Source organism: Brassica napus, chromosome C7, assembly GCF_020379485.1.
Source record: "Brassica napus cultivar Da-Ae chromosome C7, Da-Ae, whole genome shotgun sequence".
NCBI classification, from domain to species: domain Eukaryota; kingdom Viridiplantae; phylum Streptophyta; class Magnoliopsida; order Brassicales; family Brassicaceae; genus Brassica; species Brassica napus.
The window spans coordinates 42,821,774-43,100,376 of record NC_063450.1 but is presented as its reverse complement, the minus strand read 5'-3'; the positions used below and the strand labels follow the sequence as shown (position 1 = coordinate 43,100,376).

Sequence of the window (278,603 nt, the reverse complement as noted above, 5' to 3'; positions counted from 1 at the left end):
CGTTTCCGTATGAATAAGGAATTATTCTTTCGTCTTGTTCATGTCCTATCATACTGCTTTCCATTCTTTCAGCAAAGAAGAGATGCAACCGGGAGGTTCGGTCTTTCTGCACTACAAAAATGTACGGCAGCAATTCGTCTGCTTGCTTATGGTACTGCGGCTGACACGGTTGACGAATATCTCCGACTTGGTGAGACCACAGCACTTTCGTGTTTACATAATTTCACTGACGGAATTATACAGTTATTTGGAGATGAGTATCTACGACGACCCACACCGGAGGATCTTCAACGACTACTCGATATTGGAGAGAAACGCGGGTTTCCTGGGATGGTCGGGAGCATTGACTGTATGCATTGGGAGTGGAAAAAATGCCCAACCGCTTGGAAAGGACAGTACGCACGTGGATCAGAAAAACCGACAATTGTCTTAGAGGCTGTAGCTTCACGCGATCTTTGGATATGACACGCTTTCTTCGGTCCTCCAGGTACCTTAAACGATATTAATGTCCTCGATCGGTCTCCTGTTTTTGATGACACTTTAGAAGGTCGAGCTCCGAGGGTAAAGTACATGGTCAACAGACACATGTATAAGTTGGCGTACTACCTCACAGACGGTATATATCCAAAATGGTCAACATTTATCCAATCTATCACCTTCCCTCAAACTCCTCAACAAGAGTTATTTGCTAAAGTTCAAGAAGCAACTCGAAAAGATGTGGAGCGGGCTTTTGGAGTATTGCAAGCTCGATTTGCGATAGTGAGAAACCCGGTAAAAACATTGGATAAAGAAAAGATAGGGAAGATTATGAGAGCATGTATCTTACTACACAATATGATAGTCGAAGATGAACGGGATGGATACACTCGTATCGATATATCTGAATTTGAAGAAGTAGACGTCACCAGAAGTTCACAGGTGGAAACCGAGAGGCCTACAAATTTGAATAATATGTTTCCCAATCGGAATGATCTTCGTGATAGGCATATGCATGACCAATTGAAAAATGATCTAATTCAAATTATTTGGAACAAATTTGGTGATGAAGATTAATAATTGGTATATCCTTATTTTTAATTATTGTATTTTTAAATTTAATTATGCAATAAAATTGATAAATTAAAAATTCACTTTTTTAAAAAAAAAAATTATTCTAAGGACTCCAAATTGGGGATCACCATTGTAGACACTCTTTTAGTTAGAATCCTTAACTATTTAAACAAAAAAAAAAAAAATTAATAAAAAAAGCCTAAGGATTCCTTGGGGGAATCCACCCTTGTGGATGCTCTCACTCTCTATCTGTCACCGCCTTCTCTCTCTGTGCATCTCTCAATATTTCAAGTAGTTTATAAGAGTTATGTATTTAAATTTAAATTTTGACTTTCCAGATTTGATCCATTATTTTTGGTTTAAAAGATATACACAGGGATGGTTTGAGTGATAGCTTTCTAGGAATAGGAATATGTAGATAAGCCTAAGTCCCTAGTATTTAGGAATATCATTATCCGGCTTCTTCAACACGAGATCTCGACATATCGGGATCTTCTCCTGGTCTCCTTGATCTTCTTGGACGGGGTCATCGAACTAAGAAACCATCAGTCTTATTGAAGAATTTTCTCACGAATTCTGCGACTACAAACACCCCTCACGTTCTCAACCATCAAAATCAGAGTTCTCCATCAACGGTCTCAGATAAGACATTGTATCCCATTGCTGATTACTCATCTACCTCTGCTTTTACCGCTAACCACCATGCGTTTCTAGCTAAAATTACTACAGATTTTGTTCCAAAGAATTACAAAGAAGCTGTCAACGATCCAAGGTTTAATGGTGCTATGAAAACAGAGGTAACAGCTTTGGAAGCCAATCATACTTGGGATATCACGGTCCTACCGCCTGGAAAGAAGGCAATCGGGTGTGGCTGGATTTATACAAATGAATACAACGCATATGGTACTCTTGAACGTCCTAAAGCTCGCCTGGTAGCTCGTGGTAATAGACAAAAAGAGGGCCTTGATTACAAAGAAACGTTTGCTCATGTGGCAAAGATGAATACGGTTCGGTTTCTTCTAAAGGTTGCGGCTGCTAAGCGATGGGAGATCCATCAAATGGACGTCCACAACGCGTTTCTACATGGAGATCTCGAGGAAGAAATATATATGGAACTTCCTCCTGGTTTTAAAACTAATGATCCATCCATGGTTTGTCGTCTAAGGAAGTCTTTGTATGGTCTTAAACAATCTCCTCGCTGCTGGTTTGCGAAACTTAGAAAAGCTCTCAAGTCGTTTGGTTTTGTCGAAAGCTATGAGGATTACTCTCTGTTCTCATTCATGGAAGCTAATATATGCCTCCATATTCTGGTTTATGTGGATGATTTTATCATTGCTGGAAACGATGCTACTACTATCGAAAGATTCAAGAATTATTTACATCGCTGTTTCAAGATGAAGGACTTGGGAAAACTGAAATATTTTTTGGGTTTAGAGATTGTTAGAGGACCTGAAGGGATATTCATCTCTCAGAGGAAGTACGCACTCGATATCATCACTGAGTGTGGCTTACTTGGTGCGAAACCAGCGCAAGTCCCAACCGAACTCAACCACAAACTTGCCTTCGCCAAAGGCATGAGACTTCAGGACCCGGGCAAGTATCGTCGTCTTGTTGGACGTTTGATCTATCTCACCTTCACGCGTCCAGAGCTAAGCTACATTGTTCACATTATATCACAATTCATGCATAAACCTCTGGAAGATCATTGGGCAGCTGCATTACGAGTCATCCGTTACCTAAAAGGCTGTCCAGACCAAGGTATCATGCTTTCATCCGACGCAAACCTTACTCTGACCGCATACTCTGACTCTGATTGGTCTGCGTGTCCTATAACGCGTCGTTCTCTCAGTGCCTATGTTGTTCTCCTTGGTGATTCCCTTGTCTCTTGGAAGACAAAGAAACAACGTACAGTGTCTAGGTCATCAGCTGAAGCTGAGTATAGATCAATGGCAGATACTACATGTGAGTTGAAATGGCTCAAACGACTTCTTCTCCAGTTCGGCTTCTCTCATCCTCAGCCCATGAGACTTTTCTGTGACAGCCAATCTGCGATCCATATCGCTAAGAACCCCGTGTTCAATGAACGTACAAAACATGTCGAGAATGATTGTCACTATGTTCGAGATGCCGTGCGAGACAAGCTTATTACTACCGAACACATTACTACGAGGAATCAGCCTGCGGACTTGCTTACCAAAGCCTTATCCACTCCGACATTTCATCATTTGTTGTCCAAGTTAGAAATTCGAGATATGTCATTACCAACTTGACGGAGGGGGGGGAGGGTAAATGGATAATGATGTATTCCTAAATACTAGGGACTTAGGCTTATCTACATATTTCTATTCCTAGATAGCTTTCTATATTCTCGTTGTATAAGTACCAACATTGGTAGATGAATAAACACACACTTTACATTATATTTTATAAGGAAATGATGGTGACAGAAGAGAGTGAGCACACATGGTGACTTTCTTGCATATTTTAAGATCTCATGCTTGAAGCTATGTGTGCTCACTCTCTATCTGTCACCTTTTTTCTCTCTCTGCATCTCTCAATATTTCATATATTCTTTGACTTATGCACATAATTTTTTTACTTTCTAGACTTGATCCATTCTTTTTGTTTTACTTTTTTGTTTTACAAACATGAATTACTGTATTCATTCATATAAATTAGTATGTCATCATCATGTAGATGTTGTCAATATGGATTAGCGTATTCAGACATATCAATTAGTATAACTGCGACTAAAACGAGGACACAGAACATGTCTCATCATACCTAACGCAGCGACATGGGGCATCTGATTTGGTAGATTTTTTCAAATATAGTCGGCTATATATCTTCATGAAGATTGAAATAGTCTGTACAATTAGTAAATCAATATAAAGTTGTTGAGATTGTGTAATCTGCGACATTTGAGAGATGGATGTTAGCTGTCTCGTTCCAAAGCCTCGCTTCGTTCTTTTTCTAATGCTTTGCTTTTTTTTTCCTTTTGAATTTGCATATGAATTTAAAGTTGATTTTCTTTTCTCCCGGTTCTCAAAAAAACCCTAAATTTTACCCCAAATCATTTTCTCTATCGTCTCAGTCTATTCTTTGTGTACTTTTCAACATGTCCCTTATGTTTTCTCATTAAGCAAAGCGACAGCATCCAGGACTCTGCCAAATATTATTGAGTATTGAGTCCCACTGGTGGACCTAGCTATAAATCATTTTACGGGCATAATATTATATTCAAATAAAATTAAAAGATATCGTGTATATACGACAAACAAAACGTTACCCGTATATATGAGCCAAATATGTACAAACAGAAAACAAATAAAATTTATCCATAAACGATTAGTATAGTATATTATAATCAGATTAGTATATAATCTTGTTTCTTTAAATATGTACTAAATCCTGATCCGAGCGCCGGATATGAATTTTCAGTTTTTAATTATTTATTTTATTAAATGATGTATTTGTAAAATTCATTCATATTATATTCATTAAGTAATTTTTTTTTTTTTTGCATCTTAAACTATCTATTTTTTTACGAATGTGTGATATCATATAAAAAAATATTAAAAAATGAGTATACATAGTTAATTAGATAATTGTAAAAACATAAATTTTTTTTTCGTTTGCGATATCATATAAATAATGATCCGCCCAGTTAACAAAAATCATGATTTTTTTTATGTGTAATTTTTTTTTATTTTGACCATTTCCTTAAAATTATATTAAATTTTACATATTTAATTAGAATATTTTTAATATCTTTACCTTTTTATTTGAAATGCAACTCAATATTTTCTTAAAAATTATAACAAAATATTTAAAAAGAATTTGTTTGAAAAATATGAAAATTACATTTTAAATTAAAATTATCCTAAAATATGATAAGTTTTGATGTAAACGAAAACTCAAATTATGTCAAAAATAATTATATTCAATGATAATAACAATTTAAATTGATTATTTTTTAAAAAATACATTTACAAAAATATTGTTTGAAAGAAAATTCATTTCTCTTTCAAATATAAAATGAAAATATTATAATTAAATAATAAAAAATATAAATAAAAACTATAAATTTAGCAAATGACAACTGAGTTATATTATGCTAAAATTTTATTTCTAACAATTTAGCAAATGACAAATGAGTTATGAGCAAATAATACCATATAATTCTTAAAAACATAATCATTCTTAAATATTTTTTGAATAAATAAATATTTTTTAATTTAATCAACTGAAAATAATATCCGTACAATTGTGTGAGTCAAATTCTAGTTTTATTGATGCATGTTATATATTAGTGGTGTATGTTTTAGGTAACATTTTAATGATGCACGTTTTTTAAAATCTCCATTATTAAAATTATGCACGTAAAGATAACTCATGAGTTTTTTTTGTTGATTAAATGACATTATGTCCAAATTTATCTAAGGATATTTCATTAAGGTAACTGAAAAATACAAACAATAAAATATGAAGTTTAAATTCATTTAAGCATATTTCATTAATGTAACTGAAAAGACAAGTAATAAATTAGACAGTTTTATTCGTTTTAAGATATTTCATAAATGCAACTGAAAAACACAAGCAAAAAAATAGGAAGTTTAATTAATGAAGTAATAACATTTTCAAATGGGTAGTTCTCTTTTAATAATATAGATGGTTTTGGGTTCACTATCTCACACTATTTTCTCGGTATATATCTTATACCTGCCTCCGCTTGAAAATAACCTCATCATCAACATGATCTTGGTAACTTGTGAAAACAAAAAGAAAAACGTTACCAGGAATATGAGAGACTCGGTTCGCACTTTAGTAGAGTATTATGTGATTGTGTACAACATTCAAAGATTCAATACTTCATATTTTGTGAATAAATATTTCAAACTATATGTCGCAAAAGATTGAGCATTTCTAAGTGCCTCTACTTATTTCGAAACGTGGTGAGCCAGCATTAGCAATATCCCCAATGAGCACACGTATGATTTTTGGTTAACATTCCCGTTTGTTGGTATTTAGGGTCTATGTAACATAATGTTCCTGCGGCGAACGTCATGTGATATTGCGTGACACTATCAGCCACTAAAGCGAGGACTTAACGCGCTAAACCAACGTCATTGATCTTGCTTGCTCACATAGTTTTGGCCGGTTTGAGGTCGCGGTGAACCAGAGGTTCTGGTTTAGCTTGATGAAAGAATGATAAGGGAGTAGCAGCAAACTCTGCCGCTATTTCGAAACGTTTCCTAAAAAAAAAAGCGGTTGAGAGTTTACTGTGCGGAAGAGTCTGTCCTCTAAGCTACCGTTTTCCATAAACTTATAAACCAAAAACATTTGTATTATGGACATGCACCAAGGAGAAGGTCCATGGATGCCTTATGCTACTTAGAACCTCAACCTGTAAAATGAGAGGTATACAAATCATTTAAGAGTAAAATTAAGCGTTAATCTTTGATAGCAAAAGTAAAAATTAAAAGAAATCCTACTTGTTGAAACTGCATTTTTCCTTGAGCAGCATCAGGTTTTCGCGCACAAAAGTCTGATGCTGATTAAGATCATTACTGGCTCCATTCCCTCCATCTATAGATCACTCAAAAATTCAAAAGAATATTAAAGCTGAAACACATGATTTAGAATAAATACTAATTCAAGATTACATATGTGGTGAAACTGAGTATAAGCATCTACGGTTTGATATTTTGAGACGAAAATGCAGCAGAATAAGTAATGGATTATGAATCGTATTGCATTTGGTCTAAGTTTTACCTCTGAAATTCAACGGCTGGTGTAATACGAGAACCGACTAACCGTATACTATCGTCCTAAAACTTAGCTGAGTAAAGGACGAGGCAACAAGCTTCTATCGATCACTGAATCGTATGCACCTTTTCTTTCAGTAAAAGTAAAACGAAACAAAAAACACTTTTTGCTACGTATTGTTACTGCTCTAACGTTTTGGTCACATGAGATTCGAGTTTTAGTTTTTCAAACAAATCATCATCAAGCATATTTTAAAAAGGAGCATCTAATCTATTATTTTAGAGTATTACTTTTTAACTACCATAAAAAAGATTATATCGATGTTAAAAAAAAAAAAGATTATATTAAACCATTAACTAGAAACTTAACTAAATATCCTAAATTTACTTATATATGATATTTTCCTAACAGAAACAAATGTACATCTAAACAATAACATTCCTAAGAAAAACACATATATTTCCATTTCGTTATTATTTTTTATTGATTATCATATTTAATCCAGACCAAATTATATATAAATATATATATTTCAGTAATTAATTTCAAAATTAAATAGTACATTTCAATTCTTTTTGAAATTATAATATTAAACTTTTAATAAAACAAAATAAATAATAATTTATTGATTGTAACATTTTATGTTTGATTTTTGTAGTAAAAATACAAACAACAAACTGAAATATAATATATTAAATAAAGTAATATTTTAAAATATAATATTAAATAATTTAATTTAGTTACATACAAAAATTTCGAGAGTAATTTTTTTAAAAACAAAAATTAATAAAAATTGTAACAAACTAATATTTAAAATTAAACTATTAATATGATGTTGTATTTTAAGTAAATAAACAAAATAAGTAATTAATATATGATTAGTACAATTTCATCAAAGACAAAATTTAACAACTATAAAATTTTATAAATAGAATTTTATAAATAAAAATTAATATTAAATATATATCAATATAGCTTAAATTTTATTTTAAAAATAAACATATATCGCACATACGTGCTGGTTCAAATCTAGTATTTTGTTTAAAGGAGAGATTGCCAGTTTTGCAAGCAAAATCAAGATTTTTCAAAATATCATCGAATAGATTTATAACAGAAATTTGATAATAATGTATGAAACTGACTTGTATTTTCAAATGTATCTATCTTATTAAAATAGAAGTACTTTAAGTTTTTGTTTGGCAATATTGATAGTAGTAAAAAAATAAATATAATGATGTTTGGAAACATGGATAGCAGTAAGTTAGGAAAACAAGTAATACACGCATGCTATTAAAAAATTGGAAGTCCATTACATTATATTAAAAAGTAATGAACTTATGTTACTTGATATACATATTCAAATCAAAATAATGATTTAAAATTAATTTATATCAAAAATTCATTCAAAAATATATATATATTCGAAAATTGATTTTTACTAACATATTTTCCAATAACTTTTATAAAAATGTTTTCAATATATAAAAAAAAAATACAATACAAAACTCAATTTCAAACACCAACTTAAATTATGGTTTTTGTATTTCACATGGAAATTTAAAAATTTAATATATGTGATTATTTATATGATTATATACAATATTATTAATTATAAGATTACTTATTTGATGGTATGTATAAAATACGATTAATTATATGATAACACATATTTTTGTAACCTATGATAACACATATATGATATATAATAGTGATTAGGAGTGGGAGTTCGGGTTCGTTTTCGGGTCTGTTTTGGATTTTGTGTTCGGTTCAGATCTTTGAAGATTCGGTACAGATTTGGATAACCAATTTAAATTATTTTAAAAAATTTAAAATATATTATATGCTTTAATTTTAAAAAAATCTATAAACAATAGAATATATTACATATAACTTTGAATGACATATGTAAGAGTACCTAACTTAACATATAAATTGGTTTGGTTTAAATATTTGGATAGAGAATTAATAAATATTTAAGTATTTTTGGAGTTTTGAGTATATTTTAACTATTTTAGATATTTACGTTTGATTATTTGTATATATTTTCAAGTATTTAAACGAACTTAAGAGTATCATATATATTCTGGATCTGTTTTTCTATATATTAAATCTAAAAATAATTAATATATATACGTATATAAATCTATTTTGTATACCCAAAATACTTCGGTTCGGATCGGATTAGGTTTCAGTTCTTCAAATACCAAAATTTTGAATAATTCGGATATTTAATCAATTTTGGTTCGGATTTGGTACTACTTATTCGGATTGGGATCGGTTCGGTTCTTCGAATTTGAGTTTTTTGCTCAACCCTAAATAGTGACATAAAAATAAATAGCATCATATTTTTTTAAAATACATCCACGCGAGCGTCCAGATCAAAATCTAGTAATATTTACATTTTACAAGATCTACAAATATATGATTTATACTATAACTTATACGAGTTTTTGTATTTTCAACATGTAATCTCACAAAATATATTTGTTACATCATTATAGGCATATGCTTATTTTGATAAATGTAACTCAGTAACTGATTACAGAATCATAATTTGTTTAATTAACTTACTTGTCTTTGTAATATAGTAGTCTTCCCTTATTAATGATTTCAACTTGATACGTTCTTAGTTAGTTCAAAAATCAACATACTCTTTACCCGGACTTTCCAGTGGATTCACTCATCAAAGAAACATCAAGATCATGTAATTTACAGATCATTCGGATCTTGGTGGATCCTCAAGATGTGAAGATAATTGAAAGTATATCATTAAGTCAAGTCCCGACAGCAGATCGAGAAGGATGGCATTTTACTACTAATGGGAGACATACAGTTAAATCTGAATACCAAGTAGAACGGGTACGGTGTACCTGGATAGATACAAAATACCACCAGAGTATGGTCATTCGGTGACTCTACTGAAAGCACACTGCTGGAAAGTACACTATCCACCTAAGATAAAACATTTTTATAACAATTAGTATCAGGATGCATAACGGTTAAGAAAATTTAAGCGCAAGAGAATTATAAAGGGATACAATATGTGCACGATGTGGAGCACCTGAAGAATCCATCAATCATATTTTCTTGGAATGTCCACCAGCGGTTTAGGTTTGGGCACTCTCTAGAGTTCAATTGAATCTAGTCATATTCCGTACTGAATCATTGTTTGCAAATATAGATCATTTATTTTGGAAGGTTTCCCCGGAATTAGAAGATCATCAATTTGCTTGGATTTTATGGTATATATGGAAAGGAAGAAACATCAAAGTTTTTAGCAATTTGGATGTTGATCCTAGCGATACTTTCAAATTAGCGGAAACGGAGTCCTTACTTTGGGTTGAAGCACAGTCTTCACTAACACAAGTAATTGATCAAAATCGATTACCAGTATCAGCAATAATATCGTGTATCCCAGATAGATGGTGTTTTACGAATGGATCATGAAAAAACAAGAAATTTTTTCGGGACAAGGGTGATATAGCACCCTGGAAGGTTTTGATGGTTTAATGGGAGCAAGAAATACAAGAGCGAGTCAGTCGCCCCTTCATTCGGAGATAGAGGCTCTCATTTGGTCAATGGAATGTACGAGGAACCTAAGAGAGTATTATGTTACTTTTGCAACTGATTGTTCTTAATTGGTGAAGATGATTTCATAATTCAAAGGCAGACAATCTTGCACGTAGTGCAAAAAAACAACTGTCATTTGTTGTCCATGTAGATACGGAGCTATCAGTTTGATTCGCAGAATCTATATGAGTCTGTAGTTGTCAAAAACAAAAGTTAGTTCAAGATACTGAACTGTAGAATATAAAAATTGCACGCCGTTTTCTGAGCAAACGCAGAACAGAGAAACAACACACCAGTTGCCCCCTCGCCTTAGCTTAGCTCCATGCCTTGATTCATCTTCTATCTTCCTCCATCGTTACGTCACTGCTTCACCAACAACAACAACACACACACACACTCTATTTGGACCCACCAAATCAGACGAACAAGCCCTACCGGCGAAATCAAGCATTAAATTCACTCACGCTTTTCCCGTGAACACGATATTCTATTTTTTGAAATCCCGACAAGATCTCTCTGATTGTTTCGTTTCAAAATTCCTCGGAAAAACCGGTAAGAACAACGAGAGCTTTTGTCTGCTTCTCTACATGTTTAGATTCTTTGCTTCTAATAGTAACACTAAGCAAGTAAACAGTTGAAATCTCCTTAGACTATATGCTATTTTCAATCTGGAATGGTTCTGCTGCTTATTCAGATTCCAAGTTTTCATCTTTCAGTGATTTGTAGACTTGTGGTCTCTAGAGAAATGATTTGTTTCATTCAAAGTTACTAACTTTGTTTTTTTTTTTAATTGACGTTTTCAGAGTATATGAGTTGATCAAAGAGTGTGGTTAAGCAATGTCTTCTAATGATAGAGAGGATTCATACAATGGGCAGCTGTTGAGAGACATCAAGGAGGTAAGTAAAGCTCTTTACTTGCACAACGCACCTCAAAGACCACTCCTTTCGTTGCCTCCTCCTGTCCGCTCTAGATCTGTCTCCAAAGGAACCACAGAGAGTGGAGTTTTATTGCCAAGTAAGAAGAAGAAATCATCGGTATCATGGGATTGGAAGAAGCCTTTGAAAGCCATAGCTCATTTGGGGCAGCGTAGGTTTGATGTTTGTTTTCATCTCCATGTTCATTCCATCGAAGGCCTGCCTTCGAATTTGGATGGCACTAAACTAGTTGTCCAGTGGAAGAGGAAAGAGGAAGTGATGTCTACTCAACCTTATAATGTCTTGCAAGGAACAGCTACGTTTGAAGAGACTTTGACGCATAGATGTTCAGTCTACGGTAGCAAACATGGGCCGCACCGTTCTGCGAAATACGATCAGAAGCTTTTCTTGGTCTGTGCATCTCCTGTTGATGCTCCCTGGCTTGTTCTAGGGAAGCATTGGGTTGATCTCGCCAGGATCTTGCCTTTGTCTCTGGAGGAGATGGAAGGTGCGAGAAGCTCGAGGAAGTGGAACACGAGCTTTAAGCTATCCGGTGTGGCGGCTGATTCTGCTGTGTTGAATCTTAGTTTTGATTACTCGGTTGTCACCAGCTCTGTCTGTGATTCAGCTAGTGGTGGGAATGTGATGCTGAAGAGGGTTGGTAGTGTTCCGAGTATGGAGCGTAGATCTTCACCGGTCGATGATGGGAAGGTCTCTCATCAGCTCTCGCCGAATCTGAGTCTGGATCTTTCAAGGTCTGTTGATCTTCTCTATGAAAAACTTGACGAACGAAACCAAGAAAGATCAACAGGAACTAAGGTTGAGCAAGGTGTGGAGACTGATAGGCAAGAAGATGACCCTAAGAACACTGGAAAAGAAGTAGGAGAAAGAACTGATTCAAAGGAGATTGAAATTATTGATGTCTATGAGTTACTTAAAGATGAAGATGAAGATGCAGAGGAAACCTGTTTTGTTGATCAGTTACCAGTGGCGGAGCTAAAAAGTTCTGACTCAGTTGAGATTAAATCTTCATCAGCCATCGATGATTCCACTGAGGACTTGGAAGTTAAATCTAGTTACAAAGCTGCACAAGTATTAACAAAGTCAAGAAGCTTGGATGACATTACTGAATCTGTAGCTAATGATTTTCTAAACATGCTTGAACTTGAGGAATCTTCTTATGTTTACACCTCAGATGGTGAGCCTACATCTCCTCGTGAGTATCTGCTCCGTGAGTTTGAGAAGGAGGCTCTCGCTTCTGGTAACTGTCTATTAGAATATGTGTCTGATATTGATGAGGAACCGAATGATTTCTCGTTCTCCTCAAGTTCTGTGAGTGAGGGAAAGTCTCAGCTGTTAATAAGCAGAAGGAATGCTAAGGAACTTGAAGACTTGGAAACTGAAACTTTAATGCGAGAGTGGGATTTAGATGACAACAGTTTTAACGACTCTCTCTGTGTTTGTTCTGATGGGTTTGGAAGTCCAATAGAGCTTCCAGTTGACGAGCGGCCACTTGGAGATAATGTTGGTCCTTTTGTTTGGACAAAAGGAGGAGGGTGTATCCGGTCCATGAGTCCGTTACTGTTCAGAAAGTGTAAGGATGCTTCACGTCTGATCATGCAAGTTTCAGTTCCTGTGGTGTTGGTACCAGAGTTAGGCTCTGGTGTTCTTGAAATACTCCAAAGCTTGGCAGCTTCTGGAATCGAAGGGCTTTGCTCTGAAATTAACGCATTAATGCCTTTGGAAGATATTGTGGGGAAGAAATTACATGAAGTTATCGAGGACACAACACTTGAGAGGTTCAGATGCTTTCTACCATTGTTGATTCGTTATGCATAATATTTCTATTTTTCAAGTTTATTCTAAAGTGATATAGTTTATGAATTGCAGAAATGTACATGATTGTTCTTCAAAAGAAAATCTTGGGGCCTTTGGATCCAATATGTGTTCAGGTTATGTACCTCTTGACACTCTTGCTTCCTTAGCTATGGATGGCATAGAGATTCTCTCGGTAGAAGGATTAAAGATTCAATGCAGCATGTCAGACCAAGATCCACCATCAGTCACTGCAGCCAAACCCATGGATCACTCTGAGGCTTTAGAGTTGATTAGCTTTTCGTTAACGTTGGATGAGTGGTTAAGGCTTGACCACAGAAATTCAGACACTGAAGATACCTCTAGGAACAAGTTGACACTTGCTCTTAGAGTGCTGCTTAGAGATCTATCTCGATATAACGAACCTGTTGGTGCATCTATGCTTGCTCTGATCCAAGTTGAAAGGTCTCTGGTTTCCTCAAACCCACCTCTGTGTAGTTTGGTTCAAGGAGAATTCTTTGGAAACGATACACATTTGTGGAGAATCACCGACATTGGTCTTGCGGGTTTGAAAACTGAGCCTGGTGTAGACCATCCGTGGTGCACGAAGACCCAACAAGAGTCTGGATCCTGCTGGTTACTTGCCAGTGGTACTGGTAAAACCATTAACTGTCAAGCTTCCAAGTCAAAGGCGATCATTGTATCAAACCCACAAGCAACCAGAAAGAACTTGGATACATTGTGGAGTATAACAATCGATAGTAGGCACAATCAAGAAGGTGATTTGAGCAGCTCTGCTTCCTTTGTTCCACTAACAAGAAATTCAGATGTGATATTTTCTGATGAAATAACAAAATGATTGTGATAGTAGCAATTTCATTAGAGCATATTATCTTATACATTGTTTCCACACTCTGCTTAAGAGCAAGTCGTTTTGATGTGAAAGCAGCTGTCCTTTTTTTCTACTTGAAAGAAGTAGATTCAGATGTCATCAGTTATATGAATGTGTATGAGAAAATATAATTTGTTTGGTAAATATATTTCCATTTGCATCGATGCTTCTTCCCTTATAAAAGTTGATAATATTTTTCCTTTTGAGTCAAATATATGATTTTCTGTCTTGAGTGTAAATACTGCCTGTAGGAATCTCTGTAATGTAGCTTGGTCTCCATCTAAATTCAAGGTATGCTACATAGTTTATGGACGCTCTGTAATTATTTGCAATGGCTCGTTTACAGGTATTTGATTCAAATCATCAAATGTGATGCCTTCTCTGTTCCTTGTGTATGACTTCTTCATTATGCTCTATACAGGTTCAAGGCTGGTAAGAAGCAATCATGTTCATCAGTGGTTTGGGAGTTGGTCTGGTAATTTTCTGCTTATACATGAGTTTATTCCAAGATTTGCTAATTTATGAATAATATGAGATTCTCACTTGGAACAAAATAAGATGCTAGAGAAGTATTCCAGACTCAGGATATCATAAATCGTTCAAAATTTGTCAATCAGTTTACATTGAGTATAGCATAAGTACAATAACCATTTGAAAATCGGTCTCTAGAACAGATTCATAAGAAATATAAACGTGAATAGTATTGGTTTCAGTATCTTTACTCAGACTGTGTATTCATGCCGTCGTAACCATAAGTTGAGAAAACTCTTAGGAACCTTAGTTTATGCTTGAGTGATTGTGGAAGCCTTCATAAGTTGTTATCACAAAGCTCGGATCATCTCCATCTCGTTCAACCCTTTTCTTCACGGGACAGCCATCAGCTGAACACTTGAAGTAGTTTCTGCAAATTACATGAAAATCATTACAATCAGCAAGAGGTACATTCCTATTTTTTATTTTGGTTTCTCATATTTGGTATGCTCATTTAATATTGGAGTATGAAAGTGTTGTTCCCCACCTGGGATTTGGGCTGTTCTTCACCATCTTTTTCCCATACTTTCTCCACTTGAACCCGTCGTCAAGCACTTCTACTTCAGACTGTGTCTTGAATGCAACTCTCTCTTTTACTTTCTTCTTTTCCTTCTTAATCTGTTTTTCTTGCATAAGTCAATAGGAAAAAAGAAAAACAGTATCAGCAGAAGATGACCTGTAAATACCGTTTTGATTCACCTAAAAGTTCTTTGGTTTAAGTCCTAATATGTCTATGCTTTTCAAAAACTATCTTTGAACCAGCCATCTAATGGTCTAGTTCTCTGACGCATCAGGTTTATGAAACCCTCAAGGACGCATGTTTTAAAGGAGTTTATATATGTTGACTGATAAACTTACCGGCAGAAGCGGTGGGTGTAGCAGCGGCAACAGAAGCGTTGGTACATGGAGATTCGGGATGACCGTAACCGCTAGAGGAACCTGAGAAGAAGGCAGCAGCATGAGCACTATCACTGGTCTCATAACCATAAGAATGATTCATCCCTGAAACCGCAGAGACAAGATCATCGTCCATCCATTCATCTGACAAGTACAGATCCGGAAGGTCGAAACCTGAGTAAGTATCATCGCTGAACCTCCTCCCCAAGTTTGTCTCTGCATCATTCATAGCTATTTATGCATACACAAGAATGTGTGAGTAGTGCCTATATGTTTTCAAAATAAATCTTTCTTTTTCCGGGTTTTGAAGACTTAACCTTAGAAAGGAAGCTTCAAGGTAAATGTATAATAAATATATAATATGTAGAAACGTGTACTTGTTGAAGGTACAGATACATAAGAAGATGGATGCTTTCAAACTAGCTTTAAGTCTTACAAAGACCTGTGGTTGACTTGTGTCTTGGTCCACGACTACTCTTTTTTTATTAATTTATTTTGTCCTAGTCTTCTTTCAAGTCTTTTCATAAGTCTTCTCGTGCAAGGACTTAGGCTTAAGTTACGGTATATAAAGTACCATCACTGAGAATCAAAATACCAATTTATTTTGAAGCGATAGAGACATACTTGGCTGAAATGAAATATAAAAGATATAAAAGACTTACTCTTATGAATTAGGCTGTTGAATTTTCAAGTCAAGCAGACTTTGTTGGGTAGAGATTCTCCATCTTTCCTACTTTTTACATCTTACACCCTACTAAGTAGTAGTAACTTATGCAGTCTAAGGCGGGGTCATATGTATTTCTTTTTTAGTTATAAGAATTGAATAAGGAGTAATACATATATATTATAAGATTTGTCCATATGCGTGATATCTAGATTTTTTTAATTTTGGTTAGTCAAGTTTTAATCTTGGATAGGTGTAACAACAGGTGTGAAGGGTCCGTTCTGTGATGTTCACAGTCTGTTCTTTGTTTCCAGATTTCATTTTTGTTTATATGAAAATAAGTGCAGAAGGATGAGATAGTTACTTACTTGTTGATGATGCCCCCTGACACAGATTTGCATGCTCATCATTTGGCTATGATTGGACATTTATTTCTGTATGTAAACGGTGAATGATCTTTGTAAATTATGTTTGATATATAGTTTATCTTGCTGAGTTTTCATTCCTTGGAATGATAGGGAAAGGCAAGTTCAATGGTTAGCAGCAGCACTGCATGCAGCCAGAAGCAGGTTTGGAGGTAGCCCACAGTTCTCACGCACATTTTTCCACATTTTCAGTTTGGTGGTTGTCATGAGGATTGTTAAATACTCTTATTTTCTAAGTTGCCATGCTACATGTTGCCTCTTTTGTGAAAGTTCATGATGCCTGTTCAGCTCCAGGAAACAAAACAATTAATATTGCTGCTCTTATGAAAGGACAAGGACAAATCATGGCACGCGAGCTACATCAAGAACGAGTAAAGCGTTTGGAACTGACTATTAAGCTGGCCTGGTGCTACCAGTATCCTTCCCTTGCCCTTTTTCATGTATATATTTATCAGAATTTGTTCGATGGTTTTGTTCCATGTAACTTGAATTTACATGGAATAGAAGAACAAATCTCATGACATGATTGCTTTTCTTAACCCTAAGAAGTAGGTATTGAAGTCTTTGCAAAGGTTAACATTACTCAGTCTGTGGTATTGGCTATCTATTTTAGGATCTGTATTGTCGGAGTCCAATTTTCTTCATTCTTTTGTTTTGATAGTCTACCGTGATCCGTGAAGAGAATCACTCTCTGAAATGAACAATAACAATCTGGTATTGTTGTCTAGAGCTGTAGCATAAGCAGATGCAGTCATTTAAGCCAATGTTCTATATCTTTGCGTGTGGCTGGTTATCGTCACAGGTTCGAGCTATATTGTTGGATCCATTTAGTTCTGGCTTTGGAACCATTACAAATCATTTGGACCTTTCCATTCATCAGGTTTTAACTGAAGTGTGTGTTATGTTACGTAGTGACTGGAACCTTTAAGACAGTAGTTTTCCATGTAGATAACAAGAACTATAACTCCATGAGCCATGCACTCTCTTGTGAGTTACATACGTGTATCATGTTGGTAAAAGCAAATATTTATCCATGGTCCACAATTTACTATAGCAGTAGACTACTATTACGTCTCATGTGCATATTGTACATTTTCTAGTGCCATATATTATTTTATTGTGAATCTCGATGAACCATTAGTAAGGTTATTGTTGCTATTATAGCATCAAACACAGAGTTGACTTAAGGTTTTCTAACAAGATCACATTGCCTTTGGATTGCAGCTGAACATATTTACTCATGATGGATCCGGTCGAGGACAACGAAAGGATTCTTCATCGCTTTGTTGACCAACACACAGAGATTCTAATGTAACTAATCTCTCTTTTTATAAAACTATACAGCAAATTGTCGATTAGAATACAATTTATTTCTCAAAAAGTTAAATGAGAAACCCACAGAAAGCGGCAACAAAGAAAATAAATGTGACTGAATAAGACTGAATTAAAAAAAATGTGGACACCCATAGAATGATGAAACAAGTGGACGACCCAACAGAAGAAGCCAATGTTAACCTCAATAGCGGCTAGTCTCACCAACGTTAACCAATAACAATTCGCCACTTGTCCAATCATCCTCCTTCCCATGTCTCTCTCTCTCTCTCGCCCACCCTTTTGAGTCTGTTAAAGGCCACTAACCTCGTGTTATCCAATACGACCCATCGTTTTGGCTCCCTTCTATTTTTATATAAAATATATATTCTCTATCGAGTTCACAGTTTTATAAGCTAATAAATCCACAGAGATCTTCCCCATTCTACTGGTTTATATCTACTCCTCTCTCTTCTCCACATGATATATTTCATAACACTAGCGAATCAATAGAGCTTCCATGTTTTAAGGTCGGTCACTCACAAGAATACATCTCTCTTTCTTAGTGAAGTCACTTGATAACTGAAGTAAAAAAAAAAGATTAAGTTGAAAATGAGTTTAGGTGCTTTGATGAGTGAGAAGAGAGCAAGATCAACTTCTTCTCAGGTATACATGTCCAAAGAAGTAGACTGGCAAATGCTTGATAAGTCGAGGTTCTTCTTCCTCGGAGCTGCTCTCTTCTCCGGTGTATCCACCGCTCTTTACCCTATCGTCGTCCTCAAGACACGGCAACAAGTCTCACCGACGCGTGTCTCCTGCGCCAACATCTCCTTGGCCATCGCTAGGCTCGAGGGTCTTAAAGGGTTCTACAAGGGCTTTGGTACGTCTTTGCTTGGAACCATCCCGGCTCGTGCTCTCTACATGACGGCTCTGGAGATCACCAAGAGTAGTGTAGGCCAAGCAACTGTTAGGTTAGGTTTGTCTGATACAACGTCTATGGCTGTTTCCAACGGTGCGGCCGGTTTGGCCTCGGCAGTGGCTGCTCAGGTTGTCTGGACACCGATTGATGTTGTGAGCCAGCGGCTTATGGTTCAAGGAGATTTGTCGTTGAATAAGCATGTCCCTGGAGTGATCAGTTCTTGTAGGTACGCTAATGGGTTTGATGCTTTTAGAAAGATTCTTTACAGTGATGGACCGAGAGGGTTCTACAGAGGGTTTGGTCTCTCTATCTTGACTTACGCGCCTTCCAACGCTGTCTGGTGGGCGTCTTATTCTTTGTCTCAGAAGAAGATTTGGTCTCGGTTCAAAGGTCCACATGGCCACAAGGAAGATGCTCGTGGCTCAGTGGCGGTTCAAGCGCTGAGTGCAGCCACAGCGAGCGGTTGCTCAGCTTTGATAACTATGCCTGTAGACACTATCAAGACGAGGCTGCAGGTTTTAGACGCGGAGGAGAATGGGAGGAGACGAGCAATGACGGTGATGCAGACGGTGAAGAGCTTGATGAGGGAAGGAGGAGGGTTTGGGGCTTGCTACAGAGGGTTAGGACCAAGGTGGGTCTCAATGTCAATGTCTGCAACAACTATGATCACAACCTATGAGTTCTTGAAGCGTCTGTCTACAAAGAAGCAGAGATGATATATGATAATAAACCACATTCATAGTCAAAGTTTCTCTGTCTCTTCAAATCTAACAAGATACTTTGATTGGGTTTTTAAAATATTTTCCTCTCTAATAAACAAACATGAAACAAGAGGCTAACTAGCGCCTAAGATAAAAACCAAATCACATGAAGTCTTAACTCAACCAACAAATCTGATCTAACCAAACAGTTAGGGGGGCTTGTTTCATCATATGCAAAAGCAAATAGACAAAGGGCGGCGGCAATAAACAATGTAAATTTTTAGGAACGAGCTCTCTTGTTGCTGCAAGATGGGCACTTGTACTGCTTGATGTGCTCAGCTCTGGCTGGTGTTATCTTCACACACTTCCCATGGAACCAGTTCTCGCAGAGGTCACAGCAGATCCAGAACTCATCGGCCGCATAGCTCTCACCGCATGCCCCACACTGTGTTTCCCCTTGCTCATCATCATCATCCTCATCTTCCTCTTCCACACCTTCCTCTTCCTCTTCATCTTTGGGCTCTGGCTTTGAGTATTTGGGCTTAGGTTCTGATCCTCTCTGTCATTTTAAAAGGGATTTTTAGTAAGTTGGACAAAAGAACAGTGCACTTAAGAGACAAAGCTTGTTGTTACCTTGGAGTTTGACTTGGATCTGTTGCTGCTGTTGTTGGAAACAGATGATTTCTCCTTTGATGCTTTCTTTGCAGTGCCAGCCACAACCTCAAATATTGATGGGAGGTCATTCATCATATTGAAAAGCCGTTTCCTGCATCAAAACAAAAGGTGGAAGAACATCAATCACAGAGAGCTGCAACTGTGAGGGAGTAGAACACAGACGCAAGAAGATACATTACCTATCAGCTTTGTCAAATCCAAACCTGGCTCCGAAAAAGAAAGCAACTGCAAGAAGCCATGCATCACTGTGGACAGCAACAAGGGACAGCCAATCCTTTTCCATCATCCCGTCTCTGGCAAAGTTGATACCCAAGACAGGCTCTGGGAGCTCCGGAGGAACCTCTTCAGCTGGTAGATTCACTTCCCAGTGCTCATTCGGGTGCCCATATAGGCACAAGTTCTCCTTTTCTACAATCACAAAAGAACCAAGAACTTTAAACAATGACCAACACAAAGAACTCACAGAAACAAATAGAAGTCTACAACCCCCAAATCTGTTATCTGTCTCCCCTGAATCTACACTATTCAAACAACTCACATTCTCATGCCATCTAAAGCACAGTGCTAAAACCAAACGAGAATTCACACAAAAGAACATTTATTTTTGAAAACCAGTATTCAAAAATCAAAACTTTACTCCGCTTACAAGGAGAACTCAGAGAAATCTAACAGATTCAAAAAACAGAGAAGAGAAACCACCAAACCCCTAATGCATCATTCAACACTCAGCTCCAAACAAAGCACAACAAAGACAGAGACTTTCGCCAGCGGAAACCAATCCCACAAACAAAAACCAAAACTTTACTCTTCTATTGCTCATAATTTACAGAAACTATCAAAAACCCTAATGCTTCATTCAACACTCAGCTCAAAACAGAGCACAAAACAGAATAAAAACAGTGACTTTCGTCAATCCCACAAACAAATCTCTGAAGGTAAACACTCACCTGGATCACAAAGTCGGTAAAACTCCTGAACATCTGCTAAAAAGGCAAATTAAAAAAGTTGAAATTTTTAACGACAATGGAAGAAGAAGAAACAAAACGAAGAGCAATTGTTGACAGAAACCAAATATTACCAGTGGTTAAAGCCTTAATCATGCCATTCCTACGACCTTTAAAATCCCTAAAAACCTCCTCCACCGTGCGTGGGTTGTACGCGGCACCACCACCGTCGCCACCTCCGTCCATAATCTTACACAGAAGTAAGTATTTTGACTTGCCCCGAAGAATTGTGTGTTTGAGAGAGAGAGAGATAGAGAGCGGACACTAAAAGAATTAAGCAGATTTAATAAGAGGAGGATGAGTCCGCAGATGAGAGAGAGAGAGAGAGAGAGAGAGAGAGAGAGAGAGAGAGAGGAATCCGATGGGGAAAGGAGCACGAGAAAGCGTTACCTTACTAACCTATAAGATCTTTACACGTGTTTTTGTTTCGCTGTCGCCTGAGGGCCGGCGATGACACGGGAACCTCCTTTGGTTATGTTTTGGGTTGTACTAATGTGTTTTATGGTTTTCAATTTTGTGTTTGAATTTGTTTAATTTGGATTAGAGAAACCATCAGTTCTTTAGCATCATATTCTTTTCAGTAGTAGATGGATATATTAGACCGCCTTTTTAGTTTCTTCATTTTCGATATCTACTTTTTCGTAACTATACGAGATTCTGAATTTATTTGTTTTGTTTGCGTAAAAATTTATTTGTCAATATGATATCACTTATATACTAAAGCACAAGTCACTCAACAAATAAAAATTTGACATGTGGAAAATGTTTTAAAAAATTAAAAAATAATTAACTGAGAAAATTAAAAAATGTCCTCCAGCACGTCAAGTGTGGGCACTATCTAAAATACCATCGAGTCCGGATTTTTTTCCAACTTGTTCGTTTTTTGGTAACATGGATCATCTCTTTTGGCGAGTTACTCCAAAGATGGATGACCACCAATTTGCATGGATATTATGGTATATATGGAAAGGTCAGAACAATAAAGTGTTTAGTAATCTGGATATGGATCTAAGGGAAACACTTAGATTAGCAGAACTGGAATCGACACTTTGGGCTGAAGCACAGGTTAACACTGATCAACGAAGGGAGAGGCAAGTACAGGCCCGACCTACATTAGAAACTACAGGACGCTGGTGTTTTATAGATGGTTCGTGGAAAGAGAATGAACTATTTTCGGGACAAGGATGGTATAGTACCTTACCAGGTTTTGATGGTTTATTAGGAGCAAGGAATGTAAGGGCGTGTCTGTCTCCTCTTCATTCGGAGGTGGAGGCATTGATTTGGGCAATGGAATGTATGAAGAATCTAAGACAGTTTCAGGTTACGTTTGCAACGGATTGTTCTCAATTGGTGAAGATGGTTTCAGAACCAGAAGAATGGCCAGCATTTGAAACCTATCTGGAAGATATCAAGCTTTTACGAAGAAGCTTCTTCAACTCAGACATCATCCATGTTCCCCAAACGGAGAACCAAATGGCGGATAGCTTGGCACGTAGTGCTAGGAAACAACCATCTTTCGTCGTTCATATGGATGCGGAGTTGCCGATTTGGTTTACAGAGTCAATATGAGTCTGTGAATGTCTTGCTGTCAAAAAAAAAAAAAAAAAAATCTTCAATCCCTAATTTTAAGCACATATTGCCTATATTTTCTCATAATATTCCATCCACTTTCAAAATCAGTAGACCACGATTTTCAACATGTTTTCTTTTTATATATAATTTTGATCTACTAATTTATTTTTTATGTTTTTTTTTTCTCTTTCAATCTTCTCTGCAACAAATTGAAAGATTTTAAGTTCGTTCTTTCTTTACTTGCTAAAAATGAGAGAAATGAGAGATTGAGTATTAGGTTCGTTTGCCAAAAGAGAGATTGAGTATTAAGTTCGTTTGAATTGAACAGGTTTCTTCATGTCTTCTTTCTTCTTTTTTTCAGTGGCAATTCAAATTTTATTTATTCATCACCTGAATCAATACTCAGTCGATAAATACACCAGAGTTATGGGAAGAAATTGATACTGGTATGGTATTTTTTTAAGAAATTTCAATTTTAGATCACTGCAGTGTATAACTTAGAAACTTCTTCAATCTATTGATTTACATGCACTGTAGGTTATGGTTTGGAGACATGGGATGGAGCATAATCAAAATTATTCCTGTGAAAGAGACAAGCATCAAGTTTTCTCAAGGTTTTGCATGTTTTCCACTCTTTACTATTTTTCTTTGATTTATTGATTAATATTTCCTTTGTTGAGTCAATTATTTTTCAGCATTCACTACTGCAATTGTTTTCGACCCTAAAACTATTGTTGGATGTTCCGGAACCTGCATTTCTGAAAAGTAAATCTACTTTACTTAATTATTGCTAGACAATTCATTATAATTTCATAAAAAGCAAGCTAAAGATCTAAAATGTATCTTATAATAAATTTAATAAAGCATCAAAATAAGCAATGTGGGTTAGTTTCAGATGTGTGTTTTTTTAAAACATGTTAGTAAATTAACATAAAATATCAATGCAACAATTATTTAACTATAAAAATAAATATCAAATTTATTAGATTCATCGTATTTAAATTTAAATTAAATTAAATTATTTGTTGTTATAAAATCATAGAACAAAATTAATGGATTGAATAAAGTATTTTTAACTATATTTATATTTTGGTATTTTAAAAAGTTTTGCAAACATGTATCCATTTTATAGTGACATTTGTTTTATCCTTTCAGGTTTCAATTGTTTTGTTTCAGGGCCAGAATCTCTAATATGTAACAATGTTTATATAATATTAATAATAATTTATTCTGACTGAAAATTATAAAAATGATAAAAATTTAAAACAATAAATTAACCTGTGCGCAGCACAGGCGATATACTAGTCAAACAATAAGACTAATGATTTTATGGGTTAAAGATTTTTATTAAATTATCAAAATTTCTGTTTTTAAGTTCTGAATTTATATGTTTTGTTCGCGCCAAAATTTATTTGTGAATATGATATTAATATAGTAAACTTAACGGTTTTTATTTTGTTTTAGATATTTTATTAGATTATCGAAAATTTCTGTTTTTAGCGCCAAGTACTTTTTGGTAATATATGATACGATAGTTGTGATGTTATTCTTAATTTTTTTAGTTATTCTCAAATCTCATCTAATAAAGCAGTTAACATGAGATATAAAATTTGTGTGTCTTTCTCGCTAAAAATTATTTGTTAACATGATACTAAAACAATATATTTAACGATTTTGTTTTATGTTTGAGATATCTACTAATATCTATTAAATTTTCAGTTTTTCGCCCCAAATTGTTTTGGTAACATATGATACCATAGTTGTACTGTTTTATTTTATACATTTTCTTTAGTCATTTATTTTAAATGTTTTTTTATCGTCTCAAGTTTTAGTAATTGATAGTTTAGTTTAAAATTTTATAAAATGCTAAAATCGAACTAGCATATTCTTAATACTGGTGATGCGTCTGCCAAACTAAAAACAAAAATTAATATACTAACTTCCATAGTTCTTATAATGTTATATAACTAAGGTAACTATGACATATTTTGGGTGCGATCATACCAGCACTAATGCACGGGATCCCATCAGAACTCCGCAGTTAAGCGTGCTTGGGCGAAAGTAGTACTAGGATGGGTGACCTCCCAGAAAATCCTCGTGTTGCATCCCTTTTAAAATTAAAAAAAAAAAAAAAAAAAAAAACTATGACATATTTTGGCTATATGAATAATATTGTAATTGAATCATTTTTTTTCATATTGCAATTCTTCTAGTAATCTTAATAGTTTAAGTTAACCCATCAGTACAATGAACCAATTTTAGAGTAGCCCATCATCAAAATGGACCTTATAAGAACCCATGAATTAAAGATAGAAACAACCAAAGTGAACTGAAGTTAACAGTTTCATAGTCACTCCAATCACAAATATCAAAGTCGGGCTGTTTGTTTCTCCATCTGGATGAACCATCTGAATGAAGATGAGAGTTTTGTTTGTTTAGACACTAAAAGTGCAATTCATTCAGATGGATCATCCAAATGACTTTTAGAAATTTAGGCTTAATTTTAAAGTCAATTTAGCTGAACCAATTTGGATCATTTGAATGGAGATGGTTCATTCAAAATGGTATAATGTCTATTATGCCCCTAATGTAATTCATAAATTACAAACCTAAACATAATATCATTTTTGTCACAAACGAAAACTGACAAAACTACAAACACTTTTTCCCGTGCTAAAAACTATTTTTTCACGCAAAAACTCCAAAACTCCAAAACGCATTTTCCCGCTAAAATTGTGAAAAAATGTTTTCCCGTCAAAATTGCAAAAACGTGTTTTCCCGCAAAAACCGAAAAACATGTTTTCATGCCAAAATCACAAAAAAATGTTTTCACGCCAACACCCCAAAATACATTTTTCGGCCAAAACACAAAAAACATGTTTTCCCGCCAAAGTCGCAAAACCTGTTTTCCCGACAAAATTGTAAAAACGTGTTTTTCCGCCAAAACTAAAAAAATGTGTTTTTCCGCCAAAACCAAAAAACGTGTTTTCTCGCCAAAACCGAAAATTTATATTTTTCCGCCAAAACCGAAAAATCTTATTTTCCCGCGAAAACCGTAAAAATGGGTTCCCGCCAAAAACGTGTTTTCCCGCCAAAACCGCAAAAACGCGTTTTTCCGCCAAAACCGCAAAAACGTGTTTTTCCGCCAAAACCGTAAAAACGTGTTTTCCCGCCAAAACCGCAAAAACGCGTTTTTTCCGCAAAAACCGCAAAAACGCGTTTTTTCCGCAAAAACCGCAAAAACGCGTTTTCTCGCCAAAACCCGTAAAACGTGTTTTCCCGCCAAAACCGCAAAAACGCGTTTTCCCGCCAAAACCGTAAAAGCATGTTTTCCCGCCAAAATCGCAAAACGTGTTTCCCTCCAAAAACGCAAAAAATGCGTTTGCCCGCCAAAAACACGTTTTCTCGCCAAAACCGCAAAAACGCGTTTTTCCGCCAAAATCGCAAAAACGTGTTTTCCTCCAAAAACGCAAAAAATGTGTTTTCCTGCCAAAAACGTGTTTTCCCGCCAAAACCGCAAAAACGTGTCTTCCCGCCAAAACTGCAAAAATACGTTTACTCGCCAAAGTCGCAAAAACGTGGTTCCCTCCAAACCTGCAAAACCGTGTTTTCCCGCCAAAAACGTGTTTTCCCGCCAAAACCGCAAAAACCTGTTTTCTCGCCAAAATCGGAAATTTGTATTTTCCCGCCAAAACGAAAAATCTCGTTTTCCCGCCAGAACCGAAAAATCGCCAAAACAGAAAAAAATTGTGTTTTCTCGCTAAAATCGAAAAATCTTGTTTTCTCGTCCAACCCGCAAAAAGAAAACTTGTTAATTTTGAAATAATTCTAATGTAAATATATTAAACTAAATAATTAAATGTAATATAGTTAAAATTAATATCAAATATATGATTAAATCAACACAAGGGTATTTTGGTAATTTGTTTACTAAACTCATTTGAATGAAAATGAAAATAAAGAAACAAACATAAGATCCATTTAGATGATTCATCTAGATGAGCTATGTGAATGGACAAACAAACAATCACAAAAATCTGAATGGATCATTTGAATAGATCATACAAATGAATCATTTGGATGGAGATGACAAATGGTGAAACAAACAGCCCCGTCATCGAATCTCATGTCTTGGTGTCATTAATTCTCACTGAATACGGGGGGGGGGGGGGGGGAATCATCTAAATAAAATAAACTTTTGGAAGCTAAAGATGTTATATCAAATATAAAGAGTATTACATCCTTAGATTAATCATCACCAGTTCGGTCACATACTTTTCCTCATGCTCTGCTTTCACAACATTCATCAAACAAATCAATGCCACCAAGATCATTATGAAACTCACCAATGTCGTGCATTGCTTTCTCCAGCTTGAAAAGGTACTCCCGGTTGTTCCCACAAGGTCCAGAAGCTGTGGCGATTTGCATGGCCATCTCCTCCTGTGGAGCTGGGCCCAAGTAGTATTTGTTAGACTCTTTGTCTGGTGTTGACGTAAAGCTACAGAAGAGAGACACAAAACAAAACTGACTTTAACTTTGAATCTTCCAAATTAGAAACATCAAGAGGCAAAAGGGGACAAACATACACTATAACTCCGGTCAAGACTGGTTCGAATGTGGCAGTTTCCAGCATCCAAGAATAGAAACTACATTAAAAAAAAAAAAAAAAACTTTAAAAATTTGGAAAATACAACAATAACAAGTTTCTTAACGTGTAAAACTCGACAAGGGTTTTAGAGTCGTATTCACACTCTCTTCGTTCCAAGTACTCCATGGCTAGCTTTTCCTTCTCAGGTCCTCCACGAACACAATAAGCAGCACCCCACTATCCAAATATCGATGATTAATTTCAGTAATGTTTTAATAATAACAAAACTGTGTGTTTAAAGAATATTATTTAATAATAATTATAAAACATAACATATGTTTTTTTTCTTACGCATATAGCTCCGGCGGATTTCTCCAACGTGCAAGTTCTTGCAGGATGTTCAGGCGTGCCTCTATGATCAATACACGCTGCAGAAACAAATTCAGAATTTTTTAGCAACATTGATCTATGAGAAAATGCCTAGGATATCACTAAAAAAGTTTTTGTCACAAATATAGTCTATAAGAATAAAAATGACTAAAATAGCACTTAATGTTTTATCAAAAAAAATAAATATACACTTATACCCCAATGGTAAATTAATTTAGACATTAGGGTTTAGAGTTAAGGAGTGGGGTTTAGGATTTAGGTTTTAGGGTTTAGGGTTTAGAGTTTAGGTTTTAGAGTTGGGGAGTGGGGTTTTGGGATAAGATTTCAAATTTTAAAAAAAAAAAAAAAATTAAATTTTTCAAAAGATAAAATGCTATTTTGGTCATTTTAGTTTTTTAGGACTATTTTTGTGACGTAAATTTAGAAATATGCTATTTTGGAGATTTGCCTATGATCTATTTCTTTGTTGATAATTCAAGACAAGTGCGTTAAAAACATACCGAGATCGAAGACGCGTTTGTAGTCTTTGATATAGCCAATGAGTTTTTCGTCAAAATCGAAACCTGGGTTATCCGAACACCCACAATACCATCTTGAACGTTAAAGTCTCTTTTAGGAAGAAGAAATAGAAGAAAACAGGGAGTTAGAAAAAAGATATGTGATGTTTTTCCGTATGCGAGAATCAGATATTAATATAGAGAGACAAGAGTTTTGGAGTTTCGAAAGAGAATCCCGGGAACCTTGGGGTTATGATTGAATATAGACGGCTTTTTGGGTTTATTCGTTTTGTTACGTACATCTAAGCCAAACCTAACTCTTTTTAGTTACATTGAATGTAGACACTTTTGTTATTCTTAGCATATACAGACACAAATGTCTTTGGTCTAGCATAGCCTAGCCCAGGCGAGCCCCAAGCCCACGTTCTTTTTGAGACAACAGAAGATTGGAGAAAGGCAACAACGACTACACAACTCTTGGAAGTTGGAATCTTCTCTTCTCACGGTATCGACCTCCGTCACAGAAACCCTCGATGGCTTTCATGAATTCAAGATCAGCGCTTACTCTCTCACGAAAGGTCTTGGCGTCAGCAAATTCAAGATCAGCGCTTACTCGACTTATGTTTCTTTGTTCATTGCTTTAGCGAGCTGATGTGAGAGCTTTGTTTGAGCTCACGCTCGTGGATCAGAGAGGGAGCTTTGTTTGAGCTCACGCTTTTTTTTTTCCTAAAAACTCCTAAATGGAGCACACCATTGGATACACATTTTTGATAAGAGTCTTTTAACTATTCAGACAAAAAAATTTTAAAAAAATTTACTTTAATATTGCTAAGGACTCCAATGGTGTTACCATTGGAGATATTCTAACATTGCAGCGGTCTCTTTTAGTGTATTGAGAGCTATCCAAGTTGTAGAGAAAAAAATGTCTTTAATCTCTTTAGCCAAAGTAAGAAGACAAACAAATGTCAATTTTAAAAGAAATCAACAAAGCTTGATTGGTTAATTTTTGTGGAGCTGAAGGAAAAATTAGGTTGTCGAGCTTCTTGATATTGCCACTCGTTTTCTTTGTTATGGGGCAGATCGTTGTAATCATTAATTATTGCTTACAATAAAATACTAGACTAAGATCCGCGCCTTGCGCAGGATAAACATTATATATATAAATTATTTTATGTGTTATATGAAATAATAAATAAAATATATAATTAAATATAAATATTATATATATAAATATATAAATTATTACATACTATGAAATAATAAATATATATTGAATAATTAAAAGTCAGTAACTATTACATATATAATTAAATTGGTGCGAACGTATAAATCAATTTTATTAATCCAAACAATTTTTTAAAAATTTTGATAGAATATGTAATTAAATTTAAATGATATTAACATACATAGTATATTTTTAATATTAATGTCTATTAAATGATGTTTTCTACTCATATGTTTTATTTATCATGTGTATCTTTAGTAGCAAAAACTTTAAATTACTGATAATAAAATTTTCATTGTGGGATTAATAACTTTAGTAATTTATAATTTTAAAAAATTTATCAATGTTAGTTCAAAACTTTTATCAAAAAAAATTATTCAAAGTAAATTTTGAAATTAATATATTTATTTATTCAATATGGTTTATAGTTTAATTTAGAATGATATATATACATATATATTTTAAATTTTATTGATTAATTAAATTAGACTGTTATTTATATGATTTTTTAATCATTTTTATTTTGTCATAACAAAAATTTTAAACCATGGATCGCAAAATTTGAATGTGAGACTTTTAACAGTTTTAGTAATTTATAGTCTATGAAACATGTTTCCATGGACTAATTTATAGTCTAGGTTGTAGTAATGTTTCCATGTTTTATTTTTTTGCCTAGGAAACATTCCCTTAGAACTTCCTTTTTGTAAGATCTCTTTTCATTTCTAATGATATTAACATTTTAGCAAAAAAAAAAAGTAATTTATAATCGTTTTTTTAAATTCAAAATATAACATATACAGAAAAATCTAAATTTTTATAATATGGTTATTGTGATTTGTTTTAAATTATTTTAATAGTTTAAAATTAAACAAATTTGATAGAAGATACATTGTTTTTTATCAGATCTTTATTATTCAAAATCATTAATTGTCATATATACTTTAGCCACTTTAGGCAATTCCGTAATCTTTATTTAAGGAAATAATAAATGACATTAATAATGAATTTATGGTTAGTTTAATAAAAAGCTTATAATATAATTAGATGGACCAACATATTTCTCTAATAATTCTAAGAATCATCCTAGTGATGACACGTGGCTACAAAAAGAAGTTATAATGTTTCACAAATAATATATAGGGGACTAGAATTGGTTACGTACATCCAGGTTATAACGTATAGTTATAAGTGCAATTATGTGATTTTTTCGTGATTACACACGGATATAAATATTTCTAAAATAAATATACTATAATAGTTAATTGATATTTATTTTAAATTTTAAATTAATTAATAATTTGTATGCATTATTAATATTAATAATATTATATTACTTTAATTATAAATATGATTTTATATATGTTATATCTAATCGGTTTTGTTGTTTTTACAGTCGATTGAGTTATCATTTGGGTAAATTAAATTGTACCTTCGAATTCAACTGTAATATTTTCATTCTAAATATGAAAATTTTGATTAATTTCTTATTTTCATTTAGGTGGTTGTTGTCTTAGATATGTAAATATATTTTATGAAAATTATGTATAACTTAATATATATTATGCTTAGAATGAAATAAAAAATAAGCTAAAGTGTATGTTCTAAATTACATAAATTAATATAACGATAATATTCTGAAGTCTCAAGCATATATATAAATTTTACAAAAGAACTAAATTGTAACAGTTAGTTAACATTTTATTTTCATTTTTAATATGTTTTGAGTTGTCTTATAATTTATATTTATAAAATAAATTATTATTCTTATTGTAGTTAAATCTATGATTTTAGATATAAGTTGGATTAGTCGAGTCACTCATGTTGTGAGTATATTGAGTTACATATATTCTTTCAAATTCAAAATGAAGTATAATTATTATTTTATTATAATTAAGTAAAATCAATCAATTTTATTTATTATTTAAATGTGCATGTATTTTCATAATATTTATCAAATTATACGTTGATGTTTTTTTAAAAAATATCAGAAAATAAAGCGATGATCAATAGGAAGTTACATGCATAATTAGCTGATACGTTTTTCGAAGCTCATGAACACATATCAATATTTACAATAATTAAAATATTTTATAAATTCTAAATAACTTTATGACTTTGATTTATTGAAAGGAAACTGAAATTTATTTTGAATAATCTTAAAAATGAGAATTCAGATTTGCTTTGATATTTTGATTATGGTTCTATTAAGTTCCACAAAAATAAAACATAAAATTTAAAAACAAATTTAATATTAAGAAAACAATCAATTTTAATAATGATAAAATATAATATATCTACCTCATTAAACTATTTTGTAAATATTTTATCAAACTATGTTTATTTTTAAAATTTATTTTTAGTTTTTTTTAATATCTCTTAAAAATAAGTAGTAAACAGAATTGTGATTTTAATTGACAATAATATTATATAAGTAAAATATAATTTATCGATGTTTTTTTGCTGTAATTGAAATATATTATAGTCAACTAAACATATGAAAAATAAATAAAAAATTTCAATAATACTAATTATAAACTATTTTTAGTCAATTAAACATATATCAGCTTATGTTACTTAATTATTTTATGTAATCATCTACAAAAATATAGATATGTAAAAATATTTCTAATACTTTAAATTTTTTTGTATTGTTTAAAATTATGTTTTAGAAGAAATAATATTTATTTTTCTAATATCAAGATTATTTGTGTAAATTGTTTTTAATGAAATAACATTATATACAAATTTATATTTTTCATTTAAGAAAATCTATATATAAATAAAGTATTTTATTACTTACTTCAAAAGTATATTTTGCGTATTTTAAAAATATTTTTTAAATGTAATACTAATATTTTGTGAACTTTCCCTTTTTTATGAAATCATATTATATATACATATATTTTCGTTTTTCAATTCATTTTTTTAACTTTATAAAAAAAATCCTTTTTTATTATATGTATATATTTTTTTGGAAAATTTTAAAAAAAAAACGAAATAAAAATAATTTAAATGTAATATTTTTAATTAATTAAGAGTATCAGTGTAATCAATCATCGTGAGAGTTGATGTGAGAGCGACACATAGGAAACTGACTTCTCAAATAAAATTATAGAGATTCCTATAGTTTTAGGCGAATTTGGTATATAATCACGCAAAAAGAGTATACAGTTCTTTTAAGTGTTAAATAACAATTTTTTTTTGTAACATGTGTTAAATAAAAATTTAAAATAAAATATATTGCTTCAAGAACTTGTTTTTACTGAAAAAGATTAAATCCGAGTATATTAAAGACGCATGCTTAATTCATGGGTGGAGGTCAATCCACAGACGAAGCCTTCTTTTGGACCGAAAACAATAGTTCATATCCGCGTGACCAGTGGAGATCGAACTTCGGGTTCACCATTTCAGATTTCCCTCAAAGTGCCTTTGGCCTACCACCGCGTGGTTTATTGCTTAAAGAGTTTTCATGCAGTTTTGCTATGAACTAAATTAAATCAACGCCTAACTGAATTAGTTTAATCAAAATTTTATATATAGAATTTGGGTTCATTCTTTTTCTAAAAATAGGGTTCATACATAGTAAGTATCTAAATATTTTTACGGAACTACCTAAAACTAAAGAAAAACAAGCTGAATTAAACCGTGAATATTATTTTTATAAGAACAATGTCATTTAGAAGAATAACTTCCATTTTGTATTATTTGCAGATATAATCATTCGCCTAGTTAGCTCACACCAGTCACCGTATAGTCCTCTTAAATTTATGCGACGGTGGAAGTATTTACTATTGTCGTTGATAGGAGTGAGACATAAGATAGCGATGCTACCAAAGATCTTACTAAACACATGTCCCTGTTTGTCATTAACTCTCCATTTCCATGCAACGCAAAGACAAATTTCCAACCTATATCTTTTTATATTTACCGCTTCTTTCGATTAATCATCAATCACAGTAGCTATATACTATAGTATATACTAACTCCACATTACATCAATTTTGTTTGACACAAACAGTCAATATAACTTATATAATAAACCACAGAGTGAATAGATACTTATACTAAACATGTATTCAGTATTCCTATTTTCACAATATGTAGATATATATGTATAAGAAAGATTTAGAAGAAAATGGTGATAATGACGAAGATGTCCCAATAAATAATACTCCCTATGTTTTTAAATAATGCATGTTTTAGATTTTTCACAAATATTTTTTAAAAAATTAACTATCAATGCATTAATTTTTAAAATTATAACAATTTTTTAAAAATTATAACAATTTTAAAAAAATTATAACAATTTTCCATAAATTTAAACAAATAGCAATTCAATAAAAAATACATAGAATATCTAAAACATTGATCTTTTAGAAACAAGTAAAAAGTGTTAGAATATGGATTTTTTAGAAACGGAAAGAGCAATAATTGAAATTCAATGTGATTGTATTTATAAACATCGATATGGTCAAGAAAAAGAAAAATGAAGAGCCCCCATCATTAAATGAGGATACTGTATTGACAAAAAAAATTGAGGATGCTGTTGTTGGCTATGATTAAAGGGAAATTAGGCCAAATGATACCTAAAAAAGCTATAATTCACTAAATAACCAAAAACCCACATTTTCTCATCTTTTCTCTTTTTATCTCTCTCTGCTTTTTTACAAAAAATCTAATTTCCCCTTTTTTCCATGATTAAAAAGATATATAGAAGTAAATATTTTAGTTTGTAGTGTATAACTATAAACCAAGTGAAGAGGAGTTTGACTTTGACCACATCAGAATCTTTATTACGAACCCAACGCTTCTCAATGCAAAGATGCACATGCATGATGCATCCAACTACTTAAAGCCAAACATATGCATATGTGATTAATGTTTTTGAGCTTCTACTCCACGTATACGATTGATTGTACTACCATCATAATATATTTTCAAGATACCCTAGCAAAATCTATAAAAACATTTGCATTTTCATGCAGTTCAAAACTTCAAATTAACCAGTTAATGGTATAACTACAAGATATCACCAATTTTTGTAAAATTATAATTTTATAATTTTAAAATTAGGATTGTAGTGTTTTTAATGAAACTCCAGACTGATCTATGTGACACGCAAACAATTGAATATTGAAGAAATTTAATCATTTAGAGTAGCTAAAACAGGGAACAACAAATATCGTATATGCATGGTGCTATTCGAATTGTGGTCTAGTTCCACATAGGAATCTTTCCCACTTGGCACTCGGATATCAAAGTATAATTTATTAGGGTTTTAAATTTAGTGACCTTTTTTTTTTAATTTAGTAACATTTAAAACCACCATTTTCAACAAACAAAAAAGTTTATTATTGGTTTTTACCTGCTGTATTCACTTGTTTTGCCCGTTTTCTTTTTATTTTTGTAGATATTTTATTATATTACGTTTGCATTGATCAGTCGACCATTACAATATAACATGTTTTGCTCTCACCATTGAAGCGGTGGTTCTATGCTTGGTTCTTTTACTCTTCGTGAAGTTTGCAAAATTCTAACAACAAAACAAAGATCGTAGGTGCTCATTTGTAAATTAGAAGATAAATAAAGATGGAAAATTCGTATCGCTTTATAGATATTTCATATTGTTCAATCAATCATTTCGAGGTGTGTTATTTCATTAAAATATATGAAAAATGTACATCATATGAATCCAATAAGAAACATTACTTTCAGTCACTTTTAACATTTCGTAGGTTGCATCATGTCTAAATCATTCTTAGAACAATGACTAAAATATACTTTGGCATACAGATGTCTTGAAAACACACACACACAAATGTTTAGAGTGCCATTGTCCACTCAATAATAGTTGGAGATAGATATGATGCAAAAAAAAGTTGGATATTTCAAGTTAGATCACTGATTAAGATATTGATATGGAGAAGGCACAATAATTTATCATTTAACGGAGAACACCGACAATAACCACATAGAGAGGAAGGTGATAAGGTGCGAAGAACTGAACCATCGCAGAAGAGTACTGCTGATGAGTACTCAATAATCCAATTCTACAATTATTTTTAAAATATAAACCCCACCGTCGTTTTCTTGTTTCCCTCAATTATTTCACAACGTCTCTATGCTCTCTAATTTTTTTTTCAATCTATTCTTCATATCCAACAAACCACAAGGCATGGAAGCAAAGAAAACAAAATATATACAGAACCCTAATGAACTTATATTAATTGGATAAAACAAGATTGGTTTTGTTATGCGAGTGAAATGTATGAGTTATGGTCCATTACAATCAAAGATGGAACACATATATAATATGAAAAGGAATTTAAATCAAGATGGATCTTGAAATGAACCACCAACTACAATGTCTTATTCTGAGTTAAGTTAATCAAACAGATAAAATAACCAAATAACATCGTTAATTATATCGGATGTTTGGATCACACTGGCAATTCTAAGACAAAACAGTAGATTGATCTTTTTAAAAATGTCTAGAAAGACAAGAACAACAAAACATATATGGATGCATCAAACTAGATCTCGAGACTACTAACCATATTCTTCTGCATCATTGAGTTCTTGCAATGAGCAATAGCTCCTTGAATAGCACTCTGAAGCTCTTCCATCGAAGAAGACATACTGTTGTTGATGCTGCTGCTGCAGCTACCTCCTCCTCCTCCTTGACCCGGAAACCCGCCACGTGTCAGCACGCCGGAGTGACTCGGAGACGACCTCATCGACGACGGACAGCTCGCCGCGCATCGTCCTCGCTTCGTGTATTTCATTAGGTTTCCTGAGAAAGAGATAGATAGCCCTCCGCTGCTGGAGCCAGCGGCCGGAATGGCGGTGGAGGAAGCGACGGCGGAGGAGGTTCCTCGGATGTTGCCGGAATGTTTGAGAGATGATTGCTCTGTTTTCGAAGACGTGACGGTGGTGGTGCTCTGTTTCTGAGATAGCTTGTCGTATAAAGGTTTGACCTTTTTCATGTATTTGCGGATAACCTCTTTCGCCGTGGAGCTCATTCTCTTCACCGGCGACGGAGCCGCGGCGGAGACGGTTTTGTGTTCTTTCTTGAAAACAGAGGAGAATCTAGAGAGCGAGAAACCGCCGCTAGTGTTCTTCTTCGTCGGTTTAAAGAACGAATCTTCCTCATCGGTTACGGAGCTAGGACGGGAAGAGTCGCAGCCATCGAGCGGCGGAGGGCGGAGGAGAGGGAAAGAGGCGGTGGAATCGGTGGAGGAGGAAGATTCGGTGGAGTCACGTGCCGCGGAGGAAGAGGAAGTGTAGTCAGAGGAAGAAGTAGAAGAACAGAGTGTACGGACGAGAGAGAGACGAGGGGAGAGCTGGAGAGGGAGAAGCTGGCCTTTGTAGAAGAGCTCATCGGCGGGGCAAAGCGAAGAAGAAGCTTTTCGTGGAGAGATTGAGACGTTGAACTCAAACTCCGATGAAGATGACGACGGAGACGAGTGAGAACGCGGTGGAGAGGGACGTGGACGTGGTTGACGTCTCATCGCGCTCTTATCTCTCTGTTTTGTATGCTTCCTCCTCTGCTTTGTCTTTAGCTTCTTCTATGTAAATAATAGAGTGCAATGTTTTTAAATAATTTTATTTTTTTGGTTTTGTATTTAAGAGGCTGCTGCAGTGCAGTGCAGTTGATATCATGAGAAAATGCCACGATGATCGCTAGGTTGAAGCTGTAGTCACATGCAATGTAATTAAATAGTGTTAAATGGACCACAGGATTAGAGAGACGTTTAATGACGCCTAATTAATAATCAACTAGATTCAAGGGCGGATATATTTTTGTTTTATTTTATTTTTAATTTTAATTTTATGTTTGTGTTGTTTTAATCATATTTGTGTTAAATGTTACTTTAATATAATTTTTGATAACTATATTACTTATGTCAAATTGCATAACTGTGCATTTGTGAGATATATACATCAGATGTTTTACACATGTATATATAATATAATTAATAAATTTAATAATTAAAAGATATACACATTATAAAATAGTTTTGAATCTATCAATACGTAAGGAAAAATAACTTTTTTTGTTATTTCTGCTTATTTGGTAGTAGAAAATCGTGGAAATATAGTGGGTAAGAAACCAACCACGTTCTTTTTATAAAAATGAAAAAGGCAATTAGAAAAAAAATCTGTTTTTTAAACGGACATCACGTAACTGTGTGATATATTTGAATTGTATAATACGATACAATTATGTAAAAGTTGGTTTTTTAAAAAAGGAAGGTCCAGTGGCAAAAAAAGTAATATTCCAGGTATGGGTAGGGGTAAAAGATAGGAATGATTCTGAATTAATAATATTGATTTGTAGGAGTGAGGAGTGAGGAGTGAGCAATGCTAGTTGTGACTTGTGACCTATGGTCCGATCTCTCTTCATCCCGGAAATTATGGTTAAAGTTTGGATTTTATTGACTTTGTTGGTATGTATCTCTTGTTTATAACTAGTTTATTTTTGTTAAAAAAATTCTTAACTGGCTCTCTATATTTGTTCTAAAAAGAAATAGATTTAGTGATGAATGTAACCGGTTACAAGTTACACAAGTGGTTGGATAGTGTTTTGGGAAAATAATATAAGTGAGTTCGTCCTATGTTGTGATTTTAAAGAACTCTCAGCATTTTAACCACTATTAGGTGATAATCTGCGTCTTGCACTGAGTGAAATATTCATAATAATGATATGTTTGCAATTTAAATCAATTATGTATTTGCAATTTGTCTTTTTTTCCTATACCTGTAAGAACATATAACAAATTTAATAAAACATATACTGGAAACAAAATATTAAATCATTTTTCTTGTTGTTTTTATTTTAATAATTTGATGGTGGTAATTGTTTAACATTGAGTTTGCTTTTTCATTTATCCCATCGTAATTGATTTTTACGTATATAAAAACATAATATAATTTTACATTCAATTTTATTCAAACCATTTTATAGATTCTGAAAGCTATGCTAAACCCAAAATGATTTCAAATGGATTGAACTAAAAACATAATTTTCTCATTCAGATGGAAGAATCAAAATGATCATTCTCTATCGACAAAGCGAAAAAAAAGAGAGAAGAAATGGGGTTATGCAACCAAATTTTTTTCAAACCTCCCGCTTCATATTCCTTTTCAAATTTTCCTTTCTATAGAAATAATCACGTTTTTCCTTTTTAATACATTAAATGATCAAACATCAAAAGAAAGAGTTTAATGATTATTTCTTTCCATATTTGAATTTGATGATATATAATAAAGTATTGAATAGTTCATTTAATATCATATTTTTAATATTCCTATTAAAGTCAATATAATTAAAAAAAAAGAGTACGGGAAACTCTTCAACTTGACAGATAAGCATGTTCTTCAGCTTTGTCATTTAACTAATGTTCTAAGATTAATATATAGAGGATTTAGTTTAGACCATAAGACATCAATAACAATATGTAAAATATGATTAAGTTGAAGAGATATACTAATTATTATTTTTTGAACTGAGATTTACTAATTATTACTATCTATTTTGAGAGAAAAGGGGAGAGAGACACATGCAATACAAATTTTCTCATATATGGCGATACTCAAATGTTTTGGACATAGCCGACCCGACGTTTTATTTGTATTTAACTCATCTTTTACAATGGAACGATTAGTACTAAGAACATCTTCACTTCATTTTTATATGTGTTTCTATAATTAAAATTTAGGGACAAATCTCGTCTACTCTATTTCTAATTTCTTATACTAAATAACTTTTTTCTTCATATTTAGCGAAATAAATAGTATTTTTATATTTAGAAAATGTCATTTCAGAATATATATCTGAGTAGATTCTGCATTTATTAAATAGAGAAAAAATAGCAAAACATATTGGAGATGATATAATGAAATATTACATTATCAAATAGAATAATATTGTTGTACAAGGTGCATTTTGTTGTGAAAGAGAACGAACATTTGGAACATGAGTAACTAATATACCTCTTGAATTGATGTTAACTTCACTGTAATTTGGATCCGTAATGTAACTATATGGTGATGCAACTATATATAGGTGTTGGTGATGATTGGTTCGACCATGGCTTTAAAAATTTAGTTGTAGATAAATCTATTGTAACCGTAAAGTTGTTACTGTAGATTTTTTTCTGCAGAGACTTTTGGTGTAATTAAATTTGTTGTAGTTGTAAGCTGTAGGCTATATATATTTTAAAATAAAATATATGAAATATGTGTTGTATATATAAAATTATTATTATATATCAATTAAAATAATTTATATTAATATTTTTTAATAAATTATCAAAATTTATTGTAATTTAAAATGTGATATGTAAATAATATTTATATTATTTAAATATCTTAATAATTTAAAAACACTCAAATTCAAAATTAAAATATTTATAAAAGTTTTTATTATGATTATATAATTTATTTGATATTATAGATATTTTTTTTAATTTACAGATTCTACAACCTATAAAAAAAAGATGTAGGGTTTTTGCCTAAAATACATAAGAATAAGTTTTGTTTTATTTTTTTTTGATGTAGTTATAAAAATAAAGTTAAAGCATGATTGGTAAAACTAAATAAAAACTTGATGTAGACTTTAATTTTTAAAAGTAAAACTACAACATGATTAATAAAATTTAGTGATTTAAAAATAAATAAAATTAAAGTGGACAGATAAAGCCCAATAAAAAAACCTCGTATTTTATACGAAATATGGAAAATAAACGTCATCGTCGCGTCTTGTCGGGAAAATACAGCGGGGAAGTTTAGAAATAGGGATTCTATCACGTGATGCCAACGCCATGAGTGGCGCTTGCTCGTCCCCTCTCGGATTATTTGATATTAGTTCTTTCTTTGGGTCAAATTTTTGATATAAGTTTATTACTAATAGATTCTCTACCAGTTTCGTATTATTATATTCTAATTAATACATGATTAAGCCGTTTTATATTGTTGGTCGATCAAATCATTCTCGTATTTGCAAAACAACAACTTTACTATATACTAGGGGTTGGAAGTTTACAACAAAATTATTTTATGTTAAAATATATTTATATTTTATAAATCATTTGAAAAAATTACTCTAAATTGAATATAATAAATATTTGTTTTCTAAGATCATCTTATAAATTAATTATTTTTTGAAGATTATATTTATTTTGTTAACATTTTTGATCTTTGTTTATAATTTTTTATCTGAATTTTTATTTGTTATCAAATATTTTTTTTTTGTCATTGTACTATTTTGTTTTCAATTTTCATTTTCATTTATATTTTTAATGGAATTACGTTTTATTTTTGCATTTGCATGAGATTATATATTTAGTACTTTATTATATTTTCTCAATTGTGTGTTAAAGTTTTATGCCTGATTGTGGTATATCTAAATGTATTCTACATGTGATTATAAGTGTGTTTCTAACAATGTTTTTATTCAAAACTTTTCTTAACTAAATATTATTTGTTTTTGACTAATCTAGAATTATTTACTTCATGCGGGGTTTCTAACTTTGTGTTATTGAGTTTGTGAGATTAAGGCTTTGAATGATAACGTCGAAAACTACGCCATACCGAAATTAATAATAATAAAAAATCGATATTATATCTACACACGTTTTGTTACTATTCAGATTCTAATATGCAGAGAACACACAAAGATTTCAGCATATACATAATTCCAACCATCTTCTTCTATGTTATAAATAATAATCAGGAACATGCATGAACGAATGGTTGCAGGTTAGTTTGCGAAAAACGAAGGGTTGCAGGTTCCTTATAAAATTTAGGCGACGTGCGCATGTTATTTTGTGAAGATCATATGTAAGCCGAGTTAAAAGAAGCAAGGTTTGATGCTTCAGAGTATGGGATAAAAGCGCTAAGAGAGTTTTTAATAAGGAACATAACGAACACGAAAGTTAATCACTGAATGCTTTGATCATTGATAAAGATTATAAGTGACAGAAGTAAGGTTTGGATGGTTGGGTTAAGAGAGGGTCGAATTGTTGTTTTTAGTGAACATTACTAATTTAAGATAAACACTGGCACAGCTGCTACCAATCGATGGGTAACTGCAGTAGTAAATAACTAAATATTAACAACAACGAATATTGGGAGTAGTTGGACTTAGAGTACAATCAGAGACGTTGGCCACCCAACTGCTATGGCACTGGTTCTAAAATTCAGTTTACTTTTTTTCTGTTTTTTTTCTTTTTTGTTTGTAATTTAACTCCAGTTTATTTGCATCCCAAGTGTAGACATGAAGTCGGAAACTTTTACCCGTTATTATTTTCAGATATCATGGGGAAACCTACAAAATCAAAGTAAATTAATGGAGGTTCTTGGAGTGATTTTTGAGTAAAAATGATGCGGGTCCTCTAGAAAAATGAGTAGCAGTAAGTGAGAAGAGAGTAATGTCTAAGTCTTTATCGTTTAGTAAGTGAGAAGAGAGTAATCTCTAGTCTTTATCGTCTAGTCTTTGTCTTTCTAAAAGAATCTAGAGTCTTACATTAAATAAAAATAGAGTTAGGCTACGAAGATACTTGATTTCCTTTATATGTACATTACTGAAGTATGAGTGGTATGATTCTCACTTCTTAGTATGTTACAATAGTTTTTTGTGCTAGGTGATGATTCTCAGTATGTTACAGAAGTTTTTGTGTTAGGTTATCGTCTTTTTGACTAAACATGACGAAAATATAATGTAAATGGATTTTTAATTTCGTTTTCATATCGAGTGTGGATTTGGGTAAGAGTGCTTGCATATAGATAAATATATGTAAAATTAACAACTCCAAATGTTTACTAAGTAACCAAACCAAAAGGGAGAGAAATCTTGAATTAGATGGTGGACTAAGTGTCTTAACCCTTATTTGGAAAACATAAAGTGAGTTCAATTAACTAATGCATGGGAGAAACCGATGGATATGTTCCTGTATAGTGCTCAATGCAGGAAGCTAATTAAGTCCAGACTTTTTTGGATGGGTTCCTTAGGTCTTTCTCCTCACCTTGTCCCTGAAGTTCATCAAAGCACACATCAGTAAATCCTAAATAACATGTAACAGTATAGTATATGCTTATATTATGGTAAGATTACAAACCATTGGATGAGGAACCTCTACAGCCCTGACATTTGTCATCTTAGTCATAGCTGCGTCAAATGCTACAATACAGCCGAATCATCACCCCCTGCACATTATAAAGCATCAACGTTTCAATTCAAAGAAAGTAGTGAGTTTCAAATAATCAAAGGACTTATGTGATATTAAGAGGTTTAAGATATATGCTTAAGGAGAGAACCTGAGAACATTAAAAGCACTTGCGTTAGGCGCTGTAGCTTTCTGAAATACTTGGCACATGAGATGTAGCACCATCTGTTTGTAGTTCTTATATAACTTTGGTTGTGTATAGAAACTCAATAACCTGTCTGTGAATGAGGTACATGGGTTTAATATTCCAAGTATGAGAAAACTTGAGAAGGTGGTAATTAAGAAAACATACTTGTGGTGGCGACTCCAGAAAGTAGGTCGTCAACTCCGCTAATGAAACAGTCTCTAGTTCCTTGACACCACCTTACTATGTCACACTGGTGGAGTCACCACCGGCTGTGGCACACAATCTGGAAGTGGGATGAAAGCAGAACGTGAGGAAGAAGGTCCTATACTCCTATGTGTGAACAGGTTCTATCTAATGCATTACATTTAAGGTCCCTCATCAAATAAACTCTAACTTGCAACCACATATTTGTCAATATCACAAACTTGGGGTACTTGAAATAGAATTATGAGTCGTACATGTCAAAGACTTCTTTCCCAGCTGCGATTTCAGAGTCAAAGTAGAGATGTGTGCTAGAAGTACCGTTCAAAAATAGACGGCCTGAGAAAACACATGGAAATTAATAAGGGGTACTTAAGTACTAAACAGATAGAAACTAACATGCTTTTGACGAATATATATGTATGTATGCAACTGAAATTCAGAAACACAAAATACACATACCCCCAACTATCTTAGGATTCACGCTTGTAGCAATAACGACTCTCGGCTCTCTCCCATAACTGTCTAATTTGGTATGGAACGCAAGAGCCAAGGAGTCAAACATACTCACACAAACGTTTTCACCACTGCAGAGAGAGAACAACCAAAACTCAATTCAACAGATGCGATAAAAGCTTTCGTAATAACAAATGTCATATATAAAATGAAATGAACCTGCGAAGACGCAGAGTTAGCATCACACACTGTGCCCCTGGTAGACGGTCTGTGATTGTGCTTTGGATTGCATTCAACTCACCAATCACGTCTGATAAATAATCAGGTGGGTTACTTTAACACATGATATCACAGAACCAACTAAAGGACTAAGTGTAAGAATACATATCAGGAAGTTGTTTCCCAGTGTTTGCGAACTCAAGTATCTGACTATATGCCATGAATCTGAAAAGCTCTGTAGGGATGGGCCTTGCAGACGCCATTACCTTCTCAAGAGAGGTCCCTTCATTGAACCGAATTGAGAAAAAGCATCAGAAAAACGGAAGTTGGTGTTGCTACGTACGACGTCAAATCCAGTTAAGGTGTAGAGGGAGCCTTTGCTGAGACGTTCCCTGAACCTAAGCTGATGGTTCGCACTGACAGTTCCTTGCGTTAGGTTGACTGTAAGCGAAGAGAAAATAAAACGCTAAGACAATGTTTTTGGGAAGGAACGTTAACGGTGTTATTCTTTACATAATCGGGATGAAGTAAACTGTAAAACAGATTCATGAAAAAAAGGCTTACATTCTCATCGACAAAGAGCATGTCAACACTCATCAGTTCACCTCCTTTCCTTAGATTTCGCGCCTCCCAGAACCGCAACAATTGAACCTCCTCCGCAACGTTAGAGTGTAACGGCCATGGCATCAACTTCTTTTTTCAATTCGGAGAGGCGGCAACAGTGAGAAGATGAGACCTATAGGGAAGAAGGATCCGGGCCTGGAGTTGCTATGTAATGACATTGGCTTAGAAACACAGAATCACGTTTAGAAAAAAACCAATTCAAGTGTATTAACAAATCAGAGAGCGACACTTGTCATTATTCCCCCTATGGAGAGAAAAAACTCTGATATCAGAGTCATGGTGGTGTTGGAGCCATGTTTATTTTCCAAGCAAAATGGGGCTTGGGACTTCATTATTATGATTAGGCTCTCTTAGTTTCAAAGCCCATTCATTACTTGTGCTTCTTGTCTTCTTTGGCAATCAATCAATAATCTCAATTAGAGAACCCACCTAACAGTTTTTGTTCATTGTTTTCTGAATGGTCATATCGCATCTAAATACATCTGCTCCCACCATGGATTCACAGTCGAGAAAAATACAAATGCCAGTTTTGGTATCTTACTAGATGATACCACTACCCTAAGCCATTTTTACCCACCAAAACCCAATGATATTGCTGCTGCTATATGTTGTACAACTGGCACTACCTGAGATTGTGTTTGTGTAGGTTTCATTTCATGTCCAGATTTCGATATTTAGTTATGTACTAAAGTAATGTTTATGTATATTGTGTCCCAGTCTCTTTTGAATGGATGGCAAATGCGTTTGTACTAATTCATGCAACTTTGATCGCCATTCGCCAGTGTTGCTGGCTTTTGCTAGTCTTAGTGATATTCTTAAAAGCCATTTAATTTATGCTAGAGGATCAGCTAATGACTTAGACATGTAAACATGTAAAGACTTTGCGTGCAAATCAACATAACTTGTAAAGGTTATGTTGACGGGTACTATAGTATGGTTAGAAAATGTTGACATCAACATCTTAGAAAGTCGCTTTTGAGGTGAAGTTTCTATTCATAGGATTAGTATGGTCTTACTATATATAATTTAAGCTCAAGGCCCATTATGGAAAGGGACATTACTTTGAAGCAGTGACATACATGCACAAAGCAGTTCGATGCGTTTGATTCCACTCCCAATAAAGTTTTAGTGGAATTGCATTTGTGGGATTAGTAAAAGCATGAAGGCGAAGGGGGCACTTTAAGTCTAAAGGTCACAATGTTCATTCCAAATTGTATTCTTTTCTTTCTTCTTCATTCCATATGATGTCAAATTTTTTTGACTAATTGTTTGGCTCATAGTGTTCAAAAACTATGGATGTTGACTTCTCTTCTTTCTTGGTTTGGATAATCAGCTCCGATATTAAGTTTAATTTAATTATGTGGTGAACAAGCATTTTGGCATTAGAACTTGTGCTGTACCAATGATATACAAATAGATTTGTCTTCTGATCTTTTATGCTATCATTAATGAAAGAATAATGTTCAAAAGAATTTTTAAAGTCTGTGGAATTTTTTTGGTTCCATTAAAGGTTTGTTGATACATTATACCAGAAAATCTTAAATTTAAATACCAAAAAGTATTTTCTCAATTATACAGGTTGATAAAGAAAAAAGTTCATAATATATTTTTAAGGCAATTTTTTCAAATAATCTTTTTTAAATTTTTGTCACAAAATAGAATTCGAAGAAGAAAATGACCAAAATAATCATTTTTATTTTGAAATTTTATTATTTATTATTTTTTTTTTATTTTTTTTAAAAAAAATTTGAAACTATATCCCTAAAAACTCACATCTTAACTCTAAACCATAAATTTAGATTAGTTAATTCTAAGACAAAAAAATATTTTTATATTTTAATAAAATTTATTTTGGTCATTTTTTTTATTGTTGATTATTTTTGTAAAGATAAACTAAAAAACTATCATATAGAATTTTTCATATTTTTATTATAAAATATAGTACAAATACAACTATCAGAGTAATTTTTTTAGAACAATTTTAAAATTATGCATTTAGAAAAAATAAAATGATGTATTGTGAAATCGTCGTCATAATAATCTCATAATTAAATATGTCAAAATTATAATTAAATAATAAATCCGCGTTAAAAGATTAGAAAGGTTTACTAAAATAATTTTGTAATCACAAAAAAGTAAAGAAAATAACATTTTATCCCGTAGTAAATAAATTTGATAGGGAAAGCTAAAATGTGTATAACATAAGTTACAGACATCTCCCATAAACAGATTTAAATCACAATCTAGAAGGAAAAAAAAAAAACACGAATCCCTAAATCAAGCAAGCTTCTCGATTCGATTCGATCGGATCATCATCATGCTCTCGAATCATCTACAGAACGGGATCGAATCCGATAATCTCCTCTGGTCTCGCGTCCCTGACTCCGACGACGCTTCCACAGACGGCGTTGGCTTACTCAGCTCCCCACGTGACGGCGGTGGCGGCGTTGATAGTCTTGATTACGAGGTTATCGAGAATTACGCTTACAGAGAAGAACAGGTTAGTTGCTTACTTACTAATATACTACCTCCTTCTCTCCTTTTGATTCATCTCTCTCTCTGATGATGATTGTAGGCGCATCGAGGGAAGCTTTACGTTGGTTACTACGTTGCTGTCAAGTGGTTCTTCTCGTTACTCATCGGGATCGGTACTACTACTGCTACTTTTACACCTTCTTTTTTCAGATCCATTGATTTTTGTTTTTAAATTATTGGTTTGGTTGGTGTTAGGAACTGGATTGGCTGCTGTTTTCATTAATCTCTCGGTTGAGAATTTCGCTGGATGGAAGTTTGCGCTGACTTTCGCCATCATTCAGAAGTCTTACTTTGCGGGGTTTATTGTTTACCTTGTCATCAATCTAGTCTTGGTGTTTTCTTCCGCGTATATTATTACGCAGTTCGCTCCTGCTGCCGCTGGCTCTGGCATTCCTGAGATCAAGGGTTATCTCAATGGTACATCAACTCTTCCTACTTCTCCATTTGTTTCTTTTTTTCTGCTGAGAGTTTGTAAGTTCACAGTAATATTTATGCATTTGATTGTGCAGGAATTGATATTCCTGGTACCTTGCTCTTTAGAACCCTTATCGGAAAGGTGCGTTTTTTTTGTGTGGAATGTTGTGTTAATCTTGAAAGTTCACTTCTTTTTTCTTCTCCCTATTTTGGAGAAACTTTTTAAAAGTTGCTCTTGCATAGATATTTGGAAGCATTGGTTCTGTTGGAGGTGGTTTAGCCTTGGGGAAAGAAGGTCCCCTTGTACATACAGGTGCTTGCATTGCATCTTTGCTTGGTCAGGTGAGCTTCTGAGTTTTTTGTTATTCTGGCATGGAGTGCTTTTCTTACCTCTGTTTTCCAGCATTCCTCTGGAAACTTATATTATGCTTTCCTTTTGCTTATGTTGTTTCAGGGTGGATCTACGAAATACCATTTGAATTCTAGATGGCCTCAGCTTTTTAAGAGTGACAGAGATCGTCGTGATCTTGTAAGTTCCTAGATGCTTCTTGTCAAGAATGCTATCTGACTTTGTTTAGTTTTAGATTAGGTCCGAATCTCTTGAGAGATCTTATTTCTTCACTTTTGCGATGCCTTGAAAGGTCACTTGTGGATGTGCAGCTGGAGTTGCTGCAGCTTTTAGAGCTCCAGTTGGTGGAGTGTTATTTGCATTAGAGGAGGTCACTTCATGGTAGGTTCCTTCCCTCATCCTATGTCCAGCAGCTGAAATTATTCTGTTCTGAGATACAGCCATTTTAGGAACTCCTATTGTCTATTTTATTGTTTCCTTAGCATGTATCCTGGGATACTTTATCTTGTGTGCATCTGGGATGCTATGCCGTCTGTCCATCTAATATAATTTGCATGTCCTATTGAAGGTGGAGAAGTCAACTTATGTGGCGTGTCTTTTTCACTTCTGCTATCGTAGCTGTTGTGGTGCGTACTGCCATGGGATGGTGCAAGAGTGGAATATGTGGACACTTTGGTGGAGGTGGTTTCATTATATGGGATGTATCAGAGTAAGGTTCTAGCTTCAGTGCTCACTTACATTCTCCAAAGCTAAGAGTGCTAAAATTGACTTGCAACTTTTCTTTCCTTCGTTTAGTGGTCAAGATGACTACTACTTCAAGGAGCTACTGCCAATGGCTGTAATTGGAGTTATCGGAGGCCTACTTGGTGAGTTTTTTTTTCCTTTCCTTGCATTCTTGGCTCAATTCATATTTCTCTTAACTGTTTCATTTCTCATGGCATTTTCCTTCAGGGGCATTATTTAACCAACTTACATACTATATGACATCTTGGCGTCGAAATTATTTGCACAAGAAAGGAAATCGAGTGAAGGTAAAGATTCACATGAAATGCTACATTTATTTGGTTATGTTTATCTTTTGAAGATTGACTGTCTCGTTTCTGAACTTAAGTAGCTGCTACGTATTTGAATATGCAGATATATGAAGCATGCATCATCTCTTGCGTAACTTCAGCAATCTCATTTGGGCTGCCACTCCTAAGGAAATGCAGTCCATGCCCTGAAACAGTTACCGACTCTGGTATTGAATGTCCACGGCCTCCTGGAATGTATGGGAATTACGTAAATGTAAGACATTGTTATAGATAGATGTGTATCTTTGAGATCTGCTATGATGATATTACCCATCATTTAACTGTTTCTCCGATGGCAAAAATGTCAGGCCAAAAACCTCACAAGTTTTGCTAATTATACCTAGTGAAATGTGAACACTTTTGTTAGATGCGTATGTGGAATTCATGTGATGGTGTCTACTAGGAAAACTAAATAATCAGGCCCCAGAACTTTGGCAATGACATTCATTTCTTCTGCTGAGCTTTTGACTTTCCTGACATTTCAGCCTTTTAACATTTCCGCATTCTCATTGCTTATTTTTTTTTTCGCTTCCATCATCAGTTCTACTGCAAGACGGATAACGAATACAATGATCTCGCCACAATTTTCTTCAATACTCAGGTCTTTTATTCTAGAATATTTTCAGATATATTCTTTCTGATTTTGACTTTGCTTACTTTTAAGCCCGACTGTTACAATTTAAACCTTTTGCTTTTCTTTTTTGATGATAGGATGATGCTATAAGGAATTTGTTCAGCGCAAAAACAATGCGAGAATTCAGTGCTCAGAGTCTACTGACTTTTTTGGTATATGCCCTTATTTGGTGTATAGAGTTTGAGATTTATTGAATCATGTGCATGTTATCACCATGATAAGGATTATGCTGACTTGATTTTTAATATCGTTCCATCTCTTTATCTATAGGTACATCATTCTATTTGTTTATTCTTCTGATTTATTGTTTTCTTTCTGTTTAATGATTTACAGGCTATGTTTTATACGTTAGCAGTGGTGACATTTGGAACAGCTGTTCCCGCTGGCCAGTTTGTCCCTGGAATAATGATAGGATCAACGTATGGGCGCCTTGTAGGCATGTTTGTGGTCAGATTTTACAAGAAGCTCAACATTGAAGAGGGAACGTGAGTCTCTCTGTGTAGTGCTTTGTTGATCTTACCACTTTGTTTTTTCAATTTGTTGGTTAAACTTTAGGCCTTTAATACAAAAGTCTTTGAACCTTAGTTATGCTTTGCTGGGAGCTGCTTCATTTCTTGGAGGCTCGATGCGGATGACTGTATCTTTATGTGTTATCATGGTTGAAATCACAAACAACCTGAAACTTCTGCCTCTTATAATGTTGGTTCTTCTCGTTTCAAAGGTATGAGTTACCAACAATTATCATTTGCCTTAGTTTCTATGGAAATACGCTTGTTTTAATTTGTTCTGTTCCTAGGCCGTGGGTGATGCTTTCAATGAGGGATTGTATGAAGTACAAGCACGCCTTAAGGGCATTCCGTTACTGGAATCGAGACCCAAATATCACATGCGGCAAATGATAGCGAAGGAAGCATGTCAAAGTCAGAAGGTTGTTATTATTTATCTCCATTATCAACCGTAGAGCTATGTTCTATCATCAGCCAAATACTAGATGGAGCTTGTCACGTGGGTCTTATATGAATCTAATATTTTTCTTCTTTGAAGGTAATTTCTTTACCTCGAGTTATCAGGGTTGCAGATGTCGCTTCAATTTTGCGCAGCAACAAACACAATGGATTTCCGGTAAGCATTGCTTTCTCCCACACAAGTTTGACTCGTTATTGCTAGTCCTCTGTACTGATGGTTTTGCTTTGACACTGTACCAGGTGATCGACCACACGAGAAGTGGTGAAACACTTGTCATTGGGTTAGTTCTTCGGAGGTACGTGATTACATTTGTCCACCAACTGCAAAAGGAGTTACTTTTAAAGATTTGTATAATTCTGAGTTTTGTTTACCATGCAGTCACTTGCTTGTACTCCTTCAATCTAAAGTGGATTTTCAACATAGTCCTCTGCCTTGTGATCCAAGCGCCAGACCGATCAGGTAAACTAAAGTCACACCCTCTTTCGAAGTAATCATATTTTGTCTAATAAATCAATTCCTTATGCAATCTCCAGGCACAGATTTAGCGAGTTTGCTAAACCTGTTTCATCTAAAGGGTTATGCATAGAGGATATACATCTAACTTCAGATGATTTAGAGATGTATATAGATCTTGCTCCATTTCTGAATCCGTCTCCATACGTTGTTCCTGAAGACATGTCGTTGACAAAGGTGAATATAAGCAATTAAGCACTGGTTATATTTTCATACCGATACACAATATACATCATAATTGCTTGAGAATCTTATCCGTTTGAATTAGGTATACAACCTTTTCCGGCAACTTGGATTGAGACATCTATTTGTTGTTCCCCGTCCTTCCCGTGTGATAGGCTTGATCACAAGAAAGGATTTGCTAATTGAGGTATTCATTCTTTTACATCAGTAGAGAGTTAGTTATACACAATATTCCATTAGGTAACATTAATGATGTTACTGGTCTTGTTATGCAGGAAAACGGGGAATCATCAGCTGTTGAACTCCAACAGTCAACTAGTGTAAGGTCTCTTGCTTGCTGCTATTCTTGTGTCTAGTCACGAAAGCCTTGGGAGTCTCTCAAGTCTGATGTTATGATCGTATAATAAGTTTTTAAGTGTGTAATGTAGTTTCTTTGCCCTGTAGGCAAAAAATCCCTTATTGTCCCTCATTGTTTTTTGCCTTGCAGAGGTCGGTACAGTGAGACAGCAACGCGGGCGGACGCTGCACGTCCGCTTCTAGACGATCTTTTAGGCTAGAAAAAACAGTCAAACGTATACAAGCATTTGAAGTTGGTTGGATCTTTACTCGGACTAGTGATTAGTCCATACTACCAAACGACATGATTTTTCCTCGTTTTGAGTTTGAGGAGGTTTGCCCCAAAACCGGTCTGAAGGATGTATGATCATATCTCGTGAGCTGGAAATTGTGTTAACAGTCTCATTGGCTGTTCACAGAGTTGAAAGATATATGTAGTGAGTTTGATTGTTGTAATTTTGCAAACTTTGATTATTTCTTAATCATTGTAAAATCTAGCCGTTGACATATATTTGATTAAGTTAAACAAGAAATAATATGCGTTGAGCTCACTGGTGTTCTGATCTACGCACTTACAAATTCGATTATTCAGTGTGATAGTAGCCAAGGCTAGCTAGACTATATATTCGAAAAGATACTATTATGAACTTTGATCAATTAACAATATTTTATTTTTATTACTACAGTAAAACTGTATAAATTAATATTCGATATGACACAAATTAATAAGATAATAATTTTTTTAGAAAATCTTAGATAAACATATGATCCCATCAAAATTATCAATTAATAGTTTGTTTATATATATATTTTATATATGTACAAACAAATTATTATATTGTTTGTTTTATATTCATAATGAAAACCGGAAAAGAACGTTGTCGTTTAGAAAAGGTGATTCTGGGCGATTGCGATTGCGATAGCGACGAGGGTTTCGGAGATGTATTCGGCGAGGCCGCCATGTGTTTTGGCTTCACCGGAGAGGGGAAAAGAGATTGGAGTAAGTGCGAATCAGGACAGGAAGGTTGAATCAGATCGAGAAGAGAAGTTGAGGCATGGCGAACAGAGTTGAGTTGAGGTCGCGGAGGATATGAAAAGGTTGAAGAAGCACGATGTTGAGGTTTCGATGAAGGATGTGAAGCATTTGGTTCCAGATGAAATCCTAGAGAGTACAACACCTTTGTGGGAAGATTTTGTGGTAGGAAAGTTCCTGGATCTAGCGCCTCATGTTGCCAAGGTTCATATGGTTCTTAATAAAATCTGGAAATATGGAGATGAAGCTGCAAAGGTGGAGGTTTATGAAGTTAATCCCACGACAATGAGGTTTAGAGTTCCAAATCCAAAAACGGGGGAGAAGATTATACACAGAGGTATGTGGAATGTGGTGGGTGTGCCGATGATAGTCTCGAAATCAAAGAGTGAGGAAGAGAAACAAGAAGAAGAATCTATTCCAATGTGGGTTCATTTGGAGAAAGTTCCACTCAACATGTTTTCATGGGAAGCGCTCAATTCATAGCTAGCACAGTAGGGTTTCCGGTGAAGCTTCACCCGGAGACAAGCTCATGTACTAATTTGGAGGTTGCGAAAGTGTTTGTCAAGGTTGATGTCTCTAAGGTACTTCCAAGAGAGATCACCTTCTCAAAGGGAGGTAGTGAATTCACACTGACGTATTATTATCCTTGGCTTCCATCACGATGCAAGTTGTGTGAGAAGTGGGGTCATAATGAGTCAGTCTGTAGGATGAAAGGAAAAGGGGAAGCTATGGTGCATAGTAAAGGGAAAGAAACAAAGGAAACATATATTGTGAAAGAAGATATAAATCAACAGGAGGGTATGGAGAAGAAAGTAGACTCGGAGAATAGAGGAGAAGACAAAGATGTTGATAAAGGAGGAGATGTAAGAACGGAGGGGAGCAGCTGATCTTTAGTTTCACCTGCTAAGATGGGAAGATCACAAACTCCTACTCGGAAAAAAACAGAAGAGATACTGATCTCATCATCTAAATTCTCTGTCTTGGATGAGGAAGATGTTGAGGAGGGAGAATTGTTAGAGGAAGAAAAGAGTTTAATTGAGGAAGAAATGAGGGTAGAAGAAGAGAGAAGTGAGAGTGATCTGTTGGAGGATAACATACTATATCAGCAAAAAAAAAAGACAAAGAAAGAACGGGAATGAAGAAAGGTCAGAAGAGAGGTCGAAAACCCAAGGCTCAGGATGCAAGTCTGAAGAAAACAAGGGTTTCTTGACGAAATTATTAACATGGCTAGTTTCTTTTGGAATGTGAGAGGATTTAACAAGCAGTTGAAGCATTTCATAGTAAAAGAGTGGGTAACAGTAATGAAATGAAGTTTGGGTGTATTATTGCAACAAAGGTGAAGGAACGGAAGTCAAATAGTATTCTAAACGCAGTTTTCAGTGGCTGGTCATCGATAACAAATTTGAGTACAGTCAGTGTAAAAACCCGTTACAAAAAAAAAAGAATGGTTGAGTATCTTTATGGTGGTCGAGTCGCGGGTGATACTTATCGATTGAGAAGTTTTGAAGGACGAGGTGGGCGAAGAACTGATCGTGAGTGAACTATGAATCGAATAAGTTGCTCGACCATAGTTAGAAGATGTCTTAGATTGATGAGACGGACGTTTTGGAAGCATAACATTTTTGGAAGCACGACGGTTTAGAAGCTCGACGTTTTGGAAGAATGACGTTTCTTCAGCACGAAGTTTTCCGCGAAACTTCGTATCAGTGGAATATTATTTCGAATACATTGGAAGTAGGACGGAAATTAAGCATGACGGGAAGCAAGCACGACAGGATCGAAGCACGACGGGAAAATCCGAAATTGGACGAAAACCCTAATTTTGGTATTATGGAAGTTTTCGATGAAGCCGAAGGATCGGGAAATATTTACCGCCAAAATCAGAGTTCAGATTGGAGTTTATTAAAGATATAAATCAACAGGAGGGTATGGAGAAGAAAGTAGACTCGGAGAATAGAGGAGAAGACAAAGATGTTGATAAAGGAGGAGATGTAAGAACGGAGGGGAGCAGCTGATCTTTAGTTTCACCTGCTAAGATGGGAAGATCACAAACTCCTACTCGGGAAAAAACAGAAGAGATACTGATCTCATCATCTAAATTCTCTGTCTTGGATGAGGAAGATGTTGAGGAGGGAGAATTGTTAGAGGAAGAAAAGAGCTTAATTGAGGAAGAAATGAGGGTAGAAGAAGAGAGAAGTGAGAGTGATCTGTTGGAGGATAACATACTATATCAGCAAAAAAAAAAGACAAAGAAAGAACAGGAATGAAGAAAGGTCAGAAGAGAGGTCGAAAACCCAAGGCTCAGGATGCAAGTCTGAAGAAAACAAGGGTTTCTTGACGAAATTATTAACATGGCTAGTTTCTTTTGGAATGTGAGAGGATTTAACAAGCAGTTGAAGCATTTCATAGTAAAAGAGTGGGTAACAGTAATGAAATGAAGTTTAAGGTGAAGGAACGGAAGTCAAATAGTATTCTAAACGCAGTTTTCAGTGGCTGGTCATCGATAACAAATTTGAGTACAGTCAGTGTAAAAACCCGTTACAAAAAAAAAAAGAATGGTTGAGTATCTTTATGGTGGTCGAGTCGCGGGTGATACTTATCGATTGAGAAGTTTTGAAGGACGAGGTGGGCGAAGAACTGATCGTGAGTGAACTATGAATCGAATAAGTTGCTCGACCATAGTTAGAAGATGTCTTAGATTGATGAGACGGACGTTTTGGAAGCATAACATTTTTGGAAGCACGACGGTTTAGAAGCTCGACGTTTTGGAAGAATGACGTTTCTTCAGCACGAAGTTTTCCGCGAAACTTCGTATCAGTGGAATATTATTTCGAATACATTGGAAGTAGGACGGAAATTAAGCATGACGGGAAGCAAGCACGACAGGATCGAAGCACGACGGGAAAATCCGAAATTGGACGAAAACCCTAATTTTGGTATTATGGAAGTTTTCGATGAAGCCGAAGGATCGGGAAATATTTACCGCCAAAATCAGAGTTCAGATTGGAGTTTATTAAAAATATTCAGCTCATCAGAACGGGAGAAAAAAATATTCAGGATTAATCGCGGATCAGAAAATTACCGGAAGGACCGAAATCTGGCCAATGGACCGAGAAGCTCGAGGTGGCTCGTTGCATGGGTTCAGAACGTGGTGTCAACCATCTAACAAGCTGAGTGTCTCCAGAAGCTCGAGGTGTCACCGTGCATGGAATCTGTACATGCAGCCTGACATGTAGAAGCACGAGGTGGATCGACCAAGCACGAGGTGTCTTCGCGCATGCAACCGAAGCATGCGGGCAGCCATGTATGTGATGCTGTGGCGCCCTGCATGAGTTCTAGTCATGCAGCCTGACATCTGGGAGGAGTGGTGGCGTCCTGCATGTGTCCTGGACATGCAGCTAGCCATGTGGAACACGAGGTGCCGCTGCACATGCGTCCGGAGCCATGCAAAGCGACACACGGGCTGCCACCAACCTGAAGCTGATTGGTTGCTGTCTCCTATAAATACCCCACGACCCCTGCTCATTTCTTCACATCCAGACCTGTCCAAACCAAGTTAAAATCGTGAGAGAAAAGTAGAAAAAGAAAGCAAGTGATTCCGAGCTATTTCGAGAGTTTTAGAGAGTTTTCGAGATCAGTTATGTATTGATGTCGAGTCAGCGCCTAGGGAAGGTTCTGTCGAGCTGAAGGTCAATCAAATGAAGATCAGTTCAGATGGGAAGCAAGTCAACGTGGCTAGAGAGGGAGAGAGAAACAAAGTGGTCGACTTAGAGTGTAGTCGATTCTCACCGAGAAGGCCAGTTCCGTCCAATCGTCGATTCTTTACGATTGTGACGCAGAAGCTCTGTCCAATTCAATCCGTCCAGGCCAGTCATATTCTCCTACAATCAAGTGGAGGTGCTGTCCAAGATTATTTCAGTTCCACTCAAAGTTCTACTCGATGCTCCGCCGGGAAGTCCGAAGAACTGTCCAGAAGCTAGAGGAGGTTCTGTCCGAGTCCAGATCAGCCTGTCGAGGCCTGTCAGTTTCTACATGGTGAAGCCGAGGTTATGTCCAAGTCAAGATCAGTCCAGTCCAGTCCAGTCAAGTTCTCCATTGGGTTTTGGCCAAGTCTTCTCCGATCAACCAGTTGCTTATCGGCAAAGAACACTGTGAGTTATAATCAATTGATTGCTGAGTTGTTTTCATGCAGGGTCCCATTACTTGGAAGTTCGATCGTGGCAGGAGGCCAGGTCTAACTGAGTAACGGTTTGACTAGTTAATAATTGAGGTTATGTTGATTAAGTTGATAGCATGCTTGTTATTGCTTGAGAACCGTAGTAGCATGCTAATGTTAGGTTGATTGGTTAGTTAGCGATTGCGGGATGCTTAGATGATATCGCTAAGTTGTGGATAGTTAGGTATTCTGGAATTAGTCTTATGCTAGATTCTGGAATTTGATTGATTGTGTTAATTTGCGATTAATACTAGGAACCTTGTATTATTTTATCGGGTTTAGTATTAATCATATATTGGCCATATAGCATTTGTGTAACCCACAATGCTAGGCATGTTTGAGGTGGATGTGTTGATTTTGTGGTGACTATTACTAGGAACCATGTGTTATATTACCGGGTTTAGTATTAGTCGTATATTGGCCGATAGCATTTGTGTAACCCACAATGCTAGGCATATTGGGGTGAGTTAGTGTTCCTTCAGACCTCGTACCCGGCGGGTTCAAGGAAACCCCTTATTCGCTGGATCGGGAAGACTCAGATAGACGGGGTCATGGCCTATGGCTGAGTGATTACACGACGGTGTAATGTGACAGTGACCCGAAGGACTGTGGACTGTCGCGCGGTGACCCGAAGGACAGTGGGCCGCGGTCGGTTGAAAGTTCCTTCTTCTGGCCTTTGTGGTAGGAAGATAGGATATTGCCGATAGTGAAGGAGGAACATAACGTCACCAGGGCCCGAGTTTGTTATATATATTATATCTTGTTTTGGGTTGTTAAACCCTGGTTTAAATCGAGTTTGAGTTTGGTGATGAGTTGGTAATTAGCATAATGCTAGTTATCTTGCTATCGTTTACCGCTGCGTATTTCTGATATTGCTTATGTGATTGAATTGTGCTATTAGGTGAACCTCTCGCTTTAGATTGTTTGGGGTGGGATAGCGAGAGGTTGTATTTGTTAGTTGGGGATTGTAACTCACTGAGTAATACTAGATTACTCATCCAACTCTGTTTTCCTTTTTGCAGGTCGCTTTAGGTAAGGATGATCGGATAGCTTGGAGCTGGACGTTAGGACCGCCGGTGTAGATTTTCATGCCTTTTGTAAATGGAATTGTGAATTGTGTTATGTTGACTCGATTTGGCATTAGGCCGGACCCAGTCTTGAATTATTCAATGTATGAATATTTTTTGAATCAATAAAGAAATTTTTTTTATATGCGCTTCATGAGTACTCTGATATTTGACTAGTCCGGTCTAACACAATGTTAGGTCGAGGTACGGGTTGAAAAGCCTTAGGCCTTGATCTAATAGAAAACGCTAACTCTAGGTACGGGTTGCAAAGCCTTATGCCTTGACGCAGCGGGACGAGTTAGGGGATGAACTGGTCTAGGTCGTGGAGTAAAGTTTGTGACTCTGACCAGATCGTCCCTAGCCCGTCACGTAGCGCTTCCGGACCATGGTGTTGGGTTGGACGGTCAGTCCAGTTCTTGCTTGATCGTTGGATGGCCGGTTGGCCTTTCATCTCCAACCCTTGGTGTGGTTCGTCCGTCGGTCATGTTCTTGTTTGATTGTTGGCCGGTGGGTCGACCTATGCTTAGGACGGTTCGGGGGTGTTACAGTCAGGGTGGAAGAATATGGTTGGTTTGGAGGGAGTCAGTTCGTATGTCTACGGTGTATAAGACAGATCAGATGATCACCTGTTCTGTGGGATTGAAGGATGAAGATGAGTTTTTTTGCACATTTGTCTATGCTAAGAATGAAGTTGAAGATAAAAGGGAATTATGGGAGGACTTAAGTCATCATAAGAACAATATGTCTTTTCGTAATAAGGCTTGGATGGTAATGAGAGATTTTAATGAGATATTAGAAGTGGAAGAAAGTTCAGAGTTTATTAATGCTGGTAAGATTTCAAGGGGAATGAGGGATTTTCAACGTGTGGTTCTTCACTGCAATCTATCAGATATGGGGTATCAGGGTACTAATTGTACTTGGTGCAACAAGAGAGAAGAATGAGTAATTTGCAAGAAACTAGACCGAGTTTTCATAAATGATGTGGCGTTACATAGATTCTCCAATGCTTTCTCACTGTTTGAGGCAGGAGGATGTTCTGACCATCTGAGATGTAAGATTCAAGTTCTTACCATCTGAGATGTAAGATTCAAGTTCTTCCTCCTACTGAGAAGTTGAAGAAGCCATTTAAATATGTGAATGCAATAGGAAGATTGCCAGCTTTCTTGCCGATGATAAAGGATTTTTGGGACTCTACTCCGGTTCTGTTCCATTCCACATCTGCGATGTTTAGATTTTCAAAGAAGCTAAAGAGTCTGAAACCAATCATAAAGGAGGTGGGTAAAACTCAGCTTGGAAATCTAACAAAACGAGCTTCAGAGGCATATTATCTATTGTGTCAAAAGCAGCAGCAAACTCTTTCAGTTCCAAGTGCAATAGCTATTCAATAAGAAGCAGATGCATATGAAAAATGGATTTTTATTGCGGGTTTAGAAGAAGATTTTCTCAAACAAAGAGCGAGGCTGCATTGGCTTGATGTAGGAGATCAGAATAATAAATCTTTCTATTCTGCCATCAAATCCCGTCAAGTGTAAAATACTATCCGAGAAATCCGGTGTGAAAATGGAGTTATGGTTACAAATCAGATGGAGATTAAGAGAGAAGCAGAAAGATTCTTCTCAGAGTTTTCGAATAAGATACCTGATGATTATCAAGGTGTAGTGGAGGATGAGTTACGTGATCTTCTTGAGTTTCGTTGTACGGCAGAAGAATGTAGTATGTTGGAGGCTCGGGTCACTGAGGAGGAAATCAGAAAGGTGTTGTTTGCAATGCCTTCAAACAAGTCCCATGGTCCTGACGGTTACCCTTGTGAGTTTTTCAAGTCAACATGATCGTTGCTGGCTCACGACTTTACGGTTGCAGTACAGTCTGTGTTTCAATTTGGGGTTCTACCAAAGGGAGTAAATTCTACAATATTAGCCCTAATCCCTAAGAAGACAGACTCTTTGGAGACGAAAGATTACAGGCCGATAGCTTGCTGTAACGTCATTTACAAGGTGGTTTCAAAAATATTGGCAAACCGTTTGAAGCTGATTCTGCCAAGAATAGTGACTGAGAACCAGTCAGCATTTATCAAAGGAAGACTTCTAATGTAGAACGTGTTATTAGCTTCAGAGCTGGTGAAAGACTATCATAAAAATGATATCTCCCCGAGGTGTGTGATGAAAATCGATATCTCGAAAGCATTCGATTCTGTTCAGTGGAGTTTTGTGTTGAAAAGTTTGGCTGCTTTAGGAGTTCCTAACAAGTTCATTCATTGGATAAAGCTCTGCATAACAACACCATCATTCTCAGTGCAAGTGAACGGTGGGTTAGCAGGGTATTTTCAGAGTTCTCGAGGGCTGAGGCAAGGCTGTTTGTTGTCTCCTTACCTGTTTGTTTTGTGTATGAATGTCCTCTCTCACAAGATAGACAAGGCAGTAAGGGAAAAGAAATTTAACTTCCATCCGAGGTGCAAATCTTTGTCTCTTACTCATCTCTGTTTTGCGGACGACTTGATGGTATTTGTAGAGGGAAGGAAAGAATCAGTAGAGGGAGCTCTATCTGTATTTAAGGAGTTCGTGGTATGGTCAGGACTGAGTATTAGTCTGAAGAAATCAACGGTTTACATGGCAGGAGTATCTGAAGCAGAGAAGGGAAGGATTTTGTCAAACTTTCCATTTGCTCAAGGTACTCTTCTAGTAAGATACTTGGAACTCCCTTTGATGACTCGGGTAATGAGAAGACATGACTATATGCCATTAGTTGAAAGAATCAGAGGCAAGATAAGCACCTGGACCTGTAGATTCCTCTCATATGCAGGAATGCTTCAACTTATGAAGTCAGTTTTGATGAGCATTGTGAACTTTTGGGCTGCAATTTTCAGACTCCCAAGTAAGTATATGAAGGAGATAGAGCAACTCTGTGCTGCGTTTCTTTGGTCGGGTCCAGAACTCAAAACTTCTGGAGCTAAAGTAGCATGGTCAGAGATATGTAAAACAAAGAATGAAGAGGGTCTAGGACTTATAGCTCTTAAGGAAGTAAATTTAGTCTGTGGTCTGAAGCTTATCTGGAGGATACTAACAGGAAAGTCGCTGGGGGGGGGGGGGAGATGGATTAAAGCTTATTTGCTCAAAGGGAGAAGCTTCTGGCAGGTGAAGGTTACAACTCAGAGTGGGTCTTGGATGTGGAGGAAATTAATGCAGTTAAGAAAGGTGGAAAAGTAGTTCTATAAAAAAGAAATTGGAAATGGCAGACATACTTCTTATTGGTATGATAATTGGTCAGAACAGGGCGTTTTGATTGAGCTATTGGGCGAGGGAGGTATAATTGAGATGGGTATAAGTAGAGAAGCTAGTGTGGAGGAAGCTGTTCTAAGTATGAGACGTAGAAGAAGATATCGAACTGAGGTTCATAACTCTATTGAAGCTGAACTTCTGGTAATCAAAGAAAAAATGAGAAACAATGAAGAAGATCTGTCTATGTGGAAGAGAAGAGCTGGATATAAAGACACGTTCTCGACACAGGAAATATGGTTGACGTTGAGAGAATCAAAACCGCAGTGTCTCTGAGCGAAAGATGTTTGGTTCTCACAGGCCACACCCAAATTTGCTTTTGTTACTTGGCTTGCAATGTTAGATAGACTATCTACCATGGACAGAGTCTATCGATGGAGCCAGAGTGTGGACACAACTTGTGTGTTGTGCAAGCAAGCAGCTGAAACGCGTGATCATCTCTTTTTTGAATGATCATACTCTGCTCAGGTATGGGAGCATCTCACAAAAGGGATTTTGCGTGATCAATGTACAAAAATTTGGCCAGAGATTGTGAGACTGTTGACGGATGGGAACAGAGAAAATAAAGCTCTTTTCTGTTTGAGATATACTCTCCAAGCTTGTGTTCATGCAGTATGGAGGGAGAGAAACAGGATAAGGCATGGAGATCAGCCTCTTCCTATAACTGATGGAGTTCATAGACAAAGAGATAAAGAACAAGCTAAGTTTGTTGAGATCAACAAAGGTGAGAGGTAAAGAGTCTCCAAGTTTGGTTTGCAACAAGAATGTAGATATAAGTCATTTCTAGAGTTGGAGTTGGAGTAGATTAAACTTTTGGTTTACACATTGATGTAATAAGACTTGTTTTGATGAATAAAATTTAACATTCATTCAAAAAAAAATATATATATATATATATATATATATTCACAATGAAATTATCTTTATATTTTTTTAATGTTAATATATTTTGATAAGATTTAGCAAAATTATATCTAAATCCACACTTAAACAATGTGAAACATATTTTATATACATTAAATAATATAATAAAATAACATTGAATTTCAAAATTTTAATTAATGTATATAAACAAAATCAAATATTTTTCTTATTTTAGAAAATATATATTTAAAATATTAAAATCTAAAAATATTTTTTTTTAAAAAATTCATAACTTTATAAATTAATAAAATATCATAGTCCTAGCATTAATAGTTTATAGATTTTTAACTGTATTATCAAACAAAAGGAGAAGACAAGGAACGAGTTATAACTGATACAAACATACTCTGATACTAACCTAGCAAACGGAATCAACAAATCCACGCTGATTGTGCCTTTGGATAAAACTAAATCCAGACGTAATAAACCAGTTGTTATATATATATATGGGGTACCCTTATATATGGTAACAATATAAAGTCTTACCTAAAACAGACACTTCGAAAGTGGAGAACTGACTATATGACAGCGATGTGCTGACTGTAAGAATCCCTCCCAAAGAGTCAAAAACGGGAATATTTATCCAAATATATTGACCAAATATTCAATTCTTGCACAATGCCATTTTCAGACACCATCCGTATCTTCTTTTTCTGTATAAATATATGAACTGTTCTTTGTCTCATCAATAAGTAAAGATCTCTCTCTCTCTCTCTCCTTGTCTCTCCCTCCTTTTGATAGAGGTTTAAACAATGGCTGGTGGGTTTGTAGCGTTTAGTGGTGATTCCCCCGCCTTTCAGGCGAAGATGACTGTTTACGTCTTCATCTGTGTCGTTATCGCCGCTGTTGGTGGTTTGATCTTCGGTTATGATATTGGAATCTCTGGTACCATTCTCCTCTCTGTCAATATCGTTTTTTTCTTCTTTTTTTCCACGTTACTTATAAGCAAGATCTGTTCATTTTAGATCATATACTTATCATGTTATTTTAGGATGCGTCTAAAGCTCTATATATATACTGTATATATGTTTCAAAAAAAAAAATACATCTTAGATTGAAACCATGCTGTCAGTATTAGTAAATCAGACCATAGTAGCTCACGCGACGACTAATGGTACTCATGGCAGGTCCGATGTAAATGGTGATCATAATCAAATATTAAATTGTGACTTTAAAACCTCAAAACTGATGGCATTAATCATTTTCTTAGTCTGCTTGCCCTCTTTCTTGATCGTTCTTGATATGGTACTAATGTTAAAAACAACAGGTGGAGTAACGGCGATGGACGATTTCTTGATAAAGTTTTTTCCAGCTGTGTACGAGAGGAAGAAGCAAGCACACGAGGATAACTACTGCAAGTACGACAACCAGTTCTTGCAGCTCTTCACCTCCTCTCTTTACCTCGCAGCACTCGTGGCCAGCTTCTTCGCCTCTGCCACATGCTCTAAGCTTGGCAGGAAACCCACAATGCAGTTAGCTTCCATCTTCTTCTTGATCGGCGTTGGCCTTGCCTCCGGAGCTGCTAACATGTACATGTTGATCATGGGCAGAATCTTGCTCGGCTTTGGCGTTGGCTTTGGTAATCAGGTATTGTAAACCAAAATATAAAAGACCAAACAAAACAAGATCGGTATTAATAAATGTTGATATATATATTCATAGCCAGGGCGGGAGATTTTGGAGGACAATTTATAAAAACAATATTTAATAAAATGTTTTTAACGATTTTGTGGACTAAGCGTTTCACTTACCTTTGTTTGGTGTGGGATTATAAACTATACTTGGTTTTACTCCGTTTTGGACATAGGGTTTGTATGAGATTGTGTGTTTAATTAAGACTATTTTTGTCGGAATATATTGTAGGCCGTACCGCTTTTCTTATCAGAGATAGCTCCAGCGAGGCTTCGTGGAGGTCTCAACATTGTGTTCCAACTAATGGTTACAATAGGAATCCTTATCGCCAGCGTAGTCAACTACTTAACCTCTTCTATTCACCCTTACGGATGGCGACTCGCCCTCGGTGGCGCGGGGATTCCTGCCCTCATCCTCCTCTTCGGATCACTTCTCATCTGCGAAACACCAACGAGTCTCATCGAGCGGAACAAGACCGAGGAAGGCAAGGCAACGCTCAAGAAGATCAGAGGCGTCGAAGATGTTGATGAGGAGTATCAATCACTCGTCCACGCTTGTGAGTTCGCGAGGCAAGTCAAGGACCCTTACAGGAGGCTGATGAAGCCCCATAGCCGACCGCCTCTTGTCATCGGATTGTTGCTCCAGCTGTTCCAACAGTTCACTGGAATCAATGCCATCATGTTTTATGCCCCGGTTTTGTTTCAGACCGTAGGGTTTGGAAATAATGCAGCTTTGCTTTCGGCCGTTATTACAGGATCTGTCAATGTTCTCAGCACTTTGGTAGGGATTTTCTTAGTCGACAGAACCGGTCGGAGATTCCTCTTGCTCCAGGCTGCAGTCCAAATGCTCAGTTGCCAGGTATTTAGATTTCTTATTCCCCAAGGAAATAACCATTTAGTTAAGACTTTATAGTTAGAGTTTCTTGTGGCGCAAGCAATCATCCTAAACTTACATTTTTTTCCAAACAGTTGGTCATTGGAATCATTCTAGCTAAGGACCTAGGCGTGAAGGGTACTTTAGGTAAGACAGAAGCCATGATAGTGGTTATCTTGGTGTGTGTTTACGTGATGGGTTTCGCTTGGTCATGGGGACCATTAGGATGGCTGATCCCTAGCGAGACCTTTCCCTTGGAGACACGAACCGAAGGGTACGCATTGGCGGTATCGTGCAACATGTTCTTCACGTTCGTGATTGCTCAGGCCTTCCTATCAATGCTTTGTGCGATGAAGTCAGGGATTTTCTTCTTCTTCAGTGCTTGGATCGTTGTGATGGGACTCTTTGCTTTGTTCTTCGTGCCAGAGACTAAAGGAGTCTCGATTGATGACATTAAGGATAGTGTTTGGAAGCGGCATTGGTACTGGAAGAGGTTTATGCGTCAGGAGCATGACGTGTAGAAAATAACTTCTTGAGCTTTTTGATGAGAAACCAATTTGTTGATTCTTGTCTTATACTTAATTGATATGCTTCTTCGGCTTTGGTATCTTTTGATGAAAACTCCATGCTTCTACAGTTTTATGTGTGTTAACTTGCTAGTCAGTTGATAAGCATGGCCGATCGGAGATTTTGGAGGTTGAAGACGGTATAAAAAGGATTTCAATAATTTGGAAGTCTAAATTTTTTTTTATTTTTTACAAATTTAGAAGTCTATTCATATATAATTCTTTCGTAAAATTTAGAGGTTTGAAAGCAAATGTTTCATCCGGCTTGGTTCAGGATCCGGCCCTGTTGATACGATACGAGAAAAATATAGTGTCCATATACACCACTCTTTACAAGAACACCGTTAAATAATATCTAATCACATCATGATGAACTTGGGATTGAACGTGGGAGTTGTTTTTGTTTTCCTATACAAAAAAACTGATTGATATGAAGTAATATAAAACTAGGATAAGCGCATGGAGAGTTTATTTGTATATATTATCGATAGTTTCTTTTATATATTTTATCATTTTATTTATATATATAAAATATTTTTTGTTGTTATTATATAATTTCTTTCCGATGGATCGGATCAATTTTTATTAAAAATAATGAAACAAAACTATAATTAATACATCATGGGTTGATCGGATTGAACATTAAACAAATTATGACATAAAAACCTTATTTTTTCCATCGAACACATTTTTTAAAAAAGTGAACAGTATTGTTTTCACAATTGAATTATTTTGACTTTTATCTTCCATATGGTTTTGAAAGCTTTCAAATCAACCATCGAATTGATACATGCCATTTTAATGTTTTTAGTCGTATACTTAAGAAAAAGTTACATTTTTGTAATTTAAAGTCGTTTTAAAAAATTCAAAATATAACATATAAGAAAAAATCTAACATATAAGAAAAATATAACATATAAGGTGTCCTTATTTTTGTATTTTAAAGTCATTTTTAAAATAAAAAAACATATAAGGTTTCCCCATTTTCTTAATTTAAAGTCATTTTAAAAAATTCAAAATATAGCATATAAGAAAAAATCTAATTTTTTTATTATACGGTTAATGTGATTGTTTATTTTTTTAATAATATAAAATTAAACAAAATGAAGAAGGATGCAAAAATTGTTATCAAATCTTTATTATTCATAATCATTAATTTCATATATATGTAAATCATATTAGGTAATTTTGTAACTTTTATTTAGGGAAAGAATACACAATTCTTATATTTTAGGTTAATATAATGTTCTCTAGTGGACATTAAACAAATTATGACATAAAAATCTTATTTTTTCCCTCGAACACATTCTAGAAAAAGTGAACAGTATTGTTTTCACTGTTAATTTATTTTGACTTTTATCTTACATATGGTTTTGAAAGCTTTCAAATCAACAATCGAACTGATACATGTCATTTTAATGTTTTTAGTCGTATACTTAAGGAAAACTTACATTTTTGTAATTTAAAGTCGTTTTAAGAAATTCGAAATATAACATATAAGAAAAAATCTAACATATAAGAAAAATATAACATATAAGGTGTTCTCATTTTTTTATTTTAAAGTCGTTTTAAAAAATATATAACATATAAGGTTTCCTCATTTTTGTAATTTAAAGTCATTTTAAAAAATTTAAAATATAACATATAAGAAAAAAATCTAATTTTTTTATTATATGGTTAATGTGATTGTTTTTTTTTAATAATATAAAATTAAACCAAAATGAAGAAGGATGCAAAAATTGTTATCAAATCTTTATTATTCATAATCATTATTTGTCATATATATGTAAATCATATTAGGTAATTTTGTAGCTTTTATTTAAGGAAAAAATACACACTTCTTATATTTTAGGTTAATATAATGTTTTCTAGTGGACATTAAACAAATTATGACATAAAAACCTTATTTTTTCCATCGAACACATTCTTGAAAAAAGTGAACATTATTGTTTCCACAGTTAAATTATTTTGACTTTTATCTTCCATATGGTTTTGAAAGCTTTCAAATCAACCATCGAATTGATACATATCATTTTAATGTTTTTAGTCGTATACTTAAGGAAAACTTACATTTTTGTAATTTAAAGTCGTTTTAAAAAAAATTCAAAATATAACATATAAGATAATTCTAACATATATGAAAAATATAACATATAAGATAATTCTAACATATATGAAAAATATAACATATAAGGTGTTCTCATTTTTTTATTTTAAAGTCGTTTAAAAAAAATATATAACATATAAGGTTTCCTCATTTTTGTAATTTAAGTCATTTTAAAAAATTCAAAATATAACATATAAGAAAAAAATCTAATTTTTTTATTATATGGTTAATGTGATTGTTTAATTTTTTTAATAATATAAATTTAAACAAAAATGAAGAAGGAAGCAAAAATTGTTATCAAATCTTTATTATTCATAATCATTAATTGCCATATATATGTAAATCATATTAGGTAATTCCGTAACTTTTATTTAAGGAAAGAATACACACTTCATATATTTTTGGTTAATATAATGTTCTCTAGTGTTATATAATTATGGAATAATGTGACACCATTAGATTAAACTATACTTTATATTAGATGCTTTAGAATTCTTTGAAATGAAATTTAGAAGGCATTTAGAGTGTCACCTAAAATTTGAGGTTTTTTTTAATTAATATAAAATTAAGGTTCAATTTTTTCAAATGCTTCTCAATTAATATATAATTAATATATAGGGGATAATATATAAATATTTTTGAATGTTTACATGATCGAGATATTACCTTTGACATTGACTCGATCGTGCAAGCATTCAAGTATCTTGCTTAAAACGTTCTGCCAAAAAGTTCAATCATATTTTGAACATTTTGCCACCCACTATCTTCCACCAATTCATACACTTGAAAAATCATAAAAAATATAATAACCAAATCGGATCTGATCGTATATTCAAATAAACAAAAATAATAATAATCAATGTAACAAAAATAAAACTCTCTCCCCACGATTTGGTTTCGACTATTTGATCATTAAATTATCTTATGAAAATATTCAACTAAAATCCTAGATCCTTTAGTTTAATGCTTTCTTCAATTCTCTACCTGTAACCATACCAAAAAATCTAAGAAAATCATCTCTTGTGTAAAGCTTCATCAAATTTCGAAATTCAATTCCAACTTTCAACAACAACCACAAAAAAACGTGTAGAAATATATTATTTTCCACGATGAAACCACCTTCATCCATTTTATACTAGTAACTAACTCAATAAGTATCATGGTGCATCTGTCTATATAAATGTAACGCCTTAGCAAAACAAATAACCATAAAAAATGGATAGTCAAAAAAGGAGTTTGGGTTTCTTATCTCTTGCTTTTCTCTTCATCACCTGCTCTTCTGCTGAGTTCCTCATTCACCAGGTTTACTTTTTGTCTTTACCTTCGTTCTTTTGTCTGTTTGTTTAAAGTATTTTCTCAGCGATTACCAAAAGTAGGTTTTAACAATAAGAAAAAAACAAATCCAGGTCACAGAAGGCAGAGAAACAGAGAACAACAGTTCTTACAGTCTCCAGTCGAATCTTGGTAAGCTTGTTGTCTGAAACCTTTTTTCTTTGTGTTTTCTTATGAACATTTTGAAACCAATTTCCTTATTATTTTTGGGATTATGCAGAGACTAATGAATTATGTGTCTTATTTTTTCAAGGAGTGTGTAAAAATATAAAATCTTACATAGAAAATTTCGATTAAACATAAATTATATATAAAAGAGTGTGTAGAGACTAATGGGCTACATGACTTGGTCTCTAGATAATTTGTAAGAACATAAGTCTTTACGTCGAAAGTTCCGATAAAACATACAAATGTATAAAAATATTTGTATCAATCTATTAATTACCAGGGCAGACTCAAGAATTTTAGGGGCCCCTAGGGCAGAAAATTTTTGGACCCTTAAAATTAATATTGATTCAAAGTTTTTAATAATTATTATAAAATAACAAATATTATAAGTATTTTTTATATAAAATGTGTGATGAAAACTAGCATATATATATTTATATAAAATATTTTAGGCCTTTTATATATATTGTTACATAATATTATATATATATATTTTTAAATGGTCTTTAACTATTAAGAAATGGAGGGACATCGGATTGGGTCCGAGACGGTGGCACCGTTTGTTCCCCACTTAAACCCGCCCTGTTAATTACAAGTTGATTTTGAGTTGGAATTTCAAGAAATTAACCATTTATTTTCTGAAAAAATCGTTGTTTACAGGAGTGACAAGAGTCTGGAGAGATGATCGACCATCGAGTAAGATAGTGACAATAGCAGGCTACTCCGTGATTAAGGGGAGAGGAGAACCCTACGAATCCTCAGTTTTTGAAGCTGCTGGTTACAAATGGTAAATGATTACATTCTGTTCATTTATTCAACTTATTTATTAATAATTAACATTATGTTGATGAAAAAATAAATAAATCAACAGGAGGTTGGTTTTGTACGTGACTGGTAATAAAAACGACGGTGGAAATGGCTATATATCACTTTACGTGAGGATGGAAGAGACCGAATCACTTCGATATGGTTGGGAAGTCAACGTTGATCTCAAACTCTTTGTCCACAACCCGAAGCAACACAAGTACTTAACTGTCACTGGTATATTTTCATCACTCATCCTTCATTCGATTTTCATATTGTACTATAGAGATTAGCCTATATAAGCCGAGTCTGATTGCAATATTGACTATTGTAGATGGGGCAGTGAAGCGATTTAACGCAGCGAAAAAAGAGTGGGGCTTCGGACAGTTGATTTCTCTTGCAACATTCGAAAACACGAACCAAGGATACATTGTGCAGGATACTTGTTCTTTTGGTGCTGAGATCCTCATCGTTAAACCGGCTAACCAACAAGAGAAAGTCACATTCATATCAAACCCACCAAATAATGTCTTCACTTGGAAGATTCTTCGATTCTCCAACTTGGAAGATAAATTCTACTATTCTGCTGATTTTCTCGTTGGAGACCGTTATTGGTTAGTACTTGATATGATATCTCACCATATTATGTAGTTGCATAGTTGAATTCTGCAGTGGCCAAGTGTAACATATAACGATTTTGGTTAGTACTTTATTTTGTCACCATATTATATAGTTCAGTATGTAATAACGTTTTTTTGGTCAATGAATAATCAGGAGATTAGGGTTTAACCCGAAAGGGAGTGGAGGAGGCAGACCACATGCACTTCCAATCTTCTTATATGCTCAAGGCTTTAGGCCCAACGCAGTTGCTACAAACACTTGGGGTGCGGTTAATCTGCGGTTAAAGAACCAACGTAGCTCCAACCACAAGCAACTATATTGTAAGAAAACTAAACCAATCAAATAAATATTTTGTCTCCAAGAGAAACAAATCGTGTGAAATTAATGTCATATTGGTGTATTCTTAATTTTCAGCTGCAGCTTGGTACCCGATCAGAAGTGGTTATGGTGTTGGAGTGAACAATATCATATTGATGGCAGATTTAAAGGATACATCAAAAGGGTATTTGGTGAATGATGCCATTATCTTTGAAGCTGAAGTGGTTAAGGTCTCTGTGACCAACATCGTCCCTGTCTAGTAATCTCTTCTTATTTGTTATCGATCAAACAACCTTATGAATAAAGAGATGTGTGATGTGTTTGTAATAAGATGAAGTTGTTTATCCTTGTGATGTAATCGGTATTCTATCTGTATTCTTGACTTCCATTTTCCTGCTTTGTTATCAATATATCAAACTCACTTGGTTTTAACTTCTTTGAAAAATCTCGCATCGTAAGTTTAAAAGAACCAAAATTCATATATAAATTGTTTGAGTCAATTTATTGGTTACCAATTAGTTTTGAGTTAAAACAATAGGAACATCTAGATACTGGTCTGCACGGACCACACTCGTCCAATGCGTGGACGTGATTTTTAATTTTGGCGTATGGGTTTTCCTGCAGAACCGGTCATAGATTTTCAAAAGCCACAAGATAAGGAATAAGGTTGTTTTGCACATTTGGAAGTTTTCTTTTAAGAATATGTTTGTCATTGAGCTACATGAACAAAAAGTTTCAGAGTATTACAAAAATAATCAAACATAAGGCCATACCAGTAGATGTCATAAGAGAAGATGTATAGAAAGTACCATGCTATCTGAATCAAAGAAAAACAAACACAATACACTCATAACTAAGATAGTAGTCTTATGATATGATGGTGTCACTACAAGAAAACATAGCAATAACAACGAACTTATGAAGAAAACTGTCGTTATTAATTTAACGACGAATTCACAACGTTTCTTGCAAATTTTATGTCGAATTTACAACAATCTTTTTACAACGAATTGATGACACAATATTTTCCTTGCAACATTGTTACAAATTTACGACGATATGTGCAATTGACGACGAATAGTGATTCATTTTTAATTCGTCGTAAACCTTGTATAACGATTTATGAACAACCGAAACCGTCGTTGTTAAGACTATGCTTCTTGTAGTGTGTGCGTTCTAATAGGAGGTTGGAAGAGAGGCTACTGCTTCCACATAAATCAAGGATTAAAATTTTACACCCTCTATGCGATGGAAACTCACCGAGAGAGCATTAGACAATTTCCAAAATTGATGCATCTTGTTTGCCTGCAAGTCTTTTCTCATAAAACCTGAAAGAAATAATTAGTTGAAACAGCTGATCGAAGATCCAAAAATTAGGATACAAATTGCTAAAGTATAAGCTCGAACCATCTAAACTGCTTGACTGTTCTTTTATTCACATTGTCGGCTTGAAAAGAATTCAGTTTTGGAGGTCAGTACCCAAGAGATCAATCACACGAATTCTGACCTACAGTAGCATAATAGCGGTCATTCGCTCATTGAAGGAAAAGGTAGAAATAAACAACAAACCACTAAACCGATTTCTTCATGGTCGCAAGAAAGAAGAATTAACAAAGCAAAACCACTGAAACACCTAATTTCAATAAAAGACAAAGAACTCCCTCCACAAGAAGGCAGAAATAAACGATAAAATCATCGCTCCACATGGAGCTTGCAACTCCCAAATGTTACTACACACAAAACGAAGAAGATTTGAAATGGATCAACCTCTTTGCATAAGACCTGAAGTTCTCAAGCTCAAAATCACCACCGAAGAAAGAACTAACACACAGAATGAAAGAATATGAGGGTCCACTCACAACGTCAGCGACAAACCACTGAACGCTAGATCAAGCCCGTAAGATGGCAAATTCTGCCTCGTTCATGTGGGTTTGATGTTAGAGGTTTGATTTTTCACATTTTGAAGTTTATAAACTCAAAACTTGTTTAGGAATGTCAATTTGAATTCAACAAACACTAAAGATTAATATTATAAACTAAAAGCCGATTTTGTTTTTACAAACCATTAAAGGACTACAAGTCCATGCTTTGTCTGATTGGCTCAAGGCCGGCTATGTTCTCATGCCATCTCTGATATGCTGCTCCACAAACTGATTTATGCCTTCATACTTATTTTCATTGGCTGATCCAATGGAAGGGGCACACTGATTGAAACTTAGCCTATTGGTTAAGGTTTAAATACTTCTACATTCAAGTCTGAGGTTCGAATTTTAGACTATGCAATTTCTTGTAGATTATATGCGGAGGTTCCAGAATATTGTAGGCAAAATCGTTCATTATGATTGTCTGATGTGGTGAGATTTCTCCATCAAAAATATCGTACATGCATAACCGTCCGTCGATCCAAGTGTTTTGGGAGAGCTTCATCGTGAAATCATAATTCGTGGAGTTATTCATCAGTATCACATATGTTACATGTAGTTGGTCATATGCAATACAATTATAGATTATATGATAATGTAATGTGTGTTAATCCGTGTTAAAAATCACTTCTTTCTATTTTAAAATCACTTTTTTAAATGTGTCAAAATGCGGATGTTGTTTAAGCCAATCAAAAATATAGGTTTTTAGTTTATTACAACCGATTTGATTTTTCTCAAGCAAAAGAGCATGCTATATTTATAATAATCATTCTTATTGATGAGTTTCACAAAGTTTCGATGTGAGACATTTACACTTTGTAAATATATCTCAAATATATTTAATACGTTAACAGTTACAGAGATTTCTGTATAAATTAGTTCCTAATCTTGAGGATATATAATATTCTAAATCTTGTTAGATCCAAAAAATCTTGTTAACCATAATTTATATTATATTGTTTATTTTTAAAATATTAATACAGAAACAAATAGCAAGAAATTAGAGAAATATGTTTAGGGATTTATGTTTTTAAATGTCCAAAATACTCTTGATGAACGACACAAATTTTTTCTTTGCAAGTTTCATATAAATGTGTCAAATATTTGTAAATTCAGGTTTTTTGTATATTATTAAGGTTTTATTCAAATGTGGGAAAGCACTTGGAGTTCAACATTGTAGAGAGTAGTTGTTCATGTGTTTTACATGGTGACAATATTCTCCTTGTTGAATTCAAAAACTTAGCCGAATTTCCAGTTTTGCAGTTGGAAAAACGCTAGTCCGGCAACCTAACACGATTTTGGCTACTCGAACCAATTAATCGGTAAAAAATTTAATTGTCGATTTAATATAACTAAACACTATTACTCGGATTAATTACCTAAGAGTAATAATTTTTTTTGTTTAAATCAAATCAAAAGATATGCTTTGGGTTTACTACGGCCCATTTAATTTTACTCAAGCAAAAAACATGCTATATTTATAGTAATCATTTTTGTTGATGAGTTTTATAAAGTTTTGATGTGGATATTTACACTTCATATATATAAAGATCTCAAATATATTTAATGCTTACAGATATTTCTTACATATATAATATTCTAAATCTTGTTAGGTCAATAAAATCTTGTTAACCACGATTTATATTATATTATATTTTTAAAAATATTAATAAATAGCAAGAAAATAGGGAAATATGTTAGGTGTTTTAATGTTTCGAACGTCCAAATTACCTTTAATGAATGACACGCTTTTTTCTTTGTAAGTTTCATATAAATGTGTCAAATATTTGTAAGTTCATGTTTTTTATATATTATTAAACTTTAATTCAAAATGCGGGAAAACATTTGGAATTCAACGTTTTCGAGAGTTGTTCATATTTTCACATGGTGATAATATTCTCCACGTTGAATTAAAAAATTTGGCCGAATTGCCGGTTTTGCAGCTGGAAAAACGCTAATAGGGGCAACCTACCGCAATTTTGGCTATTCAGCACAATAAATCGGTAAATATTTAAACAATGTAACATAACTAAACAATATTACTCATAACGGGGACCAGAGAGAGGAGACGACGACGACGGTTTCATGTGGAGTCAAGCACTTCACTTTAGATTCTTGCATGGATTGGATGTGGCTGTGGGATTTGGATCCGGGTATTTCCGGGGCAATACGGAATGGTCGAGATCTCTGGCTCCACGATATGAGAGGGGGGCTGGGGACCGTCGAAGGGAATTTGGATTTTGGAATACTCAGAAGAACTCAAGGGATTGAGAGGATCAGAGTAATGATGGGGGATCAAAGTTTATGGATTCTTTCAGATCTGGTGGAGATCGGGAATTCGGGGATTCGTCTTTTGGATTTGGTAGGTATGAGCATCACAAATATTAAAACGAGATTCTGTTTCTACCACTTGGTTGACTGGATCAATCATTCTTGGGATTATCTAGATCATTTTTTGGAAATAGGGATTTGGTTTGGGAGTCTAGAGGAAATATGGGATTTTTTAATGGATTTTTTTGATTGAGATTTTGCTAGTGCTGGTTAAACAGGGATTGTGGATCATAATGATTCGAAGAATCATTTGGAAACGATATGGTCTTAATGGATATGATTTACAAAATATAATTTTAAAGGATGGGCTGCACTATAAATGGCGATGGGAATTGTTCTTTTGTTTCATCGTTTCAATTTGTCTTTTTTACGGTACTATTACTTTCATTGTGTGGTCTTTTGCTTTTTTCTCAATGACTCAGGGCCAGTTAGTAGGAAAGGGAGGAGATATGGTGAGTGGCGAGATGGCTCGGAAGCGGTTGAAGATATCAGTTCCTCACTTCGATAACTCGGATTTGATTAAGAGCTATGACATGACGTTGGTGGGGCGATGTATGAATCCGGAGGCGCAGAAGGTTGATGCGCTACTGGTGATGTTACCTAAGTTTTGGAAGGTGGAGGAGAGGGTAACGGGCGCTGATCTGGGCATGGGGAAGTTCCAGTTTCATTTCGAGAGAGAAGAAGATATCAAAGCGGTCTTGGAGATGCAACCGTACCATTTTGATTACTGGATGCTTTCATTGGCACGGTGGCAACCACGAATGCCTAGGAATTTCCCATCGGAGATTCCATTTTGGATTAAAGTGGAGGGAGTTCCGCTTGAGCTGTGGTCGACGGAAACATTTCAAAGCATAGGTGATGCTATTGGAGAGACAACTGACGTGGATTTGGACTTTGGCAAGATGAGAGTGGTGCTTGATAGCACTAAGGAATTGTGTTTCGAAACGGAGGTGGATTTCAAGGGCGGTGAGTTTTATGAAGAGGAGGAGGTACTGGTTCTTCTTAAATACGACAAGCTGTTTGGATTTTGCAAACGGTGTTTCAACTTGTGTCACGACGAGGATCATTGTCCTTTGAACCCGCGAAGCCCGTCCAAGAAAAAAGAAACTAAGGAGATAGAGGAGAGAAAGGAAGAACGGGCGAGGAGCTATAAGGGAGTGGTGATCAACGGAGATGGAGGGAAGCAAGAGACTTACAAGGACCACAGAGAGTACTATGGCAAGGGTAAAGGACAAATGTATGAGGAGCCGGAGTCTAAGTGGGTTAAGGTTCCGGAAAGAGGAAGCAAGAGGCCCTCATCCTATCGTGCCAATGCCAGAGGGGAGGAGGAAAGGTCAAGGCCGCGTAACCCCCGTTGGGAACAATCACGATATCCAATGCAAGAGGATCGTAACAGGTATCAAAGGGGTGTAAGAAGGGAACAAGAGGGACCAAAGGAGGAGGGCGAGATTACTGTTACAGAGAGGAGGCAAAGAAATCTTCATAAGGTGGAGAACATTGGGGAGAAGGCTGTTCCGGTTGAGCCAAGTGTTACTGCTATGGATTTGGAGGGCGAGGTAGGCGATCGAGCGGAGATAGAGAATTTGGTGACGGGCCTTGAGCAGGCTATGGATTTTGTGGGAGTGGGAAAAGGGGTCGCTGATTGTGAGCCCTTGGAGTTTGATGGAACGGTGACACTGGCGGATCATAAAGAGGAGCTTCTGGGTGGGGATGATGAATTTCAAGCTCTTACGGATGGGGAAGTGGAGGAAACAAATAAGCTTGATGAGGTTACGCGAGGTGTGGCAGAGGGCGAAGAGGAAATAAGAGGTAATGGTGGCACATATGATCAAATGGGAGAGGAGGCGAAGAAGAAAGGAGCACGTAAAGTCTTATTCAAGAAGCCACCAGGGATATCTGTAGGAACTTCTAAGATGCGGCTTGTTCAGGCTGTGCTTTCACCGCGCAAGACTGGTGTTTCCAAGTCAACAAAGCGTCAGGGAGGGGGAGAGGGAGCGAAACACACGGAGGAGAAGGGTCCATCACACCCTAAGAATCCAAAGAAGCCGGATGTTTAGTTTATGGGTAGTACAATCAGGGATGTAATGTGGTGGGGTTTGGGAGTCTTTTCTTATTTTCTTAAAATAAGCTCAGTGAGCATCTTTTTGTGTCTGGGGTTGGGGTTTTTATGGGTTTATTGTGATGCTGCAGTTTGTTCTATTATATGAACTAATTTGGAGTCCGTTATATTTATTGCACTGATATTGAAACATGGGTGCTATGGTTTGAAAGGAATTTTCTGTTACAGAGGTATGCATTTGGATGCAAAGCGAAGCAAGGCAGGAGGAGTGTACATTGGATCATGGGGCGATGTCTCAAGTTACATGGGAGGTGTCATCACCAGGGCTGCTCGGTGGTCTCATTAAACCACAGACAGCTTCTATGCTTTTCAGGCAAGAGTGGTTTTGGTGCAGTAGAGAAAGGTGCATATACAGTTACATTGTGGCTTAAGAGATGGTTATATAAGGAAGGTCTTCGATGCTTTAAATTTATGACTACAACATGTCTTTCACGGTTCTTTTTAAATGGTAGTAGGAGGGGTCCTACTTGGTGCATTATAATGTGGGCAGGAGATTAATAGGTATATTTAGTCCATTGTTTAAACATGAAGTGGCCATTCTTTCTATACAGCGAGAGGTGAAAATGCGGACAAGGGTTATTGGATTTAGTTTAGACAGAAGTACAAGGGAACAAATATTTTTACTAGATGGAATAAATGGTATAATTGTCTATGATTGCATGGTTATAAGATTTGACCGCCATGCACTAATTTTGGGTCATACGATCATGATGGTGATGGAGATATTGGAAGGGATTATTTGGGTGATATCAAAGGTATTGTGGCGGGTGCGTTTTCAGGGTATCTTTAAACCCACATCAAGAAGCTCTAGAGAGCCAATTCACAGTTTATATAATGAGAGTACTTAGTTGGAATTGCCGAGGAATGAGAAGTAAATGGACTATAAGTTATCTAAGGGAAATATGGCATAAACATAAACCAGATTTTTTATTCTTATCGGAAACCAAGCAAGAGTTTGAGTTCGTTCAAGGATTTCAAAACCATTTTGGATTTGATAATTTAGTCACGGTTGATCCAGTAGGGCGGAGTGGTGGGCTGGCGCTATACTATAACAACGATTACCAGGTTAAGGTGTTATATTCAAGTAACCGAATGACAGATGTGGAAGCAGTGGCTCTGGGAAAGACGATCTTTTTAACATTTGTGTACGGGGATCCAGTGCCAGATTTGAGGGAGCAGGTATGGGAACGTTTGACTAGATATGGATTAGCGAGATCAGAACCTTGGTTTATTATTGGGGATCTAAATGAGATTACAGGAAACCATGAAAAGGAGGGAGGATCTCTGAGAAGTGCCGCATCATTTGTTCCTTTTAATAATATGATTAGGAACACTGGTTTACTGGAGTTTCCTGCAAAAGGAAATAAATTGTCATGGCGAGGGCGACGAGGTAAAGGAAAAGGGGCAGTGACGGTAAGATGCCGACTAGATCGCGCACTAGCGAATGAGGAGTGGCACACGCTATTTCCATGTTCCCATACTGAATATCTGAACATGGTGGCATCAGATCATCGTCCACTGGTGGCTTATCTGGAAGATAAGATTGTTAGACGAAGAGGTCAATTTCGATTTGACAAACGATGGGTTGGTAAGGAAGGCCTAATGGAATCAATTACGATGGGTTGGGCGGAACATAATGAAGATAGGGGAAATGGATTAGTGGAAAAGATTAGTAATTGTCGCCAAGCCATTTCAAAATGGCGGAAAAATAATCCACCTTTTGGGAAGGAAAAAATTGCGGATTTACAAAAGGCTCTAGAGGAGGTACAAAATGATGATACTAGGTCGCAAGAGGAGATTTTGGAAGTTTCCAGAAAGTTGCAACAGGCATATAAGGATGAAGAGGAGTATTGGCATCAGAAAAGTAGGAACATGTGGTATTCATCAGGGGATCTCAATACGAAATTCTACCATGCTTTAACTAAGCAACGGAGGGTGCGCAATAGGATTGTTGGACTTCATGATGCAGCTGGAAATTGGATTACGGACGATAATGGGGTGGAAAAAGTAGCAGCTGATTATTTCGAAGAGCTATTTAGTACCACCTCTCCATCAGTGTTTGATGATTTTCTATCCGACATAACACCGGGGATTACGCCTCAAATGAATCAATGGCTATTGCGGCTTGCGACTGAGGAGGAGGTAAGAGAGGCTCTCTTTATGATGCATCCGGAGAAGGCACCAGGGCCTGATGGCATGACAGCTCTGTTCTTCCAACATTCATGGCATATTATTAAGGGTGATCTGGTGGAAATGGTGAATAACTTCCTGATAACGGGAGAAATGGATTCAAGGTTAAATATAACGCATATCTGTATGATTCCAAAGACAGAAAGACCTACGAAGATGACGGAATTACGGCCAATCAGTTTATGTAATGTTGGGTATAAAATAATTTCAAAAGTGTTATGTCAGAGGTTGAAGATCTATTTACCTTCCTTAGTCTCGGAGACTCAATCGGCATTTGTGGCAGGGCGTTTGATATCTGACAATATTCTTATTGCTCAGGAGATGTTTCATGGATTACGGACTAACAAAGCATGTAAAGGAAAGTATATGGCGGTTAAAACGGATATGAGTAAAGCTTATGATAGGATTGAATGGGAATTCATAAAGGCATTATTGCAGAAGATGGGTTTCCACCAACATTGGATTAAATTGATGATGGAGTGTATATCATCGGTTCTATATAGGATTCTCCTAAATGGTCATCCAAGAGGGCTTATTGTGCCACAAAGAGGGTTACGACAGGGAGATCCGTTATCTCCTTATTTATTTATTCTATATGCACTGAGGCTCTGAGTGCCAATATTCGCAAGGCGGAAAGAGAGAAGAAGTTAATAGGAGTTAAGGTGGCCAGAGCATGTCCATCGATTTCCCATCTGTTTTTTGCGGATGATAGTTTGTTCTTTTGTAAAGCTCAAAAAGAGGAGTGTCTTACTATTCTCATGATTTTTGAGGAATATGAGGTGGTCTCTGGTCAGCTGATAAATTTTGAAAAATCTTCAATTCAATTTGGACATAAAATTGAAGAAGCGCGGAGACAGGAGTTAAGGGATATTTTGAGTATACAAAATTTGGGAGGAATGGGATCTTACTTAGGATTACCGGAAAATCTAGGAGGCTCTAAGGTTCAAGTGTTTGGTTTTGTTCAGTATCGTTTAAATAATAGGGTAAATGGATGGACTTTTAAAATCTTCACAAAAGGAGGAAATGAGGTGATCATCAAATCAGTGATTACGGCATTGCCGAATCACACGATGTCTTGTTATCGCTTACCTAAGGCCACAGCGAAAAAATTGACGAGTGCAGTAGCACAATTTTGGTGGAGTCCTGGAGGTAGTACAAGAGGACTACATTGGAAATCCTGGGACAAGGTATGTGTCAGTAAGGAAGAAGGGGGATTAGGTTTTAAGGATATAACTGATTTCAATACAGCAATGCTTGGTAAGCAGTTATGGAGGCTAATAGAAAAGCCACACACGTTATTTTCCCGGGTCTTTAAGGGTAGGTATTTTAGGAATGCCTCACCTCTTGAACCGATTCGATCATACTCTCCGTCATACGGCTGGAGAAGTATTGTCTCTGCTAGATCTCTGGTAAGCAAAGGACTAATCAAAAGGGTGGGAACATGATCTTCTATATCAGTATGGAACAATCCTTGGCTCCCAACCACTCGCCCGAGACCAGCCAATAAAAATCAACACAATTTGTTTCCCGACCTTACAGTGGACTCCCTTATTGACTCCACTTCGCGAAGATGGAACTCGCAGGTTCTTCGGACTTTGGTGGATCCACATGATGTGAAAATCATAGAAAGTATTCCATTGAGCAGAAACCAGATGGCAGATAAGGATGGATGGAATTTTACAAATAATGGAAAATTCACGGTAAAATCAGGTTATCAAGTGGAGAGGATTTACCCGGATAGGGATAGATTACCGTTATTCATTGGCCCTACAGTTGATGTTATAAAGGCTTTTTGCTGGAAAATAAGGGGCCCACCAAAGATAAAACATTTTCTTTGGCAACTGATCTCAGGATGTGTAGCAGTTAAGAAGAATTTGCAGGCACGAGGGATGCAAGGGGATATAAGCTGTGCAAGATGTGGAGCAGACGAGGAATCGATTAACCATTTATTTTTTGAGTGTCCTCCAGCTATTCAGGTGTGGGCTCTGTCCAAGATTCCAACAAATCCAGCTATTTTCCCGACAGACTCTTTATTTACAAATATGGATCATCTATTCTGGAGAGTCGCTCCATCGATGGAGGATCATCAATTTGCTTGGATACTTTGGTACATTTGGAAAGGAAGAAATAATAAAGTTTTTAGTAATCTGGATATAGATCCTAGGGATACTCTTAATTTGGCTGAGATGGAATCAATCATATGGGCTGAGGCACAGTTGATGAAGGATCAGAAGATGGGAACAGAGACTCAGGATACGCTTCCTCAGTCAATCACAGGCAGATGATGTTTTACAGATGGATCATGGAAAGAGGAGGATATGTTCTCTGGACAGGGTTGGTTCAGTATCTTACCTGGATTTGAGGGCCTAATGGGAGCTAGGAACGTAAGAGCGTCTCTCTCTCCTTTACATGCAGAGTTCGAGGCGTTACTATGGGCAATGGAATGTATGAGGAACTTAAGACAATTCCAAGTTACGTTTGCAACGGATTGTTCTCAATTGGTGAAGATGGTTTCGGAACCAGAAGAATGACCGGCTTTTGCAAGTTATTTGGAAGATATCAGGATTCTGAAAGAGAGTTTTACACGTTCAGAAATTATACACGTACCAAGGACGTAAAATACAAAGGCGGATAAACAAGCACGCAGTGCCAGAACACAGCCGTCTTTCGTCGTCCACATGGATCAATATCCCCCGGGGTGGTTTACAGAGTCTACATGAGTCTGTAATGTTGTTGACAAAAAAAAAAAAAAAAAAAACTAAACAATATTACTCAGATTAATTGCCAAAGTGTAATAATTTTTTTTAAAACCCAATCAAAAAGATAGGCTTTGGATTTTCTACTGCCCATTTGATTTTACTTAAGCAAAAGAGCATGCTATATTTATAGTAATCATTCTTATTGATGAGTTTCACAAAGTTTCGATGTGGGACATTTGCACTTCATATATATAAAAATCTCAAATATATTTAATGTTTATAGAGATTTCCTACATAAATTATCTCCTAAAATCTCGAGGATATATAATATTCTAAATATTGTTAGGTTAATAATATCTTGTTAATCACGATTTATATTATATTATTTATTTTTAAAAATATTAATAAAGAAACAAATAGCAAAAAATGAGGGAAATATGTTAGGTGGTTTAGTGTTTTAAAACTTTCAAATTACTATTAATGAATGATAATTTGTTTTTTTTGTAAGTTTCATATAGATGTGTCAAATTGTAAATTTATGTTTTATATATTATTAAAAAAATTTAAAGTATGTTGACTTCTCTTCTTTGAACTTAAAAAATTGGCCGATTTACCGGTTTTGAAGCCAGAAAAACGCTAAAGGAGGTCACCCACTACGATTTTGGCTACTCGACACAATAAATTTTTTGCAGTCAGAAAAACGCTAAAGGATATCACCCACCGTGATTTTGGCTACTCGACACAATAAATCAGTAAAGATTTAAACGGTCAACTCAACATAACTAAATGTTATTACTCGATTAATTGTCGAATAATAATGAAAATTTTGTTGTTTAAACCCAATCAAAAAGATAGACTTTGAGTTTACTGCGGCTCGTTTGATATTACTCAAGCAAAAGATCATGCTATATTTATAGTAATCATTTTTGTTGATGAAATTCACCTAGTTTCGATGTGGGACATTTATCTTTCATATATATAAAGATCTGAAATATATTTAATGCTTATAGATATTTTTTATATACATTATTTCCTAAAATCTCGAGAAAAGATTAATAAGGAAACTAAATTAAATACATTAAAACGATGAAGAATCAAATAGAAAAATAATCGTAAACCGGATTAGAATTAGAAAAACGCAGTTTAATGCAAACCATTAAAATGGTTTAAATGAAAACAGCGCAAAAAGTTCTAGTTGTCCTTAATGAAAGAGACGGGAAGGTTAATCGATAGGGATTATTAAAGTAAAAAAAAAAATCCGAACTATATCATATTTGAATATTTATGAAGTATTAGGTGATAGTGATACTAACTTAGGCAGTGAGTCAATCGTGAACTATTTAAGTTGTTGTCGTACGCAGAAGAGAGAGAAAGAAATATCACTAGTATCACTTATATTCTCTATTTATCACACACACGATTTGTTTATATAGGGAGTAAGTCCGGTGTTATAAACCGACTTAAACAATATGACAAAATACAAGTCTTATCATGTGTAAAGAGATAATCTTTGAAAACTGTTAGGCTTCGAATGGGAAAAGCGGATTTAGCGTTGCGGATTAAGCGGATCAAACAGATCGAATGAAACAAAGTAGTTCTAGTGATACAAGAGTGGATCTAACGGATCTAACGGTCTAAAACATATGTATGAATGATGGAAATGAATATAAAAGTGGTTCAAAATACTGTATAAATTTAAATTAGTCTATATAAAATTTTATAACATAATTTATTTTTAATTAAAATGAGTTATTTAAAAAAATCATTATGAATAACAAAATTGTTATTTAGAAGCTGATAGAAAATTATTTTAAACATATATATTATTATTTTGAGTTTTCAAGTTAAATATATATATATATATATATATATATATGACTTTGGATGATCTTAAAATAGTTATATTCGATAAATCAATTTAAGTTTACTCAGTTAGCAATCATTTTGTAAAACAGACGTAAACAAAAATATTATACTATTTAAAGAGAAAATGAAGGAAAAATCAATATCCACCACACATTACACTTTTCATATTTAACTATGTTATTATTGCATAAAAAAAACTAATGTTATTACCAATTTTGAAAATGTGTGCAAGATCCACTTTGTTTGTATGACACCACTCCTTATGTTGGGAAAATTATCGGATAATAATTTCTTTGAGAGGTTGAGATGGAATGTGGACGGTTAGTGTTTAAGATAACCTTCCTATTTTTGGGAAAGAGATTTTCACTAAGGCTTGTGTTTGGAGATTTCTTAAAGACTCTTAGAACTCTTTATGAAATGTTTTCTCTCTATTGCTTTGCTTGATGTGGAATGATTACAAATGGTGCTAAGCACCCCTATTTATACTAGTAAGTGGAGACTACAAGTTAGTTCTACACACTTCATCTTCTACACACTTCATCTTCTACACACTTCCTTTTTCTACACACTTCTTCATCTTTCTCCATTTTTCTTTAGATATTTCTTCTTCTTGGGCTTCTTGGTTATGGATCATAATTTTGGGTTTTGGGCTAATGGAGGAAAAAACCAACAAATCTCCCCCTTTCCGACTTAGCCCGAAACCGTTGTCATGCCGGTGCCTTTGCAGCAATCTTCAAACTTCTTGATCGGTAATACCTTGGTCATAAAGTCTGACCAGTTTTCATCGGTGTGTACCTTGTTGAGATGTATGAGCTTTTCTTCAAGAACTTCTCGGATCCAATGATGTCGAATATCAATGTGCTTTGAGCGAGAGTGAAACGTTGGATTCTTTGCTAAGTGAATAGCACTTTGGTTGTCACATAGCATGTTGTACTTTTCTTGCTTTACTCCCAACTCAAGCAAGAAGTTCTTCATCCATAGCATCTCCTTGCACGCTTCCGTTTCTGCGATGTACTCCACTTCAGTGGTGGATAAGGCAACACACTTTTGTAGCTTTGATTGCCAAGAAACAGCTCCCCCTGCAAAGGTAGTCACGAATCCTGATGTCGATTTCCTTGAATCTTTATCACCAGCCCAATCTGCATCGGTGTAACCGTTTAACTCCAATTTTCCATTTCCAAAACATAGACACTTCTTCGTTGTGCCTCGTAGATAGCGTAGGATCCACTTAACTCCTTTCCAATGTTCTTTTCCTGGATTGGCGAGAAAGCGACTCACAACTCCTACGGCATAGGCAATGTCGGGTCTGGTGCACACCATAGCATACATGAGACTGCCCACTGCTGATGCATATGGGGTAGTCTTCATTTCCTCTTTATCCTTCTCACTTGTTAGACTTTGCTTCGAACTTAGCTTGAAGTGTCCACCAAGTGGAGTGCTCACCGGCTTTGCTTTGTGCATGTTGAATCTCTCCAACACCCTTTCAACATATTGTTCTTGGGACAACCATAAAAGCTTCTTTGGTCTATCCCGAGTGATCTTCATTCCAAGAATCTGTCTCGTTTGCCCCAGATCTTTCATCGTAAAACACCTTCCCAAATCTTTCTTCAATGCAGCTATCTTGTTGCGATCTTGGCCCATAATTAACATATCGTCAACATAGAGCAATAATATGAGAAAGTCATCGCTTTCATACCTCTTTATGAAAACGCAATGATCATTCTTAGTTTTCTTGAAGTTATGATCCACCATGAAAGAGTCAAACTTCTTGTACCATTGTCTTGGGGCTTGCTTGAGGCCGTAAAGACTCTTCTTTAATCGGCAAACCAAGTCTTCTTTTCCTGGAATCTTGAATCCTTCAGGTTGCTCCATATAGATCTCCTCCTCGAGTTCACCATGTAGAAAAGCAGTCTTGACATCGAGTTGTTCAATCTCCAAGTCTAGAACCGCTGCTAGACCAAGAACCACTCTGATAGAGGACATCTTCACCACTGGAGAGAATATTTCTTCAAAATCTATGCCTTTCTTCTGATTGAATCCTTTCACAACCAATCGAGCTTTGTATCTTGGATTTGAGCTTCTCTCCTCATGCTTCAACCTGTACACCCACTTGTTCTTCAAGGCTCTCTTTCCTTTTGGTAGCTTCATCAGCTCATAAGTGTGATTATCATGCAAGGATTGCATTTCATCTTGCATAGCTTCAACCCACTCATCTCTATGAGTGTCTCCTATGGCCTCCTCATAGCTTTGAGGCTCCCCCTCATCTGTAAGATTAACGTACTCATCTCGATAATATCTTACAGATGGTCTTGTCTCTCTTCCAGACCTTCTTGGCTCATGTTCTTCCTCTGGCTCCACTTGAACTTCTTCTTCACCTTCATCACCATTCGGATCCATGATGGGATCCCCTTCGCCATCATCTCCAATCACTTGTTCATGATCTTGAGACTTATGAGAATCTTCATTCCTTACAACCCTTAGTTTTGGTTTCTTTGATTTGTTGATGTCTTCGATTGTTTGATCTTCGAAGAAAACAACATCTCTGCTCCGGATAATTTTCCTGTTAACCGGATCCCAAAGCCGATAGCCGAAATCATCTCTTGGTGACCCAAGATAGATGCACTCTTTAGTCTTGGATTCTAGCTTGGCTCGTTCATCCTTAGGTATATGGACAAACACTCTACAACCGAACACCTTCAAATGGTTGTAAGAGACCTTCTTACCCGACCAAACTTCCTCCGGGACATCGCCTTCCAAAGGAACTGATGGTGTAAGATTTATGACATCCACTGCAGTCTTTATGGCTTCTCCCCAAAATGGCTTGGGTAGTTTAGCGTGAGAGAGCATGCACCGAACTCTTTCTGTGATCGTTCAATTCATTCTTTCTGCTAGCCCGTTCAATTGTGGCGTCTTTGGTGGTGTTTTCTCCATTCTGATTCCATGAGCTTTGCAAAACGCTTCAAAGGGACCTCGGTACTCTCCACCATTGTCAGATCGAACACACTTGAGTTTTTGACCCGTACTTCGCTCTGCTTGGGCTACAAATTCCTTGAAAGCATCAAGAACTTGATCTTTTGACTTCAAAAGGTATACCCATACCTTCCTTGAATGGTCATCAATAAAGGTGACGAAATATGATGCCCCTCCATTGGATTTCTCGGACATGGAGCATACGTCAGTATGCACAAGATCAAGAATATGTTTTCTTCTCATAGACGTAGATGATCTTCGGAAAGCGACCCTATGTTGTTTTCCAGCTAAACAATCATGACATGGTGAGAGAGAAATACCTTTCATATCAGGAAGAAGTTTCTTGCGAGAAAGTATATTTAAACCTTTCTCACTCATATGCCCGAGTCTTCGGTGCCATATATCGATGTCATCACTTGCGACATTTACTTCTTCCTTGCAAAGCTTGGCTTGTGTTACATATAAAGAGCCTTCTTTTCTTCCTCGAGCCATGATCAAACTCCCCTTGGTTAGCTTCCATTTTCCACTGCCAAAGTGGCTATCCAAACCGTTATCATCAAGCTTCCCGGTTGATATGAGATTGAGTCGCATGTCGGGAACATGTCTCACATCCTTGAGAACTATCTTACACCCTGTGTTTGATGTAAGAATAACATCCCCCTTTCCAACAATCTTGCTTCTTCCTTGATTTCACATTTGGACATTACCAAAGTCACCACTTTGGTAGGTTGTGAAAAAGCTTCCATGGGGGGTGACGTGAAAAGAAGCACCAGAATCAACGATCCATGAGCTATCATCTGAGCTAAGATTACATTCTCCAACGAGATATAATTCTTCGCTCTGGTCTTCCACAATGGTGGTAGTCTTGTCTTCATGCTTCTTTGTAGGATTGAGCCGGTCTGGTTTGATATTACCTGCTTGTTTGTCTTTCTTGAAAACCCGACATTCCGAAATCATGTGACCCGGTTTGCCACAGTAATAGCAAGTAACTCTCGGACGTGACTTAGATCTTCCTCGAGTTTGGTCTCGTCCTCTGCTTCTGTTTTGGCCACGAGTCTCTTCTCTACCTCGTCTATCAACAATGTTAGCTTCTGAATAAGAACTCGAACCTCGCTCCTTCCTGCGAACTTCTTCGTTAAGAAGGCTGTCAGTGACGGTGTCCATGGTAAGCTTTCCCTCCGGTGCTGAATTGCTTAGAGTGATAACTAGTGTGTCCCAACTCTCCGGTAGTGAACTAAGGAGTAAAAGGGGTTGCATTTCGTCTTCAACCTTCATATCAACTTTGTTAAGCTGATTTACAATGCCCTTGAAATTGTTCAAGTGCTCCATCATGCTCTGGCCATCCTTGTACTCCAACTTTACCAACCGTCGAACAAGAAGAGCTTTGTTTCGAGGTGTTTTCTTTTGAATCATGGATTCAAGTTTTGTCCATAATTCAAAAGCATTTGTGTAGGTAGAGACATGTTCAAAGAGAGATCGGTCGACATACTTACGTATTACGGCAACCGCCTTTCTATTAAGAATCTCCCATGCTTTATCATCCTCTCCTTCCGGCTTATCCTTCATGATGATGGGCTCATGCAAATTCTTACAATAAAGGTGATCTTCCATCATCGGTTTCCAATAAGAGAAGTTGTCCGTCGTGAGCTTGAACATGTCACCTTCAACGGTAATGGTTGCCTCCATCTTCACTTCTTCAAAGATAACGGTAACCTTGCTCTGATACCAGCTGTTGGGAAAATTATCGGATAATAATTTCTTTGAGAGGTTGAGATGGAATGTGGACGGTTAGTGTTTAAGATAACCTTCCTATTTTTGGGAAAGGGATTTTCACTAAGGCTTGTGTTTGGAGATTTTTTAAAGACTCTTAGAACTCTTTATGAAATGTTTTCTCTCTATTGCTTTGCTTGATGTGGAATGATTACAAATGGTGCTAAGCACCCCTATTTATATTAGTAAGTGGAGACTACAAGTTAGTTCTACACACTTCATCTTCTACACACTTCATTTTTCTACACACTTCCTTTTTTTACACACTTCTTCATCTTTCTCCATTCTTCTTTAGATATTTTTTCTTCTTGGGCTTCTTGGTTATGGATCATAATTTTGGGTTTTGGGCTAATGGAGGAAAAAACCAACTCCTTATACGAGTGAAAAGCGTTTCTTTCTTTTTTCTTGTGTATAAGAAAACCGTTAAACTCTTCCTAATCACATCGTTCTTTTTTACAGTTCCTATATAAAAGTTGATTGATATGAAAGTAATTTAAATTTATATATGAGCATTTATTAATTATTCAGTGATAGTGATACCAACTTCAACAATGAGTCAACCGTGCAATTGTTTAAGTATCTTGCTTAAAACGTGCTGCCAAAAAGTTCAATCATATTTTAAACTACTACCATGCGGATATGAACAGAACCGGACCGGAATTTTTGGTTTTTCGTTCGGTTATGGTTTCAAGTTCGGTGGGATTTTGAAAATAATTCAGTTATCGTTTCGTTTTTTGATTATTTTAAAAAAAATATATGAAAAATAAAAACAACAGAATATAACCGAAATTAAGCAAAATAACCGAACCAAACTAATCAAACTAACCAAAATAACTGAATTTAACCGAAATAACCAAATTTAACCCAAAAATCCGAAGCTTTTAGAAAAATAGAAGTGAAATCTCACTAAAATCCAAAAATTCGGTTAATTTCCAATATAATTTTGAAAACTTAAATTAACCGAACACCAAACTGAATCGAACCAATTTTTCGGTTTACTTCGGTGGAATTGTTGTCGAACAGAATTAACCGAAACCAATAATATCCGATCCGAATAAACCGAAGTATCTGAAACCGGAGGGCTATTTTAAATTGTTGTCACCGAGTACATCTGGATCTTCAACAAATCGATAACAGATAGTATAATAGACTTGGGGTACTTGGAAAATCATTTTTTTCTCACTAAACGAGATCGTTCTTTAAACATTCCAATAAATTAAAATAATAATAATCAATTTAACAAAAAAAAATATCTCTGGACGATTTGGTTTCGATTATTTGATCATTAAATTATTGATATGAAGATATTCAACTGAAATTCAATCTCTGAACTTGAATATCCAACTAACATTCAATCTCAACCTAAATTCATTGCGATATATAAAAAACACCTAAAGAGATCTTATAACAAGGTACTGTAGATAAATCGAAAATGGTCCAAATCTAAATGGATATCTTGAAAATGTCCAAAAAATTATAATATTTGTTATAGAAAATAAAATTAACTCTAAATACGTGGGTGATTGGTAGAGGCTGTGGCTTTTTTTTGCTCTAAGATTTAGGTTGTAGATTTTTAGCTTTAACTTTAATTTATTTTACTGTAGAAATTTTTCAGAGCACTGTATAAAATCTCTAGAGAAAATGTTTTGTAAAGCTAACATATTTCCTTTTATAATGTTTTTGCTTTAGATTCAGTTTTTAAAATAAAAGTATGATTGGTTTAAAAAATAGATGTAGAAATTAAAAAGGTTGTGCACAACTTCTACAGCCTCAACCAATAATGCCCAAAAAAATATTTAAAATTTAAATAAGTAATTTAAATATTTAGTTTCATTTTTGTATTTAATCTTACATTATTTAAGTTTATATAATCTTTATTAAATATAACTTTTGTTTTAAAATAAATATGATATTTAATAAGTATTTTAGAGTAAAATATATCTTGAAAATGTCCAAAAAATTATAATATTTGTTTATAGAAAATAAAATTAACTCTAAATATATATTCAAAATTTGAAATAATACCCAAATAAATATTCAAAATCTAAATAAGTAATTTATATATTTAGTTTCATTTTTGTATTTAATCTTACATTATTCAAGTTTATATAATCTTTATTAAATATAACTTTTGGTTCAAAATAAATATGATATTTAATAAGTATTTAGAGTAAAATATATTCGATCCGATCATGGATCGAAATATAGTAAAGCTTGAATGGATCTTTTGAGTTTAGTACTAAAAATTCGAACTTCCAGAGAAATCATAAAAGACCCGAACATAATCTCGAACACCTATGCCTAATCTCAAATAAATATATTTTTTTCCACGAGGAGCCACGTTTACAATTTTATATGTGCAACTAACTCAACAAACACCAAGATGCATCAGTCTATATAACGTAAAGCTTAACCAAAACCAATAACCATCAAATCTAAAAAATGGATAGTCAAAAAAGGAGTTTGGGTTTCTTATCTCTTGCTTTTCTCTTCATCACCTGCTCTTCTGCTGAGTTCCTCATTCAACAGGTTTACATTTTGTCTTTGCTTTCGTTTGTTCTGTTTGTTTTGAAGTACTTTATCATCGATTACCATATCCATAAGTAGGTCTTAACAATAATAATAAAAAAAATCCAGGTCACAGAAGGCAGAGGAACAGAGAACAACAGTTCTTACAATCTCCAGGCGAATCTTGGTAAGCTTGTCTCATTTCCTTTTGGTTTCCTTGGTGAAACATTGAAACTCAGTTCTTGAACTTTTCCTGGAAAATTTTCGTTGTTTACAGGAGTGACAAGAGTGTTGAGAGAAGAGCGACCATCGAGTAAGATAGTAACTATAGCAGGCTACTCCGTGATTAAGGAGAGAACCGAAGTCTACGAATCCTCTGTTTTCGAAGCTGCTGGTTACAAATGGTAAATGATCCCAACGGTTTTTCTTTTCATTTATTCAGCTTATTTATTAATTAAGATTATTTTTATGACAAAAAAAAAAAAAAACAGGAGGTTGGTTATGTACATGAATGGTAATAAAAACGACGGTGGAAATGGATATATATCACTATACGTGAGGATGGAAGAGACCGAATCGCTTCCATATGGTTGGGAAGTCAACGTTGATCTTAAACTCTTTGTCCACAATCCAAAACAACACAAGTACTTGGCTGTCACAGGTATATTTTTATCATTTATTATATTACTAGCTACGTTTCTTTAACATCAAAAAGTTATTATAATATTCAAATTTGAATGGAAAACTGAAATATAACGACCAATAAAAAAATAAAAAACCAACTCCCAATGAGAGTAGCTACATCTTTATTTGGCCGTTGTAAATGACAAAGATATGACAAAGATTTGTCTATAACCCGAGTATGATTGTAGTTGTGGACTATTGCAGATGGAGCAGTCAAGAGATTCACCGCGGCGAAAAAAGAGTGGGGATTCGGACAGTTGATTTCCCTCGCAACGTTGCAAAACGCGAACCAGGGGTACATTGTGCAGGACACATGTTCTTTTGGTGCTGAGATCCTCATCGTTAAACCGGCAGAGAAACAAGAGAAAGTCACTTTTATATCAAACCCACCAAACAATGTTTTCACTTGGAAGATTCTTCGTTTCTCCACCTTGGAAGATAAATTCTACTATTCTGATGATTTTCTCGTTGGAGACCGTTACTGGTTAGTACTTTATATAGTTGCATATTTGAATTCCTTTTTTTTTTTTGGGCAAAACATATTTGAATTCCTTTAATAACGGTTTTTGGTTGATGTATAATCAGGAGATTAGGATTTAACCCGAAAGGGGATGGAGATGGCAGACCACATGCACTTCCAATCTACTTATATGCTCAAGGCTTTAGGCCAAACGCAGTTGTTACAAACACTTGGGGAGCGGTTAATCTACGATTAAAGAACCAACGTAGCTCCAACCACAGGCAACTATATTGTAAGAAGACTAAACCAATATAAATAATTTTTTATTTCCAAGAATAATCGGTGAATGAAATTAATATTTTTTTTTTCTTTATTTCAGCTGCAGCTTGGTACCCGATTCGAAGCGATTATGGTGTGGGAGTGAACAATATCATATTGATGAAAGATTTAAAGGATACATCCAAAGGGTATTTGGTGAATGATGCTATTGTCTTTGAAGCTGAAATGGTTAAGGTCTCTGTGACCAACATCGTCCCCGTCTAGTGATCTCTAAATCTTTGTCTTGGATCAAACAACATTATGAATAAAGGGATGTGTGTTGTAATAATAAGTTGAAGTTGTTGATCCTTGTGATGTAATCGTCATTTCTGTTCTTTGAGTTTGTTTTCTGCTTTGTTATCAATGAAATAAAATTCTCTTGCTTTTAAACTTTATGTTTGATAATGTCAAAATATTCGAAACCATTTTTATAAGCTTTTAGTTTTAAATAAACTTAACCAAAAACTAGGCTGAACATCTTAGGAAAAAAGGGTTGAAGAATATATTTAAATCATGTGCGTATTTTCTTATACATCTGTTAAACCATTTTTAAACCTCAACCATATATATGGAGATCCGGTTTAATGGTGATGTAGAAGTCATTAGGCTAAGAGCATCATTAACGTATAGTATGTCAAGGTGAGCATCTTTCCAGATTTATAATATTATTTTGTTCTAGTATAATGATAATATTTTAATATTTAGACTATTTTTCTCTACTTTTTTTTCATGTTGAGATATTATCTTTAAATAATATCATTAAGAGCATGCGCAGCTGTGAGTTCTTGCACGAGCTCTCAGTAATTTAAAAATATTAAAAAAATTGAAAAGGAAAGAAAAAAGAGAAAAAATTATGGAGAAAAAAGAGAAGGGAAATTAAGCCAAGTAGCTAAGATAAAAAAACAAAAAATAAAAATCTAACTAAAATCTCCCTCTCTCTCTTACTTTCTCTTCCTATCTCTCTCTCTACTCTCTCTCCCAAAATCTAATTTCTCTTCTTTTTTTTTTGTTATTTAGCAAAAAAGCCCAAAAGAGAAAGCAACTCTCTGAGAAGAGCTTTTTGATCTCGCTGAAAAGCTGCGTTCTCCACTTATCTTTTAAGTCGTGGCTTAATTTTTAAAATAAAAATAAAAAATAAAAATAATTAAGAATATTATTTGAGAGACCTATGTGTTATGTGTGTTCTAGCAATGCTCTGCTCTAAAGATGCTCTAGTATGTTTAGTCTTTACTCTTTATATATATAGTTATCTTTTCTTATATCTATCTAGTGTATTGTTAGTCACCTGTTGTTACTCTTCTTGCCGGTTACAACTTTGATCACCCATGACCATGAACCTAGTCCAGAACCAGTGCTTCTTCCACACTCTCTCCCTCATCTCCTCGATAGGTATGTTCTTAGTTTCAGGAAGGAGGAACATCACAAACAGAGTCATGACCAAGACCCACGAAGAAAAGAAGATGAATATCCCAAACTTGAAATGACACAGCATCAAGAGGAAAGCCTGAGCTATAATGAAAGTGAACAGCAAGTTGACGCACACCGTCACACTCTGTCCCGCGGAACGTGTCTCAAGAGGGAAAACCTCACTAGGGATTAGCCAACCGAGCGGTCCCCAAGACCAGGCGAAAGCAGCTACGTAGGTGCAAATCATCACCACGACAAGAACCGCAAACCCTTTGGAAAGGTTATTAGAGTGGTCTGTGACTTTGATACCGAGGACAATGGCGATCACGAGTTGAGAAAAGAACATTTGGAGACCAGCTCCAAGAAGAAGAACACGACGACCGACTTTATCAACTAAGTAGATAGACACTAGAGTGGAGGGGACGTTGACTGCACCGGTGAGCACTGCAGAGTAGAGAGACGCGTCACTGCCAAAGCCTAAAGTGCTGAAAAGAACAGGAGCATAGAACATAATGGCGTTGATTCCAGTGCATTGCTGGAATATCTACACTTTTTATGTAATCAACACCCAACAAATGATTAGTAATTTAGCATTTCTCTGCAATTTATCTGAAATCCGAAAAAACAAACCAAACCAAGAGAATCAAAACCAAATCAAGAACCAAACCTATACCCGAAAACATAAAATACCATATATATTATATTTAGTTTTTTCTTTTAAAAAAATTATTACTCAAAAATTCAAATTCGTAAATATTTAACGTTACAAAACAAAAGTTATCTGAAAAAAAAAATAAATTCACTGAATATTTATTTTATATTTTAATTTGAACAATCCGAACTACTTGATATTATATCCGAAAAACCGAATTACTCTATATTTTTATTCGGAAATCTAAAATCATCTAAAAATCTTACTAAAACCAAACCGGACCAAACTAGTTCCAGCTTTTTGAATACTAACCGATTCCTAATAATTTTATTAGAACTTAATCGAAAATAAAAAGAAATGATTCAAAAACCAAAAAATTAAAACAAAAACTAAAAGACTAATTGAATGGTTTTTTTCAAAACCAATTTTTTTCTCAGTACAAAAAAAAATTGAACCCCAACTAAAACTCGAATCTGTAAGTGTGATAGCATCCAAGGCCCAACAAGACACAAATGAGAAGGCCCAAGACAAGCCAAACGTCTCTCTTCTCCAACGGTCTTCACCAAAACAGAGTTTGTCGTCTTGTGGAACAGAGGCGAGTACGGGAGCTCAGCTGGAGCTTATCCAGAACCGTTTCGCTCCGTTACTTTGGTCATGAGCTGGCCGTCAACTTTACTTTACCTTTACAGCTATTGTATTCAAAGGATTCGAAATTGTTCTCTTGAGTCTATTTAATCTCCTTTGTATTGCTTATGAATGTAAAACGAAGATATTATTCAGTCAAAACCCTTATTGTGTTTCTCATATTCACATGGTATCAGAGCCATCTAAACCTTAACAGGTATGGCAGATCCAGTTACTACGTATCCGTTTCCGAGTAAAGTTCATGTCTTGAGCTCCGTCACACTCAAGCTCAACGACAGCAACTATCTTCTGTGGAAAACGCAGTTCGAATCGCTCCTGTCCAGTCAAAGATTGCTGGGATTTGTCAACGGCGCGGTCACCACGCCACCAGCAACTCACCGTGTCACCAGGAACGATGTTGAAGTGGAGGAAGCAAACCCTCTATTTGAGACTTGGTTCTGTTCAGATCAACTTGTTCGGTCATGGATATTTGGTACTCTCTCAGAAGAAGTCTTGGGTTCGGTCCACTCGCTCACTACGTCTCGGGAAGTCTGGGTCTCTCTAGCCGACAACTTCAACAAGAGCTCCTTAGCTAGAGAGTTCTCTCTCAGAAGAAGTCTTCAACTTCTGACCAAGAAAGACAAGACCTTGTCCGCTTACAGTCGGGACTTTAAGTCCATCTGCGATGCTCTGAGTGCGATTGGGAAACCAGTAGATGAGTCCATGAAGATCTTCGGGTTTCTCAATGGGCTTGGAAGAGAATATGATCCGATAACAACTGTTATTCAGAGCTCGCTAAGCAAGTTCCCAGCGCCATCCTTCACTGATGTCGTGTCAGAAGTTCAAGGCTTTGATGTCAAGCTCAAGTCGTATGAAGAGATTCCTTCTCCAAATCCCCATGTTGCGTTTTCAACGGAGAGAGCTGATCAACAAGTGGAATACAAACCACAGGCTCCTCAATACAATCAAAACTTTCGAGGCAGAGGTCGTGGTGGTTATCGTGGTAGAGGAGGCTACTCAAGCAGAGGTCGTGGCTTCCCTCAGCATCTGTCCAACGTCAGCAACCAAGGAGGACGTCCTACTTGTCAAATCTGCGGTAGACTTGGACATACTGCTCTCAAGTGCTACAACAGATTTGACAACAACTACCAAGCTCATGAAGCCTTCTCCACTATGCAAGTAACTGATGGAAGGGAGTGGATACCAGACTCTGGAGCCACGGCTCATGTCACAGCGTCTGCATCACACTTACAGCAAGCTCATCCCTACATGGGTAATGACGGAATCATGATTGGGGATGGCGCTTACCTTCCTATCACTCACGTTGGCTCTACCACCATTGCCTCCAAATCAGGTACAATGACACTTCATGATGTCCTCGTTTGTCCTGATATACAAAAATCACTCATGTCTGTATCTAAACTGTGTGATGACTACAATTATGGAGTATTTTTTTATGCCACTCACGTGTATGTAATTGATCTACTAAAGGAGGAAGTGGTATCAAAGGGGCCTCGCAGTAATGGTCTCTATACGTTGAAGAATAAAGAGGAAGCAGTCTACTTCTCTAACCGTCAAACAGCAGCGTCTGAAGATGTTTGGCACCTCAGACTTGGACATGCCAACTCAAGTGTTCTTCAATAACTCAAGTTATGCAAGGAAATTGTAGTCAATAAGAGCAGAACCAACCTCATTTGTGAGCCTTGCCAGATGGGGAAGAGTAGTCGGTTGCAGTTTAGTCAGTCTAAATCTCATGTGTCTAAAGCTTTGGAGAGGATACATTGTGATCTCTGGGGTCCCTCTCCCATTGTATCTAATCAAGATTTTCGGTTTTATGTTGTGTTTGTGGATGATTGTACTCGATTCTCGTGGCTTTATCCACTTCATAATAAAGCTGAATTCTATCAAGTGTTTATTGCGTTCAAGAATCTCGTTGAAAAACAGTTCAATGCCAAGATAAAAGAGTTTCAGTCAGATGGTGGAGGTGAATTTGTGAATCATCAACTGAAGAAGTATCTGTGTGACAATGGCATTCATCACAGAATCTCCTGCCCATATACGCCAGAACAGAATGGACTCGCAGAACGCAAACATAGACATCATGTCGAGCTGGGTCTATCTATGATGTTTCAGTGTCATCTACCTCTACATTTTTGGGTAGAAGCCTTTGCAACTGCTAATCATGTCATCAACCTTCTCCCTTCGGCGGTTCTTCACAACAAAAGTCCCTTTGAACTTCTCTACAACACCAAGCCTGATTACACCAGTCTCAGAGTATTTGGATCGGCTTGCTATCCTTGTCTGAGAGCAGTTCAAACACACAAGCTGGAACCCAAATCACTACAATGTGTTTTCTTGGGTTACAGTGATCAGTACAAAGGCTACAGATGTTTGTATCCTCCTACTGGAAAAGTATATATCTCCAGACACACCATATTTGATGAAGAATGCTTTCCATTTAAAGATCAATACAAACATCTTGTTCCCTTGTATGAGACACCGCTTCTGAAAGCTTGGCAAGCTGCTACATCTCCTCCGGTTCATGTACAAGAAGAACAGATCACACGCTTTCTCAGTACTCCACATCAGACTCAAGAAGCTCCTGATATTGTTCAACAGGAAGTGCACAATGATGATCAGGGGAATCAATCTGATCATAGTGAAGCTGGTGATCTAGATGCAGTCCTTCCTCCCGCTCCACCTGTTGTACTGCCTAACTCTCACCCTATGCAGACTAGAGCCAAAGCTGGAGTCCACAAGCCGAACACTAGGTATGCTTTACTGGCACCTAAATCCTCTGGCTCCTTACCGAAAAACATCACAGAAGCCATGAAACATCCAGAGTGGAACAATGCAGTGATGACTGAAATGGGAAACATCCATCTTCTAGACACTTGGTCTCTGGTTCCGCAAACAGAAGACATGAATGTGGTCACAAGTCGTTGGATCTACACAGAAAAAACTAAATCCAGATGGTACTGTGAGGAAAAGAAGAGTCAGACTGGTGGCAAAAGGATTTCAACAAGAAAAAGGGGTGGACTATCTAGAGACCTTCAGTCCTGTAGTCAAAACATCAACAATTCGTCTGATGCTTACGATTGTTACTGCCAAAGACTGGCCCATAAGACAACTTGATGTCTCTAGTGCCTTTCTTCAAGGAGATCTCCAAGAACCGGTGTTTATGCATCAACCAGAGGGCTTTGTGGATCCTAACAGACCTCATTATGTCTGCAAGCTCACCAAAGCTCTATACGGACTCAAGCAAGCACCGAGAGCTTGGTTTGATACATTCAGCAACTTCCTGATAGACTATGGTTTTTTGTGCAGCAAATCTGATCCGTCTCTCTTCACATATGATTTCAACAATGTCAGTATGGTGTTGCTCCTATATGTTGACGATATACTACTCACGGGCTGCAATGATGAATGCATACAAATTCTGGTGAACACCTTATCTCAGCGCTTCTCTATGAAGGACATGGGAGTCCCCAAGTATTTCTTGGGTATTGAAATGGAAATGCTATCATCTGGAGTATTCCTTCACCAGCAAGCTTACATTGACGATATCCTGCATGAAGCTGCTATGACAGACTGTAATCCGATGCCTACTCCGTTGCCACAGCGAATTGAAGAAGCAGACTCACCTGTTTTCTCTGAACCTACTTACTTCAGATGTCTAGCCGGGAAGCTTCAATACCTAACCATCACCAGACCGGACATTCAATTTGCAGTAAACTTTGTTTGTCAGCGTATGCACTCTCCAACGGTCTCAGACTTTGGTCTCCTCAAGCGCATACTCAGATATCTCAAGGGGACAACAACGCTCGGTCTACACATTCACAAAGACAAATGTGTGTCGCTGCTTGCTTATTGTGACAGTGACTGGGCTGGCTGTCAGCAAACCAGAAGATCCACAGCCGGTTTCTGTACGTTTCTTGGATCTAATCTGGTTTCATGGTCAGCTAAAAGACAAGAAACAGTCTCAAGATCATCAACGGAGGCTGAATATAGAGCTCTCTGCGAAACGGCTCAAGAGATCACGTGGATGTCTCAACTTCTCAGGGATTTGAAAGTTCCACAGCCGCATGCTACGTTGCTCCTGTGTGACAATCTCTCAGCCGTCTATCTGAGTACTAATCCGGCTCTCCACAAACGGTCGAAACACTTCGACACAGACTATCACTACATACGTGAACAAGTTGCGTTGGGGTTAATCGAGACTAGACACATTCCGGCGGAGCTACAGACAGCGGACATCTTCACCAAGTCGCTCCGCGAAGGCCGTTTGAAATGCTTAGAAGCAAACTTGGTGTGGAAGTTAATCCCACTCCAAGTTTGAGGGGGGATGTAAGTGTGATAGCATCCAAGGCCCAACAAGACACAAATGAGAAGGCCCAAGACAAGCCAAACGTCTCTCTTCTCCAACGGTCTTCACCAAAACAGAGTTTGTCGTCTTGTGGAACAGAGGCGAGTACGGGAGCTCAGCTGGAGCTTATCCAGAACCGTTTCGCTCCGTTACTTTGGTCATGAGCTGGCCGTCAACTTTACTTTACATTTACAGCTATTGTATTCAAAGGATTCGAGATTGTTCTCTTGAGTCTATTTAATCTCCTTTGTATTGTTTATGAATGTAAAACGAAGATATTATTCAGTCAAAACCCTTATTGTGTTTCTCATATTCACAGAATCCACATGGTTAAGGCATTAAGATCATATAAACGAAAAGCAAAAACCTAAACTTTAAGTAAAGAAGTGGTTGAATGACCTGCAAGGCAACGGCGATGAGGATATGAGGCCGGTTCCGGCGTTGAAGAAGGTTTCTGAAAGGGTGTTTGACTTCTTTGGCAAGGCTGCTAGCTTCAAGAAGATCAGCGAACTCTGGTTCGACATTAACGGTGCCTCGAATCTGACGGAGAACGGCTTTGCCTTCATTGAGACGGCCTCTTTCAACGAGACCGTTCGGTGTCTCCGTCACCAATAAAGCTCCCACCGTCAGTAGAAGCGCCGGGATTCCGGCCAAACCAAGTGACAGCCTCCATCCAGATTCTCCTTTGATTCTGACCATACATAAAAGGAGCCCATTAAGTCAGCTTAAAAGAAATAAAAGTCAACGCAGAGAAACAAAAAAAAAGAAGTTAGGGCATGAATACAACTACATTCCGTGTACTACAATCTATCTGACAAGTATAGAAAGAAAAAAAAGAGAGAGAGAGATATATACTTAGCGGTGCCATAGTTGACAAGATTTGCGAAGAGGATACCAATAGTGACGTTAAGCTGAAAGAGAATATTAAGACCACCTCTGATCCTAGTAGGTGCAATCTCCGACAAGAACAACGGCACGGCTTGGTTAGCGAACCCAACTCCACAACCAAGCAATATCCGGCCTGTAATAAGCATGGCTAGGTCTTGTGCCGCAGCATTGAGAACCACACCGATGATGTAGAACACGCCAGCTATGAGCATGGTTGGCCTTCGTCCAAGTGTTCTCGTCGTGTATGAAGCGAAGAACGTTGCGGTTAGACCCGCTAAGTATAGAGATGATGTGAAGATTTGTAGTCCTTGGTTGTCGTATTTGCAGTAGTAGTTGTTTTTGTCGGCGCCGACTTCTACTCTCCCGTAGACCACCGGGAAAAACTTTTTCAGAAATTCCGGCATCGCTGTCACTCCACCTACATAACCATATTGATGATGGTAAATCATGTGCTCTAGCTTCATTGGTAGTATTTACCGTTTAGAACTTGTAAGGTTCGGTACTGATCATGAATGATACATACTCATAATATATTTTACTAGTGCTGCCAATGTATTATGAGTGTGCATGAAGTGTAGTCTTGTAATAATAGACGATACAAAAGACAATTAGTTATTCTAAAAAAAAATCTTATGACATTAATTTTCTCACTATACTATTTAAAAGTAAAACAAAAGCTTTGATCGGTGGCCACCAGATGAATGGAAAAAATAAATAAAATGAAAAATAAATTTTCATTTGAGGAATTAAAAAGAAAAAATAGGAAACTTTATTCATTTTGTTCTTCATCAAAATTGTAGAGAAAAACTTTTTTTTTATAAATTCATTCATTCATAAGATATTTAGAGGAAAATAGTGGGATCTACCTATCGATAATCTGACCAAAAATTCAACCTAACTAGTATAAATTTTGAGGAACAAAGAATTCAACAAAAAAAAATTTCATGGTCATCAATTGAAGCCAAAGACGGTCTAGATCCAGTTCCCTAGTTGCCAAACTTTTGTAAGCTATGATTTTAGATTATTTCGTTACTTCCACTAGTTAACTAACAATGGACTAGTTAGTAAATTTTCATTTTGATCAAGTATCTTATACTAGTCCTTTATATTTTGGGTGAAATGTTTCTATCAAATAAGTTGTTTGTAGTTGATGACCATGCCCTATTTAAAACACATTACTTAAGAAATCTTGCAGTAACAAAAAGTTCAGTAACCTTGAAACAAATAAAATTTCCACTTTTATTTATTTTGCTAGAAAGTAGAAACTATCAAAGGATTATATATTTTATTCATACCAGAGACACCAACTTCGTAGCCAAACATGAGGCCGCCGGTAGCAGCCATGATGGAAGATATTATGACTATAGGAGTAATCTTTGCCTCAAAATCCACTCCCTTTGCCGAAGCCGTCGAAAATCCTGCGGCCATCCTTAAGATATCTTCAGAGACTATAACTAAAAAGTTATCCTCTCTAACGAGTTAAAAAAAGGAACAACTACCTAAAGAGACCACTTGGGTTACTTCCTTATATAGAAGAAGAGGCCACAAAGCACTGAAAGAAATGTCTGCAGCCAATGGGATGACTACACGTCTCTTTTATGATCAAATGCTCCTGAGTCAGCAAGTCATTGATCGAAAGTCATAAGTCTTCTCTTTCTTGTTACTATATTTGTTGTTATATTAAACTAGATGATTCTCCTCTCTTATTAGAGAGATTGATGTAATTTCGTACCGCTCTCAGCGTGTTGTGAGAATATTGCTATCGAATCAAAATATCTCACACCTTTTAAATTATGAACGACTTGGACCGTTAACATCGTGTGTAGGTCATAAAAATTTGCTGTCATGTAGCTTGTATCTTCTTAGTAAACATTATCTCATTTGCGTTGTTTTAATATATTATATGGTGTTGAAGGCCTACGGAACCAGATCAATTCAGTCTACGGACCCATCCAGATGACAAAGTTATAAAACATTCTAGTTCAGTTTTAATGCGGTTTAAGTATGTCAAATTGGGATATAGACCGGTTTAAAATTATGGTTGTGCATTTGACTAGTTAACTAGGGATTCTCCAAGATGTAGATTGAGAGAGTTCCAACCAACCAAACTTACTGAAGACTATGGGTGCATATATTTAAAGACAATAACTATAGTTGCTCACTGCTATTCAATAATTATTTACACGTTGGAATGCAGTTAGCGCAACAACAAAAAATACTATCATTATATGATTTTAAAAATGTATTTATATTTGATTTTAATTTTTTATTGCAAGTAGGAGTATGATTTAGAGACATCCACTGATCTCCCAATGTTTTTTTGTTTTTGTTTTTTTTTTGATACTTTCGACTTAATGAAGGTATACCAACAAATTGTACCACGGTTATCACGTGCTCATGCACGAAAGTAAACATTATCCACTTGACAGACACTTCAAATTATTTCACATAAAATTTTTTTTTTGTTATAAACCATTTAGTGATCGACCCATTTATCAGCCCGTGTAGCAAGACGGGCCAAGCCCATCCGCAGGATCATACTGGCGCCTATCTACTCTTGTGTTTATCTACATTATAGTTGGTGTTTATCTTACGTATTGCTAGTCATTATCTAGTTAAGGATAAGTACGATCTCATGTCGATCCAGTACTTAGACCGTCATTACCATATGTATATAAAGACCAGTTGGTCGACCTAATAATACACACAAGTTCCCCTCTTCATTCACAACACGTTATCAGCACGACGTTGTCTCTAAACCTTTCCAAAAAAATCCACCACCCATAAATCAGAAACCAAACGATCTCTTGCTATTTTCCGGCGACTCCTAAAGCTCTTCCAGTCGCCTCCTTTTCTCTCTGTCAGCAACCAGCAGCAGCTCTCTCTCCTCACAGACCGTTCAACTCATCACAAAAGGTTCAGGTATCTTCAGAAAACTCAAAACAAAACCAAAAAGGATTTAAACCCTCAGCCGCATACATACAACTACATCTAGCCGTATGTCTTTGCAGAATAAAATCTAAAACCCTAATCTATTTTCAAAGCTTAAATCTCGTCTTGTTTCACCCTGTTTAAGCTTGTTTGATTTTTTTAATCTTCCTGATGTGAGTTAATTGCTAGAACCTTTTAGGTTGACAATTACACCAATTTTTTTTTACATATCCGACTGCTGCATCAACTTAATCTGATGGTTTGCTTGCATTAGAAACTTGTTCTTGAATGTTTAAAGTCTTTCTCTGATATGTTGAAATCGACTAGAACCTGTCTCAAATTTGAAAGAATTTTTTTTAATATTTTTAAGATAAATCCGATTTTTCTTATAGATAAATCTGAAATTTTTTAAAGATAAATATGATTTTTTTTTATAAATCCGACTGAAAACAATATATTATATATTTTAATTCGATTTTCCTATTTTTAAAAAAAATCTTATATATCTTAAATTAAAAAAAAATAGGATTAAAAAATATCGATTTTTTTTTTCCTAATCCTACTAGGAATAGGAATTGCTAGTATTTATCTGAAAATAAATAAATTTCGGATTATTACTGATATACTAGCATTATCAAATCATTATATTTAATCTGATAAATATCGAAAACAAATAAAAGTAAGAAATGATTGCATTTTTTTTGAAAATGTATACTAATCTGATTTCATGCGTGGATTTAACTTTATCTCGATTTTGTATAGGTTTAACTTTACCTTCCTGCATATCACATGAAATCATCTGATTAGGATAGATCATTCATACTAATTAGTTTACTTTCATGTCGAAAATTGATAAAACTGATCAGATTTCATGCAGTGGATTTAACTTTATCCTAGATGTATAGGTTTAACTTTACCTTCCTGCATATACATGAAATCGTTTGGATCATTGAAAAAAAAAAATATTGTTATTTACTTGCATTGCTTGTACCCGACAGAAAGAGTATGTGAATGATCCGATTATTTTCTTACTAATGGGGATAAACTACAAATATTTTTCAGATGTCAAAGATTGTGAATCTTGATTTCAGTGCTTTGAAAAGCAATGGTGACAACTACCTGGAATGGCCGCTTGATGCAAAGATCATGCTGCGATCAAAAGATCTTGGTGACACAATCACCGAAGACAAAAATTCCAGTGACAAAGACAAGTATAGAGCTATCTACATGATACGCCACCATCTCCAAGAGAACTTGAAAACTCAGTACATGACCATAGAAAATCCATATGACATTTGGATCGCTTTACAGCGAAGATATGACCACCAGAAAACGGTGTTGCTTCCAAAGGCTCAATATGATTGGAAACACATAAGGTTCTTGGACTACAAATCAGTAGACGAGTACAACTCAGTCCTGTTCAGAATTGTGTCCTTGTTAAGGTTATGTGGTGAAAAAGTAACCGAGGAAGAGATGCTTAATAAAACTCTCTCCACGTTTCCTCAAACCAACATGGTATTGCAACAGCAGTACAGAGAGAGGAATTTCGCCACATATACTGAGTTGATAGAATGTCTCTTGTTGGCTGAAGCTAACAACGAACTGTTATTGAAAAACAGTGAGATGAGACCTCCTGGTACAGCTCCATTACCCGACATCTCTAAGCTGGCTATAGAGCCAAAGAAAGAGAGTAACCTTGTCCAACACAATGACCATCCCGGTCCAAACCGTGGAAGAAGTCAAGGACGAGGTCGTGGTTCTTTTAAAGCACACGGGCGAGGACGTGGTCGCGGTACCACACCCGGCTTTAGCCGTGGTCGTGGCCGAGGCCGTAGTGTGTCTTTTAAACCACAGATCAAAGCTGATCGATGCCACAGATGTGGTATGGGTAATCATTGGGCAAAGAATTGCCGAACTCCTAAGCATTTGTGTGAGCTTTACATGGAGAGCTTAAAAAGAAACCCGGAAGCTAACATGGTTCGAGACCCGGGATATGATGATGATGATGATGATGACTTGGAAGACGTCCAGGATCACCAGCACGAGTCAGACAAAGTTGATCACATGGAGTTTGAAACTTCAGACATACTGAAATAAGGAATTAAAATTCCATATCGTTTTTTTTATTGTTTTCCCCTGGATTTGGTGTTCTTTAAGATTGTTTATCAGTGTTTGGCTTTGGATTTAACTTTATCCTTATGAATGAATAAAATTTTTTTCATTTCTCATATGCCTAAGAATTAGATCATTAAAGATACCATCTCTGAAAATTTTATTATTGTTCATTAACTTTATGATTATTGTTTTTGAAGAATGAAAAGTGGAATGGATACAATCGTGGTGGACAGTGGCACCAGCCACACCATTTTGAGAGACAAACGATTTTTCATACATCTCACACATAAGGTAGCTAACATCACCACTATAGCTGGCACGGCTAGCTTAATTGAAGGCTATGGCCACGCCAATATCTTATTGCCAAAAGGTACACATCTTGAGATTGAAGATGCTTTGTACTCACCTAGCTCAAACAGAAGTCTATTGAGCTTTAAAGACATAAGACTGAATGGTTTCCACATCGAAACAATGGGTGAAGGAAGTAAAGAATTCCTACAGATTTATAAAATCACCCAAGGCAATAAGAAAGTCTTTGAGACTATACCTGCGTGTGGGACTGGTCTTTATTATGCCCAGACCAGTCTTGTTGAGGCTAATGCCGTCTTGAATAAAGAATTCAAAGAAGAGTTCACTCTTTGGCACAATCGGCTGGGACACCCCGGTTCGAACATGATGCGAAAACTCATATCAAATTCAAATGGTCACAGTTTGAAAACAAAAAGAGTTATCCCTAAGAATATCACATGTGAAGCATGCTCACAAGGGAAACTAATTACTAAGCCATCACGTACCAAAGTGAATAAGGAAGTGACAAATTTCCTAGAAAGAATACAAGTTGATATTTGTGGACCAATACACCCACCCTGTGGGACATTTAGATATTTTATGGTCCTGATTGATGCATCCACAAGATGGTCACATGTTTGTCTCCTATCAACTCGTAATCTAGCACTTGCAAGATTGCTGGCTCAGATAATAAGACTGAGAGCACATTTTCCAGATTTTCCATTAAAGACTATACGTCTAGACAATGCAAGTGAATTCACTTCCCAAGCTTTTAATGACTATTGTATGTCCATGGGGGTAAGTGTGGAGCATTCTGTAGCACATGTCCATACTCAGAATGGCCTGGCTGAATCCTTTATAAAACGGATCCAGCTGATTGCCCGGCCACTCTTAATGAATACCAAACTCCCAGTATCAGCTTGGGGACATGCAGTACTACATGCAGCTGAGCTAATTCGCATCAGGCCATCTAGTGAGCACAAATACTCGCCATCCCAACTACTAACGGGTCATGAGCCAGATATATCCCATCTAAGAGTTTTTGGATGTGCCGTCCAAGTGCCTATAGCACCACCACAGAGAACAAAGATGGGACCTCAGAGGAGGATGGGAGTATATGTTGGATACGATTCCCCTTCTATTATTAAGTACCTAGAGCCAACAACAGGTGATTTGTTTAAGGCCAGGTTCGCGGATTGTCATTTTGATGAATCCCAGTATCCAGCATTAGGGGGAGATTATGGTAAGCTGGTACAGGATATAAAATGGAATCAAACATCCTTAACATGGCAGGATCCTCGGACTAGAGATTGTGATCTAGAAGTCCGGAAGATTATACATCTTCAAGAGCTAGCTAACAGATTGCCAGATTCCTTTGCTGACCCAAATAGAGTAACCAAGTCATACATACCAGCTGCAAATGCACCAATAAGACTTGATGTCCGTGATGGACATAATCAGGCTGCTACTACGTCTAAACCACAATTGAAACGTGGTAGACCAGTAGGTTCCAAAGACAAAGAAGTTCGGAAAAGAAAGAGTGCAAAGAAATCCGACAAAGTGGAAACTCTAGACATGGAAAAGGAAACTCATGTACCACCAAAAGATACTTGGGACGCTAAGAATCAAGGTAATGAAGTTCCTGACAATAATGAGATCTCAATAAATTATGTCATGTCTGGAAGGAAATGGAACAGAAAACATGTCGACATGAATGATATATTTGCTTATAATGTAGCAGTCGAATTGATGGATAATAAGGATCTAGAACCCACATCTATACTAGAATGTATGCAACGACCAGATTGGTTGAAATGGAAAGAAGCCATTAATGTGGAGTTAGAATCACTGAAAAAGAGAGGAGTGTTTGGACAGATCATCCGGACACCTCACAACATAAAACCAGTGGGATACAAATGGGTTTTTGTGAGAAAAAGAAATGAGAAAGGAGAAGTTGTGAGATATAAAGCACGACTTGTTGCACAAGGATTCTCACAAAGACCAGGAATAGATTATGAGGAAACTTATTCCCCTGTGGTGGATGCTACGACCTTAAGATTTCTAATAAGTCTGGCTGTAAGAGAAGGTCTTGATATGCGGTTAATGGATGTTGTAACTGCCTACTTATATGGTCCACTGGATAATGAGATATACATGAAAATTCCAGATGGTATTGAATTGAAAAACAAAGAGAGTTCTCGAGAACAACATTGTATCAGATTGAACAAGTCTCTTTATGGATTAAAGCAATCAGGTCGAATGTGGTACAATAGACTGTCCGAATATCTCCTGAAAGAAGGATACAAAAACGACCAGATCTGCCCATGCATATTCATAAAGAAGTTCAATAAGGGTTTTGTAATCATTGCAGTATATGTAGATGATTTAAATATCCTAGGAACCTCTGGAGAAATTTTCCAAACTGTTGAATATCTCAAGAAAGAATTCGAGATGAAAGATCTTGGAAAAACAAAGTTTTGTTTGGGATTGCAACTTGAGTATATGAAAGATGGAATTCTTGTGCATCAAAAGGCATATACAGAAAAAGTACTCAAAAGATTTAATATGGACCAGTCTCACCCATTGACTAGCCCCATGGTCGTGAGAAGTCTTGGTCCGGACACTGACCCATTTGGTCCGAAGAAGAAAAATGAGGAAGTCCTTGGTCCCGAAGTGCCTTATCTCAGTGCCATAGGAGCTCTGATGTATTTAGCTGGCCACACACGACCAGACATCAGCTTTGCTGTGAACTTACTTTCTAGGTTCAGCTCCTGTCCGACCCAAAGGCACTGGAACGGGATTAAACATATACTTCGTTACCTACAAGGAACGAAAGACTTGGGTCTTATGTTTACTGACAAATCTAAGGAAGATTTAGTTGGTTTTGCTGATGCAGGTTATCTCTCTGATCCACATTATGCTAGATCTCAGACTGGTTATGTTTTTACACACGGTGGGACAGCTATATACTGGCGGTCCATGAAGCAGACCATGGCAGCCACATCCTCTAACCACACAGAAATATTAGCCATGCATGAAGCCAGCCGTGAGAGTGTATGGATGAGATCCATGACACAGCATATTCGTACCACTTGTGGTATGATCAAAGGAAAGGATCCACCGACCATCCTATACGAGGATAACACAACATGCATCGCACAGCTTAAGGATGGATACATTAAAGGAGATAGGACGAAACATATTCTTCCTAAGTTCTTCTTTACACACGAGCTTCAGAAGGTAGGAGAGGTCCAAGTATTGCAAGTCCGTTCGAGTGAGAATTCAGCTGACCTCTTCACCAAGTCACCAACCTCAACGTTCAAGAAGCTCATATGGAAGATAGGCATGCGTCGACTGAAGGATCTTCGGTGATGCATTCATCAGGGGGAGTTCATGTGTTGTACTCTTTTTCCTGTCTTGTTTTCCCTTTTACTACATTGGGTTTTGGGTTTGTCAAGAGAGGTTTTAATGAGGCAACATCCAAAGCATGAATGAACCTTGACCGGATGTGTCGATCAAGGGGGAGTGTTATAAACCATTTAGTGATCGACTCATTTATCAGCCCGTGTAGCAAGACGGGCCAAGCCCATCCGCAGGATCATACTGACGCCTATCTACTCTTGTGTTTATCTACATTATAATTGGTGTTTATCTTACGTATTGCTAGTCATTATCTAGTTAAGGATAAGTACGATCTCATGTCGATCCAGTACTTAGACCGTCATTACCATATGTATATAAAGACCAGTTGATCGACCTAATAATACACATAAGTTTCCCTCTTCGTTCACAACACTTTTTTCTTTTGAAAAAAGGCTTGTCACATAAAAATCTTGCTAGGACCAAAAGTCTATTTTACTTTTCAAACATCTTTATCCTGTTAAAAGTTGGAGTCAAGGTCTCAAGGATTCTAATTTGATAAAATATCAAATGAAAGAAACAAATAATAAAACGTGACGATCGTTTTAGTAGAAAAAAAAAGATAAGAAAAGAATACGCTAGCTAACAAATTAGAAAGCTCATCTCACTAAGTCATTGCAGTGTTAGAATAATTTTCTTTTGTTTATATAGGTTCAGAAATATCGCCGAGGAATAATGTATACATGATTCTCAGTTTACAAGATCTTTCATATCATTGTGTAATAAAAAACGTAGTTCTTTGATAATCTCAGAATTTGCTAATTAAGATATATAGATTTTTCTTTTATGAATTAGAACTGAATCAAAAGTTAAAACATATAATGTGATCTTTTTTGCTAAATGTGTGTATATGATATAAATCTTGTATTGGCAGAACATCTAAATAATAGTGTACTTATCTTATATATTAAAATAGAAGTCACAACCTTGATTCATGTGTGATTTTTTTAAAAAAAATAGACCTAATGGACATATTCCTAAAAAGTAATGTTACATTTAATCTGTAATCTTATCATTTAAATTTTGGGCATACCATAAATTTTTATTGGACTATCAATAATTGAATTTAAACAATAGATGATCGATTGGATTTATAGATAGTATAAATTAAATAGATATAATTTAATGTTGTAATACTATACCTCCATATGTTAATTATTTAAATATTTGTCGATGTTAACTTTTAAAATTATAAATAAAAAAATTAAATAATAAAAATCATATTATTAATCTTTACTACTTTAAACCAATGAAAACTAATTTTAAACTATATAGTTTATTTTAAAAATTAAACAAAACTAAATGTTTAATTATTTACTCGATTTGTAAAATGTTAAAAATTAAACAAAAACTTTCTAAATTTGTGAAATGTTACAATATTTTTGAATATGACAATAAAACAATATTTTACTAATCTTTATATATATAGTTACGATTTTAATAATGAAATAATAATATGAAAGTATATATATAGAAGAAGATACAAATACATGTAAAAGTTTGAAACAATCTATTCAATGAAAAAAATATACCGTAAACTTATTATGTTTTAAAAATTGATAGACACATATATATTATAATATATACCAATTTAAAATTGAAAACAAAATGTTTATATAAAAATAAATGAAAACAAAAACCCGCGCGGTTGCGCGGATCGAGATCTAGTATAGATTATTTGCTATAAAGTATCTTGCCACATTGTGTAAGTGCATATGAGGCGACAAAAATAATGTGCAGAAAGTAAGAACATACAAAAATTGTTAACGGGTTTGTTTCCTACATCTCCGAGATCTTGTCTAGATTTCATTGACTTAGAACAAGTAGCAACCTATAATTTCTATATGGTACAACACAAACACTTGTGTCTACCACTCTTTTCTAAATATGTACTCTATGAAGAATACGAATCAAGCACGCATGCATAGATCACCATCCGGCGCACCGGAGCTCAATGTCTTCTACAGATGTAATCTTCACAGACCACCACAATCAAATCACTCTTGTGCTAAACTTCCCCTGAGTCTAAGCTTCAATCTTCCACATCTCGGAAGTATTTCACCAAGTACGTTGGCACTCAACGCACACAAGTGACACAAAAGAGTACGTCAACTCCAACGCATAACATGCTCACCACGAGCTCAACACAATGGCTAACTCCACCATACAAAGCGTCAACTCCAACGCCACCAAACTAAATCCACATCGGACTCCATCAAACAATGCTTCAGAATGTCCTTCGACACCAAGCAATAACACACACTAATGAAACCTATCTCTCTCTTTTCTAGCTTTCTTATAAGACACGTCCCTCCTTATATAACAGACCAGAACTTGTTCTCCACGTCTTCAACTTTTTTTCAAGTCTCTAAATACTCTTTAAGCAAATTTTCTTTTCCATTTAAACGACTTTCTTTTCTTTGTAAAGGTAAACCTCCTTTCTAAGCAAACATCCTTTTCTTTTCTTTTCTGCTTAATGGAAAACATCCTTTTGTCTTCAAGCACATATATTCTTTGTTTTGGCTGATAAAAATAGCGAGAGATCATCATTGATTGAACTAAATCTAAACCCTAATTAAGCATCATTGATAAGCAGGCATGTTGATAAGTAAAAGGATCTTGGTTAATCTGGTGAAAAATATGAAAGATCATGTAGAGAAAGCAACGGCTGAAATTTATTACCAAAAATAGAAAAAGTACAAAGACCACTAGATCTCCTCCTCCAAATCCAAAACACAATCCAGCTGATACTGTTTCGGGCTTCTATAATTGCTGAATCTCCTTTCTCAGTGTCTTCTCGTTTAAATAGAAAAGGCAACAAATATATATTTGAGTTTTTGTTACTCAGAAGAAAGATAACGAGAGAGATGGCTGATGAAGTTTCAAATCTGGCAGAGTTAAAGTTAACAGCTTTGATAGTTCTATAAACCAAAGCATGCATCATAAACTATCGGACCGTCTGGGGGGTAAAATCGACGTCGTCTGTAACGGCCAAGAAGCCGTTGACGTTCATTGTTCCGGCAGAAACTATGATCTCATTGACTCATTCACATGGACATGGACATGCCCATCATGAACGGTATTCAGGTATACAATTTTATAATATTTTTACTGGTTAAATTCTTCTTGGTTATTCATTTATTTTCTTCTTAACCGAGTTTGCTACATATCGTTTAGAAAGCTATAATTGTTTAGTCTAAACAAACAAACCAACAATTCTTTTATAGAATAGTTTGGATTGTTTGAGAATTTTCCCATCCATAATAAATAAGCCGTAGGGTACTGTTCTACTTAACGTTAGAATAAGACTCCTTATTAGTCCTTATTGCTGCAACAGTCCAATCCTTTTTATTATTTTACAAAAATAGAACCGATAATTTATATATATGTAATATATATAGTGTGTTTTGTTTTTGATGAATGTTATTAGGCGAGGTGAGGTGGCGACAAAGAGACAAAGAGACCCTGGTCTTAATGACTTTCAAGAGAAACCTCTTACCATCTCTAAGCTTCTCTCTATTCTTCATAAACTCGATTTTTACGTCCAGACCTAGTCAAACAATCTCAATTTGTTAATCTTTACTTATTTGATATGACATACTTGTAGTTTTGAATATTCGTTACATACTTCCAAATATTAATTAATTACCAATACCAATTCAATAAAGTTTGCGAGCAAGTCAGGCTCAGGCTTCTGAAAATAGGTCGGATTTATGAATTATGATGATTTATCACGGCATCTTCATCTCTGCCATTCTCACATGTTAATCAATCGGGTTGGTTTGTAGCTAAACGAATTGGAAATCAGTGACTTGTCACGTGTAAAGAGCTAATGTGTATCGATCGCTAATTAAATCCGAACTATCTTGCTTATGAAAAAGTGTGGAGTCAAAAACAAAAACAAAAACAAAAATGTTATTAAATATAAAGGTAAACACAATTCATTCACAATTACCGTTATTAGCAAGGACCATGTGTTAGGCTCATTTGGCGCTTAGACCTCCCTAAGATCAGGTCCGGTCAAGAGTATAGACACAAAAAGCGATCGTCTAGGTACTTGCCTATGATAAAATAAACTTTTCTACTAATAATTCTTAGAGAAATCTCTTATGATGGCTCTAAATGTAGTTTATTGTATTTCTAATAATTAGGAATATATCTTTTACAATATTTTTAATATTTATTTATTTCAAATAATTTATAATATATCAAATAATCTAATGAAACAGAAATTTCATTCCTTAATCTTTCAAAACGCAACTACACAAATAATGCCATTTTCTAATAAATGTATGTTGTCAGATTTTCATTTTACTGTCAGCAATTATTTTTGTCAATTTAAATAGTACTACAATATATTAAGAGCAGTTTTTAAAATTATTAAATGGACTGCCGACGGAGAAAAAAAAAATCAATGGACAAGGACACTTGGACGAAAACTAGAAGTCGGTAATTAAAAAAATAATTTAAGGGAATGTATTAAAAAAATATATATATGTGTGTTTGTATGCTTATAGCTTTGCTTCTCCTTCCTCGATCTCTCACTTTTCAGCGTTGAATCAAATCTCTCCGTGTTCCCCCTCTTTGCTTCTTCAGGTTAGTTTTATTTTGGACAGTTTCTTAGATTATTGTCTGAAAATTGCCTTGTGAATTTGGAACAAAAAAAGAAACATGTGTAATGAAATGGTTCTTGTCTTTCATTCATATGTCATTTTTCCCACCAATGCTTGATCTTACATTTCGTCCAAAGTTTTCACCTTTGATTCGTTCTTCAGCTGTTTAATTCCAATCGATCTGTCTTGGATTCTTCTGAGAAATTGTTTAAGAAAAAAAAAAGATGAAATATGTTTGTTTTCATCTGATCTACATGCTTAGCCATTTAGATCTCACTTGGTTTCAGTTTCTTATAGATTGAATCAAAGAGGCTTCAAAGATCACATTTTTACGATTTTAATTGATCCAAAGATCTCATCTTTTTTTTTTGCTATGTCGGATCTGGTTTCTGTTTGTGTTGATTCAGCATTTATCTGTTGCTTACATCACTTGGATCTTTCTGTCTTGTTCCTGTTTTTAAAAATAAAATAAAAAACTTGTCGTTCCCTTGATTCTAACTTTACCTCTTCTTCCATGTACTAAAAAGCACTTAGATCTGCACCTTTTGGTCCTTTTATGAAATAAATGATTTGGATTCTTCTTCACAGGTAATATTTCAACGAATTGCTTAGTACCACCATGGGATCCACTGTTGATGCTGCAAACAAGGTAACGTTTTTGATAGGATTATTAAAAACCATTGTAGTTATAAACCATTGTTACCTAACACTGCTTGGGAGATACATTGTTTGAAGTTTTATGTTTGGTCTGTTTTCTCCAGGGTGTTAATGGAACCGCAAGTGCCAAGAAACCCACAGTTATATTTGTCCTTGGTAAGTTTCATCATGTATCTAATTCGTCTTTGCAGCCAGCATTGTCCTCATGATCCATGGGATGTTTCATTAAGTCAAGACTTATTAGAAGAAGTTAAATGTACATCTTCTGAGTTTAGTCCCTGTATATGTTGAAACAGGTGGTCCTGGAAGTGGGAAAGGTACACAGTGTGCCTACATCGTTGAGCATTATGGCTACACGCATCTGAGTGCTGGAGACCTTCTTAGGGCTGAAATTAAATCTGGCTCTGAAAATGGGTATTGCCCTCAAAAACTTTCTGGCATTGTCCTCCTCTAGTTGGTTTATTGTAGGTGTTATGTAATTGTTTTGCCCTTTAAAATGGTTTGGTGCAGAACTATGATCCAGAATATGATTAAAGAAGGGAAGATTGTGCCTTCTGAGGTTACAATCAAGCTGCTGCAGAAAGCAATTCAGGAAAACGGGAATGACAAGTTCCTCATTGATGGTTTCCCTCGCAATGAGGAAAACCGAGCGGCATTTGAGAAAGTTGTAAGTAACATTCAAAGTTTATTTCTTTTGTCATTACAATTTGCTTAATGACATGTGTTTGATGGTTTTTGTAGACTGAGATTGAACCCAAGTTTGTCTTGTTCTTTGATTGTCCTGAGGAAGAGATGGAGAGGCGCCTATTAGGCCGAAACCAGGTTAGTATGATATGAAAAAGCTCTGTCTAATTTCTTGTTCCATGTATATTGATTGTTGCCTCTGTTGAAGGGGAGAGAGGATGACAATATCGAGACTATAAGGAAGCGTTTCAAGGTGTTTCTTGAATCTAGCCTACCTGTGATTCAGTACTACGAAGCTAAGGGGAAAGTTAGAAAGGTAAAAACATTTTTTCTTTCTTGTTTTGATTCTCATTACTTTTTCAGTAATTGTAAGTTGTTAACAAAGTTTTGTTGTTTCTGCTGCTTGGCTTCAGATTCATGCCGCAAAGCCCATAGAAGATGTGTTTCAGGAGGTGAAGGCAGTCTTTACTCCTGAAGCTGAGAAGGTAAAAAACAATACTTGTGTGATTCTTTAATCCTCTAATAGTAAAAAAAAAAAGGAAATAAAAAGATTCCTCCTAGGAATCACATGTGTTTGTGCTTGTAATGTAGAAGGTTTGTAACTAACTAATGTTTGTTTACTGGTCTGAATCATAGATTCATCATGACTGTGTTCTGTAAAGATGATAAATAATGCATTTGCATAAACTTTGATGATCCAACTTTCTTTATTCTTCACAACTCCGTTATGAATAGAGCAATGCTAAATATCTTGGCATAATGATAAACTATAGAGGCCAAAGTAGCTGCAGCTATGAAGTTAACAATTATGTGAACGTTTTATTTAGGTTGAAGCCTAAGGCTGCAGCATCGTGAACTAAAGAAATGTCGGATAAATTGATCAGGTATGTATGTAAGTGTAGAGCCGTCAAGGATGATCGAGCATTTTCTTTTATTCTGATCTATAAAAGTAAAAAAGTGCAACTTGAGAATCTGGAATAAAGGGCTTTGGAAGCTGATGCTTTGTTATAGCATTTAGATCATTTATGTGGTATCTAGTTCTCTAAGAATCTTTGACAGGAGCATGTGATGATTATTAATGTTTGCTTTCTTTAAAAGATTTGCAGGTAGCTGGGTGGTTGCATCTTCTTTACTGGGAAGTCTCTGCTTGGCCTTATTTTTTTCTTCTATATAACTATATGATATGATTACTGTTATTATTATACACATTGTTACCTAGTATATCATTTTTGATTTTGTATTTGGTGGATTTGTGATTGGCTTTTCTGTAATTTCATAAAACAAATTCATTGGATTTTATAATAATATATATATACTAAGATTAATGGAATCTTTGTGGTCTGGTCACTTTTTTCTTGTCGTTCCATTAAGATTGTGGTTGGATCTAAATTTTATTAAAACCCATGATACAAATGGTCTTGTTCATTACTAATAAACACAAAAGATCAATATTAGTGAACTATATACCTCAACGTCATATTCATACATTTTCATATTTTCCAATAACTAAACCGACAAAGAAACAAACAACGAGAATGTATTTCTAAAACAAAGAGTTATCCAGTTAAACAACACAAACAGAACATAAGTTAAACCAGACAGAAATAGCTAACTTTATTCAAGTCTAACCAACCTAAAAATAGCAAACAAAACACACACAAACAAATAACAAAAATTTGCTCTATATAGAGGCAAAAACTCAGTTATTGGCACGTGTTTTAAAAGGAAGGTACTACAATCACTCATCCTCCTTGGAAGATCGACGAACATACTCACCATCTTATGGATGACGTAGTATCATGGCAGCAAAACCTCTACTCATTTCGGGATTACGAAAAACAATTGGCACGGGTCGAGATACGAGAGTTTGGAGTGAGCCTTGGGTTCCAGACTTAGTGGCTCGTCCACCTAGACCTGCTAACCACATTGTATACAGACTCCCCCAACTTCTTGTTCAGTCCTTTATTAGGAATGATACCAAGGAGTGGAATACCCAGCTTTTACAGGAATTCTTCCAGCCAGAAGATATTCCATTGATACAGGGTTAAAACCTTCTCCCTCTTTTGCTCCGGATGGATATGTATGGAACTACACAAAATCAGGAGTGTATTCAGTTAAAATTGGTTATGACCTACTCCGATCGACCAAGCTGAGTCTTACACAGGATAGGGCAATAGAACCAAGTATCACGAGTCTTCAGAGCCAGGTGTGGAAGATAAAGGCTCCGAGTAAGATGAAGCACTTCTTGTGGCAGTCTCTCTCAGGATGCGTGGCGACGGCAGAGAGGCTCACTTATAGACACCTGGGCGCCGATAGGAGTTGTCCTAGATGTGCTGGTCCAGTGGAGTAGATTAATCATCTTCTTTTTGAATGACCCCCTGCTCTACAGGTTTGGGCTTTATCGGACTATCTGTCCCTTCCGGGTTACTTCCCGAGTATATCTATATACCAAAACATGAACTTTTTGTTTTGGAAGAGAAAAGAGGTGGTTCCATCGAGACCACAATTCGATACCTTCCCATGGATCTGTTGGTACATTTGGAAGTCGAGGAACGACAAACTCTTTAATGGGAAAGTTGTATCCCCGATTGACACTCTCCAACACGCATCCCTTGAGGCAGAATGTTGGAGGAAGGCTAATAAAAATGAGGAAGAAAACGAAGATCACAGCGATCTTCCTACTACGGAGGACTCTCCAGTGCCTCCTTGGATACCCCAAATCCCTACATGTCAAATTGATGCGTCATGAATCAGTAATGGCAATGTCAGTGGCCTAGGGTGGAGTCTTAAGGATCAAATGGGCTCTGAGTACTTTGAACTGCGGGCATGCAGTAGGAGCCTCTCAGCTCTGCATGCTGAGATGAAATGTTTACTTTGGACAACCTCATGTATGAGAAACAAGAGGATAACCTCGGTAAGGTTCGAGACAGACTGCTCGGACCTAGTGGACATGACTAATAATCCGATGAAATGACCTACATTCGCGACGGAGATTGAGATGTACCAGAGATTACGTGAAGACTTCGAGGATGTGAGCTTATCGCATATTCCTCGGAGTAGGAATGGTCGGGCAGATACACTAGCAAAAGAAGCAAGGAACAAAAACTATATTTTCTCCCATATAGATCAGACCCGGATAGACGGAGGTGCTCCTCGTAGGATCGGCTCGATAAACACCTATATACACACACATCTCATATCTCTATCAAACAACAAACACATTAGTCTGATAATTTTTGTTTTGAACACAAGAAACTTTGTAAGAGAAAATGGCGGGAAAAGTGTACATGGTGATGGCCTTGGTGATGATGATGGCATGTGTTTTACAAGCATGCGATGCACATTATAGGAAGCCAACGCCAAACCTAAAGTTCGAGTGTTTCGGAAAGTGTTCCATAGGATGTGGCAAACAAAACAAACCTTGTTTCCAAAATTGTTTGACTAAATGTGGTCTCCCACAGCGAGCCAGAGACCTCAGACTAACAGCACCTTCCTCCACCGTCTAATCTTATATTTTCTATGTGTGTTTAATCGTAAAGGAAAGAATCCAGAACTATCATCAAATGTATCTGGTAACTGTGTGACAAAATCTATCTAAATCTAAGGATTTGCAATACATGTGTATCCCTTGACCTATATAAATCTATTATAATGACATGGTTATGTGTGTATCTGGCAACTGTGTGACAAAGTCTATTCAAATCTAATGATTTGCAGCATATGCATCTCTTGACCTATACAAATCTATTATAATGATAGAGGTCCTTCTGTCAAATACATGTGATAACGATTCACATATAATAATAGAAACGCACAAAACAAAGTAGTGTAACAGACTGTCTAACCACTTAAAATCATACAAAATTCAGAAACATGGAATCTGATCATTATAATAACCTAAAAAACATAAAAGATCCATCAGCTTTCCTTGTTTCTGAAGCAACCTCTGAAAATGCCAATTGAGGAAAACCTTCTCCTTTACTTACTTTCTGCTGCATATGCTTATAATTAAACCCTTGTCTGAAGTATAACATCCTCCATGACTGCAGTCTCTACCGTCTTGAAACAAACGGTTGAAGCAAGCACGAAAGGATACACATTAAGAACACCAAAAAAGGACAAGGATCTCCCTCTCTCTGTCTCAACAACAGAGCCATTAACTTTAAAACCCTCTCTTGTCAGGACAATCTGCTGCCCTGTGTCCTGAACTTCCACAATTGAAGCACGCACCTCCAAAACTCCTGTTTTACAGACATCAAATCAATCAGTTGAAAGAGAAAACAGATTCCAACATAGTTTTGGATGAAGCTTTTAAAAAAACTCACCTCTCCCTGGAAGGAGCTCTGCTGCTTGATGATCTTCTGTCACTACCGCCACCAATCAACCAATCATCAGAACTTCCTCTGGAACCACCACCACGGGACCAGCTGCTTCCTCCACCACCACTGCTTCTACCTCTTCTGTCATCATCACCTCCCCAACTATCACGTCCTCGTGATGATCCTCCTCTACCGCCAAATCTTGACCCTCTAGAACCTCCTCCTCCTCTAGGCATCCTGTCTCTGCTAGAGAACCGTCCATAGTTATCACTAGACGGTCCATCATCTTGCAGCGGGGGTAACTACAAAAGATGCCAAGTGTTGTTAGTCAAAAAAGATCTCATTGTATCAAAAAAAAGTGAAAGCCAGCAGAAAACTAAGGGAAGCCAAAGATCAATACCTTTGTTATCAAGGATAGACTGTTTCCTTCTGGCACTTCATTCTCTAGCAGCTCTTTTGCTATGTCCTCTGGTAGATCAAAAACAGCTCCTTGCACCTGATACACATTACCAGAATCAGAGATTTTTAAGAAAATAAGATAGTTTCAAAAGATACTGCTGATATGATAATCATTTCAATGAGTCTGACCCTGTCATCTGCGATCATGAAGATTTTCCCAACTCGATCTGCAGCTGGACGGTAAACATCTGAAAGGAAACCAGTCACAGACCTTGCAGACAGGAAGCCTCTAGCGTTTGTTGGATCTCTTATCAATTGCAAAGTCACCCATCCCTGCAGTCCAAACATTTTAACTTCAGTTCATGATTGTAGAATTAATTATCAAATCTAAGTATTTAGTGGATGTTAATGTTTATTGGTTTCTCAAGAATCAATCTAAAATGTTAATGACCTCTCATTACTTTTCCTGAATCTTAAAAGCATTGTTGAGAATCAAACCTGCTCATGACTGAGGAGAGATCTAGAAGAAGGTGGCTGAGAGAAACCGCTAAGGTGAGCTAGAGCTGCAGCTAAAGCATCTGTTCCTTTCTCCTCAAATAGTTTCTGAGCAGTTGCTGAGAAAAACTTAATAGACTCAGGGTGAACACCGTTCAGAGTGGCCACCACATGGTCTGCTGACGCTTCCAACAAGTCTCCAACGGTCGGTGGGCTAATAAACTCGAATCTGCACCCTACATCACGCTCGAGAGACCTCACGGTTCTCTTTTGGCTGCTGCTGTGCATGAGAATGGCAGAGCCTTCTTTCCCTGCACGCCCAGTACGACCAGAACGGTGCACAAAAGTCTCTGGGTCATTAGGAAGTTCATAATGGATAACCTGTAAAATGAGAAAATGTCAGAACAACACAGACAGACGAATACTACCTACTGAAACTTTGAAAAACTTACAAGATCTACGTTGGGGATGTCAAGCCCACGTGATGCAACATCAGTGGCAACTAGAACTGTGAACTTCCCTTGGCGGAAACCGTTGAGTGTCCTCTCTCTTTGATGCTGAGAGATATCTCCATGAAGTGCCTCGGAAGGTATACTGTTTGATAATGCTAGAGAGACCTCGTCTGCGTCTCTTTTTGTTTGTGTGAAAACAATGGTCTTGCCACCCTTTGCATACACCTTCAAGTTTTTGAAAAATTGAAATAATCATTACAGAGCTAAAGAGACTAATCTATGTTCAGGAAATAGCAAACTATCGACTGAGCCTTACTGTTATAAGGTCACTTAGAATCGTCCGTTTTGATGTCGATGTGGCTGAGATTGCATACAGTTTGATCCCTTCCGCAAGCTTCTCATCTTGGTCTCCAACCTACAAATCCAGTAAACAGCCTTAAGCATCAGAGTCCAACCTAAACAACGAGAAGAAACAATGAAGCAAGCTTACCAGATCGATGTTCAAGGGATTGTCAAGGTACTTCCTCGCCAGCTTCTTCACCCAAGTAGGCATAGTCGCTGAGAAAAGCATGCTCTGTCTCTTCTGCGGGAGATTCTCAAGAATCGACTCCACAGCCTCCTCAAACCCAACAGCAAGCATCTGGTCAGCTTCGTCAAGCACCAAGTACTCAACTTCACCCAGCTTGAGGCTCCTCCCTTCGATCAAATCAATGATTCTCCCAGGAGTACCAACAACAACATCAACACCACGAGTGAGAGCATTCTGCTGAATGGTGTAAGAGACACCACCGTACACACAGACAGTGCTTAAATAAGGCGCAGACTCCTTAATCTCCTTCTCCACTTGCTTAGCCAGTTCTCTGGTCGGCGCGAGGACAAGGAACTTAGCAAGACGACCAGGCCTCCTACTCAACAAGAGAACACAAAACACTTAGAGACATCAATCTAAACAAAAGAGAGATGTACAGTTAACGATAAACAAACCTGAACGCAGAGTAGTCTCCAGCTTGTTCAGTGAGGCGTTTGATGATAGGGATACCGAAAGCTAGAGTCTTTCCAGTTCCCGTCTTAGCACGAGCTATGATGTCTCGTCCTTGAAGTGCGGGAACCAACACAGCCCTCTTCAGACAACAAACACCAAAACAGTAAAGTCAATAACAGATAAAAAGGATGAGACTTTTAAGTGTTTTCAGATTGAAAAGGATGAGACTTTTAAACCTGAATGGGGAAGAGGTGAGTGATACCACGCTTCTCAAGAGACTCGCCGAGACGCTGAGGCAAACCGAGTTTGGAGATAGCGAGCTCTTCACCATCGTCGTCGGAGGGGGAGGGGTCGGTGTTGTCGAATTCGTCGGAAAGGCCGAGGCTTTTGAAGGCTTCCTCGCTGAGGACGGAGTTGGGAGTGGCGACGGCGGAAGGGATGAGGAGAGAGGAGGAGGAGGTGTGGATGAGGCGAGGTCTGCGGAGAGAGAAGGGAGAGAGGAAGGGTTTGTTGAGAGAGAGAGGTAAGCAAGTAGACCTCTTCTTGGAAGTGGTTTTGGAGAATTCCAGGTGAGGAACCTGGTAAAGAGATGGAACTCCCACCGTCGACGCCATTTCTCGATACTCGGTGGAGAGGAAGGAGGAAGAGATAAGGTGAGAGTTGTTTTTTTGAAAGGCTTTGTAACCTTCCACGCCTTTGCTTCTCCTGCTCTTCGCCCTATCTCTTCTTTATTTGTAACACTCTCCAAGTGGTGTGAAATATCAGATATGTTGGGCCTTATGGGCTGGTCTTAGGTGTACTCAGGCCCATTATATTGATTTATATGGATAAGAAACTTAGCATCCTGGCCTTGTATGGGGGGATATAGATATTTTTGGGGTCGGTTAGTTTTCATTCTCATACATATGTTGGATTTTTCCCTTCTTATGACATGTGGATGGGGGTTTGTTGATAAGTGTCCTAATGTTTTTTTTTGTATTTAAATTTTTCTTTTTTTAAATTATTGCAATTTTCTCCATCAATTTCTAATTGTGTATTATTTAATCCTTCTCACACTTATTGGTCTCTAAAATTCAAGAAATAAATAAAATAATATAAATATATTTTAAATATTTAATTTATTCACACCTAAAAATAGCAAGACTTTTCATCATTTTATTATTTTTACTAATTTTTATTATTTCATTTACAAATTATATTTATTTCATTATTAGTATCATAAGATAATCAAATTAAGAATAAGAAACTAGACAACCAACACATAAACTAAGAAAGCGGGCCAAAGGGAGAATAATAATCGAAAGGCCAAAGCCACCAAAAAACAGGAAAATATATGCCTAAAACACCGGAATCACAACCAGTAGCTAAAAAGTAAGAAACACCTCACAGATTAAACAAGAACATACAAGACGGCATGCAACTGAAAAACCACAAAGCTCTGGATAGAATGAACCAAAGCTCCAAGAGACTAACTCCGCACACCTATACCAAGAAAAACATGGAAAGAAAAGAAACAACTTGAGAGAGGGAGAATGGAAGACAACCACCAAAAAATCAGAGACTAAACTTGAGACCATAAATAACCTTCTAAGCCCACATAGCATACACGAACGAAAACATTATCCAAATCTCGAGTGGCAAACATGGTGAAAGGGAGAGCCACCAGAGATGCGATGAAAGCTGCAAAGAGATGCAAGAATAGAGAGGGAAAGGGAGACGGAGCGAAATCAGAAAACTATGGAGCCGTCCTCGAGCTATGAAAGAGAGCATAGAAGTCAGAACACCAAAAACTAGATCTTGAAAACCAAAACGAGCAGAGACTATTGACGGTAAGCCAACGACGAGGAATACAAAATCAAAGACGAATAAACTCTGACCCAACCAAGGAGATGTTGTTCCTAACATCAGCTGAAATCTAAGGAAGAAGAGGAGCACTCAATATTGACTGGAACAGCCTACAATGCCGTGGGAAGCAACCGAACAACTGAAAACTCATAAACCCGATCTGCAACAAATACCATATAATCTCATAGGTGAAGAAGGCAAGAAGAACAAGAGAAAAATGTGAGTCTTTTTCCGGTGATGGTGAGAAGCACCGCACACCAGAAATGTAACGAAATACATAGACGATGAGGGCTCAAGTTTAAAATATGGGGAGAGGGCAAAAAACATCTTAAAAATTATAATTTTCAAAAATATGAAAAAAAATATAATGCAATTTTGACGATGAAACCGTTAATCTTAGAATCAACAAATGCGTAGATGCAAAGTTATTGAAATTCAATATTAGTTTATGTTAGAGGCTCATTTGACTACTAACAAGTATTATACACACAACAACACATTATTCAAAAAAAAAACACAAAAATATATTAACTTATCACCTACTACATAACAAACTAAAAACATCAAATAATGATCTTAACAAATAAAAACGATAACATAATTACATTATCCAAAAAAAAAAAATCATGCTCTTAGCAATAATAAAACAATATTCCGCGCGAAGCGCGGACACCCTCCTAGTTGTGGGATAAACTCTCTTTGGCTTTGGCATATAAAAACAAGAGCGACCTTTAATATGGCCATTGACGTGGAACAAGTCTTGAAAATCAAGTTATCTCGGTTTGCTCCAGAAGATCATTTAATATGGCCTTTTACGAAAGATATGCAGTACACGGTCAAGTCGGGATACTGGACAGCTACTCACTTTTATCATGAGGGAGATGAGATCTTAAAACCACCTCCATCGGTAAAACCGATCAAGGTTTCTAAAAGAAAAACAAAAATTAATATTATAATATATTAATCTTTTTGAAGCAGCCGAAAGGTTTTGAAAGTGACATCTGTTACTTTGTGGTAGAACCCAATTCTTAAAATGTCCAAACAAGAAACCTTTCATGCTTCTCTTTCATAATTTTCTTATTTTTTGTTTTCCTTTTAATTGTCAGAACCCCTTGTTATATACACCGTTGGAGCTGCTCTAAGACCTGAAGGCTCTTTAGAAATTAAAGGAAAAATTTGAAAGTTGAACATTTTGCCAAAGATAAAACAGTTTTTATGGAGAGTGATATCAAAAGCATTAGCTACGTATACAAATCTTTGTACTCGTGGGATTAATATTGATCCTACATGTCAGAGATGTTGTCTTGAAGATGAATCCATCAATCATGTTTTATTCATGTGCCCTCATGTCACGGCTATTTGGAGATGTTCAGGTATTATCTCAGTCCATCTATTTTCAAAAACCTTGGAAGATAATATTCAACTTCTCTTTAGCATAATGGAGTCTTTACCGGATTTGGAGCTAAATAAATTACTGGTCTTCTAGTTGATTTGGAAATCAAGGAATGAATTTATCTTCAATAAGAGAAATGTTCATCCTAGTGAAGACATTAAAAGAGCAATGGATTGGAACATTGAATGGTATAGGAATGTTCTTCAAACTGGACAGCAAAGAAAAGGATACGGGGCTAAATCATCGAAATGGGAACCTCCTCCTTGTAATTGGGTAAAATGCAACTTTGATTATAGCTCTGGTTCTAATAACATTGCTGATGGGATTGAATGGATTTTAAGAGATCATAATGGAGTTTTTTTGGGAGCCGGAAATGCTAAAATTGGAAAAGTTCAATCATCCCTTATAGGTGAGACCATGAATTATTTGTTTGCTCTGCAACAAATATGAGTTCGTGGTTGGAGAAGAGTATGGTTTGAAGCCGATAATCAAGAACTTTGTCTTATTATTAACCAAGTGAAGGAACATATTGATTTGGGGAACTACTTATGTGATATAAGGTATTGGATGACTTTGTTACTAGAGTGTTCATTGGAGTATGTCAATCGCGAGAAGAATCAAACAGCGGATGTTCTGGCAAAACAAGTTAGTGATCATAATAGTTCTTTCATATTTTTTGATATTCCTCCTCATTGGTTGATTCAGTATTTGTATTCACCTTTTACAATTTAATTAATAAATTTCTTGTGATTAAAGAAAAAGAAAAAGAAGAGCGACCTTGAACGTGAGATGTTTCATCTCTCTGTTTGACGCTTTAGAATGCATGACTAAACTAATCGTTTTTTTTTCACACTTACACACACCTTGGACACAAGTTGTATCACATGTTATCTCTTTCTAAAAGTATGATTTACTGGTAAAGATCTTGAAGCAAAGGCATAGAATGTTTTTAGTTTTAAAAGAAGTCTCTAATTTCCAAGCTTTGAGTGAGAAGGCTTTGGCTTTGCCGACAAATGATGTTGTATTTTATAATTGTTAAGTACATTATTATTGAACCGTCTATTGGTATCATTGGATAGCTAGACTTGTGATTGAATATTGATGAAAAATAGAATACTCTAATAAAAAAAATTATAGAAATCGAAATAATTTGACCAAAAACAAAAAAAAGAAAGCGAAATAATTAAGGGGTTGAAGTCCACAGGCTGGATTGGATGGACGTTGAATGGATTGCTTCATTTAAAAATCTTCAGAGACTATAATTAAAAAAAAATTTTATCTTTAATCTTTTTTTTGGACTTTGCTTTGCTGTGAAACCCATCTCCCAAAGTTTGCTCCTTTCGCAGGGAAGGAGGAAGGAGAAGAAGAAAGAAGAAAGAAGAAAGAAGAAAGAAGGAAGGCTTATCAAAACCCTCAATCTCAAAATCCACAATAAATCTGCTCTCTTCCCCAAATTAGGGTTCTTTTTCTATTTCTTTGCTTCGTTACTACGGTTACATTGCTCTCCTCTTCCTTTCTTTCTTCCTTCCCGATTACGAATCGTGGTCTCTCAATTCTGGGTTTACGTCATTTCCCCCCATCTTCGATTCATACTTGCTGTAAAGCTTCCAACTTTATATTGGGTTCTTGTTCTGCTTTCAAAGGTTTCAACTTTTTTTTCCCCCCTTTTTGTTTGATTACAGAGTTTGTTCATTTTGTTGATTCCTTTTTGTTTATTTGTTTTGCAGGAATGGCGGATTTGATACCGTTTTATCTCAACATCGTGGCGTTTCTATGCACTGTTGGAGCCATTGCCTTGGCAATATTCCACATCTACAGGCACCTTCTCAATTACACGGAGCCTACTTATCAGAGATACATCGTTCGGATCATCTTCATGGTCCCGGTTAGTCTTCTCACCCATCTCTATTACCTCTTGACATTGTTTTACTCTCGCTGACATGTTGTTCTTGATTGTTTTCTCTTGCCAGGTTTATGCCTTCATGTCATTCTTGTCTCTTGTGCTACCTACAAGCTCCATCTATTTTGATTCCATACGTGAAGTGTGAGTACTCCTAAGTACTCAACCAACTCTGTAACCCATGTTAAGTTTGACTCTAATGGCTAACTTTTGGTGTTTTTCAGTTATGAGGCATGGGTCATTTACAACTTCTTATCTCTGTGTTTGGCGTGGGTTGGAGGTCCAGGAGCTGTCGTGCTTAGTTTGAGCGGTCGCTCTCTTAAACCATCATGGTGTCTCATGACTTGTTGCTTTCCGCCATTAACATTGGATGGGTAAGTAGTTAAGTTCTTTCTACTCATCAAGATTGAGCAGTGGTTACATAGTCACGTTAATAGCCATTATGAGTGTTGTCCTTAAAGACAACCATTAGCTTACACAAACATTAAACAGTCTGTTTGGATGTCTCTGTCTCATGCTGTTTTCTTATGCGCCATGGTCTTTTTCTTTGCAGGCGTTTTATTCGACGGTGCAAGCAAGGCTGTCTACAATTTGTAATCCTAAAGCCTATCCTAGTGGCTGTCACACTTGTGCTTTACGCAAAAGGGAAGTACAAGGATGGAAACTTCAACCCTGATCAAGCATATCTCTACCTTACCATCATCTACACCATATCCTACACAGTTGCTTTGTACGCACTTGTGCTGTTCTACATGGCCTGCAGAGATCTCCTTCAGCCATTCAATCCAGTCCCAAAGTTTGTGATCATTAAGTCTGTTGTCTTTCTAACCTATTGGCAGGTAAAAATTTGCGTTCTAACTTTGTAGTATTAGACATCAACTCTTGACTTTTGTGTTATATGACTCTCTTCCTTTGAACAGGGTGTTCTTGTCTTTCTTGCTGCAAAGTCTGGATTCATACAGACCGCAGAGGAAGCGGCTCATTTTCAAAATTTCATAATATGTGTGGAGATGCTTATTGCTGCAGCATGCCATTTCTATGCTTTCCCATACAAGGAGTATGCAGGTGCCAATGTTGGTGGAGCCGGCAGCTTCTCAGGGAGCTTATCACACGCTGTGAAGCTAAATGACTTCTACCATGACACTGTCCACCAGGTAAGTAACTGATCTTGACATCTTGTTTTGAACGATTTTACGTTTTCATTTTGTGCCTTCTGATGATGATTGGTTGTTATTGCAGTTTGCTCCTACTTATCACGATTATGTACTCTACAACCATACCGATGGTGGAGACGAGGGGGCAAAGAAGTACCGGTCTAGAACCTTTGTGCCGACTGGGCAAGAGATGGAGGCGATGAGAAAGAACCAAACCGTGTATGCAAACAAGATAGATGGTGTTTCGGTCTCGAGTAGTCTATCTTCTTCAGTGGGGAGCTCACCGAAAAGCTCCAGCGTAACATCTGATCCTGCTGCGAAATCTTCGTTGCTTGTTGATGGATTGGATTCTCTTGATACAATGTATGATATGTCGCTCATTGACATTGATATATCTAGTTTCCCCAGCAACGTCCCCTCAGCAAGTGAAAGTGGGGCCTAGATAGAAGCAGAAAGAAGAAGATGTAGAAAGCTGGATTCAGATGAATCTTCTGAGGTGTGTTCTTAGTTGGAAGATGTTAGTAGGGAACTTGAGGAAAGCTTGTAAACCCGTTTGCCTTGAGCTCTTGTAGCTTTATGTGATGAGTCTTCTACTAAGCATGTTTCTTGTCCTTGCCTGCTGTGTAGATATACTAGGGCTTGAAACTTGTCTTTAATTGCTTCTCAAGCTTGTGAATTGTTTAGCAGCTGAGTAACATGCTTCGAATATACATGTAACTAGATGAGTTTGGAGCATCTTTAAAAGTCTGTCTACATGTTGTGTGTTCTTGGCATTTTAAATTTGAGAGCATGGTAATAAACAACAAAGTTCTTGACACTCCTTGACGGCTAAAGGCTACGGAGCAGATGAGGAACTTGTGTACCTGACTTACACTTGTGACATTATTGCATAAGAGATGTCTTGGTCTTAGGATGGTTGGTATTTGACAAAAACCAAGCATAGTAAATGCAAAGGAGTTAGGCATATCCTTTCTATAATTCCCGATGTCACATCTTCACAAACCTAACTTACACTTACTATGCTCCACCAAACATAAACTATTTCATCTTCTTGTGTGACCACAAAAAGTTAAAAGGAGTTATTATATCAAAATTAGTAGTATTTGTATAGTAGAATTTTTTTTATGAGCACATCTTTTTATATTGTCACTCTTTTTATAAAAAGTAATCTATACCAACAAAAAGGGTACATTCTCTTAAAATTCTCTGAACTATTTGTCTTGGATGATACGTATTATTTTCACGTTTTCCACTACTAGAAAATGTCTTCTGATTCAATGAATGTGTATCTTCTAAGCTATAGTACTAGTAATTAGTTTTATTGTTTTCGATAAAGTGACCTCATAAACGGAGTAATTTCGATTTATAACCCACCAAACAAGTACTACATTCATTCATTCACTGCTTTTATTTTGATGTTAGTTAATAAATACTTAGTGGAATGTTGTTGGTCAACGGGGGAAACGTTAAATTAAAGTCTCACCAGACTTTTGGATGGATTAACGAGGACAAAAGACTTAGCGAGGTAAACACACATACGTTTGCGCCAATAAAGAACACAGTGCGTAACACATGATAAAAGCAAAATACTAACGCGACTGCGTTTGCGTTCAATAAACCCTTTACTTTAAGGGCTCCGTTTCCAAACTTGGAAGGAAACATAACGATCCCTAAAAAGAAAAAAAAATAACCATTCCTCAGCCTCCACTGAATATGAGTGAGAAGCTCGTTTTCAGAAGCGGTGGCGGCGACCGGTACTGCCGTGGAGAGTATCTGGAGAAGAGACAGGTGTTTCTCAGGAGCTACCAGTTCTCCAGGAAACAGAGCTTCAGGGAGAAGGTTACTAGATCTGTAAGAAGAGTGAAGAGGTTTGTGTGGTCACAGCTGAGATCAACGAGGAAGTTGAAACGCGTTTTCTGGTCTCGACTCAGATCGGCGTTTTTCTACCGCCGCAGACGCTTTTTCCGTCTCCTTCATTTGCACCAAGACGAGCCTTCTTACAACTGCTTCTAAAAGGTTTTAGAGAGATTTGGGAAACGCTTGAGTCAGTGTGTTTGTTCCTGTCTTTGATTATGTTTTTTTTTTTGCTTTTGGTCAAATGAATCATTGTATAATCTCCGTTAATCAGATTGATTAGTAAGCTTAATTGAAGTTTTAGATATTATCATTATTTTCTTTAATCAAATTTGGTTTTCTGGAATGGGGAAAAGTCAACATAAGGTTTATTGTGTGAGTGTGTACGGAGAGAATCATGCAAGAAACGTGAACTCGGCGTTGAATCACAGCACATTTTAAGACGAGAAGTCAGAGAGTGGTTCCTCTTTGCGTGTCCCTTGGTCAGCAAGTTCACAGCTGCGTTTTCCTTCTAATGGGCCTCAGTCTTAAGCAAAATAAGCCAGTGTTGGGCCCATAACATATAGCGAAAATGTAACAAGGTCTTTCACATGTGGCCCCAACTGTTAAATATCTTTTTCAAACATCTCATGACAAAATGCTAGCATCTAGTAAACTTTGTTGCAGTAAACTTTTTTTTTTGAAACATTTTTTTTGGTAAAATATTAAATATTATTACCAGATTTTCAATTTGAGACGGAAGTTACTAGGAGAGATGCAAAAAATAATCTAAACAAAGAATTAAACAGTGACAAATACTAACATGAAAAAACGAGAAAGCAAGGCAAAAAACTGGATACCAACGAAGCAGTGAAAAGGGCCTACGCTTCGGAACATTTTCTTGAACCATATACAAAAATGACTATAAGAAATAAACATAGGAGACTTTTGTCTTTCTCATTTGATCCTCTCTTCTATTCATGTGTTCCAAATGATTAGTTAGTGGCTTATCTTCTCCTTTATCTATTGTTTAAGATATAAAACTTATTTAAGATTTAATCATTGCACATGGCTCTCTATTTTCCTATTCACTATGACACCAATTCTTAATATTTTTCTCTGTTTTCTTTTGGTATGTGACAGCCATAGATAGACACATAGGTCAAATACATGGCAGCTGCATGCAGTCTCTCTCTGACTTGTGTGGTTAAACAAGAACTGAACAAAACTCAGAAGATTTGGGGATTTGTAGTGTTTAATAAATACAAAAGAAAGAATATAGCCATGTGCTTTCAGAATCTTTCCCTCACTCTCTTTATCATTAAATGGAGCCCCTTAATTTCTCTCATCGATCATCATCAAACTGATCCTTGTTTGTTTCTCTTTTGATTCACTTGTCACTTGAGTGTTTTCTTAGTTTTAGAGCTACTTTCAGACCACTTCATCAACAAAATCTTTGAAAACATCTTTTCCTTGTTTTGTATCTTCAAGACAAAACAATAACTAGCTCAAGATGCTGCGGATTCTTGGTAAGTACCGGTCAAGATCATCGTGCCAGTACCAAAAGCTAAGTCATCATCACGAGAAGGTCACGACAAAACATAACTTGGGGAAGAAGCTTGAGGGTAGGTCAAAAGGGTTTAGACTAAACCGACCAAGGAGGCTGGTTCTTAAGGCACTGGTTTTACCACGAAGGATCTTGAGCATTTACGCGCGCATCACAGATAAAATGAACAGAGAAGGTTTCTATCCCAGTCTCATTGTCTCTTCTCACTGGGGATTCCCTATTGTATTAGAGAAAAAGCTTATATTTTGACGTTTGTGACTTCATATAGACAAAGAGAGATCAAAAACAGAGGAATGAAACTGTAACCAAATACTACTCGTGATGTTTATATGTTTGTGTCTGTTGCCTGATAATAAAACGACTTTACATTACTCATGTTTGATTCACAAGCTAGCTACACATATCCCCCCCCCCCCATACACACACATTATATTTGATACATTTTACACAAATCTTTATTAGTAAGGTAAGTGTGTATCAAACTTATCTTTTCACTGAGTTTATGTATATCCTCCCTTTTTGAATATATATTTTTGAAAGCTTCACACTCAATAGAGCTTTAATCTCTTTAAGACATGCGAATGCGCCATGTTAACTGCAATGGTCAGTGAAACTCGAACTCGAGTTCCAAGTACATTATAAAGCATTTGTCTGGGATTAGTTGTTGACAATACACGAGATAGACTAGTAAACCCACTAAAACATACTATTATTTAATATAATTGCTTGAGACTAAGCGTGACAGATAAAGCATCAATTAAGGGAGAGCAAAAAGACAAGAAAAGAGATAACATGAAAAAGGAGATGACCACTTTACAGAACATAAAAGACTTTACAAAACAGAATGTGATGATACCTCGTTTTTAAATATGTGCTATAGTGAGAAGCAACACATTTAAAGATGGAAGCATGTCTGTAAAGTAACACTTTGAGAGAACCAAAAAGTATCATTATAAAGCTGTAAAAGGGCTGGTGAAAGACATTCTTGTAGAGAAGCTGATGTGACAAGAAGAAACTATTTTTCAGAAGGAGAAGGTTATATGAGGAGTTTGGTGTGTAAGAAGATGTGGTGGGTTGTACATCGAAGGACCAACAAGAGGAACTTACACCGTGGTTGTGAGGTATATCTAGCAAAAACCTGATATTAAGATACATATATATAATAAGTATTAGACATGAAATTCTCTAAAAAAGGTGTTGTAACTTAACAGAACAAGAGCATATGTGACTTGGGGAAAGACTTGGATGAGATACTAAAGGGGAGGCTAGAGACGATAGAGGAGGAACCAGAAGCAGAAGAGCGAGAGCGGTTAGGAGAATCGCAGAAGCCAATGTTGTTTAAGGCTAAGATGAATGTGGAGAAGGGCAAGACAATAGTAAAAGCTAAAATGAAAAGTGGGAAAGTGTTTTACATGTTGTGTATTATTGGCTTAGCCTCTAGACGAGGTTTGAATGATCTTGTTCTTCACTAAAACCTTCTCAACTCCTAATTTTCTTCTTCAGATTCCTTTTTTTTTTCTTTACTTGACTGTGGATGTATATATAGGTGAGTGTGTATTTTTATCTGCTATATACTGGTTGTGTAATGCAGTTTATGTTTGTTTATGTTTTGTTTCTTTATTTCTCTGGTAGAGTATTCTTTTATGTAGCTCAATACATAGTATTTGGTGCAACTCAAGTTGAGGATTTGATTTGTTAGCTTATTCCTATAAGAGTTTATATATATGTAAAAAATACAACTGTAACTAGTTGTAACCTAGTAACTTGTATTAACCTATAGTACCGCTCTGTATTCTATATATTATATTAACCTAGTACTCATCTGTATTCTATATATTGTATCCATTCTACTCTAATAAAACTATCAGAGCCTGATCTACGAAATCCAACTTGATTGTAACCGATCTGACCTAAAATTGGTCCATAGATCCTTATCAAAGAACTATTATCTTGATGAAACATATTAGAAACAATGTTCCACTTCATAAGTTTGAAAAAAATCTTAACAATAAAAAAATAGTTAATTTAGCTATTACCAATTGATTTTAAGTTCTAAATCCATCTAATTTAATATCGATCATGATCACCATGAGTATTCTTGTCACACATACTAAATGAAATCGAAAGTTGAAGTCACAAATCAACCATGCATCAACTAATCACCACGAGACTTATACCTGTTTAGTATTAACTTCCAAAACTCATGAACTTCTTTCTCACATAGTATATAAGTTTGTTTTTAAAAGTCTTATAATTGATATGAATGATGATTCTAATATCAGCTAGTACGAGATCTCTTTGCCTAATTATAGCTCCCTTTCTTTTCCTTTTTCTTACGGTTCTTGCCTCCACCGAGCCACCTCCGACTCCCATATTGAGACATGACAACCAAAGCAGCGACCTAGTCTCCGCCATTGCCGACATGATTAGGGAATCTTACAACGGTTTTGGCACCCTACTCCTTCTCCATGTCCTCAACGATACAAATTTCTACAACAATCAAGAGATTACTTTCTTGATGCCTAGCGACGACCATCTTTCTCAAGCAGACATGAGCCAAGAGAGTCTTGAGACGTTTATCTTAAGACATACGATCCCTGCGTGGCTTATGATCAACCACTTGCTTCGTTTCCCAAACAAAACGCTTGTCCCTTGTAGCATCCCTGATAAAATGTTCGTTATCACAAAATCTGGTAGGTCGGGGGGACTATATGTGAACAATGCGAGGATCGTTTCTCCTAATATTTGTCGGAATTCTCGCGTAGCTTGCCACGGGGTCAGCAACGTTATTACATTCACCGAGGACTCCTTTTCTAAGGCAATATTATCACCTGTGTTATCATCAGTTCGTGAAAGAATCACTTCGTCTAGGCACTGAAGCTCTCTATCTTTAATTACCACACAAAATTTGTAGGGTTTGAGTATCTTCTAAAATTACTAAAAAAGTTGTAGATTTCTCAAAGTCAGCGTGGCCACTATTAACAACATGATTAATCCTGTTTCTTAATTTAAAATTCTTTAACTCATGATTTAACACAAATTTTTTTTTTTATATTTTTCGGCTAAGAATTGGTTCTTATATCTTTTATTTAACAGACGGTTCTTAGATTTTTTTCGTTAAAAACTAAGAAACGGTTTTTATCCGAATCTAAAAACCTCATCCTAAGAAACCATGCTGTTGCAAAATTATATTTCCAAAGAAAATGGCTGAATCACTTTCCTAAATCATTCAACCAACCAGTATATTAAAATGAATTTCTATAAAATCATTAATTAATTTCCCTAAGTAGTTGAAACAAAGCTGTCTACTTGTTGTTTTCTCAAACATTTTCACACTTTCACATAATACGATTATTTCATACATATGATTAAATAGAATACTATTAATAAATAGTAGAATATTAGTATATCTATATGTTACATATGAATCTGATGGATAGAGATAAAGTAAAACAATCAAATTATTTTGTTTACCTCTCGATAAGTAGTGCAGCCTATAATCGAAAAGAGAAAATAAGAAAAACCGAATCTAATTACTTAGTTAGTAAATTAATAAAGTCGTTAAGCACGAGAGTAGTGGTTAGAAACAGAGAGCCAGCGAAGGTTTTTTGATTGAAAAAAAAAAAGAAACCTAAAGTGTGGAAGCCGTGGAGGAGCATAAAAATAAATAAAAAATCAAACTCCTTTTCCTTCCTCAAACCACCAAATCGATCTCTACGGTCCAAAACGGCGTCTGGTTAATGCCTGGAAGCCGCGGGGAGATAACGGTGGATGATCAGAACGGAGTCGATAACGATCACAAGAGGAGGAGGAAGAAGAAGGAGGGAGAGGATGGAACTGAGACCGAGAATCAATTAGTAATGCCCTCAATTTCGAAACCCAGGAAGCGATTTATAGACAAATTCAGAAAGAGACCTAAATCACAAAATCAATCATCTTCTTCTTCGTCTTCAAGGTCTGGGTCGCGTAAAGGAGGATGCTTTTCTTTGAGGAGACGTCGGAGGAGAACAGAGGAGGAGGAGGAGGAGGAGGGTTCTCCTTCTTCTCCAGTTTCTGATCCTAACGATGAATGCTTCACTCATGAGATGCTGCGTGTTATGTTGGAGACTAATGATTTCTGCTCTAATGAGTGTAATCCGCATCGGTGATTTTGTGTAAGTTTTGTTCATCGTGGGGAAGGGGGAATGATTCTTGTTATAGATTTTTTTTTTTTTTTTTTTTTTTTTGCTCAATCAATCTGTATAGAACTTTCTTCGTCTGGTTAAATCCATCAATGCCTATGATCATCATTTATCAGTATGGTAAAGCAATTGTGTATGGAATCTGATTCGTATAGCAGTGTGTGATTGGTTGATACGGTTTGGTTGAATTGAGTTATCTTTAGCTTTGTAAGAGATCAAAAGGTCAATGGATAAATTTTGATATGTCCATATTTAGTTTTGGATGGTTTTTTTGTCTTCTCTCTAGTCGTGCCAAACGGTAAGAACTCTATTTGAAGAAGTTCAGGTGCTCTGAGCCTTGGCTTATTATAGCCCAATGCAGCAAAAATATAGCTGATGCCTGTTGTTCTGACTTACAGATGTCTCAGCAGATTGTTATAGGGCATGGTAACTATGGTTGCGTATTTGGTTTAGTGAATCGAAGAAAGAAGAGTAGGTTTTTTGACATGTTATCATATCAGCAATTTTGCTCAATGGATGTGTCCAAAGCAGAATGACCATTCGCAAGAAGCAGCAGTTTTTTTGAGCAATTGCATTTTTAGGTGATTTTGCTGTATGAGTACCGTTAGCTAGCAAGTAGTCCCCATTTTTAAAGTTTATTGGAGCAGAGTTTGTTTGTCTTCATCTGTTTACTGTAACCTAATAGTGTAGAAACAGTGATAAATAAAACTAGTCATAACTAATAACCAAGGAAGTAGTGTTGTCATTGTCCAAATTGAGTACAGACTGATGCATATATATTTGCTTAAGCATCTTTGCTGGATACCATTAATATAGTTGGTGATACTGCTAAGAAAAGCACTGTTCTGCTCATGTAAGTACCTACAAATTTACGATGCTAGTAGACAGATAACCTGAGCATACTTTTGGATGGTACATCAGATCCTAATCACAAGACTTTTTTTGTCAATTGAAGACTTTATTCTACTTATCAATGCAAATCCCCAAGTTGGGATAAATTATGTAAAGGTGGATACTTTTATGGACTGTAGTGGGTAAAGTAGCAAATTGAGTCCAAGTGGCGTAAGAGCAGCTCCAAAGGTGTATCTAAAAGGATTAATGACGTGGTTCTACCTAATTAAATGATGAAAATTAAATCAGAAAGAAAAAAATTAGGTAGATATGGTTCTAAAATTGGAGGTTTTGGAACCACTTCTAAGCTAATATGTGTCAATGTCTGATTGGTTAAGTTTTTTTCAAAAAAAAAAAAAACCCAATTGTTCTCTCTCTCTCATTTCGCGGAAAAATTCCCAGCAAACTATCTATCTCTTTTCATGGCGGAATCACCAAAGTACATTGACCCCTATGAGTGCAGAGAAGCTGTAGCGATTTCGCCAAAACTCTCTCTCTCTCTTTTGTTCTGTTGAACCCGGGATTACAGAGAATCCCGCCCGTGTTTAAACCCTCCGACGAGCTCTCCGGCAGCCATGTACGGCGGAGGTGCGTTTCTTCTTCAAACCACGAATTCTCCTTCAAGCGAGTCCAATCGGTATACTCTTATACTCTCTCTCTCTATCTTCTGATTCTCTATCTCCCTAGGGTTTTAATCGAAATCCCAATTTTTCACAGGTCAGCAAATCAGCAGGTCCATTCGATGCACTAATCTGCGTCGGCCAATTCTTCCCCGATTCACTGGAGCTTTTAGACGAGTTTCTGGATTACGTCGAAGGCCGAGCTCAGGTCCTGATTCCTACTTACTTCACCGGAGACTACGGCGTCCCCGCCCCAAAATCCTATCCGCGACCTCGAAGAAAACTGAGAATCAAGGGTTTAAGATGGACGGGCTCGTGGTGGCACACATCTTGTTTTGGTTAAGAGGAAGTGGGAAGTTCACTCTTCTTGGTAACAATGTTTTTCTGATATTGATTAAAGAATCAAATTTTGTTGTTTGTGAATGTTGCTGATATGATTTGGTTATGTGTTTTAGGTTTGTCTGTTTCTTACTTATCTGGTACGGAGTCATCTGATGGTCAGTTTGGGAAGTACAGTCAAGATGATGTTGATGCTCTTCGTGCTCTTGCTGATGATTCTGGAGTTGTTGATTTGTTTTTGACATATCCTTTTTTTTAACTTTTGATGGATGGATTGGTTTCTTTATGTTCATGTTTTTAGTAATTGTTGGTCCTTAATTAGTTTATTTACTAATGAATGGCCTGTGGGAGTCACGAACAGAGCTGCGGAGTCTGATATTCCTACAGAGGTTTCTGATTCGTCTTGTTGTGATTCCAATGTTTCTGAATTGGTGAAGGAAGTTAAACCTCGGTAAGTGTTTTTTTTGTTCTTGTATTGTTGTTACTGGGAGTTGTTGATAAGTTTGGAACTTATTTATTGTTTATGTTTGTGTGTTTTGTTGCAGTTATCCCATTGCAGGTTCGATGGGGGGTGTTCTATGCCCGTGAACCTTACTTGAACGTTGATTCTAGTCATGTAACTCGCTTTCTTGGCCTTGCTCAAGTTGGAAACAAAAACAAACAGGTGTGTTCTTTGATAGTTACTCTTGTCCCAAGAGCTTGGTACTTATTGGTCACATCTAACACTCTTGGTAGTTAGCTTTAATTTACTTAAGTGCTCAATGCTTGGTAGAGTCTAGTATCTTGGTAGTTAGCTTTAATTAGGTTGTGATGCAAGTAATCTATTATTACAAGTTTTCAAATTTTTGAAACTTAGAACCTTTAATTGGTTCTATCATTGGAAGATATAAAACTAAACAAGTATCTAAACTTTTTTAATTTGATTATTTTCAATTAAAAATTTGTTTTAGAACTCTAAGACCATATCTATTGTTGGAGATGGTCTAAGAAAGGAAAAAACCTTGTGGTTTCTAAAAAAGTATTTCACCCAAAAAGTAATCATAAAAAAAACAAAAAATATGAAAGAGAATGTAGAAAAATTTAGAACAGCTTATTGTTTGAGAAACTATGAATAAAAGTTGAGAGATTAGCTTTACATTTGGTCCAGAAAAATAAAATTTAATTATAATTTAGTTACTTCTAAATATTAATAAAATAAAAAATTATTTTGGAAAACTTATGGTTGATGATGCTCTAAGAGTAACTTCATTGGCAAGTTTCTCAAATACATCTCTTTCCTTTTGTTGGTTCAACTCGATATCGCGTGATTACGCTGAGCCTCTCAACAAAGTGGCAACATATACTACAACTGTGAAAGAGGGCTCATCAGGGAAGCCCGTTGTTGTTGCTGCTGCACCACCAAGGTCCAAGGATCAAGAACGAGCTTTGAAACCAGTTAGAAAGGTACGGTTTGTATTGGATAATGATGAGGATTTAAGAGATATATGTTAAAGATACATGATGTACGTAGTGTTAGGATATATCTAGTTGGTTGAGAAGGTTGTATAAATAGTCTTATATTTATTTTACTAGGATAAGACCTGCGCCATGCGATAAATTTATATGAAAATTATTTAAAAAATATCGTATGGAAAAAAATTTATATTATTGATCGAATTAATATATTTGGCTCTTAAACAATTTTTTAAATTTTTTTTGTTAATTACATAATTTATTTACTAATGAACTGATCTCATTTTTAAAAATATTTTAGGTCAAAAAATTATTTATCGCATAAAAATCTAACGTTTAGGCCGTAGAATCTCATGTCTACTATTTGGTTACAATGAAACTATGTCAGCTCGGTTTTATATCATGATTTAGCAATTTAAAAGTTAATTATGGTTATGAGAAGTTTACGTTCACGTGCCAATCCTATCTTTCTTCAATATTTTTCTCTTTTTTGTGTCGTTTTCTTTATTGCTCGATATAAATATTGATTTTTGAGTTTATTCTCATTTCTTTGTTTTATTTTGGTCTGAGATTTAGAAAATATTTAGGATTCAAAATTATTAAAGAGATACATACTTAGGTTAAGATTTGCGCCTTGTGCAGAATAAATACTTCTTTTAAATTGGCTTGCACATGTAAATCAAATAATCGGCTCTTGTTTATTTGCAATCATTTTAGAATAAATAAATCAAAACAATCAATCTTATCTATCGTATATGATATATAATTAAATTTAAACGATATGAAGTATGTATATTAACATAAACACCTATTAAAATAAAATTATTTATTTATATAATTTTATTATCATTGTATTTTATTATAGAAAAAAAATTAAACATTGATCACAAAATTTTATGTGAGACTTTTAATAGTTTTAATAATTTATACTCGTTTAGAAAAATTCAAAATACAACATATGCAAAAAATCTAAAATTTTTATATATGATCAATGTAATTGTGTAATTTATTTTAATAGTAAAGAATTAAACAAAAATTATAGAAAGCATACATATTATTAGCAAATCTTCATTATTTAAAATCATTAATTACTATACATATCATAATCACATTAGGTAATTCTGTAGGTTTTATTTAAAGAAATAATATATAATAAATAACCACCTTGATTTAGTTAATATCATATGAAAATCGAATTGGACCAACATGTTTTTCAATTTCAATGTGTGGATGACACTTAGAACTAATTAACTACCTAATTGATTGACACATAAGCAAGGAGTTTTTTTTAATTATTACAAAATCGAAGTTACATCTTTTTAAATGTTTCTCAATTAATATATAGGGAATTTTTATTTTTGGTCAAAAAATATATATCTATTCTATTAAAACACAAGTGTGGCCTATTGATGTTAGTTGACTCCAACAAATATTTTCCATGATACCTACCTTTTGATATGATAAATGTCTATAAGAAAAATACAAACTTTATACGATAACCACCCCATCAGTTAACCTAATAACCACCACATCAGTTCTCACCTAACTGCATCAATATATTTGGGCCATAAACATTTAATTTACAAAACCCATTAAAATTGAGCCATGGACTTTGATTTACATAATTCATTTATAATTGGTATACAAATTATTAAGTGTAATAATAATGTAATTATAATTATATACGAAATTAAATCATGTTTAATTTTTATTTTTATTTTATTGATTTAATCCATCTATTTAATTACTATTTTTTTACCAAACAAAACTATAACAATATTTTGTTATTTTTTAACAAAATAACAGTTTGAAAATAAAGTACCATATTAATGTGTTAAAGGCTATGGCACAAATGTATAATTTAACAATATAATAAATTCAATACAATTATACAAATACTTTACTAATCATTTTTTTAAATTACGCAAATACGTTTGTTGATAAAAACACAAGTATGATTACAAAAAATACATATATATTACAAGGAAAGAAACAAATATATAAATTTAATTTTAAATAATATATACAACACAAATAATATATCCGCCCTCCGAAGGTGGGTCACTCTCTAGTATAGTCTTATATTTATTCTATTTTTTTTTCTCACGACATTCTATTATTTACAGTTTGATCCAGAGCCAAGCGGTTATACATGGGACACGCTGAGGCTAAAGTGCTGAACAAGTATTTCAATGGAGCGCTGAACAAGTATTTTGCCGAGCGATATGATACGTTCCAGAGGATTTATCTAAGGGTCAGACTGGTTCAAACGCAGCGGTTGCAGTTGCGGTTGTGAGAGTTTACGGATGCGGGTGGTTGCGGTTTCTAGCGGTTTTAAGAGATTTGTACGACTGATTATGCGGTTAGAAATTGGTGTGTTTGCGGGATACTTACGACTGGTTAACTACCACATACATCAGCGGTTAAATAATAAATTAACAATATTTATATTTTATTTAATTATAAAATATCAAAAATCATAATATTATAATAAATATGAAATTTATATTTAGAAAGTTATAGTTTTAAATTTTTTAAAATTTTATAATAGTAATTAAAATATAATAGATATATTTTAGTATTTTTATAATTCCAATTTTAAATTTTTATTGAATATTTTTATTTTTGTATTTATATATTTAAAAAAAAAAAAAATTTATCCGCCCGCAACCACCCGCAACTGCAAACGCTAGCTGAAAGCAGTTTTTGATTTTAAGAGGTTTGGAGCGGTTTGAAGCGATTTGTAGCGGTTTGTATGATTGTTTTGAAACGCTGTCAACCGCTAACCGTAAAAGCTGCGTTCGCGGGTGGTAGCGGGAAAATAGTCAGGCTCTAAGTAGGAAGACCAGAGAATATGAAGAGTAAGGAAAGCTTTGGCGGCAAGAAACAACATGATTCAAAGGGTCGTTAAAGGGAAAGCAGAGACTCTGAGGGAAACAGCGTCTTTGCACAAGACTTGATAACTGTCCTTTAAATAATAAGGATGCTTCTTTCTAGTTTCCTTATGCTGAATATGTTGAATCTATGAGATGGTTACTTGTTTAGCATCATCTTCTATTTATCTTTTTTTTTTAAATCTTTGAGTTTCTGTAAACGTTGAGTTTCAATAAGATCAAACAGAGTTCTTAATTTACTTGTTATCTGGTGTTCTTAATCTCCAAGGGTCTGTGAAGACTACAAAGCTGAAGCTTAAATGGCTTCCCGAGACTAATGAATTGGTCATGTTCGTATAAAAAGATTTTTATTACATTATCACCAAGAATAAAAAAAGAAAAGAAAAATGTATTGTTTTTTCATTTCTTGGGTTGGTATCTGGACTTGATCCTCTTAACTTGTTTGGGTTTGAACTGGAATGACTTAACGAGAATGTCATCAGGGAGAGCTCCAAAAAGAGAGGACACTAGTGACTGTGTTCCAGGCAACTGGCTATCAAAAGCCGCTATTACAGAAGCAGGAGCCGACCTAGCTATGTTCTTCTGAAAATGGAGAAGTCCTTTGGGGAAAACGAAAACATCTCCTTTGTTGATGTACTTGTCGACGAGTTTTCCTGCGGTTGTTACGAAGCCTACGTGGAGCTGACCCTCTAGGACAAAGATGATCTCGGAAGCACGTGGGTGAACGTGCGGTGGGTTTAGGCCGTTTGGTGCGTAGTCAATGCGGGACATGGAGAGACCGAGAGTGTTGAGTCCTGGTAGCTTCTCCACGGTGGCTCCGGTTACAACGGCGCCGGTGCTTGTGTTTGAGGCGGCTGCGGCGGTGGCTAAGCCTTGAAAGAAAAAGTGTTCGGGTGTTACTTGTGTTGAGTCCTTGCATGTGTATCCATTGACCTTGACCGCTTCATTTGTCACAAAATGGAAAATTGAAAATGTTAAAAACTTAAAAAATGGAATTTCTCTTTTTTTTTGAAAAAAAAGGAAGCTCTTACCAAATCAAAAGATTTTTTTTTAATGAATAATTTTGAAATTAAAATTATATTGTTGGAAAAGAATGTTTGAAGATTCAATCCTATGTTTCCACACCTACGTTATGCTTCAATTATTGAATTCGTAATGTCTCAAATGTAACAACTTACGAACTAACTTCTTAAGATACATATACTATATTGATTTCAAAAACGTTGAGAAAAAACTAATTTCTAATAATAAACAAATGTATCATTTAAAGTGAACCCAGATAAAATTTTAGGAAGCTCTTGACTATGTGCTATAACAACTAACCATGCATCAACTTTAAAGATCTCATCCTCTATTCCTATGTAACTTCTTACGAAAATCACAGGTCAGTTAGATGGTCGGAAAATCAATTGGTGGCCCGAAAGATTCAATATATGGGATGGAAATTTCCAAATTATTCAAGATGGGCTACAGCCTTAATGATATAATTTCATGTTTGGTAGGATTTTTTTAAATAATATGTTGTGGAAAATGAAACACTAAAAGAATGGCTCGTTTTATATTCTAAGAAATATACTAAAACGTAATTATCACGAGACTTTTCGAAACATAAAACTGATTAGAACACAATCTATTATTTGAAGTATGTACCATTGGACAAATCAGCAACACAAACATCTTGAAGCATGTTGGACTCTGAAGCTACGGCCACGGCTGAGACCAACATGGTAACAATAACAACGAGACTGGTCGCAATAGACGCCATTATGTCTTTTTCTTCTGAAAAAGACTTAATTTGTTCTTGATGGATTTTATAAATTAAAGAATAAATTAACGAAGAGACTAGCTTTCAAACTGCGTCTTCTTATAAAATATTAAGAGGGTTTTAAGGTTTATTATTAGGCAAATTGTGAAAGGTGGGGTTAGGACTTAATATAGACAAGATTAGGTTTTAGGGTTTAATTGTTAGTTAATACTTAGGGCGGTTGTGATTAACAGGGTTTATTTATTGGATAACAGAGACATCTAATCTGACATCTATTAGGTTATGTAGTTAGGACCGTACGAGGAAACTCACCTAAAATAACTTATCTTCCTGGTAACTATGAAGGTTCCAGAACACCAAACTCAAATGATTACTTGCATCAAAAGATATAAAAAAGGTAACTGAAAGTTGACTATTTATTTCGTTTCTTAACAAAACTGATCGTTCTACCTTAATAATCAAACCGGGGAGATCATATGAATCACGGTCCGGTTTTCAGAAAATTCATATATGTCCGGACCATATCGAACCGGATTCTTGAGAAAGGCCGACAGTAGTGATGGCAATCAAGGACCTGGACCGCGGGCCTAGCCCGTAAAAGCTTGCTGCGGGGCGGGATTGGGCCTCCATTTGGTAAGCCCGCAAATTTGCGGGCCTCGCGGGACGGGTCGAAAGCGGGATGAGCTTAACCTGCGGGATTTTGAAGACCCGCAACCCTAAGCCCCCATTTCTACTTTCGCCTAAAACATTGAGAGAGAGAGAGAGAGAGAGAGAGAGAGAAGGTGATTCGATTTATGTAGCTCCGGTGATGGTGGTTTCAGGGTCGATGATGCTTCTGGTCTCCCAAGCGCCTTCAATCTGCACCGGTGGAGCTTCTTCGTGTCATCATAAAAAGTTTAAAAACTCACTTTCCACCGAAAAAGAAGATCTAGTTCCCGCCATGGGTTCTTCATAGTTTTGCCTATATATATTTGTTCACATTATCATACATTTTGGAGTTTTAGGTTTCAATATATCTTTAACTAACTTCTATTATTCTTATTTGCAGAAGATGAAGTTGATGGTGAAGAAGAGAAATTTTCATCTTTTTGTCGTTTGTTGGTGATAAAGATGAAGAACAAGAAGTGTGATTGGTGTTTTCTTTTTATTTATTTTTGGGATTAGCATCCTTGATTTGGTGTTGGTTTTATTTAATTTTGGATTCAGAAAACTAAAGCATCTATATATATAAAATTGGTTTTTTTCCTTCTTATGACATGTGGAAGGGGGATTTGTTGACATGTGTCCTCGTGTTTTTTTTTGTATTTAAATTCTTCTTCTTTTAAATTATTGCAATTTTCTCCATCAATTTCTAACTGTGTATTATCTAATCCTTCTCACACTTATTGGTCTCTAAAATTCAAGAAATAAATAAAATAATATAAATATATTTTAAATATTTAATTTATTCACACCTAAAAATAGCAAGACTTTTCATCATTTTATTATTTTTACTAATTTTTATTATTTCTTTTACAAATTATATTAATTTCACTATTAGTATCATAAGATAATCAAATTAAGAATAAGAAACTAGACAATCAACACATAAACTAAGAAAGCGGGCCAAAGGGAGAATAATAATCGAAAGGCCAAAGCCACCAAAAAGCAGGAAAATATATGCCTAAAACACCGGAATCACAACCAGTAGCTAAAAAATAAGAAACACCTCACAGACTAAACAAGAACATACAAGACGACATCCAACTGAAAAACCACAAAGCTCTGGATAGAAGAGACCAAAGCTCCAAGAGACTAACTCCGCACACCTATACCAAGGAAAACATGGAAAGAAAAGAAACAACTTGAGAGAGGGAGAATGGAAGACAACCACCAAAAAATCAGAGACTAAACTTGAGACCAGAAATAACCTTCCAAGCCCACATAGCATACACGAACGAAAACATTATCCAAATCTCGAGTGGCAAACATGGTGAAAGGGAGAGCCACCAGAGATGCGATGAAAGATGCAAAGAGATGCAAGAATAAAGAGGGAAAGGGAGACAAAGCGAAATCAGAAAACTATGGAGCCGTCCTCACGCTATGAAAGAGAGCATAGAAGTCAGAACACCAAAAACTAGATCTTGAAAACCAAAACGAGCAGAGACTATTGACGGTAAGCCAACGACGAGGAATACAAAATCAAAGACGAATAAAATATGACCCAACCAAGGAGATGCACTTCCTAACATCAGCTGAAATCTAAGGAAGAAGAGGAGCAATCAATATTGACTGGAACAGCCTACAATGCCGTGGGAAGCAACCGAACAACTGAAAACTCATAAACCCGATATGCAACAAATACCATATAATCTCATAGGTGAAGAAGGCAAGAAGAACAAGAGAAAAATGTGAGTCTTTTCCGGTGATGGTGAGAAGCACCGCACACCAGAAATGTAACAAAATACATAGACGGTGAGAACTCAAGTTTAAAATATGGGGAAAGGGCAAAAAACATCTTAAAAATTATAATTTTCAAAAATATGAAAAAAATATAATACAATTTTGACGATGAAACCGTTAATCTTAGAATCAACAAATGCGTAGATGCAAAGTTATTGAAATTCAATATTAGTTTACGTTAGAGACTCATTTGACTACTAACAAGTACTATACACACAACAACACATTATTTTAAAAAAAAAATATATTAACTTATTACCTACTACATAACAAACTAAAAACATCAAATAATGATCTTAACAAATAAAAACGATAACATAATTACATTATCCAAAAAAAAATCATGCTCTTAACAATAATAAAACAATATTCCGTGCGAAGCGCGGGGTGTACCCCATAGTTTGTTATGAACTTATGATTTATAATATTTGGATTCAACAACTAAAGTATTGTTTATTTTAAAAATGTTTGGAGTCTAACAAAAGTAAATAAACTAGTGTTTTGATCCAACTAAAATCTTCAACTAACAAGGGTTTTGCCATATCCAGTTCAATCCTCGACTAAACTCACTTACTGATGCGTTTCATGAAACTGATAAAGCGTCCTGAATCATGTCTTGAAGCGTTCATCAGCCATATGTTCGTTTGTAATTCTATGTCCCGCGGATCGATCCGCAAAGGCCTACATGTTTTGCGGTACGGGTTTGGTCAGCCATTTTGAGGACCGCAGCCCGCGCGGGCCTGACCCGCCATAACCCGCTCGAAGACGAACCCGCTGCGGTACTGGACGGGACGAGACGGATCAACCTGTTTGACATTCCTAGCCGACAGATACCGTGGCTGTTAAAATTTCATTGTCAAGTGCACAAAATTATAATATGTCAATGATTAGTACTATATAAAATAAAGGGCCAACTGCAAATTGATAAGACTGGGGATAAAATCTTTTTTTTTTTTTTTTGTCAACCTTTCTTTCATTGAAAGAAATCCAAAGAGGGAGAGATACAAGAAAGGTAAAAGCCCAAATCCCATACTATTACAAACTCTATTAAAATTAAGCCCATATAGTTGTCAAGCCTAATATATTGACTCGAAACCTAATCGTGTAACACGTAAAAGGCCACGCGTCTCCCTTCCAAGGACTTCCTAACATGCGTCCTTCCAGGTCACATTCCACTCGAGGTTCTGCAGACGTGTCTGCACGCGCCGCCGTAACAGATGGGAGACTGAGGAGTCGTTTCTATCGCCACCACCGATGCCGGTACTTGTCGCCGGCGTAGCTTTTGTCATGATTGATCTGCCTCAAGCTTTAACCTTAAAACTTGAATTCTCCCTGATTGCTTTTCACCTAAACCGACAGTACTCAAACAGAGAAGCCTTGATGCACCGGATTTTATATCTGAGGACGCTTAAATCGAGGTGTAGAAAGACTCTTTGCTGGACCGTCACAAGAACGCCAACTCTTCTGAACCTTCTCCAACAACGATTTGGAGAATCCTTCTAACTCCACCTACTTCCAATCAGAGACGCTTCACAGAACACCACAAGTGGATATATCAAATAGCGAAGACTAATTCTCTTAGAAAGTGGTTAGAGTGAGCGGTGAAAAAGGCATTTGAACTGAGCATCACCGGAATAAGAATAGAGCTCAGAGCGAAAAGCAGATTTCAAACTTTATTCAGAATCAATCAAATCAAAAATAGATAGCGAGTGATGAACAAGTCTGATTTGATTGAAACTTTTACACTTCAAAATCGCCTTGCGAAGAAAAGATCCGCTAAAACGGAAACGTAAAATCGATCTAATGATCGAAGATATTTTACATATCAAAAAACAAAAAAAGAAAGGGTTGGTAACCGGCGGCTTAAGCCACCGGCCACCAAAGTCTTTTTTTTTTTCTTCGAAACCTTTAGAGAGAGATTAGAGAGAAAGAGGGGGGTATCTTTCTAGAATGTTAAATATCAACCAAGTAACTGCTACCAAGAAAAACTGCAATTAAAAAAATGTACATATATTAATTAATATCTATATGCACAGCACACACACGTAACGCATACGTACAGAGAGATACGTATGTAGCTACAGTGAGTTAAAGATTGGGATTAAAAGACTCAGTCGAAGTCAAGTCGCTCTTCAAACTGTTACAAAGACGATTCTTATATTAAAAAGGAAGATGGTGAGAAATGAGAACAATTAGAGACAAAACTCTAACTGCTTCTGCTTCTGCTTCTGCTTCATCCATCTCTCTCTCTCTCTCTTTATATGTTTCTACCTTTTCTCTCCTCTATTCATTTCTAGATTCCATAATAATACATATTCTTCCCAGTAAACCTCAACCATGGTGGTCAAGGTAAGAACATGCTCATAGTACTAATACGAAAAAGATATTTGTATTTTTTTTTCTTCTCATGACACAACGGTTTTGAGCAGAAAGTTGAGATGAAAGTGGACATCAACTGCGGGAAATGCAAAAATGCAATCATGCAAGCTGTTGCAGAGATAGAAGGTATGCATTTTTATTATTATAAAAAAACATGTTACCAAATCCGCAGATATATAAGGTTTGTTGAAAAGCTAAAAGATTAAGAGATTTGAATGCAGGTGTGAATCAGGTTGTACTGGATGAAGAGAAGAGCTTGCTGACGGTGGTTGGCACGATGGATCCAATCTGCGTTGCAGAAAAGCTAAGGAAGATCAAACAGAAACCAGTAGTAGTCAACATTGGACCACCAAAACCTCCAGAGAAAAAAACAGAACCGAAGCCAGTATGTTGTAAGCCTTGCCCTCCGTATTGCCCTCCATACTACTACAACAACTGTGACATGGTAACAGTTAGTACCTATAGTAACGGAAGCGGCTGCACCATTGTTTGAATCCTCCTCTTTCCATCTCTTTAGCCTTCATGTAAAAATCCTTCAGTTTGTAGCCAAGACAGAACTTTGTGTTATCATGTTTCATATATCTTTATGATGAATCTTTGTTATATTGGCACCTCTCCATCTTTCTGACCCAACTCTTAATATCATTAGATAAGATCATAAGCCATAGTTTAACATGGAGCCTTGCTTTTACATCACATCGAGCTCTAATATTAGTAAGAGAATATCACAAGCTTTTTACAACTCATGATCATAAGTTGATAACTTCACATAAACCATAAAGATGCAAATGAAGTCCAAACCTGACTGGGTTTTCTACCACTGCGAAAGCAGAGTCTAACAATGATTACTGAAACAGAGAAAAGCAAAGAAGCAAACAGACCACTTAGACCTAGGAATAACAATCACTGTTTATTGATCTTCTCCCCCCAGATCTTTGCAGCGGAAAACGAACTAACTTATACAATTTTGTTACAACTTGGACGGTGATTTACTTCTTCTTCCTCCCACCACCTCCCTTAGTTTTCTTATTTGCTGCTCCTTTAGCGTTACTCTCAGGGATTTCCTATTACCAAGTAAAGACCGTTCGTTAGTACCAAATGATCCGATGTAGGAACATGTGAAACACAAACTAGAGTGCTTTACTGATCACAGGAATCTTAAGAATGGGAGGCTTTTAGTCTATATAAGGTGGCTTCAAGCTCAAAGCAGTATGCCTATCAATCATATAGCTAAATAGAACTACAAAAAATATGGCAAACTGATTTTAAATGTTCACCATGATATTTAGAATCTTGTGCATATGCCAGCTCCAGCCATTTGAACAGAGAGGTTGGAACCCGGGATTAGAGGGAACAGCCTAAGGCTAACAATGTTATTGGAGGAGGTGTTACATCCAAAAGCATGCACAGAGGACATTTTATTGCTGATAGCTGGTTTATACTGCCGGAGTAAGCATTTGGTACCCTGTGATCCAGTATATTGAGGAATCACCTCAGAGACCAACTATGCATATAAAGTTTCCCTAAAGTGTGTAAAACCCACGTATATTATATAAATCAATCCACTTGTGGACATGTGTTAAGAGTTTGTGGCAGCTAGCAAATGAACATGGACACGATGGATTCATAATCACAAGATGCAGCCAGGGAGTACAAGTAGAAGAGAAGGAGCTTAAGAACTAATGGGTTCAACCATATATAAAAATTATAAGAGACAAACCTTTCTTTTAGCAGGCACGGATGAGCTAGCGATTGGCTTGAAAAATGACTCCAACCTGTGAAGCGTAGAAAGAAATGAGTGGAAGGAGAGGGACAAGCTTCAATTATCACTAATTTGTTCGAAAGATGCAAACCTTCCCTGGGATGACTTGTTCTTTGCAGATTTGATTTTCTCGACAGCCTATACAAGAATCAGATCATCCATGATAACTTGGCAGAATGAATGATTGCGCATATATGGAAACACGGAACAAAGTAGGGTCACATACCTTGGTTACCCTATCTATGTTGAATCCATTTTCATTCACCAAAAACTGAACTATTCCCTGGCAAAGGAGAAGAACAAGAGGTAACTAAGAAAATGTCCTGAATAGATTTAAAGAATATGTAGTGCAGAAAAGGGGGAAACTAGGTTTCTACCTCTTCATCTGGAGAAGTCCACTTGATATCAAGCTGCTCTTCATCAGTTAAGACATCGGGTTCTTTAAAAAGTTTACGAGCTTCATTATATGGCCATTCCTCGGGTATCTGATACCTGTTTTTAAGATACCAAATGATAATATTTTTAACACTCTATGGCTATTGTTTCTTGGAACAACAGGTTTAAATGTAAGAATTCAACAAAGGTGACAGGAAGGATTAATTTATAATAGACTACAACTGTTTTCAGCATAAGACACAGGCGAACTGCAACCAACTAGACTAAATAAGAGTGTTATAACCTTCACTTATATTAGTTGGTATGAACTCTTATATCATAAATCTCATATGTCGTCACGAAATCAAAGTACTATTTGATAGTTTAACAGAGTCAAACCTTTCTTTGTTTATATTTTCGAGAATAGTCTCAATAGATCCATGCTGGCGAATGAGCTTTAAGGCAGTCTGCCCTCCGATACCTGAGGTACAAAATACATATTAGGTCCCAACCTGCGTTCTACTTTTAACAGAGGAAAAAAAACATAATTGAATTGAAAGATGTAAAGAGCTAATAAAAATCTCTACATACCACGGATGCTGTCACAATAGTCACATCCTGACAATATGCACAAATCGATAAACTGATCCATGGTAAGTTGAAGCTCTTCTAAAATCTGAAACAAGACCACAAGGTTCAGGAATTATCTCATTTAACAAACAGAAGAAAGGATAATGAGTGAGGGGGAAACCTTGGCAACGTCAAATTCCATGACAGGGATCTTTCTGGAGCTGGGATCCATCAGGTGGCGAAGAAACTTAGGAGCTCCAAAAGTTAAGGAGTCCATATCTTCAGAAGCCACACCATACACCTAAACAGATAGAAGCAATCATAAGAAAACACTTCAGCTGATGCCTTGTAAAAGCTCCACTTAGACACTGGTCACTCTTAACTGTCAGTAAAACACCTGAAATGAGAACGGAGGAAACAATACAGACCTTTCCTGCTTTGCAAAGTGCAGCACATTGCGCTTCTGCCTCGGAAGTGGCCTGTGTGGATAAAAAGGCATCAGTCTCTCGTTCGAAACTTTAGCTATTTAAATTATTAACATAATTAATAGCAGAGATTTATGCTCTGGGGCTTCTGCACATAAGTACCTCAACGACGGGGACCCCCATGAGTTTCAAGAGTCTTTTGCAGTCGTCATTGTGTTGCTTTGTCACCTGGAGAGAGACATGTTATAGATGTATTATTTATTTATAAGAGTACTAGATTCAGTTGCTTTGAATTGGATGATATTAGAGAGAGGAATCTAACGATTCAAAGATAGAAAAAGAATAGAATACCTTCACAGTTCGTTTGCTGTACTTCTCAATGTCCTCCTTGTTTCCTGCCTGCCAGCGTTAAATAGCTTCTAAAGTTACGCTCTTTCGATAGTAAAATAAAGCTAGACAAGAAACTCAAAAGGAAGTAAGAGTGACAAACCTCAATTGCACCACTCAAATCTGCAGTTGCATCGGCTCTCTTGGAGTAACTGAATCAAGAGTAGAATGGATAATAAACCATAATGAACAGTTGTTTAAAAACTCATGTAAACATCAAATTTGATAGGAACAGATACCGTTTGGCTAGTTCTTGTCTCTTTAACTCCGGGGGCTTTCCATCAAAAACATACCTGTAGCAAACATTTAGATCTCATTTAGTATTAGTCAAAGCCAAACCCAGCGGTACTACACACAGAAGAAAGTAAAAAAGAGAATGTGAGGGAGAAGAAGGTTTACACAGGCTTAATTCCAGCTTCGAGAAGACGAATGGTTCGATTAAACATCCCTTGCAAATGGCTACAAGCACCAAAAACAGAGACACGAAATCAACACTTAATAAACAAGTGCTAAGAAAGTAACATTAGACAGGAAAGATTCATAAAGACTACAAATGTGGAAACAGTAAGGGTTATAATTGCAAAACCTAGTGACTTCACCAGCTTCGTTGGTGAGCATCTCAGTCCCAGCTCTCCCCACCACAATCTGCACTCATTACAGGAATCACATTAACTACAGAAAGGTACTATCTTTAAGTGATTTTAGTGCGAAATAAAGAAAGACAGGAACGAACAAGGAACTGGTAAATGCTCATGCTTGCATCAACAGCTATTTTCCGACCGAAGTAGCTCTCGAACTTCTGCTCTTTCATGGCGCTAGGCGCATTGTCGGCTAAAAGCTTCGTTAAACCCTAAAAAAAAAAAGATTAAACATTTTAGATCGAATTCGCAAATTAAAAATTGAAACTTTGAGGTTAATCTTTCGATTCATAGTAGTAAACCCATCAGACCTTGATACCCATTGGCGATGGCAGCGAATTAGCGAGCGAAAGGTTTCTCCGGCGCCGATGAGCTTTGTTTTCCCGCCTCCTCAACACGTGTGGGCTCAATCTACTAGTCACTGGTTAGCTTTATGAGGGTTGATATTGTTGGGCCTGTTAACATAAATGACCTCGTCGAGTAAATAGGCCCATGGGCTTTATTCGTAGGTTAGTTTCTTCTTTTTGGTTCGGTGCAGATTGGTTTCATTCAGCTTTCAATTGCTGGTTCGGTTAGTTTGACTTATTTTGGAGGATGTACAAATTCAACTTTGATATTATTTAATTTTAAAATTTATACTCTTAAAATTATTAAATTTTTATAATTAATAATTATGTTTGTTCAATGAAAGTTCATTACATCAAATTGTTTTATAAAATCTGTGTCTGATACTGATAGTTCTATTTGGATTTAGAAATTCTGTTAACTTAATAAACCTTGAATTTCTTAGTGTAAATATTTGAATTAAAGATCCGTCTTCATGTGAAGATATTTTAGTTAAAAAAAAATTTTAGTTAAAAGTTAAAACTTAGAAGCCAAATATATGTATGGGAAGATAGAGCAAACGAAAAATGTACTCGAGTTGCCAAAATAATAATCTATAAAAATGCGGGACGTTTCATTATTCGTGCATGGGAATCGTATGGGGCAGAGGGTAAAAACCAAAGAACGCAACGGTGATGCTACGTGATCTTTCATCGAGAGCCAATATATAATCATTGTGCATAGCATTTGTATCAGAAACGCTGGTGGTACGTGATCAGTTAAATTATATTTACTCCCTAACCTCACACCGACAAGATTTTATCGAGATCCAATATATAATCATTGTGCATAGCATTTGTATCAGAAACGGTGGTGGTACGTGATCAGTTAAATTATATTTACTCCCTAACCTCACACCGACAAGATTTTATGGAGAAACGTTACATATTAATTACGCCCCACAGAAAAATACAAGGGGATAACGGTGCCCTTCAATTCATACACCAAAGTTCACAATTAAATCCTCAAACTTTAACTAAATATCATGTTTAACTTTAAATCTTTATATTTTCATTAGTCTTTAAAAAAACTCAAAACAAGTCGCACATGTTGTACAAAGGTCTTTTTTTATTTGAATAAATTTAACATCCTTTCAAAAAAAAAAATAGTATTGTTACACAAATAGAGATTTACTTGGTTAGAGGCAGATATGTAACAAATCAAAAACACACAAAATCGTGTGAAAATGAACAATATATAAGGATTAAAAGTTAAAAACTATTAAAACCAAGAAAGAAAGAAAGGAGTTATAATTTCTAAATGAAGGTGGAAATGTGACAAAATCCCAAAGATTGGGCTCATACGCAAATAAAATTAAAACAAAGGTCCTTCTTACAAAAATAAAAAGAAACAGAGTTGAGTGGAAGATAGCACCGTAGCGTCTGGGGGTGTTTGTTTTGTAATGGCGTAACATGTGCATCGGATTTATAAATCGCCCCACCACTTTCTTTCTCGTTCTCTCTCATCCATATAGTTTCAAATCGATTATACAATAAGACATTTATCATTATCATTATGTTTTTCACCCATAAATTATGCATTCTTGGTTAGTCAAAGAGTTTTGGCTTTATTTTGGCCTACAATAATTAAAAATTTCCAGTAAAGAGATCTGTTTTCATGTGAAGGATATTTTGAGGTAGAGAAAATAATGTGCCACTCTTTGACAAAATAGGGTTAGTGTGTATTAATTTGACATCCTTGGTTACTTCAGACTCAATCAAAACAATAATAGTATGTTTGAAATTTTAAAGAATGTTTTCAAAAATATAAATGAGTTAACGGCGGGCGTTACATGATTACCAATTCCGTAATTATCGCTCATGATTATGTAGTGCTTCTTGAGAATCATTAAGATAGACAGACAGGTAGGTGTGAAGGAAAAAAGTCATCTACATCCAACGCGTGATTTAGAAAATAATACCATCAAATTAAAGTAATTAAGCCTACTTATCTTATATGGTTTCATGTTATTTTTGATGTTTTCAAGTATGAACCAACATATAGTAAACAAAAAGATGGTCTTCCTGTCTTAATACTTTGTGCAAAAAATATGATTATTATTTTATAAATTTTTGATTAATATAAGCAATTAATTAAGAAAACCAAGGTAATGAAGATTCCAAACGTGAATCCAGCCATTAAATGTTTTCTTGTACTATTTTTTTAAATCAGTCTTCTTCACTGACTTCTCCACTCTTCTGTTCTGTTCTGCTCTGTCTCTTTCTTCTTCTTACTCTCTATAAGCTGAAACGGAGATCTACTCTTTCACTAACACATGCAAGTTCTTGCATTTGTCTGAACTTCTTTTTTATTGTATAAGCATTTGCGACTCTTGTAAAGAAAAGAGTAAGAGACATGAGTAAGCTTTTCTTGTTAGGGGTTGTTGTGGTGACAGGACTGGTTCTAGGGACTGAGGCAAATGAGTATCTAGAGTTCAATGTCACTGAACTAGATCGCATTGAGGAATTAGAGTATGGTTTCTCCAAATCTAGCTCCAACTTCAACCCATTAATGGTTGGCCTCACACTTATCAGAGGAGCTGGCGCCAAAGGAGCTGGTATTCTCTCTCTCTGCTTTACTTCAATTCATTTTGTTTATCATATATTTAGTCCAATGGCATTCTCAGATTTAATCAGAGTTTCTTTTTTTTTTTAATCAGAGTTTTATATTACATAAATTAAATACAGATGCACTCATGTATCTAAGATAAATTTTACAGTAACTTGGTTTCTGATCTTGGAACGTGAGAGACACATTGTGTATGTGCATCTTAGAAACATAAAGTTACAAACAGAAGAGTGTTTTGAACCTATGATCTGAAATCTTTGTTTGTGTGTGTATAAATACAGTATGTTTGGATGGAACATTGCCTGGATATCACTTACATCGTGGACATGGATCCGGAGCAAATAGCTGGCTTATTCAACTAGAGGTTAGCAAATAAATATTTTGTTTGTACATTTAGATAAACTTTTGTCCTTTTTAAGTCTCTTTTTAAGTTTCAAAAAGTTTGATATGTGTGTGTTGGAAATTGAAAATGTGTGGAAAAAGGGAGGAGGATGGTGTGACAACATAAGGAACTGTGTATACCGAAAGAAGAGTCGTCGTGGTTCCTCTAACTACATGGAGAAACAGATTCAGTTTACAGGAATACTTAGCGACAAAGCTCAACAAAATCCAGGTCTCTTTCTTTTCTTTTTTTTTTTGTCTTTAGTGAAGAAACAACTAGCACTATTTGTTTTTTTCTAACCTTTTTTTTTTGGTAATGTTCATTCAGATTTTTTCAACTGGAATAGAGTCAAGCTTCGTTACTGTGATGGTGGTTCTTTTAGTGGTGATAGTCAGAACAAGGTTTGTTTCAAGAAACATTGAACTTTGTCTTAGAGAGATCAGTACATTTCATTTTTAACATTTAAAATCTTTTTTTTTTTGCAGGCTGCACGGCTTCAGTTTAGAGGGGAACGGATATGGAGAGCAGCAATGGACGATTTGAAAGCCAAGGGAATGCGATACGCCAAACAGGTACGTTTTCACTTTGTACATCCTTTGCTCCTCTATAGTCTTTACATTGATCAAACATTCTTGTTACTACTCTTCAGGCACTTCTATCTGGATGCTCTGCTGGTGGTTTAGCAGTGATCTTACGCTGTGACGAGTTCAGAAACTTGTTTCCAGGATCTACCAGAATCAAGTGCTTAAGCGATGCTGGCTTGTTCTTAGACACGTAAGTTAATCCTCATGAATCTTTTATTCTTCTCCACAAAGTCAGCTTTGTATTCCATATTAAACCGCTTGTTTTTTTTTTTCTGTGGTTAAAAGACCTGATGTGTCCGGTGGCCACACCATCAGGAAGTTATATAACGGCGTTGTGCAGTTGCAGGGAGTGAGGAACAATCTGCCACATATGTGCACTAACCATCTCAACCCAACTTCTGTATAACTCTTCCTCCTCTAGTCTAATCACTTCTCTTTTTGTATTATAAGCGCAAACTCGTAAACTATTGTATTATTTGATGTGACAGTGTTTCTTCCCTCAAAACTTGATCAGTCAGATGAAAACTCCTCTTTTTATTGTCAATGCAGCATATGATATTTGGCAGGTAACGTTTCTTTTTCTTCATCTTCAAGATTGAAACTCATATGTTTAATGCTAACTGAGACTGATTTGTTTTTAAACAGATTCAAAGCAGTATAGCTCCAACAAGTGCAGACCCTCATGGGTATTGGCATGAATGCAGATTAAACCATGGAAGATGCAATGCAGCACAGCTCCGGTTCTTGCAAGGTTCTAATCATTTAAAAAAAAATACATTTCTTCTTTTAAATGAAAATGAAGTGACCTGACCAGTCTTATGTTTGTACTTTAACAACAGGGTTTAGAAATCAAATGTTGAGAGCCGTAACAGGATTCTCAAAGTCAAGAAAGAATGGGTTGTTTATAAACTCATGTTTTGCTCATTGCCAAACCGAAAGGCAAGACACTTGGTTCGCTGATGATTCTCCTGTTATCCACAAAAAGGTTAGCAGCACTTCATGGGCTCTCACTACGTTTTTTTTGTTGTAATAATAATTGAATTGATAAACGTTTTTTGAAACTGCGTGTAGGCGGTGGCGATAGCTGTTGGAGATTGGTATTTTGATAGAGCAGAAGTGAAGCTGATAGATTGTCCGTACCCGTGTGACAGGAGCTGCCACAATCTTGTCTTCAGATGAATGAATGAATGAATGATCTTCTAATTTTTTTCTTCATATAAACGAAGTTAAAGTGAAAAGAAAAAAGTTTCATTTCTTTTATGTTTCTTCTTGAGTTGTATCCTTTCCTACGTACCAGTTCTTCATTGGGAAAAAAAAGTTTTCCTCTTTTCTTAACTAGATTGAAATATTATGAAGGATTTTCCTTTTACATCAATGGTTCTGACTAGGCAATGGGGTTTTGGTTAGAATAGGCATGTGGTTTCGGTTAGCAAGGCCGGTTCCAGATACATGCGGGAGAAACATTTGTATCAGCCCATTAATTTTTGTAAAATATTATACATTGGTCGCATCGCCTCCAAATTATCGAATTTTTATTAAGATTAACATGGTTCTATTAATCTTAGACCCGGACATTAAAATGAAGTTTTGATTTAGTTTCCGGTAAATTTGAAATGTTTAAGTTCTATCGAAATGCTGAAAAAAAAAAGTACTATCGAAATAAACGAAACAAAATGTTGGTTACATTTGGTTTTGGTTAGTTGAGTTTTTATAATTTGTTGTCCAATGAACTGGGGTTTTTGGTTTTATGTTTCAAATTTGCATATTGGCTAAATCTGGTTAGTTCGATTTTCTGCTTGAATTATTTAGTATAAATCAGTATGATATGTATAGAAGAAAAACAAACTAAAATTAGATTATATAACCGGCAACCAAATTAGTTTTGTAAAGTTACTAATCAATTCACAACCTACAATTGAACCAAAAACTTCAATTTAGTTCAGAAAACTCAGAAGGGTTTATAACCACAATTAACCACAATTCCGACCCAATTGGGTTAGACAAAAATGCGAATGTCAAAGCCCATACAAACAATTTTCCATATATAAGGCCTATACTTAGAAGGAGCTAAACGGATAAAAGGACCAACACAAAGATAAATTTTGGTTATTCTACTGCAACCAAAAAAATACGTAGAACTTTATGTTACTAAGTTTTAGAAAGAAAAAATTAGCTGGATCATTGATCATTTTTTCTCAGGATATGTATGTCAATCATTTTATTATACATAGAATAGTAGTCTCACGTTTTAAATATTAAGTTCTCTTGACTGGTTGATAATGCAACTTTATTGCCTTGACACACCCCCCCCCCCCCTCCCCCCTCCCCCTCCCCCCTCCCCCTCCCCCACATCGTTGTCTTTATGAAATAAGCTAGTTTTTTTCTTACGTTATCGTTATCTCCATATGAAACGACAACGATCATTTCGGAAGATCTGATACAAAAGGCACCATACACACATATATATGCTATACATACATCATGCTCTTTTATTTTAAATACAAGTTGAGAAACTTAAAAAAACAATGACCTTTTTTATTAAACAAAAACCGAACGAACAAAACAATAGATCAAATTATTGAAACCGATTCAATCACAGCCATCCAGAGAATAAGATAAAAGATGATGAACTCAAACAAAGAAAATATCTCGAGGAAGAAGATGATGAAAATTTTGTTATCTTCGTTAATATATCAATGTACTCTCACTTTATATATATATATACAATGGTTAAGGGAAACTTAAACCAAAATAATCTAGATAGACTAAACCGGTAAATTTATTAACTATCTCAATATACCCCCCCCCCCTCAAGTCTTTAGCTTCGTATCATCAGGAAGATAAAGGCTTGACAAAGATAGACGACCAAGCATAGACTGAAATGGTCCATGATGTAAAGGCTTCGTGAGAATATCAGCGAGCTGATTGCCTAAAGAAACATGGAGCGCCTTCAACTTCCCAGCTTTAATCTGATCACGTACAGTATAACAGTCTATGTCAATGTGCTTGGTTCGTTAGTGGAAGACAGGATTCGTCGCTATGTGAATCGCTGACTTGTTATCACAAAACAGTTTCACAATGCAAGTCAGTGGACATGTAAGTCCTTGAGCAATTGTTGTAACCAAATGAGTTCACAAGTCACCAACGCCAAGCTTCTGTATTCAGCCTTTGTACTACTTCGACTCACCACAGATTGCTTCTTAGACATCCAAGACACCAATGAGTTTCCAAGATAAACGCAAAATCCAGTCACAGAGCGACGAGTATCTTTGCACGCAGCCCAATCCGCATAAGCAAACGCATTGAGGCACATCTCATTCTCAGAAGAATACATCAACCCTTGACCATGATTAGTCTTGATGTAACGTAGAACTTTATGCGCTGCCTGAAGACTGAGTTGATGGACGACAAAAGTGATATCAGGTCGTGTTATGGTGAGGTAAAGTAGACGACCAATAAGCTCACTATACACCTTTGGTTGAGGCAAAGCAGTACCTAGATCCTTTGTAAGATGAAGGTTAGGATCCATAGGTATACTACTCAGCTTACACCCCAATAAACCAGAATCTTCCAAGAGGTTTAAAGCGTATTTCCGCTGGCTCACAGAGATACCAGCAGTAGAACGGGCGATCTCCAAGTCAAGGAAGAACCGTGCTGGTCCAAGATCTTTAATCTTGAAAGCGGATTGGAGCAGAGCCTTCAATGTATCAACAGCAACGGGATCATTACTAGTAATGAGTATATCATCCACGTAAACAAGCACAACAAGATGTTGTCTACAGGAGATTGAACAAAATTAGCTCCCAAAAGAACATAAGAGAAACGCATGTACCACTGTCTAGAAGCTTGTTTCAAGCCATAGATCGATTTAAGAAGTCGACACATAGGGTTAGGAGGCAATGTAACACCAGGAGGTGGAGTGTACCTCATAAAAATCTCCTCTTCAAGATCTCCATGCAAAAAAGCATTTGAGACATCCATTTGTGTTAAGCTCCATCTCTTAGCGGCTGCTAAACTCAAGAGAAGTTTCACACTTGTTAATTTTGCAACTGGGGAAAACGTATCCATGTAATCGATTCCCTCTTGTTGTGTGAACCCCTGAGCGACCAGACGAGCTTTATAACGCTCTACAGTGCCATCATCATTGTATTTTATGGTGAAAATCCACTTGCAACCCACCACGTTTTTACCCGGAGGTAGAGATTCAACATCCCAAGTTCTGTTTTTCTCAAGAGGATCAAACTCCACATTCACACCCCCATCCCATTTATCAGATTTCATAGCTTGTTGAAAGTTCTTTGGTTCGGTTTCTAAAGTGTAAGAGATAGTAGAAACTTGAAAAATTGGGTTAAAGGCTTCGTATGAAATAACAGAGGATATATGGTATGGGGTTGTAAAGGGATGAGCCAACTCAAGGTCTGAAAAAGATGAAAAAGGGACAAGAGAACAGTGATATTCAGATAGATAAGGCGGAGCTTTAGTATGTCGTTTTGGCCTAGCATTATTATCAAAAGATAATTCTACATTTGTAGTACTATCAGTGGTATGAGTAGTACTAGTCGAAGTGCTAGCATGAGATGCAGATGTAGCAGGATGAACATATGCAGATGATGTCAATGGAACAGATGCATCAGAAAATAAATGCATAGTCTCAACAAAATGTAATGGAGGAAGCAGAGGCAAAATTGTTTTGGAAAACATATTAACTACACTAGAAAGATGTTCACTGACCTTAAAAGGGAACTCTCTTTCATGAAAAACCACATTGCGAGAGATTGATATTGAATGTGATTCCAAGTCTAACACCTTATAGCCTTTGTAACCCGCATGATATCCAAGAAAAATGCATGTTTTTGATCTTGGAGAAAACTTGTTGCGCTCATGAACATTTGTAGAAACAAAGCACAAACAACCAAAACTCTTTAGTAATCTATAATCAGGAGTTTTACAAGTCAGCAACTCATATGGTGATTTGACCTCAAGTAAAGGTGATGGTAATCGATTAATCAAGAAAACAGTTGTGACAATGCAATCACTCCAATAGGCAAGAGGAATATTAGATTGGAACAAAAGAGACCTAGCAACGTTGAGTATATGTTGATGTTTGCGTTCAACAATCGAGTTTTGTTGGGAAGTGTATGCACAAGAGAATTTATGAAGCATTCCATGTTCTTTAAGTAATGCAGAAAATGCTAATTCGGGTGCATTATCTGAACGAATAGTTTTGATTTTAGAATTATACTGCGTCTGAACCATTTGAATAAACGAAGGAAAGATACGAGAAACATCACTTTTAAAAAAAAAAAGATAAACCCATGTTACACGACTACATTCATCAACAAGAGTTACAAAAATATTTGAAACCTTCTATAGATTCAACATTGAAAGGACCCCAAATATCCATGTGAACCAAATCAAATGGTTTCAAAGAAAGATTATTATGTGAAATGTAAGCTAAGCGTTTCTGTTTTACAAGAGAGCAAATAGTACAATGCTTATATGTAGAAGACAATGACTTTATAACAGAAGAAAAAGAACTAAGTTTATGTTGAACTATTGCAGACGAATGACCTAAGCGCTGGTGCCACAAAGATCCATCATCAAGCAATGAGCCACAAAACAAATTTGTATGTGTAGAAGACGAAGGTGTATGCGATGTATGCTCAAGGATGTACAGGTTATTGTAAAGTCTACCCCTCCCAATCATCAAGCCCCGAGAAAGTTCATGAATCAAACAACCATTTGGGAAGAAATGAGCTGGCACAGAAATGATCTTTAACCAAGCAACTAACACTTATCAGGTTAAGATGAAAATCCGGAACATGAAAAACATTAATCAAAGTTAATGAATCATTAATGCGAATAGAACCAGTATGTTGTATGAGAACTTGAAGACCATTAGGCAAGGTGACATTAATACTAGACACAAAAATAACCTCTGAAAATAAAGCTAAGTCAGAACATACATGACTTGAAGCTTCACTATCTATAATCCAATCACCAGGGGATAGAAAAGAATGAAGAATGGAAAGGCAATGTTTTTAAAATGAAGGTTTTGATTATGATATGTAAGGCTAGTTGAGGGAAAAGAGAATGTACCAGAAGTTGACTGAGGAGCCATGAAACCATCTTTTGTGATCATAGAGCTAGAAGCTTGTGAGAAAGGAGTGTGAGTCTCTGGAACTCGAACTTGGGTATTAAACTGAGAAATCAAATGTTGTATTTGTTGTGGCGTGAAACTCTGCAAATTGAGAGTACTGCCCCACCTCGTGACTGAAGGAGTTTGAGAAACATGAGAGGTAGCCACATCAGAATACACATTCGCAGTTGCAGTAGCAGCCTGAGAAAAACTCGGTTGAGACTGCTGCAATTTAGCCTGAGACGAAGTTTGTTGTACGCGTGATTTGTATGAATAGTTGGTCTTATATCCTGGTAAAAACCCATGAAACTTGAAGCATTTCTGTATTGTATGAGCAATTTTTCCACAATGAGTACAAACTGGCTTCTGTGCATTCTTGAATGTGTTGTAAGCTGCAATATACGCCTCATTTGTTAACATCTGAGAAGAAGTTACATCAGGAGCCTGAGACACAGTCGTAGTCCGAAAGGCAACCCGATTAATCACAGAAGGAGCTTTGATCAATCTCTGGCGTTCATCTTGTGTTACTATATTGAAGGCTTCTTCAATGGTGGGAATCGGTTTGAGCATCAGGATATGGCGTCTTGTGTGCTCAAACGATTCATTTAACCCCATCAAAAATTTAGTAACACGACTGCGATGCTGCAACTTCTCCCATAAACGAGCTGCATCACACTCACACTTGCCACAAGTACACACAGACAAGTCTACATAATTGCGATGTTCTTCCCACAAAGTAACTAACTCTATATAATACGTCGAAACATCCATTGAACCTTGCTCAATCTTTCTAAGTCTTTTCTCAATATCATAGACCCTAGGCGCATCATCTTGCTTCAATCTAGCTAGCAAATTGTTCCAGATACCCTCAACAGTTGAAATGAACAAGAGACTCTGCCCAATCTTCTTGGATACAGAGTTCATAAGCCATGTTGCAACCATATCGTTGCAACGAGACCAAGCACCATAGCCACGATGAGTCAAGGAAGGTTTAGGGATAATACCATTGATGAACCCCCGCTTATTACGGACGTCGAGAGCCATATTCGGCGCCAAGAATGAAAGTCTGAAGTTGTCGTCAATCGATCAGTCACAAGAGCAAGACTAGCATGATCGTTGCAATGAAGATGAAACGGATTATCATACTGATCCGTTGCGAAAAGAGACGGAGTCGGATTCTTGGAATGTGGAGTCGTCGTAGTACTCATGTTGATCCAAGAAGCGAAGATACAGATCTATCAATTGGAGATCTGGAGAACCAAAAAGAAGTAACAGAATACGAGCTGAACAAGAAAATCTAGAATCGCGACTAAGAGAAAATTGAAAAGACTCGAGAATCGGGAAAGCGGAAAGCTCATATTGGATCGAATCGAAGCGGAAAATCAAATGGAAAGCTCTGATACCATATTGAAACTGATTCAATCACAATCATCCAGAGAAGAAGATCAAAGATGATGAGCTCAAATAAGAAAGTATCTCGAGGAAGAAAATGATGAAAAGTTTGTTATCTTCGTTAATACATCAATGTACTGTCACTTTACCTGTATATACAATAGTTAAGCTAAAGAAAACTTAAACCAAAGTAATCTGGATAGACTAAACCGTTAAATTAATTAACTATCTCAATACAAATGTGATACTTTGTGATTGTAATATAGATATGAAAGTTATGATTAAAGTAGGCCTCAATTATTTTGGCTCACATGCAAATTATGAGGTGTAAGGATAAAAAATGCCTTTCTATTAGTCTTCAAAATACAAATGATCAACTCGTAAACGTTTGTTTGTTTTTTTTGAAAATTCTAGAGGATCCTTTGTATTTATATTCTCATTCAACATTCAACTTTGGCGGAAATATTAAACTAGTAGTCATTCTTGGCTTTGTATAACATCGGGTTGTCTCTTTCAATAAATAAATATGAAATATATAAATTACTATCAAATGATAATGTCCCCATGATATTGGTTGATACATTATGTAATTCTATTAACACGGTAATGAGTTTTACTCAGTGAATATATCTACGATAATTGCTCAATATATCAATTAAGAAAGAAATAATCATCAACGAATTAGAATTAAAAGATAGCATCATAAACTTGAAAAATTAAAGGGTCGGACCGAAAATATAGGTATCAGACAGAGAGAAGCCATATAGGCGTCTGTCCATCTAATAATAGCCGACAATATATGCAAGTCATTTTCATCTCTTCTTTTGATTTTGGCTGACGGAAAACTATATAATTGCTCACAGAGTCACATCATTTTAATCAGGCTCGATACTCATATATCCAGTAAAGTCCATGATCATGACCATCATATCACCATATAAACGCTAAAGCATTTCAAATTTTTTTTTGAATAATAAAGCATTTCAAATTACCATGCACATATTACATTGCTCTACTAATTCTGACAAGTTAGATTGCGTTAAACTTATTTGTCCTTGACTAATAACAAAATCTTAAATCTATATTTGTTTTTCTTTTAAAATTAAAATTTGATTGCTCTTTACACCAAAAAAATTTGATTGCTCTACTTATCTCTTGCATGGCTTTTCCAGTTTTATCAACACTATCTAAGCAACAAGGGTCCCTTATTCTGCAACTATATGACTTTTTGTGCACCATTAAAAAAATACACCAACTCAAAAGCTGCCCTCGTGTGAATTATATTGGGATATTGTCAGAAGAGTACACACCTTCGAATTTCGTATTTCAACACCTTACAAAGACAAGGGTCATTCTTATACGCGCATGGCTTCTGTTTTTTTGGGGTAAATGATGATCATATAAATCGAAATGTAGACTAATTTGTAAACTAGTAATTGCTTATGACAATTTCTTAGAATTTGAGAGTTTGAGACTTGTGAAAAACCTTTAATCAGTTGCAGAAATATCAACATTTTTTTAATAAACTGATCGATGAGTGACGATCACAGAAACAAAAATATGACTGTAATATCGTTTCTGATGAAAAATATTTTCAGTTAAATTAATTAGTTAAGATCCAAGAAACAAGAACATGCAACTTAGTCTATTCTTTTTTTTTTTTTTGCTTTAACTTAGTCTATTCTTTCATGCACATAATGACATAAACTCTGAACTCACAGATAGGTCTTTTACATGATCTCTACTCATTTTACTTAAACTGATGAAATATATATTACATTCTTTCAATTTTCACAAGTCAATTCAAAACTGTGGAAATCGACGTCTAAGTAGTAAAAAACAACGAGTGTGGGAACTGTTCACAAGCGAAGCACACATCTCTCTTAAGGAGACAACGATGGACTTCCATTCCAAGATGAATTGTCCCATTCATCACAGATTCTCGCTCATAATTGTCCCATTGGCTAAATGATCGTTTTCAACCCAAACAACTTTACTTGTATCTTTTATATATATATCAATTTATATATATATATATATATATATATATATATATATATATTTATATTAAATTTGATATATATATAAAAATATGACTAAGAAATGACTATTCGGGAATGGACTATTTATAATGTTTTTTTTGTCTTGTAGGCACTCCCACTCAGATTCAATTCTTGGTTGAGAGAAACTGTTTACAATGTTTGGATTTTTGTCGAAAAGGTAAAACCACATTTTTTAACCAAATTTTTTAATATAATTAAAATAAATTGCATGAACTTCTTATAAAAATTCCGAGGTATTTAATTTCCTACTTTCACAAAAAGCATATTTTAGCTCTTGTAGTGTAACTAATCTTTATTTATTTCAAGTCAGTTTTTATATTAACTTCAATACTTATCCGTAATTTCTTGAAATACTAAATGATCGATCCGTATACTTGTAATAAAAATAATATAACCAAAACTGAATATTTATTTGATGCTATGTTTAATAACAAAAATAAAAAGGGTCTTTCGGTTCATTTGTTCACGCATGCATCTCGTTGTCATCTGGAATCACTTTTCCGAAGAAATCTCCACTCCAGCTTAGGATCTATTAACCTATTCTTCAAGAAAAAAAACACTATCCACCTCGACCGGGACATGTTTACTTTACTTTCTAGGTATTTATTTTATAATTGGTGAAAATATATAACTATTCTGAAGTAAACTTTAGTATAGATGTAGATAAAAGTAAGGTAAACTGTATTTAGGTCAAAGTCATGATAAGAAGAAGAAAAAAGGCATTACATCTTAGCACACAAAAAAAACAAAACAAAAACAAAATACACGAGTAGAGAATTTACACAACCAAAAAACATATAAAAATATACTTTTTTTTAACATTAAAATATACTTACACACATGCAGAATATTAATCAAGTAAACTCGGATCCTTGAAATGTGAATAGAAATTGAAGAAATGCTGAATACACTCTCTAGCACATGTTAACTAATCTAAAGCCTCTGATCAAACGCCATGATATTCGGTTTTTGAAGATTTTTACCGTAAAACTCCACATCGGCATCATGTAGTAATGTTGCAGCGCTTTCATTTGGTGATGGCGATGATGATATTGATCTCCAGTAGTATTTGGCAATGTCTGGCTTCACTTCTGCTTCAAAACCAGTTTCTGAGCTTTGGTTATGTTCTGTGTAATGAAGAATCTCTGGCGCCCATGACTTCATGTCTTGATGAGGTTGCTGATCTAATAATATATTATTATTATTAGTATTCATGATTTGGGTAGCTTCTGTGTAATGATTACCAAAGAAAGCACTGTAGATACTGTTGCTCTGAGATGGAACTGTGTTGTTACAGTAGCTGAGTTCCCAGTTGTTTGGAATAGGATTGAAGTTTGAAGTCATTGGTGTGGGAGATGATGACGTGGACATTGATGAGATCAAAGATACGATCTGGTCTGAAACCGTTTGGGTAGTACTTGAACTGAAGCAAAACTCAGCGTTTTGATTAGCCGTAGTCGTGGTCGCGGTCGCCGGGTACCACCAGGGACTTGGTTGGGATAAGACGACCATCGACTGATCATGTGGGTTGTTGATCGAAGCCGTTGACTTTACCACTTCCGAAGTATTTAATGACGTCAGCTTCTGATCTATGACGTTTTGAGTTTGAAGCTCGCTTATTATGGGTTTATGTGTTGTTGGATCAATGCCTTTTCTTCTCAGCTTCTTCTTAAGACAAGAGTTCCAAAAGTTTTTGATCTCGTTGTCTGTTCTTCCTGGTAACCGAGTTGCGATCTGAGACCATCTACACAATTCAAAATGGATTTAAACAATTAATATATTTCAAAATCTCTTACATTATGAATTCAAAAGCTATATAAGTAAAAGTCGCTAACCTGTTGCCTAACGCAGCATGAAGCTCAATGATCAAGCTTTCTTCCTCTTGTGAGAAAGCTCCTCTCTTTAAGTCTGGTCTCAAATAGTTTATCCACCTAAGCCTACAACTCTTTCCACATCTCTGCAAACCTATACGATCATACCAATGCATAAAAATATTATAAATGATATATACAAATTAAACCCTTTTAAAAAAAAAAAAAATATATATATATATATATATTGTGTGCTTTTCAAAGGTAATAAGAGATGACGGAAACCAAACCTGCGAGTTTGGGGACAGAACTCCAACAGCCATGACCATGTCTAGTTATGTAATTGAGAAGTTTCTCATCTTCTTCAGGAGACCAAAGGCCTTTTCTAAGTTTTTGCTTATAACAACAAGAATGTCTTCCCATTTGTATACGCAAATATGTAGCAACTGATTTATAAGAGTAATGAAGAAACAAGAAGCTATAGAACGTTGCAGAGAGACAGAGAGTTTTATGAACTGTTAAGGTTTCTATAAGGTTGAAGAGGAAGCATCAAGAAATTATTATAAACTGAGAGCAAATGTGATTGCCGACTTCTGGTGTAACGCTTTTGTTTTATAATCGCTGGGTGAATTAATTGACACCTTTGATGGGACCACAATATATAGAGAAACCAAGAGATGAACTAAAAAGTAAAAACCTAGTAAATTATTTGATTCCTTTACAAAATAGAAAGAAATCGTGGTCAATACTTTAGAGATAAACTCATAAATTATTATTACATTTTCTGAAAAGATAGATACAAGATAAAGACATGTATTGGCTTAAAAAAAACATAACTATCAAGAAATTTCTCTTCAATTCAAAAGGAAGCATTATCATATTTTGATTATATAAATAGTACTACCTTCGTTTTATTATGGATGTGATTTATAGTTTTCCACACACACCAACATATTAAAAACTACCTTCCCTTAATATATATACTTATAAATTTATTTCGTAAACCAACAAATTTATAAGTATATATATAATGAAATGCTTTAGTATATATATATATATAACCTTATTGTTATGAATTAAGTGGAGTTATATTAGCAGAAAAAAACTGGACCTGTATTAGTAAATTTATAAAAATATGTTTTGGGAAAACAAAAATAAATATTATAAGTGAAGATAGTATAAAGTTTGATGGTTAATTAAGCGCAACTACTCTAATAGTTGATTAAATTGCTGTTGTTCAAGGAAGAATATCCTAGTTCGAATAATCATCATTTGCTAAGTTTGAGGGATGATGATTTATTTTTTATACATCCGATATAAATATTAACATTTAGTTTCAAACCTACAAAAACTTGCCTAAATAAGTTTACAAAAAAAAAAAAAAAACTTGCCTAAATTTCAGAATTTTCTAGTATATAGCAGAAAAAGTAAAAAAATAAAGAAAAGGGGAAGGGGAAGGCATCGGTCAACAACAGACTCATTTTCCATGAAAGCATTGTACGGATCTAAAATGATGTGTCCCCTCAAAATACGATATTTCACTATATTTTTCTTGTTTGGCAAAGAAGTTTAATATTTTGGTACTTTTTTTTTGTTTTAATTATATTTTTCTTACTTTGATCTCGAAAGAGAGACCTTGATGTCCAGAGAATGTAAAAGAGTTGTTCAATTGAAGTACGCAAAGTGATAGTGGGAAAATAGCAATAAATGTTTTCACTATGCAACAATTTTATCGCGTAATTAATTTACACAGACATTCGTTAATTTAACAGTTACCAGATGTAATTTTATAAGTTTTAGAGCATCTTTGTTGGTAGAAATGCAAAAATAAGTATTTTAACAATCTAATATTATTATTTAATTTAAATTATTTATATAATTATTTTTAAATATTGAACTATCTATATGTAAATAAGTGGAATGGGGTTTATAGAACCCATCTCATTTTCTTTTCTGTTTTTTTTATAAATAATTTATTCTAGTGATGAGATCTATTTACATATTATCAGTGAAGTTACTTGTGGATACTTAAATTAGGAGGCTGATCTAACGTGTAAATAAAAAGTCTAAAAGTTTTAATTTTAAGCATGTTTCTACACGAGAACAACATTACGTGTTTAGAAACGTATATTAATTATGATAACAGATGCATGATCATTATTATCGTATTATAGGCAGGAGAAAGGTTTTTAATAAATAAATCATGATTGGCTTAACACATATAGATATTATATGTATACAGCTACTAGCTTAAGCCGAGTCTCAATAAAATAAGTATAAAATCATCAGCATAATTGAAGGATGTCATTACAACGCAAAAAAAAAAACAGTCAATCCCTTGCATATCCAACCTGTCTACTTGTACATATTTGTTCTAGCAAGAAGAAATCGTGTAGTTTACCTCTATCTAATCATAACATGACAATCATTTCAAGTGAAATGTGAGTTTGTCCTATGTATATAATTTACATATTTTAAACAAATTTTTATTTATTTGTTAAACCTTAAGTTTCTTTAGTAATCGAAGATATCTTACAGAAAGTTATTAAAATCCTAAAGTTTTATTGGTTTTCCCACACATTTATACAGCGGAAGGATTAGCAAAAAAGTAGATTATTGTGATACCTCTTGATAAATATAGTTGCATAAGTAGATCATTTTTACATACTCATTGAAAACTAAACAAAAATGTAGGAGAAGTAGACGAAGTACGGATTAATATATCCACATAATGTATACTATATTACTATATGAACTTATCAAAACACTTAATGCGCTGAAAGTATATATGGGGTATAGCTTTAATGTTTGTGTGCTTAGAAAGTCGCGGTGATGTTTTGTATAGGTTTTTTTTGGTAAACGATGTTTTGTATAGTTTCTTATGGAAAATGGAAATACAAAAGAATCGCCGCCTTCCAAATGATTGAGCATTTAAAAATTTCAAGTTGGAGAGAGGTTGACATTGACTTTGGTTTTATCTTCGAGAAGCCATGTTCATGAGAGAAGGATTTGCAGGCTTCTTTCGAGGTCCTAGAGGAATATTATTAGACATGAAAGTATGGACAAAGAGGTGAAAGAACAACAGCTATAAAAAAAACAAGAAGAAGACAAAATAAAGAAAGATTAAAAAGGATAATTTTAGGTCAAATGTTTGGCCGTTGAGTAGCTAGCCGTATGATCCAACAGTTTTGCTATAGCGGTCAGATAGCGCCATTACGATAAATGAGCTGTAATTAATCATGCAATATGTTGGAGGAAAAAAGTAGCGAGGTCTTATACCCAAAGCATTGATATTCTTTAGCTCATCATTGACAATAATGCATAAAAATACAAGGATACAAAAAGAATATATGTACACGGATCTTTACGCGTAGAAAGTTAATGAGATAATTAGTAAAACACATCGTCATCTATATATCCATACATTGTTTCGCATATTATATTCATAATGTAAATCTTCATGTGCACTAATTATTGCGGAGTTCTCTGGCTGCAAAATGAAGATTTTAGTGTTGGATGGTGGGAAAAGGGATATTGGAAGCAATGCCAAAACAATATTTTATATAAATTCTAACATTCAAAACTAACGTGTCAATCACATATGACCGGTTCAAATGGTGTCATGGACCCTAAGACAAAAAAAATTAATTTTTCAAACTGTTATTTTTTTTAATAATCTGATAGATATATATATTTTTTTTTTTAAATACCAGAAGTATTTTTAAAAATAAATTTATGGAAATAACAAATACTTTCATATAACCAAATTTTGGATCCTTTTTCTTATTTTTAATATAAAAATACATATATTTTTTTAAAAAAATCGGACCCTTATCTATTAAAAAATAGAGAGACAACGGATTGGGCTCAGGATGGTCGTACTCCCCCCCCCAGGACGGGTCAATCAGACAATAGTTACATGTTTTCAAACGCTCACAAATAGTATAAAAACAACTAACAATGATGAAAACATAAAATGGAGACGAATAGAAGATGCGGAAATTAAAGTGAGAGAGCATCATTTGTAGTAGAATGATGATTGCAAAAGTGGGACAAAAACAGAAAACTCATGATTTGGTCACACGAATATATATATATATATATATATATACACATTTCCTTGTTCTAAGTACAAAGAAAGCTTGCTTAGAGAGGCAATACCATACGAACGTAATGAAGAAAGAGACTGATGAAACATCACTCTCGTGTCCAATTCCAGAATTTTTGTGGCATCAAGCTTTTGTTTTCTGCTTAGAACCATATCAATTGTGTTAGCATTAGTCTTAGATTAGTCCTATTATGCTTTTACAAGTTTTTAATCTTTTTTTGGACTTGTCTAAGAAATTTGGCTTCTTGAAGCACTTTAGATTTCAAGTTTCATAACTTGTAATCAATCTTCTTTTCATTACAAGTTAATGATATTAACATTTCTAGCAAAACAAAAAAAAGCTTTTGTTTTCTCGTTATTTTCAAGAATACCAATATTGCTTCATCTTCTTAGTATAATTATCAACCTGCAGCATTCGTCTGTTGATTTTGAAGTGTCTGTTTCTGTTTCTGTTTCAGGGGGCTTATTGGAACCAGAATTTGGAAAGAGTTGAGTGATTTTAGAATTTGACAGATTTTTAAAAGTTTAGTAGATTTCACAAATGTTTCCTAATTTCTATCAAATATTTTGTATTGATTTTTATAGATTATTATTGATTATTAAGAATTTGCACAATATAGTTTTTTCAAAAAGTTTTTGCTTCTAAGGTACAAAAAAAGTTGTTGAAATTTTCAACAATGAATTTCGATGAAACACTATTATATTATCGTTTGGTGTGTTTACATAGACAAATGCATTTTATGGTATTGATTATTTGTGTTATGCATGGTTTGTTCTTAGTTATGTTGTGAAAATAATCATTTTTTATCTTCATACTACATGACATATTTTTAACAGTCTTGTTTTCATTGACATTTTTTTTGAGACACCGCTCATACAAACGAAAAATTACGTTAGAACACACCAACTATGAAACTTACCGACAAAGAGATCTTCTGAAAATCACATGTCAAACAAAAAATAAATATCATAAAGTGTGGGAATGTTTTTATTAGTACACAAATTTCAGAAATCTTATGAGTAGACATACTGTTTTCAAAGTCTAGCTTATGAGTAAAAATATAAAGAATTTAGTTCCCAATAACCATAGATTTGAATAGAATAGCAAAATCAATAAAAACTAAATTTTTTGAATAACAAAGGATTTGAATAGAATTTAAAAATCTTAAAACCAATAACAATGGATTTTGGAAAGACTTTTAAAATCCATAAACCAATAACCATGAATTCTTAAAATTTTATAATTCTTTAAAAATTCTTAAACCAATAACCCTCTTTATATGTGACATGTAGAAAATATTTTAAAAGTATACTTTTTGTAAGTACTACTTCGTTTCACTTTAAAGTTAGTTACTAAAGTTAGTAATCATAGTTGTCGCTTTCACCATAAACTTAAATACAATTAAGTTCGTCCAGCTTTTTTTTTTTTGCCATATGATTTTATTAACAGGCCGAAGTTCCAACACAAAGCCCATACAAAAAGATACAGAAGAAACATAAAACAAAGACAAAAGCTCAAACAAAGAGCAAACCCAACCACGTGTGGAGAGATCAAAAAGAAACGGAACACGTGTCTGAAACTCACACCACGAGGGACCACGCGTCCTTTCACCTCCACCGCTATCGTCATCTCGAGATTCTACGCCGGAGACTGAACGACGATGCACCGGAACCACCGAATCACACCGGCGTCACACCAGGAACACCATCCTCCATCATCTTCTCCGACTTAATAGACACCACCAACCAAACAGAGCGATTAAACACCTGACTCCACCGGGACTTCACCCACAACCACCGAAAAGCCACCTCCAACAACTGTATCGGAGGTTTAGGAAATTCAGCAGCAAGCCACACAGTCTAGTTTTAGAGAGCATCAATAGATTGGAATCGAGATCTCATCCAAAAACTCAAACCTAAACCCGTAATCAATCAGTTAGCGCCATCGGCTAACCAAACTTAAGAAACAGAACACACCAATCCAAAGACCATACCCCATGATCTTCTCATCACAACATCAACACCAACCGAGATCAAACTACTACGCCGGATGGTTCCCCCAAAGAAAGCGCGAACCACCAGAATCCAAAGCCGGCTACACAGCATCAAAGAAACTACCGTATACCAGAGTCAAAGCCTATTTGTCAGGAGACTACACCGTCGAAAAGTTTTCGCCGGCAGGGAACCACCGCGACTCACTCTCTCTCTCAAGGAGAGAGAAGAGAGAGTCTATCGTTCCCTTTCACAGTTACTTAAGTTCGTCCAGTTTCAGTTAACTTATGACATATATTAAAAATAAAATTAGAGACCAAAAATTGACAAGGAACAATACGTATTGTTAAAATATTGTTCACACTATATATCATCCAATTTTTTTTTTCTAAACTAGCAATACAAATAAATGACACGGTAAACGTTTTTGTCCATTTGAAACAATGGGTCAATACACACACACCCATTGCTAGTTTAATGTTTCAAAGTACCTTAATATTGTAAAGATTAAGTTTTGAATAAACCTATATAGTTTAATATTATGTTATTTTTGACTCATAATAAGCAGTAACTTAATATTATGCATGCTTGAATTCTACATCTGATAATTCCATTTTAACCTCCGCTTTGGTCTTTGGGGGAGTAATATACTGTTACTTATGAACAATATTTCAATTCCTTTAGAATTTTATATGCTTTGTTAATTACAATGATTTTTTAAAACACTGGATAACACACATGACATAATAAAGTATAATCTCTAACTATATATTAATATGATGATCAACCATCTGTAACATATGCAATATTGATGAACAACTCCACCGATGATGATTCCATGATGAAGTTCTCCCAAAACACTTGGATCGACAAAACTGCATATACGACATCTTCGATAGACATATTGGGCGACCACAACGAACGACTTTTCCTATGCTACTCTGGAATATCCTATAAGATTCACATCTTATAATTTGCAAGAATTGCATAGTCTGAGATTAAAACCCCGAACCTGAATGTAGAAACTTTTAAATCTTAACTAGTAGGTTAAGGTGATTCCACATGATTTTATTTCATAACATGAATACGAGAACCACACCGTAAGCTAAGCATCCTATGTGTGTACGATACCAACCGGTACCCGATGCATTGATTAAGGACAGGATACATGTTAAAAAAATTTAATCTACTACGGATCCCCTAGACTATATTTGCGAAGTGATTTTGCCACATGTCTTATCTACAATCATTTTTACAAAAAAAAAATGATGACATGGCTAACAAGATTGATGACATGGCTTATAGTTAATATGACATGGACAATCACATTTATTACTGACATATATTTTTGGTACATTTTATAGAATATGACAATAACTAATACATTACATTTAATGTTGATTTATATTTTTGTTAAACTTCTTAAAATATGGTAATAATTCATAAATCATCACTAAAATAAATATATTGAAATATGCATTATAAATTTCGAAATAAATTATTTAATTGTATTTTTATAATTATACAATTTTTATTACTAATATTTTCAAAATTTTCTACATCTTTTTAAAAAAATTAATAAATTGTTAATCGTAATTTTATTAGTTTCTTTTAGATATCTACAAATTTTATAAATATTGTTTAGTTATAATTTTTAATAACTATACAATTTTTATATGATTTTTAGTAATTTTAGACAAGTTGATTTAATACATTTAACCAAAATAAATAGATAAAAATTTATCTAAGATTCGAATTTTAAATATATTACATATATATTATTAAATGTAATTTAAAATAAACAAAATTATTTTTTCTCAATTTTATGCTTAAATAATCAACTTTATATTAAATATTAGTCAAAAATAATAAAATATATAATATTAATAAATCTCATTTTAAATATAATTGTACTTTTAAATAATTTATCAATGCACATGGTGCACGAAAACACCTAGTTCAACTGAAACGACCAAGAAGTCCACAAACCTATTCAGAGTTAGTATACGCTTACATTTTGGTTTAATTTATTTGCTCATTAGCTCCTAAAATTAAGCATGTAAAAATATAGTTTTTTCTTACGACAAATCCAAGTATCCATGTTATGCCTCGAATTCTATGTTACAATGGTGTAACATGGAAACGAAAACATAGATGCGAACAAGCATTGTGCCTAATTCACAAATAGTAATATTCACATGTAATGTAGCAAAATGGTCTTTGATATTGAGATACCTATGAAGCAGTGTTCTTTGGGTTGATTAAGGCTGCTGACAAAACAATAAGCACGTGTTGTGTTAGGCTTCCAAATCTTTAAAAGTTCAATTATATATTTAGTAATTATATAGTTGACGTTATGCCACGCATCAAGACAAAGATGGAGGTGTTCGCCGACGGAGAGATATTAGCAGAGGTCAAATGTCATAATTAGTAATTACATGTACTGATTTACATGGAGTCCTAAATCGCCGGAAATCAAAATTACCATCAAACATGTTTAGTGATCATCGTTGTTTTTGATCACGGAGGTTAAGTAATGCAGTAATTATTAATTATGTTCCCTCTAAAAGTAAAACCATTTTCATATTTTTAATAAGAAAAGGTATTCGACTTTACTTGATTTCAGCACATAACGAAAGAGGCAATTCTCGTGTCTCTTTGACATTTGGGTCCAGTTAATGGAATCCTTAAAATGATTTTTAAGTTTAAGTATTTGTTTAGTACTTATATAACATTTCACGTCACTAAATAGTTGTAACGAAATGATAGTTAAGTCTAAAATAATTGTCTTTTTCTAGTTTTCTTCGTATTCAAATCTCATTAACTTCGGCTTCGAACAAGATATTATATACAAAATATCTTTGATGCTTTTTCTTATTTAACATCTAGAGATGCTATCAAAATTCAATTCAAAGTTTTAGAAAAGCGTAAGTGAAAGATTTGAAACTTCATATTCATAGATACATATATTCAAGTTTAAATTGTTATTTCCTTTTCTATATGATCTCATGCTACCAACTGATTCGGGGAGATTTTTGTGTCTTTGTAGCGGGTGTATATAAATCTTTAGTCCTAAGTAAAGCAAAAGCAATAATTAGAAAGTTTAAAGACCAGTTTTGAATTTTAATTAACGGAAACACAAAGAATGAAAAAGTTATAAACATTTTTAAGAAGGTGACATGTATTTTCAAAAGATAAAAAGAAGTAATAATAAAAAGTGTTTTTGTCTAGTTGAAAAGTATGACCCATGATCTTACTCGTGTATAATTACACAAGTAGGACCTTAACTCTTTTTCCACATTTTGATTTATAAATATATAGACGGCATATATTTTTAGTTGTATAATAGATTCTGATCTGCATTTTCGAAAATTAGGATTATATTTAAACAAATTTTTAATTTTTAATATATAATTATTTTAGATAATATAAAGTTGTGAGTTCCAAAAAATAAACATAAAGATAATGTATATTTATAGACGTAAAATTTTAACATATGTTAACAAGTTTATTTTTTGAGTAAAAATATTCTATAGTTTACAACTTTTAGTTTATTCTAACAATGTAGGATGCTGTGTTTATCAGTTTAGATGAGACTAATATTTTGAAAATAAAAAGTTTTTATTTTCACTCAATGAAAATAAAATGGTTAATCTACAAATTTAGTATAATTTTGCCATAGTAAGTTTCAGATAATACTTCTATTTAATATAATATACACTATACTTATAAATTTATAAAATATCATATATATTTTTTGTTCTATAATAAAATATTAATTAATGTCAATTTTTAATAATATTATATTACAAATTAGGACATTAATTAATGCGTTATACTATAAAACATTTTCAATTTTTTGTAAGATTCCGTTATAATTAAAGTAAAATAAAATTTTAATAGTTAAAAACTAATGTCAAATAAATAAACATTCAAAGGTTTCTAATTGACATATTTTGTAAATAACACATGAATTAAAAGTGACTTTTATATTATGATTTTGTTTTAATAAGATATATCTAGTCGGAATTATATTAATTGAACAATAACACTTTCATTCATTTTAATACATAATATTTAACGAAAATTATTTTAAATAATTCAGAATTAATAATTTTGTAATTAAATTCTTATTTAAATATATATTTGCATCCATATTGATAAAATAACTTATGGCTTTTAAAGTTGAAACAAGCAGTCAAAATTCACTCTTTCATTTGTTCTTGTATTCTACAAGTTAGTCGGTATAACTTTATATTTATCAAATATCATGTCTTTTATTCAGGAATTTGAAATTGAAACCTAATTTCACATGTACAACTGGTTTAGACTTCAAAAATTTGGGTATTTATTTTTTCATTCTACGCAGGCTAATTATTCCATTGACTTATTGTTGGAGTCGGCATTCCTGAAAATTAATTTTTCAAAAAAAAGTTAGACGAATTACATAGCAATTATAAAAAGGAATTTTGTCTGGTTGAAAAACATATCAAATGAATAATTACACAATGTGTTGTTTGGTGATTAATTACGCTGGAGGTGAAGTCGGAGAGGAGATATAATAGTCAAAATCTCTGATTAGCCACACTCTTTCTTTAAGTCTTCTTTTATTGAATCCTCACTTTCTTAAACCTGTCCATCAGCCACTCTTTTCTTCCCTTTCTGTAAGGTCTATGTCTCAATTATAATGATCAAACTCTTCTTTCTCCAATCTCACATCTATTTTTCTTTCCTTTAATTATCTTCCATTATAACAATTATTATGCATATATGACGCGTATCAGCTCCTTATTTGTTACTTTTCTCTAATTTAAATTTATTAACTTTAATCAATGCGCACATTTAATAAACTAGAACTTCTTACGTTTTTATTTGTCAACCACAAAATCCTTGTGTCTAAATTATTAGTCTAGTGGTCCACACGAAAACAAGAAAAATATGGCAAGTCATTTTGTTTTGTGAACAAAAATTATAAGGAAATTTCCGTAAATAACCGCTAAATAAGTGACATCAGTCCTGAAGATAAGTGACATCAGTCCTGAAGTTTCCGTAAATAACCGCTACACTCATCAGGGCATTTCGGGTATCGGTTCGGTTCAGTTCGGGTATTTCGGGTTTCAGGTAGTTCGGATAAAGGCTAAAAGATCCATTTAGTACTTGACCTATTTTCGGTTCGGTTCGGTTCGGATAGTTTCGGGTTCGGTTCGGTTCGGATAGTAAATGTAGGAACCAGAAAATATCCGGAAAAAGTTCGGTTCTCATTTGGATCCGGTTTGGGTTCGGATAGTTCGAGTAGTTCGGATAATTTGGATAAAATATTGGTTATTTAAGGTAAAATATCAAATAATTAGGATGATTTAGATAAAAAATTTGGATATTTCGGATTACTTTGGATATTTCGGATAAAACTATCCGGATAGTTTCGGATACTTTCGGGTAGTTTGGATACTTTATAATAATTTAGTTATCCTCAACTATTTTCAAATACTTTTAATAGAATTTTAAATTAAAAATATATATTTAGTAATGTTATATGTATATATAATTAATATTTTTATATATTCGGGTACCCGCTCGGTTCTCGGTTCGGTTCCGGTTCGGTTCGGTTATTTCGGATATAAAAATATAGGAACCGTTCGGATATTTGAGGGTATTGGTCCGGTTCCGGTTTCGGATATTTCGGTTCGGTTCCGGTTCGGTTCTTCAGTTCTGGTTATTTTGCCCAGGCCTAAACTCAATATTCGCATCTCGTGAACGTATGCTGTCAGAGCAGATGCCTTGCAAGTATCTAATTATATTTAAAAATATAATTAGAAAACCCTTTTCAATCGTTTCTCATTCTTATAGACGATTTGTGTTAATAATCCTAGAACTTGCTCCCGTCCTAATATTTGATGGGTCTTATTAAGATGTAAATAGGGCGGCCTTCTTTACGCTTTAGACCCATTCATATATTATCATATGGACTACTTAAGCCCAATGGGCTTACCAAACGATCAAATGGAGTTACGTGGTCTCGAGACCCCCAACAAATTAGTCGCTGTCGCGGCATGGGTGCCGAGAGAGGGGAAATTCGAATTCGATTTACCTTTGCAAATTCGACATTTCTCTATATATCACGAAGATGTAAGATGTCTGGCTCCGAAGTAATCGCTGATGTAGTTGATGAAGCAGACGTCGTGGTGAGTGGTAAAGACCATGTGGAGTCAAGATGCTGAGCTGGAGTCGTGTAGACTTGGAGAGCAAGAGAATATCTTGGAGATATGGAAAAAGTAATAAACTTGAGAAGCAAGTTTACGATTTAAAGAAAGAGGAATAAGTGCATGGAATAAGTGCATTCCAAGAAAAGGAAAGTTGCACTTATTATTATGGAAGATGTCTATACATGTTGCCTTGGAGACTAGGGTTTCGGGAACATGGAGAATAACTATAAGATAGCTATGGGGTCGTCTGTATAGAGATAGAGACATAGATGCTGATCTTATAGAGAGAGATAAGATCTTGGAAGTGTTCTGGGTCGTGCTGAAACAGTGGCTGAAGTACTTGATGGAAGAGAGACACAAGTGGCTTAGGAATCGTTCAGTAGCAGTTGTTAGGGTGTAACAGACTGTGTAAAGCTGATTAATCAGATCTTGTAATAGAGTGTACAAGACGATTTCTAATAAAGCTTAAGTGTTGCTTGTAGTTGTTTTATCTCCTTGATTTATCTTCTGCATTACTATATTGTGGTGTCATCTTTGCACTTACATATCAACTTGGAAATAAAGCAGGAACATCAAATAAAGAACGAAAATGAAATGAAGTTATAAAAAATGGTGCCATTTATTCGTTTTTAAACATCAAAAATATAGTAATAAGATCGATACTATCAAAAAATCCTCTCTCCTCCTTCTATTTCTCTCTCGCCCAATAGTCTCTCTCTTACGGTGCTTTGATTTTTCCCCGGCATACGGTGGCGCGTCCGCGCGAGTGCCGGCGCCGGAGGTCCTCTGTCTCTCGCTTTATTATTCCCGTTTTGCTGCCGCTCCGTCTCTCTCGTTTTCCTTCGATATGCACAAGGTTCGGGGTTAGGGTTTGGTCTCGGGTGGCGCTCCGCTGCAGAGGAGATGCGACTCCGGCGGCTTATCTGCTTTCTCTGGATCCTTGGTGAGGAGGATGAACGGTGGTTGGATGTTGCAGTCGGCTTTTGGGTTCAGGACTTAGATCTTTTTCTCCTCAGATCTCTGTCCGGTTTCGCTCTGTTCGAGAGGAGGAGCGGCGGTTTGATTCTGCCTCTGTTCTAGGATGTCAATCAAATCGGGTTGGTGTTTCTCGATTCTTGTCGGTGTCGTCAAGCGCCGGTCTCTCCTTTCCCTAGTCTAAGTGTACCCCGGTGGATCTCATTACCACGGTGGCGAGTCTTGTAGCTCGAGTTCGCAGGTGGGTTTGTCCTCGAGCTCTTTTCCGGCTCGTGTAGGTCTTGTGCTTGGTTCAAAGGGTGGTTGTCTGTGCCTCTCGCAAAGCCGATTCACTTCAGATCTTCTCTTCTCGATTCCTTGTTTGTTGGTCCTCTGAAGGCGACGGTCTTCGGTGAGGATTGGGCCCTGGTTCTTCATACTGTCTTTGCTGTCGCATGAGACAGATTCTAGCAGCACAGGTTTTTAGTTCGTCGGTTCTCGACGACTTCAGGCTTTATAGCGGTTCACGTCGACGCTTGGTCCTCGCTCACATCCCAGAATCACTTAGGTTCGCCTGAGCTTAGTGGCGGTGTGCGTGACAATTTTGTGCAGGTTCGAGGCTTCAAGTCAAGGAGTACGAAGGTTACGACCCATTTTGGCTCAGAGCAGATTGGTTTCTAGTATGTTCCGTGTCTAATAAATGCTCTGTTTGGTTGCGGCTAGTGTGCTTGGCCCTTGCCACTGCTGTTTGTTTTGTGGGCGGACGCTAAGTAAGTCATCCGCGAGCTGGTCTTGGTTGAGTCAATATCTTAATGAGCGGATCATCGACGATGCCAAAATTACCGGGTTCCGGCTCTCGATTTACCGGTGACTCCTCCTTTTGTGGAAAGTGGATGGTGCTGACTTAGTCAAGCTTCGAGACGATGGTTTTGGTTTGTCGTGTCTGCCCCGGTTTAGACTAGATCGAGTCTCTGTTTAGGATTTTATTTTTATTTTTCTGCTCCTAGTTTCCTTTGTACTTCTGTCAAAAATTTAAAAACTTGGTAATAATATCTTTACATTTTTACCAAAATAAAATAAAATATAGTAATAGTATTGACATTCTTTGGCTTGACCTCACTCTCTCTACTCACGGCCAGCTTCTTCTTACTCTCTCTGTTTTACAGTTGTATTTCAGTGTCACACAAGCACACACATTCTCTGATTTACAGTTGTGTTTCAGTGTCACACAAGCACACTCTCTCTCTCTCTTTATTTGCTAGTAGAGAGAAGAGAGAACACTTTTATGTCTACATTGTTAACCTTTTCTTGTTGTTCATTTATTTTTGGTTCCTTTGAGGTTTTATCTCAGGTTTGGGGGCAAATATCAAAGATTGAAATATATGAAGTGTTGCTAGCTCAAAATGTTAAAGGTATACAAGACAAAACAAAAGGTTACATTATAACATTTGGGATCCAACTAATCATGCATATTATCATTGGTTATAAAAAACGGTCCAGCCAAACAATTTTCTTAAAAATCGATTTATACAATTCAAATAAGTTTAAATTCTTGAAAATTGGTTTAAACCAAAAATTAGTTTAAATTGATATAAATTAGTCTTAATCTGTTAAATTAAGTTATAATGTTGGTATAAATCCATAAATATGTTTAATTTTGTATGTCTAATTTTGACAATTCATCGAAATAGTTTTATAATAAAACCAAAAAACTAAAATATCTTATATACATGCAAAATATATAATATAAATTAATAATTGTTTAATACCTAGACTCGAAATAATACACCTAGTCGGTAGTTCTCTACAAAACACTTAATTACCGTCTAACGATTTATTTTTAACAAAACCAGCACCTGCCTAACAAATGAAAATGTGAATTTTTTTTTCTTTTCTTTTGGGATACTAGCTGTAATTCATTTTGAAAACATTTTCTTTTTCTTGTTCTTTCAAAATAATTACACAGAATTAGCTGGCAATATATTTTCCTAAAACTGAAATCAAGAATACATTTCTTCCTTGATGCATTAGTACCCCAAAAGGTAGGAATAATTTAATAAATTATCTCTAATATTAAATGATCCTTATCCCTTTTAGTCAATCATTTTCATACACGTGTATGTGCATGGTACATTGATTTTTTCATAAACTTCACTTATAATCATGTATAAAGTATTGTTGAGTCGATATCTTTTGAAACAATGTGTGCACTGAAAAAATATTACGTGATATCATATCTTCCCCCATATTATCTTGCTTTTTTTCTCATCAATAATATTATTCGCGAAGTGATTTTTTTTATTCAAACTCTCACGTTAAAAGTTAGATCGGTTAATATCATTGTTACCCTTAAAAATTATATATATATATATATATATATATATAATTAAAAAAATGTTTTATGTTAATAATATCATATTTTAGAAAGAAAAAAAAAGACAATTCATATATATTTGTCGTTATCTTAAAATAATATTTTATATTTTAAAATATTGAAATTAAAATATACAACAATTTATAATCAAATATTAAACAGGTAAAACATTTGCATAAAGATATTTTTTTTAATTATTTTAATATTTGAGTATTTTTAATGAAATTCTTTATCAAATATAAATAATTTGATGTTGATTTAATTTTTTGAAAAGATCAATAATAACTTATCGTACATGTTTGATTTAAACTAATAAATATTTGTAAGAAGATTATGCCCGCATGCGCGGACACAAGTATCCATTATTTTACATATATCTTAACAATTTCTTACTCTATTCCAAACAAATAGTACATATATAATTTCAAAATTTATGAACAAAGCTAGAAATTAGTGATCGTAACAAAATAGACTAATATACTAAGCTAAGTTAGTCTTATATAAAAGAAAACTTACGAAAATAAGTGACTCAAAATAAATAAAGAAATGCACCACAGCCACACACACACACACACACACTATAGAAGGGAGTATAGAAAGTTTTGGTCAACGAATAAAGATTACCACAATTTAATTACTGCAATTTTGTGTTAATGTGTCAATGCAAAGAGATTACTACAATTTTATAATGCCTAGAATCACCCCTCCAGCTATTATATAAACAACCAGGGTACCAACAAGTCTCACACACACAAACACAAAAGAAGATAATCATGGTGAGGTCCAGGGTGAAGTTATCACTCATACCTGACAAAACATCAAGGAGAACAACGTTCAAGAAGAGGAAGGGAGGGATTATGAAGAAACTCAACGAGCTTGTGACTCTCTGCGGCGTCGAAGCATGTGCGGTCGTCTACAACGGTCCAAACGATGCGAACCCGGAGGCTTGGCCGTCAAGGGAAGGTGCTGAAGAGGTGATTTCCAAGTTTATGGGGTTCCCGAAGGTGGAACGGGAGAAAAAGATGTACGACCAAGACAGGTATACGGGGGAGAGGATCATGAAAGAACAAGCGACGCTCGAGAGGGTGAAAGACGAGAACCGAGAGCTCGAACTTAAAGAGATTATGTTCGATCTTCTCAAAGGGAAGAGGATGATGGAGCATCATTCTAGTGATGCACGTGTTGTTAATGAATTGTGTGAATTCATTGACTATAATGTCAGTGAGCTAACTAAGAGGATCCATTTGCTTCAGGCCAACGGCGGGCCAGTTTCGTTTCCTCCCCTTGATGTCGGTGCTGCTGTTGGGGATGTGAACCCTATTGCTGATGCAGATGTTTCTCCCGTAACGATGCCTTACGGATTTAATTTTGATAATATTCAAAACATGAATATGAATCAACCAGCTCCTGCGTATCTCAATGGTCATATTCAAAACATGAATATGAATCAACAAGCTCCTGCTTATCTTAATGATCATATTCCATATCAGAATATGAATCAGCAAGCGTTGTTTCACAACCAGGTTCCAACTAACTTTTCTGGTCATGTTCCATATCAGAATATGATGAATTATCAAGAGCCAATTCAAAACCAAGTGCCTGATAATGTTTATGATCAGAATCAAAATGGATTCAATGGTTTGAACCAGGGTATGGGTTTGGATATGAATCATAATCTGAGTGAGAGTTTCAATCAGTATACAAATCTACATGATCAACCGTACCTGAACCAATTGATGGCACAAACTCAGCAGATGAGTTATGCTGAAGAGCTTGCAAGCCTTGCTGCCATGGACAACAACAACTATCAACTACCAAGCACCAGTTACATGCCGTCCATGGATCTTTCTGCTCTTAACACCAACAACAACCCTTGGCCTACTAGGTTTGGTTTGGAGTGAATTTTGTTATAATTTGCATTTGTCAGTTCTTCATTTTAAAAGATAACATTATATATGATGTCTTTGCTAAAATATTTCAGTTGTTGTAATAATAATTAAAGGTTTTTTTGCCTTTAAAAAATAAATTATGTTGTTTTCTTTTTTATAGCTGGTTTGATCTTTTCTAGTACTTGTGATGGTGAATAAGATTAGTATAGACAAATATTTGCATGCCTCCTTAGAGGTACTAATGGACCCTCAATCTCTCATAGGAAAATACTAATTAAGTGGCCCAAATCTTTAATCACGGACATGTTGGGAAACATGGCCATATGCAACCTAACGTTTTAGGGCCTGGGTGAAAAGTGGTCGTAACAATTGAACTGTTCACGCTTTTGCATGATTGGGTCAAAACACAATATAATTTTGAGATTTATACACACTTGAAACGTTTCTCCAAAGTAATGGATCAAAGTTCACGTAGACCGGTACTATACGTAACAAAACCTATCAGTGATGTCGCCCTACACCGTTGTTCTTGTAAGTTGTAACAACCGAACAACAAATAACAATGTGTTCGTCTATTTGTGTTATACACAGAAGCTTGCGCATGTTTCAAAGATGACGCCTGCGTTGTAGTTCTGCAAGATGGTTGTTGTACGTAGCTCAAGCTTAACATCCACAATGCATTCTTTTACCATGTTTCGCAAGACCGCCAAAAAGTCACGGGAAGGTTTACGATTAGAAAAGATAAGAATAAAATGCTTAGTCTTACAGATAAGCTCCAAAAAATTTAGACAAGACCACTTTGATTAGGATATAAAGTATGAGAATTAGTTGAGATTATACAAAACTGTCGGCCACTAATATTGAATTTGATGATTTTTTTAGTTTTATTATGAAATGATTGGGTGTGATTGGCAATTGCTGTTGATGCTCTCCACAACCACAGTTATACCTACGGCCATAAATCTACGTCAATCTTGATTTGTATTTTTTTTTAAAGCTCACATCCATTTTTTAAAAATCTACAACACTTTTTTAAACTCATGTTTTATAATTGTTCTTCAAAGAAAAATAACTACGGTTCAAATTTATAGATTTTTAAAAATTAAAAATTTAAAGTCAAAGCAAAAAAATTCACAGCAATATTTCTACACCTAAAAAATGAAATCACAACTCATACCAATCAAATCTAATAAGTGTAAAGAATAAAAAAAAAGCAACGTCAACAAAATAATTATATATGAAAAAGACTAGTCATACTCATACGACTGATACTATGGATATGTTTCAAGTATCGAAGTGCATGTGAGAACGCATCGTCATCTTCCTATAAACCTGTCCGGTCCTAAATTGATTTGGGTTCGAAACAGTTACGAACTAAAGCTAAATTATTAATATACTAGAATCTAATACGGCTGATATATTTTTGTATTACATTTTTAGAAATTTAATTGTTATATTTGTGTCTTTTAGTTATATTTTGGTTTTTTTGTATAATATTTTTTTTAAATGATTAATAAATTTTTTTAATAATTATATTAAAATAGTTGGACCACACCTATATCAATAGGTCATCTTCTTGTTTTAATAGAATCGATTTCTGTTACAAAAAAAATTGTGTTTTTAGTCATATTTGTGTGTTTTTGTATATTATTTCTCTTAAATGATTAATAAAATTTTTTAATAATCATATTAAAATAATTGGATCACACCTATATCAATAGTTCATGTTTATATTTTAATAGAATATATATTTAATTAACTAGGAGTTATCTCTAGCTTACATTTTTACCTACCATCTTTAAAATTACCAATCATATTTTAGAGTAGTTTTTAAAACTACAATCATTTTTTATACAATGTAAAAATCTTATTTTCTAAAGTAACATTTTTAATCGTAGAAAAAATATTGATATATCAATAAATTTTAAAACTATATCCATTACAGTTAAATAAAAAATTAATTTTCTTACAGTTATGGCTCAACCAGTAATCTTTTATATAATTTATTAAAAAAAAAATTCAATAATCTATACATATTAACTAGTTAAATTTTAGAGACAAAATAACTGTTTTATTTCGTTACAGTCAGAATTAGTCTTATTTGAATATTTAAATATTCTTTTGCAAAAAGATATTTAAATTGTTTTTGATCAAAAAAAATTGTTCCATGAGACCTCTCGTCAAAATCCACGGCGCAGCCATTGGCTCGGCCAACCACCATTCTTTTTTTTGCCGACAATAGCTTCTCCGTAATGGTCTACCATTCAGTTAACGCATTGTTAAGATTGTTTCACTGTACTGTATTTGCAGTATTTTTGTTGTAGATATTGACATTTTATTTATTTATATATAAATTTGTATGTCGAAAAATATATTTATATATTCAAATTTTGTAACATATAGACTACAAAGAGGCTCCAATAAATCATTGAACAAACATACAAATGTTTTATTAAGACAAAAGTTATTATTAGAATGATAAATAATTGTTAGCAAACAAAACTTAAAATTTAGTTAAGCCCTTTATCAAAAAAAATAATTAAAATTTAGTTGAAGATATGTTTAACCAGAGAAAATCAAACATTAGATTTAATGTACATCGTTGAATTATCAAAAATTTAATAACAAACAAACCAAGTGGGAACCAAACATTGTGGGTTTGACTAAATTAAAAATAAGAATGTGGTTGTGAGTACTTAATCTCGTATAAAAAAATATAGTTTGGATTTTTTCAATTAAAAATACGTTTGAATAATATCTATGATTAGTTGAGTACACATAAAATAAAGATAAAATAAAATTAATAACATATAATATTGTAAAGTATTAATTTTATATCATAGATTTGATTAGTTTAAAAGATAAAAGTGTAATTGTAAATACATAATTTTGCGGAAAATAAAGTCATCCATATATTTGCTAATCAAATATTTAAAATCACGACTATCTTTTTCGTAAAATTGTATATTTTTGTTTTTATCGTTTAATCTAGTCAAACACATACCATATTTTTATTGTGTGTCTAACTACATTAAACGATAAGAACAAAAATACACAATATTACAGAAAATGATAGTTGTGCTTTTAAATATTTGACTAGCGAATACATTTGTAAAATATCTACGATTAGTTGACTATAGATAAAATAGTGATTAAATAAAAATTAATCTTACAGAAAAGGATAGTCGTGATTTTGAATATTTATTAGCGAATACATTTGTAAAATATCTACGATTAGTTGACTATAGATAAAATAATAATTAAATAAAAATTAATAATACTAATAATATTATACAATATTAATTTTATATCATTGATTTGATTAATTTAAAAGATAAAAATGTAATTGTAAATACATATTTTTGCATAAAAAGATAGTCATCCACATATTTGCTAATCAAATATTTAAAATCACGACTATCCTTTTTCGTAAGATTGTGTATTTTTGTTCTTATCGTTTAATCTAGTCAGACACATACCATATTTTTATTGTGTGTCTGACTAGATTAAACGATAAGAACAAAAATACACAATCTTACAGAAAAGGATAGTCGTGTTTTTAAATATTTGACTAGCGAATACATTTGTAAAATATTTACGATTAGTTGACTATAGATAAAATAGTGATTAAATAAAAATTAATCTTACAGAAAAGAGTAGTCGTGATTTTGAATATTTATTAGCGAATACATTTGTAAAATATCTATGATTAGTTGACTATAGATAAAATAATGATTAAATAAAAATTAATAATACTAATAATTATATTACAAAATAGGGTATGTGTTTGACTCGACTAAACGATGAGAATGTAATTATGAATACACGATTTTGTAGAAAAATAGTATTTTAAATATATGATTCACTAAAACGTTTATAAAATATTTATGATTAGTTGATTATAGATAAAATTATGATTTAACTAACTAATATTATAAAATATGGTATGTTTCTGACTAGATTAAACGATACAAACGAAAAATACACAATCTTACATAAAAGGATAGTCGTGATTTTTAATATTTGATTAGTGAATACATTTGTAAAAATATTTACGATTAGTTGACTATAGATATAAAAGTTATTAAATAAAATTATTGACTAAACTAAACGATAATAATGTAATTATAGATACACAATTTTGTAGAAAAATAGTATTTTAAAAATATATGATTGACGAATACGTTTATAAAATATTTATAATTAGTTGATTATAGATAAAATTAGGATTAAACTAACTGATATCATAAAATATGGTATGTGTTTGACAAGACTAAACGATAAAAATATAATCGTGAATAAACAATTTTATATTAAAAGTCGTAATTTTAAATGTTTGATTAACTAATACATTAGTATTTATAATTATTGAATATAGTTAAAATAGTTAGATAATAATATTAATAAATTATATTACAAAAAGTAATAGTTATTTTAATGAACATATTATAAAATATAAGAACGTAAACATACATTTTGTACGAAAAAGTAATAGTTATTTAAATATTTGATTAATGAACATATTATAAAATATTTATGATTGGTTGGCTATAGATAGAACAAGGATTAAATAATAATAATGTAAATATTTTTTATTGAGAAGATAGACTTTAGATTTTACTAGATTAATCGATAAATATGTAATTATGAGTATATTGTTTTTTAGAAATAAATAGTTGTGATTTTATGTGTTTGATTAACAAACGCGCTTGTAAAATATTTATAGTTGATTGATTAACTAATACAATTGCGAATAGGTAATAAATAAATTTTAAATTATATTACATCAAAAGCATATTATCATAATAACTTTAAAATCATTAGTTATTTAATTTAGTAATCAGAAACCATGTCTATAATATTTATATTTGGTTGTATTCCTTTTAATTTGGATTAAGTTATAATTTTAATTAAAAAAAAAATATTTTGTGGGGATTAATGAAGATTTAGAAAACTTTGATTTGTTAGGTTATATATATTAGTGATAAGAAAATAAATTAGTCTTACAAAAAAATATATATTAAGTGCTTAAATATTAATTGGAAAGTGAAATTTATTTATATATTTTATAATTACTGCATTCAAATTTTATTACTATAAGGGAATTTTTTTTCAAAACTTTAAATTGACATGAAATGATATATAATATTTTGGTGATTGTTGGTAAATGTCAATAGCTACTATTTTCCAAAGACATTGTCTATGAATGGTGGCGGAAAACCAATTAAGCCATATGTACAATATTGGTTAGACTTGTCGACGTGGAAATATATCCAATCCCACGTGGTTCATGAGTATTTCAATCCCCAAAAGTAGGTAATATATAGCTTGATCGCATTAAGATCGTGATGAAGAATTATACTACCTGGGGGAAAAAAAGTAGGTATATATTATATCTAAAAAAAACCTTGAAGAGCTTGAAGGGAAGAACCAAAAAATGGCGGACGAAGGAAGTGGAAGTGGAAGTGGAAGTGGAACAGCTAATTGCATAGATATTGTGCTTGCTATCCTCTTGCCTCCTCTCGGCGTCTTCCTTAAATTTGGCTGCCATGTTTGTTTCTATTTATCTTTATATATCCATCTGACTACGTTGGTCTATACACTATAGTTTCTATTTTTATACCAAATTTTTGAAACAAAATATGGGGAAAATAAATAATTGCAGGTGGAGTTTTGGATATGTTTGGCGTTAACGTTCTTAGGATACATTCCGGGGATCATATATGCTATCTATGCCATCACCAAGAAGTAGTGATCTCTCTCTCTGCCTTCTTGAGTCTTGTTATATGGCTACCACTTGTATATTTCATGTACAACTATAGTTTATACATGATAAATCACAGCTCTTCTCTTCTACTGCACTAGGACGATACGATTGATGAAGGAACGGTGGTGTTATTTTGATAGTTTCTTTTTTTATTGTTCATTTCAATATTGTAAGATAAACTTATTAAATATGGTAAAGTTAATATAAATGGAGTTGAATTTTTAAACGTGAGCCAGCCTAACGTGATCAAAACGTATCAAACACCCGGACAACACTTTCGAAGTGGACTTATATCCATTAAAATCGATCGGGGGTCGTATTAAATTCGAAACAATGTTCCAACACACCTTTAGAGAGGGAAACCAAAGCTAGATATGTAATCAAGGCACAACTCTCTGTCTCCACTTCTTACTCTTTAAATTGCCATTCTCTACGGCACATAGGGCAATGAGCTTGACTCGTCTGTGAATTAACCCATTTCAATATACAATGGAGATGAAACGAATGGTTGCAAGCTCCCCAAACTGCTCAATCACCATAAGCGTTCACGCGTAAGAATAGAAAGCAGGGGTTTAGTTTTAGCAACTTTTTGAAATATACAATAAAAAGCTTAACAAGATTTTCACCAAACAATCACACTGTGTAGAGAGACATGAAAAGAGAGTAGGGACTTACTTAGAGGGCAATCATCTCCAGGGAGTTTGCAGTCAGGACAACAACCGTCAAATGGCATACGACATATCCCACATGTCTCATCTTGAGCATCCCATGTCCATGATGCAACCGCATGCCACCTAAAGTTTTTTTTCACAAATGTAAGAGTTCACATACTGGAATTGAGAAACCACATAACACATGTACTAATGGGACAAAGAAACTTACTCTGTTTTTTTCGAAGTCAGGAGACACCGTAGCAACAAGAGTCAAGGGAAAAGAAAAAAAAAAACAGTTTTCCAAAATTAGGAACATTGAGCTGATCTTAGTCTACCCTATGTGAAAACTAGTTGAGACTTGAGAGTTGATAACAAAAATCCTCATCAAAAGAAGAGAATAGTTTTAGATATCATCATGAATCAACAAATCACGTTTTGAACATCAAAGAAACTATCGATGCATGATAAATAATGAAGTAAGAAGGATACGCAAGAGCTTGACTTTCATGGCTTCCTCCTAAAGAAACGAACAAATCTTATATCAGCTTTACAAACCCTTAAAAAAAACACACACACAATTCTCTCAGACATTTGATCGAACAACTCGTAGGCAGAAACCAATCATTAGACCAGTCTAACTCTGTAGTGAAAATAAGCAACCAAACAATTAATTTCACAAAAACAAATAAAAGATGTAACTTTAACACTCAAAGGACGATTCTCTCGAGACTCCAACGAATCAAACTCGTTCTGGAACACACAGTAACACAGAGAACACATTCATTCGATATACTCAGATATTACGAAGAACCCAATAAGGTTTAGATCAACACAACGGACACAAAATTCAAAATCTCACCGGCGATGACGGAGAAGCGAAATGCGACGGAGAAAGCAGCGAGGAGGAGGGAATGAAAGACGCGAATTGATTAACGTATGGGCTTTTAGTTTAAATTGGGCCTAAAATGGGCTCGTGGTTATATCTTCTTCTTTTTTTTAACGAAAATATTTTCTTATGTCAACAACAAACGTATTCAAAAAACTTGTCTTAGAGCATCGCAATGGTGAGTCCCATTGCGGAATCCTTAGATAGTTAAATATTAATATTTTTTCTGTTTTGTTTTTGTTTGAATAGTGAAGGATCCGAATCGAAATAGTGAGTCCAATGGTGAGTCCCATTGCGGAATCCTTAGATAGTTAAATATTAATATTTTTTCTGTTTTGTTTTTGTTTGAATAGTGAAGGATCCGAATCGAAATAGTGAGTCCAATGGTGAGTCCCATTGCGGAATCCTTAGGTATATAAACATTTAACACCAAAGCTAGGCCGAATTAATTCCTAAGTAAGTAATTAAAGCAACTCAAATCAGAGCAGATAGCAAGTTACAAGCAAACTAAGTTCATTTCAAACACAACAACAGTACTAACTTTTTTAAATATATCATACCTTATTACAGAAAATCTTGAGGACCGCCACTCTCCTTTGAAACCTTTCCAATGATTCCTGAAAAAAACATGAGATAAAACATTAAAAAATTTCATCAAAATTCAAGAAAATACAATGAAATAGAGGAGATAAACTTACCTCGCACAATCAATAACACCAAACCTATTAAAACTAACAGACAGACCGTTAGCTTAACTTCTGATTTGTTCTTGGAAAGCTCATGTACCGTCTTCTCAAGGTGAAGGACCTTCTGCTCACTCTCATAACCTTGGACCTTAAGATCCCTAAGTTGTCTCTGAAACTCCATCATCTCCTCCATTACTGCCACTTCCCACCATTTCCAAACGTGGCAGTCTCCATCATCAGCATTGTCGCACGTAAAGTACCTTCTGTATAGATTTTTAGAAGTGTAAGAGCATCCGAGAACAGGCTGAGCTCCACAGTAACATGTCGTGGGGATTCCATCATCAGCCTCTGGTTGACGTGGGTACTGAACCGGCAATGAATTGCAGTAGCTACTGTCAGCTTCATCCCCGTAAATCTGACATTCGGCTTCAAGAAAGGAGGTTATGTCTAGAGACTCTGATGATGAAGAGGACTGACTGTAGCTGTAATCTTGTCTCATTTTCGTTAACCTGAAAGAAATTATGTAAGAACATAGTTAAACAACAATACTCATCATCACAAAACGAATTCAACGAGATATAATAAGAGAAAGTTAAAAGAAGATTGAACGAGCTGAAAAACAAATTAGTTAGCGAAACGAATTCAACCAAAACCCCAGTACAATGCGTATAATCATCAGCAAAAACCAAATATTAATTCAACGAATTCAAATAATTAAACGAATTACAACTTAAAGAAATCAACGAGCTACTCAAACGGAAGCAAGGAGCAACGAAACAGAGAACATATCGATTGAACGAGCTTTAAAACCCCTCTCCCCAAATCATTTTATACCCAAATCGTTTTGAAACCCTAATTTTAATCGTTAAACAAAATCGATTCAAACCCCATAACCCAACCAGATTGAGAGGAAGCAAGAAGATAACGTGGCCTGAATCGAAAAATCAAAGGAATCAAAAAAATTACGCAACGATCTACCTTCGTAAAGCACACGGAGAGGAATCGCCCTTCCTGTCGCCTTTCTCTCGAGAGCCCCTTTTTTTCTACGCGGTCGGTCGAAAATAAGTTAACCATTTTTGACCCAACGCAACACAAACGACACCGGCCCTCTCAACGCATGAAACGTACACAAGGATCAAATCCTTAAAACCCTTCGCGACGGGTCAATCCTTAGCTTAAGTCGGATAATTAATATTATTATATTATCACTAACCTAAGGATTACGCCTAAGGATCACACTTGGACCTCCGTTGCAGTCGCTCTTAGTCATGAAATTACGGATCTCATTTCCTCGATAAACCCGCAAACGCGCTTTTTGCTGTTGGTATCGGTTGTTGACGTTTTATAAAAATCACAAAACGCTACAAACTACTCTAAACTTCTCAAAATCAAAGTTGGTTACAACTATCATTTGCGGTTGCGGGCATTTTTTTTTGTAAAAATTATTGAAATATCTAAATAAATAATTTTAAATATTTTTTATAAAAATGATATAATATAAATTCTAATATATATATATAAAAGTTTAATACTATGATTTTGTAAACATAACTTTTATATTTATTATAATAATATGATTTACAAATTTATTATTTATTATTGGGTTTTAATATTATCATTTTTTAATTATTTTTTTGTTTATTAAATATTTTTTTATTGATTATTTTTTCATATGTGGGTAAACCAGCAAAAAATGACCCGTAAATGCAACAATTTCAAATGGTGTGCCAGTCATATGAAACACTTAATAACGCTTAAAACACAACCACCCGCTTTCGCAAACTTTTGCATCCGCAACTGCTGCGTTTGAACAAGTCAGGCTCTAAATCAATATTTTTCTTTCCTTCGTCATTATTTTACATTTTAGTTATTTTTATTAGAAAAGAAACATTTGATTATACTTTAATTTGGATTAGGAATAAGATCCATTTTAGCTTACTTTTAGTCAAAGATTATCCACCATATTTTGTTTTAGATTTCTTACTATATATATACAGACTAATAAGTTTTGTTGTATGTCATAAAAATGAATATTATTATTTTCCATATGTATGAATATTTTTATATTTTTCTATATGAAAGAATATTTTGTTCTAGATTTCTATACTATATAGGGAACATACCATATATATACAAACTAATAGTGTCCCCTTGGCTATGACCATGCAAATATAACCATATTTGAATACAAAACTTACTTTCAAAGCTATATTTAATTTCTTTTGACCCTGGAATGGTATGATATTGGTATATGTAGATATATGTATGTGTGGGTGTGTATATAAAGAGCACTACCCCACTTTGAAATTTATAAGAAACAAACACAAAAAAAGAGTCATGACAAGAAACAGGGTGAAGATGGCTTACATAGAGAATGAGACTTCAAGGAAGGCAACATTCAGGAAAAGAAAAGGAGGTATCATGAAGAAAGCCTTGGAGTTGTCAACTCTCTGTGACGTCCCAATAGCCGTAATCGTCCAGAGCGAGTACAACTCGGTCCCTGAGGTGTTCCCTCCATCGAGACAAGCTATGGGAAACGTGGTGGCCAGATGGGATTCGTTGCCGCTCGTTGACAAGACCAAGAAGATGATGAACCAAGAGCAGTTTATCCAACAGAGGATCACCAAAGCAACTGAGAGTTGCAAGAAGGTCGCGAAGGAGAACAAAGAGTTGGCGATGAAGGAGGTCATGTATGATTGTCTCCGTGGCGACACTGCGCCATGTGATCTTGGTGAGGGTGAACTTCGTGATTTGGGTGGTGTTATTGACCAGTATATCAAAGGTCTTAATCGTAGGATCCAGGTTCTTATGAGGGACCATGCATCGTCCTCCACCTCTGTTGTTCCTGATGCTGATGTTGCAACATCTGTTGCCATGCCTACAGCTGAGATGGGTTCTTCCTCAAACGTCAAGGACTTTGATCTGAATCAGACACAGAGTGAGTGATTTGTGAGCATCGTTAGCGGTCTGCCGGTCTCAACCATGTTGATGTTTCGGTTATTTAAGCTTCAATAAAAATATGTTTTAAGTACTTTTGTTTTAATTACATGTGTGTTTCGTTGGTTTGACATGTAATATTCTAGTTCATCTTCAATAAAATTTCATTTTCGCCAGTTTTATTTTTATTTCCTTGCAACAACATATTTTATGTGATTTCACGACTCGAGTGGTTAACCTACGACCGCATTACACACAAACTAACAACTTGAGAAACTGAAATAACACGTATTGATCAAATTAAATTGACTTTTTATAGGTTTTATGGACCTTCAACTTTAAACTAGGCATGGGCATTTTAACCGGGACCCGAAAACCTGAACCGGAACTGACCAAAAAATATCCGACTCGGAACCAAACAAAAAATTTACAAGTACCTTTTGGCTCTAAATTTCTTTTACCCGAAAGAACCGGAACCGAAAGGAACCGACCCGAATAGACCTGGACCCAAAAAGATCCGACCCGAAAAGATCCGACCCGATAAGAACCGATTTGTCCCGACATAAAAACATGTATATCTAAAACTATGATTTTTTGTGTGTTCTATTTTATATATAATATTTTATGATTTAGTTGAAATATTTTTTGTTAACAACATTTGTTATTATTTTATAACATTTTTACGTAATACGAAACTTTAAAATGTAAAATTTAGAGTTTAAAATGTTTTATTTTAATTATTAATAGTTTCATTTAAGTTATTTAGTAAAATTTTAGATATATATGACAAATATCGACTAAATTTGATGGCGTTGGGTATGCCATGTCCTTTTTAGATTCTAAATACCTGAACCCGTCCCGGATCCGATATGGACCCAAAAAATTACGGGTATTTTACGGATATTTTAATTATAGACCCGAACCGACCCGGACCCGAGAAGAACCGACCCAAACCCGACCCAAAAATTTTTAAGTACCTATTAGGTATAAATATTTAGGATCCGAAAGACCCGAAAGACCCGGATCCGAAAGAAATCGGCCCGAATCCGACCCGAAGACCCGAACGCCCAGGCCTACTTTAAACTAATCGGCTATCATTGAATTGACTCACTCTCTTGTATATTATTTAAGTTTCATCAAAACTCCCAATATGTGAGCTTATATTCTTACATAGACTTTTTAAAGATTAAGATCCATGATCCATTATTCTCAGTATAATCTTAATGTTCTCTCTCAAGATAATAACTCTTCTAACCATTAACCTGTCAGACCATTATTATCGGGTCCGAGAACACAAATCACTATGGACTAGATTAGAAAATATTAATCAATTTTTTTATTAGACTTGTTTAGTAGTTCAGACACCATATTAAATTTGATGGGCTTTCAATTTTAAACCAATTGATTGGCCCAAATCATTTATGTACTGCTTAAATCCTATCGAAACACCTAATGTAAAAGATTTTATTCTTGCATAGAGTCTTTAAATATGACCCATAATCCATTAGTCTCTACATAAATCATAATTTGTTAAGAACCATATTGTGGATAACTCATAACCAAGAGATTAAGATTTGTAATCTTTCTATTTATATATGACGGTGTAATCTCCTATATAAAGAACTTTTCCATTACTTTTATAACACGTTATCAGCACGATTGATCTCTAAATCCCTACGCTAATACCCAAATCGAAAAACCCTAAAACCCTAACTTTAGCCGGCGATCCGACGAACCCTAAACTCCGATCGCGTCTCTTGTTCCCGCATCTGTTCCAGCTCGCGTCCCCGATCAGCTTCAGGCCAAGGCGTTCTAGATCCTAGCTCAGACGTTTGCGACCCGAGAGCAGCTCCAGCACGCGACCTCTTCCTCGTTCGCGACAGCATCAGACAACTTGCGTCTGACGATCAAGGCGTTCCCGATCAAGCAACAAAGGACGTCTGCGACCCGATAGAAGCGACTCGATCCATTCCAGCTCGCGTCCCGTTCTTGTCCAGCTCGTGGTTCAACTCCTTTGGTGGTCCGATTCAACAATCATATAAGGTTAAAAGGTAATTCAAAACCTAAGAACCCATAATCGAACATGGATTGATTGATAAAGAATGAAACCCTAAAACCCTAATCTTTATGAATCAAAACCATAGGGTAATAGATCAAAAATCCTAATTGAGTAAATCGAAGCTCTAAAAGTTTGATACCGCAAACCCTAAATCATGTTCCTACATGATTAAAACCCCAAATCGGTTTTTACAAGTTAAAATCCGATAAACCCTAACCATATATCTATAAACCCTAAATAATATAAGTATCAAAATTAATTATACTATAATTATCAAATCACATATTAAAACCTTAATCGAATATTTTGAAATCAAAATTGTTTTCGGTTTTGATCATTGAGGCTTTAAATCTGATTGAATCTGATGCTATGTTGCTAGAATTGTTTGACCGTTAAATTGATAGATTTATTTTCTCATCCTGCTTGGTTAATTGTTCATCTGATTTAAAATTGTTTAAACCGACCAGCCTGTTAAAACATTGATTGAATCCGATAGGTTGCTAGCTTGCTTTGCTTATATAATCCGATAGGTTGATAGATTGATTGAGGTTAAGCTTGTTTAAAATCTGAATGATCTGATTGCATGATTCTTGAGGTTTAATATCATCTGCTAGGATTGATAGTTTTGTAATCTGATATGTTTTAAATAGAAACCCTAAATAATCCGTATGATAGGTTATATTGATCTGATTTGGATGTCTTTGAGAATTGAGAATCCGTATGCTAGGTTGATAGATTCATGATAAAATCTAATGTCTTGAGGTTTAAGATTGTATGCTAAGTTCGATTAAATTGATTGATCTGATTATATGTTTTTGAGGTTTGATAAATTCAGATACTAGATAAATTATTTACACATGGTTTATGCTAAATATCAATCAGTCTTGAAACTGATTCACTGAAATTCATACTTGAAATCTATATTCTAGTATTGCTAAAATCAGCTTTGAAACTGATTGAGTGATTAATAAATCTTTTTACTAGTCTTGCTAAAATCCATTGATTGTTAAACCATAATTGCATGATTAATTGAATCCGTTTTTGCTAGTCTTGAAAAACCATAATATTATGAGCACATAGAAATAGTATTGCTGAGACTTGCTAGAAATTGACTGATTGATTAAATGCCTTTAAGATTGATAGTCTCATTGTTCTCACAAGATTGAAATCCGAATTGATTGTTTTTAAGAGTAAGGCCGCATGAAAATTATACCTAAATATTGAGTGATATATGATTTGAGATGTCGAAAATCAACCTGGATTTTGCTGCCCTAAATCTCTCAGGAGATAATTATTTATGGTGGGCATTGGATACAAAGATTATCCTAAAGTCAAAAAGACTTGGTGAATGTATCATAGAAGACAATAATCCCAATGAGAAAGATTGATACAGGGCAATATTAATTATTAGCCATTATCTTATTAAGAGTCTCAAAGATCAGTATCTGACTATAGAGAATCCTCTAGACCTTTGGACAGAGTTAAAAATCGAGATATGATCACCAAGAACGGTGTTATCACCAAAGGCCCTATTTGATTGGAGGAATCCCAGAATCCAGAACTATAAGTCCGTGGATGAGTCTATAGCTGGACAAAAATAATTGATTACTGATGAGAAACAGTGAATTGAGACCTCCTCGATTAACCCCATTACCTGATACCACTAAGGCCGCAGAAGAAAAAAAAAGGTAACCACGTTCAGAATGATAGACCACACGGTCATGGCCGTGGAGGGTGGAAAAGACGTGGCCATGGCCACTATAACACATTTGGCCTTGGAATCACTATGGCAGAGGCAATGGGTATCAACCCAATTTGAGCCGTGGTCAAGGCAGTGGCCGTGGTATATCCTTTAAACCACAAAGCTCGACCAAATCAGTGTGCCATAGATGTGGAATGGGGAACCATTGGGCTAAGATATGAAGGACTCCCAAACATTTTTGTGACCTCCATCAAAGAGAGTCTGAAAGGGAAGAATCTTGAAACCCACTTGGTCTATAAAGATGGTGAAAATAATTTCGAACATGATCAAGATGATCTTATGGAATATGAGACTTATGATTGCCTAAAGGAATCAAGTTGATAATATGATTTCGACATCAAACTTGTGTGATTGCTTTGCTTGTATGCTTTCTCTGATTTTTATCTCCTTGAATTTATTTCTATTACATTGTCTGCTTAGATTAAATGAATGAATGATTTTTCTATATGAGTACACTGAAAAACGCCAATATAAGTACTAAAGCAGGTATCGCCAGTCTGAAAGAAGACTATGGCTAGGCTAATATATTATTGCCTAAGGGTATGCATCTAGAAATCAGTGATGCCTTATATTCACCCAGCTCTAAGAGCAAGAGCAGCCTATTGAGTTTTAAAGATATAAGAATGAATGGTTTCCATATTGAAACAATGGGCGAAGGAAACAAAGAGTTCCTTCAGATATATGTATAAAATCGCCCAAGGCCATAATAAGTCCTAAAGACTATACATGCATTCTCTACTGACCTAGACTATGCATAGATCAGTATGATAGAGGCTAAAAGCCTGCGAAAATATACACTTTATGGCACGACCGGATTGGCCATCCTGGTCCAAACATGATGCAAAAATTGATATTCAAAAGGCACACATTAAAAGATAAGAAGAGTTATCCCAAAGAATCTCACGTGTGTAGCATGTACACAAGGGATACTCATTAGGTCATCACCAGTAAAACGGCTACGAGCCTCTTTTTCATAAATAAATGCTATATGTCTAGATAATACTGGTGAATACATGTCCCAAGCATTTAAATGATTATGGTATGTCCATGGGGGTAAGTGTGGACAATTCTGTGATACATGTCCATACCAAGAACGGCTTGGCCGAAATCTTTTAAAACGCAAATAGCTGATTGATAGAGCATAACTTATGAGGTCAAAACTCCCATTCACAGCTTGGGCCACACGAAATTTACATGCACCTAAGTTAATATGCATCAGGCCATTTAGTGAGCATAGATATCCCCTATCACAATTATTAACGGGTCAAGAGCCAGACATACTCCATCATAAGACATTTGGATGTGTTGTCTATGTACTAATTGCTCCACCACAGAGAACTAAGATGAGACCTCAAAAGGAGGATGGGGATATATGTTGGATATGATTCTCCCACAATAATAAAGTATTTTGAGCCAACTATGGGTGATTATATTTGAGGTCAGGTACACATATTTTTTTAAGACCATGAGGAGAAAAAAATAATAAAGCTGGTAAAAGAATGGTAAAAGAAATAGAATGGAATCAACCATCAATGTCTTGGCAAGATCCTCGGACTAAAGAATGTGAAATAGACGTCCAAAGATTTTACATTTACAAAACTAGCTAATCAAATGCCAGACACATTTGCTGACCTGAAAAAGAATGACTAAGTCATATATAAACCAGCTTGTAAAGCACCAACGAATTTGATGTCCAAGAATGATGTCCAAGAAGAGACACAGTCAAGTTGCTAAAGAGTCTAGACAACGTATGAAACGTGGTAGACCAAATAGGTTCCAAAAGATAAGAATTCTCGGAAACAAAAGAAAGGTGCAGAGAATGATAATCAAAATCCAAATCCGAGGTTACTAAGGAAACCATCCCAGACATGGAGATCAGGCCGGCCGGCTCTAAGGTACAGGTACCAAACAATGTAGCTTGGGACGCCAAGCTGCAAAGTATTAAAGGTCCTGATAATAATGAATCTCAATCGATTATATCATGTTTGGAACATAATGGAACCAATAAGGAATGTCGACATAAGATGATTTATTTGCATACAAGGTAGCACTTGAATTTATGAATATAAGCGAGGATCATGAACCCACGTCAATATAAGAGTGCGCACTCGTAGAACAGATTGGATTGAATAGAAACGTGGGGTTAAATAGTTTAAGGAAGAAAGGCGTATTTGGCCATATGATTAAGACGCCATATGATGTTAAAACCAGTGGATATAAATGGGTCTTGTGAGGAATAGAAATCGTGAGATATAAAGCTGATGTTGCACAAAGATTCTCACAAAGACCAGTAATAGATTATGAGGAGACATACTCCCATGTGGTGGATGCAACTACTTTTAGATTTCTCATAAGTCTGGCTATATAAAAGAGAAAATTAGACTTGCAGCAAGTTAATGTAGTGACTGCATATTTATATGGCCCACTGGATAATGAAAGTACTAGAGGGTATTGAGCTGAAAGTACAACAAGTTCTCGAGAACAATATTGATAATCATCAAAGTATATGATTTTAATATCCTAGGAACCTCTGGATACAATTTCCCAAACAGTTGAATATCTCAAGAAAGAGTTTGAGATGAAAGATCTTGGAAAATAAAGTTTTGTTTAGGATTACAGCTCGAGTATATTAACAATAAAATCCTTGTGCATCAAATAGTATATACAGAAAAGGGTATTCAAGAGATTTAATATGGACCAGTCTCACCCATTATCTAGTACATGGGCAAGAGATCACTTGTTTTGGACACTGATCCATTCAGTCCAAAGGTGGACGATAAAGAAGTTCATTTAGTCCTGAGATGGACGATGCAGAAGTCCTGTTTTAGACACTGATCTGATTGGTCCATAAGAAGGACGATGAAGAAGCCTTTGATTTTGGTTTATTTTATACTAACCAGCCCAAAGAGGGGTTATTTGGTTTTGTTGATTTGTTTTCAGACATGTTATGTTTTACACATGGTGGTACACGCATATCACAGCAACATCATCCAAGATTTCGTGTGTGTGTATTTGAGGTCGATGACTCAATATGTTCGATCAGATTATGGCATGGCCGATGGTAAAGAAGAACCAACTATCATGTTCGAGGACGAAACATATTCTGCCCAAGATTTTCATCACCCACAGATTGTAGAAAATCGGACTGTCTTCAGCTTGTAGAAAAGGGACCTTCAGTAATGTCCAAATCAGGGGGAATAATGTGTGTTGTACTATTTTTTCTTCACCATGGTTTTGTCCTAATTGGGTTTTCCTGGTAATGTTTTAATGAGACAACATTAGAGCACATTACAAGCTCTAAATGGTTATGACATCCAAGGGGGAGTATTATGAACCAGATTGTGGATGGCTCATGACTAAGAGATTATGATTTGTAATCTTTTCATTTATATATGACGGTGTAATCTCATATATAAGGAATCTTTATGTTATGAATAAAGATAGATTTTTCAATTACTTTTATAACATAATTCTAATACTTTTTTGTAAAAGAAAAGAACCTTCAAACTTCGTGCACTTATTATCGTTTTGCAGCACATAAAAAAAAATCTAAAGTTGGACTTAATACATTTCATATGTCAAACTAGTTCTTGCAACATGTTTTCCTAAAGTACCGGCACAACAATTGCCTTTTCTTATTATAAACTCGAATCGTATCCACCATGCAAGCTGGACACAACAGCAATTCTAAAAACTGAAGCAATCGTTTGAATTGATGTTATGTCCGCTCGAAAATAATATGGCCTTACGTATAATAAAATCGTAGGGCTGAAGGCTGAAGCTATGATTAGAATTGATGCATCACCAAATCGATGCATGTGGCAAACAATTGTAACTTTTTCTAATTTTTTTTTAAAAGTCATTTTTTTAACACCAAAGTTAATACATAAACCTAAATTGCACTCAATAACCTAATAAAAAAAACCAAATTTTTTTGACCCAAACATATCCGATCCCCATGGGATTCTAGCTGATATCTCTATCCTCTTGTCTTCCTTTGATTATGTTTCCTTCTGTTTCTGTAATCGATCATCTTTGTGTTTTAAGGATGGGCTAGCAAAACAGGCCTTTAGAAACCTTGTACCGAACCCAATTTAAATCAATGAATGAAGTATTTGTGCGCAACAAAAAAACCTAAGAAAAAACCAAAATTATCCCTTTCTTAGGAGGAACATTCGTAGAAATAAACCTTGGTCTCATGTGTTTATTACATAAGTGTTATTTCCTATGTGTCATCACCTCATGCACTCTCACTAACTTTTTAAAAAAACTCTTTGTGAACTAGAATAATTACAACCAAATGTCATTGGTCATATACATCTCATATATATTAATTGAGAAACATTTGAAAAATAAAAACCTTAATTTTGTATTAATTAAAAAAACCCCAAATCCTAGGTGGCACTCTAAATGCCTTCTAAATTCTATTTCCAAGAATTCTAGAGCATCTAATATAAAGTATAGTTTAATCTAAAGGTGTCACATTATTCCATAATTATATAACACTAGAGAACATTATATTAACCTAAAATATATGAAGTGTGTATTCTTTCCTTAAATAAAAGCTACAGAATTACCTAATATGATTTACATATATACGAGAATTAATGATTATGAATAATAAAGATTTGATAACAATTTTTGCATCCTTCTTCATTTTTGTTTAAATTTATATTATTAAAAAAACTTAAACAATCACATTAACCATATAATAAAAAATTAGATTTTTTCTTATCTGTTATATTTTGAATTTTTTAAAATGACTTTAAATTACAAAAATGAGGAAACCTTTATATGTTATATTTTTTTAAACGACTTTAAAATACAAAAAATGAGGACACCTTATATGTTATATTTTTCTTATATGTTAGAATTTTCTTATATGTTATATTTTGAATTTTTTTAAAACGACTTTAAATTACAAAAATGTAAGTTTTCCTTAAGTATACGACTAAAAACATTAAAATGACATGTATCAATTCGATGGTTGATTTGAAAGCTTTCAAAACCATATGGAAGATAAAAGTCAAAATAATTCAAATGTGAAAACAATACTGTTCACTTTTTTCAAGAATGTGTTCGCTGGAAAAAATAAGGTTTTAATGTCATAATTTGTTTAAAGTCCACTAGAGAACATTATATTAACCTAAAATATAAGAAGTGTGTATTCGTTCCCTAAATAAAAGCTACGAAATTACCTAATATGATTTACATATATATGGCAATTAATGATTATGAATAATAAAGATTTGATAACAATTTTTGCATCATTCTTCATTTTGTTTAATTTTATATTAGTAAAAAAAATAAACAATCACATTAACCATATAATAAAAAATTAGATTTTTTCTTATATGTTATATTTTGAATTTTTTTAAATGACTTTAAATTACAAAAATGAGAAAACCTTATATGTTATTTTTTTTTAAAAAACGACTTTAAAATACAAAAATGAGGACACCTTATATGTTAGATTTTTCTTATATGTTAGATTTTTTCTTAGATGTTATATTTTGATTTTTTTAAAACGATTTTAAATTACAAAAATGTAAGTTTTCCTTAAGTATACGACTAAAAATATTAAAATGACACGTATCAATTCGATGGTTGATTTCAAAGTTTTCAAAACCTTATGAAAGATAAAAGTCAAAATAATTTAACTGTGAAAACAATACTGTTCACTTTTTTCAAGAATGTGTTCGATGGAAAAAATAAGGTTTTTATGTCATAATTTGTTTAATGTTCAATCCGATCAACCCATGATGTATTAATTATAGTTTTGTTCCATTATTTTTAATAAAAATTGATCCGATCCATCGGAAAGAAATTATATAATAACAACAAAAAATATTATATATATATAAATAAAATGATCACATATATAAAAAAAACTATCAATAATACATACAAATAAACTCACACTGCGCAAGGCGCAAGTCTTATCCTAGTTATACTATATGATTACAATCCGATTTGAAAAAAAAACGGGAATTTATGACAGGCAGAATATTAACTCTTTTGTAAAAGGCAACAAAATAAGTTCGACATCTATCAAATCGTTTTATGAACATTTTTTTTACGTTAATTATAATGCAACATTTTATGAACATTTTTAAACTAATATCAAATCGTATTATAATGCAACGTTTTATGAACCTTTTTGAAACCGAGTCAACATTTTATGAACATTTTTATGCAACGTTTTATGAACATTTTTAAACTAATATCAAATTTCTTTATAATGCAACTAAAGAAACATGAATAATTTTATGAAAAATTTTATGCTTATTTTAGGAACACGTATTATAATCGAACGTTTTATGAACATTTTTGTCAACGTTAATTATAATGCAATATTAACTCTTTTGTAAAAGGCAACATTTTTGTCAACGTTGAAAAAAAAAATTATACGTTACGGATATCAGATATATTTTGGTTATTTGGTCAAAATAAAAAGGAAACACAATTGAATTTCAAAATACTCGATGTAAACTCGATATTCCAAATTATAACCTACGCTTAATTGGTCAAAATATTAAGGAAACACAATAATATTGTTAACGTATAAATGGAAACAAAATTCAAAGAATCAAAATACTTACCTTAATCGATAGGGGAATATTTCTGATATATTTTTGGCGTGACCATCACGGATCTTATAATACCTATTTCACGAAAACGCATCACGCAATAACAAAATTAGGTAAGTGGTATATACGGTATTAAAGGAGGAGCATTAATATTGGTTTCTTCGATTGAATTTGGCGTGGAGAGTAAAAACCTACGCTCTGTATTGATATAAATAGTAGAGCTTAACATAATGTTTTAATCATACTAATTGGTAAATAGCGATCTAAACGAAGATGTTATTTAAAACCGGTTCGAACAAGAACGTTTTCTGAGAATGCGTAAAGAACATTTATTTTAATGTTACTTTAGTGAATACTTTTTATTACACTATATCAAAACCGATTACTATATATTATATCATATAATCACATAAGATGTACTCACGCATGATACATGTATATCAAAACGAGATCTAACAGATGAATATATTAATAAATATATATTAAAAAAAGATGCCATTAATTGGCATAAATATTGATTGACAATAACTCATTAATAATAATATTGTCCGAACAGGAAACTGCAAAACATCTGCCAGCCATAGGCATATATTTACTTTGACAAACACTCATCACAATAATTACTATCATAACAGCATAATCATGCCATTAATATTAGCCACAATATACGTCTTTGAATATAATTCATTCCGGTTATAGAACTCCAATCTAGGAATCAAATTCGCAGAATTGCCATATAGGCTCAATACCGTCCTATTTCATATTTTTAAAGTGGTAGCAATATATATACAAGCTTTCCTAAAATAAAAGATATAAAAATACGTATTTTTTATCAAAATTGATTGATTTAAAATTTAATTTATTTGATCATATTAACTCTTTGTTTCCTTTAATATTCCATGTGATTCGACGAGCAGGAAATAAGGTAAGTTCTCAAAATTTAATATTAATTTGAATTTCAAAAATTATGAGGACGATTAGTTATGCAAACATACCCTAGACCAGCGCATTGCATATATAAATACTAGACCGTCTTTTTCTCAAAACAAAGTCCTCACCACCGTCTCCTTCTCAAAATTATGAATTTAATTTCTTTTTTATAATTTGTTTCTTTAGTATTTTATTGTTTTATTGTCTATGTTTTTCTTCTTTTATATTCATAATTTATATTATGAAGACAATAATTCTATTGCTTATGTTTTGTTTTATCTTAAACTCATAATAAATTTATATAAGTCTTTGCTTACTTTCACAGTTTTTTTAATTCAAATATATTTAAATTACACCGATAAATTAAGAAGTGTAGTTTTAAAGTTATAATCTCTTTAATCCATAATTCTGCGCAGAGCGCGGGTTATCACCTAGTTACTAACTAAAACTTGTAACATTATAACTGTCCAAAGTGGCCTATTCTTGGTTTTGTATACATTTGGATCTTTTAGATTCGAAAGAAGGTGACTAACACGTGAATGCTATATTTCAACAACAATCTAGCAGGGATTTCAGTCTTCTTTTTGCTTTTACATTGTGCGGTAGAACTTTTTATTCCGACCCTTTATTCATCTAATTATTAAATTCCTATGATTTGGTAAATATGTAAATAGATACCCCAAGAAAATAAATCAAATAGCAGACAAAAAGGTTAAAATGGAAATAAGAATATAGAAGAGAAAGGAAAAGAGCTTTTAGATGGTTGGTTCTAATACGAAAGACACGGAGGGAGTCATATCTTGTCCATTTTGACAGAAAGTGTTTCAACCCACATTGATGGGCTTGATTTGATCTTCAAAATCATGAATCTGTTTATATAGCGTACTTGTACGCTAGCTTTTGTGTTTCGTTTTCTTGTAGGTCTAAGCATTTAGAAACCCTACGAAGAATCTATAGACCAAATCTTAGAATAGGAGATAGCACTATTGTTGGATGATTATGTGTCTTGGTTTTTCATAAATGTTTTGTATTTTGAATTGATGGTCCATAGCATTGAACGAGAAATTACATTACTATTCGGGTTTGTTATTGATTTGAACACGTAAAACACAAGTAACGAATATTTCTTATTACTGTACAAAAATAAACGACGAATATAAAATATTTATAATCTTTACGAGTAAAAAACAAAGCTTAATATACATTGACTGTCAGTGGACTATGGAGTATGACCAGCTATGTTACACGGCATTAGCTAAATGAAGTTATGGCAACAGTTTCAATGTAATTATTGATCCTTCGTCCTCACGAAATGTTGGGCAGTGTTAAAGGCTACTCTCCGCTTTAGTAACAATTTGACATTTTGAATCCGATCCTGCTCATAAATACTTGTTAGTTGTTATGGGTCAAAACCTACATAGTTAGTAAAGTTAAGCACCATATTCTAAATATTTTGTAGTAGACTCTCTATACATGGACACTTTCTCAATGCATCAGAAAAAAATTCTATGCACTGCGAATATCACTATTTAAAAGTGAATCCTAGATTTATCTTTCGAATGTAAAACAACTCTAAGCCATCCATAGCTAGACAAAAAAAAAAACAGGAATATCTCTATATTGTCTAGTTGACCGTTTGGTCTTCAAGTTAGGACAACACCTATATAACACAGCTACGATTGATGGAACATAGCTGGGGTTTATACTAATGTACTAATGTATTTATTTATTTGATAAGTAGTTTATAATAATATATACTGAAGAAGTAATTTGTAAAAAGACTATATTAATGATTTATGGTGTGAAAGTGTGTATGTTATTGATCTTATAAGCTTATACAGTTATGATGAACAAAAGCATCATAGAATAAACGAATACAAGAGTAATTTGACTATAAGTTTAATATGAGAAGACTTGCATCCCTTCTCCTTCTCCTTTGCCCTCTTCTTATAGCTGTTACGAGGGAGATCATAACGACTACGTGATCTTCGGCGTGTATCTTGCATCTTTAAAATCCTCTTTATTGTTCTGATTTCCTTTCCGGTTTTGGTTAACCGTGTCATGTTAGTATTAATTATTTTCCGAGATTAGGAGGAGTTTTTGTCTTTCGTAAGTTTAGTATTTTCTTACCAGGCTTTTGGACTATTGTACTGGATTAATAGAGCAGGTTTGGAGTGGGTGAAATCCACACAACGATCACTTATTAATGTCAACTAGGGGCATTTGTGGAGAGACTTCTTGTTTCATCTCAATATTTGTGAGGGTTATTGTAGTTGTGAATTTTACGTTTTGAGTTGTTTTTCAAGTTTTTTTATTGTTATAGGGTTAGAGTTGTGATGATGAACTGTGTATGCATTGTTCTCTACTTATAAAGGACTAAATTGTGTTAATAATGTGATTGATATAGTTCGTGGTGTTGTTTGCTGTGTCACTGAGACTTATTGTTTGTTTGTCTTTTTAATTTTTTTCTTGTACTGTTGAGAGTACATAAATTATATTAAAGTTGTTGAGAATACCTTTTGTTTCTAGATATTTTTTCTCCAGTTTAGTTGTGTGTATTAAGTAATAATTTTTATTATCCTTATTATGTTTGTTATATGTTTTTATTTTATTTTTAAACTTGTTTCTCTTACCGAACCTTTAAAACAAATACATGAAGACTTGTAGAAATAACTATAAAATGAGTGACAGTTATGAGTATTTGGCCTTTAATGAGTTTTAAACGAATTTATGCATTTCTCATAAGAAGACAATAGTATTGGCATGTTGACATTGGGCATGTAAGCTATTTTTATAAGACAAGAGTAGTGAGCAGGTGGAGATGTTGTTGCTGCCTTTGTGTCTATCGGGATTGTCTCTTGTATCTCTTGGTATAGCTGTGTTTGTTTATCTCTTATTTGATGGGTAATATGTAAACAAAAATCATTGTTAGTAATATTTATCAGAGTTCGTAATTTACTCTGCTTTTTTGTTTAGGTAAGTTCACTGATTTTGGTTGCCGTCTTCGTCTTTTTCGTTGCGAAAGTAAGTTTGTAAATTGTTAAATAGCTAGTCGTGTAGTTTGTATTTTTTTAGCTGGCTTGATGTATGTGTCGTTGAGTTTTAGTTGAGGTGATTGGTTTGGTATATTTGAAGTTTATTTCTAAGATTAGATAAAAAAGAGAGGTAATCATTAATGATTCGTCTTTTTTGGAATTCTAGTTTTTGGTGTTTTGATTGTTTGGGTTGTTGTGGTTTCTTTTAAGCCGTAAAATAAAAGTTTGTGTAAAATTAATTTGATAAGCAAGGCAGATAAATAGACAAAATAGGAAATATTTTTGATTATTAATGTTAGCACAATATAGATAATAATATAAAGGGAATTGTGTGTTGATTGTTTCTTACGGATCAATGAGGAGACATATAAGGACTCGAGTTGTTTCTTTGGTAAAGTCAGAGCCCTGGACAGAACGGATTTGCCCAACCACATCTGCAAGTTTAAATATCAGTTATGATATCGAAACATAATATAAACTCAGATGCAATATGATAATATACCTGATAGTTATAGGTTTGTGTTCGCAATCACTTGGAAATTGTCGAACAGTCTAGTTATGACTGAAGATTGATCTCACGAGCACCCGTGATGACTTCATCATTAATAGTTGGTGAGATGAAACAGATGAGGAATGGATTATCAGTTATCTTATACATGCTTGAGCACATAGCAACCTCAAAACGATCGACTTTCACAATGGAACTGGCTTTCAAAGATGACATGTAATGATTAGCACGTCCAGATGGAATAAACCCATGAATCACGGAATCTGCAAATAATATTATTCAACAAAGAATCAGAAAATCAATTAAAACAATTATATTAAATAAATGTGATAAATCAAAGATTAACTTACCTTTTCATCAAGGAAGAGAACTGCGATTCCCATAAACTCACTGTCTTTTTTGAAATTCAGGGAATCCCATAAGCGGGGAGGTTAGAGGCTATGCTCTGACTACTACGACCAAGATGGAGAGACTGAAAGGTTGAGTGATAGACGCCGGGGATGCCGGTTTGAGGAACTGGAGAGGCAGAAAGAGATATTTTCTAGAAGATGGTTAAAGCTAAGATGAATCAATGAGTTTTGTGGAGATGCAAATTGGGTTCATCAAAGATAAGAATCATATATATAGGGTTTAGAGAAGGACTACAAATCATGAATATTTATGATCAAACGATTTAAGATGGGGAGATGAAGAGTTTGCCGGTGAAAAAATAGATTACGAACAGACACACGGCGCAACTCTGTAACTCAGACTTGTCTAAGACAATGATGAAAATAACTCTAACTCATATTAAATAAAGACAGTTTACAATATGGGAAAACTATAATTGTTTTTTTCTTCACAACCTTCTCGCCTCCCGCAGCAACAACTTCCTTTCCAGAAACACCAACGGACGGGACAGGAACTGTCGTACTAGTAAGACCCACAACAATACTACGAGCAGGTGCCGAAGGCTCCACACCGGCGGTACACTGACCAGACTCCACAACAGGGGCATCGTCACTACCCCCAGCAAAACAGTCAACCAAACTCGGAATCTCGCTCAAATCCATCTTTCTCCAACAAGCTACATTTAAAAAAAAAAAGAAACCAACAAAACCACACAAAATCAGTAAACATCTAAACCAAGATCTTAACAATCAAAGGCATTAAAAAGCGCATATTTTCAACTTTAGTCAATAAACGGGATGCGCCGCCAAACCTCCGACCGCCTCACCACAGTCCAATCCCGAGCCTTCGTCTCTTTGAAGTATTCCACACACTCACTATCACCAGGAGCAAGAGGAACACCAACTAAATGACGACCTGCAAAACAAGACAACAATCAATAAGAATGTCAAACAAGAACACACCAATAAGAGTTAAACTACCATTGTAAGGATTCCAACTACTCCTAAAAGGGACACTCATATCAGAAACATCAGGGACCGACGAAGGCGCAATTCGAACATAAAAAAACTTCTTAATCCAACATAACGTTTTTCTCTTCCTCTTCCCAACAACACCACAGCCAGCCTTCATTGACACGTAAAAAGCCCCGTCCGTTTTATCACACCGAGTAATATGCGCGATACGTTCAAACAAGCATAGGCTCATGTGAACACCAATATCCGCGGCTGTGAACAAAGCTGCAACTATGTTTCGGATAGCAGCAGGAGTAAGCTGAGCGAGTGCAATAAGATGTTCATCACAATACGCCAGCAGCAACCTCAGGAGGGGAAACCACAAATGATACTCGGTGAACCAGAAGTCATAAACACAAAGCCACCCATCCGGAACCGTCCACGGACGTTCATCTTCGCCAGGGATACGCGCTTCTATGACTCCATTACGGCAACAGTTGGCTAAGATCCACTTAACTGTGTCCTCACTAACAATAGAAGGAAATGACTCTGATGGATCCGGATGACTAACAAGAGGACCTATGAAACTCCTAGGCCTTTCCCTCGCCTTCCTGACCTTTTTCTTCACATAATCACAAGGATCACCAAAGGCATCGAGCGAACCAGCAAGGGAAGCTTTCTTGTTTTATTTTTCTCAAAATATCAGTAACATCGGCTCGACGATCACTACTTCCGTCAGCATCATCCCTCCCATCAGCTACAACAATGATCTCTAGACTACCACTAACACCGCTTTGCTCATCACTAAAATCATCATGCTCGTCACTAAAATTACTACGTCTATCTACACCATCTCGGTCACCCACGTCATCATCGCCAACAGCGGCACGATCATCGTCACTAGCAAACTCGTCTTGCTCACTTTCCTCATCAACATCAATGTCACCGGTCCCATTCTGCTCATCACCGGCGCCTCCCAGAACACCATCATTTTCAACCTCAATGTTTTCAACGTCATCATCTCATCCATCATCTCCAACAACGTTATCAGATTCATTAGCAACATCAGCACCATCCGCAGATTCCTCACTATGAGAACTCGAGTACGAACTACCGTCAGAGGAACTTGTAGTTTCCGACGACGACTCTCTCGCTAGAAAGGAGTTTGCCAACTGCATCTGCTCATGTTCCCGGATAGTTTCCAACATAGTCTTCTTCACCAAAGATGACGAACTCAAGACAACAGGAGGCGTTTTCAAAGATGGTCTCGACCCTCCAACACCAGGCTCCGCCACCAAATTCGTCCCGTGCTCATCAAAAAGAAACTCGGTCCCTTCCTCGATCAAACTCGCACTTACCCTATCTTCTGCTTCGCTTCCCGTAAGAGTACCTACCTCAGCAAAAATAACAGATTCAGCAATCTCCGACCACGACTTGCGACCATCAGCAAGCTCCATCTTACGAACCATCAAAGACAGCTGCTCACGAGCAAACTCCCCATCCAACGAACTGAACCCCACTTCATCACAACACGGCTCCGTGGAGCTCGGCATAGCAAGCGACAAGCTCGTACCCTCCACATCTCGACCACATTCTTTCACTGACAAAGAATCTGATACAACAGACGAAATCAAGCTCGGCACTGCCATCGACGAGCTCACAACACCGGAAGCCGACCGCAGAGCCACCAACGACAAGCTCACAACACCAGGAGCCGACCTCGGAGCAACCATCGACGAGCTCGGGATATCAGGAAATGTGAGCTCGGGATATTATTCAACAAAGAATCAGGAAATCAATTAAAAATAATTATATTAAATAAATGTGATAAATCGAAGATTAACTTACCTTTTCATCAAGGAAGAGAACTGTGATTCCCATAAACTCACTGTCTTTCTTGAAATTTAGGGAATCCCATAAGCGAGGAGGTTAGAGGCTATGCTCTGACTACTACGACCAAGACGGAGAGACTCGAAGGTTGAGTGACGGACGCCGGGGACGCCGGTTTGAGGAACTGGAGAGGCAGAAAGAGATATTTTCTAGAAGATGGTTAAAGCTAAGAGGAATCAATGAGTTTTGTGGAGATGCAAATTGGGTTCATCAAAGATGAGAATCATATATATAGGGTTTACAGAAGGACTACAAATCATGAATATTTATGATCAAACGATTTAAGATGGAAAGATGAAGAGTTCACCGGTGAAAAAATAGATTACGAACAGACACACGGAGCAACTCTGTAACTCAGACTTGTCTAAGACAATGATGAAAAGACAATGATGAAAAGAACTCTAACTCATATTAAACAAACACAATTTACAATATGAGAAAACTATAATTGTTTTTTTTATATAGCGTGATGAATCTCATTTAAAAATGAAACTTATAATACACTTGTAGGCCCGGCCCACAGAGAAAACCGAAGAAGCAAGGATTTCCGACCTTCATAAATATATATTAGTTTCGGCCATCAATGTACAAAGTATCATTTAGTTTAGTGGTATAAATGTTGATGTTTATATCTCAATAACCCGAGTTCGAACAATGTGCTTGACATTTTTTCATACTTTTTAAAAGTGAGACCCACAAAACGATGACGTGACGTGCTGGTGTTTGCTGAGTAGAGAGCAAAAAGTCAATATAGATTTGTCCGAAAAGTGTCCCTATAATTGTGGATTCTATGGAGAGATAACTTTTGACTTATTGGTGAGATAATTTAATATCTTTCATAAATAATTTCGAATAATTTGATATTATCATTCTCAAAGACTTGTCAATTATATTTTCTTGATTTAACTGAATCTCTTATATTAGCTGAGACCTGCAAACTAGTTAGAATCTAACCAATAAAAAATAAAGTTATAGATCTCATGTCACTGTGATTACTTAGAAATATTCTTGTCAATTTATGTGTGGCTTTCGATCATCTAGCAATTGCATTGTGCGTTGTTGATATAATCAACAGATTGAGTAATTTATCTTTACTTTGTTGCATTCGGTTTAATAATATTAGTGTAAGAATATTATGTGATATTATCAAAAAAAATAAAAACTTGAAAACAAAAGGATGTGAAAAAATATAATAGGCAAAGGAAGTTGAGGAGAAATAGAGAAAAGCAAGGAATAAATGTACTCTTAGAAATGTACCTTCGTGTACAAACTACAGTATACGTAGGTTATTACCGTTTTTAGTTAAACGACGGGTTCTTATATTCCGCTAAGAACTTCATCTTAAGAACTCTCATTAAACATGCTCTTAATACCATCGCATATTGTTCTAGATTCTACAGCTGGCTTCAAATCTTTGTCTATTATATTTTTTCGTATTTGCTACGAATATCACTAGCCGCTCTTCAGGTTTTATTAGACTAAGGACTTTGATTTGCCATTTTGCGATGGTTGCTTAAACATAGTAGCTAAACTTTCTTAACAAACCGAAAATGTATTATTGTGAAGTTGTTATTGGTGCAAGTCATTCCTACAGATCGATATTTACATGAAACAATAGTGTATGATCTTTTTTTCACTAGCTAGACCCGATATATCAATGTAAATATCTTACTACTGCGTGCGTCTTGACATGTTGTTCTTGATCATGTCATTTATATAAGAACAATTTTGCTAGAGAGTATAGCTGACATATTTATATGGATCATATATACAATGAAAATTTGCATGTTATGGAATTGTCAAGTCCATTTATACTATTAATTGTAGAGAATGGCTTTGAACTGCATACAAGGCATTTTATAAACAAATCATCATAAGGACACCATCATGAACATAAAAGAACAGAGAATATACAGAACCAAACTAAATAAGCTATTGGCATTCTTTCATTCACCATCATCATCATCATGATTATGATGGCTAGTTATGATGAGACTGGCAAGGAGGGAGAGTTTGGCACTCAGACTCAGAGACACGAGAGGCATGGAACTTGGCGATGAAGGCAGAGGCTTTACGGTCAATACCTGGCTCAGCCACCCAATAACGCTTGTCCTCGTCGCTGGCCCATGCCTTTCTTGTGTATACGCCGTCGTCCCATGCGTCTGCTTCAACTCTGTGAGAAGACCTTCGTGATTTAAAGAAGCTAAAGAGCGAGAACTTCTTTCTGCCGTTGCCTCCCATTAGACGGTACAAGAACACGCCAAGATTCAAGAAAATAGAACTTTAAATTTGTTTAAGTTTGATGTGTTTGTGTTATGTAGAGAGATGGTTTTGCGGATGTATTTATAGGGTGACTGAGCAAAGCAGCTTCTTGTGGGAGGTTCTTTTTGTCCGGTTTGGTTCGAATCTTGGTTGTTTCTGTTTAGAAATTATCCCAATTATCAAAAGGGAAATAAAGTTTTGTTCAGTGTTGTAGGTTACATTGTCGGACCAACGTGCTTTTATGTATTGCTTGCAATTATTTTGGACCCTATTCAGTTGTGGGATTTTTTGTTGTAACTTTTATGGTTGATATATATCATTTTGTATAATTAAAGTTTCCATAAAAAATTGTAAAAAACATCATTTTTTTTCCAAAAATTCAACTTAAAATCCGGAGTTAACTAAAATATTAACATAAAATAAATTATTTTCCTCAAACATAACGTTTTATTCAAAATCAAACCTGTGTTTCAAAAAAAAATTCAAAATCAAACCTACCTGATAGTATCATAGTTCTAATCAAAACAATAACCAGTACATTTTTTATTTACATGCAATTTTTCATTTAGTGTTAGCGACATGTGTATATTCCCTCCATCAAATAATAATAAGCTATTTTCCATAGTTTGTTGTTTTCCAACTCGTTATCTAATACACCAAGGAAAACCCTCCAATGTTGATATCTCATCATTCGAGAGTAAAAAACAACTTTTTTTCTAAGAAAGAGTAAAAAATAACTTTTTAAGTTTAATTCATCCACGATGATTCTCCACATTAAAATAACAGAAGTTATGTAGAGAAAATCATAGGAATGGAGATATTATTGTTCGAGAATATGCAAGGGACGATGAAGATGAAGAAACGTGGAAGCTGGTATTACAGTCGACGGTTGTTGAGATCTTATAAGATAAACCCAATCTCAAAGGGGTCTGTATTAACTTTAGCTTAAGTCTTTGCTCAGTCTCTTTAAGTCTTTCCTTTTGAACTTTCTTCAATCTTTTTATTGGAGTGATCGAATCATTCAAAAAGTGTGTATTATTTTATGTTTCGCTATGTAAGAAGATAGACTTATTGTAATAAATGGCCAAACACAGTAGTGTTTCTTTGTTGGTTCTTGCTTTCTTCTCTTAATGATGCTTCTGGATATGACTGATCTCTCAAATTTGGAACCCCTCAAATTTCAACGAAGTGCCAAACTCTATCACTTAGAAGTCCTAAAGTTAGTCAATGCAAATAAGAAATTATTTGTGTGATGTGTTTCTTTTGCCTTTACAGAAAATATATTATATTTTGTGGAAAATATCAAAATATATTATATTTTGTAGTTCATTGGTATATCAAACCTTCATCCTTTCAAAATATGCAACTTCTAAATTTAAACATTTTTTTCCTGAATTGTAATACGTTTCACATTTTCATATAAATGAACACTGAGATTTGGAAACATATGGTCTATACTAAATATCTAGATTGAACAAAATTGGTAAACACGTTAGGTTTCAAATGTCTTAAACTACGTACACATTTTCATATAAATGAACACTGAGATTTGGAAACATATGGTCTATACTAAATATCTAGACTGAACAAAATTGGTAAACACGTTAGGTTTCAAATGTCTTAAACTATGTACACATCCACTATCATAATTTTATAAATTTGAGTATCACAGATACACTATGACAAGGCTGTAGCAAAACGTACTAGAGTACAGTAGTTTCAAACTAATAAATCTCAAATTTCATATTAAAAGGAATCTGTGGAAGAATAAAAGACTCAAATGTGTTATTTTATATGACAAACAGCGCTTCTTCTTTCGTTTTCCGTCTTTGAGGAATATATTCATCAGCTTCAAGCTAATATTATAACAATTAGTAGTTTATTAATATCTACTAGACTTTTTCATACAAATGTCCTATTCTTCTATAATAATGTTTTAGCCAATAAACTGCATATTTTGAGCAATATTTAAAGCATGGCTAATCTAGCACCAACAAGATGGTTGTCCAATTTGATAGGGAATATAAAAGAAGGAAAAAGATTGATTATTTCTTTTTGGATGTGAATGGATTAATCTTAATGGATTTGCAGGAGACAAAAAAAAACTCTCCTTGGTATGATTATGGGTTTGGAAAATTAACATTTGTTATATAAGAAATATAAAAATTCAAATATAACAAATAGGCTTTTTACCTAAAATATAGTGCCAAAAAACTTATAATTTGAAAATATAAAGACATCTTGGAGATGCTCTTACTAAAGAAAACAAAAAAGATTAGAATATAATTCAAGTTACGATATTAAAAAGCATACTCCAAACATGGTATATGTTTCAAAGTAAAAAGTAATCCACTAAAAGCTAACTAGCACCATACATGCCCATTAATTACAAAAGTCACTCATCTTTTTGTCACGACCAATCATATGAACGAATGTAACCACAACCTTTTAAATTTTTAATACAGGAAACTGAGTGGGTAATCCTCCACTTGGACCAGATTACTTCTCCTTTTTTACTTTTTCATTTTTAACTGTATAATTTAGTAATTTTATTTTAAGAATAACTGTCCAAAAATCGTAATAGAAATGCTAAAATAATTTTCATTTTATATTATGGGAAATTGGGTGAGATAACCATACAAAAAAACATAATTCATTATCTAATCAAAATTAGTCTCCGTCTCTTCTTTCATCTTCTTAGCCATCTCTACTCTCTCTCTAAAACTAATTTCGCTCTTTTTTTTTTGTTATATCACGAATAAAGCCCTATTATGGTTATGCTCAACTTTTCAAACTGTTTTTTTTTTTTTTTGGAGTTTGGGCTTAAGGCCCAATTTAAAGAAATTCTGGGCCTGGTAAACAGAACAAATAAAAACTTTAAACCCATCCATCCTCAGTCCTCACCCTAATTTTTTTTATCGTGTAGAACCTTTACTTAGACTAATCTGGGATTCAATCGTATCTAGCTGGCTTGAATTCAATTGCAATAACACAGAACCCCTAATTTCATGAGTTGTGTTGCAATTATTCAGAAACACAGTACATTGGTAATGGATATTAGGTGGCGTGAAAGTAAAACGAAACTCAAGTAGGATCAGGTCAATACACAACTCCATTACTGTTTTTCTTTCTTTCTTTTACTTATGTGTAGTGTTTGGTCGCTGCTTATGTATTGAGTGTTTTGTATATAGATGAATCAAGAGTCTTTTCTTAATGAACTAGCAGAAGAGTTTAGATTGCCAATTACACAAGGCCACACAGGGTTACGGAAAACGTTGATGTTGAGGATGTGGAGCAAGCTTCACTAGACACGAAGATATCATCATCATACGTCGGGTTTCGTCTTCTTGAGGAGATGGGGTGGAAAGCCAAAGGCCTCGGCAAGCAAGAGCAATGTTTTTTGAAAGACCAGACCGATTTATTAAAAAATCGTTTCGTTTAGAACCTGATTTTTAGAACACCTGTTTAGAGTGTTTAGAACTGCTACTTCAAAGTTGATCATTTGTTTTTTACTGTTTGCTTCAGGCATAACGGAGCCTATAAAGTCTGGTATCAGGGACCGGAGACTCGGTTTTAGGAAAGCAAGAAGAGGATGATTATTTCACTGCAGAGGAGAATAAGCTTGATATTGAGATCGAGGAGACTGAGGAAAGCGCAAAGAAACGGGAGGACGATGAACCCTTGTTCTTGTTTTATGTAGCGGTTCAAAGATATGAAAGAAATGCTCGGTGCAAGCAGCCGAGACCATAGGAAGAAACGAGAGCAGCAGCGTCAAGAGAGGGGGGATGACTAAAATGTGCTCAATTTCTATCTGTTCCTTTTGAATGTTTTGGACTTAACCTCAGGGTATTGTTTACTTCTTTAGGGCTGATGCTCGTAAACAACAGCAGATGCAACAGAACAAGCAAGAGGAAGACCCAGAGAACGTCCCAGCTTCATCACCGGCTAAGACCACTGTTATTGAAGTTTGGCTTTTCTATCAAAGAGCGGCAGTATATCAAAGGTGCCGTAACACAGGCTAGTCCTAGTTAATCCTGCTACAACATTAGTTGCTCACATATCAATTGAAACTAAATATCTGTTTCATTTTTGTAGAGTAGAGCAAACAACAAGCAGCCTAAATTAGCAATTGCATCGATTTTTGGCCACGATAGCAACGAAGATTAAAGTTGTTACATCTTGATTCAACAACATTGTACTTTATGTGATTCTATTTTTATGTTTTTTTTTAAACAGAACATAATCTGCAACAAAATTACCGTCTTTCAAGTCTTTGGCTATAAATCCATCTGACCGTTAAAAACAACCGTTAAAGGTTAAATTGCCACTCCCACTGTTTGGAAACCACCGCCTACTCAATGGACTAAATGTAATATAGATGGTTCATGGACCCATAAAGAAGGAAGAGGCGGCATTGGTTGGATTAGTAGAGATCAGGATGGCAAGGTGTTATTCGGCAGGGGCTACAGATTGGGATCCGCTATAGAAGCTGGAGCACTCAGATGGGCAGTATCAATAATGACTGGTTTTGGATATCGAAATCTTGTTGTTGAGTCTCACTCGCAGGTGCTGGTCCGGATGATCAAAGGTGAGAGAGAGAGGATATGTGGCCTATACTAAAACCAATCATCCAGGACATAACCCATTCTTTGATATCATTCCGAGATTATCTGATATCATATTACCTTAGGGAAGGAAATAAGGCTGCTCATAGGATAGCAAATGAGACTTTTTCATTTATGAATAATGTCCCTAAGCTGTTATATATTCTTTTTTTTTTTTTGCTAAATATGTGAATATCATTAAAATGAAAGATTAGTCGACAAGCGTAGTGGGTGCGATCATACCAGCACTAATGCACCGGATCCCATCAGAACTCCGCAGTTAAGCGTGCTTGGGCGAGAGAAGTACTAGGATGGGTGACCTCCCGGGAAGTCCTCGTGTTGCACCCCTTTTAAAAAGTGTTTCAAAAAAAAAAAAAAAAAAAAGTCCACAAGCGTAGTTAATCTATACAAATCAAACCCTGGCAAAAAGAAAGTAAAAAACAGGGGATTGATAAACGTAGACAAGAAGAAGCTCAACAGGGGATTGATAAACGTAGACAAGAAGAAGCTCATAAGAGGTCCAAGATAGATCCTATGAGTGAACTCAAGGATCAAAGAAGCCTACACATGAGGTCCTTGAATTTCTTCTTGTTCCTCTGTGCATTGATTGAGTTAATAACCTGCATGTTGAAGTCTTTAAACTCAACGAGCGGAGGAGATAGAGACTGATTGTGCAGCATGTTGTTTCGCTGCCTCCAAACAGAATACACCAAAGCTTGGGTTACAAGCATCTTTAAAACAGATGGTGCTCCTACAGTAGACAAACACGTCCACTCCATAAGCTCAGACCAGGTGTTGAATGTGGGAACAGTGCACTGAAGCCTGACACGAACCTCAGCCCATAGTATCAAGACATACGAACAAGAAAGCATCAGGTGATCCCTTGACTCTGGGCGATTTGAGCGGATGCAGCAGCTTGGAGAGACCGGCATTCCCCAAGACAACAATCTATCCCGGGTTGGAAGCCGGTTTAAGTTTGTCACCCACAGGTGGAAAGCATGTTTCGGTATCGCGCCAGGGAACCAGATGTGCTTTGCCGTGTGTTGGATTGCGCCCTTAGGTCTGAGAACATCCCAAGTCTTGGAAGAGGAGTAAAAGCTGCTGGAGACTGCTCATGTGACCCAACTAAATGAGTCAGGTCCCAGTTCCATCGAGGGCATTGCTAATGTGGACAGGTATGTGTGAAGAGTGACTTCATCATCTGATCTGGGATGGGGGAGTCTCCAGCCGCTAGCGTTGCAAGCGTCAGCTACAGAAGCTGTGATTGGAGTCCTGAGTCTGCGGGTTCCTGTCTGGCCAAAAACATTTATCAGAGGGCCCAGGGGGGTCCATATGTCGAACTAGAAGCTTGTGTCTTGACCATTCTTAATCTTACTGAACAAGAATCTTGATGCTAGATCTCTAAGCCGCAGAAGACAGCGCCAGTTCCAAGTTTGCATAGGAGATTCTTGTTGAACCCATAAGTGGTAAGATGTTCGGTAGTGGTGCGTTTTATTCCAAGCCACCCAAAGGGAGTCAGTTCCAGAGAAGAGGAGCCAGATAAAGCGGAAGAGAAGGGTAGTATTCCAACATCTGAAGCTTCTGAGACCAATGCCCCCTTCATCTTTGGGCAGACACACAATCTTCCAAGAGACCTTAGCTTGAGCTCGCCTATCTATATAACCTGACCAGAGAAATCGCGAGCAAAGAGACTCGATCCTACGAATGCAGCCTTTAGGCAGAAAGAAAGTAGAGATCCAAAAAACTACCATTCCTGTAATGACTGTCTTTAGGAGCAGCGCACGACCAGCGAAAGACAGTGACTTTGTTGCCCAAAAGTTGAATTTGTCGTTAAGCTTATCAATAAGGGGTGAGTATTTTGAGATCTTTAACTTACGGTGCATGAGCGGGAGGCCTAAGTAGCGTATAGGTAGCGAGCCAGTAGAAAAACCGTAGGCGGAAAGCTCATTTGTTTCTGCTTGTGTCAAACCGGCATGAAATAACTGAGTCTTGTCCCTGTTCATATAAAAACCCGACCAGCCAGCAAAATCTTCGAGAGTTTCATTTATACCATGGAGAGAAGAGCCACTACCGTCGAAAAAAATCATCACATCGTCTGCAAACATAAGATGAGATATTTCCAGCTCCTCGGTATGAGGATGGTAACGGATATATCCCGAGTTATAGCGAGCTTGTAGTAGACCTGAAAACGCTTCCATAGCCAGCACGAAGAGATAGGGAGATTGGGGGTCCCCTTGCCGCATGCCTTGAGTGCTCCTGAAGTATCCTCCCGTATGTCCGTTTACACAGATAGAGAAGGAAGCGGTGCTAATACAAGTGTAAATCCAGTCGATAAACTTGTCTGGGACTTCTATTGCCTTCATAGAGGCCACAACAAAATCCCATCTTATAGAATCAAAGGCTTTTTTTAGGTCTACTTTCAGCATTCCACTCGGCTCAACAGTGTTGGTATTGTAACCATGGATAATTTCCGTAGTGAGAAGTACGTTTTCAGAAAGGAGACGCCCTGGTATGAAAGCAGACTGAGAGTGTCCAACCGCCAAACTAATGATTTGCTTCAGCCTATCAGAGAGAAGCTTTGAGATCACCTTGTAGATGGTATTCAAGCATGATATTGGCCGAAAATCCGTTGTCTTAGAGGCGTTAGGGATTTTAGGAATGAGGAAAAGGTTGGTAGCATTCAGCTGCTTCAGCAAGGATCCCGAAGAGAAAAACTCTGAGACTGCTGCGATAACCTCACGTCCCACAATAGGCCAAGCACTCATAAAAAACTCAGGGGAGTAACCGTCTGGGCCACTAGCTTTATTCCGAGGCAGAGAGAAAAAAGCTGCTCTTATTTCCTCAGCCGAGAAATGTATAACCATAGAGTCTTTCTGATAAGCTGAGCAGGTAAACTGAAATAGGCCTGAAATGTCGTCTTGGGTGAACAAAGGCGGATCTACAGATTTTCCAAGGAGATGAGAAAAATAGTCAATACAGTGATTCTGAATGTCCGTCTGAGATTCAAATCTCTACCCATTTGCATCCTCAAGGTAATGAATATGGTTCATGGCTTGCCTTGAGTTTGCCATATGGTGGAAGTACGGTGTATTACGGTCTCCAACTTGCAACCAGGTAACTCTAGACCGTTGATAAAAGAAAGATTCCTCAGCTGTGGACAACGTTAACCACTTCTCCTGGAGATTCAGCTCTAAGGCAGCATTGACAGCTGAAGGATCATCTAAGGTGCGAACTTGAGCAATGGCTAAGGCATCTGCAGCTTCTTTGACTCTTTTTTCAATGTCAGAATAATTATTCTTGTTAAACTCTTTGATTATCTTCTTCAAACTCTTAAGCTTTTTGACCACTCTAAACATAAAATGGCCAGAGACCTGAAACGAGAACCAATGATCAGCTACAAGCGGAAGGAAGTCCTCATTTTTCAGGAGATAGTTGAAGAACCGGAAGGGTTTCTTCTGCCTTGGATCCCCGGATTGGAGAGATAGACTCAAGGAGGCATGATCCGAGAATGCTGACTCCCCAAAGAAAGCCAGAGATAAAGGGAAAGTCAGAAACAATTCTTCATTAACAATAATCCTGTCAAGCTTCTTTGCGATCGGCTCAAGACGTCTCTTATTCCACCAAGTATTGGAAGAGCCTCTGAAAGATAAGTCAACGAGGCCAGACTGAATTAAAGTATCAGCGGAAAGACGAGTTGGGAGATCAACGTTGGGGCTAGTAGAAACTGAGTTTTCCTCGGGTCGCAAAACCTGATTGAAATCTCCAAGCACAGCCCACGGCTTCCCTGACAGTCGCTGATCATTAGATAGAGTGATTAACTCATCCCAAAGGTGTTTTCTGACAGATTCATCTGTAGAAGCGTAGACAAAAGAGACGACCATTGGAGTGGTCGAGCTAGGGAGCTGGACCTCGCAGGAAATCATCTGCAAGGATTTGTGAAAAACATCCACCTTCACACTAGGATGCCATCAAATCCAAATTTTTCCTAAATCTGAGAAAGAGTAATTATTATCAAAAAACCAGCCTGGTAACACAATATTGACTAGCTTCTGCTGCTTCCGTTGCTGAACATGAGTTTCAATTAAACTCCCAAAAAGATCATTATTCCGCCGCACGAAATACTTAAATTCGCTATGATGCGATGATTTATTGAAACCACGCACGTTCCAACAAAAAAATTTTGTACACATAATAAAAATATTAGTTGGCTTTGGGACCTCTGTCCCGACCAAACCTGGTCTTGTGTATTGTTTTCACTGGGATGTATTGTCCTTCTTCGACATCAGAATCAGAAGAGGGAATGTCATCAGAATCAGATTCGACTTCAGAGACCGAAGTATGACCATTAGCCTTGCTTGTTCCAGCCTGATTTGCATTACCCTGAACCATAGCTGGAGATTTAGCAGAAGCGGTTTTATTAGGTGGGTGATCTGAGATAGCAATTCCTTTTCCCTTATTAGGATCCGGAAGCTATCCTCTAGAGTCATCACCGGTTAGAGACATGTCATGGCGAGGAGGGACTGATTTTTCCCTAGGAACACCTGCATGCTTTGAGTTGGAGGCATGACGCCTGGGGCACTTAGCCTTCTTCATGTCAGGTCCCCGAGTTCGAGTGCAAACTTCAGTGGAGTGAGAGGTTGATTTGAAGGTGGTGCAAGTAATGGGAGCAGACGGGCAGCGCTTAATGCTGTGACCAATCTCCTTGCAATGGGAGCAGACAGGCAGCATCCATGGACTGGAAACCGTCACTCTACTGATGTCACCAGACTCGAACTGCACATTAACCGCTTCCCGTAGAGGCTTCCTCGGGTCGATGATAGTTAACACTTTAGCCACTTCCAAATTTGTTTTATTAGCCGTCGCAGGGTGGAGATATTTGGGATGTCCTACCAGGCCAGCAATCCTTTCCAACCCATCCTCATTGAAGAACTGCAGGGGAACGTTCCGAAGCTCGAGCCAGATGGGAGCAGAAGAAAGGGCTGGCTTCTCAGGCAGGTTTCCAGGTTCCCAATGAGCAACAAACATCGTTTGGCCCTCGATTTGCCATAACCGTTGATTGATAACATGGTTCCGAGTGCCTACGTTGGAAATGTGAAACAGGAAAGCATTGCCTTCAAGCTTAGAAATAGTAATATCCTTGTATTGTTTGCTCCAAATTCCATTTACAATGGTGTGAATGAGACTTTGCGCAGGTGGATCCGAATAGAACTGACCAATAACAAAAGCTTCCCAAGATTTCTTGTTCTTTTCGATGATAGAGTTTGGGATCTTGATACACATTTCACCCGAGGGAAGAGCAAAAGGAGTACCCTTCTTCTCCAATTTTTTTCCTTTTCCTTTGAACAAGCCAACCCATTGGTCCGTGGGTTTGTTAACCAGGGACGGTGTCGAGTTAGCAGTAGCTGTAGCATGTGGAGGCTCGGAGCGAGCGACCGCTGTTTCATTCTCTGGGTTCGCCGCGATGGCAGCTTGCGCAGATGGTGTTTCCAGTCCTGCACTAGCTTGTGCTACTGCTAGAATTGATAAACTCGAGCGCAAATCCTTGGTGGAAGTCTCGATTACTTCGGGTGAGTTCTCCTCTGAAGCCCAAGGCTCCTGAGGCAGGTCCGTATTTGGTAGGTCAACCGAGCCAACAACATTAGTGGCTGCGAGGTTAAGCTGCTTCGATGAATCGCTAGCAGAAGTCTTGTCGAAAACCTGCTTGGTATCATCAATTGTGATTTGCTCCGTAACCCTAGATTCCAGAGCCAGATCCGAGATTGGAAGGTCTACCGAGCCGTCTGCAACAGCGGCTGCGAGGTCAAGCTTAATCGGAGACGAACCAGCTAGGATCTTTCCAGAAGCTTGCTTAGTTGAGCCAGAGGATTGAGGTGAAGCGGAGGAAGAAGGGGAGGACGAGGCGCTCTTGCCAGAGAGACCACGCTTAGGCTTCTTCTTCTTTATCATGATGAAAGGGAGAGAAGACGCTGGGATTGGCGCCGGATTCCGACGCCGTGAAAGACGCCGGAGATGAGATGCGAATGAACTCACTTTTTGTCGGTGGAGTCGCACTTTTTGTCGGTGGAGTCGCACTATTGGCCTATTATTGATGTCATGTATTCTATTAGTGCCATCTTTGGGTAAAGTCTTTTATGGAGGCTGATAAACCTTGCGTAAGAATGTTAGGAAAACGAAAGTTGATGTTGAGCAATCAAAATCAAAAGAAGAAAAGAAAAACAACCGTTAACGGATGCAAAATAGCTGACCATTTAACACGTGAGAGTTAAAGAGCCCTTGTGTTGGTGGTAACTTGGTAGGTGACATCTTCCTTACCAACACGCGCCAGTCACGTGACATGTAATTTTGTTTGTCCACTTGTCGTCGTCATGGAACCGCACTTTCACAACTTGTCTTTATCCTCTTTTTAATAATGAATGAAAAACAACAAACTCAAAACCATTCCTCTTTCAACAAATCCAATGGCGTCTCTCTCTCCGCCGGAAGAAGAAGCCGCCGCCGCCGCCGCTTCCTTTCACCACCGTCGCTCCAAACGCTATTCCTCCTCCACCACCAACGGCCTCGCCGCCGAATCGGTTCCCGACAAACGCCACAAGATCTCTCTCCCTCCGAGTTTCATTTCATCCTCCGAGATCGAGTCAGAGTTCTCCCACCACGACCCCGCCTTCGCGCGGATCAACAACGGAAGCTTCGGCAGCTGTCCCTCCTCCGTCATCGCCGCCCAGCGGGACTGGCAGCTCCGGTTCCTCCGCCAGCCGGATCGGTTCTTCTTCGACGAGCTCAAGCCCAACATCTCCGCATCCAGAGCCGCGATCAAACGCCTCATCAACGCCGAGCACGACGACGAGGTCTCCCTCGTCGACAACGCCACCACGGCGGCGGCCATCGTCCTCCAGCAAACCGCCTGGGCCTTCCGGGAAGGCCGGTTCGACAGAGGCGACGCGGTGGTGATGCTCCACTACGCCTTCGGCTCGGTGAAGAAATCGGTGGAAGCGTACGTCTCACGCTCCGGTGGGGAGGTCATCGAGATGCAGCTACCGTTCCCGGTTAACTCGGCGGAAGAAATAGTCAACCGGTTTAGGACCGGTTTAGCATTGGGGAAGGCGAACGGTAGGAAGGTCAGGTTAGCTTTGATCGATCACGTGACGTCGATGCCTAGCGTCGTGATACCGATCAAGGAGCTTGTGAAGATATGTAGAGAGGAAGGCGTTGACCAAGTGTTCGTTGACGCTGCTCATGGGATCGGTTGTGTCGACGTGGACATGAAGGAGATTGGCGCTGACTTCTACACTAGTAACCTCCACAAGTGGTTCTTCGCGCCGCCTTCCGTTGCTTTCTTGTATTGCAAGAGGTCCGGTGCTGGTGGTAATCTCCATCATCCGGTCGTGTCTCACGAGTACGGGAACGGTTTAGCGGTTGAGAGCACGTGGGTCGGGACTAGAGACTACAGTGCTCAGCTGGTCGTGCCTTCGATTCTGGAGTTTGTGAACCGGTTTGAAGGTGGGATCGATGGTATAAAGAAGAGGAACCATGAGTCGGTGATTGAGATGGGGGAGATGCTGGTCAAGTCTTGGGGGACGCAGCTAGGTTGTCCGCCGGAGATGTGTCCGAGTATGGTGATGGTTGGGTTGCCTGTGTGTTTAGGTGTGTCGAGTGAGACGGATGCTGTGAGGCTTAGGAACCTTTTGAGAGAGAGGTTCAGCATTGAGATACCGACTTACTTTAGAGCGCCTGGTGAGGGAGAGACTGATTCGATCACGGGGTATGTTCGCATTTCGTATCAAGTTTATAACAAACCTGAGGAGTATCATAGGCTTAAGGATGCTATTAATGAACTTGTGAGAGATGGGTTCAAATGCTCGTCTCTAACTGATTGAATAAGGTAACATTGTCTAGTATGCATTGGTGAGGGGCACTAGGATATGTACTAATGTGTGTAACGCAGGGAAACAAGCTATTTCGAGGGGGAGTAAATGAATAATGGATGGTGAGAGTTATTATCATGGTTTAGGTATCATGAGGATTTGGAAGAAGTGAAGTAGCCTATATATATATGTATTTTCTAGTTAAGTAATAAAACGTCTTCTTAATACAGTAAATATGTATGAGAAGACTTTGTAAGCATTCTTCTAATTTCATTTCCTCGAATCGTTTTGTTCTTCAAGTGTCTCCTCTTTACGTTAGCAAGGTCGGTAATAAAGTTAACAACGGTCACTATTTTCAGTGTTCTTGGTTCGATGTAACTGTCTAAAAAATAAAATCCTTATGCTTGTGTTGTTTACGTCGCAGCATTTTGACTTGCACAAAACCACTAAATGGAAAACGTTGATTTGATGTAATTCATTTGGAAACCTTTTGCCACTGTAAAGATCAGATTTATTTAAAACAGGAAATCTATACACGTTTTATAGTATAGCAAATATTTGAAAAGGAGACTTACTTTTTGAAAAGACTGCTATAATCACGTCTCTAAATAACATTTTGAAGATGTCTATAGCTACAGATAATACCTACCTGAATAAGACTTGTAAGAGCAATTAAAGTGGTCGTTGGTTGATTGAAAAAGATTCCCAAAACTCAGGTGGCGCATGTTCGCAACGTTTTAGTAACATGAAATGTTTGTTTGACTTTTGAGAGTCTTTGATCCAACAAACCTACCAAACTATGGGACCCATACAACTCAGCAATTAACAATTCTGACGTGGCGCAGCATTGGCATAATCAGTCGCACATTCCAGGGTAAGAGTTTCTCTAGCCTTTCTGCAAATTCCACGATGATCCTTTTGTTTTTTCTTATGTATACCAAAGTGTCGGTAGCTTATTACTATCGTTGTTGGTGGACTAATTTGAAAACTCTTTGTTTTGCTTCTCCTATTCCAAATGATATTTTTCTTTGTAGGGCATCGTCAAGTCTCATCGCACTTTGCAAATTTTGCATACTTTTCTCGGCGTGTTAACTCAAATACAAGTTGAAAATTCGTACCAAAATGAATAAATCTTAAGCTTTAAAAAGGAGCTAAAAAAAAAAGCTCCTTCCTACTTTGTTGAATACTTTCTTTGGTACAAAGATTCACTAAAGCACAAAGAATACCAAACTATTGATTTAAATTACTTGATGGCTTGTATACTATTAAACCAACCAGTCATAATAAATTCTTTTTTTCTACTACTCATACAACAAACAAAGGGTACATACATATCAGAGAGGTAGATAGAGAGAGGCATAATATTATACAAGTGTTGTGATTGTGCAACTACATTTAAAGTTTTTTTTTTTAAGGAAATCACAAACCGAGCCAATGACACTGCTTCCTCGCATGATCAGGTACTAACTTTGCTACAATCTCCACTGCCACACCTTTCAGCTCTGTTAGCACAACCAACAACAAACATGATTTCAGAAACTTGGATGATCTTCATACGTAACTGAGGAGCTAGGTAAGTAAAGGTAGATGTACGTACCGTGAGGCTTGAAGTTGAACAGAGGTGGAAGGAAACGTCCATTAGGCAGACGCGCATTTGGATCTCTTAGCTCGTCAAAGAATGGGTGGACCAATGTGTCAAGCTGTCACCACATGTTACTATGTCAGATACAAAATAGAAATGAAAAAAAGATTCACAGAAGATTTGTTCTAACACTCACAGCGGCAGATCGCAGATTGGGAGAGTACTGAAGAAGCCTTGATACCAAATCAACAGCCTCTGGAGGCATGCGTTTGTGGAATATCTGTAAACATATATATTATGGTGAGAAGTTATGTTACTGAAGAAGACAGTGTAACATGTTGGTTCATCTGATGTAATAAAATGTTTTAGCATATACCTTGTGCCATGGATGAGCTTTAATCTGAGGGAACTTGAACTCCGTGTAGTTTGGGTTCATGCATTTGATTTCCTCCCTAGTAGGCGTTCCCAAAACCTACGCAACACAACACAAAACATTAGAAACATTAAGTTGTTATTAAAATGAACAAGTGAAACAAAGCTTATTCACCTTGATAATCTCTACAAGTTGATCAACGCCACTCTCACCGGGGAACAATGGCTGCCATAGAGCACAAGCTAGATTTTGTCAATATAAAAAAAAACTCCAGTTTGAGTAGAACATTAAAGTTTGAATTAGATGATTTTAGCATTACCTGTCCAAGCAAGAGCTCAGCAAGAACACATCCCGCAGACCAGACATCAATGGCTGTTGTATACTCGGTGGCTCCAAAGATAAGTTCAGGTGCTCTGTAATACCTCGAGCAGATGTAGGAGATGTTTGGTTCCCCTTTTACCTGTGTTTTCAAGAGTTGCATTTGATTTACTAAAAAAATTCAAGAAGAATGTACACACAAGAGATTAATCGAACTAACCAATACTTTTGCACTTCCAAAATCACATAGCTTCACTTGATGAGTGTGTGGATTTACCAACAAGTTCTGAGGTTTGATGTCACGATGACACACACCAATACAACGGTGGATGTAAGATAAAGCCCTAAAGATCTGCAAAACATAGAAGAAGCCGATAAGTAATCTAAAACCAATTTACAAATGCGATAACTGAGAGTACCTGATAGGTGTAGAGTTTGACGTAGATGATAGGCATCCGCTGGTTGAGTTTGTTGTAGTGTTTGATAACGCGATGAACCGTTTCCGGCACGTACTCAAGAACCAGGTTGAGGTAAAGCTCGTCTTTCTCGGTGGTCGAGAAGAAGCAGTGTTTGAGAGAGACGACGTTCGGGTGGTCGAGCAGCCTCATGGTCTGAAGCTCACGGTTCTTGTACCTCCGGTCTTGCAAAACTTTCTTTATCGCAACGGTTTCTCCTGTCTCGAGGCATTTCGCCTGGAAGACAACGCCGAAAGAACCGTGGCCAACAACACGTTCGGCCATGTAGCTGATCGTCTGCATTTGACATTTGAGTGGGAATCAAAACCAAAACAGAAGAAAGAAACTAATGAATCAACTTAACATAAGAAAGAAGAAGCAAAGAAGCTATTTACCTGTTTAGGTTGGCCGTTTCTACCACCGATGGTAGTGACTATAATGTGGCCAGTCTCTGTGCTATTACCATCAACCACTGTCGCTTCCATCTCCTAAGCAAAAATCAAAACCTCCATTTTAGTTGTCTATAAACATAGCAAGCAAGAAACACGAAACAAAGGCATACTTTATCATCGCGAATCTTCATGTCGTTCATTTCTTCAGGCAATTTATCAACACCAGTAGAGTCTCTAGGAGGTGGTATGCTCACGGATGCCATTTTTTTTTTCAGGGTAGGGTACAAACAAAGTTTCCTTCTTTTCAATCTTCAAGCTCTCTCGAGGCTGCAACAAAGCAAAAGTGTACTGTTTTTTCAAATACAAACAGAGAAAACAACATTTTATTCACAATCTGAGTATAAAAGAGCAAGCTTTTACAAGTGTTTGTGACACTAACAAACAGAGAACGTAGGAGACAAGAACAATAAGAGAAAGCCAAAGAGGAAAGCTTTTAGGCAAAAAGACCTTCTTAACATCAAAGTAAGCAGATCTGGAGCTATAAACACCTCAACAAAATTTCCCAAAAGAGCAACAGAGACCTGACCTCCCAGAATTCGAGATGAGCATCTTAAAAATGAAAACTTGAAGAGATGTTTAAACGTACCGATTGAAAACGTTGAAAAATCTCAGATCGAGAAAGATGGAGAAGACGAAGATTTTTGGAGGTAGATCCGTACGGTTAAATAAAACAAGAGATGTGGGTTTGATGATGATGATGATTGATGATGATGAGCCTTCTTCTCTTCTTTCCTCTCTTCTTCTCGCTTTAACTTTTTTTATTATGAATTTTTATTTTCTTTTATTGTGGTGTTTCTTCTCTTTTCTACTGCGCTGGAGACAATTTTTTATTTTGTTACAAATGTATAACTATATTTATTTATTGATGTCTGGAAAACCTGTATTTATTTATTACAACATTTGACCGTAGAATACAAATACAAATAGGCCAATAAGGAGTCTTCAAGTGAAAACTAATGCAGTATAGTCTTCAAGTGAAAGCTAGTACAAATTATAATAATGGAGTCTTTGAAGTTAGCAAAGAACCAATGTAAAAGTTACATTGGTTATGGTTTTTCCTGTGTTTTTTGAGTATTTCTTTTGACCGTTCAAACTTTTTCTTGTTCTCCCCAGCACACACGACACGACAAAAGAGAGATGAGGATGATGGAAGAAAGAAAATTTACACATCATTATTTATTGTCTTTACTAAATTGATCATCACATGACCCTTCAATCAATTATTTCTTGTGTATGGATTTCAAGAATATACCAAGAGGAGACCGCAAGCTGAAAAATGGGCCGTTGGGTGAAACGTGTCGCAGAGGCAAACAAAAATATAAATAAATAAAATTAATCAACGACCACTTTTTTATTATAAGGTGAGACACCACCCTATCCTGTGAGCTATCTCCTTAATAATTCACCCCCAATTATTGGATTTTATCCCCCTTGCAACAACATTCAATAAAAAGTTCAGACAAACAAAAATATATATTTTGGACATTTCTTCTTCTATTTAATAATCCTAGAAAAGGCGATGAAAGACCTGAACTATGAGCCTAAGCCGTAAAGACTTGCCACGAAGCGGGATTGGACCACCATTTAGTAAGTCCGCAAAATTACGGAGACGGACCAAAGATGGTATGGGCTACAGGTTAGCCTGCGGGATTTTGAAGACCCGCAACCCTAAGTCCCCATTTCTGCTTTCACCTAAAATATTGAGAGAGAAAAGGCGATTCGACGTTATGGAGCTCCGATGATGGTGGTTTCAGGGTCGGTGATGCTTCCGGTCTCCCAAACGCCTTCGATCTGAACTGGTGGAGCTTCTTTGAGCCATCATAAGAAGTTTGAAAACTCACTTTCCACCGAAGAAGAAGATCTAGTTCCCGCCTTGGGCTCTTCATAGTTTTACCTATATGTATTTGTTCGCATTATCATACATTTTGGAGTTTTAGGTTTCAATATATATATAACTAACTTCTATTATTCTTATTTGCAAAAGATGAAGTTGATGGTGAAAAATAGAACTCTCCATCTTTTTGTCGTTTGTTGGTGATAAAGTTGAAGAACAAGAAGTGTGATTTGGTGTTTTATTTTTATTTACTTTTGGGATTAGCATCTTTGATTTGGTGTTTGGTTTTATTTAATTTTGGATTCAGAAAACTAAAGCATTTGTTATGAACTTATGAGTTATAATATTTGGGTTCAGCAACTAAAGCATTGTTTATTTTTAATATGTTTGGAGTGTAACAAAAGTAACTAAACTAGGCCTGGGCATTTTAACCTGGACCCGAAGACCCGAACCGGAACCGACCCAAAAATACCCGACCCGGAACCGGACAAAAAATTTACAAGTACCTTTTGGGTCTAAATTTTTTTTACCCGAAAGAACCAGAACCGAAAAGGAACCGACCCGAATAGATCCAGACCCAAAAAGAACCGACCCGAATAGACCCGACCCGATAAGAACCGATTTGTACCCGACTTAAAAACATGTATATCTAAAACTATGATGTTTTGTGTTCTATTTTATATATATTATTTTATGATTTAGTTGAAATATCTTTTGTTAACAACATTTGTTATTATTTTTTAACATTTTTAAAGTAATATAAAGCTTTAAAATGTAAAATTTAGAGTTTTAAAACGTTTTATTTTAATTATTAATAGTTTCTTTTAAGTTGTTTTGTAAAATTTTAGATATATATGACAAATATTCAACTAAAGTTGATGGAATTGGGTATATCATGTCCTTTTCAGATCCTAAATACCCGAATCCGATCCGGACCCGATATGGACCCGAAAAATTACGGGTATTTTATGGATATTTTAATTATAGACTCGAACTGACCCGGACCCGAGAAGAACCGATCCGAACCCGAACCGAAAATTTCTAAGTACCTATTGGATCTAAATATTTAGGACCCGAAAAAATCCAGACCCGAAAGGAACCGGCCCGAACCCGACCCGAAGACCCGAACGCCCAGGCCTAAAATAAACTAGTGTTTTGATCCAACTAAAATCTTCAACTAACAAGTGTATTGCCTTATCCAGTTCAATCCTCGACAAGGCTCATTTACTGATGCGTCATGAACCTGATAAAGCGTCATGAATTATGTCTTGAAGCGTCCAGGAGCTATATGTTCGTTTGTAATTCTATGACCCGCTGCGGTATGGGACGAGACGGGACGGATAATGACATTCCTAAATAATCCCATGGACAGAAGCATAATGGGTTCTAAATTTATTCCGGTTCTTATTTTCATACAACCAACAAACAAATGGATTTAATAAGGGGAATGTGTTAAATGAATGCCTTGTGTTCCAATTTAATTTTAGCCCATGAAACATTATATACAAAAATGAAAGAGGTGGCAATGAAATAGCTTAGTCAATCATAATTTTCTTCTCAACATGCACAGAAACACAATCGTCAAAGTTTAGACATTTCAATTCAACTTACAAACTCACCAATTACGACTTCAAAAGTGTTTTCATTTATAACACACAAGTAACAACACAGCGTCTCTGACTCACTACGTTATCAAATCATCTTTAAATCTTTGTTCCAAGTTAGTTAACATCCTATTTTGAACATCCATCAGTCAAATAAACCAAAAAAAAAGAAAAAACTTTTCTTCTGGTCTTTGTCTATCCTCCGCATCGGGTGTCAAACCGTGGAACACGACCAAGTGGTAACAGAATATCCTTCATCGTCTCATAATCTTCATTTCCTATTCCACGTCCTTCTAAAACCTGTTTTTATATTTTTCACATCAAAAATTAACTTTTAAGATTTCACCTTTATTAGTGTTCAAGTCAAATGCGACTAACCTTGTTTTTGTTAAATATATAAGGTGCAATCCGAGGAATGCGGCATACAGACAACGCATCCAGTAACACAAAAACTATCACTTGCCATTGCTCAACCCTAAACGAAGGTACAGCCCATGTCAACGACATCGTCTCCACCAAGCTTCCCTGTTCGACAACCACATTGCTAACAACTGTTAAATAACTTCGAAACATAAGTTTTGAGATATCGATATATCATTATGTGAAACTTGATTAAAAAACTAGGATTTCAAATACGATTTCAGATATACTAACTTTTCTTTCAATAGTGCTTTAATACATCTGACAAATTAGCTAGAGCCAGGCTGTGTGTGGTTTTCTAGGTAGACCGATAACAGAATAACAGAAAAAAAATCGATGAAAAGGTTTTGTGAGTTACCACTTACCAATCCTTTTCCCAACTCATATATCGCTATTGGCAGCCTGAGATCAGTAGAGATTCTAGGTAAAGCTCTTGCAAGACACCCTGCTCTTGCAAGACACCCAGAAATTGTCTCCTTGATCTCTGAGGATAGCCTGTCTACCAGCATAATCCTCCGTGGGTACTCGTTACCGTTAACAAATAAGAACTCCTCATAAGCAGATTCATCCTTCCCATATATGTATGCTAGAGAGGAGGATGATACCCAGCCAAACAGTGAATCCCACAACATACCAAAAGTTGATAACTGGGGAAGGTGGTGAACCAATGTGACAATTAGTTTCATGCAGTTCTAATGGGTGAGTTTGTACAGAATGCTTAAAAGAGACTTGCCGTTAGAGAGAGGCCTATGGGAGGTCCATCAAACCAAGATTGATCAGGGTCAAAAATATCAAAATCAGGCATCCCAGGCTTATTTGGACACTCCAGAAGAGTTGCTTCCTCTTCAGTCATATCCTCCTCGATTTGCTCCTCGGAAACCTCTTCATCCAGTTGATGGGTACTTGGTAACAAAACGATTCCTCCTTTCGCAACTATATAAAACATGATAAAGCACTTAATAAAAAAAAAACTTATGGAACGCCACAGCGTATGAACAACCCAAGCGCATAACAAACACTTTTTATGGACTTACCGGCATCTAAATCTCCTGAAGAAACAGTTTCAGCAGCATGACTCAATGTCGTAGCACAGGCCTCTGCTAGTGCGAGGTGTGATACACTTTTCACATCCTCTGTACGAGTAGAAGCCATGTAAAGACCTGATTCGCTATCATTGCTTCTAACCTCACAAAGATCACCATGGCCATTATCGGCCCAGGTAACTGAACGACTAAGCTTCTTAGGGCCAGAAAATTTAAGGCATGATTTAGTGACGGTTTTACTAGATGAACACGTGTCCTGATGAGCTTTAAGTCCCTCGTAAGATTCAGCTGTAAGGATTTTGCCACCATCTTCACAAGAATCAGCATGGAATTGAACAGAAATAATCTTCTTTCCCAATTTTTCTGGTTTTTTCCTCAACCCTTTCGTGTTAGGACCAGAGGATGATCCTAGTAAAGCCTTTTTCCTGTCTAACATCTGAAGACCTTCTACGTGGAAACTTACAGGATCTTTCATTGAACACGGTGGCTGCTTAGCAACACTATATTCTACACTGTATCCATCGCTCATTATAGCAGAACACTCCAAACCCATCTCATCAAGCATACAATTCTTAATGTCCTTCTCCATTTCGCGATCCTTGCAATAACCTACATACCCACAATAAAATTCAATATGAGACAGATAAACATAATCTCACACAGACAAGTAAATGGTCTAACAATCAGCACAACATCTCACTGCGCCCAAGAAATAAAGAAACTCGTTTGTGATACAGAGAAAAGAGAAAATCTTGAAAGTAAGACCTGACTAGTTAACTATTTCTACAGCTCCCAGAGTGCTTACTTGGAAGAATTGCAGTTTGTTCGAAATCTGTCACAAATGTTTGCCCTTTGCCTGATTCCCCTACATGAGAAGCTTGCTTGGCTTGTGTTGGAATCTTCAAACCCTACTTCTTAGACACAGTAGAGGATTCAGTTAAAGAACTTTGCTCATCAAACTCTAATCGACGACGAAACCCTGCACATTCATAGTAGGCTTCAAAACCATCCAGATAAACAGAGTGCATGGACAATAACGCCTATATTGCCACACATATCAGCAGAAAATGGCTTAATAAGTAACCACCACAAGATCTCAAGGCTCCCTAAGGAATAAATGAAACCATATTCCTACCTTCAAGAAAGAATAAGTCACATAAGCAGCTACAAATTCTCAGCGATATCTAGGTCGTAAGGCGGCCTACTACTCTTTAACACCTCCCTTAGTGCTTACTCGATTTTTTCAGTGCAGGAGAAACTGTAGTTTGTTCTTTCGAAACTTTTCCCCCTTCACCTCTCTCAGATTCCCCAATAGGAGAAGTTTGTTTTCTCTGTGGTGGACGCTTTAAAACATTACATTCGTCAGTAGCCTTGGAATCTGTCAAAAAAGAAATTCATATAATACCAAACTTTTGGTAAGTAAAGAATGTGCTTTCATCATCGAAACTTACCCCCTTTAAATCGTAAACTATGTGCTCGCTGATCGATATCTGATACTTCCCCTTTCTAGAAACGTTGGAAAGGGGGGATGATCGGCGGAGAGGGTAGCCGCAGAGCTTAGCGATGGTTCGTTCCGTGATGACGTCCTCGTAGTCTGATCGATATATCAAGGTTCCCGCCGCGAAGAGATGCTTCTGGTCAGTGATGCGGTCGAGCATGGCGAGCTGGAGCTTGTGAACCGCATCGTTGATTGTGATTAGTTGATCCTTTGCCATCTTCGTGAAGTAGTAGTAATTAGACCATCTCCAATTGCTTACTCTATTTTTTACTCTAAAATAATAGAGTAATTCTATAATAGAGTTTGAATTTGCTCCAATGATACTCTATTTTAGAGTAGAAAATAGAGTGATTAACAAATAAAAAAAAATTATTCTATATTTGGAGTAAACATATTTTTCATTCTATTATAGAGAGAGAAATAGAATACCATTAAAGCATTTTTAATCTAAATTCTATTTTAGAGTGAAAAATAGAGCGGGATTGGAGATGATTTTGCAGACCAAGGAGCGAAAATCACAAATCAAAGGTAGCGAATCGGAGTTAGGGTTTTTATTGGGTCGATAAATTGGGCTTTCCTATGGGCCGATAAAAACATTTGAAATTAGTTGAAATGGAGCATTTGTTGTATTTTTTTTTTATTAGCATGACTTCTGTTCCCAAGAGCATCATCCACAATGGTGGTGCTCTCACCATTGTTCTCAAGATGAAAAATATGAAAAAATTGAAGAAGCAAGAAAGAGAAAGAGAGCATGCTCTTGTATGAGATCATGTGATACAAGAGCATGTTCTTGTATTGTCTCTAAACACAATGAATATATAAGGATAATCTTATGAAACACATGTTCTCTTGTGAATAATTTATATTTTTTTATTATTAAAATTTATTTCGAGAGACAATGGTGAGCGCACCACCATTATAGATGCTCTAAATCTCATAATCTATGCATGAATTATATCATCTAATATAAGTTTCTTTTTAAGTCAGACATTGTGGAAGCTTTTTTTAGTCTAATGGTTTGATTAAAAAATTATTAATACTTCTACATACACAATAAAAAAAAAAACGAAATTATGCCGACTAATTAAATTTCCAGGAGATCTTCGGCATGCAATAAAGAATACCAGATAGATTCAGTGGCTGATGAGGCAACATTAACTTGGTCAAAGATGAATGCCTGTTGAAGGACTGAAGTCTTTGCAGTTAACAAAAAGCTGATCAAATATAAATGAGAAAGTCATTTTTTTGGTTTGCTTATGCTTCCAAGTTCCAACTGGGATATTTGGATAATCGTAGTATTTCATATGGCATTTCTCTGTAACGAAATATAATTGTCATACTTTTTAAAAAAAAGGATTTGTAAAGTTTCTCGTGTACCTCACTCAATAAACATTATCTACCACTAGGTCCACTACTAACTGCAACTATACATTTACACACAAAAATAAGATAAAGAGTTCAAAGATCATATAAACACCACCAAGAACTCATCTTTTGGAGACAACCACTAATATCAACATCGACATTGACACGACGATCTTGAACCCTGAAGTATCCCAAAAGTTCTGTTTCTCCCCAGACCCCGATTCATTCAACTGTTTTCCAGTAACCTGATCTCTTAGCTCCTTGATCGCCTTGTCTCTCTTCTCCCCCATCTGCATTTTCCATTCATCAATCACACAATAATAAATCATTTGGTTTCTCATATATAAGTCAAGTAGAGCTAAAATCCACTTTTACCCTCTGCAGCTTCCTTGTCTGGCTACGAGCTTCATGCAGACAAAACTCCAGTTTCATCACCTTCTTCCTCAACTCTTGATCTGTTCTTCTTTGTTTCTCCAACTGAATAATCATTTATAAGTTAAAAGACTGAAACTTTCCAACAAAACAGAACACAAGAATAAACAAAGACTGCACCTGAGATTCAAGTTCCTTAGTCTTGAGTTTCCAGTGACCTGACATTAACCTTATCTCATCTTTTAGCTTTGCAATCTCTTCGTCTTTCACACCCAACAGCTTGTTCATTCTCTCAACGTTCTTTGGAGAAACCTCTTCCACGAATCTCCTGAGCTCACATTCTCTGTCTTTCCCTGACTTTGCAACAGCTTCGGTTATCTCACGCTCGATTCTCGTGACTTCGTCTCTCAGCTGCTTCTGAGAACACTCTCTTGTCCGTAGATCTCTCTGAAGGTTATCAAGCTGGTGGCCGAGCTGAGTCACACGGTCTTCGTGCTCTCTAAGCACACGTGTTTTATCGTCAAGTTGTTCTGTAAGCATTGAGCATTGAAGCTGTGCGGATTGAGCAGAAGCAGCGCTTGTTTCTGCAGTTTCATTTGTTAAAGCTAGCTGCAATCTCAGGTCGTCCACTTCTTCGAGAAACTGTTTCCTCAAAAGAAAGAAAACACATAAAAGAAACATTCTTATAATGAATAACACTTTCCCCTAATACTTTAATGATTCCAAGATTATGTAGCCTCCGTGAGTGACTAAATCTAACTTATGTTCAGAAGTATTCAAACTTGATCAAGAAAACATTTAATAAAGCGGTAAGCTAACCAATCAATAACCGAGCAGGGCTTCTCCCTAACTAATTGCATTGATTGTTCAAGAAAGTAACGGTTCTTGAGTTGCATTGAGTGAAGTCTTCTGATCAAATTAGTTCATTTCATCACAAGAATTTAACTTTTCAGGCCAAAGCTAGAGAGATCCATGTTATCTAAAGATCAGATAGTTACCTTGACCCAGTTAAGATTCTAAAATCATTCAAAGGAGATCCTTTTGAATAGGTCAAGAGCTTCACTAGACATTTATTATATAATAAACTTGAGATAGAACACAGTCAACTTTCCACACTCAGCTTCATCTAATTTTACTGAAGATCTTAAAAAGGGCCATAGATTCATTATATACCAAAGTATAATGATTAGCTCAGAAAGTTGAAACCAACTAATACTCTTTCAGTAACCATTTAACAACACTTAACAAAGACCCAAACTTTTTCAGACTAAAATATCAAATTCGGAGTCTTTAATATTATAACTCAAAAGCAAAAAGGGTATGTAAAAGTTAAAACCTTTGTAGCAGCAGATGTTGAAGCCTCAAGCTGACAATTCCTATCTTCCAATGTCTTCTGCAATTTACAGAGCTCCCTTTCCATGTTCTTAGCTTTTGTCTCTGCTTCCTGGAGAAAACAAAACCCACAAGAAGAAACAAATCATTTCTCATCTGATACAAACAAATAAACACAAAACTGACCCCACAAAGGCACAAACCAAAGCAGCAACACAAAAAGGAAGAATCAATCAGAGAATAAACAAAAGGGACTTACTTTTCTAGAAAGGCTTTCTTTAACAAAGAATTGTTCTTGAGAAACCAAACGGCCTTTCACTTGATTTAGCTCAGCCGCCATAGACACCACGTTCCTCCGGAAACTCTCCTTCTTCCCATCCAAATCTCTCAGAAGCGGATCCACCGCCGTTTTGAAGGAATCAGACATCAGGGCTTTGTCGGATCTCTCATAAAATCGGTGAATCTGTTTTAAAGCATCAGATCAAATCTCAGAAACTCGTAAATGAAGAAGAGGATATTCAATGCATGTGAACAAATCTTAAATTATTAACATACAAGAAAACAAAGAGTGGATCATTAAAGTGATGAACTTTAATTAATGAAATCGAATTTAAAATATATTTCTTCAGACAGTGAGAAGCAAACAAAACAATCAAAGGAGTTCAAAAAAGATTGTGACTTTACGAATTCGTGTAGAAACTAAAGATGGGGAGAGAGAGTTCACAGCAGGAGCTTTGTTTTCTCGGGAAAATTCGTCAAAGAGGAAATCAAAGCTTCATGTTAATTTTCTTTCGTGACAGAGGAGAGAGAAAGGAAACACGCAGTCAATGAGTTTCAAATAAATGAATTTGGCTTTTTTTAATGTCTGAAAGAGACATACAACTGGAAAATGTTAAATTATTATTATTTTCTTCAGTTTTTGATTTTATTTTCCACTAATTACGGGTTGAGAGTTTATTTGTTTTATGAATTAATAAAAGGGACTTTTTTGAACTTCACTGAAAAATGATTTCCCTCCGAATCCCTCGATATTTGCAAACCACATCAGAGAAAGACAAAGTGGGAAAAGCAGAATTTTCTGTAAAAAAAATCAATATAACTCTAGAATTTGACCCAAAAAAACTCTAAAATATTAGTTGAAAATGTCCAAATTTTTTTTTTGTTTGGCCTAATACTGTTACATTTTATTATCAGTACGAAAGATATATTTTTGGTCTGGTGGAGGGTAGAGATTATGTCTTGATAAATGATTGAATAAAACGTTAATTTACTGGAAACTATGACCGTAGAATTAATTGTTTTTGTAAACATGCAAAACATAACTGTTCATAAACACTTTGCATGCTTTGGTTCATAGCTGGAAGTCTTAAAAATGAGTGTAATGAGGCAAATTGGTTTTATCCACACGATAGTATTCCACGAAATGCATTAATTAGTTGGAGCAATTAACGAAAAGTGTTATTTTCACATATTCCTTTTGTACTTAATCATTTCTTAACAAAATCATTCCACGTTATTTTTCTTAATCATTTCATTTTTGTGAATATAATAATGTTTTATGTATATGTTTGTTTGTAACAAAATAATAAATATTTGTTACTGCCAAGTGCGCATGAAAATGTCTCATTTTAATCGAAGAAACATAGCGACATAACATAAAAGGGAGAAGATGGTACCCAAAATAGTTGGTTCATTAAATTAATCTTATAAATAGGAAAAATGTTAGGAATATTATAATCAGATTATTAGTTGGATCACGCAGGGGTGGCTGTGTTTAAGGGACAATGTCGACACAAGAGACAAGGATAGAAGAAACGTGGAAAGGGAAGAGCGGGTATTAGGTTCGGATTTTAATACGTTCGGTTATCGGTTTGGTGTTTCCGAACCTCTAGAACTCCAGAAGTCAGACAAAAAGACAACAGCATGAGCCGTTTTTCTTCTTTGTTTTGAACAGAAACGCAAGTATATATTACTGTGCTCAAAAATATTACCGTGTAAACTTCAAAAGCTTACAGAATTATGAAAAGTAGTTCTTTTCTTGACTTTCATGTGAACTTTATATATGAGGTGTAACGCGAGACTTTGTTGATACGGTACCATCAACTCAAGGAAGCCATTCACCTAGCTGCCATTCTTTATTCTTTATTCACACCTATTCTTTGAGCTGTATCAGTAACAAACATTTACTCTCTCTCTTAGTAATGAGAAAAAACACACATATTAAGAAAATTATTTTTTTTGTCTAAAATTATAAAATAATTATATTTAATCAATTACAAAAATAGATTATTAAATATAAATAATTACACAGTTTTTAATAAAGTTAAAGTTACCTAGAAAGTTGAAAAAATCCTATATATTGGAACATCAAATTTTTTTTTGGAACATCTTACATTTAGGAACAGATTGAGTATATGTTATATTAATACAATAAAAACTCTACAAATCAATAATATCGAGGCTATGATATTTTATTAATTTACAAATTGTTTTATTTTATGGATTTTTGTTTTGTTTTAGAATATTTCTTTTATAAAATAAAAATATTAATTGATTTTACCAGATATAAATTAATCCAATTTTTAAAATTCGACTTTCATGTTATTTTTATTGTATTATTTGGTGTATATAAAAAATATTTTATAAAAGTTAATCGTGGTTTAAATATAATTTTACTAAATATTAGCAAAATATATTGAAGTGTTAAGAAAACAAAGAGATAATTATGTTGTGAAATAAAGAAGTTGTAGAATTGTTTGTTTGTACTTTTTTTTTGTCGACGCTCATCTTCTTAGATCAAGTGGTAGTTGGGCATGAGTCGTTCTGAAGAGACGCTCTGTCCGGCTGGGTCTGATCTATATGAGAAAAGAGTACACCACTATTTCTCGTCTCTTTCGCAAGACAATCCGCACACAAGTTCCTGGATCTGGGTATGTGGTCAATGCTAAAAACTGAGAATTCGGCCTGTAGTCGTTTAAAGGAGACTAGCTCAGAGGCAAACGCTGGCCAGTCGGTAGGATTTGCAATCATGTCTACCAAGTCGGAACAGTCCGTCTCTATACGAATCAAGGTGCAAGGTAGGTCTCGCAAACATGTCATCGCCCATATGAGTCCTTCCATCTCAGCATGGAGAGGCGATAGGCTTTTCCGGCATCCTTGGAGGCCAAATCTCTCGACTCCCATTTGATCCTTGTAAAACCACCCTAAACCACCAACTGTGCCATTCTGAGTCCATGATGCATCGATTTGACAGGTCGGGCGTTGAGGGTCCGTATATATACAAAATTATTAATTTATAACTTTAATGAGACCATATATTTACATACAAATTTCTAAAATATTATTATTTTATTATTTTATCGATTTGTGTCATATTTTGAATCAGTCCAACTTGGGAACGAAAAAATTTATTAATTTATAATATTTTTTTAATTTATCGAATACTAATTTATATAATTTTGACTGTGTTGTGTTCCGTTCCAAAATTGGAGTTGATGTTTTGGTACATGGTACTATGTTTCATCACAACAACATACAACATCAGTAAAGTACCATTGATTTGTTTTTTAGTCGCTGCGGCAGCTAACAAAACGGACGCAAAAAATTTCAGTGACACTGTTGCCGTACCTTTTTGAACGCTGTCCATGGACGCAGCAGCGATCATGAAACGAACAGGGCCAATGTAACTTGATTCTATGTTTCTTTCCGTTGATTCTTGCAAACATAGAAAAGTCTAGAGACTATTCGTCAAACTCCTTATTGGGCCGTAATACAAAACCAAAAAATATTCGCTGGCCCGTTTGGTGCAGAATGAGGATAGACCCGCTAATTACTCTGTTCTTATCGAATCACATGGCCCAATATCCAGGAAAATAAACCACCATGTTTCGGTAAAAACTAAAAAGCACCTAATCATATCGTTTACTGGATCAGGGAAGCTAATCATTCTCCCGTGCAATGGAAGGGCCCAAAACGTTAATCCAACCTGGTACGGGGATGCAAACCAAACCGTCACATGTTAGCGAGGGAGCTTGTAGCGGCGTCATGGCATTGTCTATGGACCACATCGATCTCCGATGCGTTGTACTTGCTAAAATAGTGTCTTCAAAAATTATCGTAAAAGTACACATTTCAGCTAATGATTAGGGTCGAGGGAAGTATGCAAGTATTTTACTTTTCTTTTTCGAAAAGTATAAAGCAAAAAGTTCAAAAGAAACATAGACAGAGATCCCGATGTATCCCATCACAGCCGCACATCTCGAAAATGTAACGCCACGATATCAATCTAAACCGTTAAACTAAACTAACCATTATTTCTGCTATAAAAGTTTCCTTTTCCGCAATTAGCTACATCATTCTGTCGCATTAACATTAGAGAATCCACAAAGACAAGACTCACTTCACTTCCATCTGCCTTTGAATCTCCGATGCCGTCAACGACTAGTTGGTGGCCGATCCGCTTGGCTTCATCTGGATCCGAGCCGGGATGGTTTTCAGGAGTTAGTTACGGACGGTGGCGCTGGCTGAGCTGGAGTCGACCGGAGCTGAGTTTCTTGTCCGTGATGGTGGACGACGTTGTGTGGAAAGTAGTGGTGGCGTTCGAGTCTGTGGCTTTGGTCTCGATGCTTGGTTTCTTCTTCCTCTTCTACGGCTGCACCGTCTGAATTTTGAATTTCACTTAGGATTTTGTTTTTATTTATTGCCGTAGAGTTTTGGGATTTCTTTTTTTGCTTAATTTTATCTTCCAATTGGTCTGTTTCCACCGTACGCTAGTGGTAAAACAACGGCGGAGATACTGATGCTGTTGTTCAAGGATGCGCGTGATGTTCACTCGTGACTCGCCGTAGTTTGTTTTAGTTTTGATTTCTATTTCTGAATGATCATATCATGTCATGTTTGCCCAAAAAAAGACTGATCATATCATGTTATGTTTTGGTAGTTAGTGTTCAAATCCAACAAACCCCGAAAAGGAAAAATTGTTCATCAATATGATTTCATTTTCTTTTATAAATATTTAAAAAAAAAAAATCAAAATAGGAATAGTCTTCGACTTTGAGATATTTGTTAATTTGAAATGGTAATCAAAATTTTATTCAACGATTAGGTAGGAAGTAGGAACCTAATCACTCTTCAAGCAAAAATCAAATGTTAAAAAGGACCACGCGGGAAAAAATACACAAAAGTTTGTTTGATTTGGGCTAATGGGCTTGGGCCGTTTAAAACAAACAATCGTGAGCTTCTTCCTCGTTTTCGGTTAAACGACGCCGTATCCATCAGAAACCCCAAGTCTCTAGCTAAGGAAGAAGACTCGTCGGCGCCTGAGACTGTTGCAAGAAAAAAAAGCTCCGATAATGGCGTGGATGCAAATGATACAGAGCGCGAGATCTGTTCTGAGGAAAACTCAACCTTTTTCGACTCCAAGCCTCGCTAGATTCTATTCAAAACCAGCTCCTTACGCAGGTAACCGACTTTTTCATTTCGATTTTGCTTCTTCGCTTATGTATCGATTCGTTACTTCAGAGCTCCTTAGGCTTCGAATGCTAGTCGAAATAATTAGTGGGTTTTCACTGTTTCCAGTTTTTATAATCAAAAGGAATCATTTTTATCACTCTGTGTATCGTTTCATTTTCAGTGATTGTAGTTTGCAGAGACATCTCTTGGATCACATTCTCTTTTTGATATATTGTGATTTTTGCAGTGAAGGTTGGGATTCCCGAGTTCTTGAGTGGGATTGGCGGAGGAGTTGAGACCCACGTTGCCAGGCTTGAAGCTGAGTTAGTTGATCTTTCCAAACTGCTCGTGACTCGTACCCTCAAGCTCAAGAAGTTTGGCATCCCTTGCAAACATGTAAGTATCGAGTCTCTGTTCTGCTCTACGGTTTACAGAGCTTTCAGTGGGCGTTTCGTTTTATTCTGGTAATAATATATGTTAGGAATGAAATAATCTGATACCTTGAACTTGTTCCCGTTACGTACTTTAGTGGAAGTGACTACTATACAAGTTAAGGAGAGAAAAGGAGAAAAAAGTTGATTTCTTGAAATTTTCATGCACAAAGAGACTGATAGAGATGTGTATAGTTCCTATTATCGGGTAGTCTTGGTATCATTTCAAAAAGCATGACATGTAGGCTTGTCCACAGTTTCTGTCACTCACTAAGACATCGCTCATTTCAATTAAATGAACAACACCATCAAATGTTTTGATATGTTGACTTAAAATTTTTATGTTTCATTCAAAACAAAAAAAAATCTTCACGTTAACAACTATATTTGGCTCGATCATGATTTTTTTTTTTTGACAATTTTAATTTTTGGTTTTGCAGAGGAAGCTGATACTGAAATACAGCCAGAAATACAGGCTAGGGCTATGGAAACCAAGAGCTGACGCTATAAAGGCGTGACTGGATCATATTGTGATAATGCGTGTGGTTTTGCTACAAAAATGAGTTGTTCTCAGAATGATCTTAGGCATACCAATGTTGCCAATCACTTGAAACTCAGTTCTTATTTTTCTGCATTTTCATGTACTTCGTTATCTCCATGGGTCTAGAAACAATAAAGCCCTGTTTGAATAATCCCGACGGGATGAGTCAGCTCTACTGTTTAGAGCCTTGGGGGCCAATTGTCATGCTTCCGGGTTCGACGCCAGCCGGAGGCGAACTGCTCATCCCTGTCACAAAAGCGGGTACTGGGCCTTCGGGCTCAGGACATACCCTCCCGGGTGAAGCCGGCCCGCTGCCTGACCGGGCCCAGGGAATGACCCGCGAAGCGGGGAACCCTGGATTATCAAAAAAAAAAAAAAAAAAGAATAATCCTAAAGCAGTAATGTTTTTGAAGTGGTGGATGTATTTTATTTGGCCTCCTCTCCCTGTATCAAGACTGCCTTCAAAATTCCCTTTTTTACCGTGACAAATATGCTCAGTTTCATTCTAATACTAAATCGCCTGATAGATGCTGAAATATTGAAACGTTGCCCACAAGGTTTACATGATATGAGAGTCCAGTCTTGTGTGTTCGATTTGGGCTTGGTTCAAGTTATGACTTCGTTGAGCTCAAGGGTCTAGTTTACGTATAAACTTTTAGTTCTTGGGGCTCACAAATTGATTGGTGTCCCAGTTGTTAAGAGCCGAACCATTGTCCAGTTTTGTCTTCGTGGTCAACCAAGAGACTCGATCCACCAAGTGTCTTAGGCATATTTTACAAGTCGTTTATCATATCCTCCAATCTAATCTTTGATTTCTGAACTTTCTGCACAAACAAAAAGAATGCAAAAGTTATCAATATATTTTGATGTTTTCTGCACTTAAAGAAAGAGAATGCTAATTAGGGTCTGCCTTACGCTGTACACCCCCGATTGTAGATGACTGGAAATGACACGGTCGATATTTTTCGATGGTCGATCAGAGGTTCTCAGAATACTTTCGATCGCCTTAGACCAACAACCCAAGAACACCAACGCTCCTATCAGATATCACTCTAGGCTTTTCAACCCGAAAAAGCAATAACCGATAGTTAGTTCGTCCGGACAAGGACTAATATCATATGAAACTCGTACTTTAAAAACATTCTTTATATATCATTCAAAAGCATCTTACGAAATTTGTTATATATAACCTCGAGGTTTTCGGTCAACAAATCTTATACATAAGAAATATCAAAACGACTTTGCAAGGATGATAAAACTACCGCTGGCTAATGTTGTTCCTTCCAGTCCTAGAGTAAGGTCTCCTGTCTACTGGTTATCTGCGTCACAAATGAGTCATGAGTAACTAGTTTGCTCAGTGAGCCTAGTCCCACACCCAACGTATATTAATAATATCACAAGCAATCAACTCCATTTGTATGCAGTGGAAATATATTCCATAACTAATAAAAATACATATATAAGGTCTATCATTCCATCGATGTGAATCTTATCTTATACCTCGCTTCCTATTCCCGTCTTCCATATCACTCATATAATCATACATATATATATGCTAGACCCGAGAAATCACAAAGGCTAAACGAGTCTAGCGAGTTAGCATCACCATCATCGTCGAATGTCCAATATGAACATCCGACACTGCATCGTCATGCAATACACGGTCTCCTGGGTGCTCTCCATCATCTTGTCTTCATGACCTGGTTCCATTCGCAGGACCAGTCACGGTACTAATCGTTAAATTATTACTTGAGAACAAGTACTAAGGCTTGGGATGAACCTCAAAGAATAAATCATAATAATTTTGAAGTGTTTACATAAGTAAGTAAACATCTAACCATTCAATATAAATTAACGACTTACTTATCAAACAAGCATAATCAGTAATTTCAATCAAGCAACACTTAATCCTAAAACTCATCAATCATCTATCTAGATTCACCTTTAAATCCATGAGATTGGCTAAGGAAGACTAGACTCGAGCTCAAGCTAATCACACTCGGCTTCTGGAACATTCTCGAATTAAAACCACCACAACGATCCGGCTGATCCGACCACTCCATCTGTACCAATAACAGAACGGTTGGAACAAAGGTTAATCAGTCCGGTTCAACCCCAAGGTTCAAAATTCAGGACAACTACTAAGACAAGTTCAAGGCAGCTTCAGTTCGGTTCAAACATAAATCGTTTCAGCTAAGTTTTCTAGATGATAGGGGACCATGAACTGAACTAATATAAATCCACACAAGGGATTAAGAAATTAATCCAGAGAGGAAGATCAACAACTAAGCCAGCTGGTTACAATCTAAACTGATCTGGATCAAAAGGCAAAACAGTTTACTGGTTCAAATCAAACACTGTTTGAACTCAACTGATACACCACTTTAAGATGAAGCCACGCCAAACCTGATCAGTACCACATCAAGACAAGGTTGGACTCAATCAGAACAAATCTGAATCGCAGTCAATCCAACAGAAATGCTCACATAAAAATTATCCACACAATAACTTACATCTTTACCGATTAAAATCAAAGGCTGAAGAACATGAGTGATTTTCAACTTCAGGACACCAAATCTCCAACTCTTTACCACCCAAATACTCACTGATTTAAGTCACAAGATGGTGAGAAATGGTCGTCCAAGATCACTTCTCTTTCCTGATTTTTTCTGAATTTTTCAACCAATATTTCTCACAGTTTTTTCTCTCATCTTTCTTTCTTTCTCTCTGAATTTTCAGTCTGGTTTTGGGCTTAATGAGCTCGCCCAGGAAGACCAGAGGTTAATAAATGAGAGGATATCAGCATAGGAAGAGTCAGCAAGAAAGGACAGAATTAAGAGACAAGTGGTGAGCTGAATCACACTTTCCCTTCCATGACATAAACTCATTTCCTTCCCATGACATAAACTCATTTCCTTCCCATGAAGAAACATCAAGCAGCTGGTGACTTGTACATGATTTTTTAATGAATCAAGCAGACATGTAAGCAGGTGCACGTCACATGACTGGTCCAGAAAGCAAGCAGGTGAAAATCATGTGCATCGCACATGACCGACCAAGCATCTGAACGGTCTTTTCGGGCAGTTTTCAACCAACGTTTCTAGTCCGTCGAATCTAGTCTTGCTTTCGGATAAAATCGTCCAGCTTAAATATAAATCGTCCATTTTAATTAACACTCGGTCAAAACTATCAAGGGAAGGTCTATCGACCACAAGACAGTCCCGTCGAGACAATAATCACTGGGTCGATTTTTATTTTTAATTGTGGTCGAACCAACTCCAAACTGGTCGAGCGGAATTTTTCTCAACCAAAATCCTATTCGTCGTGAGGGTCTTTATAGCCTTTGTGATGGTTGTGGTTTTAAGTGTTACTAGAGATTGATCTGTACGTTTGTGTGGGTGTTAGTTTTTACCTTTTTATAAATTTGTTTAATGACATTTCTAAACACATAAGTTATTTGGATATTTCTAGGTTCCTAAAAACCTATCCGGACCCGGAAGGATCCAAGTCCGAGCCCCGTCCAAAAATTATAATATCCGAACAAAGTTTAATTTTAAACTCAAATATCCAACACCCAAAAAAAAACGATCCGGACCCTGAAGATTTCGAGTCCGAACCCTGTCCAAAAATTTATAATATTCGAATAAAATTTAATTTCAAACCCAAAAATCCAATACCTAAAAAAACTATCGGTACCTAAATGCCTATGTCTAACTGATTCTATAAGAAATAAAAAAAATCATTAACCGATTGAATTCTTGTCATGAATGAATCAATTTCATTCAAACTTTTGAAATTATTTTAATTAACACGTAAAATAAATGTTGTCGAATTATTATGTTAAAATTAATTGTCTGATCTTTCTCTGATCAGAAACAAACTCCATACAAATGATAATTTTTAGTTTAATATTTTTTAAATGATCATTCTTAATTATATACACTTTCCTCTCATTCTCGATTAATAGTCTCTTTTGTTCATTTCAGATTAAAAATGGCATTGGAGTGTGTTCTGTCTCAAAACTTAATTTTTTTAATATAAGAATGGAAATCAAAAGTTTGCAGCAATCAAGGTAACGATAAGCATCTCAACTCTATTATCAACAAAATGAGTATTTACAAATCTGTTCTTTCTATGTCATATCTTTATGAAACGATTTAACGTACTTTAATAAAAAAACAGAAATGGAGAGGGAAGAAGAAAAAAGATAAACAAAACAAAGGAATCTCTGTCGTTCAAAAAAAAAAAAAGAACAAAGGAATCTTCTCGTGTTTCAAAAAAAAAAACAAAGGAATCTTTTCTGCTATAAACTACGAGCAGAACCGTACATAAATGAAAACAAGTGGTATCCTTAGTTATTCTCTGATTCTCTCGCACATGTTACTCAAATTGCTATTTTGTTTTTTTTTTGTAGCTTTGAAGAAATCATATCCATTGGCTAACAAATAATGATGCAATAGCTACTCCACCGAGGGAAAAGAGGATCAACTACTCTGTGATTCAAATTGGGTATTTACAAATTTGTTTTTATGGCTTGACCATTTCACATATCTATTTTTTTTCTAATAACACAGCATATTAATAACCTATCTACAAACTTTTTGCAAGTCTATTACATAAAAACTAGGTTAAGATCCGCGCCTTGCGCGAGATCAACATTATATATATAAATTATTTTATGTATTAAATATTTTTATATATTATGAAATAATAAATATATATTAAATAATTAAAAGTCAGTAACTATTAAATATATAATTAAATTGGTGCGAACATATAAATCAATTTTATTAATCAAAAAAATATTTTTTTTATATTTGATAGGATATGTTATTAAATTTAAATGATACTAACATAGATAATATATTTTAGTATATTTTTACTATTAATGTCTATTAAATGATGATTTCTACTCATATAGTTTTTTTGATCATTTGTATCTTTTATAGAAAAAAATTAAATTACAGATAACAAAATTTTCATTGTGGGATTAATAGTTTTATTAATTTATAATTTAAAAAAAAATAAGTTGTCAATGATCGTTCAAAACTTTTATCACAAAAATTAATCAAAGTAAATTTTGAAACTAAAATATTGTATTTTATATGGTTTATAGTTTAATTAAAAATGATATATATATATTAATCTTAATAATTAATTAAATTAGACTTCTTACTTATATAATTTTTGTAATCATTTGTATTTTGTCATAACAAAAATTTTAAACCATGGATCATAAAATTTGAATGTGAGATTTTTAACAGTTTTAGTAATTTATAGCCGTTTGTAAAAATTCAAAATATAACATATAAATAAAAATCTTACTTTTTATTATATGGTTATTGTGGTTGTTTAATTTATTTAATAGTTCAAAATTAAACAAATATGATAGAAGATACACTATTTTTTATCAAATATTTATTATTCATAATCATTAATTGTCATATATACTTTAGCCACATTAGGCAATTCCGTAAATTTTATTTAAGAAAATAATAAAGTACATTAATGATAAATTTATTGTTAGTTTAATAAAAAACTTATTATATAATTAGATGAACCAACATATTTCTCTAATGATTCTAAGAATCATTCTAATGATGACATGTGGCTACAAAAAGAAGTTGTAATGTTTCTCAAATAATATATAGGGGATTGACTATCTTATATACATGTTAAGTTTTTTGGGTTTTTAATTATATTAATTTTAGGTAACTTTATTATAAAGAAGACTTAGCTACAAAAAAATCAAATAAAAATGGATCAAATATGATATTTCTAGGTGATATCCAGCTTCAGAAAAATGTGTCTAAATAAGTTCAACTAGTTGGTTGTCCGCGAATTCGCGGATATAAATATTATAAGAAAAATATATATTATGTATATAATGTCATAAATTTTGAATAACAATTATAAACATTAAAAAATATAATTTTTAACTTCAATTAGTTTGAAAATAAATTGTAAAGTTTCTATAAATTTAATGTAAAAATAACTAATGAATATTTAGTAATAACAAATGCTTGTGGAATTATATATGTAATTATCACATTAACTTCTCCAACATATATTATGCATCTTCTTGGGTCTCTTCTTATTTTTCTCGTTATCATTTCGTTCTTTTTACTAAATTTTTGCTAATGTTTTTCTAACTTTTTACATATTTTTGTCAAATATTTATTTCTTTCTCTAAATAGTAATACAAAACATACAATCAACGAACCAAAATTCCATCTTAGAATTATTTTCAATCATAAAATTATTTTATTCACTATATTATTTGACTTAAATGCAAAACATTTTTTAAATCAAAGTTCTCACATGATCCGTTAATATACAATCTTTCCAATCTTCAAAGCCTAATTATTTATCAAACATATATAGACATTATAAGAGATTAGTAATTGTTATAGATACGACTATATTTTTATATGAATATGAAATATCTATAAATTGTTTTATATTCATTATTTTATGTAGTATATAAATACAAAAATAATTGATCAAACATTAGTACACTTTCTATATTTTTGAAAATTAGCTACCATTAATTATGATTTGTAATATCATTTAGATTATTTGGCAAGTGATAGTAATTAGTTTTATATTTGCCTTTTATTTTAGATATAATTAAAATAATTAATTTTTTAAAAAAGTTCCATTTATTATATTGTGTAGTTTATGAATATAAAAAGTGAATTAATCAAGCGTTAATATCCTTTATATAATTTCAACAATTAGTTACCATAAATCAATATTTGTAATATAATTTAGATTTTTGAGCAAGTGATATTAATTGGATCTAGATTTTTTATTTCAAATCTAAATTATCGACCAAGCAAATTATAAAAAAAAATCTTAAGACTTCACAAATGATCGATATGTAAGCAAAATTCATTTAACTGACTTCTAGTTTAATATATAGGAGAATTTTTATTTTTTATAAATGTTTTATAAATCATATAAATAATTTAAAATTAAGATAAAATAATTTTGTAAGCCATGATAGATAATTTTATAAATGCTTTATTTTTTTATAAATGACTTATAAGTCATGACATTATAAGACATTAATAGTTATTATAATTCTATATATATGAATATAATGTTTTATATAAGAATATGAAATCATTATATCGATTTCTAGAAATTGTGTTCTACTAATTATTTTATGAAGTATATAAATATAAAAAGAATTAATCAAATATTATTACACTTTCTATAATTTTGACAGTTAGTTACCATAAATTATTATTTGTAATATCATTTACACTATTTGGTAAGTGATATTAATTAGTTTTAGACTTACCTTTTATTTAGATCCAATTAAAATAATTATAAATTATATATTATTCAACCAATCAAATTATAACAATTTTCTTAAACTCTCTCTATGATTGATACCTAAGCAAAAGTCACTTAAATGACTTTTTATTTAATATATATGAAGATTTTGATAAAAAGCAAAAAAATAAAACTATTATAATTTAATTTTTAAAAAATTTAAATGCAAGCAAAGATTTACCCGTGCTTAGCACGGAGTGATAATACTAGTTATTATATTATAATAAATGAGTTTTACACTCTCCTAAAGATGTCCACATCAGCAAATCCTTTATATTTATGGATTACACTTTCATGTCCGGTTTGGTTATTAAATACATATGTTTATGATTTTATCATGTAAAAAGCCATTTGCAGGTTTGTCTTACTCGTATTTTTTTTGCATCTCATGCTGTTTCTATGCTTTTGGCTGGTATTTGAACATTTTTTTGTGTTAGGATTTGTGAGATACTAATTTTCTATTATCTAAATATTTTATTGTGAACAGAAATTTAGAAACATAAGGTTTCAACCGGAGATTTCAAAAGTACCAGTATATACTTTCACATAATACTTTTGTGCTTTCCCTGAGCTATGTATGAACCACACATGCGTCTAGAGAATTAGTCACTCTTTAGAAAGGCTAAAGTCTTGAAGGCAAACAGGCTACAAAAAGACATGTATCTTTGTATAATTGTGTTTCTTTCTTTCAAAGGAGAACCTCAAGTGAAAAAGATGACATCGATGGACATGAAAACTTCAGAAATTTTTATGCTCCACTGCATAACGGACCTGAATCTTTCTTTCCTAATTTTTTGAATTATTTTTGTTAATAGTGTTGCTTATATATTAACTTTGTCACTCTTTATCAGGAGATTTGAAATCGGTTAAAGTCCAAGGTTTCATATGGAAGCTAAAAAAGTCTCCATGAGCGGATTCCGGTAATCTTAACACCTGCAAAATTGCCATAAACTATCCTTCTTTCTCTGCTTTCTACCCAGAAAGAGTATTATTCCTATGTATCATGACATGCAGTTACAGATTGAAAACAGGACTATAACTGGGACAAGAGCTCTTCCTCAATGCCATCACCAAAGCAATGCAATGACAAATTTACATCAGCCAATTTTGGTCTCGAGACAAACTGTGAACCAGACTGACTCTGCTTCAATATCTAGGAATCTGAGTCTATCTAACTTTGTGCTTGTTTCTATTCGAGTACAGTTAAAGAAATATTTTATCGCTTCTCTCAAATCTTCTCTTGCATTTTCTCACAATCATGTCGAGGAAGAAGATCGTGTTGAAGAGTTCCGATGGTGAGTCTTTCGAGGTTGATGAGGCAGCTGATCTTGAGTCTAAGACCATCGCCCACATGGTTGAAGACGACTGCGTCGACAACGGAGTCCCGCTTCCTAACGTCACGAGCGAGATCCTCGCTAAGGTGATTGAGTACTGCAAGAAGCACGCCAAGGCTGCTGCTTCCAAGAGCGAGGCCGTTGTTTGAATCGAGAACTGTCAGAAACTAGTAAAAGAAGACGAGAACTTGTCGGTGGATCGAGACAAAGACGTTTATTAGATCAGAGAACGTTAAGTCGGTTTACAAATGAGGAAATGTGCGGTAGAAACAAATCGGCGAAAACTAGTTCGCCGGAAAATACAAATCGGCGATAGAAAGAGAAATGAAACCTAGTTCTAGCCGCCGAAAGTAGGTGTGGTCGATTTCGGATCTCCTTTTCGTCGCCTATTGCTTTCTTTATATAGTTGGTCCGACCTTTCTGACCTAAATTGTCTTCTCCTCTGTGGGTTTTGGCCCGTCGGGCCTTCGGATAGATCGCTTTATTAAGCCGCTCAGGAGAGTATTTTTAGTCGACCCTTTGTGTCGACTAAAAGCATCCAAGAGCCGGTTTAATACTCTGTGCCGAGCCGGCGATCCTGACTCTGACGGGCCGGGCCTATCTAACTGATGGGTCTTATGGGAAGATGTAATCCAATCCCTACAGTAAGTCCCCCCAGTTCGCTAGTGAATGGTGCGACCAATCTTAGCGAATTTTAGAGGCAGATCCAGAAGTTAAATGGCTCGGCCGACTGAATTGACGCGTCGTCGTTCGGTTGGCTACTCAATTTGAAGAATTAGAGAATTTTTACTTCTTAGTCAGCGCATTGCGTCGAGTTGACGCTTCATTCCGATCTGTCGTGTCTTACATGGATTGGCAGTAAGGTATTTGACGCAACAGTAAGGTCTTGAAAATGGCTCCCTCTAGTTCTAGCTCAATAAGAAGGCTTCTCCTAATCCTACAGTCGAAATCTGTCTATCCCTAGCATAGCACCGATTTTGTCGTGAAGTAAGGTATTTGACGAGAGGCGACGAATCAGCTATTGTCGAGGTGGTCCATGTCCCATGAGAATCAGTTGATGAGCTCCTACTCTGAAACATGGCCGAGCAAAAGGGATGAAGCGGGTCGTGTCCGAGCAAAATAATATGCCGAGGAAGTTATTGATGTGTCATCAGGCTATAACTCGGCCAATTCCTTGTGTCTTTACTCGGTATGAGATGTGTAAAAACAGAATATTTGTGCTATTCATCCTTTAGCACTGTCAGAGCACTAAGACGGTGATGTCGTTGGCTCGTGCCGAGTAAAGCACGAGACTGTCGTATGGTGTTGAACCGCTGCATCTCGGGGTGTCTTCTTGAAGAAAAAGACCCGTTAGAGAGCTTAGTCGTCAAGGCCATGATGACTTGTTGAGCTTATTGAGCTTAATATGACGAGAGACGCAGAGAAGCTGGTGCCGAGCGAGTGCTCGTGATATCACGCTTTGAGCTGACGATTGCTGCATTTTCACAAGGCGACAAGCTCGAGTTCCCTTTGTCGGCAATGTTTACGTTTTTAATTTATCTTCATAACTGCGCCGAGTAAAAGAAGAAGAACATTTTTCATTAGGCTTCAGCTCTATACTTTCTTTGGCCTCAAACCGACATGTTTGATCGAGCATCAAAGCCGATTCGTCGCCTCTCGTCAAATACCTTACTGTTGGACATGGGCTTTGCCCCCAACAAGGCCTATAAGATAATGGGCTTAAGAGGAGATCACTAGGAAACCTTAGACCTCTTCGTTCTATAAATAAGGAGGTATCCCTCCTTTGAGAAGGATCATTTTTGTCTCTTTTCCATCTTCTCTCTATTTCTAGAAAGAGAAACACCTCTCCTAGGCACTTGTGATCCCTTTGTTGTAGAACTACGATTGGCTTAATCCCCTTTCGGGGTACATAGGCATCACATCGCCGGGTCCAGCCATAATCATTAAACCTCTTTTTACTCTCTTCAAAATAGCTCCATCCAGTTCTAGCTCAATAAGAAGGCTTCTCCTAATCCCACAGTCGAAATCTGTCTAACACTAGCATAGCACTGATTTCGGTACAAACAGCCGTCGATGGTGGGGGTTCCTACGACGATGACCCCAAGGCTTGGGATGCTCAGTTTATGAAATCGATCAAGCTACCCTCTTTAAACTCATCCTAGCTGCTAATTATTTGAACATCAAGAACCTGCCTGACCTTACACGCCATACAGTGGCTGATATGATCAAAGGCAAGACTCCAGAAGAGATTCACACAACCTTCAACATCGAAAACGACTTTACACCTGAAGAGGAAGAGGAGGTGCGCATGGAGAACAAAAGGGCTTTTGAATGATGTGTGTGAGAGAGGTTGTCGTTGAAGCGAACCAACCAGTTTCTCGCTTTATGTTGTTTCCTTTTTCTGTATGTCTGATCAGTGTGGATGATGTCTTGGAGTCTCTTTGTTTTCTTTTCTATATTCATGACTATGTTCGACCTCCACGTGCTTTTATTTTACGATTATGAACTAATGGTGAGTGCGTGCTTTTAGTGTCTTAAAAGAGTGATGTTGGTTTGCCTTGCACAAAAAAAAGAGAACAAAAGAATCTGAATTGTATCTTTGCGTAGAAACATACCTCAAAACTAAGTATGTGTCCAGAGATTCAGAAAAATAACAAAACAATAACATAAAACAAACATACAACTCTACAAGGCTACAATTATTAATCAATATCTAATCAATATCATACGACTTCATTTATTTCAGTCTTGGTGCTAATCTACCTAATGCTACTTATGAATAAAAGACAAAGACAATGTAACCTCCCGAGTTGTGATATATGGAAGAGCTTAAGAGAATTGATTTGGCTACCTATATCATCAAAGTGCGCTTACTTTTTGCGGCACACATCCGTTTAGAAATCCAGAGTTAAGCGTGCTTGAGCTAGAGTAGTGGACGGATGGGTGACCTATGATTCCCGATAGCGTGCGAGTGAGGTCAAAGCACGGGAAAAAGTCATGTGGTGATTGCAGTATCAGTAAATAATGATTTCGAGCCTTGGAAAAATTTACGGACCGACAGTTAGAACGGGATGGGGCCCACGGGCCGAGAGAGCGGGCGTGGGTGGCCCATTAGCCATGGACGGTCGGAGCGTTATAAATGGTATCAGAGCTGGTTAGCCATCTTAGTTCTGATCCGTGAGGCATCTTGGGAACTGTCGTGGGGTGCAACGAGGACGTTGCGTTCTTTGAGAGGGGGTGAATTATAACATCCCGAGTTGTGATATATGGAAGGGCTTAAGAGAATTGATTTGACTACCTATGTCATCAATGTGCGCTTACCTTTTCCGGCACACATCCGTTTGGAACTACAGAGTTAAGCATGTTTGATCTGGAGTAGTTGAATGATGGGTGACCTGTCGGAAAGTGATTAGCGATGCGTGCGAGTGAGGCCAAAGCACGGGGAAAGGTCATGTGGTGATTGCAGGGTCAGTAAACAGTGATTTCGAGCCTTTGAAAAATTAACAGACCGACAGTTGGAACCGGATGGGACCCACATGCCGAGAGAACAGGTGTGGATGGCCCATTAGCCGTAGACGGCCGGAGTATTCTAGACACCAAAGCGGTATATACCGTTATTATGTTTGATTGAATTCATTTTAGGTGTTACATATATTCGATTGATTGTTTCTATTGAATAGAAGGGTTTGTAGTGGAAAAGAGTGATAGAGTTTACAAATCCCTAACTCTTTTATTGAACAGTTACAAAAATGATAAGCGAACAACTTTGAGCTTGACTCCGGCTAGATTCTCATGGCGAGCTTCACCTTCATCACCGATCTTATGGCGATCGGGTTAAGATGACTCATGGCGTCAATCTACAGCAGCATCAAAGCATAATCTTCCTCTTCCTCTGTTCTTCATTGTTATACTCTTTTCCATCTCACGAGACGCTTCAATCCTCCGTAACAGCAAAGCTTCTCACTCAGCCAGAGTCTTCTCAACCATTCTTCATTTGGCCACGTCAGCCTCGTTGCTTTCAACACCAGACGATTAAACTTGACCAACCTTTGATTCTTTTTTCCATCCTCTGCCTTTGATATTAGATGTCTATCAATACTTCCCCCTTTGAAAATAAGCTTACCCACAAGCTTATATGTTAAGAATTGAGGTGTGGAAACCACTGACACAAGCCAAATGTTTTCCAGAGCTAGATTGAACACATCTTCCTCAAATTTCCAACAAGATGGTGGAGCAAACACAGGAGAATTAATCCATTCTCCCAACAATTCATTGGAAGCCTCTGAAACAATAGAAGTGCCACTGAACCTTCTAGAATCAATCTCAGAGAAAGAAGCAACATTGTATTTGCCAAGAACTTGCATCTCCTTGCTTTATGAACATCATGTGTCATATATGGCTGAGTCTGATACAAATGTACCTGTCCATCCACCTTTGTACTCACTTCTCTATTTACGTATTTGTAGAACTTCTTCCATTGCTTCTGTTGATGTATCAAAACCTGCCCTTGTTGTCTCTTAACGTGTATCACTATAAAGTCCCTTCTTTAAGTGATTGATGATTCTCCACTCGTACCATCTCATGTATACATGGTTCTATCTTTTCCCTTTGTTCTCTAACAATTTTCTTGAAAAGATCAGACTTGCTTGTTAATGTAAACCAACAAATCATTACATTCACCATCAAAGAGCAACCATGTACTCTCATGTACACTCACTCCCTTGAAATCAAGTTTGACCTCAAGCTTGAGCTGAGCATAATCAAGGAATCACTCTCACGACAAGACCCACTTTGCGGCAACTCCAAACACCACCACTGCCAACTAACGTCACTCAATTCTAGAGAATAAAGAAGTGAGTTAATGGCCTTCTTCAGCAAGAGAATATCCTTGGCTCTACGAATCTGATCATCCAAGGCTGAAACAGCACTATTATGCAAATATGCTGAACACTCCAAAGTACATAAGGTGAAAACTTAGAAGGTTTGATTTTTGGAGTTCCTACATTGAACTGATGTATGAGTTAATGCGACCAGATCATATTTTTTTCTTTCTGTGGTTTACTTTTTTCACTTTTATCTTAAGTGCGCTAAACTTTATTTTCACTGTTAATTTTTGGCTTGCATAGAATTTGACTATATTTCTTTTTATTTGTGTGGATTGATTCTTAATTTTTATATCATTAAATTATGTAAAATTTACAATGCAATATTTATCACTAACATATTTTTACTTAGTGTTGATGTTGATTAAACTGAAATTTGACTAGGTTAATATTGCATTGTTTATTGTTTATTGGAATTGTTGTGATATATTTTTTGAAATATAGAGTTATTTTGAATATTAAATGTATGTTAACACCGATAAAAACTTGTTGCACAATAAAAGTATATATATAATATGCGTCAGATCAAACAAACACAAATATACAATTATACACACATATATATATATATATATATTTAATATGTTAAAAGAAAGAATACAATGGTAATTTTTTAATTTGAAAGTAGTTACGAAAGACAATTCCAAATATATGTGCATATGAAACCACCATCGGTTACAGGAACAGCGTATTCTTCATGACTTGTTACATGTTTGTTGCAAAACATTTTGCAAGCTTCTTCACAAATAGTCATATCTGCTTTTTTGGCTACTTTCATGCAGTGAATCGAGATGCAGTGTTTGATACATTTTTCACAATTGGTTGAAACACAACTTTGTGCCGAGAACATCACTGTACATATAGCTACAATCATGAAAATAATAATTGATTTTTTACAAGTTTGAGTCGTCATAATGTATATTATTAGAACAAATATGAAATTCTAGTACAGTGATTTTGATCGTGAAAAGATGACTCTTTTTTGTAATATTGTGTTAGTCTTGGTAATTTATATAGTAAATTAATGATGACTATTTTTAACAGTTTGTTTTAAATGTTTAGTTGTTGCTCTGTTTTAACGTATATAAACCGAATAAGTTATGTGAAACTTATCTGTACTTTCTTATGTTAGTTATCTATCCTGTTTTTCTTATAACAATATAAAATATATCATTTATAACTATTATAGTTGTATTTTAAATGATCTCATAGTATTTATTTTATGTCTAAACTCACAAAATTATGGTTTTATTTTGAAATCCTCAAATGACAATTTTCTTAGAAAATATATTGTTTTAAATTAGAAAACAAATTTAAATTTTTTCCTCCAATATATGGAAAAAAGAACTTAAGAGTCAAATCATGAAGAAAATGGCTCTGAGTGCAATGTCTTTGACTATTTTTTCAGTTACTCTTTTCACTTCTTTTGCTTAGTAACAGTTGTGTTTACCACGGTTTCTGTTTTTTTCAGGCTACGTTGTGGGGTGGTTATCTGACCCTAAACCCTAAACCCTAATCCCTAAACCCTAAACAGGTTGACTTGTGGAACAAGGAAATGTCTTAATATAATAATGCCTTTCGCATTGGCTTGAGAACATCGAACCGGTACCGGATATGAGCACCAGCTACAACGTCCCTGACGCGATAGCAACCATGAAAGTCCATCCCCTTATGACCAGAAGACTACCTGGTAGGCCGAAGCGTGCAAGATACTTGTCCACCGGTGAGTTTAAAGTATGATGAAAAATATATATATATACATAAATGTGTAATATTTTGTCTGATTATCTAAATAGTTTCAATGGAATGGATGAAATTGCAGAAACCAAGGAAAAAGGAGAAACGACACTGCACACGTTGCCTTGGGCATGGGCATAACCGCGCCACGTGTAAGAACCCAATATAAAACACCAGGGCTATTTATGGTAAGCTAACCGAGCATGCATGAACTTATATGTAACGAAACACGAGTTGCTAATACACCGTGCTTGACATTGCAGTAGAAAAGAAGCTGCACATTTTGGATGTAAGAAGACAGCTCCTCGGATTAGCATCGGCTGCAAGACTTGGCAATGTTTTCCCAATGTAATAAAAATGCCAAGGGTGAAAAACCTAAGACTTTAATTTTCCTGCAACATGTTTGGCGATGGTGTATTGCGTTGATCGTGTGAGTCCGCACACCATACGTCTATGTAAAATATTCTAATTCTGGGTTCGCCGATGGTGTATTGCGTTGATCTTGTGAGTCCGCACACCAGTCGGGTATGTGAAATATTATAATATCAAATCAGTTGTGTTAAATTGGTATAACACTGAAGTATGGAAGATATCCATATATTGATCAGATAAGATAGACAACCATTTAATACGGACTGGGTTAGACCACCATGTTTTAAAGAAGCAACATACTCCAAGGGTTTTCGAACAGTAAGCGCATTATGTAAACCGCTAAAATGGTTGAGTGGGCCCCACGTAGAGCTTCTTTGAAAAGCTTCTAAGCACTATTTAACACATGTGAAACACCACAAAACCTAACAGCAGCCCCAAAAAAAAGGGAAAAAAGAATAGAGGCTTAGATCTAGTTTAAATGGCATGAGAAACATCAGGGGGTGAGTCAAGCACAACGGCAATGGAGCAGAGCAATGAAAATCACGCGAGAGAAGTATTATGCGACTGTGGGAAAGTGGCGATAATCAGACAGGCGTGGACAGACGCCAATCCTTGTAGACGGTTTTATAGATGCAGTGCTGGCTGGAGAAGCGTCTGTGACTACTTCACATGGCGTGATGTGGAGAAACCACGGGGTGGCAAAAGGCCGCTCTGCTTGAAGCACGAGATCTAATTAAGGCTCAAGAGAAAGAATTGGAAAGGCTACGAGAACAACAGAATCGGGGGATAGAGAGGCGAGAGGAAGGCAGAGACGTCGGAAGCCAGGGAGTAGTGACGGAGCTTGAAAAGGAAATGGAGACCATAAAAAGGGAAATTAAGGCAAGTTTCACCATCATACTTGTTTCTCTTTCTCCGGCGGTCTGTATTTACTCCTTCTCGGCGGAACAACTCACCGGTTTTCTCGCCATAATCGGAGCCGTCTGCCTCCCGATTTCTTTTACTGTAGTGACGGTGAGTTTTCTCCCAGATCTTATCTTCTTTGAGTCCGTCAAATCTTGTTATCTCATTAGTTCCCTTCCGTTTTTGGTTTCAGCTTTTTCGATCTCCAAAACAATTGAAATAGATCTTCATATAAAGCCTTGAAACTTGTTAAATGGGTAGACCTCCATATATAGATATAACGGAAAACAAACAACCTCAAACAGGGAGCAAAGAAAATAGAGAACAGGAAGAAAACAAAAGCATATAATTTGAAAAGTAGCGAGTTAGAGTGAAATGACGAACAAAAGTAGTAAAGAAAAAGTTAAAGTTACACGCGATAATTTTTCTTAAACATCCACAAAGGGCCCGAAAACTAAAGTCTATTTTCATCCATGGATCCGTATCTAGAAACTTAGTCGTCTACAAGCTCGCCATGACAGTGCTCATACATGTCCACCGCCAGCTACTCAGCTCGCTGCCGGATACCAACCTCATTGACAAGGCGAACCTTCTCCGAACCCCCAACAGCATGTGCTTCCATGAAAAGAAGGGAAAGGATACCCGTGTTGGCACGGACAGATGCTTGGGTGACATGGGTGTTCCTGATGAATGATAAAGGCACGAGCAAAAAATTGGTCATAAGGTCGTTGCGACTCACATGTCGGTTATGGGAACATCTCACATATAAATTCAAGCTGGGGCTTTAGCCTTGAGGCACGACGAGCAGAAGCAGTGCAGTCAAAAACCGTGAGTGTGCGCAAGCGCAAATCCACAACCAACCCAACGCACCGATTCTTATCAATGTTAAACGGAGAATACAAGTAGTCAATATCCTTCAACCATTCCTTCCCCAGCTCATCGCACCTCACGGTGACAGAATTAACAAGATCTGAATTAAATGCGAATCCTTCTTGACGCCTACACTTCTTGAACTTTGAGTATTCAGCTGCAAATGCTCCATAAAACCTGCAAGGTAACATATCCGCCCTAGGGTCGTTGGCTGGGTTGATGTTTTTGAAAAGAGACTCCCTAATGACACTCACACATGAGTCCATGACCTAAAAAAACTCAAAAATCAGAAATAAGAAACAGCTTTGAGTCATAACAGAAGGGAAATACACACCTGCGGATTAGCCGGGGGATAATGGAGGATATGGCGAGTAGCTCATTTCCCTTCAGGACCAACCCATTACTGAAATCGACCAGCCTAGTTTCTAGTAGAGATAAAAGGCATTATATAGATATATAAAGTGGAATATTGCTAGATACGGATCCATGGATGAAAATAGACATTTAAGAAAGGGGCATGGATGAAGTTTATGGAAAGTTGGATTGCTTACGTGTCCGCATCAATATTTGAAATTAGCTTCTTAAACTTCACAGTAGTAGAATAGACAGCAGTAGGTGGTTTCTCCTGCACAAGAGCGGCAACCTCCTCCTCGACAACCACACCACCCTTCGCATTGGAACATCTCTGGTTAGAAGTTAACAATAATGAATCTTTGGGATCGTTTTTGGTAAATGAAAATGACTAACCGAGGCTGGTTCAAATGAATTAGAACGACTTTCATGTTCACTTTGCACTTGGGAGAGTTCCGACTAGAAAATTTTAAATGTCAGGGAGGTGCAAAAAACATGAGAAACTAGATGCAAATTAAAAGCCTACCTCCTTTCCTTGGTTGATCACAACAGGTACAGCTGGAGGCGTAACCGTCAATGTCTTTAACGACATCGCCGAGAGTGTCTTTACTCATCATGTACTCAGCCACGGCTTGGATGACAGTGGCCCTTATATTGCTCTCCAACCGCGACTGCATCGCCTTCATATCAACACTGACGCTGGCATACACCACCGCCTGGCTTCTTCCAAACCAGCTTTGATTTACGAGGACACAGCCGCCTGTGATTCTTTCAAACCAGCTCTTATTTCTGATGACACAGCCGCCAGCAGTTTTGCAGGAGGGTCCACTTGGCCAGATCTTGCCTGAGCACTACGAAGCTTTGATTTTTTGGACTTGGACGTCTCAGCAGACTCCTCAACAACCCGAACATTAACTTTGCGTTTCGCTTTCTTAACCACTCTAGAAGGAGGCACCACAGAAGCAGCAGAGCCTTGAATCCCGCCTACAAACATATGATGTATAAATTAGGTTCCCTCCTCTATGAGCTGCATCATGGCTTCCACATGGGGATCACTAACCTCATTAGTCCAGCTACAATCACCAACCTCAGCATCTGCCAAAGGAATGATTGGGAGGCCCTCAACCTAAAATTGAATCAGGGAGATGTTAGATGTGCAGACAAGTAAATACCTGTATAAGAATGAAGTTAGATATATATAAAAGAAAGTGGACAGAATTAAATAACTTGGAGTGATATAAAACTGTTTAGGTGAGTAAGTATTAAATAAGAAATAAAATAACATTGAAATTAAAATTCACGTACCCCTTCTTCCGCATCTAGCTCTCATATTTTATCCAATTTGAAAGACACAACCGGGATATCTTCTTCCTCACCAGATTCTGGATCAGTCTCGTCACCCGTAGCCGAACGCAAAGCAGGTACAGCCTCACTGAATATAAGCAGCAGCGCATGAATGAAGCCTTGAGCTAATTGATTGGGAGACCTTGTCTTAATGCATTGCATTGTCATATCAAAGCTGTACCTACCCCAAGGGTAACTCAAAAAAACATCCAAATCACGAATCAGTTCAACATGTTGCTTCGGAATCTTCATATGAAAAGATCGACGATACAAGAGACCATCAACAAGAAACAAGCATGCATATTTGATTCGCTGCTCCTCAGTTAAAGACTTCGGCCTCCGGAGTTTAGCCATCAAAATCTCCCCTGTGACAGACTCCTCACCTCCAAAAAGAGTAAACCAGTAGGGGGTAACGCCGGGTGGGCACTTCAACAGAGCCGGGTCAATGGGAGGCAGAGGGCTGCAGTTAAGGCCGGTGACCAAACCAAACTCTCGGATGGAAAACCTAATCGGTTTACCAGCAAAAACACACCAAATTTCATGCCGCTTAACAACGTCTAGCTGCCGTGTGAGTAGGAAATGAGCCAACTTACCGGAGAAAACAGGTTTCGAGTAGATGTCTAGTAGCTTTCCAAAACACGGTCGGATGTGTTCAAGCTCCGACGGTTGAAGGGCTTTAAGAACGGCTCTAATGGTGTTCAATTTGAAGTACTGGTTAACTCTATCTCCAGCCGGCTCACACCCATCAGCAAATAGAGTCGACGGTAGTTCGATTTGGTCCATCTTCCTGGATGAAAAAGCTATTTCAATCAGATCTACTTGACATTAAAACGACATGCAATGATTAATTTGCGAAATTATAGAAAATAGATGTTCACAGATAAAACCGAACAAGAATTTGAAGATCTATTTCAATTGTTTTGGAGATCGAAAAAGCTGAAACCAAACTCCTCAATTTTTGGGAAAAATTGAAACGGAAGGGAACTAATGAGATAACAAGATTTGACGGACTCAAAGAAGATAAGATCTGGGAGAAAACTCACCGTCACTACAGTAAAAGAAATCGGGAGGCAGACGGCTCCGATTATGGCGAGAAAACCGGTGAGTTGTTCCGCCGAGAAGGAGTAAATACAGACCGCCGGAGAAAGAGAAACAAGTATGATGGTGAACAAAATATCTTGATAAAATGTACAGTTGAAAGGGAGAAGCGTGAGATGGGAGGAGAGGAAATTGATGGGACTAGGGTTTAGAGAAGAAGCAAGCGGGAGAATGAAGGGTCGGATATAAAAGATATTTAATCCTCTTTTTAAATAAAAGTAAAATAAAAAATAAAAAAATGAACAGTTGTCAACGGGCGAAGAGAGATGCGCGTGAGGGCAGCCTGGTCTGTTTACGGAGCTAAATATCACCTTTGTTTGAGACCAAGAGAGAGATTACAAGAAATTTAAATACATGTCAAAATTTTGTTAGTTACGTAATTATCTCTTAAAATAACGAGAAGAAAGAGAAATACCATAAATATAAATATTACACACCCATTAAAGTCACAACACACAAATAAAACATCAAACATTCCACAAATAATAATATTACACACCCATTAAAGTCACAAACACACAAATAATAATATTACAAATCCATAAAAATCCAACATAAGTTAAAGCGTGATAATAGATTGTGAGCAAGAGTCACTCTTTAGGGATTGGAAGGTGCGAAACCGATTTTACGTTCCTCGAAGTTAAATAGAGAGTGATAACGCCTCAGAAAAGGCATTCCAAGAGTACTGTAGAAAAAAAAAATGTGAACGCTGTTATTATTGATTTTTTTAGTTATTATCTAATAAACAAAATCTAAATATACTTACTAATGCTCAGCGGTCGGGCTCGAGAAATGCATGGGTCTAAATGCACTAACGTATTGTCCTCCAACCTGGATGATGTACTACAAAAGAAACCAAAAGAGGTATATTAGAAAAAAAGAAATATAACACTAAAAACTTTAATAAACAATTCACAAAAAAAATTACCTCGTTCGGTCTAAGAGTGTAAACTCTATCACTACCGGAGAAGACGAACGACACGTTAGGCATGTTGTGTGCCGTTAACATTTCATCATGTGTGAACACGTGACTATCCTCGTCTTCAACCTCCTCTCCCATGATAATCTACAAAAAAAAAATTACAAAAATAACCATTACTATTAAGCTAACATTAAATATATAAAAAGAGAAAATTTATAAATAAAAATTACTTGTTGATGTCTACGTCTACGACGACGTCCACCTAGAATTTGTGTATTGATAGCTCGAATTATACGCTACACATATAATAACAAACAAATTGTTATTGTTAGAAATGTTTATTGTTAGGGAAAAATTGAAAAGAAATCAAAATACACGACTTTAACAAAAATAAAAATAAATCAAAATATACTAACAGAAGGGCCAAATATGTATGGCGAGGCTGTGTGAATTAAAGCTTTGCCGCCTTGTATCTCTGAAAAAAAAAAGACAATACTAACATAAAGCTTCGTTTACAAAAACATATTTATGTAATTATACAAATGATTTTTTAATTAGTATACCTCGGTTTTGTCCAACAGCAACAAAAGACGTTTGAATCATCCATTCACTACAACCGTCAACAAGGTCATAATGTTCATGTCCTTGTTCTTCGTCGAAATGATCGCTATTTGCGGCACCAAAAACTATTGCCCCTCCGTCAGGTCCAACATCATTATAGTTTCTCATCCAAACAGAGAATATGTTACCAAATAACATGTTTGCATTCATCATAGTGCTCCTAGAACACAAACATTGTTTATATTAGTCAAAATCATATATATATAATTTCCATATAGAATACCACGTCACCCTTTACTTAAGAATGAAAACGGAATTCAATCCCACATCATCAAATAAATAACATTTTAGTAATTTACAAACTTGAGTAAATCTTTTAAGTAAAACAAAAGCAAGTATTGTTCATATTCATAAATATTCAAAAGAATATATATTTATGATTAGATAGAACAAAAACTTACAACAACTTAAATAGTTCTTTTGTCATTTACTAAATATTTTTCCAAACGGCCGTTTTTACATTGATAATAGTATGGTTGATATTTAATTTATATTAAACCAAGTTTCATGCTTAGTTCATATGAAATAAACTTATACATTCTGTCGTATTCATCATAAAAGTCATGAGACTAAATTTTTTTAAATATATTCGAAATTTAATGTTTATAAATTTAAATGGTAAAATAAAACAAAAAAAAAAGTTCATATATAAAGGCTTTATACTCAATTAATTTACAATTCTCTATTTATTTTTTATTTAGTCTTAAAATAAATATGTACTTATAATAAATTTCTTCCCTCCTAATAGTTTTAAAAAGTGAAAAGAAACTAAAACTAAAAAGAAAAATGTGATAAACAAAATTAAAAAAGTTATAGTTACCAACGAAAACAAAGGAAAACGTAATTTACCAAATCGGGGGAGCATAGTGTGGTGCTGGAGGAGAGAATGAAAGCCCAACAATTCCGGTCCAAGTTGTAAGTTCAGAATAATAAACCGGATTCACGTCATACACAGCACAAAATACACTCCTCATAGTTCGATTACCAGCCCAAAACTTATCAGTCCTCCTAATTGCAGTCATATTAAGATCATAAAACGGCCGTACTTGCAAATTTGCTTCGGAATCTTGCAAAAAAAAAAATAATAGGCAAAAAGATAATAGTTAATTTTATTAGTTTTAAATAAAGAAATTTTATAAATAATACATTAAAAAAATTACCTGGACCATAATCACAAGTACTTGACTCAAATGCAACATATGGATTATTCATTCCTTGAATGTTATTTGCAATCCATATTTCATGAGCAGCGGTATTAAAAGACACTCTTTGAACAATTCGTGGAGTTCCAATTCCTATATTACCAAAATATGAAATATTGTGTTCATTTGTAAGAGGGATCTTAATTACTAAGTCCATTATGACTTAATGAGAAAAATTAACACTAGTTTTGAAGGGAGAATTAAGAAAAGAAAAAGAAGAGAAAGAAGAAAGAGAGATGAACGAAAGATTGAAGAAAGATAGAGAAGAGAGCAAAGAGAGTGAAGCTACGAGAGAGAAGAGAATGAGAAGAAGAAAAAAGTGTGAAGGAAGAGGAGAGAAGAGTGAGGAGAGGAGAGGAGAGCGAGCAAAGAGAGTGAAGCTACTTGAATTGTGTATGAATTATTGGTGGTGAATGGTGATCATACATTCATACGAATGCTCACTGTCTTCCTTTAAAATATTCACCTTCGTTTCTCCATAATTTACAAAAATGCCATCCTGTCGTTCTAAACCCAGCAACATTTATTTTCAGTATCTTGTTGGTGTCTCTTATTGGTACAAGGAGTTTGTACAGCACTTTAATAATTCTACTTTGAACTTTGACCACAAAAAAAAAAAAAAGAATCTAACCAATCATGCTCTAGAAATTTTTTTAAAAGCTACATAAATTATTTATAGAGTCGCAACTTTTTTAGGCGACTATCCTAACAATTTGAAAACTGTAAAATCAAAAATTAAAAATTTAGGTGGAACTATCAAACCCTGTCTTATCTACACGTTCCAAACTCATTCATTGTCCTGCTCTGTTCTGTTTAGGTTTGTCATCACTCATCACCCACGCACCATCTCCACCGTCCATTAATCTCTCATTTTCAACATTACTCTTGCGACTTTACAACCGTTTGTCCACTTTCACTTCTTACAACTATAATAAAAATCTTTCGTTTAATGTTTAAATGTTAGGGTTTCTATATAGTTTTTTTGTCAACTCTGTATAGTTTTGGATAGAATCCAATGAAACAAGTTTAAAAATGATAAAATTAAAGTTTATGACGATTTGCTTCTCTCAACATATTAAAAAATATGATAAAAATTTAATTAAATGATTTTAAATAATAGGATTTGTGTATGTTTTTACTATTTAGATAGAATCCAATAAGATAAAGTCCAAAAATGATAAATTATATATAATATATCATTGGACTTTATAAAATACAATGTTGATAAATTCAGTTTGGTATTTATCTATTGATGTCATACCAATGAAGTTAAAACAACTATGATATTCTATCTTTTTATTATAAGAAAAATGTGATATTCTATCTTTTCTTCTCTTTGTATATCTCATTTGTTTTTGGTACAAGGTATGAGACCAACAATAATACTATATTTAGTTTTTATACGTTGTAAGTGCCCAACATTTCAAGAAAATAAAAACATTCTTGAAGTCTAGTTATTTAAGAATTCCATCCCAAAAAAAAACTGTAACACATAAAAATCATATAAATATATTATTGACGACTTTCCACTTCATGCAACCACTACGTAACGCGTAAAATTTTCAATTTCATAACATTTTTTTTTTTTTGCTAAAGGGTTTTCTTGAATAAAAACTTTTAAAAGGATTACAAATGAAAAAGGAATACAAATCGTTCACCCAAATGAAAAATCAACTATCTAAGACGCGAAATAGAGTTACAAAATGACTAAAATCAATGTTAATGAGAACTTTCAAGTTTCAAACCAAAGAAGTTTGAGGCGAACTGGAAGAAGTTAACGGGACCAAAATTTGCTCTGACCTAAAGCTGAATGAGAACTTTCGTACGAGAATCATATTAAAAATTTTGTATAGAGTCGCAACTTTTTAGACCACTATCATAACGATTTGAAAGCTAAAAATCAAAAATATGAAATTAAAAATTGAAAATTCGGGGGAACTATCAAACCCTACCATCCAGATAAGACCTGTCCAAACTCATTCATTGCCCTGCTCTGTTCTGTTTTGGAGTTACTATCACTCATCACCCACGCGCCATATCCAACGTCCATTAATCTCTCATTTTCAACATTATTCTTAGACGAACTTTCCACTTCATACAATCATACCACCAACCTTTAATTTAATAGCTTTAAGTGTTAAGGTTTTATATTTTTAGATAGAATCCAATAAGATGAATCCAAAAATAATAAATTAAAGTTTCTGGCAACATGTTAAAACCCCGTCTCTTTCAACATACTAAAAACCATGATAAAAATCTTCAATTTAATAGTTTTAAATATGAAGGTTTCCATATATTTTTTACTTTTTAGATAAAAATAGGATAGCGTAAAATATCTCAGATCCAAAGATCTAAACTGAACCCGGTCCAAAATTTGACTATGATCCGAATCCGATAAAATAGTCGAACATGTTTTAAAGGTCAGTACCCTGACCCGAATCCGAACCTGAATATGAACGGGTACTAAAAAAACCCTGAATCTAACTAATTTAATAAAAAAATTTACCTATATTATTTCATTTACTTTCGAGTATTTAAAATACTTTGTGTATTTTTTTCCTAAATTTTTTGGATAATTCAGATACTTTTGGATAGTTTGATTTTTTTTTTGCGGAAATTTTAGTAATTCAAATAATTATGGTTCTTAATTTAATTAGATGAGGTAATTATTTTGAATAATTATGGATATTTTAGATTTCGGATAAATTCCGATTCGAAAAGAACCGAACAGAATCCAATCCGAATATCTAAAATATCCGAACGAGTCATATGAAGCTAAACCAAAAATCCAAAATCCTGAAAAATCCTGATTTGAATCCGAACGCCCACCCAACCAATTAAGATAAGTCTGAAAATGATAAATCATATCAACGTCCAAAATTGAACTCTTTTCTTTTTAGGCCCTGTTCGTTTCTCCATTTGACAGATCTATCCAACTGATCCATTCAACATGTCCATCTAGATGATCCATTCGACTGTTGTTCGTTTCATTTTTAGTCGATTCATTTGACTGGATCATCTGAATGAGATGTTGTTCGTTTGCTCATCTCCATCTCCATCGAGATGATTTGTAAAAAGACAAATACCTAAAATACCCATGCTTCCATCTAATTATATTTTCATTATTATTTATAAACATATTAATTTTAATTCTTAATCTAAAATATATTTAAATGTAAATAATTTTCAAATAATAAATATATTTTCATGCCAAAAAAAAATATATATATATATTCCCGCCAAAACCGCAAAATTACGTTTTCCCGCCAAAATCGCAAAAATTACGTTTCTCGCCAAAAACTCAAAATTATATTTTTCTGTCAAACCCGCAAAATCAAGTTTTGTCGCCAAGTCATAATTTCCTGTCAAAACAGCAAAATCAGTTTTCCGCAAAATTTTGGGGGGTTTGGCAAAAAACGTGATTTTACGATTATGAAATTATGATTTCGGTACGGTTTTGCATCAAAGACAATAAAATAAGTTCAAAATGATAAATCAAATCCAAAGGTCCAAGTCGAACTCTTTTCTTTCTAATGTATTTTTTTTTTGGGCCTTTCTGATGTATGTAAAATATATTATTGGACTTTATAAAACACCATGTTGATAAATTCAGCATGGTATTTGACTATTTGTCTATAGATACCATACCAATGAAGTTGAAACATCTATGATATTCTATCTTTAAAAAAAAAAAAAGTTTGATATTCTATCTTTCCTTCTCTTTTTATATCTCCTTTGTTTTTCCTACAAGGTATGTGACCAACAATGACACTAATATTTAGTTTTGAAACAAGCATAGCAAGATAATAAAAACATTCTTGAAGTCTACGATCCCCAAAAAAAACTGTAACACATAACAATCATATAATATATTATTGACGACTTTCCACTTCATACAACCACTAGCGTAATGTTTTCATTCATTTTCATGACATTATTAATTATTTTATTTTTGTTAAAAGGGTTTTCTTGAATAACTTTTTTTAAAGGATTACAAATGCAAAAAAAAAAAACAAATCGTTCACCCAAATGACAAATCAATTATCTACTATGCGAAATAGAGTTACAAAATGGCAAAAACCCATGTAAATGAGAACACTTTCAAACCAAAGAAGTTTGAGGCGAACTAAAATTTTAGGTATTTTTTATATACCTTTAGGTATTTTTAAAAACTTCAATGCATCCATTTAGGTATTTTTAAAAATCGTTATTTTTAAATTCTTCTAAGAAGGTGTTCAAAATTAAACGCTTAATGAGTATTTGAATGCATTGAAGTTTTCCATTCCCAAGGCTGAATATTGCTTTCTTGTTTTTAGCTTTTTCTGCCAAAAAACCAAATGTATTAGGTTAAGATGTTGCAAAACCAAACATATTTCATTTATATTTATATGATATTTAAACTTTAGCAAAAATAAAAGTTTGTTTTAGTACCTAAGTTTAGACTTAAGATTACGGTATCATAAGGTCCTAGTATAACGTACATATATGATAATGCATAATGACTATAAGTCTATACGACAACAGTCACTTACTATACAATATTGTAGAGGAGGGGTGAAAAAAGTAGAGAGAGTGGTCTAAAACTTAACCCCACTTAATAAAGCCTGCATGAGTTTTTTTTTTTTTAATGAATTGTAAATATACATACAAACAAAACTTCGTAATAATAAATGCATCTTTTTGCTTTTAGAATGGAAAACAGAGTTTTAGAACTGTAGATTTAGGAGACTTGTTGGACGATATCACCATCTTTCTATTTTGGGAACGAGATCCCTTTCCCATTACCTCTTGACGTGGACCCTATGTCCCTCCCTATCCATCTATTTTTAGCAATTTCATCGGACGGTTGTTATTCTTTCTGCAACCTCTGACGACATTTATTTAAGCCATCCGATTTCCATATCCATCTCACGCCAGTGGACCACATCACATCAATATCACCAATACTTTGGAACTTAGCTGTCGTGTGTGGGATTTCACGTGGCAATTATATGTTCTAGTTTGTAGTGTGCAACATTGCAAGTCGATATGGTCCTCATCGATCACCGTTCGTCTCTTTAGCTACATCGAGATTCTTCTTTCTTTCGTACGTGTAATAGCATTTTGATTCTGGGAGCTCTTTGACCGTTGGATCTCTCATCGATGGATGATATCCATTCAGGTGGGACCTGTGTGTGCTCCAGGGCATATGATCCCAAAGCCAAACGAGTATTTCCAAGTGCTTCTTTTTTTATTCCTTCTTAACCCTTTTGTTATATAGGTCAGAGAAAATATTATAATATGATTCTCGTATGAAAGTTCTCATTTACACTTTTAGGTGAGAGCAAATTTTAGTTCGCCTCAAACTTCTTTGGTTTGAAAGTGTTCTCATTTACATGGGGTTTTGCCATTTTGTAACTCTATTTCGCATAGTAGATAATTGATTTGTCATTTGGGTGAACGATTTGTTTTTTTTTTTTTTTTTTGCATTTGTAATCCTTTAAAAAAGTTATTCAAGAAAACCCTTTTAACAAAAATAAAATAATTAATAATGTCATGAAAATGAATGAAAACATTACGCTAGTGGTTGTATGAAGTGGAAAGTCATCAATAATGTTGTGAATGAAGAGGGGAACTTGTGTGTATTATTAGGTCGACCAACTGGTTTTTATATACATATGGTAATGACGGTCTAAGTACTGGATCGACATGAGATCGTACTTATCCTTAACTAGATAATGGCTAGCAATACGTAAGATAAACACCAACTATAATGTAGATAAACACAAGAGTAGATAGGCGCCAATATGATCCTGCGGATGGGCTTGGCCCGTCTTGCTACACGGGCTGATAAATGGGTCGATCACTAAATGGTTTATAACACTCCCCCTTGATCGACACATTCGGTCAAGGTTCATTCATGCTTTGGATGTTGCCTCATTAAAACCTCTCTTGACAAACCCAAAACCCAATGTGGTAAAAGGGAAAACAAGACAGGAAAAATAGTACAACACATGAACTCCCCCTGATGAATGCATCACCGAAGATCCTTCAGTCGACACATGCCTATCTTCCATATGAGCTTCTTGAACGTTGAGGTTGGTAGTGACTTGGTGAAGAGGTCGGCTGAATTCTCACTCGAACGGACTTGCAATACTTGGACCTCTCCTGCCTTCTGAAGCTCGTGTGTAAAGAAGAACTTAGGAAGAATATGTTTCGTCCTATCTCCTTTAATGTATCCATCCTTAAGTTGTGCGATGCATGCTGTGTTATCCTCGTATAGGATGGTCGGTGGATCCTTTCCTTTGATCATACCACAAGTGGTACGAATATGCTGTGTCATGGATCTCATCCATACACTCTCACGGCTGGCTTCATGCATGGCTAATATTTCTGCGTGGTTAGAGGATGTGGCTGCCATGGTCTGCTTCATGGACCGCCAGAATATAGCTGTCCCACCGTGTGTAAAAACATAACCAGTCTGAGATCTAGCATAATGTGGATCAGAGAGATAACCTGCATCAGCAAAACCAACTAAATCTTCCTTAGATGTTAGTAAACATAAGACCCAAGTCTTTCGTTCCTTATAAGTAACGAAGTATATGTTTAATCCTGTTCCAGTGCCTTTGGGTCGGACAGGAGCTGAACCTAGAAAGTAAGTTCACAGCAAAGCTGATGTCTGGTCGTGTGTGGCCAGCTAAATACATCAGAGCTCCTATGGCACTGAGATAAGGCACTTCGGGACCAAGGACTTCCTCATTTTTCTTCTTCGGACCAAATGGGTCAGTGTCCGGACCAAGACTTCTCACGACCATGGGGCTAGTCAATGGGTGAGACTGGTCCATATTAAATCTTTTGAGTACTTTTTCTGTATATGCCTTTTGATGCACAAGAATTCCATCTTTCATATACTCAAGTTGCAATCCCAAACAAAACTTTGTTTTTCCAAGATCTTTCATCTCAAATTCTTTCTTGAGATATTCAACAGTTTGGGAAATTTCTCCAGAGGTTCCTAGGATATTTAAATCATCTACATATACTGCAATGATTACAAAACCCTTATTGAACTTCTTTATGAATATGCATGGGCAGATCTGGTCGTTTTTGTATCCTTCTTTCAGGAGATATTCAGACAGTCTATTGTACCACATTCGACCTGATTGCTTTAATCCATAAAGAGACTTGTTCAATCTGATACAATGTTGTTCTCGAGAACTCTCTTTGTTTTTCAATTCAATACCATCTGGAATTTTCATGTATATCTCATTATCCAGTGGACCATATAAGTAGGCAGTTACAACATCCATTAACCGCATATCAAGACCTTCTCTTACAGCCAGACTTATTAGAAATCTTAAGGTCATAGCATCCACCACAAGGGAATAAGTTTCCTCATAATCTATTCCTGGTCTTTGTGAGAATCCTTGTGCAACAAGCCGTGCTTTATATCTCACAACTTCTCCTTTCTCATTTTTTTTTCTCACAAAAACCCATTTGTATCCCACTGGTTTTATGTTGTGAGGTGTCCGGATGATCTGTCTAAACACTCCTCTCTTTTTCAGTGATTCTAACTCCACATTAATGGCTTCTTTCCATTTCAACCAATCTGGTCGTTGCATACATTCTAGTATAGATGTGGGTTCTAGATCCTTATTATCCATCAATTCGACTGCTACATTATAAGCAAATATATCACTCATGTCGACATGTTTTCTGTTCCATTTCCTTCCAGACATGACATAATTTATTGAGATCTCATTATTGTCAGGAACTTCATTATCTTGATTCTTAGCGTCCCAAGTATCTTTTGGTGGT

The 278,603-nt window shown here is 35.5% G+C and overlaps 33 protein-coding genes, 1 long non-coding RNA gene, 2 other non-coding genes and 3 pseudogenes across 52 annotated transcripts; 24 read left to right on the top strand and 15 right to left on the bottom strand.

The window, feature by feature from the left end:
* The first annotated feature begins 10,653 nt into the window (after window positions 1-10,653).
* On the top strand, window positions 10,654-14,173 carry LOC106348739 (protein PLASTID MOVEMENT IMPAIRED 1-RELATED 2). Its single transcript, XM_013788539.3, has 3 exons — window positions 10,654-10,941; window positions 11,193-13,103; window positions 13,195-14,173. Exons 2-3 carry the CDS (start codon window positions 11,227-11,229, stop codon window positions 13,976-13,978), a joined length of 2,661 nt encoding a protein of 886 aa, XP_013643993.2. The 5' UTR covers window positions 10,654-10,941; window positions 11,193-11,226; the 3' UTR covers window positions 13,979-14,173.
* A 408-nt stretch (window positions 14,174-14,581) lies between these two features.
* Window positions 14,582-16,486, bottom strand: LOC106348741 (probable WRKY transcription factor 50). The gene is made up of 3 exons (XM_022706141.2): window positions 15,401-16,486; window positions 15,030-15,168; window positions 14,582-14,912 (listed from the first exon to the last, which is right to left on the bottom strand). The coding sequence occupies exons 1-3, from the start codon at window positions 15,666-15,668 to the stop codon at window positions 14,789-14,791; spliced, it is 531 nt and encodes a 176-aa protein (XP_022561862.1). The 5' UTR covers window positions 15,669-16,486; the 3' UTR covers window positions 14,582-14,788.
* A 1,761-nt stretch (window positions 16,487-18,247) lies between these two features.
* Window positions 18,248-19,558, top strand: LOC106348734 (solute carrier family 25 member 44-like). The gene has a single exon (XM_013788535.3). It carries the CDS (start codon window positions 18,452-18,454, stop codon window positions 19,472-19,474), a length of 1,023 nt encoding a protein of 340 aa, XP_013643989.2. The 5' UTR covers window positions 18,248-18,451; the 3' UTR covers window positions 19,475-19,558.
* LOC106348735 (PHD finger protein ALFIN-LIKE 4-like) lies at window positions 19,477-21,492 on the bottom strand. Of its 2 annotated transcripts, none has more exons than XM_013788537.3 (5): window positions 21,213-21,492; window positions 21,082-21,114; window positions 20,314-20,542; window positions 20,093-20,225; window positions 19,477-20,018 (listed from the first exon to the last, which is right to left on the bottom strand). In XM_013788537.3, exons 1-5 carry the CDS (start codon window positions 21,322-21,324, stop codon window positions 19,740-19,742), a joined length of 786 nt encoding a protein of 261 aa, XP_013643991.1. In that variant the 5' UTR covers window positions 21,325-21,492; the 3' UTR covers window positions 19,477-19,739. The 2 variants fall into 2 exon arrangements, with proteins under 2 accessions (XP_013643991.1, XP_013643990.1); XM_013788536.3 differs by having other exon boundaries at window positions 21,082-21,117; window positions 21,213-21,426.
* Window positions 21,493-24,700: 3,208 nt separating this feature from the next.
* On the top strand, window positions 24,701-24,819 carry LOC125590952. The gene has a single exon (XR_007326949.1). It is a non-coding gene; the product is annotated as a 5S ribosomal RNA (ribosomal RNA).
* Window positions 24,820-26,906: 2,087 nt separating this feature from the next.
* On the bottom strand, window positions 26,907-29,205 carry LOC106348736 (annotated as a pseudogene).
* A 6,607-nt stretch (window positions 29,206-35,812) lies between these two features.
* Window positions 35,813-37,090, bottom strand: LOC106348596 (probable membrane-associated kinase regulator 1). The gene has a single exon (XM_048761938.1). It carries the CDS (start codon window positions 36,919-36,921, stop codon window positions 35,944-35,946), a length of 978 nt encoding a protein of 325 aa, XP_048617895.1. The 5' UTR covers window positions 36,922-37,090; the 3' UTR covers window positions 35,813-35,943.
* A 9,398-nt stretch (window positions 37,091-46,488) lies between these two features.
* Window positions 46,489-51,820, top strand: LOC106348732 (chloride channel protein CLC-d). Of its 2 annotated transcripts, none has more exons than XM_048761937.1 (23): window positions 46,489-46,766; window positions 46,842-46,914; window positions 46,997-47,218; window positions 47,311-47,357; window positions 47,459-47,557; window positions 47,670-47,744; window positions 47,857-47,945; window positions 48,133-48,273; window positions 48,360-48,430; window positions 48,516-48,595; window positions 48,702-48,851; window positions 49,179-49,238; window positions 49,349-49,423; window positions 49,605-49,756; window positions 49,857-49,992; window positions 50,068-50,199; window positions 50,316-50,393; window positions 50,477-50,532; window positions 50,616-50,696; window positions 50,771-50,927; window positions 51,019-51,120; window positions 51,209-51,253; window positions 51,421-51,820. In XM_048761937.1, the coding sequence occupies exons 1-23, from the start codon at window positions 46,584-46,586 to the stop codon at window positions 51,433-51,435; spliced, it is 2,319 nt and encodes a 772-aa protein (XP_048617894.1). In that variant the 5' UTR covers window positions 46,489-46,583; the 3' UTR covers window positions 51,436-51,820. The 2 variants fall into 2 exon arrangements, with proteins under 2 accessions (XP_048617894.1, XP_048617893.1); XM_048761936.1 differs by having other exon boundaries at window positions 51,209-51,258.
* Window positions 51,821-61,995: 10,175 nt separating this feature from the next.
* Window positions 61,996-65,452, top strand: LOC106350699 (sugar transport protein 8-like). Its single transcript, XM_013790549.3, has 4 exons — window positions 61,996-62,666; window positions 63,049-63,368; window positions 63,645-64,271; window positions 64,382-65,452. Exons 1-4 carry the CDS (start codon window positions 62,534-62,536, stop codon window positions 64,805-64,807), a joined length of 1,506 nt encoding a protein of 501 aa, XP_013646003.2. The 5' UTR covers window positions 61,996-62,533; the 3' UTR covers window positions 64,808-65,452.
* A 2,667-nt stretch (window positions 65,453-68,119) lies between these two features.
* On the top strand, window positions 68,120-70,637 carry LOC106352183. Its single transcript, XM_013791853.3, has 7 exons — window positions 68,120-68,261; window positions 68,366-68,423; window positions 69,120-69,246; window positions 69,331-69,500; window positions 69,598-69,877; window positions 70,038-70,204; window positions 70,299-70,637. The coding sequence occupies exons 1-7, from the start codon at window positions 68,175-68,177 to the stop codon at window positions 70,460-70,462; spliced, it is 1,053 nt and encodes a 350-aa protein (XP_013647307.1). The 5' UTR covers window positions 68,120-68,174; the 3' UTR covers window positions 70,463-70,637.
* Window positions 70,638-90,443: 19,806 nt separating this feature from the next.
* LOC106348731 lies at window positions 90,444-92,429 on the top strand. The gene is made up of 7 exons (XM_013788531.3): window positions 90,444-90,598; window positions 90,707-90,764; window positions 90,855-90,981; window positions 91,069-91,238; window positions 91,466-91,745; window positions 91,847-92,013; window positions 92,101-92,429. The coding sequence occupies exons 1-7, from the start codon at window positions 90,512-90,514 to the stop codon at window positions 92,262-92,264; spliced, it is 1,053 nt and encodes a 350-aa protein (XP_013643985.1). The 5' UTR covers window positions 90,444-90,511; the 3' UTR covers window positions 92,265-92,429.
* LOC106348728 (sugar transport protein 13-like) lies at window positions 92,019-101,728 on the bottom strand. Of its 2 annotated transcripts, XM_048761935.1 has the most exons (5): window positions 101,476-101,728; window positions 101,272-101,394; window positions 99,944-100,394; window positions 99,488-99,779; window positions 93,168-93,990 (listed from the first exon to the last, which is right to left on the bottom strand). In XM_048761935.1, exons 2-5 carry the CDS (start codon window positions 101,318-101,320, stop codon window positions 93,331-93,333), a joined length of 1,452 nt encoding a protein of 483 aa, XP_048617892.1. In that variant the 5' UTR covers window positions 101,321-101,394; window positions 101,476-101,728; the 3' UTR covers window positions 93,168-93,330. The 2 variants fall into 2 exon arrangements, with proteins under 2 accessions (XP_013643984.2, XP_048617892.1); XM_013788530.3 differs by having other exon boundaries at window positions 92,019-93,990; window positions 101,272-101,622.
* Window positions 101,729-103,969: 2,241 nt separating this feature from the next.
* Window positions 103,970-105,004, top strand: LOC125590638. Its single transcript, XM_048764279.1, has one exon. It carries the CDS (start codon window positions 103,970-103,972, stop codon window positions 105,002-105,004), a length of 1,035 nt encoding a protein of 344 aa, XP_048620236.1.
* Window positions 105,005-113,181: 8,177 nt separating this feature from the next.
* On the top strand, window positions 113,182-116,014 carry LOC106348727 (UMP-CMP kinase 3). Of its 3 annotated transcripts, none has more exons than XM_013788529.3 (10): window positions 113,183-113,326; window positions 113,932-113,992; window positions 114,105-114,156; window positions 114,297-114,414; window positions 114,511-114,667; window positions 114,742-114,822; window positions 114,893-115,000; window positions 115,098-115,169; window positions 115,512-115,568; window positions 115,791-116,014. In XM_013788529.3, exons 2-9 carry the CDS (start codon window positions 113,963-113,965, stop codon window positions 115,521-115,523), a joined length of 630 nt encoding a protein of 209 aa, XP_013643983.1. In that variant the 5' UTR covers window positions 113,183-113,326; window positions 113,932-113,962; the 3' UTR covers window positions 115,524-115,568; window positions 115,791-116,014. The 3 variants fall into 3 exon arrangements, with proteins under 3 accessions (XP_013643981.1, XP_013643983.1, XP_013643982.1); XM_013788528.3 differs by having other exon boundaries at window positions 115,783-116,014; XM_013788527.3 differs by lacking the exons at window positions 115,512-115,568; window positions 115,791-116,014 and having other exon boundaries at window positions 113,182-113,326; window positions 115,098-115,380.
* A 2,438-nt stretch (window positions 116,015-118,452) lies between these two features.
* LOC106348726 (DEAD-box ATP-dependent RNA helicase 3, chloroplastic) lies at window positions 118,453-122,051 on the bottom strand. The gene is made up of 10 exons (XM_013788526.3): window positions 121,568-122,051; window positions 121,334-121,470; window positions 120,840-121,254; window positions 120,666-120,764; window positions 120,350-120,574; window positions 119,901-120,278; window positions 119,592-119,735; window positions 119,404-119,499; window positions 119,010-119,305; window positions 118,453-118,925 (listed from the first exon to the last, which is right to left on the bottom strand). Exons 1-10 carry the CDS (start codon window positions 121,943-121,945, stop codon window positions 118,847-118,849), a joined length of 2,247 nt encoding a protein of 748 aa, XP_013643980.2. The 5' UTR covers window positions 121,946-122,051; the 3' UTR covers window positions 118,453-118,846.
* A 3,735-nt stretch (window positions 122,052-125,786) lies between these two features.
* LOC106348724 (transmembrane protein 184A) lies at window positions 125,787-128,389 on the top strand. Its single transcript, XM_022706810.2, has 7 exons — window positions 125,787-126,212; window positions 126,297-126,454; window positions 126,540-126,613; window positions 126,694-126,843; window positions 127,023-127,308; window positions 127,390-127,623; window positions 127,709-128,389. Exons 2-7 carry the CDS (start codon window positions 126,299-126,301, stop codon window positions 128,063-128,065), a joined length of 1,257 nt encoding a protein of 418 aa, XP_022562531.2. The 5' UTR covers window positions 125,787-126,212; window positions 126,297-126,298; the 3' UTR covers window positions 128,066-128,389.
* Window positions 128,390-129,116: 727 nt separating this feature from the next.
* On the top strand, window positions 129,117-129,793 carry BNAC07G28780D. The gene has a single exon (XM_013791852.3). The coding sequence runs from the start codon at window positions 129,337-129,339 to the stop codon at window positions 129,634-129,636; it is 300 nt and encodes a 99-aa protein (XP_013647306.1). The 5' UTR covers window positions 129,117-129,336; the 3' UTR covers window positions 129,637-129,793.
* A 1,728-nt stretch (window positions 129,794-131,521) lies between these two features.
* LOC106352180 lies at window positions 131,522-134,017 on the top strand. Its single transcript, XM_013791851.3, has 3 exons — window positions 131,522-132,144; window positions 132,235-132,483; window positions 133,380-134,017. Exons 1-3 carry the CDS (start codon window positions 132,064-132,066, stop codon window positions 133,899-133,901), a joined length of 852 nt encoding a protein of 283 aa, XP_013647305.1. The 5' UTR covers window positions 131,522-132,063; the 3' UTR covers window positions 133,902-134,017.
* Window positions 134,018-134,555: 538 nt separating this feature from the next.
* On the top strand, window positions 134,556-136,008 carry LOC111208257 (nuclear localization sequence-binding protein-like). Its single transcript, XM_022707207.2, has one exon. It carries the CDS (start codon window positions 134,764-134,766, stop codon window positions 135,169-135,171), a length of 408 nt encoding a protein of 135 aa, XP_022562928.1. The 5' UTR covers window positions 134,556-134,763; the 3' UTR covers window positions 135,172-136,008.
* Window positions 136,009-136,434: 426 nt separating this feature from the next.
* LOC106348723 (zinc finger CCCH domain-containing protein 64) lies at window positions 136,435-140,961 on the top strand. Of its 2 annotated transcripts, XR_007325810.1 has the most exons (6): window positions 136,435-136,732; window positions 136,813-137,085; window positions 137,171-137,297; window positions 137,386-137,505; window positions 137,600-138,497; window positions 140,633-140,961. XR_007325810.1 is itself a non-coding variant. In XM_013788522.3 (5 exons), the coding sequence occupies exons 2-5, from the start codon at window positions 137,019-137,021 to the stop codon at window positions 137,640-137,642; spliced, it is 357 nt and encodes a 118-aa protein (XP_013643976.1). In that variant the 5' UTR covers window positions 136,435-136,732; window positions 136,813-137,018; the 3' UTR covers window positions 137,643-138,677. The 2 variants fall into 2 exon arrangements, 1 of the variants encoding a protein (XP_013643976.1); XM_013788522.3 differs by lacking the exon at window positions 140,633-140,961 and having other exon boundaries at window positions 137,600-138,677.
* A 42-nt stretch (window positions 140,962-141,003) lies between these two features.
* On the bottom strand, window positions 141,004-147,427 carry LOC106352179 (probable germin-like protein subfamily 2 member 5). Its single transcript, XM_013791848.3, has 2 exons — window positions 143,051-147,427; window positions 141,004-142,341 (listed from the first exon to the last, which is right to left on the bottom strand). The coding sequence occupies exons 1-2, from the start codon at window positions 143,163-143,165 to the stop codon at window positions 141,800-141,802; spliced, it is 657 nt and encodes a 218-aa protein (XP_013647302.1). The 5' UTR covers window positions 143,166-147,427; the 3' UTR covers window positions 141,004-141,799.
* A 369-nt stretch (window positions 147,428-147,796) lies between these two features.
* LOC106348722 (heavy metal-associated isoprenylated plant protein 2) lies at window positions 147,797-148,597 on the top strand. The gene is made up of 3 exons (XM_013788521.3): window positions 147,797-147,956; window positions 148,037-148,112; window positions 148,208-148,597. The coding sequence occupies exons 1-3, from the start codon at window positions 147,945-147,947 to the stop codon at window positions 148,477-148,479; spliced, it is 360 nt and encodes a 119-aa protein (XP_013643975.1). The 5' UTR covers window positions 147,797-147,944; the 3' UTR covers window positions 148,480-148,597.
* Window positions 148,598-148,697: 100 nt separating this feature from the next.
* Window positions 148,698-152,587, bottom strand: LOC106348720 (flap endonuclease 1). 2 transcript variants are annotated; one of them, XM_013788519.3, is made up of 18 exons: window positions 152,455-152,587; window positions 152,239-152,355; window positions 152,092-152,150; window positions 151,905-151,964; window positions 151,745-151,798; window positions 151,609-151,657; window positions 151,470-151,517; window positions 151,281-151,346; window positions 151,122-151,172; window positions 150,875-150,994; window positions 150,715-150,799; window positions 150,523-150,604; window positions 150,126-150,240; window positions 149,975-150,031; window positions 149,840-149,886; window positions 149,707-149,761; window positions 149,264-149,451; window positions 148,698-149,050 (listed from the first exon to the last, which is right to left on the bottom strand). In XM_013788519.3, the coding sequence occupies exons 1-17, from the start codon at window positions 152,464-152,466 to the stop codon at window positions 149,272-149,274; spliced, it is 1,257 nt and encodes a 418-aa protein (XP_013643973.1). In that variant the 5' UTR covers window positions 152,467-152,587; the 3' UTR covers window positions 148,698-149,050; window positions 149,264-149,271. The 2 variants fall into 2 exon arrangements, with proteins under 2 accessions (XP_013643973.1, XP_013643974.1); XM_013788520.3 differs by lacking the exon at window positions 149,264-149,451 and having other exon boundaries at window positions 152,455-152,586.
* Window positions 152,588-154,516: 1,929 nt separating this feature from the next.
* Window positions 154,517-157,436, top strand: LOC106348719 (pectin acetylesterase 10). The gene is made up of 11 exons (XM_013788518.3): window positions 154,517-155,084; window positions 155,377-155,459; window positions 155,579-155,708; window positions 155,805-155,878; window positions 155,963-156,049; window positions 156,127-156,251; window positions 156,347-156,461; window positions 156,550-156,627; window positions 156,707-156,812; window positions 156,901-157,046; window positions 157,133-157,436. The coding sequence occupies exons 1-11, from the start codon at window positions 154,883-154,885 to the stop codon at window positions 157,238-157,240; spliced, it is 1,254 nt and encodes a 417-aa protein (XP_013643972.1). The 5' UTR covers window positions 154,517-154,882; the 3' UTR covers window positions 157,241-157,436.
* An 8,981-nt stretch (window positions 157,437-166,417) lies between these two features.
* On the bottom strand, window positions 166,418-168,096 carry LOC106350696 (transcription factor MYB86). Its single transcript, XM_048761934.1, has 3 exons — window positions 167,757-168,096; window positions 167,491-167,620; window positions 166,418-167,399 (listed from the first exon to the last, which is right to left on the bottom strand). The coding sequence occupies exons 1-3, from the start codon at window positions 167,887-167,889 to the stop codon at window positions 166,589-166,591; spliced, it is 1,074 nt and encodes a 357-aa protein (XP_048617891.1). The 5' UTR covers window positions 167,890-168,096; the 3' UTR covers window positions 166,418-166,588.
* A 15,206-nt stretch (window positions 168,097-183,302) lies between these two features.
* On the top strand, window positions 183,303-185,197 carry LOC106352178 (MADS-box transcription factor PHERES 2-like). Its single transcript, XM_013791847.3, has one exon. It carries the CDS (start codon window positions 183,871-183,873, stop codon window positions 184,996-184,998), a length of 1,128 nt encoding a protein of 375 aa, XP_013647301.2. The 5' UTR covers window positions 183,303-183,870; the 3' UTR covers window positions 184,999-185,197.
* A 9,367-nt stretch (window positions 185,198-194,564) lies between these two features.
* LOC106352177 (agamous-like MADS-box protein AGL80) lies at window positions 194,565-196,088 on the top strand. The gene has a single exon (XM_013791846.3). It carries the CDS (start codon window positions 195,217-195,219, stop codon window positions 195,922-195,924), a length of 708 nt encoding a protein of 235 aa, XP_013647300.3. The 5' UTR covers window positions 194,565-195,216; the 3' UTR covers window positions 195,925-196,088.
* Window positions 196,089-215,820: 19,732 nt separating this feature from the next.
* Window positions 215,821-216,657, bottom strand: BNAC07G28630D. Its single transcript, XM_013791845.3, has one exon. It carries the CDS (start codon window positions 216,271-216,273, stop codon window positions 216,013-216,015), a length of 261 nt encoding a protein of 86 aa, XP_013647299.1. The 5' UTR covers window positions 216,274-216,657; the 3' UTR covers window positions 215,821-216,012.
* Window positions 216,658-219,743: 3,086 nt separating this feature from the next.
* Window positions 219,744-220,566, top strand: LOC106348716 (annotated as a pseudogene).
* A 561-nt stretch (window positions 220,567-221,127) lies between these two features.
* LOC125590729 lies at window positions 221,128-221,246 on the top strand. The gene has a single exon (XR_007326733.1). It is a non-coding gene; the product is annotated as a 5S ribosomal RNA (ribosomal RNA).
* A 6,041-nt stretch (window positions 221,247-227,287) lies between these two features.
* LOC106348715 (probable L-cysteine desulfhydrase, chloroplastic) lies at window positions 227,288-229,176 on the top strand. Its single transcript, XM_013788516.3, has 2 exons — window positions 227,288-228,777; window positions 228,841-229,176. The coding sequence occupies exon 1, from the start codon at window positions 227,312-227,314 to the stop codon at window positions 228,770-228,772; it is 1,461 nt and encodes a 486-aa protein (XP_013643970.1). The 5' UTR covers window positions 227,288-227,311; the 3' UTR covers window positions 228,773-228,777; window positions 228,841-229,176.
* Window positions 229,177-230,038: 862 nt separating this feature from the next.
* LOC106348714 (shaggy-related protein kinase alpha) lies at window positions 230,039-232,767 on the bottom strand. 3 transcript variants are annotated; one of them, XM_013788514.3, is made up of 11 exons: window positions 232,527-232,767; window positions 232,051-232,207; window positions 231,884-231,976; window positions 231,453-231,785; window positions 231,254-231,385; window positions 231,035-231,175; window positions 230,890-230,940; window positions 230,719-230,814; window positions 230,539-230,622; window positions 230,358-230,460; window positions 230,039-230,262 (listed from the first exon to the last, which is right to left on the bottom strand). In XM_013788514.3, exons 2-11 carry the CDS (start codon window positions 232,141-232,143, stop codon window positions 230,180-230,182), a joined length of 1,209 nt encoding a protein of 402 aa, XP_013643968.1. In that variant the 5' UTR covers window positions 232,144-232,207; window positions 232,527-232,767; the 3' UTR covers window positions 230,039-230,179. The 3 variants fall into 3 exon arrangements, with proteins under 3 accessions (XP_013643968.1, XP_048617890.1, XP_013643969.1); XM_048761933.1 differs by having other exon boundaries at window positions 232,051-232,228; window positions 232,527-232,731; XM_013788515.3 differs by having other exon boundaries at window positions 232,388-232,714.
* A 2,629-nt stretch (window positions 232,768-235,396) lies between these two features.
* On the bottom strand, window positions 235,397-238,578 carry LOC106348712 (putative RNA polymerase II subunit B1 CTD phosphatase RPAP2 homolog). Of its 7 annotated transcripts, none has more exons than XM_013788507.3 (8): window positions 238,293-238,578; window positions 237,977-238,219; window positions 237,647-237,881; window positions 236,833-237,450; window positions 236,532-236,731; window positions 236,164-236,445; window positions 235,757-235,903; window positions 235,397-235,678 (listed from the first exon to the last, which is right to left on the bottom strand). In XM_013788507.3, exons 4-8 carry the CDS (start codon window positions 237,428-237,430, stop codon window positions 235,574-235,576), a joined length of 1,332 nt encoding a protein of 443 aa, XP_013643961.1. In that variant the 5' UTR covers window positions 237,431-237,450; window positions 237,647-237,881; window positions 237,977-238,219; window positions 238,293-238,578; the 3' UTR covers window positions 235,397-235,573. The 7 variants fall into 7 exon arrangements, with proteins under 7 accessions (XP_013643961.1, XP_013643962.1, XP_048617887.1 ...); XM_013788508.3 differs by having other exon boundaries at window positions 237,647-237,820; XM_048761930.1 differs by having other exon boundaries at window positions 237,647-237,752.
* Window positions 238,579-239,657: 1,079 nt separating this feature from the next.
* LOC106348711 (nuclear envelope-associated protein 2) lies at window positions 239,658-242,273 on the bottom strand. Of its 2 annotated transcripts, none has more exons than XM_013788504.3 (6): window positions 242,093-242,273; window positions 241,668-241,871; window positions 241,413-241,520; window positions 240,257-240,718; window positions 240,080-240,181; window positions 239,658-239,994 (listed from the first exon to the last, which is right to left on the bottom strand). In XM_013788504.3, the coding sequence occupies exons 2-6, from the start codon at window positions 241,833-241,835 to the stop codon at window positions 239,827-239,829; spliced, it is 1,008 nt and encodes a 335-aa protein (XP_013643958.1). In that variant the 5' UTR covers window positions 241,836-241,871; window positions 242,093-242,273; the 3' UTR covers window positions 239,658-239,826. The 2 variants fall into 2 exon arrangements, with proteins under 2 accessions (XP_013643958.1, XP_048617889.1); XM_048761932.1 differs by having other exon boundaries at window positions 242,133-242,201.
* Window positions 242,274-245,574: 3,301 nt separating this feature from the next.
* On the top strand, window positions 245,575-246,336 carry BNAC07G28560D. Its single transcript, XM_013791844.3, has one exon. It carries the CDS (start codon window positions 245,836-245,838, stop codon window positions 246,070-246,072), a length of 237 nt encoding a protein of 78 aa, XP_013647298.1. The 5' UTR covers window positions 245,575-245,835; the 3' UTR covers window positions 246,073-246,336.
* A 323-nt stretch (window positions 246,337-246,659) lies between these two features.
* BNAC07G28550D lies at window positions 246,660-247,982 on the top strand. Its single transcript, XM_013791843.3, has 3 exons — window positions 246,660-246,868; window positions 247,107-247,255; window positions 247,731-247,982. Exons 1-3 carry the CDS (start codon window positions 246,760-246,762, stop codon window positions 247,806-247,808), a joined length of 336 nt encoding a protein of 111 aa, XP_013647297.1. The 5' UTR covers window positions 246,660-246,759; the 3' UTR covers window positions 247,809-247,982.
* Window positions 247,983-248,121: 139 nt separating this feature from the next.
* LOC125589631 lies at window positions 248,122-252,476 on the bottom strand. Its single transcript, XR_007325806.1, has 3 exons — window positions 250,345-252,476; window positions 248,747-250,237; window positions 248,122-248,655 (listed from the first exon to the last, which is right to left on the bottom strand). It is a non-coding gene; the product is annotated as an uncharacterized LOC125589631 (long non-coding RNA).
* Window positions 252,477-254,500: 2,024 nt separating this feature from the next.
* LOC106352171 lies at window positions 254,501-259,686 on the top strand (annotated as a pseudogene).
* Window positions 259,687-268,464: 8,778 nt separating this feature from the next.
* LOC125589630 (cyprosin-like) lies at window positions 268,465-271,334 on the bottom strand. Its single transcript, XM_048761929.1, has 8 exons — window positions 270,768-271,334; window positions 270,457-270,673; window positions 269,550-269,767; window positions 269,403-269,461; window positions 269,217-269,282; window positions 268,993-269,130; window positions 268,831-268,907; window positions 268,465-268,749 (listed from the first exon to the last, which is right to left on the bottom strand). Exons 1-8 carry the CDS (start codon window positions 270,964-270,966, stop codon window positions 268,662-268,664), a joined length of 1,062 nt encoding a protein of 353 aa, XP_048617886.1. The 5' UTR covers window positions 270,967-271,334; the 3' UTR covers window positions 268,465-268,661.
* Window positions 271,335-278,603: the final 7,269 nt, after the last annotated feature.

Excerpts from the sequence above, each read along its gene's own strand:
- LOC106348739 (XM_013788539.3), top strand. The coding sequence starts at position 11,227 with ATGTCTTCTAATGATAGAGAGGATTCATACAATGGGCAGCTGTTGAGA. Across the intron at positions 13,104-13,194 it reads GAGGACACAACACTTGAGAG|AAATGTACATGATTGTTCTT; the intron begins GTTCAGATGCTT and ends TATGAATTGCAG.
- LOC106348741 (XM_022706141.2), bottom strand. The coding sequence starts at position 15,668 with ATGAATGATGCAGAGACAAACTTGGGGAGGAGGTTCAGCGATGATACT. Across the intron at positions 15,169-15,400 it reads TACACCCACCGCTTCTGCCG|AAAAACAGATTAAGAAGGAA; the intron begins GTAAGTTTATCA and ends GACTTATGCAAG. Across the intron at positions 14,913-15,029 it reads AAGAACAGCCCAAATCCCAG|AAACTACTTCAAGTGTTCAG; the intron begins GTGGGGAACAAC and ends TGTAATTTGCAG.
- LOC106348734 (XM_013788535.3), top strand. The coding sequence starts at position 18,452 with ATGAGTTTAGGTGCTTTGATGAGTGAGAAGAGAGCAAGATCAACTTCT.
- LOC106348735 (XM_013788536.3), bottom strand. The coding sequence starts at position 21,324 with ATGGACGGAGGTGGCGACGGTGGTGGTGCCGCGTACAACCCACGCACG. Across the intron at positions 20,543-21,081 it reads TTACCGACTTTGTGATCCAG|AAAAGGAGAACTTGTGCCTA; the intron begins GTGAGTGTTTAC and ends TTGTGATTGTAG. Across the intron at positions 20,226-20,313 it reads GGATTTGACAAAGCTGATAG|GAAACGGCTTTTCAATATGA; the intron begins GTAATGTATCTT and ends GTTTTGATGCAG.
- LOC106348596 (XM_048761938.1), bottom strand. The coding sequence starts at position 36,921 with ATGAGACGTCAACCACGTCCACGTCCCTCTCCACCGCGTTCTCACTCG.
- LOC106348732 (XM_048761936.1), top strand. The coding sequence starts at position 46,584 with ATGCTCTCGAATCATCTACAGAACGGGATCGAATCCGATAATCTCCTC. Across the intron at positions 47,558-47,669 it reads TTGCATCTTTGCTTGGTCAG|GGTGGATCTACGAAATACCA; the intron begins GTGAGCTTCTGA and ends ATGTTGTTTCAG. Across the intron at positions 49,993-50,067 it reads TGGTTCTTCTCGTTTCAAAG|GCCGTGGGTGATGCTTTCAA; the intron begins GTATGAGTTACC and ends TTCTGTTCCTAG.
- LOC106350699 (XM_013790549.3), top strand. The coding sequence starts at position 62,534 with ATGGCTGGTGGGTTTGTAGCGTTTAGTGGTGATTCCCCCGCCTTTCAG. Across the intron at positions 62,667-63,048 it reads TTATGATATTGGAATCTCTG|GTGGAGTAACGGCGATGGAC; the intron begins GTACCATTCTCC and ends TAAAAACAACAG. Across the intron at positions 63,369-63,644 it reads GCGTTGGCTTTGGTAATCAG|GCCGTACCGCTTTTCTTATC; the intron begins GTATTGTAAACC and ends AATATATTGTAG.
- LOC106352183 (XM_013791853.3), top strand. The coding sequence starts at position 68,175 with ATGGATAGTCAAAAAAGGAGTTTGGGTTTCTTATCTCTTGCTTTTCTC. Across the intron at positions 68,262-68,365 it reads CTGAGTTCCTCATTCACCAG|GTCACAGAAGGCAGAGAAAC; the intron begins GTTTACTTTTTG and ends AAACAAATCCAG. Across the intron at positions 70,205-70,298 it reads CAACCACAAGCAACTATATT|CTGCAGCTTGGTACCCGATC; the intron begins GTAAGAAAACTA and ends CTTAATTTTCAG.
- LOC106348731 (XM_013788531.3), top strand. The coding sequence starts at position 90,512 with ATGGATAGTCAAAAAAGGAGTTTGGGTTTCTTATCTCTTGCTTTTCTC. Across the intron at positions 90,599-90,706 it reads CTGAGTTCCTCATTCAACAG|GTCACAGAAGGCAGAGGAAC; the intron begins GTTTACATTTTG and ends AAAAAAATCCAG. Across the intron at positions 90,765-90,854 it reads CAATCTCCAGGCGAATCTTG|GAGTGACAAGAGTGTTGAGA; the intron begins GTAAGCTTGTCT and ends CGTTGTTTACAG.
- LOC106348728 (XM_013788530.3), bottom strand. The coding sequence starts at position 101,404 with ATGGCCGCAGGATTTTCGACGGCTTCGGCAAAGGGAGTGGATTTTGAG. Across the intron at positions 100,395-101,271 it reads CTACGAAGTTGGTGTCTCTG|GTGGAGTGACAGCGATGCCG; the intron begins GTATGAATAAAA and ends ATGGTTATGTAG. Across the intron at positions 93,991-99,487 it reads TCATCGCCGTTGCCTTGCAG|ATATTCCAGCAATGCACTGG; the intron begins GTCATTCAACCA and ends TAAAAAGTGTAG.
- LOC125590638 (XM_048764279.1), top strand. The coding sequence starts at position 103,970 with ATGTCAAAGATTGTGAATCTTGATTTCAGTGCTTTGAAAAGCAATGGT.
- LOC106348727 (XM_013788527.3), top strand. The coding sequence starts at position 113,963 with ATGGGATCCACTGTTGATGCTGCAAACAAG. Across the intron at positions 114,415-114,510 it reads AAATCTGGCTCTGAAAATGG|AACTATGATCCAGAATATGA; the intron begins GTATTGCCCTCA and ends GGTTTGGTGCAG. Across the intron at positions 114,668-114,741 it reads GAGCGGCATTTGAGAAAGTT|ACTGAGATTGAACCCAAGTT; the intron begins GTAAGTAACATT and ends TGGTTTTTGTAG.
- LOC106348726 (XM_013788526.3), bottom strand. The coding sequence starts at position 121,945 with ATGGCGTCGACGGTGGGAGTTCCATCTCTTTACCAGGTTCCTCACCTG. Across the intron at positions 121,255-121,333 it reads GGAGACTACTCTGCGTTCAG|GAGGCCTGGTCGTCTTGCTA; the intron begins GTTTGTTTATCG and ends CTTGTTGAGTAG. Across the intron at positions 120,765-120,839 it reads ATCCCTTGAACATCGATCTG|GTTGGAGACCAAGATGAGAA; the intron begins GTAAGCTTGCTT and ends CTGGATTTGTAG.
- LOC106348724 (XM_022706810.2), top strand. The coding sequence starts at position 126,299 with ATGGCGGATTTGATACCGTTTTATCTCAACATCGTGGCGTTTCTATGC. Across the intron at positions 126,455-126,539 it reads GGATCATCTTCATGGTCCCG|GTTTATGCCTTCATGTCATT; the intron begins GTTAGTCTTCTC and ends TTCTCTTGCCAG. Across the intron at positions 127,624-127,708 it reads ACCATGACACTGTCCACCAG|TTTGCTCCTACTTATCACGA; the intron begins GTAAGTAACTGA and ends TTGTTATTGCAG.
- BNAC07G28780D (XM_013791852.3), top strand. The coding sequence starts at position 129,337 with ATGAGTGAGAAGCTCGTTTTCAGAAGCGGTGGCGGCGACCGGTACTGC.
- LOC106352180 (XM_013791851.3), top strand. The coding sequence starts at position 132,064 with ATGAGGAGTTTGGTGTGTAAGAAGATGTGGTGGGTTGTACATCGAAGG. Across the intron at positions 132,145-132,234 it reads ACTTACACCGTGGTTGTGAG|AACAAGAGCATATGTGACTT; the intron begins GTATATCTAGCA and ends GTAACTTAACAG. Across the intron at positions 132,484-133,379 it reads GACGAGGTTTGAATGATCTT|CCACCTCCGACTCCCATATT; the intron begins GTTCTTCACTAA and ends GCCTCCACCGAG.
- LOC111208257 (XM_022707207.2), top strand. The coding sequence starts at position 134,764 with ATGCCTGGAAGCCGCGGGGAGATAACGGTGGATGATCAGAACGGAGTC.
- LOC106348723 (XM_013788522.3), top strand. The coding sequence starts at position 137,019 with ATGGACGGGCTCGTGGTGGCACACATCTTGTTTTGGTTAAGAGGAAGT. Across the intron at positions 137,086-137,170 it reads TGGGAAGTTCACTCTTCTTG|GTTTGTCTGTTTCTTACTTA; the intron begins GTAACAATGTTT and ends TATGTGTTTTAG. Across the intron at positions 137,298-137,385 it reads GTTGTTGATTTGTTTTTGAC|TAATGAATGGCCTGTGGGAG; the intron begins ATATCCTTTTTT and ends TAGTTTATTTAC.
- LOC106352179 (XM_013791848.3), bottom strand. The coding sequence starts at position 143,165 with ATGGCGTCTATTGCGACCAGTCTCGTTGTTATTGTTACCATGTTGGTC. Across the intron at positions 142,342-143,050 it reads TGTTGCTGATTTGTCCAATG|CGGTCAAGGTCAATGGATAC; the intron begins GTACATACTTCA and ends TGACAAATGAAG.
- LOC106348722 (XM_013788521.3), top strand. Across the intron at positions 148,113-148,207 it reads AGCTGTTGCAGAGATAGAAG|GTGTGAATCAGGTTGTACTG; the intron begins GTATGCATTTTT and ends ATTTGAATGCAG.
- LOC106348720 (XM_013788519.3), bottom strand. Across the intron at positions 151,658-151,744 it reads AGACAAGAACTAGCCAAACG|TTACTCCAAGAGAGCCGATG; the intron begins GTATCTGTTCCT and ends CTCTTGATTCAG. Across the intron at positions 150,032-150,125 it reads GGACTTCTCCAGATGAAGAG|GGAATAGTTCAGTTTTTGGT; the intron begins GTAGAAACCTAG and ends CTCCTTTGCCAG.
- LOC106348719 (XM_013788518.3), top strand. The coding sequence starts at position 154,883 with ATGAGTAAGCTTTTCTTGTTAGGGGTTGTTGTGGTGACAGGACTGGTT. Across the intron at positions 155,460-155,578 it reads GCTGGCTTATTCAACTAGAG|GGAGGAGGATGGTGTGACAA; the intron begins GTTAGCAAATAA and ends GTGTGGAAAAAG. Across the intron at positions 155,709-155,804 it reads CAAAGCTCAACAAAATCCAG|ATTTTTTCAACTGGAATAGA; the intron begins GTCTCTTTCTTT and ends ATGTTCATTCAG.
- LOC106350696 (XM_048761934.1), bottom strand. The coding sequence starts at position 167,889 with ATGGGAAGACATTCTTGTTGTTATAAGCAAAAACTTAGAAAAGGCCTT. Across the intron at positions 167,621-167,756 it reads TTCTGTCCCCAAACTCGCAG|GTTTGCAGAGATGTGGAAAG; the intron begins GTTTGGTTTCCG and ends ATGATCGTATAG. Across the intron at positions 167,400-167,490 it reads CATGCTGCGTTAGGCAACAG|ATGGTCTCAGATCGCAACTC; the intron begins GTTAGCGACTTT and ends TGAATTGTGTAG.
- LOC106352178 (XM_013791847.3), top strand. The coding sequence starts at position 183,871 with ATGGTGAGGTCCAGGGTGAAGTTATCACTCATACCTGACAAAACATCA.
- LOC106352177 (XM_013791846.3), top strand. The coding sequence starts at position 195,217 with ATGATATTGGTATATGTAGATATATGTATGTGTGGGTGTGTATATAAA.
- BNAC07G28630D (XM_013791845.3), bottom strand. The coding sequence starts at position 216,273 with ATGGGAGGCAACGGCAGAAAGAAGTTCTCGCTCTTTAGCTTCTTTAAA.
- LOC106348715 (XM_013788516.3), top strand. The coding sequence starts at position 227,312 with ATGAAAAACAACAAACTCAAAACCATTCCTCTTTCAACAAATCCAATG.
- LOC106348714 (XM_013788514.3), bottom strand. The coding sequence starts at position 232,143 with ATGGCATCCGTGAGCATACCACCTCCTAGAGACTCTACTGGTGTTGAT. Across the intron at positions 230,941-231,034 it reads CTGAGCTCTTGCTTGGACAG|CCATTGTTCCCCGGTGAGAG; the intron begins GTAATGCTAAAA and ends GCTCTATGGCAG. Across the intron at positions 230,623-230,718 it reads AAGCTCATCCATGGCACAAG|ATATTCCACAAACGCATGCC; the intron begins GTATATGCTAAA and ends ATATGTTTACAG.
- LOC106348712 (XM_013788506.3), bottom strand. The coding sequence starts at position 237,430 with ATGGAGAAGGACATTAAGAATTGTATGCTTGATGAGATGGGTTTGGAG. Across the intron at positions 236,446-236,531 it reads CCATAGGCCTCTCTCTAACG|TTATCAACTTTTGGTATGTT; the intron begins GCAAGTCTCTTT and ends CACCTTCCCCAG. Across the intron at positions 235,679-235,756 it reads ATATATTTAACAAAAACAAG|GTTTTAGAAGGACGTGGAAT; the intron begins GTTAGTCGCATT and ends ATATAAAAACAG.
- LOC106348711 (XM_013788504.3), bottom strand. The coding sequence starts at position 241,835 with ATGTCTGATTCCTTCAAAACGGCGGTGGATCCGCTTCTGAGAGATTTG. Across the intron at positions 240,719-241,412 it reads CAACATCTGCTGCTACAAAG|TTTCTCGAAGAAGTGGACGA; the intron begins GTTTTAACTTTT and ends TTGAGGAAACAG. Across the intron at positions 239,995-240,079 it reads AGACAAGGAAGCTGCAGAGG|ATGGGGGAGAAGAGAGACAA; the intron begins GTAAAAGTGGAT and ends TGGAAAATGCAG.
- BNAC07G28560D (XM_013791844.3), top strand. The coding sequence starts at position 245,836 with ATGCCGTCAACGACTAGTTGGTGGCCGATCCGCTTGGCTTCATCTGGA.
- BNAC07G28550D (XM_013791843.3), top strand. The coding sequence starts at position 246,760 with ATGGCGTGGATGCAAATGATACAGAGCGCGAGATCTGTTCTGAGGAAA. Across the intron at positions 246,869-247,106 it reads AAAACCAGCTCCTTACGCAG|TGAAGGTTGGGATTCCCGAG; the intron begins GTAACCGACTTT and ends TGATTTTTGCAG. Across the intron at positions 247,256-247,730 it reads TTGGCATCCCTTGCAAACAT|AGGAAGCTGATACTGAAATA; the intron begins GTAAGTATCGAG and ends TTGGTTTTGCAG.
- LOC125589630 (XM_048761929.1), bottom strand. The coding sequence starts at position 270,966 with ATGGACTTAGTAATTAAGATCCCTCTTACAAATGAACACAATATTTCA. Across the intron at positions 270,674-270,767 it reads TACTTGTGATTATGGTCCAG|ATTCCGAAGCAAATTTGCAA; the intron begins GTAATTTTTTTA and ends TTTTTTTGCAAG. Across the intron at positions 268,750-268,830 it reads AGCCCGACCGCTGAGCATTA|TACTCTTGGAATGCCTTTTC; the intron begins GTAAGTATATTT and ends TTTTTTCTACAG.